This window comes from Alternaria metachromatica (assembly GCF_023757995.1).
Source record: "Alternaria metachromatica strain BMP 0045 chromosome Unknown scaffold_44, whole genome shotgun sequence".
NCBI lineage: Eukaryota > Fungi > Ascomycota > Dothideomycetes > Pleosporales > Pleosporaceae > Alternaria > Alternaria metachromatica.
Genome location: NW_026055535.1, coordinates 1 through 246,555, shown reverse-complemented (window position 1 = coordinate 246,555; position 246,555 = coordinate 1). Strand labels below are relative to the sequence as shown.

At 50.2% G+C, this 246,555-nt stretch overlaps 74 protein-coding genes across 74 annotated transcripts; 42 read left to right on the top strand and 32 right to left on the bottom strand.

The window, feature by feature from the left end:
• Window positions 1-3,655: 3,655 nt before the first annotated feature.
• On the bottom strand, window positions 3,656-6,052 carry J4E83_010405 (putative secondary metabolism biosynthetic enzyme; the record flags this gene model as incomplete). Its single annotated transcript, XM_049337286.1, has 1 exon — window positions 3,656-6,052. One exon carries the CDS (start codon window positions 6,050-6,052, stop codon window positions 3,656-3,658), a length of 2,397 nt encoding a protein of 798 aa, XP_049183675.1.
• Window positions 6,053-7,990: 1,938 nt separating this feature from the next.
• Window positions 7,991-10,767, bottom strand: J4E83_010404 (uncharacterized protein; the record flags this gene model as incomplete). The annotated part of the gene is made up of 2 exons (XM_049337285.1): window positions 7,991-10,512; window positions 10,560-10,767. The coding sequence occupies 2 exons, from the start codon at window positions 10,765-10,767 to the stop codon at window positions 7,991-7,993; spliced, it is 2,730 nt and encodes a 909-aa protein (XP_049183674.1).
• Window positions 10,768-11,385: 618 nt separating this feature from the next.
• J4E83_010403 (uncharacterized protein) lies at window positions 11,386-12,383 on the top strand (the record flags this gene model as incomplete). The annotated part of the gene is made up of 3 exons (XM_049337284.1): window positions 11,386-11,883; window positions 11,934-12,164; window positions 12,225-12,383. The coding sequence occupies 3 exons, from the start codon at window positions 11,386-11,388 to the stop codon at window positions 12,381-12,383; spliced, it is 888 nt and encodes a 295-aa protein (XP_049183673.1).
• Window positions 12,384-13,262: 879 nt separating this feature from the next.
• J4E83_010402 (uncharacterized protein) lies at window positions 13,263-16,343 on the top strand (the record flags this gene model as incomplete). The annotated part of the gene is made up of 1 exon (XM_049337283.1): window positions 13,263-16,343. The coding sequence occupies one exon, from the start codon at window positions 13,263-13,265 to the stop codon at window positions 16,341-16,343; it is 3,081 nt and encodes a 1,026-aa protein (XP_049183672.1).
• Window positions 16,344-22,309: 5,966 nt separating this feature from the next.
• On the bottom strand, window positions 22,310-23,760 carry J4E83_010401 (uncharacterized protein; the record flags this gene model as incomplete). The annotated part of the gene is made up of 3 exons (XM_049337282.1): window positions 22,310-23,182; window positions 23,297-23,531; window positions 23,588-23,760. The coding sequence occupies 3 exons, from the start codon at window positions 23,758-23,760 to the stop codon at window positions 22,310-22,312; spliced, it is 1,281 nt and encodes a 426-aa protein (XP_049183671.1).
• A 432-nt stretch (window positions 23,761-24,192) lies between these two features.
• J4E83_010400 (uncharacterized protein) lies at window positions 24,193-26,748 on the bottom strand (the record flags this gene model as incomplete). Its single annotated transcript, XM_049337281.1, has 1 exon — window positions 24,193-26,748. The coding sequence occupies one exon, from the start codon at window positions 26,746-26,748 to the stop codon at window positions 24,193-24,195; it is 2,556 nt and encodes an 851-aa protein (XP_049183670.1).
• Window positions 26,749-27,542: 794 nt separating this feature from the next.
• On the top strand, window positions 27,543-28,107 carry J4E83_010399 (uncharacterized protein; the record flags this gene model as incomplete). Its single annotated transcript, XM_049337280.1, has 3 exons — window positions 27,543-27,622; window positions 27,681-27,770; window positions 27,822-28,107. The coding sequence occupies 3 exons, from the start codon at window positions 27,543-27,545 to the stop codon at window positions 28,105-28,107; spliced, it is 456 nt and encodes a 151-aa protein (XP_049183669.1).
• A 358-nt stretch (window positions 28,108-28,465) lies between these two features.
• On the top strand, window positions 28,466-29,383 carry J4E83_010398 (uncharacterized protein; the record flags this gene model as incomplete). The annotated part of the gene is made up of 2 exons (XM_049337279.1): window positions 28,466-28,579; window positions 28,637-29,383. 2 exons carry the CDS (start codon window positions 28,466-28,468, stop codon window positions 29,381-29,383), a joined length of 861 nt encoding a protein of 286 aa, XP_049183668.1.
• Window positions 29,384-30,033: 650 nt separating this feature from the next.
• On the top strand, window positions 30,034-31,478 carry J4E83_010397 (uncharacterized protein; the record flags this gene model as incomplete). Its single annotated transcript, XM_049337278.1, has 5 exons — window positions 30,034-30,346; window positions 30,396-30,633; window positions 30,683-30,876; window positions 30,929-31,094; window positions 31,145-31,478. The coding sequence occupies 5 exons, from the start codon at window positions 30,034-30,036 to the stop codon at window positions 31,476-31,478; spliced, it is 1,245 nt and encodes a 414-aa protein (XP_049183667.1).
• A 2,021-nt stretch (window positions 31,479-33,499) lies between these two features.
• On the top strand, window positions 33,500-37,198 carry J4E83_010396 (uncharacterized protein; the record flags this gene model as incomplete). The annotated part of the gene is made up of 5 exons (XM_049337277.1): window positions 33,500-33,842; window positions 33,897-34,097; window positions 34,341-34,578; window positions 35,110-36,077; window positions 36,411-37,198. The coding sequence occupies 5 exons, from the start codon at window positions 33,500-33,502 to the stop codon at window positions 37,196-37,198; spliced, it is 2,538 nt and encodes an 845-aa protein (XP_049183666.1).
• Window positions 37,199-38,307: 1,109 nt separating this feature from the next.
• Window positions 38,308-39,737, top strand: J4E83_010395 (uncharacterized protein; the record flags this gene model as incomplete). Its single annotated transcript, XM_049337276.1, has 3 exons — window positions 38,308-38,431; window positions 38,484-39,287; window positions 39,340-39,737. 3 exons carry the CDS (start codon window positions 38,308-38,310, stop codon window positions 39,735-39,737), a joined length of 1,326 nt encoding a protein of 441 aa, XP_049183665.1.
• A 1,270-nt stretch (window positions 39,738-41,007) lies between these two features.
• Window positions 41,008-42,484, bottom strand: J4E83_010394 (uncharacterized protein; the record flags this gene model as incomplete). Its single annotated transcript, XM_049337275.1, has 2 exons — window positions 41,008-42,308; window positions 42,364-42,484. 2 exons carry the CDS (start codon window positions 42,482-42,484, stop codon window positions 41,008-41,010), a joined length of 1,422 nt encoding a protein of 473 aa, XP_049183664.1.
• A 414-nt stretch (window positions 42,485-42,898) lies between these two features.
• J4E83_010393 (uncharacterized protein) lies at window positions 42,899-43,742 on the bottom strand (the record flags this gene model as incomplete). Its single annotated transcript, XM_049337274.1, has 2 exons — window positions 42,899-43,338; window positions 43,421-43,742. The coding sequence occupies 2 exons, from the start codon at window positions 43,740-43,742 to the stop codon at window positions 42,899-42,901; spliced, it is 762 nt and encodes a 253-aa protein (XP_049183663.1).
• Window positions 43,743-45,339: 1,597 nt separating this feature from the next.
• J4E83_010392 (uncharacterized protein) lies at window positions 45,340-45,839 on the top strand (the record flags this gene model as incomplete). The annotated part of the gene is made up of 2 exons (XM_049337273.1): window positions 45,340-45,484; window positions 45,532-45,839. 2 exons carry the CDS (start codon window positions 45,340-45,342, stop codon window positions 45,837-45,839), a joined length of 453 nt encoding a protein of 150 aa, XP_049183662.1.
• A 1,413-nt stretch (window positions 45,840-47,252) lies between these two features.
• J4E83_010391 (uncharacterized protein) lies at window positions 47,253-49,612 on the top strand (the record flags this gene model as incomplete). Its single annotated transcript, XM_049337272.1, has 2 exons — window positions 47,253-47,260; window positions 47,548-49,612. The coding sequence occupies 2 exons, from the start codon at window positions 47,253-47,255 to the stop codon at window positions 49,610-49,612; spliced, it is 2,073 nt and encodes a 690-aa protein (XP_049183661.1).
• A 1,254-nt stretch (window positions 49,613-50,866) lies between these two features.
• On the top strand, window positions 50,867-52,986 carry J4E83_010390 (uncharacterized protein; the record flags this gene model as incomplete). The annotated part of the gene is made up of 4 exons (XM_049337271.1): window positions 50,867-51,191; window positions 51,240-51,459; window positions 51,508-51,695; window positions 51,743-52,986. 4 exons carry the CDS (start codon window positions 50,867-50,869, stop codon window positions 52,984-52,986), a joined length of 1,977 nt encoding a protein of 658 aa, XP_049183660.1.
• Window positions 52,987-54,196: 1,210 nt separating this feature from the next.
• On the bottom strand, window positions 54,197-55,253 carry J4E83_010389 (uncharacterized protein; the record flags this gene model as incomplete). The annotated part of the gene is made up of 2 exons (XM_049337270.1): window positions 54,197-55,158; window positions 55,208-55,253. 2 exons carry the CDS (start codon window positions 55,251-55,253, stop codon window positions 54,197-54,199), a joined length of 1,008 nt encoding a protein of 335 aa, XP_049183659.1.
• A 224-nt stretch (window positions 55,254-55,477) lies between these two features.
• RPS0 (structural constituent of ribosome) lies at window positions 55,478-56,521 on the top strand (the record flags this gene model as incomplete). Its single annotated transcript, XM_049337269.1, has 3 exons — window positions 55,478-55,703; window positions 55,792-56,006; window positions 56,060-56,521. 3 exons carry the CDS (start codon window positions 55,478-55,480, stop codon window positions 56,519-56,521), a joined length of 903 nt encoding a protein of 300 aa, XP_049183658.1.
• A 729-nt stretch (window positions 56,522-57,250) lies between these two features.
• J4E83_010387 (uncharacterized protein) lies at window positions 57,251-58,235 on the top strand (the record flags this gene model as incomplete). Its single annotated transcript, XM_049337268.1, has 2 exons — window positions 57,251-57,454; window positions 57,504-58,235. The coding sequence occupies 2 exons, from the start codon at window positions 57,251-57,253 to the stop codon at window positions 58,233-58,235; spliced, it is 936 nt and encodes a 311-aa protein (XP_049183657.1).
• Window positions 58,236-58,573: 338 nt separating this feature from the next.
• On the top strand, window positions 58,574-59,838 carry J4E83_010386 (uncharacterized protein; the record flags this gene model as incomplete). Its single annotated transcript, XM_049337267.1, has 2 exons — window positions 58,574-59,694; window positions 59,748-59,838. The coding sequence occupies 2 exons, from the start codon at window positions 58,574-58,576 to the stop codon at window positions 59,836-59,838; spliced, it is 1,212 nt and encodes a 403-aa protein (XP_049183656.1).
• A 2,705-nt stretch (window positions 59,839-62,543) lies between these two features.
• On the top strand, window positions 62,544-63,469 carry J4E83_010385 (uncharacterized protein; the record flags this gene model as incomplete). Its single annotated transcript, XM_049337266.1, has 2 exons — window positions 62,544-63,257; window positions 63,287-63,469. The coding sequence occupies 2 exons, from the start codon at window positions 62,544-62,546 to the stop codon at window positions 63,467-63,469; spliced, it is 897 nt and encodes a 298-aa protein (XP_049183655.1).
• Window positions 63,470-65,867: 2,398 nt separating this feature from the next.
• On the bottom strand, window positions 65,868-66,576 carry J4E83_010384 (uncharacterized protein; the record flags this gene model as incomplete). Its single annotated transcript, XM_049337265.1, has 2 exons — window positions 65,868-66,478; window positions 66,570-66,576. 2 exons carry the CDS (start codon window positions 66,574-66,576, stop codon window positions 65,868-65,870), a joined length of 618 nt encoding a protein of 205 aa, XP_049183654.1.
• A 2,906-nt stretch (window positions 66,577-69,482) lies between these two features.
• On the top strand, window positions 69,483-71,372 carry J4E83_010383 (uncharacterized protein; the record flags this gene model as incomplete). Its single annotated transcript, XM_049337264.1, has 2 exons — window positions 69,483-70,314; window positions 70,369-71,372. The coding sequence occupies 2 exons, from the start codon at window positions 69,483-69,485 to the stop codon at window positions 71,370-71,372; spliced, it is 1,836 nt and encodes a 611-aa protein (XP_049183653.1).
• Window positions 71,373-72,223: 851 nt separating this feature from the next.
• Window positions 72,224-73,045, top strand: J4E83_010382 (uncharacterized protein; the record flags this gene model as incomplete). Its single annotated transcript, XM_049337263.1, has 3 exons — window positions 72,224-72,487; window positions 72,555-72,758; window positions 72,869-73,045. The coding sequence occupies 3 exons, from the start codon at window positions 72,224-72,226 to the stop codon at window positions 73,043-73,045; spliced, it is 645 nt and encodes a 214-aa protein (XP_049183652.1).
• A 2,552-nt stretch (window positions 73,046-75,597) lies between these two features.
• On the top strand, window positions 75,598-77,295 carry J4E83_010381 (uncharacterized protein; the record flags this gene model as incomplete). The annotated part of the gene is made up of 1 exon (XM_049337262.1): window positions 75,598-77,295. The coding sequence occupies one exon, from the start codon at window positions 75,598-75,600 to the stop codon at window positions 77,293-77,295; it is 1,698 nt and encodes a 565-aa protein (XP_049183651.1).
• Window positions 77,296-81,205: 3,910 nt separating this feature from the next.
• On the bottom strand, window positions 81,206-82,183 carry J4E83_010380 (uncharacterized protein; the record flags this gene model as incomplete). Its single annotated transcript, XM_049337261.1, has 1 exon — window positions 81,206-82,183. The coding sequence occupies one exon, from the start codon at window positions 82,181-82,183 to the stop codon at window positions 81,206-81,208; it is 978 nt and encodes a 325-aa protein (XP_049183650.1).
• A 1,856-nt stretch (window positions 82,184-84,039) lies between these two features.
• On the bottom strand, window positions 84,040-86,359 carry J4E83_010379 (uncharacterized protein; the record flags this gene model as incomplete). The annotated part of the gene is made up of 2 exons (XM_049337260.1): window positions 84,040-84,065; window positions 84,097-86,359. The coding sequence occupies 2 exons, from the start codon at window positions 86,357-86,359 to the stop codon at window positions 84,040-84,042; spliced, it is 2,289 nt and encodes a 762-aa protein (XP_049183649.1).
• Window positions 86,360-88,517: 2,158 nt separating this feature from the next.
• On the top strand, window positions 88,518-90,716 carry J4E83_010378 (uncharacterized protein; the record flags this gene model as incomplete). Its single annotated transcript, XM_049337259.1, has 2 exons — window positions 88,518-89,241; window positions 89,293-90,716. The coding sequence occupies 2 exons, from the start codon at window positions 88,518-88,520 to the stop codon at window positions 90,714-90,716; spliced, it is 2,148 nt and encodes a 715-aa protein (XP_049183648.1).
• Window positions 90,717-91,554: 838 nt separating this feature from the next.
• SPM1 (Subtilisin-like proteinase Spm1) lies at window positions 91,555-93,124 on the top strand (the record flags this gene model as incomplete). Its single annotated transcript, XM_049337258.1, has 7 exons — window positions 91,555-91,587; window positions 91,640-91,719; window positions 91,772-91,893; window positions 91,943-91,953; window positions 92,012-92,078; window positions 92,128-92,442; window positions 92,502-93,124. The coding sequence occupies 7 exons, from the start codon at window positions 91,555-91,557 to the stop codon at window positions 93,122-93,124; spliced, it is 1,251 nt and encodes a 416-aa protein (XP_049183647.1).
• A 299-nt stretch (window positions 93,125-93,423) lies between these two features.
• Window positions 93,424-94,536, bottom strand: J4E83_010376 (uncharacterized protein; the record flags this gene model as incomplete). The annotated part of the gene is made up of 2 exons (XM_049337257.1): window positions 93,424-94,453; window positions 94,517-94,536. 2 exons carry the CDS (start codon window positions 94,534-94,536, stop codon window positions 93,424-93,426), a joined length of 1,050 nt encoding a protein of 349 aa, XP_049183646.1.
• A 777-nt stretch (window positions 94,537-95,313) lies between these two features.
• On the top strand, window positions 95,314-97,174 carry HAS1 (ATP-dependent RNA helicase; the record flags this gene model as incomplete). The annotated part of the gene is made up of 2 exons (XM_049337256.1): window positions 95,314-96,670; window positions 96,720-97,174. The coding sequence occupies 2 exons, from the start codon at window positions 95,314-95,316 to the stop codon at window positions 97,172-97,174; spliced, it is 1,812 nt and encodes a 603-aa protein (XP_049183645.1).
• A 1,761-nt stretch (window positions 97,175-98,935) lies between these two features.
• J4E83_010374 (uncharacterized protein) lies at window positions 98,936-104,328 on the top strand (the record flags this gene model as incomplete). The annotated part of the gene is made up of 3 exons (XM_049337255.1): window positions 98,936-103,984; window positions 104,041-104,212; window positions 104,273-104,328. The coding sequence occupies 3 exons, from the start codon at window positions 98,936-98,938 to the stop codon at window positions 104,326-104,328; spliced, it is 5,277 nt and encodes a 1,758-aa protein (XP_049183644.1).
• Window positions 104,329-105,620: 1,292 nt separating this feature from the next.
• On the top strand, window positions 105,621-106,089 carry J4E83_010373 (uncharacterized protein; the record flags this gene model as incomplete). The annotated part of the gene is made up of 2 exons (XM_049337254.1): window positions 105,621-105,726; window positions 105,830-106,089. The coding sequence occupies 2 exons, from the start codon at window positions 105,621-105,623 to the stop codon at window positions 106,087-106,089; spliced, it is 366 nt and encodes a 121-aa protein (XP_049183643.1).
• A 552-nt stretch (window positions 106,090-106,641) lies between these two features.
• J4E83_010372 (uncharacterized protein) lies at window positions 106,642-107,652 on the bottom strand (the record flags this gene model as incomplete). Its single annotated transcript, XM_049337253.1, has 1 exon — window positions 106,642-107,652. The coding sequence occupies one exon, from the start codon at window positions 107,650-107,652 to the stop codon at window positions 106,642-106,644; it is 1,011 nt and encodes a 336-aa protein (XP_049183642.1).
• A 2,288-nt stretch (window positions 107,653-109,940) lies between these two features.
• On the top strand, window positions 109,941-110,220 carry J4E83_010371 (uncharacterized protein; the record flags this gene model as incomplete). The annotated part of the gene is made up of 2 exons (XM_049337252.1): window positions 109,941-110,039; window positions 110,110-110,220. 2 exons carry the CDS (start codon window positions 109,941-109,943, stop codon window positions 110,218-110,220), a joined length of 210 nt encoding a protein of 69 aa, XP_049183641.1.
• A 401-nt stretch (window positions 110,221-110,621) lies between these two features.
• Window positions 110,622-111,452, bottom strand: J4E83_010370 (uncharacterized protein; the record flags this gene model as incomplete). Its single annotated transcript, XM_049337251.1, has 1 exon — window positions 110,622-111,452. The coding sequence occupies one exon, from the start codon at window positions 111,450-111,452 to the stop codon at window positions 110,622-110,624; it is 831 nt and encodes a 276-aa protein (XP_049183640.1).
• A 2,577-nt stretch (window positions 111,453-114,029) lies between these two features.
• On the bottom strand, window positions 114,030-114,388 carry J4E83_010369 (uncharacterized protein; the record flags this gene model as incomplete). The annotated part of the gene is made up of 2 exons (XM_049337250.1): window positions 114,030-114,160; window positions 114,232-114,388. 2 exons carry the CDS (start codon window positions 114,386-114,388, stop codon window positions 114,030-114,032), a joined length of 288 nt encoding a protein of 95 aa, XP_049183639.1.
• Window positions 114,389-117,693: 3,305 nt separating this feature from the next.
• J4E83_010368 (uncharacterized protein) lies at window positions 117,694-119,575 on the bottom strand (the record flags this gene model as incomplete). Its single annotated transcript, XM_049337249.1, has 2 exons — window positions 117,694-118,585; window positions 118,653-119,575. The coding sequence occupies 2 exons, from the start codon at window positions 119,573-119,575 to the stop codon at window positions 117,694-117,696; spliced, it is 1,815 nt and encodes a 604-aa protein (XP_049183638.1).
• Window positions 119,576-121,024: 1,449 nt separating this feature from the next.
• J4E83_010367 (uncharacterized protein) lies at window positions 121,025-122,203 on the bottom strand (the record flags this gene model as incomplete). The annotated part of the gene is made up of 1 exon (XM_049337248.1): window positions 121,025-122,203. The coding sequence occupies one exon, from the start codon at window positions 122,201-122,203 to the stop codon at window positions 121,025-121,027; it is 1,179 nt and encodes a 392-aa protein (XP_049183637.1).
• Window positions 122,204-125,711: 3,508 nt separating this feature from the next.
• J4E83_010366 (uncharacterized protein) lies at window positions 125,712-126,794 on the bottom strand (the record flags this gene model as incomplete). Its single annotated transcript, XM_049337247.1, has 1 exon — window positions 125,712-126,794. The coding sequence occupies one exon, from the start codon at window positions 126,792-126,794 to the stop codon at window positions 125,712-125,714; it is 1,083 nt and encodes a 360-aa protein (XP_049183636.1).
• A 1,348-nt stretch (window positions 126,795-128,142) lies between these two features.
• On the bottom strand, window positions 128,143-128,996 carry J4E83_010365 (uncharacterized protein; the record flags this gene model as incomplete). Its single annotated transcript, XM_049337246.1, has 2 exons — window positions 128,143-128,255; window positions 128,513-128,996. 2 exons carry the CDS (start codon window positions 128,994-128,996, stop codon window positions 128,143-128,145), a joined length of 597 nt encoding a protein of 198 aa, XP_049183635.1.
• Window positions 128,997-129,780: 784 nt separating this feature from the next.
• On the top strand, window positions 129,781-131,565 carry J4E83_010364 (uncharacterized protein; the record flags this gene model as incomplete). Its single annotated transcript, XM_049337245.1, has 3 exons — window positions 129,781-129,918; window positions 129,965-130,442; window positions 130,493-131,565. The coding sequence occupies 3 exons, from the start codon at window positions 129,781-129,783 to the stop codon at window positions 131,563-131,565; spliced, it is 1,689 nt and encodes a 562-aa protein (XP_049183634.1).
• An 891-nt stretch (window positions 131,566-132,456) lies between these two features.
• J4E83_010363 (uncharacterized protein) lies at window positions 132,457-133,772 on the top strand (the record flags this gene model as incomplete). Its single annotated transcript, XM_049337244.1, has 3 exons — window positions 132,457-132,587; window positions 132,896-133,520; window positions 133,566-133,772. The coding sequence occupies 3 exons, from the start codon at window positions 132,457-132,459 to the stop codon at window positions 133,770-133,772; spliced, it is 963 nt and encodes a 320-aa protein (XP_049183633.1).
• Window positions 133,773-133,896: 124 nt separating this feature from the next.
• Window positions 133,897-134,443, bottom strand: CYP1 (heme binding; the record flags this gene model as incomplete). Its single annotated transcript, XM_049337243.1, has 2 exons — window positions 133,897-134,364; window positions 134,411-134,443. The coding sequence occupies 2 exons, from the start codon at window positions 134,441-134,443 to the stop codon at window positions 133,897-133,899; spliced, it is 501 nt and encodes a 166-aa protein (XP_049183632.1).
• A 188-nt stretch (window positions 134,444-134,631) lies between these two features.
• On the top strand, window positions 134,632-136,212 carry J4E83_010361 (uncharacterized protein; the record flags this gene model as incomplete). The annotated part of the gene is made up of 1 exon (XM_049337242.1): window positions 134,632-136,212. The coding sequence occupies one exon, from the start codon at window positions 134,632-134,634 to the stop codon at window positions 136,210-136,212; it is 1,581 nt and encodes a 526-aa protein (XP_049183631.1).
• A 1,176-nt stretch (window positions 136,213-137,388) lies between these two features.
• J4E83_010360 (uncharacterized protein) lies at window positions 137,389-139,411 on the top strand (the record flags this gene model as incomplete). The annotated part of the gene is made up of 5 exons (XM_049337241.1): window positions 137,389-137,425; window positions 137,490-137,687; window positions 137,749-138,207; window positions 138,266-138,928; window positions 138,978-139,411. 5 exons carry the CDS (start codon window positions 137,389-137,391, stop codon window positions 139,409-139,411), a joined length of 1,791 nt encoding a protein of 596 aa, XP_049183630.1.
• A 213-nt stretch (window positions 139,412-139,624) lies between these two features.
• On the top strand, window positions 139,625-146,722 carry J4E83_010359 (uncharacterized protein; the record flags this gene model as incomplete). Its single annotated transcript, XM_049337240.1, has 2 exons — window positions 139,625-140,257; window positions 141,362-146,722. 2 exons carry the CDS (start codon window positions 139,625-139,627, stop codon window positions 146,720-146,722), a joined length of 5,994 nt encoding a protein of 1,997 aa, XP_049183629.1.
• A 457-nt stretch (window positions 146,723-147,179) lies between these two features.
• J4E83_010358 (uncharacterized protein) lies at window positions 147,180-148,748 on the top strand (the record flags this gene model as incomplete). Its single annotated transcript, XM_049337239.1, has 2 exons — window positions 147,180-147,425; window positions 147,525-148,748. The coding sequence occupies 2 exons, from the start codon at window positions 147,180-147,182 to the stop codon at window positions 148,746-148,748; spliced, it is 1,470 nt and encodes a 489-aa protein (XP_049183628.1).
• A 780-nt stretch (window positions 148,749-149,528) lies between these two features.
• On the top strand, window positions 149,529-150,468 carry J4E83_010357 (uncharacterized protein; the record flags this gene model as incomplete). Its single annotated transcript, XM_049337238.1, has 2 exons — window positions 149,529-150,253; window positions 150,303-150,468. The coding sequence occupies 2 exons, from the start codon at window positions 149,529-149,531 to the stop codon at window positions 150,466-150,468; spliced, it is 891 nt and encodes a 296-aa protein (XP_049183627.1).
• A 1,558-nt stretch (window positions 150,469-152,026) lies between these two features.
• J4E83_010356 (uncharacterized protein) lies at window positions 152,027-153,602 on the bottom strand (the record flags this gene model as incomplete). Its single annotated transcript, XM_049337237.1, has 3 exons — window positions 152,027-152,204; window positions 152,268-153,333; window positions 153,398-153,602. 3 exons carry the CDS (start codon window positions 153,600-153,602, stop codon window positions 152,027-152,029), a joined length of 1,449 nt encoding a protein of 482 aa, XP_049183626.1.
• A 2,049-nt stretch (window positions 153,603-155,651) lies between these two features.
• On the bottom strand, window positions 155,652-156,639 carry J4E83_010355 (uncharacterized protein; the record flags this gene model as incomplete). The annotated part of the gene is made up of 2 exons (XM_049337236.1): window positions 155,652-156,517; window positions 156,567-156,639. The coding sequence occupies 2 exons, from the start codon at window positions 156,637-156,639 to the stop codon at window positions 155,652-155,654; spliced, it is 939 nt and encodes a 312-aa protein (XP_049183625.1).
• A 1,748-nt stretch (window positions 156,640-158,387) lies between these two features.
• Window positions 158,388-159,405, bottom strand: J4E83_010354 (uncharacterized protein; the record flags this gene model as incomplete). The annotated part of the gene is made up of 2 exons (XM_049337235.1): window positions 158,388-159,259; window positions 159,369-159,405. The coding sequence occupies 2 exons, from the start codon at window positions 159,403-159,405 to the stop codon at window positions 158,388-158,390; spliced, it is 909 nt and encodes a 302-aa protein (XP_049183624.1).
• A 1,510-nt stretch (window positions 159,406-160,915) lies between these two features.
• On the top strand, window positions 160,916-162,061 carry J4E83_010353 (uncharacterized protein; the record flags this gene model as incomplete). Its single annotated transcript, XM_049337234.1, has 1 exon — window positions 160,916-162,061. The coding sequence occupies one exon, from the start codon at window positions 160,916-160,918 to the stop codon at window positions 162,059-162,061; it is 1,146 nt and encodes a 381-aa protein (XP_049183623.1).
• Window positions 162,062-166,424: 4,363 nt separating this feature from the next.
• Window positions 166,425-167,759, top strand: J4E83_010352 (uncharacterized protein; the record flags this gene model as incomplete). Its single annotated transcript, XM_049337233.1, has 2 exons — window positions 166,425-166,455; window positions 166,504-167,759. 2 exons carry the CDS (start codon window positions 166,425-166,427, stop codon window positions 167,757-167,759), a joined length of 1,287 nt encoding a protein of 428 aa, XP_049183622.1.
• A 1,572-nt stretch (window positions 167,760-169,331) lies between these two features.
• On the bottom strand, window positions 169,332-170,435 carry J4E83_010351 (uncharacterized protein; the record flags this gene model as incomplete). Its single annotated transcript, XM_049337232.1, has 2 exons — window positions 169,332-169,347; window positions 169,657-170,435. 2 exons carry the CDS (start codon window positions 170,433-170,435, stop codon window positions 169,332-169,334), a joined length of 795 nt encoding a protein of 264 aa, XP_049183621.1.
• Window positions 170,436-171,352: 917 nt separating this feature from the next.
• J4E83_010350 (uncharacterized protein) lies at window positions 171,353-171,977 on the bottom strand (the record flags this gene model as incomplete). Its single annotated transcript, XM_049337231.1, has 2 exons — window positions 171,353-171,619; window positions 171,669-171,977. 2 exons carry the CDS (start codon window positions 171,975-171,977, stop codon window positions 171,353-171,355), a joined length of 576 nt encoding a protein of 191 aa, XP_049183620.1.
• Window positions 171,978-172,366: 389 nt separating this feature from the next.
• J4E83_010349 (uncharacterized protein) lies at window positions 172,367-173,655 on the top strand (the record flags this gene model as incomplete). Its single annotated transcript, XM_049337230.1, has 4 exons — window positions 172,367-172,533; window positions 172,745-172,976; window positions 173,034-173,421; window positions 173,474-173,655. The coding sequence occupies 4 exons, from the start codon at window positions 172,367-172,369 to the stop codon at window positions 173,653-173,655; spliced, it is 969 nt and encodes a 322-aa protein (XP_049183619.1).
• Window positions 173,656-173,872: 217 nt separating this feature from the next.
• J4E83_010348 (uncharacterized protein) lies at window positions 173,873-174,619 on the bottom strand (the record flags this gene model as incomplete). Its single annotated transcript, XM_049337229.1, has 1 exon — window positions 173,873-174,619. One exon carries the CDS (start codon window positions 174,617-174,619, stop codon window positions 173,873-173,875), a length of 747 nt encoding a protein of 248 aa, XP_049183618.1.
• Window positions 174,620-174,914: 295 nt separating this feature from the next.
• J4E83_010347 (uncharacterized protein) lies at window positions 174,915-177,049 on the top strand (the record flags this gene model as incomplete). The annotated part of the gene is made up of 6 exons (XM_049337228.1): window positions 174,915-174,998; window positions 175,050-175,256; window positions 175,318-175,471; window positions 175,519-175,966; window positions 176,014-176,424; window positions 176,473-177,049. The coding sequence occupies 6 exons, from the start codon at window positions 174,915-174,917 to the stop codon at window positions 177,047-177,049; spliced, it is 1,881 nt and encodes a 626-aa protein (XP_049183617.1).
• Window positions 177,050-178,247: 1,198 nt separating this feature from the next.
• J4E83_010346 (uncharacterized protein) lies at window positions 178,248-179,219 on the top strand (the record flags this gene model as incomplete). The annotated part of the gene is made up of 1 exon (XM_049337227.1): window positions 178,248-179,219. The coding sequence occupies one exon, from the start codon at window positions 178,248-178,250 to the stop codon at window positions 179,217-179,219; it is 972 nt and encodes a 323-aa protein (XP_049183616.1).
• A 3,164-nt stretch (window positions 179,220-182,383) lies between these two features.
• J4E83_010345 (uncharacterized protein) lies at window positions 182,384-183,352 on the bottom strand (the record flags this gene model as incomplete). Its single annotated transcript, XM_049337226.1, has 1 exon — window positions 182,384-183,352. One exon carries the CDS (start codon window positions 183,350-183,352, stop codon window positions 182,384-182,386), a length of 969 nt encoding a protein of 322 aa, XP_049183615.1.
• A 1,439-nt stretch (window positions 183,353-184,791) lies between these two features.
• Window positions 184,792-186,594, top strand: J4E83_010344 (uncharacterized protein; the record flags this gene model as incomplete). Its single annotated transcript, XM_049337225.1, has 2 exons — window positions 184,792-184,796; window positions 184,875-186,594. 2 exons carry the CDS (start codon window positions 184,792-184,794, stop codon window positions 186,592-186,594), a joined length of 1,725 nt encoding a protein of 574 aa, XP_049183614.1.
• A 704-nt stretch (window positions 186,595-187,298) lies between these two features.
• J4E83_010343 (uncharacterized protein) lies at window positions 187,299-189,066 on the top strand (the record flags this gene model as incomplete). Its single annotated transcript, XM_049337224.1, has 2 exons — window positions 187,299-187,396; window positions 187,461-189,066. 2 exons carry the CDS (start codon window positions 187,299-187,301, stop codon window positions 189,064-189,066), a joined length of 1,704 nt encoding a protein of 567 aa, XP_049183613.1.
• A 264-nt stretch (window positions 189,067-189,330) lies between these two features.
• Window positions 189,331-190,123, bottom strand: J4E83_010342 (uncharacterized protein; the record flags this gene model as incomplete). Its single annotated transcript, XM_049337223.1, has 2 exons — window positions 189,331-189,998; window positions 190,048-190,123. The coding sequence occupies 2 exons, from the start codon at window positions 190,121-190,123 to the stop codon at window positions 189,331-189,333; spliced, it is 744 nt and encodes a 247-aa protein (XP_049183612.1).
• A 285-nt stretch (window positions 190,124-190,408) lies between these two features.
• J4E83_010341 (uncharacterized protein) lies at window positions 190,409-193,815 on the top strand (the record flags this gene model as incomplete). Its single annotated transcript, XM_049337222.1, has 3 exons — window positions 190,409-190,572; window positions 190,621-193,410; window positions 193,467-193,815. 3 exons carry the CDS (start codon window positions 190,409-190,411, stop codon window positions 193,813-193,815), a joined length of 3,303 nt encoding a protein of 1,100 aa, XP_049183611.1.
• A 328-nt stretch (window positions 193,816-194,143) lies between these two features.
• Window positions 194,144-195,309, bottom strand: J4E83_010340 (uncharacterized protein; the record flags this gene model as incomplete). The annotated part of the gene is made up of 4 exons (XM_049337221.1): window positions 194,144-194,330; window positions 194,396-194,521; window positions 194,636-194,919; window positions 195,121-195,309. 4 exons carry the CDS (start codon window positions 195,307-195,309, stop codon window positions 194,144-194,146), a joined length of 786 nt encoding a protein of 261 aa, XP_049183610.1.
• Window positions 195,310-196,475: 1,166 nt separating this feature from the next.
• On the bottom strand, window positions 196,476-197,369 carry J4E83_010339 (uncharacterized protein; the record flags this gene model as incomplete). Its single annotated transcript, XM_049337220.1, has 1 exon — window positions 196,476-197,369. The coding sequence occupies one exon, from the start codon at window positions 197,367-197,369 to the stop codon at window positions 196,476-196,478; it is 894 nt and encodes a 297-aa protein (XP_049183609.1).
• A 449-nt stretch (window positions 197,370-197,818) lies between these two features.
• Window positions 197,819-199,481, bottom strand: J4E83_010338 (uncharacterized protein; the record flags this gene model as incomplete). The annotated part of the gene is made up of 2 exons (XM_049337219.1): window positions 197,819-197,922; window positions 198,545-199,481. 2 exons carry the CDS (start codon window positions 199,479-199,481, stop codon window positions 197,819-197,821), a joined length of 1,041 nt encoding a protein of 346 aa, XP_049183608.1.
• A 394-nt stretch (window positions 199,482-199,875) lies between these two features.
• Window positions 199,876-201,114, bottom strand: J4E83_010337 (uncharacterized protein; the record flags this gene model as incomplete). The annotated part of the gene is made up of 1 exon (XM_049337218.1): window positions 199,876-201,114. One exon carries the CDS (start codon window positions 201,112-201,114, stop codon window positions 199,876-199,878), a length of 1,239 nt encoding a protein of 412 aa, XP_049183607.1.
• Window positions 201,115-201,708: 594 nt separating this feature from the next.
• J4E83_010336 (uncharacterized protein) lies at window positions 201,709-204,340 on the top strand (the record flags this gene model as incomplete). The annotated part of the gene is made up of 4 exons (XM_049337217.1): window positions 201,709-201,793; window positions 201,848-202,522; window positions 202,904-203,352; window positions 203,402-204,340. The coding sequence occupies 4 exons, from the start codon at window positions 201,709-201,711 to the stop codon at window positions 204,338-204,340; spliced, it is 2,148 nt and encodes a 715-aa protein (XP_049183606.1).
• Window positions 204,341-205,169: 829 nt separating this feature from the next.
• J4E83_010335 (uncharacterized protein) lies at window positions 205,170-207,725 on the top strand (the record flags this gene model as incomplete). Its single annotated transcript, XM_049337216.1, has 1 exon — window positions 205,170-207,725. The coding sequence occupies one exon, from the start codon at window positions 205,170-205,172 to the stop codon at window positions 207,723-207,725; it is 2,556 nt and encodes an 851-aa protein (XP_049183605.1).
• Window positions 207,726-210,007: 2,282 nt separating this feature from the next.
• J4E83_010334 (uncharacterized protein) lies at window positions 210,008-211,538 on the top strand (the record flags this gene model as incomplete). The annotated part of the gene is made up of 3 exons (XM_049337215.1): window positions 210,008-210,157; window positions 210,208-211,053; window positions 211,113-211,538. 3 exons carry the CDS (start codon window positions 210,008-210,010, stop codon window positions 211,536-211,538), a joined length of 1,422 nt encoding a protein of 473 aa, XP_049183604.1.
• Window positions 211,539-214,509: 2,971 nt separating this feature from the next.
• On the top strand, window positions 214,510-215,095 carry J4E83_010333 (uncharacterized protein; the record flags this gene model as incomplete). The annotated part of the gene is made up of 2 exons (XM_049337214.1): window positions 214,510-214,971; window positions 215,030-215,095. 2 exons carry the CDS (start codon window positions 214,510-214,512, stop codon window positions 215,093-215,095), a joined length of 528 nt encoding a protein of 175 aa, XP_049183603.1.
• A 265-nt stretch (window positions 215,096-215,360) lies between these two features.
• Window positions 215,361-217,002, bottom strand: J4E83_010332 (uncharacterized protein; the record flags this gene model as incomplete). Its single annotated transcript, XM_049337213.1, has 3 exons — window positions 215,361-215,709; window positions 215,756-216,767; window positions 216,816-217,002. The coding sequence occupies 3 exons, from the start codon at window positions 217,000-217,002 to the stop codon at window positions 215,361-215,363; spliced, it is 1,548 nt and encodes a 515-aa protein (XP_049183602.1).
• Window positions 217,003-246,555: the final 29,553 nt, after the last annotated feature.

The following is a 246,555-nucleotide window of genomic DNA, read 5'->3' as shown; positions in this document are numbered from 1 at the left end:
TTACGTAAGCAATTAGATTTACTAGGAATTTTTCTAATTTGTTAAGAAATTACAATAAGTGCAATCTTAACAAAGCTTAATAATAATAAAAAGATAATAATAACTAAGTTATTATAATCTTTACAATAAATTTAGCTTATACTTATACTTTATATTAGGCTTATTAAAGTAGAATTTAAGTAGTAAGCTTAACCTTTTTTATCTAAGTTAGTAAAATTAAAAAGTTAATTTATAATAGTATTAAAATTTATATAAGCTTTACTTTTTTTAAAAGTAATTAAAATTTTTTAAAAAATTATACTAAATATCTTACTAAAAATATTTAAGCTTAATATGTTCTTTCTATAAGCTATAGTAAATATCTAATTCTACTACTACTAGTAGACTTACTTAGAGTTAAATTTTTTAATTATAGTAAATAAGTTAGTAATTATATAAAGCTCTTTAATTTCTAAAAGTATAAAAACTCTTCCTTTCTAGTAGATTATTAGCTAGTTATTAGACTACTTTTTAATTAATTCTTTTTTTAAAATCTTCTTAAAATAAGTATAATACTTTATATAAACTATATACTATATAGTCTAATTAGTAGAAGTAAGCTAGGTTTTAAATAATTTTATAAAAGACTAGATTATTCTTTTAGTATTACTTATAGTTATAAGTAAAATATACTTAAGTAGATATAATCTAGTTCTTAATACTATTAATAATCTTACTTTTTTTAAACTACTATTTAAAATAATAGTTTTAGTAAGCTATAAAAGTAGTACTATTTATAGTTCTATAGTTATAATTCTCTAAGAAAGTATTATACTTATAAGTAGCTTTATTATTCTTTTCTTTTTTACTTCTTTACTATATTTATAATAAGACTAGCTAGATTTATAAGCTCTAGAATAAAAAAGTTTAAAAAATTAGACTTTTAAGTATTTATATATTTTATATCTAATAGATTAGAACTAATCTCTTTCTAGATACTTTTTTTATTATAGTATTACTTAGAAAGCAAAAACTAGATATTCTAATTTAATTACTTATTAAGAATTATATTTATAGCTATAATAGCTATATTATAATTACTTATATTTAAGAAGTTAGTATTATAATTAAGTTAATTAACGTGCAAAGTTACGCTAAAATAGATATAAATATAAGTATAAAGATAAAAGAAACTATAATTATAAAGAAGTTCTAATTAGAAGATATTAGAAAGAGTAAAATATAATAAGACTAATTAATCTAGATTTTAGTAGGCTTTAATATATAGTAAAAATTAGTTCTATAATTAAGTAACTAAACTTATAACTATTAGAGCTAGAAAGATAATTAATAATAAGAGATAACTAAGTATATTATAATTATTATACTACTAAAGAAGATTAGATTAAAATCTCTAGCTATATATCTAAGAGCTAACTAATTATATATCTATAATTATATAATTATAACTACTCTTAAACTAAAATATTTATTTATTTTAAGTAAAGAGCTTTATAAGTATTATATTTAGTAGTCTAAATCTAGTAATAAAGGTTTATAGTTAGTAGTAAATATTAAGCTTTTACTTATACTTTTTATTAAACTTCTAAAAGTAGAATTCTAGTAGTAGACCTAACTACTTCTAACTTAACTTATTAGAAGTAGAAATTAATTTATAATAGTACTATAAAATTATATTAGTACTCTTTCTAGAAGTAATTTCTTTTTTATAAAGAATAATATAATATCTTTTTAAAAGATTATTAATATTTACTATATCTTTTCTAAAATCTTTAGTAAATAACTAAATATATTACTACTAGTAGATATAGTAGAAATTTAAACTATTAATTAATATTAGAAAGATTAGTATTTATAACTATTCTTTTAATTTCTAGTAGCTTAAAGACTTTTACTTTTTAGTAAATTAAGAACTAGTTAGTAAATATATTTTTAGAAAACTTATTTTTATCTCTCTTAAAATAAGTATAATATACTAAATAGTCTAATTAGTTTATATAAGTGTTATTTTAAAAGTCTTTAAAAGAAAATAAGCTATTTATCTTCTATTACTTATTATAGTAAGCTATACGTATATAGTATAATAATATATAAAATCTAGTTTTCTTTTTTCTTAATCTACTTACTTTCTTATTTTTTAGAATCTATTACTTAAGAATAATATTTTACCTAAATAATAGTAAATTCTAAATTTTACTTTAGTTTAAACTCTTAATAATATATTAACTTAAAATATAAAAAATAGTTATAGATTTTATAGTTACTTTCTACAATATTTCTATCTAGCTCTATCTTATATATCTTTATTATTCTATCTACTAAGTATTTAAAAAGTAAGTATTGTTATATTCTTATATAGCTATTTAAAGTATCTTACCTACTATAGTTAAATATTCTAAAACCTATTTATTATAATACTATAATATCTCTCTATAAGTGTCTAGGTACTAGAATATAGAATGTAATTTATTTATATTATTTAGACTTTTTAGATAAAAAAGCTAATATTAGAAGATAGATTAGGTTTATTACTATTAATAATAGTTATACTTATAATACTATTCTTAGTTACTATACTTAGCTTTCTATTAAATATACTCTTAGTCTACTTTACTACTTCTATATATAGATTTATATATATATACACTTTTTTAATTACTCTACTTATAGAGCTATATATACTAAACTTATACTAGATAAAAGTTACTACTCTAACTAGTAGACTAGAAGTAGTTTAACTATTAGCTTTAGCTATAATTATAGTAAGTTTAGAGATTAGTGTTCTATAAGCTTACTATAGTAGATTTATATAATTTTTTACATAAGCTTACTATTATAGCTATACTAACTTTTAGTAGAAAACATTAAAACTTTAGATAATTATATATACTATAAAGTATAATCCTATATACTTATCTAAGTAAGTCTAAAAGTTTAAATAAAAGTAAAAAAAGTTTAAATAGAAGTAAAATAATTATATATAGCGTAAAGTATAAAGCTTAGTAATACTAAGTAGTATAGACTCTAAAGTCTATATAATAACTAAGCTTTACTAAAATTTAAATAATACTCTTTAGTATTAGCTAAATAGTAGAGCGTCTTAAATTTAGTATAGACTTACTTTAGATTTTAAGTTACTCTAGCGTAGTAGAAGTATTATCTACGTTATTAATAGTTAAAGTAAATAGTAGCTTATACTATTTAAATTTCTTATAGCGTATATCTACTCTATTCTAGCATTTGCTACTAATTACCTTGTTTATGCGACTTAATAGTAGATTAGTAATTTATTTACTAGCTAGGTAACGGTTAAAGAGATAGACGTTGGTTGTCGCATCGAGAGAGCTTGTCCGGATTTTGATGTCGCTTAGAGGAGCTAGGACGTTTCAACGTAGTCGGTAGAACAGGTCTTCACTAATGCGGTGGTGCTGACTGGTGTGTTTGGGTCTCGGAGGCATGTGCTCGGATTTGGAAGACTGTGAATTGAAGTTTTGTTGGACTAGGAGTAGGATGGGAGGAAAGCCGTGCGGCACAGCTTCATATCGACAATTACCTCTGTCGCCAGCCAAGCCGCTTGTAACGGATAGTTAGCTTAGCAGCCCTAACTGCTTCTATAAAGCGAGCGAAAGCAAATGTTTAGACACCAACTGTTCCCTCAAAATGCCCATTGCTCCAACCACTTCCTAATAACCTTCGCATCAACAGCTCTCCCCTCACGCAACGTAGCGCTCCCTGATTCCGTCCTCCTCGTGTCCAACGCCGGCAATCCAATCGACCCTGGCCTCATACTCTGGTAGAAGTCCAACAACTTGAGCCCAGGGACGCGCTCTGCATTCTCCTTCGTCTGCGGGATACGCGCCAATTCATCGACCCAGTCATTGAACTCTACAATCTCCATGTCGTCCTTGTTGTCCTGGGTGAAGAAGTTCCGTATGACGGGGTACAGCTTGTCCCAAGTAGTGGTGTGCGGATTGACTAGATGGTATACCTGCACAGGCTCGGGTTCTGAGACGGTAGCGTTTGCGATGTCGATGACGGTTCCAGCTGCGACGTCCATCGGCACCCAGTCAACTCGGTCCATGTTACCCAGCGTCCGCGGCAGCTTCTTCAAGACCTTGCTAGTGTGGACAATAGTCGGCAGCCACTCATGGCGGTTCCACGCCGCACCACCCGCATCGGTGCTCGGTCCTGCGAGCTGTCCCGCACGCACGATGGCCGTCTTGATGCCCAGGCGATGCGAGGCCGTGGCTAGGATCTCAGATGCGACATACTTGGACTCGCTATAGCCCTGGGGTATCGTGATTGCGCTGTCGAAGAGCGTGGCGATGGATTCTGGGACGGCGGATCCGTCTTGCACGACGCTTTTCCAGTCGCTCACACTGGCGATCGAGGAGATGAAGATGATGGGTGTCTTGTGGAGCGAGGCAGACGCGAAGCTTATCGCGCGATAGGTGCCGGCTACGTGTGTGGCCTCGTAGGATTCGAGCGAGAGGTTGAAGTCGACAGACCAAGCTGCGTGAATGAATGATGTAGCAGTGGACAGAAGACGCTCGTATGTAGCGTCTGAAAGCCCGAAGTGGTCGGCACTGAAGTCTGTCTTGAGGAACTCGGCCTTGCTGAAGTCGGCGTTCGGGTCGTGATAGCGGGCAAACGACTCCTTCTGTCGTACTTCGGCGTTGTCCGAACGGTTTAGACAGTAGACTCTCTCGACCTCTGGGTTTCGGAGCAGTTGCTCCAACATGTGACTGCCCAAACTACCCGTTGTGCCGGTAACGATCACGGTTTGTTTCCGTGGACGAGTAACCGCACTAGTCCTGGTCTTTGGTCGGACCATATCTTTTGTATACTTCCTGACCATCGCGCTGAGCTTCTCCTCTCGGATCGGCGGCAAACTTCCCTGCACGGGCGAGCTGCTCACGGTTTGAGATAAAGCCGCTGCCAGTTGCTTGACCGAAGGGTTGCTGTAGATCATCGACGAGGTCACTTCGGCACCACGAACGGCCTTGTTGAGCGCGTTGGTGAGTGCGAGCACATCAAGAGAATCGACACCCAGGCTGAATATCTCGACATCGTCTGCCACGTCGTCATGGAAAGATTGAAGATTGCGGGTGAAGACAGCACGAATCTTGCTTGCCAATTCAGCATCGCCATCAGCATCCTGGGCCGGGTCGCTCGAGTACCCTTCATCCGCATAAAGGGCTTCAATCTCGTCTTTGAACGCGGCAACAGTTTGGAGACGTATGGTTGAGCCCTTGCCGGCGCGGACGAAAGGCTTCTGGTTCGCAACGGCGACCTTGGTCTGATAGATCCGGGCGTGCGCGGGCGCTTCACGATTTGCTTGCTCTACCATCGGCCAGATGTGATCGATCAAGGCGGAGGGGTCTTGCGTGCCGGCTCGTGACCACTCTGGTTCGATGAGTAGGCCGGCCTGAAACTTGCCTGAGCCAACGACTAGGGCACCCTTCACCCACGGATGCGACTCGAGTAGCTTCTCCGTGCTTACAGGGTTGAACTTTTCGCCATTGCTCAAAACGATGATGTCGTCTCGTCTTCCACTGTACTTCCACAGATGAGGCTTCGATGGATGGCGACTGAACAGATCCTTGGTGCGCCATTCGGTTATCTCTGGAAAGGTATGGAAAACTGCCTGGTATCTCGTGTCTTTGGGCTTGATGACCATTTCGTGCAAGTCGTCACCAGCAGGCTCCATGACGACACCCGCAGCAGCACCCCAATGGAAGTAGCCCCACTCTTCTGGCTTAGACGGAAGGAGGGTGCTGATAAACATGGCTTCTGTACTGCCAAGGGTGGTCATCAAGTTCGTCACTTGACAAAGCTTGTCACCAGCCCCTGGACCGAGAGGCGCACCGCCAAAGAAGACGTACTTGAGCTTCCCCATTGTCTCGATACCTTTGGGCGTTGCAGCGATATCTTCCAGTACCGACGGTGGGAAGATACCACAAAAAGGTTTCACCGCCTCAATCACGTCAATGACCAAGCCTGCGCTCAAAGGCTTATCCGCTGGTAATCGTACGATGGTGCCACGGGACATGATAGATCGCAGCATAACGATTACCCCCATGCCATGGAAAAAGGGAGCGGCAGCAAGCATGGGCCGTGGATCTGCTAGAAAAGGCTTGCTGGTTTGTTCATGTCCATCTTCCGGACTAAGGTGCGCTTGTTCATACAACGTGTTTAAACCCCCAACAGTCTCGTAAATAGGCTTTGGGAGACCTAAAGTCTCTGTCAGTAGACCGAAACGACGTGTAGAGCAAAGTCGAATGAGATGATAGAATGCGTACCCGTTGAACCTGAAGTGTGCAAGATCAAGCTATGAGCGGTCACGTCACGGTTTTGTCTGCCAGGGTAGTGTTCCGCGGGAAGACTTGGATCAAGCAGCTCTTTGGTAGTGGGCGCCTCGTAGATCGTGAGACTAGGCACGGCCCCTTTGATTGCCTGGACCTGCGGCATCACATCGACTGTGGTCAAGAAGATGGTGCAGTTCGTCTTTTCCACGAGTGACTTTTGACCGTCGAGCGAGTTCCGGGGCGATGTAAATAGCGGTACGTATCCTGTCTTCAGACATGCTGCTAGTACCACGAGATACCGTAGATCGTTCGCGCTACGCAATGCGTAAGTATACAACATTTGTGACCGACACGCAGATAAAATTGTTCACTCACCCCATGTAGCCGATTGTCTGGCCCACCTTTACGGCAACACCACAGGTTCGCTCAATCCATCGCGACATGTTGTTCACTGCACGCGCAAGATCGGCGAATGTGACGTGGTGCCATCCTTCGTCCAGGCTGCTGCTTGAACGTGGGACTATAGCCCATGTTGAGTTAGGAACAGCCTCAGCTGCAGAGTCGATGTAATCGGCAACGGTATTTTGCTGTCCTCCTGTATGGTGCTTTTGATGTGTTGTTGCCATGGCTGAGATTATGTATCGATGTCGAATGTGGATGGTGCGATGTGTTTAGCGTTGTATCCAGGACGCGGTCCGACAGGCAGCGACGAGTGAGATAGCGTGTATTGATGGGTGATATACGCGAGTGTTGATTCGAATAACTTTGAGTGATAACAAGATCGACCTTGGGTTCGGAATGAGATTGATGTCTTCTTTTCTGAGGGACTACGAGCTAGATATACTTCGGCGGGCGCTAGCAGGTAAGGTCGAAAGCTTATGCCAGCGAAGAGCGCGGCCGCGAAATGCGGTGATGTTTCACCGGAAGCATGTCCTGTCGCCATGCCGAACGTTGTCCGAACGATTGCGGTGGATCATGAGGCATGAAAGTTGCGCAACATACAGCAGGGGGGCGGCCCGTTAGAATCATCCATGAAGCCTCTGTTCCGTTATATGGACGGAGGCCGATTCGATCTAGTCGCCGCAAGTGATTAATATCTTGTGTAAGATGCTACGCGTCATCACGAAAGGTTAAGGTGAGTTGTAGTGCGCGAAGTTGTTGTGTATGGATGACGCAGTCATGGAGATCCCTGTGCCCATCACCTCGGCCGAGCGAGCGTTTTGATTATTGAGCGTGTCGTGAAGGTCGGATGCTGGCGGCTACCACTCAGGGCAAGTAATACACTCTTAGGACAGGTAATATACTTGTACGAACGGTTGTGAGACATCTACTGTCTTCGTACATCGAACTTTAGACTCGGCGCATTCAAGCATAAGCATCAAGGAGGAACGGCCCGATGAGCGCCACGAAGCTTGACTAAGCGCTATGATGGCGCGACCCCACCTGTGATAGATCCGAGCGACACGCGCGCGCTATCGGATGTGTCCTTACATCCTCGTTGACCCACCTATGCGCTTCAGTAAGCTCAGCCAGGATTCAACGGCTTATGATGTTAACATTATATTGCATCACGCTTTGCGCAAGAAACTGCCGAGACTGTCTTCCACAGAAAGATCGTATTACGGATGGTATCAAGTAGTCGGGTATCAAATAGAGCATCGAACGCCGTCTTATGCATCACTTCATCCGGCAGCAGGTGCAACCCTGGGCGTTTCTTTTTCCTTCTCCCGCCTCTGCGAACCCTTCCTACGTCTTCGCTCCGGCTTGTACACATCGTTGAAGTTGATGTTGACAGCCAGCATCTTCAATTCACCGTCGGGCGAATGTACCAAGTCTCCGAGCAGAATGCTGATTCTCGCTCGGAAGTCTTCCGTCAACTGACTCAAACGCTTTTGTAGGGCTGGCAGAACATCATCTTCGGCCGAACCAGTCATGCCGATCTTGAGGAGCGGGGGTGGGAAAGGCGATTCGTCCTGGCGAGAAGCCGCGCGAGAGTGTGAGGGAGCGAAGGGATCTGAAGATGAACGATCTTTCTCAGAAAGACCCCACCGACCTGCTGCTGTACGTGTCTCGATCTTGGCCGCGTGCTCCTGTCGGCGCGTGAACTCAGCGACTGAGAATGAGTACAAGCCATCCACCGCATCCTTGTATGCCAGCATCGTCTTCAGCAACTCATGGAGCTGCCCCGTGAAGTCGATACTAGAGCTTCCGAGAAGACCTTTGCGGGTGATGTTGTTGAGGTATATCGCATGCGCTTCAATCATGTCATCCAGCGTGCTCTCCGGCTTGTTGAGCGCTCTCTGTAGATCGATCCATGACGACTCTATGACTTCGAAGAGGATGTAGTGTTGCAACTGGTTGACGAAATGAACCATCTCAGCCATTGCGCAGCGTGCTTTCTTCCAATCCGCGCCGAGTTTATCGGCTACGGTGCCGAGAACGCCACGAGCACCAGTCATACATCGACGCCATGTTGAACCAAGGGCAAATTCGACACGCTTGACGCGCCATAGGAAGTTGAAAACTTTGAGATATTGCTTGGAACCAAATGGTGTGACGATGACATCGACAGGCGCATCAATCTTATATTCCAGCGTAAAGACATCCCATCCGATCTCGCCATGTGATAGTTCCAACATGCGTGAGTCGAGGCGGCGCAGTACATCTGAGGTGTCAAATTGGGCGTTGGAGTTGCGAACGGCATGTTCGAGTTGAGCAGTGAGAGTATGGCGATATTGTGTGTTGGCCGGTCGATCAAGGTTGGATGAAAGTGACTCCATCAAGACGGCAATGAAGTCGCCAGCGCCGAGCAACATATACTGCTTAAGGGCCTGCAGATGGTCGAACAGCTTGAACTTGTTTCCCATCAGGTCGATGAGACGAGCCATGGTGGTCTTGTATGCGTCACCGATAGAGCGCTCGAGATTCGCAGTGTCGCCGTACTGCAGCTCCTTTGAGGCTTCCTTGGAGTATGTGTCGACCCATGCTGCGTCTCCACAGCCATAGCGAATGAAGTTGAGGGTTTTGCCGATGAGGAAGACCTTCTTGGCAAAGTCGTCGGTAACGATGGTGGGGACCATCTTGTCGTTCAGTCTGTATTTGTCTTCCCAGACGCTCGTCGCGCCACCTTTCCCCTCGTTGCCGTTCGCCTCGAGGATGTCATCCTCGCTCTGTTCCGAAACAAAGAATTCGCCAAAGGGATCGGCAAGCTCGCCGTCGTAGACCCATTGCCGGAGCATGTCGTAGAAGGGTCGCGTGACATCGGAGAGAAGGCGCTCGGCAAAGTTCATGACGTACGGGTCGCCGTGGTTGAGGGAGAAGGAATGTATGAGAGCAATCAGCTCGCCGCCCTTCTTGCTTTTGGATTCTTCAACCATCAGGCTCATCAAGCGCAAGCCCATGGTCGGTTCTCTTATCCAGATGACGCATCGCTTGAGGGTGACGCCGGCCTTGCTGACGCCCTGAGGTGTTGATGCCTCGTTCAGCTGTGCCAGCGCTCTCTTGATTTGTCCTTCCAAGGTCGCGACCAGGCCCAGGTATGCTCTCAGCTCCTTGGCTAGAGCTGCGCGGAAGCTCTGCTCGATTAGGCCGCCATCGCTCGCCTCAACGAATTCAGCCAAGCCTTTGTACAGTATGGCGGGTTCAGCGAGGGTGTGTAAGAGGCTGACGATGGGGACCGGCAGGGTCGTGGGAAGCTTGAGGGCGGTCGACGAGGGGAATGCGAGGTTTGTCGATGAGTAGCCTTGGAGCGTGAAAGGCAGCTCCCGCAGCAAAGTTGGCTCCGAGGGCCCCGTCTCTGCCTTTTCGACATGTCCACCATTGGCTTGCTGCTGCTCCTTGGCGGTGTCAGGCCGTCTTCGCTTCTCTGGCTTCTCGGCGATGGAAGCTGGACGTGTAGATGTGGGTGCTTTTGGCGATCCGGCATTGACAGGCAGCTGGGCGAGGCCGGGCTTTGCAAAGGCGTCTTGGATGGCGTGGGATGAGGCGGCCACGCTCTGGCGCTTGGACGGCGTCGTCGGTTCGCGCGAGAAGCTGCGGGTATCCTGGGCGGGCGGCGGCTCATGCGGTGCTTCGGCGTTGTCGGAGAGGTTGTAGAGAAAGTAGAGCATGCGCCATTTCTGGTCGAGGACGCTCTGGGTCTCAAGGCGCGAGAGAAGGTTGTGCAGACGCGCGCTCTTGCGCTGGTCATTGTTGGGGCCCGAGACTGTCACATATTAGCCAAAGACACGTGATTCACCGCGCTGCACTTACCCTTGCGGTCTATCAGGCTGGCGATGTGCTGGACGTCGGGAACGAGTGAAGCATCGCCCGCAGTCGTGAGCTCGTCGAGGGCAAACTCGTAGGCATCTTCGAAGCGCTGGTTGGCCTCGTCTTCGTTCTCATTGGGATCTTCAGGCACGATGCGGACCAGCAGCTCGTTCAACGCGTGTTCGACGCGCTCGCGGTGTAGAGTGGCCATGTTGGCGCGCTGGATGGGCGCGAGTCCATTGGTGTTGACCTCGGCGGGGTTGACGCCCGCCCGTGCGCGTCGCCCGACCTCGAGCCAACGCGTCACTCTTCACTCGTCACTTCCAAAGCTGGCCATAACCCATGTCGTATCCTCCAACAAATTGAACGAAAATGTGTATCGTCTTCCATCATGATCAGATGCTAAATTGCAATAGTGTGTATGCAGCAATCGCTTAATGCAACGTGACTTCTAGCGATTTGTGGTGTCACCCGTCACCGTCGTTTGCGCGTGGAATACATCAGCGTTTGCAATTCATCAATGAGTATCGATGTCGTTATGGAGCTCTCAGTCCAATCCATCGTGCAAAATGGCTACGAGCATCTGTCCTTCCATCACCTCCATCCCGCATACTAGAGCTCAACTTCTATGACCAGCCCGGACCAAGACCAGAACCAAGCCCCAGTCTGAGTCAAAGACGCTTTAGTCTTTGTCGACTACCAATACTTACATCTTGGTTCATTTGGCCACAGATCTTACGATACGCCTTTACACCAGTCCACTTCCGAGCACACAGAAGAGGCACTCGACGTAAGTCCTGACTAGAAACCGCCGCCGCCAGCCGCCAACATGGGCACCATGGAGAAGGAAACCGTTCATTCCTCAAGACGGCCTAAGCTCCTGACCTACGAGGAGATACAAGAGTGGTCGCGAGACAACGATTTCATCCATACCGGCTATCGCCCAGAGAAGCCCGACTACAAGGACATCTTCCTCAGTCTGACCTACCTCCACAACGAGACTTGCAATATATATACACACTTGATCGGCGCGATACTGGTATGGCCTGTCGCATACATCTACATGCGGATTCTGGCCGAGCCCCAGTACCACAACGTCCTACCGGCGGACTATGTGATGTTCACCATCTTCTTCTTCTCTTGCGAGTTCTGTCTGCTCTCCAGCGCTGTCTATCACCTGATGCAACCTCACTCGCACAAGGTGGAACAGTTGTGGCATGTAATGGACCTGACTGGCATTGCCGTCATCATTGCTGGCACATTCGTTGCGGCTATCTACTACTTCTTCATCTGTCAGCCTGCGTTCCAGATCTTACACTGGGTCATTGTGAGTCTAGTTGAGGGAACGCTTCCGCGATATGCTGATATTTTCTCCAGACCATAGTCTCGGGCTCGGCCTGCGTCGCTTTGATCTCGATACCGAAATTCAGGACATTGCGCTGGCGCACTTTGAGGGTGGTGGCCTTCTTCCTCTTCGGACTATCAGCCTTCGTTCCCATACTGCATGGCGTCGGCCTGCACGGTTCCAAGTACATGTTTGATTACATGGGAATGAAGTGGTACTTGATAGAGCTTGCGTTGTATGCAACCGGCACTCTGATTTTCGCGGTAAGTGAGATCGTTCGCTCTTGTACTCGGAGAGACACATGAACTGACCATCACATGCAGACTCGGCCTCCCGAAAGATTCGCTCCGGGCAAGTTCGACTTTTTCGGCTCCTCACATCAGATCTTCCACCTTCTCATCTTGGCGGCGATGTGGGTCAACTGCCTGGCTCTTACACAGAGTTTTCGATCAGTTCATACGTTGGATCTATGCCACCGGTAGTCTACTCCTGCAATACGGAGATTTCCTTCCTTTGTGTTTTGCGGAAGGATGGGAACTCGACGATAAAGACGGAGTCCATGGAGGTTGACTGAGAAAGCGAGCCAGGCAACAGACTTGCCACTACCATTAGAAACTCTTGCTTAGACGAAAGTGACTTCTTTTGCTCGCCAGCCAAGATCGATACAAAAGGATGGACCGATTTTACGCATAGAGACGCAACTATACTCACAGTCTGCGATGGACGAAACGCATTGCATAGGCGCAATGCAAGTTTTACAAAGATGCGGTGGGCCCGTAAGATACTGGAGAGAGATTATCCACCCACACTCGCTGGACACCTTCCTCACCGCTAAGTAGACCAGCAGGTATTCAGTATTTTGCCTGACATCTAACGGTGCGCAGATTTCTGCAGCATAGAGTCGTTCTATTCGATGATTGGTTGATCGGTTACACAAGACAATAGCCCCTCGCATGGCTGAGATGCTTTTGGCAGCAGCAGCCTTTTCGGGCGGTAGATGACTGCACCAATCTTGTGTCCGAGGCGCGCCACCTCAGCATCTTGCATTTGACCCCTAGATTGTCGCGCATTGCTTACTCTCCTCCCCGCGTTTCTCCAGAGAGAAGAACCGCATGTTGAGAAAACTACCTAAAGATCGCGCGCATACAACAACGGAGATACACGAATTGATCATATCACCGAGGCAATTTACAGGATTGGAAGAAAAGAAAGCCTACATACTCCGCGATCGAGGTTAGTTTGGTATGAAACATGCGCAATAGTAGTAGTTGCTTACGCCCTCTAGCTTGAAGATAGATCTCCGATATCCCAAGTGAACACGACGACTATTCACTTTGGATCGAGCATTCAAGGGCGCAAGCATGCCTCCTCTCAAGCGACCCTCTGGTCTTATGTTCCAGAGTCATTTCGCAGACGCTGTGGACCTTGACGCACCTGACAAACACGATATCCCTGCTGGAGATGGGTCCGCTTCAGGCGTTAAGAGCCGTGCTAGAGATGTGGTAGACGCTGGTAAAGACTGGTTCGCACGGAGCATGAGCAAGCTGGGACAGAAAGAGAAGAAACTTTGTGCAGCGTGTGAGCGCATCCCGTTTGACGAGTGCCTGCCTCCGTCATCGAAGGGCAACGACGAAACGCCTACTCAGGTACCTCCAAAGCAACAAGCGATCATTTTCTATCGAAGTTTAGAGAAGATACTGGAAAACAGCGGACACTGCAAGCTGTGTAGTTTGTTGAAGCAGAGTGTGTGCCAAGAAGATCACGACCTGCTGAAAGCTGAACACATTCGAAAGCATCTACCCAAGGGATTCAACGAGAACACGAGCATGTCTGTCTGGATCGCAAAGTTCAAAGACAACGTCGATCTGTGGCCCTTCGGCTATACCTCGGACCGCTCGAGTGCTTCCGACTATGCAATGGATGAGGTCGAGAAGCTATTCCGAGACGCCGAAGCCCGGGATACAGCGATGAACAGTGTCAGTGATATGTACCAATCGATAGCAGATGATTCAGCACTGGCAGTCGAAGCGGCACAGCTTGCTCTGAACATGGTCCCACTCTCGAGGATAGAGGACCAGAACGCACGCGAGATGGTTGCGGGACTGCAATTTGTGTTCCGCCAGGTCGCCAAATTCCAGGACATGATCCGTCACAAGTTACCCTGCATTTTCATGTTCAGGATGTATCGTGGCAAGGAGAAAAAGGCTGGAGCTTTGAGTGTTCGCGTTTACGCTCACGGAGGGGCTGCGTTGGCCCCGTTGCAAGAGATTACCCACTTCAGTCTACGGTTCGAGAACATTGTGGAGCCACGACTTTTCGAGAATCAACTCTGGTATGGAAACAGATTGGGAAAACGCATCGACATTGCCTTCTTCAAACATTGCATCAAAGAGTGCCAACGTCACAGCGGTGAAGCTGGATGCGCTAGTTCTTTGAGCAACCCCGTCAAACCCGACGAGACGGAATTTTGCCTCATCAACGTACAGACAATGAGCGTCAAGGTACTTAAGTTTCGTGAGGTCATGAAAGAAGACTCGCAATATCCGTATACAGCACTCAGCTACATATGGGGAGAGCTGAGCTTGCTCGATGGATGGATTCCCGTTTCAGAGGCGAGTTCAGAAAAGACAACAAGATGGAAAAAGAGAACGCCGGATGGTAGTTTGGTCTTCCGAAATGATCGTCCTGACAGAACAAAGCTCACAAGAGGACACGAGTCTGACATTCTGTACAGAGACGGGGGTCTTAAGGAGATGATATCTAGCATACCAAAAACCATTCTGGATGCGATCGAAGTTACCAGGGACGTAGGCTTGGACTACTTATGGGTCGATGAGCTGTGCATCATTCAGGATAGAGCCGACCCTGACAACAAACTCAACATTGGCCGCATGCATATGATATACAACCACGCGCAGTTTACGATTGTTGCAGCCGACGGCAAAAATGCGGGTTCTGGTCTGAGAGGAGTAGGCTGTGATCGGGGCGAGCTCAAGCAGATCAGCGAGGAAATCATCCCTGGGGCGAGCATGTCATTGCCGGTTAACATCAAATGGGACATTCGATTGTGGGAGTCAAGATTATGGACTTTCCAAGAGAAAGCCTTATCGAAAAGACTTCTCGTCTTCACTGGTGGCTGCGCAATCTGGTTTTGTAGAGGTGGTATCTGGAGGGAGGATGTAAACGCTTTGGATGGCGACATCTCCGCCGTCAGGTTCTCTTGGCCTCGCATGGCCGCTACTTCAGCGCTTTCTGGGGACAAAATGGGAGAAGCAGGTCTGAATTTCCGAGCAGATGGCAGCGTTCGTCTGCTTAGACGGGCTGCAATGTATGATTACATTGCAGCAGTCGAAGACCTAAGTGCAAGGGACATCAGCGATGCCTCGGAGATTTTGGATGCCTTCAAAGGTGTTTGTAAGGTCTTGGAAAGCCCCAAGCGTCTCGGCACACAGTTTTGGCAAGGGCTTCCTGTCCAACACATGGACGTTGCATTACTTTGGCAAACTACCAAACCAGCATGTCGACCAGAGAACAGCTCTAGGGACGATCGGATCCCACCCAGCTGGTCCCCTTTTGGTTGGGAAACAAACCTCAAAGCTGAAGGCAATGCCGCTGCGCGTACCCTTATAGAATACCCGAAGCCGTACGAAGTATGGTCGGATGGCAAGGGCATATGTCTGCGTCGTGATCCAGATGGAACAGATGAGGAGGCACGGATGAGAACACGAGGTTCGGAAAAAGTTGCGACTGAGGAGCGTATTCGTCCCATCAGATACACTCTCTGGAGGCCTGATATGTCAGGCCCATCTCTTCAGCCCGTTGGCCTGTTCGGTCGAAAGAAGATAATGGATGGATTCGATCCTCCTGATTGGGAGTCTTCTAACTCAAAAACAGAACAGCCTCGAATCCCACCTGCGAAAACCTTGGATGACCGAACGCTGGTGATATTCGCTCAAACTGCGATCCTCATCCTCCATCAGCAAACCTGGAGGACAACAAGAACCTCCTACGTCAAAAATCACGACGTCTCCAGAATTACCTTCGAGGATAAAGATACCACGTCTGCTACACCAGGAGAAACCATCACAACACGTCAAGAGTACTGGCTTCGCGCCCAGAAGACAGATGGTGGTATCAGCTCCGAAACACGCCCGACGAATGTGAAGGGCGATATTGAAGATGTCAAGATAGGCGTGGGCAGAATCGACGAGTCCGGCTTTGGTGCAATAAACATGAGCGTCAAAGCTGTAGTTCTCTCGGAAGCGCAGTACCTTGGAAACGAAGACGTACCAGATGTGTTCGGGTATCCGTTGTACACTGTGATGCTCGTGCGCCAGATCCAGAAGCACGCTGGAGTGTATGAGCGTGTTGGATTAGGTCACGTTTACAAGAGCAAGTGGAGGAAGCTTTCACCAAGAAAGAAGACAGTGTGCCTGATCTGACTTGTCTGCAATTACATATCTACTTTGCTTATCCGTTAGTGGTAGTAGCGTTCGCTCTTGTACGATTGTTTCGGATTGTAAGAGATTTGGGATGTTATAACTGCTCAAAAAAGACTCAAACGCCTTTTGTACCATGCTGTCTCTGCGCGTTGCTTTCTCTAAGCGGACGCAGGCACGTAAAAAAAGGGTGTCGGAAGGGGTGTGTTCAAGATAGGCCCCACCAGTTCCACACACCGCCGATCCTGGGCAAAAAGAAGATTTTTCCAAAAACATACAACAGTGGGGATTCCCTAGTGGTCACCCACCTAGGTACTAATCCACCGGTACAATGCTTGTATATGGCTGAGCGGACGGGAAGCCTAATTTTCATTGTCCTATGGTCGTATGTGGAAGATTGGGCGATAGGATTGAATATATACCAAGTACGTTGGTCGCCGAGAGACCAGCCAGACTAGCCCCACCATCACGACCTACGCATTCTCAAACTTGCTAGCAATACCACTCCAAGTCTCTCCAACATTTACTGATTCAACACATTTGTTGTCGCTCGCTGTAGCTGTACAGGGAAGCGACGAAAAGGGAAAGCGACATAACGGTTAGAGATAGAAGCATTCTAACAGACGAGATGATTAAGAAGGCAAACAGACCTCTCGATGTCTTCCTAGTGTCTAGTGCTAACTGTAGAGGTATCTTTATAGTCTCTTTTCGCGAAAGCTTTGCCTTGCGTTTAATAATGCCTAGAGTAGCAGTAGCTTTAATAGTAGAACCAATAGTTCCAGAATAACGTTAACACTGCGGGCTAGTAGAGAAAGCCCAACGTACACGAGTAGAGTTATTAACGCGATAGTAGACATCTGCGTTATTCGCTTTACAGAAGACGAGTGTATTAGGTTTATCAGGTTATCTGGTTCTTCGAAGTTAACAATATCAGGGTTATTAGGTACCAAACTATGTGCGACATTGCTGCTTTAAGTCTTCTTACTGTTGTTTTGTGTAGTGGTTAAGTCTAACATGCTACTAAGAAGTCTGTAACGCAAGTATAAATATCCTTGTTTAGGCTTTGACTACGTATAGTTGTTTGCATCGGTGATTTGGAAGCAGGTTTGCACATGTCCGCGGGTATCGCTTTGGCTAAGCTTAATTTGGGCTGACACTGCTGCGGCGGCAGTTGTGCTGCTTCTCTCTACAACTAGGGCGCGCTGAAACAGGAAGTCTAAAGCACTTTCACTCTTTTACGGTTGGCGCACCTACCTCTACGCTAGTGTAAGCTTATCTTTCGTACAAATATTGACACTCTTACTCTTCTGCTCTACTCTAATAATTCTTGATCTTTGCGTTTACACCAACTCAGCCGTTTTAGTCGCAGAAACCGCAATACCAATGATGTCGGGCAACCCCAAGGCGACATCGACCACCCTTCATTTGTGGACTCTCGATCCTTTCATCCGCGAGCTTCAGTCATGTCCAGCTGCTCGTGCAGCAGAGTTCGCCGATCTCATAATCCCTGGCCGTATCAGTCTCCTCAGTGTTGAGAATGGCAACGCTGTCCAGAGTTCTGCTACTGTTTATGGTGCCTCCAAAGTCACTGACATTCCGGAATTGACACTCTACAGAACAGGCGCTGGTTGGCCACACCCGCGCTCACTGAGGAAGATCTTGGAGAAGCACCAGTGCTGGGTCGACGAAGCGCAGTTATATCCGCCTAGACCCGCTCCTCTTTCTCTCCGTTTCTTAGAAGGTGACGCGAGTCGGGAGAGTATAGCTCGAACGCTTGTGGAATACCTAGACGATCAACACTATGCCGCATACGCGACGACGCTCACATTCCGATCGCCTGTAATAGACCGTTGTCTCAGACTTTTCCAGGGCGAGAATGAGACTTCGAGTACGCTCACCCGATCATCCACCGACACCACTTCGATCATGTCCTGTGGTGCCCTTCTTCCCTTGGAGGCGTCAGCCCTGATGAGCACCAGTACCATACATGTCATTACTGGTGTGCGCGTGTACATCGTGTATCCGCCTACGCCACATAATCTGACGACCCTGCACGAGTATCTCAAAGATCTTGCCGGAAATGTCCCGCCATACTGCACAAATGTATGCCATGAGTTGGAAAACGGTATTGCCTTCGTTCAGCGTGCCGGCCAGGCTGTGACTATACCACCATGTTGTCCAACGGTGGTGTTCGCAACCAAGACCAGTGCCGCTATCACCGTCCGTTCTCGGTGCGTGGAAGACTTGCAATTGCGACTAGAGCATCTCGATATCCTGATGGCTCAAATTGTATCGATACAGCTCATATGTCGGCAAGCACCAGAAGAATCATTGGAATACCACACCACACAGCTGTACAAGGACATGACGACCGTTCTTAGAGCGCTTGAGCCGAGTGCTGCCAGCCGGGCGTTGCTCTTAGCCTTGGGCGCTGTATGGGAAAGGGAACACTCTCGTTTCCGTGGTCTCGTAGATTTACATGTCGAAAAGGCGCTGAGAGAGCATATTCGCCGGAATATCCCAAGAGTATGGAGCCTAGCGGTTCAGAACCAAGGCCTCAGGCATTGTCCTGTATGCAACGTGAGCATTGAAGGTCATGGTGTGGTATTCCTCACCCACTTTCGAACAGAGCACTGGGATGAGGGCGGTTCTACTCACCCAGACAAGGACGAGTTGGTGTCTTTAGCAGATGAGGGTCCACCACAGCTCACTGGAGATGGCGACATGTTAGACGACGGCGACCACGCTGGCTCTCGTCTAACCGATGGATGAGGTGAGCCGATCGCCATCCTCAAGTTCCGACATCAATGAAGTCTGTATTCTCAATGGACTCTATTATCAGTCGAGAGCACGATGCCGCTGTTTGGGGACATGAACTGGATCGCGGTCCAGGTCGCTCCGGACGCATCGGAGGCAGCGATGCAGATAGCTGCACGGATAGCGTCAATAAAGTTGCGCAAAGTTGCTCATTCATTGGGGCGATCTCAGAGTAGGTGATACACGATGTTTGACGAAGTCGAGTTCCTGAGATGAAATGCTGGTGTGAAGGCGGATCGGAAGCGGAAGACTTCCGCATTAGCCCGGACTTGGTTAGCGCTAGCGAATGACGTATACAAGCACCCTGGAACTACTGAAGTTGTCTGCTACCTAGATTGAGCGCATTTCCCAGACTTCTTTTCCCTACCTCATTTGATAATTGTAAGGACTTTAGTGTAGTAGAATAATCGACCATTAGGTTTTTAAATGGATATTATGTACGAAACGAAAAGCTTTTCACGGTACACTCAACCGCCACATATTCACAAGTCTGACCTGATCCAACTCCAGCCCGATCCTATATCCAAGCCGTAACGTCCCATTTAGAGACGTAGATATTTAACACAGGCACAGCTTCCATCAACCTTCCCGGGTAATGGTTTCCAGTCTTCTCATCAAGGCCGGACGGCTAGTGGAGATGTCATGTTCGAAAGCATGTGGAGATGTCATGTTCGAAAGCATGAGCGCCCGGGCGCTGTTCGCGAGTCTTTAGCGGTACATTCCGTGCGAGCACCCCCGTGGCCCGGAGAAAGAGACCGGCGTTTCGTACAAGTATGGCGAAGAGAGGGTCGGAAGACGCGATGATCGCCGTTTTGGTGAGTTTGCTGATCGTGAAGCTGCTGACAAAGTACTGGAAGATGATGATGATGAAGATGCCGAGCGCGTTGAGTCCAAAGAAGAGCGTGGAGAGACGTCTGTCGATTGGAGAGTGACGATGCCGGACATGTCAGACATTTCGAGACCATCTTCTGGAAGCTGTCGACGCCGACTGGATCGCGATTCGTCTTTGCGGAAGATTTGAGGTAGTTGCAGAAGTTCTGAGAATTGGAACATGATTGCTGATGCAATGCTACGATTGCGGACAGCGGCCCGCCTTTTCAAGGCCAGATGTCTCCTTTGTAGGACAGGGATATCAAGGAAACGACTTCATATCACAGGTTAACGCTAGATAAGAAATGCGCAGCGAAAGCGGCAACGGCTCCAGCTCTAGCCCTTGGATCCCTCTCCAGACTTTCTCCAAAATTCTGTTCTTGCCAGTCTTTGTACACGCAACGACGGTGTTTTGCGCTGGATATCCCGCTTCCGTTGGACGTGTGACGTTGTGTCATGTAGCAAGCCGGCGGCAGCTACGTAGGCTATTCGGCTCATGTTGCACGACAGAGGGCTTTCCTGGGGAAATAGCACTTGCGCCAAACAAATCGCCTCTTGCGATCATACACTAGCGAGACAGAGACGGGCTACGCCTACTACAATTACGCCACCAAGAGGCCTTGGTAAGATCAGGACAGCTCTGATTTGGAGAAGCTTCCAAGTGGCAGGAGAAGCCTGCGACGCGTTAAGCAACCTAAATCGACGAGAATCACGGAAACTTTCTCTCTGTCATGTCCCGCTTATGACATCGGCGTACCGCATCTCATTGTAGGCATGACACCGCCTTCCACGTGGCATACCTAGGTAAGTCACGGGTAGAAACCGCGGCAGCTTGTCACTACCCCCAGCGGGCCGATCAGAATTAATCATCTCGACGGGAAGAATTCACATCAAGCGGAGGATCTACCCCAAAAGAGACTGGCAGACGCACCCCTCACACGACTGAACTTCATCATCGAACAATCTCGATGATGGCCACGGATTTGGTCGATCGAACAGCCATATCTACGATCGATAGTATATCGATACCCTCGGTAGCCTACGTTGAGTCTTCCACTGGGCGATGAAGCAACGTACGCTATAACAAAACGCCATACCCTCAGCGATTTAGGCTACAGTAGCAGAGCTTAGACATTTAACGTGTCGTACGAACCGTGAGTGGGGTTTGCGGCGCTATGGACATTCTTGCAGAGATGATTGGTACATATGTGTTCCCACAAAGTATCGACAATAACGCCACTGTTGCTAGCCTCAGCACCGTATACCCTTTCATCAAGAAACGTCGTCGAACATCGTGGAAATATGACGTGATGCCGATGGGCAGGTACTAATCATGGAAAGCTCCGCAGTAGTATGCCACCGTTTCATTAATGCGTCCAGTGGACGGCAAACCCTTCTTCGAAGCTACATCATAGTGCAACCCATACACCACACCCGCGGCAGCCGCTATGGCTCTCGAGTCCCCTCTTCCCCGCTGAAGGCTCCCGTCACTAAACCAGGTCGTCGGAAGATGACTCGCTCAGATTGTCGCACGCAAGGGATGCACACACCAGCATTTTGAGAAAGCGTTGCGCAAAAGCAGTACTTCGCCACTGAAGACTCTGCATCGATTATACGAAGGCATCAACAATCTCGGGCGGCTGCTGGATCGAAGACCCTTCCCCGTACGAATCAATACGCGGTGTCACCTTCGAACTGCCGTGACACCTGTGTGCGATGCCATATTCTGGTCGCTATCCACTTCACCTCATAGTACCGCGATGACGCAGAGCGAGACGAGCTACTTACAACTTCCGCAACATTGACAATCTAGTCAAACAGATACTCTCACGAATGAGATTAATCGTAAGTTTGATATATTGACACTGTCTACGATTTGGGCTGGTCATGGTCGGGGGATAGCGACGTAGGACCGATGTACCTAAGTAAGCGTACCCAGAGTCCACTCACCTTCATCTACAAGGACATAAAATGACGTAGAGCATACTTACACCCTCCACCACTACGAGCCGAGGGATCACATGTGCAACCATTGATTGGACAGAAGAGTGAAAAGAATGATATGCTAGTAATACTCCCCATCTCCTCGTTGGAATATGCGTAGAAAGCAAGAAATGAAACGCAGAAAGCAATCGCTGATTTGTATGAGGGATCTATCATCCGTAGACCCCTCCAGACTGTACTTTTCCCCATCGCCTCCCAGGGTGTCACCTTCCTGCTTTCTGGAAGTCTTCGTCGGCTTCGGGCTTCGTCAACTTCGCAGCAGCGAACGGAAGTCGTCCTCAAACGTGGTTTTCGTTCTGCTCTTTGACGTGGATGGGTTTCTTGTCCTCGTCGACTTCCATGTCCTCTGGGGTGGATACGCTAGAGATTTTCTGGCTCTCGGATTTGATGCTGTCTTGCCCGTCCATCTCGGTCTTGACAAGCGGTCGCAAGCGCACCATAGACTCGATTATTTGAAGTGCCGTCTTGTGGTTGATCTGGCCCTTGACATGCTGCCATAACTCAAGATCGAGATAACCGGCCAAGGCATCAATGATGAGGCCTTTGAGCTTCTCAGGCGCGTTCTCGTCCTTCATAGCGTGCTCAAAAACGACTCTCACAATGTCGTCAGCGGCGGGTGCCGTGCCATATCCTATGAGCGTTTGGAAAGAGGTACCATCGGCATCGGCGCGCTCGATGCTGGCGTTGGTGACGTGGCACAGCGCGTCACGGAATCTGATGGCGAGCGCAGCAACACCGAGCCTCTCAGCAAGTTTCATGACAGCATAAGTCTGTTCGGACCCTTCGAGCGGTTGCGGACCCTGGTAGATCCACTGCATGAGCGCTCGAACTGTGGACTCTTCAACATCGGGAAGTATAATACGATGTTGGGCGGCCGCCTTCAAAGGATCTTGCTCTGCCTTGCGGATCTCGGACTTGTTGATGCGGTGGACGACGGCAAAGAGCTTTGCGGCTACTTCATGTACAGCTTGCGGCTTGAGGATTAACAAGCGGCCTGCCAGACTCAAATCGGCTGACGGAGCTTGTGCCGTTTTCCTGTTGTTCTTGGCGATCATCTCGCCTGCTACTGCGTCCATGATGGTTTTCTTGACAAGACCAGCATATCCGAGCAGAGGGTAGTTCTCGGAGGCTTCCTTGATCAATGGTATAGCCTGTAAAGTGTTAGCAGCAGAACACCAAAAGTGTCCCCCATGCAAGGAAGAAACCGGGTGTATGGGCCACTGATGCTCGGTCGGCCACATCCAGGGCATACTGACAAGACATACCTGTCTATCCATCTTTTGGTCTTCGAACTCCTTGGCGTTGACCTCAGGAAACACGTATCGGGCCAGATCGTTTCGGAACTTGTCGGCCTTTTCGTAGTGGACCATGATAGGCTTGGCCTTTGCGAACATAGCTTCGAGTTTCTTGCTGTGGCAACATATCATCTCTTTGTGGTAGGTGAGCTTCGTCTCCAACTTGGGCCCGCATTCGATAGTAATGGGTGTTTGCATCAGCATGCTGCACAGGTTACATTAGCACGCAGACATGTGAAGAAGTATATGAACAGATCTTACGGCGATGGGTTGACGTCGACAAGACCTGGAATATGTGGAAGTTCGATGAAATCATCACTGTTATCCATCCTGGGTGGATGCATGGAGACGGATGAGCGTTGGGTACTGGGAGCGGGATCAATCGAGGCGCGCGACGGTGTCGCCGGAGGTGTCGTAGTCTTAGAGGTATCCATCATGAAGTGACAGGTACTTGTAGCTGGTGGTCGTCTGCGTGCGAGAAGAGGAGAGTTAAGAAGGTAGGAGAGATGGAGGGAGAAGACAGACCTGACAGTGTTATATATGCTGGGCGCAAGTATTCGTGGCCACTGTCTCTTACCTTAAAGTAAAAGAGCCTAAGCAAAGGGTCCACCCAAAGCGGGCCTGAGATAGCAGTCACTTCGATATCACCAAGGACGGCAATCTACCAACACAAATAGGAATGTAGAGGTGGACGGTGTTACTGACTGCTGCGTGGATGATGAAGATAGTCAAGATGGGTAATGTTCAATTCTAAAAGTGGTAGCCTGCCGCAGCAGTGTCGTGACATGGTATCGATGTATACTCCAAATCACCGCCAACTCCTTCCCATGCTGTGATCAATCATGCATAGCCGTTCGAGGATTATACTATATCTTCCTTCGTTTGCTCGCGGTGGGCAGGTCCTCTTCTTCAACCGATGGTGTACCCTCATTTCCCGCGCGTCCACTATCCCTCTCCACATCTCTCCAAGTACTGACTAGGCCCTGGACTGTCTGGAACATGTCTCTCGCATCGTTCACCACGCCGTCCTCTCCAGGATTGAACATAACGGCGTTGACAAACATGCGCATGAGCTCCTTCTCCAGTTGCGCAGCGTTGACTATGGCCTTTGGCGGGACATTGTCAGCCGTCACAGGTAACTCTACAACGCCTCCCATGACACCGCCGGGGCTCCCTGTGGGATTATCCGACGCGGCTGCAGCTGCGGCAACTTGCTTTGAGCCCGTTGCGATGGCTTTCTTGATGGAAGAAAGATCTGTAGGGCGCTTGATGATGTCGTAGTATCCTTCGGCATCCTTCGCGCGCACGGCGGTATTGAATGTCGAGGCATGCTTGTGGGAGTTGATATCGTACATCATGGGTGCCGTCATGCGGGCGAAGTTCCGTGGCGCGACCAGCGTCTTGGGCGGACCCGGGGTGCTGAAGGACGCATCGTCATTCTCTTCAAGAGAGGCTTCGCGGGCATTGCGCTTTCGACGTGACGAGAGGGATGAGGCCGGAGCTGCTCCACGGCGTCGTGTGGACATGTGTGACGGTGTTCCAACAGAACCTTCCTCTTCAGTGGGGTCCACCGAGTTTCCGCGCTCTGACTTGATGCGACGACCAGCTTGCGACTCGTTGTCACCTGCTACTGTGTCGGTATGCGAGAGGATGGACCGGCTTCGACTTCGATCCCGCACAGAGCCACCTGCTCGGGAGGAGGCTATGCTGCCAGGTCTTGTTCGTTTCGCAGGAGCTTTTCTCCGCGAACGTCCGGACCGAGTCTCGGGCTCCAATAAAGAGTCGTCTTCTTGGTCATGGTGCTGAGAGTTTTGTGGTGTCTCGACGTCTATCGTAGACTCTTGCTCTGCCTCTTTGCCTTTTCCCTTTGTCCGCGCTTTGCGCTGCGTCTTCGCCTTTGGTGGTGTCTGTTTTGGCCGGATCAGTGGCGGTACGTCGTCGAGAGGAAGCACTTCGGGGCGCGGGCTCGCAGAACTTCCAGGTGTCCCGGTAAAGCTTGATCGTTTCCAAAGACTCTTGGCTGACACCGGGGTGGCTAGAGCGCTGTGCGGAGAGCGCGCATTCATCGGAGTGGAGAAAGACTGTCTCGCCTGGATGACGAGGGGATGCATCTGAGGCGCGCCTGATCTGCCGGTGCCGGTGCCGGGAGTCTGTATGTTTGCTCTGGGCTGCTGCCGATTGCTCGCAGGCGTGGAGACCTGAGGGTGGTGCGGCGGCACAGCGGCTTGATGGTGGACGCGCGAGGGGTCTTGAGGCGCAACTTGGAACGGTGGTAGCATGAAGCCTGCCTGGGGCGGTGGTTGGGCCATTTGCGGTTGCAGTGGGTGGTAGGGCTGGTGACCAGGAGGGGGATAATGCGCTCTCTGCTGTTGCCCATGGTGAACTCCGGGTGAATGAGGCCCAGAAGGTTGTTGCATGGGGAACTGCTGTGGAGGGTATGGCGGTTGGGAGCCCGGTGGCCCATACTGCGGCGCGCCGTTCATCGCGTAGTTCTGGCCTGGCTGGGGCTGGAACTGAGGCCCGGGAGACCCCAGCGCTGGTGACTGTGGCTGCGGAGCATGGCCGGCATTCTGGTGCGAGCCTGGCTGGGGCTGTATGTTCTGGGGGTAGTTGTAGTTGGCGTGGGGTTGCGGCGGTTGCTGGAATCGCGACGGTGCATGTGGCTGAGTTGGGTTTGGCTGTGGTGTCGAAGGCGTCCGTCGCCCATCTGAGGAGGGATGCGGCCTCTTGCGCTGAGTTGGCGAAGGGTGTCCGTTCTGGTGTGGTGGCGCGGATGCCGGCTGTTGTTGAGATGGATCTGGGGAAGGCGCGATGACGGGCGCTCCACGTGTGCCGTTCTGGACGGGGGTGGAGCTGGCATTCGGCTGCAACGTCTTCGGGGCGAGATGCGGCGACTTCCTGGGCAGCGTAGGACTGCGCGATGACGGTGTCCGGCTGCTTGCCTTCTCGCGCAGCTGATCGTCCCACTCTCCGCGCTCGATGCCCTGGAGGTCGCGCTGCAGCCGCTCGTATCGCTCCTCCTCTATCCGGATCTGTTCCGTGATCTCATATCGATAAGACGCGTAGAGTTTCGTCACAAGCTTCGGGATCAGGTGCTGGTGCTGCAGCGACTCCTGCACCGTCGGCAGACTTGGGCTATGCCTCTTTCTCTTGGCCGGGTTCGTGACTTCCCCGTTGGGGCCATCGCTGTCGCCGCCCTGCTCGTGCTCGAGCTCCCGCTTCAGACGCTCCAGGTAGAAGTTGCGCAGCGCATCGGGGCTGAGGCGGCCGGGCTGGAAGTACCTGTGGGCGGCCACATCGGGGTGCTTCTTCAGCAGGTCGGAGATGCGCCCGAAGACAGACGGGGCGACACCGTAGGCATGCAGGCACTGGAACAGCAGCAGCGACTCGAGGTTGGTGTAGGCGGAGCCGCTAGTATTCATCCCCCAGGCGTGTGCAGCGCGAGGGCGATGGGCCTGGGGCGGAAGGGGAGCCACGGCTGCGGGCGCGGGCGCGGTGGGCGGAGAGGCTGCTACGGCGGGCAGACGGGCATCGCATGCGAGAGTCGTGATGGGCGCAGCGGGCGGGGAAATTGAGCGAGATGGACGGGGGCTTGGTGGTGTCGAGGGAGATTGTCGCAATGTCGCAAATTGTCGTCGGGGTTTCGCAGCCCAGCCGCCTGAAGCCCCCATCGGGCGCCCCCGGCCAGGGCCAATCAGGCGCGTCCGGCCTCACGTCGCCTCACGCGAGCGCGGGGCCAGAACCAGACCTGACAGCGGGCCCTGATGTACTGTGATACTTTGGGATAGCATAGCTTTATAGCCCTATATGCCTCTACATCCTGCTGCACCTGCACCTACAACTTCCTGCTGTTGTCGTTGTGCCCGTATCGTCGGCCATTCTTCGTCGGGCACTCGGGAGCGGCGCTCAAACTATCATTGATCCCTCGCTCCTCCAAGCTCCACCTCCGATCTACGCCCAAATTAGCTTGGGGCATAGGCGTCCCCTTTTCCTAACATTGCAATCGTCCTTCCCTCTCTATTCCAGGGTCGCCATATTATGCTCCCTCCCCTCCACCCCAGGTCTGGCTGAGTTGCATGAAACATCTTTGATCCGCTGAGCCACTTGCCCATATTTGTCTACTCTTGCACCAGCCCATAAATATATCCACCGTCCCCGAGCCTCCCCACGCCGCCTGCTTCTTGCATAACCCGCTCCTGCTCCCCATCCCATCACCATGACTTCCTCGTACCCTGCACACTCGGCCACCATGGACGACCCAGACCAAGGCTGGAAGCCAAACAACCGCCCTCAATCGTGAGCTCTCCCGGCGCTAGCATAGCTCCCGCCTGTCTGAGACTGACCACGCGCGCAGCACCCTAGCCCGCAACTTCATGTCGGAGCTCGACAGCCTGTTCAACTTGGACGAAGGCCTCGCGACCCTGGACAAGACGGTCCTGGAGAAGTACGGCCCGCCCTCTTCACCGCTACTTGGAGCCCGCTGACAGGCGCGCAGGAAGCAGGCAGTCACGACCCAGACCAAGGAGCTCGAGGCCCTCGAGGCCAGGCTCAAGGCCGCCGAAGAGCGCCTCAACCAGGCAAAGAGCAACTCGCCCCCAGCCAAGAACGACACCCAGCGCGAACAAGACGCCGCTCGGTCACAAGGGGCCGCCAGCCCCCTTGCATCAAAGTCCCAAAACATGCCAGGTGCGCTACCAGAGACACCGACTCCTACATCGACTACCAGTGCTGACTATGTCCTGGTAGAGAGGCCACTGTCCGCCAAGCCTGAGACCTCATAGTTCTACCTCTTCATACGATACCACGATACCCCGGCATTGCGCCCACATCCATGTACACTGCTTGATCTCTGCGGTTGGGAGACTGCATCTTGGAAAGGGGCATATACTTTATAATCGACGATGGCATTTTCACTTCTGGTTGGCGACATCTCTTGGTGCTGCATGTCTTTCTTTGGATGGGTTAGCTGCAAATGCTACATAAACTTCATCTTCTCTTTCCATTTCCTATGTGGTGTTCTGCTCAGTCCGGCTATACGGCACTAACTCCGTAGCTTCGAGCACAGGCCTTGTGTCTCGTTACTCCACGCGCTCGACTCACCACCTGGGCAACAACTCACCGCACAGTCAGCAGCTCAACATGGACAACGTCACGGAAGCAGCGCTCACCGAATCATTTGACAAGCTTGTCTCTGAAGGTGTCATTGTCTACGGCCCCAATGAGTCTATCAAATTAGATCACGAAGGCTACCCGGTAAGCTAGTCCAGCAACGGCAACAGTCACACCAGTCCTTACTCACACCTTGGCCAGATAGAGTTCCGGATCTGCCCAGCACTAGCAACCAAACCTCACACCGTAGGCGCCGCGAACCATGCTTTTGACAAATCACGAAAATATGGTCCTGGCAGCGACATGTTCTGTCCAGACGAGCGACTCAACATCACACAGCTCAACAGCACGCACGACCTAGCACTCAACCTTTTCTGCGTCGATAGGCCGCAACTGCTCATGTTGACTCTGGACTCGTACAAGCGTCAGCACGAAGCTCTTGACCTAGATGACTTTGAGGTCATGCTGCAAGTGTTACGGAAGCTTCCAAACTTCTACGTCATCTTCAATTGTGGCGAGAAGGGTGGATGCAGTAGGATACACAAGCACCTCCAGGGCTTGAGAGGGCCGCCACATGCTTTCGACCACATCATGACTTCTCTCACCGACGCATCGAAGAAGGTACCTTTCCAGTTCTTTGTCCATGAATTCAGTCATGGCTTTTCGAATACGCCCGCTTCGACAGTTCTTGATGTGTATAACACATTCATTGCGCGGTGCCGCACGCTCATGGGCACGTGTGAGAAGGAAACACCTCCCCATAACGTCATCATGTGGGCCGATCGTCTCGTGGTTGTTCCACGTCGCAGAGGGGCCACAGAGGGAGCAAGCGCGAACGCTGGAGGCATGCTAGGAAGCGTATGGATATCGGGACAGAAGCATGTGGATGAGTGGTTGAGGCTCGGCTACGCGAATGTGTTGAGAGAGCTGGGGGTTCCAAGTTGTTGAGAGAACGCGGTGATGCTGTTCGCATTACACGCATACGAGCAAGTTGTTATTGAGGCGCATCCAGGCTGGTCAATCTCCATCCTCCTTCCCATCCAGGCACTCGCTTCGCTAAGGTACTCGCCAAACTGCAGCACGTCAACATGCTAACGAGCACCACGAGATCACGTACCTGGCATTGCCCAGACTTTGTATTTGGCCTATCTCGTAGCCAAGACAAGCCAGCGTAGTCTTCGAAACCCGCACCTGCCTAATGCGACAAGCTCAACGCCTCCGCGCCAATCACACTCTTCTACCCACGTCGTCCGCAGAACGTGCCAAGTGATGTTGTATATTAAACCACCGTCCAGATCTTGATGTGGAGTTCCGAATTCCTTGGACTGCTAGCCTCCCGCGCTTGCATCATCTACGTTGAGCTCCTTCGAGTGTACATCTCCCGTGCTTGCAGGAGATCTGCCAGGAGTACGGGGTGAGTACCTGCCTAATCGATGCGAGACTTGGGGTAACAGGTAGGACTGTGTCCGCGGTACTACACACTGGATGGGAAGGTGGTTTGTGGTCTGGTGTGACCGTTACACGACTTAAAAGCAGGCTGTCTCCCCAGCATCATACTGCACTGCACTGCACAACTGTCGTTGCATTCATTGCCTATCATGAAGACCACCATTCTTACCTCGGCGCTCCTTCTTTCCTCCACGGCGCTTGCCACTGTTGTCCCAAGGGCTGGCAAGAAGGTCGACTACAATGGCTTCAAGGTACTACGTGTAGCTAGCACCGATGCTGTAAAGGCAGAGATCGAGAGCTTGGCTGCACACATCCTCAACCCTGGCACATCTGCCGAGTTGGATGTCGTCGTTTCACCTGAGAACGTCGACGCCTTAACAGCCTTGGTGGCTGAGAGTAAGGTGCTGAACGAGGATGTCGGTGCAGCGCTTGCTGAAGAGGGAGAGATGAGCGTTTATGCTGGTTTGTAGAGAGCCTTATTCGTACCATGACACTTGCTGACGATATTTAGTTCCTAGCGAAAGCTGGTTCACTGCATACCACCCATATGCCGACCACATCCAGTTCCTCCGGGATCTGCAGGCTGGGTACACCGGTCAGTCTGAGATCGTCACTGTCGGCACCTCTGTCCAGGGACGAGCCTTGACTGGTATTCATATCTGGGGTAGCGGCGGCAAAGGCTCCAAGCCTGCGGTCATCATTCACGGCAACGTTCACGCACGAGAGTGGATTACCTCCATGACCACCGAGTATGTCAGCTTTTACAAAAACCCGAATTCATCTGCTAACACCAAACAGGTACTTCGCGTGGCAACTACTCACCAAGTACGGCTCGGACGCAAACATCAAGTCCCTCGTCGACAAGTTCGACTTCTACATCACACCCATCGCCAACCCAGATGGCTTCGTCTACTCCCAGACAACCGACCGTCTCTGGCGCAAGAACAGGCAGACTGTGAGCGGCAACAGCTGTGTCGGCCGTGACATCAATCGTGAGTCTTCTTTCACCTTCACCGAAGAGTACATCACTAACACTTCTTCAAGGCAACTGGCCCTACAAGTGGGAAGTCACAGGCGGAGCTTCCACAAACCCCTGCTCAGAGACCTACAAAGGCGTAGCAGCCGGCGACGCCCCCGAGCTCCGCGGCCTGAAAGCGCAAGTCGACTCGCTCAAAGCCTCGCGTGGTATCCGCCTCTACCTCGACGTGCAGTAAGTATTGATACCTCCATACTCATTTTTTTCCTACTCACCCCACCCAGCTCCTACGGCCAATACATCCTCTGGCCCTACGGCTACGACTGCGCCCTGCGCGCCGAAAACGACGCCCAGCACCGCTCCATCGCCACCCGCGCCCAATCCGCTATCCGCGCCGTCTCCGGTACCGCTTACACCATTGGCCCCAGCTGCGCGACGCTTTATGCTACAACTGGTTCTTCGACCGATTACACTGATGTTACGGGTAATGCGACGTACTCTTACACGTACGAGTTGAGGGATAAGGGCACGTATGGGTTTACGCTGCCGGCGAATCAGATAAGGCCGACTGTGTTGGAGACTTGGGCGGGGGTTGCTAGTATGCTTAGGGATGCTTAGGGTGGGGGGTGGTTGTTGCGGTTTTGGATGATCTGATGTATCAATTTATGTTTTGCCAAATCATTGTTTCTTCCACATAGACGTGGGTGTACTACGCAGCATCACAAAGCCCAGGATCTGATCTATTGCGCTTGCCCGTACGCGCTGACGGTACTTCCAAGATTGAGCACTGCTCGGCGCGCAGCTTAACTCTCTCGTGCCACTGCCTAGCTGCGTCATTGTTGGATTGTATAGTGTTGGGCAGTGGCTTCGATGCCTGCGGGATAGGATCTTGTCACGACTGTAAGTCAGTGCCAGGTTCAGCCGCAAGTTTGTAGGTGCGGGGGCGGAGATACCTAGGTAGGCAGGCACGTTGTAGGTAGCGCTGGGGTAGAAGGTTTGAAGCGAGGGGCCACCTTATACAAGGCAAAAGCCGGACACCTTTTCTTATGAAGCAACATACCATCTCTTGACTTGTGACACTCGTAGCTCGGAAGCTATGTAGTCCCAAAAGGGCGAGGAGCTGTTCTTAGTATACTGAAGAACATATTACCAAAGGAGACGATTATCTTAGAGCCTACCTGGGTACATTGAGGTAAAAACATGCAAATTGGGTGGCGCAACATTGACGTATGCTCTAGATTGTTTGATTTTTCCTTGTATGCGGTGGGGCTGAAAGGGTGGGCGCCTAATCGTGGGGGCGGTTGAGTGTCTATTCTTGTAAACAGCATGCGCGAGCCCGGCGAATGCTCCCTAGGGTGTCAGATCAATGCAAGCGATTGTATACCGAAGTAACGTTGGTGCTCGCTCTATTGGTCCGCTTTCAAAGCCGAGCTTGCCAAGTCCTGTTGTATCATACATCTGGCTGCGCTCCGGACACGGGCCGCCTGAAACGTCACATCTTACTTGCAGACGGCAAGAGACCAACGAGAACAACCCTCCCGGGGTCTGTTCAGCATGCATCGATCCCTACTCCTCAGCCTTACTTGTTTTACGATACGGTCCAACAGTTTGACTAGACTACGAACCGTCACAAACTTCTCAAGCTCTGGCATCCTTGAGGCGCTATGGAGAATACCAGAGGAAGCCACCATAGTGGAGTCGGGCTTCAAGCCGGAGGGAACCGCCATCACGAGATGGAAACTCAGCAGTTGCTACCATTGACATCGACAGCGCATTCCAGAACGAATACTCACAGATCTCATCGCGCATCAATCTCCAATGTTTCTTGTGTAAGCTCCGTGGAGCCTGGCGGCGAACGAAAGTATTCATATGGCTTTATTTGCACTGATCGTTCTAACACACACTCAGAACCACAATGGATGCCTTTTGCGCTGCGCTGGCACTTTATCACCACCGCTGCCGGGTTTTCTATCTCCTGCGCAGCCATCACGTTTGCATTGTATCGGTACTCACATAACAACAACGGGCTGTGTGCTGAGGATTCAGCAATGCCGGGCTGGAAGTTCATACCCACGCTGATCGCTGTCGTCTATACACAATTAACCGGAATCATACTCGGTGCTGTCAAACGGACAGGACCTTTTGCAAGAATGGGCAAAACGGACGGACGTACCCCAGTTGCCCGTTATACTTTACTCGAAAAGGCTAAGCCATGGTGGACAACTCTTACTCGAGGATTTCAAAGGCGAAGAAATGGCGGATCATGGAATTGGGTTACAATCCTCTCATGCAGCACCTATATCCTGGCCATACTTGGAATCTCACCGATGTCTGCTGCACTACTGAGAACAAAAGAGATACACCAAACAAGTCCGGATACACTTGCACGACTAGAAATGCACAACGGATTGATGCTACAACCTCGAGCTGAGCGAGATACGTATCTGCGAACTATGGGCGCGATATTTCAAAATTATAGCTCCTCCCCCTGGATTACTGACGACTTTGTCATCTTACCGTTCTGGCCACAAAATTCAGTTGATACTGGCTCACGTTGGGACTATAAGGTTCAAGATTCAGGAACTTGGGAGGCAAACACGACTGTTTTCCACGCCGATTTAGTTTGCGCCAAACTGGATATGAAGAAGAAGGACATGTATCTCCGGCATGCACCCGAAGGATGGGAAGAAGAGCCAGAAAAAAAGTTCTATCAAGCATCTGTTCTCCTAGAGTCCAATGAGGGTTGCCAGTTTAACCTCACTGTCGACGTGGAGTATCACGCCCTTACTACGGATTGGATCTCCTGGAGCGACATCAACAACATCACATCGGAAGATTACCCCATGTCAGATGCTATCGTTCAATCGAATGAACACTGCCACGAGAATGAGATTGTTATGATGAGTACGCCGTGGTGGCCCAGGCAGGACATCACGCCGACCGAAAAATTCCTACAAAACATGACGATGCTTGCATATGCATGTCATACAAGCCATAGCATGGCCACCATCCCAGCTCGTGCCACAGCCTCATCAGGGACATTGTCCGTCGAGTTCGATGAGAATCTTTTCCACCAAATTGGCACGCCGGTTCCCCCGACCGTCCTTGACTTACTCGAACTACGCAAGGCTTATACGGACATCAAATGGAGCGATTTCGTCCCCCACGAGACCAAGACGTCTGACATCGAGATCGACTTATATGATGTTCCCTTTACGGGCCCAGCTGCGATCTTGGGTGAACCATACAACTTCAGTATCCCACGAATGATGGCTGATTCTCAATTGCCTGTGATCGCTGCTCAATTCAGACGTCGCTTCTTCGCAGAAATTGTTGGTGGTTCTCTGCAACGCACGGAAGTTTTAGAAGAACGTTCTACGGCTGGTCATCGACTTGGATCTGTCCGGATAGTGCTAGTCAGCGGGCAAGCCGCCTGCATTATATGTGCTCTGTTACTAATTTGCTTTGTATTCTTTCTAGGCATCCTGTGGGAGACGCGAGCGGCTAAGACAACTCTTAACATTAGCCAAGATCCAAGTACACTGCTGGGCACAAGTATATGGGGCAGCGGTGATGCGATAGTGTTGCGCGGTTTCACAAAACTCGACCTCGCTACAAGAAAGACATTGAAAGAAGAACTTGCTGGAAAAGTCTTCTATTCCAAGCATGGCAAGCTTCGAGAAAGTGAGGCCAACATCCAGGACGATCATGAGAGTACGTATTTACATAACTGTTGGTGTATTTTCTGACACGTGGCAGAAAGAACAAGAGTACAGTCCTATGACATCGCACCTGTATTACCCATGCTACGACTACGAAACCTGGCTTTTCTCGTTCTTTACATCCTTGCTCTTCTTGCTGGAATCGTAGTGCTTTACGTCTACGCGCGGAGGTCAGAACTTCACCAGGCTTTCTTCACCTATCGCGCCAACATCAAGCTTCTCGGTCATTCAAACACAGTATCGCCCTTATCTGTCATTCCAACTTTGCTTGCTATTGTTATCACGCTCTGGTGGGAGTCCGTTGACACCACTTGTAGGACGGTACAACCTTACATTAGCATGCAACATGATGCCAAGCGTCCTTCTCAGGGTATCGCATTATCCTATCTATCATGGTTCTGGCTATTCGCATCGTTGAAAGCTTTGAAGCACCGACATTGGCTGCTCTCGCTTGTTACAGCGACGACGTTTCTGCTCCAAGCTCGTAAGTGCACATCCCAAAACTAAGCTGTGACTACAACTAAAAGTTACGACCAAGTCACGATCGCCATGTCCGCTCTTTTTGACTCGGGTCATGGCGTCTTGACTACTTTGTCGGAGATGCCCCTAGCATTGGAGCTGCGCAGTGTTCCATTCGTGCAAGAAATATCGGTAAACAGAGATCAACCTACCTGGCTGTTCAACTACACCATCGACGAGAAAAGTTTCTCGAGCGACCTTGGCGACTTGGTGTGGGACAATCTGCAGAGCCTGTCAAAAGACTGGATGTACACCGCTATTATACATACTGCGCTAGAGGGCCCGAAACCAGTGTGGAGCCAAGATGATTGGAGTTTTATGCCTGTATTTTCCGATGTGGAAGGCTTCGCCTCGGCTGAAATCAAGAGTTCAGCAGGTAGGGGCAACCGCTCCGTGGAGAGCCTGAGAGTCCAAACATCCGCGATTCGTGCTCGCCTGGAATGCAGTGCTGTTGAGTGGCCCAGAAACACGAGCCTGTGGCTTCTGTCGCACAACGACGGATATGGACGTAACATCACTGGACTAGACAACTATTTCACGATAGCACGAGTCGTTGACGATCGCAATTCCACGACGTGGCTTTCTACCCAAGGCAGCATTCCACCTTGCTGCGCCAATCTAACTGGAAACGCAACGTACAATCCAGCCGCAGTTGCTTATTGGACGGAGAATTGGGAGGAAGTATCTGGCCCCGAAGACAGTCGCGATTATCGTACATCTGGAAACTTTACAGTCAAATGGATCCGAGGCTCTGGAAAGGTTGAACGATTCCTCACGGGTATGCGCCGTAAGCCGGATGTATACATGTTCGTATTTCCAGAGCCGCCCGCTATACAGGCATTGAACTGCATGCCTATCTTTGAGTCGAGCCAAGCAGAAGTTACAGTGGAGCCCAAAACCGGTGTCGTACAACACTACCGCATCCTTGACGTTCCTGTTCGGGAGGATGTCGCTTGGTCTGACACATCCCAATGGCGTGACCCTTACGAAGACGCTCGTTACACCAATTTTAATATCCATCATGACCCCGACTTTGAGGTCAATAGCTCTGAATGGAGGGCTAGCAGTTTCAGGTCTTATGACTACAATATCAACACAACTACTAGGTGAGTTAGACTATAAACATTGGTTTCGTTCCGTCTAATAGATCACTACAGTTACGGGCCCTTGTTCGTGCAATGGCTCTTGAATGCCGCAAATATCGATGGACCTTCCTCTAAGAGTCCACCCCGAACATACGAGAACTCCCCAAGACCCAACCCTCAATATACAGATGGCAGGGCCTTCAATATGCGAGATAACACAACAGGTCTTAATCTCGATTTCATGTCGTACGCCGCTTACGCACAAGTGGGATTTGATCCTATCGCCCTACTAGATCCGGAAGTCTTGGCTAGAACATCTTCAACTGTCTTCTCGACCTTCTTTCAGCACTTTGTAAACAGCAACCTGTCTCGCGAATCCGGCGGCTATGTCTACCAACCTAGGGGCATGGAGCTCAAGATCAACGCCCCAATGGACGACATGCCAGTCCAGTACATGCCTGGTGGTTCCATAGCGCCAAAGTTCGAAGACATTGTCCGCAACACCAATGCAACAACAACAGCGGAATTAAGCACCCAGGTCGAAGTTCTCCAAATGAATCTCGTCGCGTTCTGGATCGCCACAAGCATCCTGATCTGGCTTATCATCACCATCATCATCCTCGGATCGGTACAGAGGAAATATTACGGCGGCATGATGCGCAACATCGAATGCATTGCCGACGTGCTGGTTCTTATCGCTGGAAGCGAACGTTTGCTTGAAGTTATCAGGGAGAAGGGGTTCGATGCTATAGTCAAGGAGGACAAGATGCTGACGCGTATGGGATGGTTCCGAGATGGTGATGGAACCATGCGATGGCGGATTGACTTGGTTGAGGAGAAGCAGGCTCAGATGCAGCCCATTCGTTTGGGCCCTGGGTATGTTCCAGTGACGAATGGGATTGAGGAGTGCGATGTAGATGCTGGGTCTGATCGTAGCGTCTCCCCACCCGGCAGCAACGGGGAAGACCATGTAGATGCTGTTTTGGACGCTGGCGTCGTCGGGTCGAGATGAAGTTGGATGACACCCCAGGCCTAAACCGGGGTAACTCACTTCTTGGTTTCATCTCCATTGCCTTCTTCCCAGTACTCTTCCCCTTGTATCTTTATTGGTAGCGATTGCGAAACGCCAAGCTTTTCAGGGCGGAAATTTGACAGACATTTGCAAGCTACTGCTTGAGTACTGCGGGTGACGGTATTTGATTGATAAATGATTGAAACGATGTGGATATGCCAGCTCTACATTTGTTGATACGCTCGAGTTTTGAACCTGGTGATTTATTCCCTGCCTTGACACGAATGTCCGTTGGTGTTGCTTTTCTTTTGGGAATACCGAAATATCCTCAGAATTACCGATGATAACGCTCAAAAACTCGAGCACGACCTCTACAAGAAGGCAGACTGCGGAGTCGGTATTATTGGGAATAACAATAGTATCGACCCGTCGCAAAAGACAACCCTCCCACGGCTCTGTGCCACATAAATTAACCGCAGCAGTCACATCCCGGGCGGGTGCATTCTGGTGTTTCGGCTGTCTATCCGTAGCCGGTTCCACAATCGGCTATCCGCGCTAAGGGCACCAAGCAACCGTGATTTCCTGTTCTGCGCGTCTTAGCTGCATCAAGGCTGCACGCCAACAGGCTTAACGCGTCCCAACCAATGGCACGCTCAGACGATCGCCCGCAGCACGGGCGCACGTCTCCACCAGCACCCACGGCGCCTGTCCTCTATCACTGTCATGATGGGCCTCGTTGCCGTTTGTGCCCTGCTACTGGCGCCGCTTAGGGAAGGCGGGATGCATTTGCGGCAAGCGGCCAGCATGGAGATTGGAAGGAGCGATAGCTTGGTTCGCTGGTTTGTTTGTCGAGACGCGAGAAGTTCTTCGTCTTGTTTCTCTCAGCTATTTCACTCTCGTTGTCGCTGGTCTTTGCCTTCACGCCCGTTTGCGCTTCCTTTCTGCGCTGTACAGTCGTTCGTTCGTTCCTAGTCGACGCCACTGCCGTTCACTGTGCACTTGTGGCGAGCTAGTGCGTTTGCCTGATATTTGCTTGCAGCTATCGCGACGCATTTTCTCTTGCAACCGCGCCACATCGAAAGCAAACCACTTCGTCAATACACCGCAAGATGGTCCAATTGGTGTCGCTCAGCCTGTTGGCGGGCTTGAGCGCTGTCGCGTCGGCTATTCCTACCATTGAAGTCAAGGGCTCCAAGTTCTTCACCAGCGAGGGCAACCAGTTCTATGTCAAGGGTATGTCCGACGATGAGACTCAATGTGGACGCACACTCACAAGCGCTTACAGGTATCGCGTACCAACTCGTTCCCGACGACCCACTCATCGACGCGACGCAATGTGGTCTGGACTCTGCGCTCATGAAGACCATCGGTGCCAACTCGATCCGTGTCTACCACGTCGACCCTGACTCCGACCACACCGAATGCATGAAGACATTTGCGGACGCTGGAATCTACATCTGGGTCGACCTCGACACCTTCGATACCCAGGTCGAGCAGAATACTCCTCGCTGGGAGACCGACCAACGCGATGCATTCGCTAAGGTCATGGATGAATTCCACCAGTACGACAACACTGCTGGTTTCTTCATTGGCAACGAGGCCATCACGACCGCAAATGGATCCGTCACCTCGCCCTACATCAAGGCCGCCGCCCGTGACATGAAGGCCTACCGCGACGAGAAGGGTTACCGCAGCATACCAATAGGATACTCTGCTGCCGACATCGCCAGTCTCCGCCCTATGCTGCAGAACTACCTCGCTTGCGGCGATAATGCGTCTGAGCGTCTCGACTTCTTCAGTCTCAACGCCTACTCTTGGTGCGGACAGAGCTCGTACCAACAGTCTGGCTACGATCAGCTTGAGAAGAACTCTGAGGATCTGCACATCCCTATCTTCATGTCGGAAACTGGCTGCAACACAGCAAGGCCACGCGACTTCAAGGACCAAGAGGCGCTTTTCGGGGAGATGGCCGACGTCTGGTCCGGGAGTATCATCTACGAATGGATCGAAGAGATGAACGACTACGGTCTCATCAGCTACGGTCCCAAGGTTGACCCTGCTCAAGCACCGGATGGTTTCCCTCGCTCAGGTATGTGCTGCTTCCAACACCCCTCCTAGACACCTCAACTAACAGCACACAGGAAAACCTACCCCAGTGGAACCCGATTTCCCCAACCTCTCCGCTGTCTGGGCTACATTGAACCCCACCGGCGTGAAGGCGGCAGACTACAACCCCACCAACTCGCCTGTTGTCTGCCCCGACTTCACCAGCTCGGTCTGGGAAGTCAACCCCACCTCTCCCCTGCCAACGCTGGGCCAGAAGCACGACTTCAACGGTACCCCTACGTCCGGCAGCTTCAGCGCAACGGCGACTGGAGGCTCTGGCGCAGAGGAGTCCGGCTCTTCAGGAACTGGCTCCGACAGTGCGGAGACATCCGCGCCCCCTTCCACTGGTGCTGCGGCGGATTCTCTGGGCAAAGAGCTCAAGGGAATGGGTGCGCTGCTCGCGGGTGCTATGGCTGTTTTCGCCTGGCTATGAGTGCTTTTCACGTCGCGTTCTTAGAGCATCACCACCGTGTCACGCGCCTCCGACCTTGATGGATTTTGATGAAGACTTCACGGAAGACCATGTTTAATGATTCGAGTATATATTTGGAAGAAAAAATTGTTGGTCCAGCTTTGCATGTAGGATTAGGATAATAGAGTACTAAGAGAAGCTATCTCTGTGTCATACTTACACAGATCCATGATCGTTTACCACCTATCAATTATGTACATGAAAGACTATAGTCGTCTGACTCGTCGGAGAGGAACGCTGTCGCTAGTAATTGGTGGTCTTTCGTCTAAGTAGAAAAAGAGCACTTTCGAGGTGACTGCACAAGTTTCTTCATCGGTTTTGTCACTGCTTGAGCACATACGGCGCTCAGACTTTGTGACAAAGCGTACCAACATAGCAACGTCGTACAATATTCCAGTCATCAACGAGGTGCAAGGACAGGACTGAGTCATAGAAGCTTTATATTCTTCGTCAGTGTAGATGTATCGCTCTAATATCAACCTCTCGATATCCTCACCAGCGCAATAGCCTAAGCACGACACTACTATGGCAGACTGGCATCAGAGCTGGACAAAATGTTGCACTCCAGCTAGCACAGGTGCGAGTCTCCATCACACGGTATAAATTCCGACTAACAAGTTTGAATAGGCTGGCTGGCATGCTGCTGTCCATGGGTTCTGTACGGCAGGATCCGGCACCAAGAAGACCATCAAGGTAACATGGACGAATACAATGGTTGGTGCAACGGGAATGTAAGTCGCGTTCCCTTTCATGGTCGATCCCATGCTGACCAAAAACGCAAAGTGCTGGCTATGTTTCGGTCTGACCTGTTGTGCGGGTGGATGCTGCGGGTGTGCCCTGCTGCCTCTCATCGATCGCTGGAAAATTCGGAAGAAGTATGGACTGAAGACCGAAGGGTGGTGTGGGACGAAGAAGCTATGCGAGCCTATCTTATGCGCTGGGTGCTGCTGCCCCTGCAACCTGGTACAACAAGACCGGGAGATCGAGCATCAACACCCAGTGAAGACGGCGGAAGTGGTATTGCAGCCGGCGCCGGTCGAAGCGATGGTTTACTCAACGTCGGAGTCACCATTGGCGCGCGAGGCTTCCAGAAACGATGTGGATGATCGTCCAGGCAGAGCGATTTGATCGCTCAGCCGTCACGACCAAGCATAAGCGTGCTCATGCATGCGATGGAACAGGAAGACGGGCCATTAAGTAGACATATGGTAGAACCATCATGATAATGTGCTCACTCCTCTTCGCTCTCCTCACTGCTGTCCCCGCCCATCAAGCCCCTTCTCATGAGCTCCTCAAGATCATCCTCGTCGTCATCCGCTGCCGCCGCTTCACCAGCCATGCTAGACTTTCGGTCATGGCCCCCCGTGTCCTGTCGCGCAGGTGGGCCAATGTCCATAGGCTCGATGTCTCTGTTGTAATCGTCCTCATCATCATCCTCACCTTCTGCGTCGTCGCCCCCGAGATCACCAAAGTCGATCTCGTCTTGAGCGTTGCGATTGCGGCGTGGGTTCGGCGAGCCTTCGCCGTCGCTGTTGGCGGCGCTGGCGAGCGATATCGGGCCGTTGGAGGGGGAGCGGAGGTAGCCTGCATTGAGGTTTGAGCCGAGAGATGCCATTGCGCCCTTGTTGTGTCGTGGTGGGCGTGCGTCGGGCACTTCGATCTCGAGGCCACCGTCATCGTCTGACTCGCCCTCTGCGTCGTCGTCGTCGTCGGACTCGTGATGTTGCTGATGTTGATGGCGAGGAGGCGATGGGTGTGCCGGCGAGGAAGCTGCTTCGCCGTCGGATTCGTCAGACGAGTGTATGACTTCGGAGGATTTGATTCTCGACGCTGGCGGTGCTGCGGGCTTGGCTTTGGGCTTTGGTGTTGTGTCGGTTGCGGTGCGCTGGAGGCGGACGGCTGGTGTGGCTTGCGTCTTCTTGGGCTTGACCATGGGGTTCGTTGCCGCTGTCTTGCGCTTCTTGGGCGCTGGTATAGCGGCAGCCTTCCGCGCTGGAGCAGCAGTCGCAGAGGCGCGGGCCCCAAACTGCGGTGTATTGACGGCGCTGCCTGTGCCTGTCCGGTAGTCTGGCGAAGATGCGTACTTGTATTCGGACTCGTCGCCCCGTTTCTCCTTCTCCTTGCTCAAGAAGTGTCGGAAGTCGTAGGGGTTGTCTGCATCAGGGTCTCCACCCTCGTCGTCAGCCGCCGCCTCGCCGAAGAGATCCTCTTCGCCATCTTTGCTCTCTGCGTCACCCTTGAGTTTCTTGGGATATATCTTGGCGTGTTGTGACGAGACGTCCTTGCCGTTCTTGGTCGCGAGGTTGAAGGTGTAGCTGCTGGACAGCGGCTCGAGCGTGGCCTGCTGGCTGGCGGGATCGAATACGAGGACGTATGACTTCTTGGGTTGTGACTTCTGCCCTGTGAATGTGAAGATGTCCTTGTCGCCCGAGCTGTTCGTGTCGTCGATGCGGAGGTTGTATAGGCCGGTCGACGAGGGGGAAGTAAGCGTGGTAGAGCGCGAGTCGGATGTTTGTGGGGGCTTGTGGTTGTCTACTCTCTGAATTAGAAAGCGGACACGGAATGAGATACTGCAGAGAAAACTCACATTTAACACTGCTGAATTCTCCTGGCGCGTCGTCGCTGCCTGTCACGCGGTCGCTGATATGCAGGCTAAAGTGCGCCTTCTTGTGCGGTTCGATGCGACTCTCCAGCATAGGGGACGCCATTCTACGCGTCCACCTCTGAGACTTTTGCCTAAATGCGAGGGGAAAAAGAGGGAAGAGAAAGATGATATTGCGAACGCTACGCTACCAACAAAGTGGGCCAGAATGGAATGACAGTTGTTTGCGGAGTCTCAGCTGCGTTGTTCACGTCAACCTGGAAGTCGCGACGCCGGCCGGTCTGGATTGGGACGCTCCGCTTGCCGTCTCCCGCAGCTAGCCCACCCCACACCTGCACCACTAATTTTAGCCTACTGCTCGACATCTCCACCCACGCCGAGCAATAGCCGTATATCAAGTGAGCTACATCAATGGAAGAAGAGTTGAATCCTCGTGTATCGTGTATCGCTACTATGGCTACAGCTATGACCCCAGCGTGTTGGACGCATGACGACCCCGCTCGGTTGAGCATCTAACAGCCTACATATCATCGGTATATCTGGTCTTGCTACCATCCATGAGACCACCGTTTTCAGCTTGAGCGATCAGAGCCTGCGACGCCTTCCTCTGCTTCCGCTTCTGCCAGAAAAGCCGAGCGGAGAACGCCATGCACAGCGCAAACACCAACACAGTGCCAACGATGTAGTGCATTCGCAATGGCGCTGCCTCACGACCCTTCCACGGCACACCTTCAGGGTTGTCTTCCGTGAATAGCTGCCGTCCTCTGTCTGATGGTGGCTGCTTGTTGATGACGGGGAAGGCCTGCGAGAGGCCTCCTTCCAGCATGCCAGGAAAACCCAAGGCGCAGACCATGGTATCCGCCTCAGGCGTGAACTCGAATTTGATTGGGACTTTAGCCATGCCTGATCCCATCACGTCGAAGCTTGTGGACCATATCCCACCATACCCCGGTTTCTCGTCTAGCGTTACCGTCAGATCTGTCTTGTCATACGCACGAATATCTCGTTCGGTGATTCGAGCTATACTATGGAACGGACTTACAGCAGGACTTCCAGTCAAACTCATCCTGAGCTGTGTTGTCCTTATTCTCCTGCTGACAGGGCTTGCAGTACAGGTTCCGGTGACTGGCAGCGGGAACATTGAAGTCCCAGGGCCAGGTGGGCTCGACAACATCGTTGATGTACACGGGGACGGTACCAAAGCCGGAAGTAGGTGGGACGTGAGCGGAAGCCTCGAGGTACTGCTCAATCTCGAAGCTAGAGCTTTGAGGGTGCTTGCTAGGCATCAGATCCTGGTTGCCTGGCGCGGGAAATTCCCAAAGGATTGGACTTGGGCAGTCGCAGTCGTCCTTCGTGGGAGCCATGTTGTAGTTCTGACTTCCCGTCTGGATGCGGATGAGTATTGAGATGAGAAGGCGTCTTCAGTAACTTATGTGCAAAAGTGAGGAGAGGACCGCGTACACAATCTCGCATTGAAGCTACTCGGGGTTGACGAAACGCCGTCACGAAGCTTTAGCATGGGGTCGCTCGCCTGTCTCGATAAACTTCGCTGTGAGTGGTGCATCTCAGTGTCGGGCGTTCGGGCTATGCTGATTCTAACGCAAAGCAGCGGAGTGGAGTTCGTGTACAGCTTGTGCGTACGTAGCATCGCGCTTCCAACAGGCACATGCGAAGTCGTGGCAGTGAGTCGCGAATCAACAGCGTTGAAACGCTGGTGCCTTGAGTTCCATCGACGTAGTTATCGCAGTCCCATCGGCCCGCAACTGCAAAAAAATCAATGCTGTCCTGACGCGTCACTTTTGAGAGAAGGTAGGCCGTCTAGTAGATGGTCAACAGACGTTATTCCAATACTTGAAAGGGTGAACGAATGAGCGTCATCATAGCTACTGAAGATGCGTCGAGCGTGGAATGTGGATGACGAAACGGATCACAAAGCCAAGACGCTAACCAGGAAAGGCTGGTGCAGGTCGCACCTGCCAGTCTCGACTGATGCGCACTCGAATCTTCATTGAACCAGGTAAGATGCTGCTGCTATGCTTATCGCCTCCTTTTTTTCAATAGATCTGTTATCATTCCGCACAAAAGATCTACTTAGCAAGCATACTGATCGCCTCGTACCCAAAGGGCTGACCTTACTACAACTGCGCCTACTCCAGCCTGACCTAACCCCAAGTCTGAGCATCAAGCTTATCTTTATTCCAACATTGAAGTGTTGGTGAGGCTCGACCCCACGAGAATTCAAGCAGGACTTCCCTTGAAGGACACTGCAACATTTCAGCTGCACGATGCATTGAAGCTGCAAAGCTGCTGCCTGATATTTCGGGCAGTGTCTGTGGCCAGCAGATCGCCAGCACCATAATAATTCTCGGCTGATGTATCGCATGCAAGGCAGCAACGGCATCGTGCATGCTAACCGTTCAACTCAAAAGCCTTGTGTAGCGGCGCCGCTGCAAGGATGCATCGGCAAACATGATCTGCCATTATCGACAAGCGAGCCAAAGCCATTCTCGTCCGATAAATCTAAACAGCCATATTAAATGTATTGCCAACCAACACGTCGTCATGCGCCGCCAACCGAGCACTATATCGGAGTATTGAAATCATCCGAAGGCAGTACAGTGTCACAACATACATGCTTGTTCATCTGCCGTGTAACCTCGATCGGAAGAAAGAGGACCTCTGGATTGGTCTATACATACTGGCATTGGAATATGTCGTCCCGTACACGGCTTCGTGGACTGTTTAGCATGGAGTCAACGCGTGATTGATGCTCGTATGAGGACTTGCGGGTTAGTCGTGGTGCTGTTGGAGGGACTTTTCCGATGGCTGAGGGCGGTATAAAACGGAGAAGTGGAAGCATCAAGTTGCACTGTCGCTCAGTCGTTGAGGCATCTTTTGCTTGGTCTGATATCTCATCGGAGTCGCTCGTTGCCCACCCTCGCTTTGGACACAGCGTACATCATGCGCCTCATCATCCTCAGTCTCCTGGCCCTGATAGCCTCAGTCAGGGCTGCCGGCATCGCTGTCGTATTGAACAACTCACCAGACCCCATCTATGTTTGGTCCGTCGGCGGCACAGTCGGTCCCCGCCACGATATCAAAGCCGGTAGGATACATGCGAGCTGTGATTTCGTCTTCAACTGACAGCCACAGGCGGTATCTACTGGGAGGAGATGCACCATGACGACAAATCCGGAGGCATTGCGATCAAGATGACGAAAGAGGCGGACGGTCTAAACTCCGGTGCTCCTCAGCAGGTGTGGGCATACAACCTGGATGGCGGAACGGTGTGGTACGATCTCAGCACTGTCTTCGGGGCGCCATTCGCGGGTAGCCGATTAGATGTTACTGGAGATAATGGGGGTAGCATTGTGTGGCCGAATGGGATTCATCCAGGAGGCAACCAACTCACCAAGGCTCCGAGCGAGGGAAACATATTCTTTTCCATCAATCCTGCTTGAGCAATGGAGGATGGCTTAGAGATATTGAAGAGTAGAGCACCTCAGATGGATCGGAGCAGACTGCAGTGTGTCGGTATCTAGACCGGGCGGATGCATCCATTATACCGATTTGTGAAAGATCTTGATGACGAGTGCGCCAGAACAATTTGAGATGATTTTTCCTCACTGCTCTTTCTGGTGATGATTGAATCCGTCCGACGGGCACTCTTCGGTGCGTAACGACTAGCAGCTGTACGCCGGAAGATCATTGCTCGAGTCGACATGGAAACTGACAGCGCACGTGTGAATTGGCAGTGGTCGCAAAAATTGTGGGCGAACCGTCAAAATGGGAGACGTGGGGTCGGCCGTGCTTTCCAGGGCTGGTCGCGAAGAGGCAGTCGCAGATTGCCGCCTTCAGAGAGCTCCTTCCTCTGCCCAGCGATCGAATCGCCGCGTCTAGAAAGAGTCACCGACATTGGACTCCATCCAGGTGCGTCTGAAGGATCTAAGGATGGCGACCGACAGCTGTCTGTGCAACGCCACATTCTGTTGTGCTTCCGCTGCGCCCGGGCTCCCCAAACTACAGCTCGCCTCAGGCGTCCGGTCGCGAGTCATTGCGCCGTTTCTCGCACACCATCAGACGCCATTCCACCAGTACAGTAATCATTCATGCCACCAAGCCGAGATGTCGCCGTCTGTACAATTATTCCATGGCCACGCCGCAATCTGCCTTCATCTATCCAGGGCATCATCTCATCTTATGTCGAGTTGGCATCTTGTGTAGCCTCGGTTCTGACATCCCGACCGGGTGTATCCTATCTCCAATCGCTGCCAGTCGCCTGCATGGTGCTACTGTATGATAGCGACTGCGGGCGGTATCGCGCCATGAGCATCGGGTGATGCAAAATTGAGCCGCATCTAGGTGCTGATCCGCCGCTGTCAGCACCAGCAGCTCTCCTGTGATTGCGACAGCCTCCAAGGGGAGCCTGCCCAATCTTCGATCTCGCGAAATGACCAGAAACATTGCGAGATACGACTAAAGAGGCAACACCAAGCCAGACGGAAAACTAAGGCCTGGGAACAGACTGCATTCACATCTTTAGCCGCCCTTGGGGAGGGTTGGCGTGCACAATAGCTGCCACCGCCCACTGCTAAACGCGATGCGCCCCGCTCCAGGAACGGCCCTCCGCAAAACTTATTGGTATGCTAGTTTAGCATCCGTCTCCCTGCGTCTGTAATTCGCTTGCTGCACCATGTCTTATCAACCCTCCGCCTGGAAACACCCTGGTCACGTTGCACATGGCGGCCGCTTTCGGGGCCACGCAGACCTTTCCAGGCAAAAGGCCCTACCTCGCCCTATGCCAACGACGCTCAAGCATGCGCCTTCTATTGCCCTTCTTCTGGTGATTGGCCTCTAAGCGGCGACCCGACGCCATGTATTCGTCGCCATGCCGCTTGCCACAACCAGAGGCGTTCCGAGAGGCGGATCAAATTGTGTACCACAATCAACAGCCGATGTTTCTGGCCCCGCTGACGCCTGACAACAGCATTGTCTTACTCCATACCTACTGAAGCCTTACAGCCACTCTCCCCGTCATCCGATTTTCTTCTTCCTGGAGATGATCACCAGCTCACCACTCGGCGCACGACTCGTGTCTTGTACTAACACGCGGGGCTTGCAGACATAAGAGCTCCACCACAACCCATCAATCGGCACAATGAGTGCGAGGACATTGACAAACGTCGTCAACGACCAAACGGTCGCCTTGAATGCTCTGATCTATGGATACGCTGGGCACAGCCTCGTCACCCCGCAGCACGCTCTCCAGCAGATTTGGTGGACCGAGGAGCGAATCAACGAGAAGGTCAACCATGACTTCGTCACCTCAAGGCTACAACCGAAAGAGAGAGAACGTCTCACACAACCTGTCGGATTCGGCGATCTGAGCGACGACACCTACATCGAATGGATCCTGGAGAAAGCAAGACGACTGTTCCTGATCTTGGTCGAGATTGGCGAAGCGGATAGGATCTTCGCGGTTGTTGACAGATCGTGGGACGACGATGATTTGCCTCTCGAAATGGACGATATAGAGCAGCTTTCGCTTTCGAATCGCCGCGATAACCACGCCGATGCTCGCTTCTACCATACACAGTTCACATTCCTCCTAAGAGAATTGCGGGAAGGCATACATATCGATTATGCGCCCAACGAGGAGATTCCAGTCGAGAACGTAATGTCTCTGCCAGTGGCAGTGAGCTTACAGGCCTGGCAACGTATGCACCTACCGAAGAAGGCAAGGGAAATCTACGTTCGCAGGCGATTTCCACTGGGCGACCCAGAAACACCGGATGCGTTCGAAGAGGACTTCAAGATGGATGTAGAAAGCGCAAGGATGGTCGAGCATGAGCATCTTGCGCCGATCTGGGCCTCGTATACCTCCAAAGGTGTTGGTTACATCGTCACCAACTTTGTAGGGCAGCATACACTTCGCACTTTCATCGACCACCGCAACCCGACTCAGTACCAGAAGCTGTTGAAGCCTGACCGGAGATGGTTGGTACTCAACTGGCTGCACTGTCTGGCAGACGCCATTGCAACGCTGCATCAGAATGGATTCTGCCACTCCGCCATTCGACCGTCAAATATCCTCATTGACGAGCAGAATGCGATAGCATTTAGCGACATCGGTAGCCTTGAGACATTTCAAAAAGACAAGAAGCCCGACGCAATGGACGCCTACGTATATAGTGCGCCAGAGACACACATCAGCACAGGACCTTTCGACCCCAATGACCCTGCGCCTTCACCCACTATCCCAAACGGTCGACATGCTTCGATGATTAGCAAGAGTTCATCCGGGTCATCCGGCAGTAATAGCTCACAACGGCAGAAGCTTACCAAAGCACCTACAACGGACTTCTCCGGTTTCAACTTTGGATTCAAGAAGTCGAAAGCGAAGCCCACACCGAAGAAGCGGTCGCGGGTACACGAGACTGAGAAAGCAGATGTGTTCTCCCTTGGTTGTGTTTTCCTGGAGATCATCACATTTATGCTAAAGAAGAAGCCTCACGATTTCGTAAAGCACCGTACGTCGAAGCAAAGGACCAATACTGGCGGGAAGAACTCTCGAACGGACTCATCATATCATGTCAATCTCGACAAGGTAGAGACTTGGATGAACACACTCGAAAAGGCTTCCTTTGAGCATGACGACGACGCGTTCCGGGCGATCCCTCCCATATTACAGGTCATCCGGAGTATGTTGAGCAAAGCACCTATGCTTCGCCCTGCGGCGCGTGATGTTCGCGACAAGATCTTTGACATTCTCTTCGAAAACACTTCCATACCCGACATCCATTGCGGCGCTCATAAGCACGATATTGGAGTAGCGGCATCGTCGTATTCCGGCTCGGACAGGGCTTCACTAATGACAATGTCAACAATGACCTCAACGAGTTCGAGTACCTCTGACGCGGATACCATACGCTCGAGCACGACGCGTGTAAGCTCGATACTGAACTCGTATTCCGACCGGACGACCTTGTTCGGTATCGAAGAAGATGATAGCGCTTCGATAAAAACGCTAGAACCCATTGCCACACAAGCCCAAATTGGTAGAGCATATGAATCACCGAGGGAAGCTCCAATACCACCAAGCTCTCCCACTTCACCAACATCACCACGGTCCCCAATGTCGCCAATGTTCCCAAGCTCTTCAAGCCCTTCGAGACCGACGTCATCAGCCACGAAGGGGAAGTCTTGGAGCAAGCCATTCATGCTGATGCCATGAGATTCTGCAGGATCGAGACCCATAATGTTAGACTCGAGCAGGCATCGCGTTCAACCTCTTCTCGCATCTTCATCATCTGAGAATACTCAGACATCCGCGAGGTTGCTATAGATTGCGGAGTTGTATGCAGTGCAGTCTTGGGTGGCACGTGGCGGTACCAGCCTTACGGCACGGGGTGACATCGCAAGAGAAATAGGAAGGTGGTGAACGACCTGAGCACTGCTATCATGCGAATGGCGGGCATGCATACGGCTAGAGAATGCCGATGTTACAGGCATGTGGTGAGCAACAGCACATGTGAAGTGCCCCACACCTACGCAGACATAGGCGTGTCCTGTACGATCCTGACAGCTCAGCGAGTGTACTGTTCAAGTTTCCTACAACGTAGCACGAATATACCTAATACCTATCAACGAACATCTGCACACTTTTGGTTCCTGAGTGTATCTCTGAGCCGCATGCGAGATCGTCGCAACCTGACGCTTATCTCATCAACCGCATTTGCTGAGGCGGGGTATCCCCGCATCCTACATATGCACGACTCTGTCAGACTATCGCCAACGATTTCATGTCCATTGCGCAGGCCTAGTATTGACGGTGTCTCTTCCTAACTGCCTCAAAAGTCATCCCAACGTTCTTGCCGTCAGATCTCATAACGTGTTGTTGTCTGCAATGTCTACATGCCACCTTCGGGTCATTGTTCGCTGGTCCAAACTCAGAATCCGGCCCCATTTGATCCGTACGGTGCGGGGAATCTACCGGCCCTGTAGCCAAGACGCTGATCGCAGCTGATCAGACTTGTTCTACTACGTCCATGCATCTGACACTCTGCAGGTAGGTAAGCGTCAGGCATGCATCCACGGCGTTGACGTACAACCACCTCTTCGACGTTCACCGTCAGCCTCGTCGTTTCCAAGGCGCCAGGCTTATGCAGTAACCGAATGCTCTGCAAACGCATACTGAACGCCATGCATCAGATCAGCCGGCCCGGCCACGCGACTACTCTGGCCTGTCCAAACATGCGCCGAGCTACCTCAGTAGTAGCATGATCGTCGACGGTGTGCAGCCACCAGGATCATCCCGCCGCTATTCCCAGAACTAAGAATACCAATATGCAGCTGCAAAGCCGTCACAGTTACCATTGAACCATGCTGTCATGAACCCACCCAAGGCTTAAAAGCCGCCGTCGTCCTCCGCATCTCAACGGTTTCTTACCGCATCTTGGATGCGCACCTGCCAACCGATCTCTTCATCATGCAGCTCATCTTTGGGCTTGTTACGGGGTTGTTGACGTGGTCAGCTGTTGCTGCCACTGTCAATACGGTTCATCCGCGTCAAAGTAATCGAACGGACTACAAGGTTGGATATACTCCACTCAAGACGGAATGGACGGACACAGTGGGGACCAATCCTTGGCCAGAGTATCCACGACCACGCCTCCAGCGAACAGACTGGAAAAACCTTAATGGTGTGTGGGGATACAGGAACACTACAAATGGTTCGGACGCATCACCACCTTTCGGACAAACACTGGAAAACCCGGTCCTAGTTCCCTTCTGCCTTGAGAGTGCTCTCTCGGGTAAGTCAACCCAGACTTCCGACTAGAAAGGTTACTGATGCAGCCTAGGTGTGACAGGAAAGGGTCGCATGTGGAGTTGGTACCAGACATCATTCGCAGTACCGTCATCATGGCCTAGCGGCAACAACGTCATCTTGAACTTTGGTGCTGTTGACTACGAGGCCACAATCTTTGTGAACGGCAAGAATGCTGGTTTCCACAGAGGTGGATACTTTGAGTTCAGTGTAGACGTGACGCAATACCTGAGCGCAAATGGGACGAATGAACTGTAAGTATCGTAAACTGAGGATTAGAGACCAGGCTAATGTAATAACAGGCTGGTATATACCTTCGATCCGACGGATGTGGATATGGTCCAAATACCGATCGGAAAGCAAACGTTGAACCGAGAGGGGATGATCTGGTACACACCATGTAGTGGTATCTGGCAGACTGTGTGGCTTGAGTCAACACCAAAAGAGCATATCTCGAAACTGGACCTAACAGCGGATATGGATGGGACTGGTAAATATGAACCTTGCTCTCTGATGGTCATCGCTGACATATCGAAGTGACTGTAACTGTTCACAGCAGCACTAACCTAACAAATATCCCATACGAGATCACAGTCCATGAACTAGGCTCAACCGATGCCAAAGCGACAGCTAAGGGTACTAGCGGATCCGCGTTTACCTTCAATGTCCCATCGCCAGAACTGTGGACTCCCGATAGTCCTACCCTGTACAATATCACCATAAAAATGGCCAGTGACACCATCCAAAGCTACACCGGATTCAGGACTGTTTCCCGCGGTACCATCAACGGGATACAGCGCCCACTCCTGAACGGAAAGTTCGTTTTCCCCTTCGGTACGCTCGATCAAGGGTACTGGCCAGACGGAATCTACACACCCCCAAGTGTCGAAGCCATGGTTTATGATCTCAAGGTGCTGAAGAATGTTGGCTACAACATGGTACGCAAGCACATTAAAGTTGAACCGGCCTTGTTCTACAGAGCTTGCGATGAGATGGGGATGCTGGTCATCCAAGACATGCCTTCTCTACGACCAGATCTGCCGGACGGCTGTGGTAGTAAGCGATTAGCAGGCCAAGATGCGCAAGATGAGTTTGATCGTCAGTTGGCTTTGATGGTAGAGCAGCTCAAATCATACCCCAGTATCTTTGCTTGGACAATCTACAACGAAGAATGGGGTCAGGATACCTCGCCTCCATGGCCCGAATTCCCATTAACAGAAATGGTAAGAAAGATCGATCCCACTCGCCTAGTCAATTCTGTCAGTGGTTGGACGGACCATACAGCCGGCGACTTCGACGACAACCACCACTACTCCACACCCCAATGCGGCACGCCATTCTGGTCCCGCCAAGGCAACAACTACGACTCCGCCTACGACAGTTCGCGCATCGGGCTCCAGGGCGAATTCGGCGGCATCGGCACACAGCTCCCTGAGGACAACTTCGCGCACGCTTGGTTCAAAGACCTAGAGAAGCAGACCGCATACGAACTTACCAACGGGACCAACTGGTGGAACTACCGCTGTCACGATTTGCTCAACCAGTTGCGCGAGCAGATTGATCTTTTTGCTTGCTCGGGCGGGGTCTGGACGCAGACTACGGATGTGGAGGGAGAGGTTAATGGGATGATGACTTATGATAGGAAGGTCGTGAGGATGAATGAGACTATGTGGAAGGAAGATATACAGGCGCTTTATGAAGCGGCGGAGAAACGGGCGAATAATGCGACGATGGTGATCAGGGATGTTAGTAGAGGGGGGTTGCAGTACGGTATGCCTTGATTCGCGAGCAGAGCACGTGAGAGACGTAGTTTCCCTGTTGCTCAATTCCGTCATTACTATCTGCGCAAAACACGTGTCATTGCAGCAGAGTAATATCTGAATTCTTTCAACTAACTCACGAGTTTCCGCCACTCCCCCTCCAGCATCCCCAACGTAACAACATCCCACCAACCCCCCTCAAACCACACACTCTCCCTCTCCCTCCCCTCAACCACAAATCCCAACCTCTCATACAACCTCAGCGCACCCTCATTCCAGCTAAACCCCCTAACCTTAACCCTATGCAACCCCGCCCGCCTAAACGCATAGTCAAGCGCCCACCTAATAGCCTCAGACCCATACCCCTTCCCCTGATATAACGGTAGGATATCAAGCCCAATCTCCGTATTGCGATGATGTTGTTTATGCGGCGGTGGCATATCTAAATGGATTTCACCTACAGCCGTACCATATTCTTCATCCACGATCTCCCCCTGCTTCCTCCTTGTCGCGAACGCCTTTTCACGTTCCTCGTCATTTAGAGCAGTCGTTTCTGGCAAGTGGGGTAGCCAGATGATGGCGGCTAAAAGGCAGTCGTTTTGGACGCCTTTCATGAATTTCTCGGAGTCGGCAGGGCCGGGCAGTTTGATGTTGTCGAAATTGCTGTTTGCGTAGCCGGTGTGGTCGGCGCTGAAGGCGTGGAAGACATTTATGTCGATGGGGCGGATTGCGCGGTAGTGCAGGCGTTGGCTGGACCAGGGGTTTGGTTGGGGTGGAGGGTTTGGTGGTGTGAGTGACATTGTTGGAGTTATTTGGGGCGTTGCAAGATTCTTGGGATTACAGGGAAGAACGCGATTTTTGAAGTAGGATGCCAGCGGGTATGTATAACTAGGGAATGTCGCAGCCTCACGGTCGGAACATTGTATAGAGTTGGCGGACGCCTAAATTTACGCCCTTCACGTGATTGCGCCCTTCATAGTCGCAAGAGCTGGGGGAGGTAATGCGAGATTAGACTTTGCTGAGATGGGAAGGTGGGAAGGCGATACGGAAAGCATGGGCATGGATTGATCCACCTCGTTTAGCAGTATACTTACAAGGGTGCTTTCAACTCATATGATACATGTGCGTGATTACTCATGACAAGTGGATGCATGTATCTACTACAATTCATCGATGCAAAAGTGGAAGGTGTTAGAGGGAAGGGTGAAGAACAGAATCTATTCGGTTTCTCTCACAACGATATCTCGCCTCTCCAGGTACCTTCGGTCAGCCCAAGAGTCTCGATACAATGCTGCCACCTCGGACCACCTCTCTCTTTCCGTCTGAGGTACTGTAGCAACTTCTGCCTCCTGTGCACCAGCAATTGCAGGTTCCGCTTGTTGTGCTTGTCGCCCTTTCCCCGGGCTTGTAGGAAGTCGGCCAGGGTCTTGATCTTTGCTGTCAAAATGGCGATTTGGACTTCGGACGACCCAGTGTCAGGCCCGACGCGCTTTGCAGTCGCTGCAACGTTTGTTTCTGGGCGCACGGCGCGGACTTCTTCGGCACCTGACCGGCTCAATGATGGCGCCTTGGGTGGGAATATCCTATCGGTGTTGTGGCGCCCGAATGTCTCTACACAGCGTGTGATGTTTACGCGCATGCGGTCTTTGCTCGATCCGTTTTCGAGAGCGGTGATGCGGGCGATGGCCTCAGCGGCTCGAGCATGGTCCTTGTTGCTTTGCTCCTCGATCTCGTCGGCCGACAATTGGATTGCCTGCGTCTTGCCGAATATAGAGTTGGACCATTTAGTTGTGGGGGCCGTTGTCTCCTCTGGAATTATGCCCAGCGGAACAGCCAAGTCTTTGCTCCTGTCCAATTGTTGCCTGACAGTTTCTGGCTCGAAGGCATAGTTGAGGTGTTTCCGGTCTTTCGGTATCTTCTTGCCCTCTTCGTACGTAATTGGCTTTCCAGTATCGAAGGACTCTACGAATGGTGTTGCAACACCGCGGACTGGGTCTCCCAGGCTCGCGACACGGCCTTGTTCGAGCTCAGCGCGGCGCGTGAGATTGGCAGCCTTCTTCCTGTTCCGCTGAGCGACGATATAGGGATCGTTTGCGAGGCGCTTCTTCTGTCGTTCGGCTGACTCGGCGTATAGGTGCGATGTGGAGGCGAAAGTTCGGATGGGGAGGGTGAGTTGATTGGTGGCTGAGAAAGCTGGGGAGATGTCAGTATGACTGGCGGGTCGATGATAACCTCTACATACACGTCGGCGCCCGCAGGCACGACAGGGCAGGTATTCGCGGCGGCATTGCTGGCTGCACTCTCGCTGCCACCACCCTCGAATCTTTTGCGGATCCATGGCCGGCGACTGGTTTTGCCGATGCCGGCGCGTCATTGCGCCAGTCCGGTTGCGGCTAGGCGCTCCCACCACGATGCGAATATCGCGAACACGAAAGTTCGTCGACTCAGTCTCTCGCACGCAACCCGACAACTCCTGTATACCGACCAGCTCGTACAGCGCCAAACCGTCAAAATGGCTCCTTCCAACCTCCCCGCCATCTTCAACCCCACCCAGCAGGACATTGAGATGCTCCTCGCTGCTCAGTGCCACCTCGGTTCCAAGAACCTCCAGGTGCACATGGAGCCTTACCTGTGGAAGACCAGGCCCGACGGTGTCAACGTCCTGAACATTGGCAAGACCTGGGAGAAGATTGTCCTCGCCGCGCGCATCATTGTCGCCATTGACAACCCGGCCGACAGTACGTTCACTCGCGCATTTCGAGATGTACAATCTTGAAAGATGCGAATATTGGCACACGCGGACTCTGGCTGACACTGAGTGAATAGTCTGTGTCATCTCTGCCCGTCCCTACGGTCAGCGTGCCGTCCTGAAGTTCGCTTCCCACACTGGTGCCACTGCCATCGCCGGTCGCTTCACCCCCGGTAACTTCACCAACTACATCACCCGTTCTTTCCGTGAGCCCCGCCTGGTCATCGTCACCGACCCCCGCACCGACGCGCAGGCCATCAAGGAGGCTTCCTACGTCAACATCCCCGTCATTGTAAGCATCCAGTTCAGAACATGGGGAAGGGTCGGGAGACTAACATAGAACAGGCCCTCTGTGACGGAGACTCCCCCACCGAGTACGTCGATGTCGCCATCCCCACCAACAACAAGGGACGCCACGCCATCGGTCTGATCTGGTGGATGCTTGCCCGTGAGGTCCTCCGCCTCCGCGGTACCCTCGCCAACCGCGAGACTGAGTGGGACGTCATGACTGACTTGTACTTCTACCGCGACCCCGAGGCTGAGGAGAACAAGGACAGCGCTGGTGTCGAGGAGGCCAAGGTCCCCGGTGCCGATGAGGTCGGTGCTGGCCCCGTCGCTGACGGCTTCACCAGCGAGTGGGAGGTCTCCGGCGCATCTGCCGGTGCTTTCACTGCTCAGGCCGCCGCTGCCCCTGGCACCAGCTGGGACGCTGACACTGCCGACTGGGCTGCGTCTGGCGATGCTCAGACTGGCAACGAGGGCTGGGGTGCCGAGACCGCTGCCCCTGCTACCACTACCCAGTGGTAGATGTCTTGACCCGTTTCGTCGATGCTTCTCTTACATACCCTGTCTTTGACAACCTGGCATGTGCCGGCGGCGTAGGAGTAAAAAGGAAAAGGAAATATGAGACCATTTGACAACGACTCAAAGATATAACCATGCTATGTCTGGAAGGGGACGTGTTGAGGGATATGATCAATGCTACGCGCTTATGAGGGAAAGATATCCATACAATGTATGGGGGAAAGCCCTGTGCTGGCGATCGGGTTGTACTTAATTGGCGCCCAGTCCTTCAATGCGAACCTTGCTCCATGACCATTCTGACTACAACTTCCCAACCTTGCCATGCTTTGACGTGAGAGTGAAAGCAATGCCGGACCCACCTTTCTCTACATTGCGCCCTCAGGACATCGATGCTCACGCGGAGTGCATGTGTAGGAGATGAGTCGACGACCGTACGACTGAATGTCGAGCCGCCATGTCTGTGAACATGAGCAGCACCATCGCGAAAACCAACAAGTACGGCATGCGCGGTCTGTACGCAAAGAGGAGTATAGGAGGAGACAAGCTTCAGGCTTCTAGAATGAGCATTACCCACGCTCCCACGCTGATGATCCCTGCGCTAGCGTTGCCGTAGCCCGAGGCTTGTACGCGTCGCCCGGCATCGTCGGCCATCTCCCGCCTCCTTGTGCGAACATCACTTCTTTGAGCTGTGTCGTGACTTCCTCTTCCTTTTTGTCTTCGGTTAACGTCACCATGCGTCCTTTTGCTCTTCTCGGTCTCTCGGCGCTGGCTACCGCAGCTATCACTCGTCCGACAATATCGGACCACAGCAAAGTCATTGAAGAGGAGGCTGGCCGAGAATACACGGTGAAGCTGGAATGCGTGGGATGCCCGCTGCGTGCCTGGACGAGCCCTCATAAGGCAGAATGGCTGCATCCGGCACCAAAGAACTCTCTAGTAAGTGCACTCTCCAGCCCTGAGAATGAATACGACTGACCACGATCAGTTGCTCAAGTTTGTCCTGACTGAGTTCAACGATGCGTTACTTCTCAACGATCAGCGCATATTTCCTCTCGATCCCATGCCTCTCAACATAAACGCGAAGCAAGTTACCACCGAGGTAGAGCAGGAAGAGACGGATGCGGATTCCGAAGACGCCTCAAATCCGAACAAGCATAGCAGGATAATGTTTCCCCTACAATACGAGCATACCATCTTCCGCGCCGAGGAGCCTGAACTTTGGTGGCTTCAGTTCAATGTGACGGGCTTGCCCTGGGGAGAGACCGCTGAGCCAATCAAATTGGGTCAGAGGATTGTTCAGATCTTGGTGCGCAAGGAACACGATGAGAATTTGGAAGGTGGATATATACTCTCCATCGAAGAAGTACTAGTCGTCTCCGCAAAGGGCAAGATGCCACCGCCGAGGATGAAGTGTGGCAAGCTGGCCATGATGCAAACAACATTTGACCCACGTGAATGGGACGAGTACGGTAGATTTGGCACGTTGTCGAGGGCCTGGAACGCTTTTGTTGGCAGAATACAGGTTGGAAAGGATGCCCTACTTCTCCCGCTCCTTGCACTGCTTGCGGCTAGCCTCATCATGGCACGTCGCCTGTTTCTGCAGAGACAGCAGGAAAAGCCTGGCACAGACTCTGAGGCCGAGACTGCTCTGTTGGGCCGAGATGCGCCTCCGCCGTACGCAGACATACCTGTGATCAAGATTGAAGAGTATGATTAGTTCAAACAATTCTGGAGGCTGGAGCGCAATCAAAGCAAGCGGGTCGGAGTCTTGCCCGTATCTCCGCGTTGCATTCGCCCTTTGTGCGCAAGCGGCATCTTGGCTCTATGTACCACCTCAATCTCGGGTTTCCGCTATCTTGCTTGTCTCTGCGCTCTTTTCATGCTTTTTGTTACACCGACATTCTTGCTCCTGCACCCCTCGGGCGCGCCCGGGTGAGAAGCGAGATCGTTTCACAAGCTTGGGAGGTTTAGCCGACACATTCACCTGTTCAACCTCGACCAGGCGCCGCCGACTTGATTAGTGCTTTACTATACGCCTCTCTTCTATCGTCAAGAATGTCTGTCATCATCGAGCAATACAACAAGGAATGGCCGCAGCAATTCGAAACTATCAAGTCGGAGTTGGAACATCACCTACAGGACATCGACTACCTCTCGATCGAGCACGTGGGTAGTACATCAGTGCCGGGACTTGTCGCCAAACCTATCATCGATGTTGACATCATAGTCACTCGCGAAAATGTTCAGCCTGCTATCGACGCTCTCATCGAGAAAGGGAAATTCGATTACCTAGGAGAGCTGGGGATTGTCGACCGTCATGCCTTTAAAGACCCTAACCAATCCAATCGCCACAACGTTTACCTGTGTGTTGACGGTGTTGCACAAACGCGCAACCACCTCAGCTTGCGAGATACGCTACGCTCTGACATCGAGTTGAGGGATGAGTACGCGCGAGTGAAGCTTGAACTCGCGGCAAAAGCCAACAACATCGTCGACTATATGGTCGCCAAGGGAAACGTCATTCAGAAGATTCTCAAAGCCTCAGGTGCCTTCACAAAAGAAGAACTCGCAGCCATCGCCCGCGCAAACGTGAAGGGCGAGCGTTTTGGTGCTATCAAAACACCCCGTCTGCTCCTCCGCGAGTTCGTGATGAAGGACGAGGAAGGCTACTTTCTTCTCGAAGGAAACGAGCAAAACGCACGTTACCAGGAGTGGCCCCCACGAACACGCCAACAAGCTCGTGAACTCGTCTTGGAAAACATCCGCAACCACAACGACGTGCCGCGAACGAAGTATGAACTCGCTGTCGAGACGCTCGACGAAAGATTCATCGGCCGCGTCGGCGCCAAAACATCTCAAGCCAACTCCGACTCCCTTCCAGGAGAATCTACTATCAAACCCGTCACCCACGCTAAACTTTGGTTCTCCTTCTTGGCGTCAATGCAAGGCCAGGGCTACGCTACAGAAGCCATGACAGCTTTCATCGATGCTCTGAAAGAAAGACTGCAGAACCAAGGGAAGTTGGAAATGGAGATTGAGTGCGATCCTAGGAACGAGGGGAGTTGGAAGTTGGCGGAGAGGCTGGGGTTTGAAAGACATAGCTTGACAAAGGAGAAGACGCAGATCAAGGGTGAATGGGTGGATAGTCTGGTTTTGAGGAAGATTGTTGGGGATGTGTAAGTCATTTCATTGCTGATGTGTATGTGAAGGTAGTGCTAACTTGTGATAGGGCGTTTGCGTCCAAGCATGTGAGGAGGGGAAGTAAGGTTAGCAGCAGTATGCGGTTGAGTGCGACGGAACTGTTTGAGAGTTGTCATTGACGACCTCCCGAACATGAGTTGCGGGACGGCGACGGCATGACTTCTTGGCCTCAGTCTTCTTCTAGGTACGCTTCACGCCGATACTTGGTACGGTATGAGAAAGCAGAAAGTTTGTTTATGCCCCTCACTCCAGCTACCGTTCCATTGTTGCTTGTTGCTTAAACACCCCAGATGTGACTCTAACCCACTAACACAAATCATGCACATGAACAACACTTCCAAACGAGCGACTGAATCGATACACCAAAAGAGTGTGGAGTCCCAAGACCAATAGCGAAACAATATGTACACCAAAACAACTCCCTCCTCGAGACCAAACCAGCAGTATTTCGTCTACAATTTCTGCGACCATGCTACCCCATCACCAAACCCTACACCCTCCTCTTTCGTCCCTGTCCCTACTTCTCGTACCCATCTAAATAGGCGTAACAGCACTAATATCAATCAAAGTAATCGGCTCAAGATCATTCGGCGTCGGCGCCGCATCTCCCACTCCACCATCCGTAGCCGTGGGAAGTGTGATCAACGTAACGGGCGCCAGACCATCGCTCGACCCCGTAGTCGCAGACACCTCAGTAGGCAGCGTGATCAGAGTGATCGGCGCAAAATCATCGCTGGTTGTCGCCGGCGCGCTCACGTCCGTAGTGGTGACGTTGGGGAAGGTTTGGTTGGCGGAGGAAAAGGCGGAGGGGAAGGCGGTCACGGTGACAGTAAGGGTTGTTGTTACGGTGATTGTGTGAGTACCGGACCAGGATTTTGTTCCCTGCAGGGGTAGAGGTACGAAGTCAGTATTTATCTCACATGCACTTCGTACACTCATAGCTTACCCAGTGTGCGTTGCGGGGGTGGAGGTCGGGAGTGAGGCGCTTAAGGGGGGCGACGAGGGCGAGGGAGGTGGGAAGGAGGGGGAGCAGGAAGAGGGATTTCATGATGATGGGTGATGGTAGAGGAAGAGACGATGGAGTGAAGGTGGAAGTTGGTGGTTGATGAGATGATGGGTAACATAGGGAGGATGGGATATATAGTCCTTGGGCTTTGTTGGAGTACGTCAACTTGAGGCTGGATGCACAGAGGGCAGGATTACGACGCGTAAACCCGCAGGTTTCTCCTGAAGGAACCAAGCCACGGAGTACACTGAGTATGCGCCTCTAAGACGCCTTCCGCTGCTCCCAGCAGGTCGCAGTACGCGTATCCAATACAACCCGTTATATGTCTGTAACGACACGTGTATTCACACACCAAAACGTCAGAATGGAGCCTCTCGTTAAACTCCTAGTATCATTTGTGGTCTGGTAATCTCATCAAGTCAGCTCGAACCGATGCAGTCGCCAAGGCTGTGTATGCTGAACGGGCGTCGGACTTCACGTAGCCTGACACCTACCAGGACACCTTTGACCTCAGTAACCGCGCATACCATTGGTCTTACGGCGGACTTTTCGCGAAGTCCGTACCCGGCAGATGTGAGCGTTCGGTGATGCGCAGAGCGCTGACGTAGGGGCGTGAAGACATCAAGGTAGGCAGATTGCTATCAGTGCGATGGGCTTCAACGCAGGTGCATGTAGCTTGCAAGTAACTTTTGCAACAGTCACCTAATGCCTCTTCAGGTATTGAACAACTCCAATGCGCTTTCGATTGAAAGACGACAAGCATATGTGGCAACCAGATGATGCCGCAATGCTATTTGGCGAATGGTCAAACCCGCGTGTAAAGCTAGGAATCTCTTTCACTATACATTCCAGTGAGTTCCTCGTGAGTAAAGGATCAGTGGTACGCTTTGTCGTGATATGCGACAAGCTGTCGATGTTCAGGGCAAGGTGTGGAGGCTGGCACGTGGCTGGTCCCGGCAGCTCTTCCCCACTTTGCACATGATGTCATCAAGCTGTCCAACCCACACTTTGTCGCCTCAGACTCTTCTTCCATGTTTGGACAGCCGCGAATATGCACAGTAACACTCCAGCTGTCATCCTCTATGCGATTCGGTAAGGAAGCTATGTCAGCACGCCAACACCAGTGGTCAGATGCCGCATCCTTCCTTATCTTCCATCGAGCCTCACCTACCTTCTACCGCGTTTTTCCATGTGCAACCGCAATGGCGAATTAATCATGCAGGACTATCAATCTTCGTTGACTTGCGAAAGTGGCCGCAAACTAATAATGATAGCACGGCCTGATGGAAGTGTCTGACACCGGCAACATATGGGTTTGTAACATTAGTCTGTTTACCCATATCTGAAGCAGTGTTCTGGCCTCCAGAGTTCCTTGTTCAGACTTAGAAGGCCGCGACTGATCGCACCGCCAACCCAATCAGTGAAGCCGGGTTTGTCCGCGCGATCGATCGAACAGCGCATGTACGCGTTACAAGACAGCAATTATCGACGGCACAAGATGTCGTGAAGCAAGATATCTTCACAACTGTCTGATATCGGTTTGTCAAAGCCCTACTCGTGGAAAGAGTTGGGCACACCTGTAGGGCGTACATTCACAAGGCTCTCGCCAGTACCATGGAATATACGCCGACATCATCACTCTTGTTAATTGGGGTCATCTGCATGCTCATCTGCTTCAATGGTATTGTCATATTGGTACGTTTGCGCAGTACTTCGTTCATATAAGAACAGCTCCGGCAGGCTATCTTTCTTTCCAGCATAAGTTCCACTATTTACAAGAGAATCATTGATTATATCTGTTACTAACAAATAGTTACCATGTCTACATCTTCGACCCCAGAGCTCGACCATGTCGATAACATAGCACATGGACTTGTCCGACCAGCTAAGTCCGATGGACCTGATTCAGAACGTTCTGTGAACGCGATCCCGGTCATGGACCCCTCACACCCGGATTACCCTCCGCTTCGTCACACTCCGGATTATTCTCCACAGCCTCATGTAAGCCTGGCAAGTGCAGACGCAGATCAATCTGTGCTTCGGCAAGCGCATTCGCCTGACACGGCGCCTGCTGGTCAGCTACATGGCGATACTGCACCGCAGACGGCGGACTACAAGATAATCAAATTGAATCCCCCTAAGGAAGCCGGAAACGTCGAGGAAGACCTAAAGCCCGACAACTCTGATGACGCGGATGAAGAAGCCGACTGGGATAAGAGTATCCCAGCTGGTATCCCACGGCTGGCTGAATACATGGCTCGCGTGCCTGAGCGGGCTATTTTCCGTACCTTCCGAACGCTCGGCGTGCAGAATCTCCTCTTCATGCAAGCAGAGATCGACTATCTGGAGTGGAAGCTTCATAATGTGATGACCAATTTCAGAGAGGGAAAAGGCGGCATCACCAAAGAATATGCCACAGATTGGGCTTGGAATACAATGGAGGATTCCGCCAAACCACAGCCCAAGCAGTACCATTTCATCATGCAGATTCGTGAGAAGCTTGAGAAATACGGTAAACTTATCATTCAATCTGTGTGACTATGGCGCTAACCCACGTATAGAAGAAGCACTTCTACGACAACGTATGCTCGCCAAGATCGCAGCGCCCGATCATTTTGATCTCGACCAGATTAAATCCTACAACGTGTCTCGCGCTACACGCGATAACTGGATTTTTCACCACAAACCTCTTTATGGCCTTCCTGAAGACTGTGTCAAATATGATCGGTTCCATGGACATGTAGCTACGGACCTGATCTCACTCAAGTCCCGCGAATTCAGCGACTACTTTACTTTGTGGGTCTGCGAGCGGTCACTTACCATAATCAGAATTTTTGGGAGATTCTTGGAAAAGTCTAAGTTCGGTGGCAGTCCAGTAATTTACGACAGCACTCTCAGAGAGTGCACCCATGTCTTCACGGCAGTGCTTGCGAGTCTAGTGCCTGTCGCTGTTGCATACATCTCTCAGCAGGAAAGAGATATGTCCCAAATTGTGGTCATGGCGTCGACAAACCTTCTGTTATCGGGCTGTATGGTCTACTTTGCGGACGCGGGAAAAGTGTATCTCTTCCTCGCTGGTATATTGTAAGTATTCTGCGAAAGACTTAGATAACGTGAACTGACTGGCGCACAGGTTCTCCATATTCCAGTTGCTGTTGCTTTCGAAACAGTAGTCGAAGGTGGAGGAGCTGCTGTCTTGTGTTCATTCCTGAATGAAAGTCACCTGGGCTGATACCTGGGTAGCGCTACATGGTTATCTCTACATTGTCACTGCAAGGCGCGCTAGGAACTGCAAGTCTTTCCTTCGTAATCAGCGAACTCCATAGCTCAATGTCATGTATGTTTTCTGCGATCTTCTTGGGTCAGATCCAACAAGCATAAGCTACGTCATTACCCTTCCATACACGTCTCTACTGGTCCGTGGGGATTCCATGCGGTTCACTTCCGGGTGCGCAAGTTTGCGTCGGATCCACTTCTATACCCTCTCATTCTATGCAAGGCTGACTACAACCTCTCACACCACCGCGATGTCCACTCTACACTCCACCGCTTAGAACTACGCGACCAACTCCGCTACGATCAATCAACATGGAAACAGCGCCATTAGCCTGTGCCCAATTCATACGCCGCTGCTTGAAGCCGTGTAGTGAGCGCGACCCACCACAAGAAGCCCACTGTCCGATATGTACAGAGGAATACGATCGCAGTACTCACAAAGCAATGCGCGTCGTTGTCCAGCCACCCACCCAGTGCAACCACGAATTCTGTCACGCCTGCCTCGAAAAGATCTTCGCCCGTCGCAAGACCCAAGACAACACCAATCTCTGTCCGCTATGTCGCGCCGTATGGTTCAAAGCCGAATATGAAAGCCTTTCGGCGCGCAGTCGGCGTTTGACAGAAGAGGCTATAGAGGTTCTTAGAGGCGGTGACTCCGCACCTTCCCTCTTTGTACCCTTGGACCCTGTGGGCGACACAACGTCAGATTCTACAAGGAGAGATACAGATCCACTACTACTGCCTGCACGTACACCCCGACTTTACGCACGAACCAGTCAGCCCCGTCCGGCTACGACTCAGTCACCTACTACATCCGGCGACACTTCATATCGCGATACCTGGCGCACCGAGCCCCGTCCGCCTACGACTCCGTCATCTGCTGCATCGAGAGACACTCGCTACAGCGGAGACTGGCGCACCGAGCCCGTCTTCACACATCGTGAGTTTCACGCTGCACTCGCCGCAGGACAAGCGACAGCCGGACAACCAGCGCTTCAGCCTACATCTTCAGGGCCTCACACATCCTCTCACCCCCCTCATCCAACCCCCCAACCCTTCCAATTCGGCCAGCAACGCACCCCATCCTCAGCACCTCCACATCGAGCACAATTCAACTATCCCCCGGACGATTCAAACTCCACAAACTCCACACGCCAATCTGAACAGAACAGAGCAGCGCCACCCCATGCTTTCCAGTCACTCGAGTTCCAACGACGTTCAGCCGATCTGGATGCTCGCGAAGCCCGTCTGAGGGAACGTGAAGGGGAGTTGAGAAGGATGCGTCAGGCGTTGGAGCGGCGGGAGCAGGATTTTAATGCTTTTTGTGAAAGAGGTAGACAGCTTTTTCGTGGAAGGGATGAGGGGGTTTGAGAGTGAGGGGTACTGGTGGATGTGGGGGAAGGAAGTTGGACGGTGTGCGTTTATATGCTCATGAGGTTGGATTTGCTTGATTCATGAAGGTTTGGTGCGGTTGGGTTTTGTTGGTAATGTGGGATATCACTGTTCAAGGGAAGCGCAAAATACGGATAAGGTCCTCTTGTGTCATGAGAATTTTGAGGATTGGCTGGATGAGTAGAGTGTTAGGATGTTTAGCGTTAATCACAGTTGTGATTACAATGGATTTGCTGCTTTAGACGACTGGTATTTGCTAAAAAGTACAGCAAGAAGCGCTTTCACAATGGAATCCTTTGACAAATAGATGCTTACACCTTGATATCATGAGAAGATAGCAACTTTTTATCTTAGTCCATGAATTTCTCCATTCGCATGATGTGCGATGTCGACCCCATATACTGGGAGAAGACATATTTCACAATCGCGATTAGCTCGCGGTTCCCATCAATTTCTGCATAGCCTTTTGTCCTTCTACATCCTCCGGAAATTAGCGGTGAACTGCATCATCTCAACCTGCAGTACGTTCCTCTCCCTTTCAGCGCGCAGAATTTCCCTTTGCTGCTCCTCCTGCTGGCGTTCGAAATTGATACACAGAAGCTCATTGAGATAACGGCTTTCATTCCAGAGGCGAGTCAGTGTTTGCCTGAGGGCGCGCTCTTCATTCTGGATAGTCGGGTCCGGGCGTACGACTTGAAGAGCTTGGCTTAACTGCCCCCCCGCCGCAACCGGGGGCATAACGATTGTTTCGATGTTTTGCAAAATATTGCTGACTTCGGTTAAGTTTGCCCAGTGCCTATCGCGTTGTTCACGCTGTAGCGGACTGAGGACTTGTTCAGCTTCTTCCTCTTCCTCTTCCCATTCCCATTCCCATTCCTCTTCATCTTCCTCTTCTTCTTCTTCCTCTTCTTTTTCTTGTTCATCTTCATGTTCATCTTTATTTTCTTCTTCGAGTTCTTCTTCGAGTTCTTCTTCGAGTTCTTCTCCAAATGCTGCTTCAAGTCTTGCTTCAAGTTCTGCTTCAAGTTCTTCTTCTTCTTCATCGTAGAAGACTTCATACACATGTTCTTCTTCGTCTTCGGCGCCTGGCTGCGATGGGGGTAGTCCACCAAGCGCGCCACGTATGCATTGCCGACAAATAGGACAGTAATGGGCCTTTTGCATACCGCTATTGACCCAACATTGTAAGCAGTCTCGGCCGAAAACGTGACTGCAATGTGTGCCTAGAAGCTTGATAGCTACATGCTGATCCTCGTCATAGTCCCCCTGGCAGATAGGGCATTCTGAATCGTGAAGTGTTTCGGAGGCGGATAACACTATGTATCGCTCGATCGTAGCCGGGGGAGGCGCGTTGATCTCAGTCCATATCGATCTTAACTGTGTCATGGCATCAACTATGTGTTCGAACATCCACATCTCGCAACTGTGTGAGCCATCGTGAGACGGCTGGGATGTGTGATCGTCGTTCTGCTGATGAGACATCTCGGTACCCATGATGGATTCTGTGCGAGTTATGAACAAGTGCTTGAAGGTTGTTGTCGAAGTATGTTGGTTGTGGAGAAGAGGTACTGCAGTGCTTGGTACAATTCTTATAATACTTCACCGTGCATGAAGCACCCACAGGCTCAAAGTCGACAACACTGTCCAAAACTCGAACCCATTGTGAACCTACCGACTCAGGAGTGAAAGCCTGTTAGGCTTCTCTTTCTCTCGTCCGGCTGGTATTGACACTGTTGAGACGGCAGGAGCGATGAGACGTGGACATCTATTGACGAAGGCGGCCATGAACGAGGAAAGAAACGGTTCTCTCTATTGAATGACTCACAAACGTTTTTGTTGCATTGCATCGAAAGTTCTTGAGAGTTGGCACTCAACAACAATGAGTCGAGCGAGCTGATGGTCAGTGGCTCGATGGAGTCGCGCAGCTTCGCAATGATTCTGTCATCATCGCGCGCGTAAAAGCATCTGCAACATCGAAAGCAGAGCGATACATTGTTGTTGTCGATGGCGACTCGATCAGGAACTCTTTGCACGGCGGATATGTTATGGCAGTGTAGATGGCGCTCGCGACTGACCTCGGGACACCTGCTAGCTTTTCAAGCTATCACAGAATTGGGTTAGCGCAGTCGCTTCAGGCGCATCCCTGCGGACAAAATGTCGATCACGTTCAACTTTTGGCATCTGTCGAGGTGAAGAGCAGCGAAATACATCGACATTGAAGCCGCAATTGGGATTTATCACGACTCCAACTTAGACATCCTCGCTCATTCGGTTCCGAAGATGGCCGACTCGGCAAACAACTCAAACGGTGCATCTACCACACAGGCAGAGTCGTCCACCTCATCGTCACAAACACCCAACACACAGCCAGAGTCTGCATCCTCATCATCATCCGCACCGCCTCAGGCGTGCGCGCAATGCGGGAAGTCTCCGGATACGCTCAAGCAGTGCATCAAGTGCCACAGTGTAACGTACTGCAACAAAGACTGCCAGAAGACGCACTACAAGGCGCACAAGAAAGCATGTCCTATGCTTGCGCAGGAGTACGTGAAGCTGCATGAGCCGAAGATGGCATCGAAATCCAGTTCAAGTGCGCCAGGAGCAAGGGACAAGGGACTGCAGAAGTGGCAGGTACGTTGTTCATGTCTCACTCTGTTGTTAAGTTGGTGCTAATGTCGATAGTTTGATACTTGAGTGTAAGAGTACGTAAAGGCGATGGTGGCGCGGCGGTTGACCGAGGAAGTGTCTTGATGGAATAAAGCTAGACGAGCGTGGAGCTAAGGAGAAGGTACTTGGAGACAAGCCAAAGCAACAGGACCCTAGAGCTCAAGGTGGGCTGTCGTAATGCGCAGGCACAAAAGCTTGGTATGGTGTTTACGTTTCTACGGCTGGTTCTTGGCCGCAGAGAATGAGCAAGGCATATCGTCGGACGGACTTTGTAAGCAGAGTCTGACATCTGACAATCCATGCACGAGTGGATCGGTCGCAGAATTGATAGCGAAGTTTTACGTTTGTAAACTATGGAATAAACCCTGAGCTCGGTAGTGGCGAGATGAAAATGCGCCCAACGGCAAGTCCCGTGACAAGCAGCATGGCGCTGATCATTAACCTAAGCTGCATCCAGCTAAAAAGAAGTTTTCACGGTTTTCGATTGCTGACAATCAAGAATCCGCTGGCCAAAAGAGACATCTCGATGGGGAGCCTAGACTCGCATGGCCCTTCGCCTTGTAGGGCAAAGCGTGTCGCGGCAGCTGAGTGTGGCTGCACTGTGTGACTGCGGGTAGATAGCTTGGAGGCTTGCTGGACCCATGCCAAAGACGCGCTGTAAGCTCGCACCAAAACGTTGGCGAGGGTAGGTGACTGTGGAGCGACTTGAAAACTTGTGCGTTTTGGCCATGAGCTGTGCAGAGACTGGCTGCGTTCTGGTAGGCGATTGGCAGGGTGCGGCGCCGTACTGCGTACTCGTGTACGCTGGCTCCCCACGGGAGCCCTATGGGTGTGCGTTCAATTCGTATCAAACAGCTTCAGGACTAGCCCGGCTTGTCGTGCAGCAGGGCATCGACCCACCGAACAGTCGGCGCTACAAACAACCAAACAACGGCAGCGTGAGGCGCGATGGATGGGCATGCTGGTGATGGAGCTAGGCTGCCATGTGTGCAGGGAGCAGCGGGTGCGGTCAGGCCATTTCGCTGGTGTGAATTGCTGTGGCCGCGAGGTCTAGATTTCAGCTGCTGAGACCCTGGTCCTCCAAAACACGCTAGCATCAACCGCAGCGAACATCGGGTATTCACTCCGCAAACCCAACCTAGCCCACCTGGCCCTCGCACCGCGTTGGCCTGGTCGCTCTGCTGTTACATGACTGTCTTGGACGCAGCGACCGTCTTCCCCAGGCGACCATCCACTCGTTTACCGCCAGCCCCTTCCACTTGTCAATACTTCCCACGCGGCCGTTACTGCCGCCGCGGCGCTACCGCGTTTGTACCTGGACGCCAGATCTTTCAGCCACGTCTCCGTGCGTCTGTTCATCCCACTTACCCAGCATAGCGTGATTGTGCGCGTTACCGGCAAACATCTCAGACCCCGTTGGTCATGATGACGGGCTTCCAGTCCTCGTCACATCTTCTACAGCCATCTGACGCTGATAATGCCCCTCCTCGCTTTCACCAAGACTCCCACCAAGCGCTCCAGCCCAACTCCATCCCACCCACTCCGGATGAGGGCATAGATGCGGGTCCCTGCCCCGAAATAGCGGTTCCCGACGATATCTCTTCGTTTCTCGACGCTTCTCTGCCGCAGCCTTTCCCGCTGGCTTCCGCCTTACCCCAGCCTCTTAGGACTCCCACCATCGAGGACCGGCCGCAGCTTGATCTGACCCTCAACCTTCCTCAAAGCAACATCTCGCTTCCCACGTCCACGGTCCTCAGGAGTACGCACAACCTGCGTCTACCCTCGTTTGATGTACTAGGCATTGCTGCGCCCCACCCTGATCGTATCCCACAGCAAACACACCACTCCTTCTCTCCACTAGGCGCTGGACCTCTGTCGAAGCCAGAAGACCCTCTCCATGCGCTCAGCCCACCACTCGACTTCTTCAGCCACGCCAACGGGGCCAGTCATACCCCCGTTACCAGTCCCAAGGAAGCTAGAGCCCGCGTCGGACATCTTGTGTCCACTCACACGCCTCCCTCGGATACGGAGCCGGGGACGATCAGTTGGGGATCCTTTGTGAACCCACGCACGGTTGGGCTGGGTTCGCCTCCAAATTCTGAGCCAGGGGTGTCACCAAATCTGAACATCACTGCCAGCGCTACAGCTCCCAGTCAAGCGCCCATAATCGTACCGACCCACGAAGAGTTCAACGACGAGTTCAGCGACGCGCTGAGAATGGCAGCGTGGATAGAAGAGGCAAAAAGCACCATCAGTGAGTACTTCTTGCACCTGAATGACGCATAGTTCCGTTCGCTAATTAGCTTAGTAAACGAATCTGGATGTCTGGAGTTGGACTCAGTCAAGATTCTGTCCCACGCCTTGCCTTGTCCGTCAACATCAGGCCACATCTTCGGCCAAGTCATCGCTTCTATTCATGATAGATCGTCAACGCAAACCTCGTGGATCAATGTGTTCCACGCCCTGCCTGGTCGTTACACGCTCATGGATCTGCCAAAGTCTCCTCCGTCGACGCCTGGTCCTGCTGTCGGAGGAGATTCTTACTTTACCAGCAAAGTCTTTGACAGCGCGGTCGCTATTCCAGACTATCAACTCGATTCGAAACTCCTGCCCCCATCGCCTCGACCCGTCGTGCCACCCGGGAGCATCAATGTTTCGATTGTAGAGCGATACATTCCGCCTACTAACACTAATGAGTTCGCTGAGATGTTCACGTTTCGGGGTAGATCTTTGCTGTACGATCGCCTCATCGAACTTTCTAGCGATGACGGCGTCCTTCTATTCATCTATCCGACCAGGACAGGTGCGAGGACCTTTACGCAGCAGTACCTCGGACCAATTCTCGACCCACTCTTGCGCACCGTAACGGTAGTCCACGATCTCCACTCAGAGCTAGGAAGGAACCTGGGTCAAATGAGTTCAGTCAATTACCTGGACGAGTACAACCACTTGGAGGCGCAAGTCCGGAAATTCTGTGGAGCAATGGGCGAACGACACAACAATGAGAGAAGAGCACATTATGAAGTCATCCACGCCGCAAAAGAGGAGATTCTGATGCAACGGTCAGCTTGGGCGGACGATTGGTGGATCAAGCAAGAGAAGCCCCGTATAAGGGAGATAATCACCAAGTACTTCAGCAAGTCGAAAAAGCTCCCAAGCTCCGAGATGAGCGCTGCAACACTGATCCAGGCCGTTCTCGAGGGTGTATCGGAACGGGACTACCATAACGGTGAGCCCACGAAGGGTGTGGAAGTTGGCGTCTTTATCGTGAAGAAGACGAAGGCGGTGGCGAAAGCCCAGAGGGAACCATGATGAAAGATTACGCTTTTAGATGACGGGACTGAGTATTGAGCGCGAGGACAACGAAGTTACGGGTGAACGACGATCATGATCTCCAATTGCGATGATCTTAGATTTTCGCATAGCATTGCGCGGCGTTAGCGGCATGAAACGAACGAGCGAGCCCTGTCTGGAACAGTACAAAAGATAGCGAGTGATTATAGTAATAATACCCAGTAACGATCTTCTAAGTTGCAACTTTGAGTTCCATATTATTTGAACGAAATACCTGGCTTCCATTCTGGCAAGTTTACCCTTCGCCCTGCCAAGCCGCTAGCGCGAAAAACTGCCCTTTGCTCACCTTTCGAGTCTCACGCTGGGCTCACGCATCATGTAGACGGAACTTCGAGCACCTGAGTTGTGCACACCGCTTCGAATACTAGACGCGCTTCTTCGTTCTCAGAAGCTTGCGAGCAAATCACGGTCGCTCATCACAGGTACGCGCTCCCGAGGTCCCTTCACGTGTGGTGATGGCGCTAGCCACTTTCGTTAGTCATAATTAAGATGAGGGTACAAGAAGAGCAGGAGTGACTTTACAGTGAATGCTCGCACGGTTCGCTTAACATCACTCTCGGCTATACGGCCTTGCGAAGACCACCTGTTTACATGTCTTCAAAAAACTAATCTGAGTTCAGTACACTGGGAAAGCACATCGCTTCAAGTCCAGGGCCAGCTACACGACGCAGACTGGTGGCCATCGGACGACTTCAACTCCAGATTCTTAACAAGGACGTCTGCACGAGTGCTACGAGATCGTCAGGATGCATGTAAGTCACATCCTCCAAATCTCAACTCCCATCTTCTCCGTTCAACCTTCCAATCACATGACATACAGCCCATATCCACATCCTTATCTCATCCTTCCCCTTCCACCTGATAACCCCAAAACCACCAAGAACCCTTTTGTAGCGCCATCCTGCGTCCGTTTTGCTGACAAAGACAATCAGATCAAAACCCCGCAATCCGCGCTCCTCTCCAACCACGAAGTCCTCCTGCACCTCCGCCAAGAAGACGCAGAGTACACCGGCGCTGATGAGACGGGGAGGAAAAGGAAGAAGCCATCTGGGTTGACGCATATATTAAGAGATGTACGCCTTTCCATCCCCTTCCATTCGATTCACAGGAACGTGTGAGACTAATACTAATATTGATAAGGGACTCGCCTACCTCCAAACCGCCGAATACACAACCTCCTCCCTAGCCGACGCGCACCCATCGCGACCTAGAACGCTCTACCGCGGGCCCCATAGTTTATTCCGCGCGTTGGCGCCCAAGTACCGGTTGAACAAGGCGGAGTATCTGCAGTTGTATAATTTGAGACCGACGACGCAGGTTACGTTGGAACTGATTATTGAGGAGGTATGTTATTTTCTATCCTGCTCTCCAACTCTCCAGTAGTTCTTGATCTTCCAAGTCTTGGGGTTTGGGAGGTTTGGGTATTGAGGGGTGCTGACGTTCTTACAACACAGGCGGGCACACGTTTCACGGAGGATGAACTCCATGATATTCTGGCTATTATTCAGCAGGTGTTTGATGAGGAAGAGGGAATGATTCCGGAGGGCATGGAGGATATGGAGATGCCGAAGATTGCGAATAAGCTTTTGGGTGCTAATAAGAAGAGGAGGAAGGTTAAGCGGAAGGCTTGAGCCTGTGATAGGTGATGAGTAGATGCAGCGTCAAGCAGGGGATGGAGGGTTTCGTGCTATTGTGAGAGAAGAAAGTGTACTGCACCGAGTGCGGTGGGAACGTCAATAACACGGGGTTTATATAATGCATACCAGTCAGGACACATCAGCAGTACAAGACAACACGACTGAAGATTTATGAACATGTGATTGTATGCTACCAACTGGCGGGTATCCATCCACCGCATCCCCATCATGCAAGCGTAAAAGGGACTTTGAAACATAGAACTACAATATGCCGAACCCTCGTGCGCCACTCGCCTGAAACAAAGCAAGCTCAAACCCATAACAACGCCGTACCCTCTTTTGTGAAAGAACATGGCTACAGATACAGGCGACAGCATCTAGTCCTTGCTCTTCTTCTTTTTCTTCTTCTCGACCTTCTCGTCGCCATCGTCGGCTTTCCGCTTCTTGCTGCTGTCCTTGCTCGACTTCTTTGCCTCCTTGGCGGCCTTCTTTGCTTCCTTGGCCTCGCGCTTTGCGGCGCGCTCTGCCTTTCGTGCCTTTTTGGCTTCCTTCTCTGCCTTCTTTGCGGCCTTGTCGCCCTTGGCGGCGGGCTTGTCTTCCGACTCGGAGTCTGATGAGTCCTTGGCGTCTGCCATCTCCTCGTCGCTGTCGACCTCCTGTACCAGCTTCTTGGGTGTGCCGTTGGTCTTGTCTGACTTCGACTTCTTGGGAGCGGGCGCATCGGCGGCTGGCTCGTCACCAGTAAGACCATCGGCGTCTGGATTGTACTTCCGCGCCTCCTTGACTTCCCACTTCTTCTGTCCAAGTGTTGTCGCGTTTGCGTTGCCGGAAGGAATGCTCTTGAGCGGCTTGCCCTCGAGGGCGCGTAGTCTCCTCTCGATGGTGAGGCGGGCGTCGCGACCGAGCTGCGACTTCTCCTCTTCGGTGGGCTCCTTGGAGGTGTCCTCGGACGATACACCCCAGGTGCTGAGGGCGTCGACACGGAGACCCAAGGCGGACTTGGCGGCGAGCATACGGGCGATCTTGCCCTTGTTCTTTCCGGTGGCCTGACCGATAAGGGATGCGTGGTAGATGAGCTGGGTAAGTTAGCACTAAGATTCTCCGCTTAGGGAAAGGGGATACTTACACCGTACTTGGGTGTGTCGTGCTTGGTCTTCAGAGCGCGGAAAAGAGCCTTCTCGGCACCGAGAATCTGGATGGTGGAACCAGGCGACTTGGCAAGGTTCATGAGTGATCCAGCGTGGGCGATGAGGCGCGCACCAACAAGCTCACCAACGAGGGCAGTAAGGTTAGGAGCGAGAGCCTGCATGCGGTTGGAGAGGTAGGCGCCGAGGCTTTGACGGTGCTCGGTGAGGTCAACAACCTGCTCGGCAAGAGCTGAGGTCGCCTCCAGATCCTCCTCTGTGATCTCGGTACCCATGGAGATTTCTGCTGCCGCCTTTACAGCCGCCTCAATCTCCTCGGGCAGAATCTCGGAGAGGTCGCTCTCACGCGCCTTGGTTCGGAAGCCCATCTTAAGGACCACACGAGAGTAGGCGAGATTGTCATTGAGAACTGTCGCGAACGTCAGTAACGAATCCAGAGAAACAGGCGTCTAAAAGGCTGGAACTTACTCTTAGCGAGCTCGGGGAAGTGCCAGCCATACCATTCCTTCACACGCATGGCGTAGGTGTTGAGCTGCTTGTCGAGCACATCGAGCGATGCGATGGACTGGATAATCATGGTATCGACCTTGTCGGGCGAGAAGCGCAACTTGTGTCGCGAGAGGGAATGGGCAAGACCGAGTCTGGTCGCGGCTTCCTCAGAGGGAAGAAGGTTGGGAAGGAGCGAGGTCAGGTTTTCGCGGATGGCACGGAATACATCTTGGGTAGAAGAGTCTGATACGGTCTTGAGGGAGAGACCGGGGAGTTGCGCAATCGAGTTGGAGAGCTTGGGGTCGGCGACGGCCACTTGAAGGTGTTAGCTGCCATGTTCACTGCGCAATCTCAGGATGTTCGTACAGGTAGCCTTGGTCTCGTCCTTCAGATCCTCCAAAAGAGACGACAGCATAGGCGTGACTTTTCCATCGTGGAGCGCGGCGGCCTGCTCGAGAGCGTCTACTGCGCTGCCGAACTTGGCGAACTTCTTGAGCTTGAGCTCCTCGACAATGCTAGAGGAGTTCTTGTTCTCTCCGCTGAGAAGCTTCTTGTCCTTGGACTTCAACAGGACGTAACCCGCCGAAGTCTCCGAGAGGATAAAAAGACCCATTTTGCTGATTTCGGTCGTGGGGTAGGTCCAATGGCGATCGCGAAACGCAGCTACCCTCCGTGGTGAATTTGGACGTGGTGTGGGAAGTCGCGATGGGAGTTGTCGCAAGCTCGAGCAGTGCGCTTTCCAGCTAGAACTTTTTCCTGCGCTCGGGCCAGCCAGCCAACGCTAACCCTGGAACACACAAGCTCGGTTTCTGGCAGCTAGTGACGAACGCCAGGCACATGCAGGCGAAGCAACTTGCGGCCATTGAGCTTACAGTATAATGATTTATTAATTCATCCAAAAGCATCCCCGCCATGTCATCCGGCGGCGAGCGAAAGGTCTCGGGCTCCCTCAACCGCAGCACCCGGGGCGCCACTCCACGCCTCGCCGATCTGGGAGAGTCACCGCGGACACCGCTCCTACGATCCATCTCGTCCACCTTCGGCTCGCCTGGTGGCTCCTTCCGCACCGAAGACGAGTACGTCGTGATAGAAGTCGGCTCGCGGTTCGTACGCGGCGGCTTTCCCGGCGAAAGTGCCCCGCGATGCACCCTCCCGTTTGGGCCCGACGACCAGCGGAGGGTGGGCGACTACAGGCAGTGGGATCCCGAATATGCACAGAAGAGAAGAAAGCGGAAGCGGGACCAGGACTGGGGTCAAGAACATGAGCTCTACCGTATGGATCTGAGCAAGGTTGACATGGGCCTGGTAGAAGACAAGTTTGAGCGGGCTATGAGGGAGGCATACGGCAAATACTTTCTGCTGGACACGAAGCCACGGCGGGTACTGCTTGCGATGCCTCCGCGTATGCCGCATGCACTCATGTCGACCATCCTCGATGTGCTGTTCACAAGCTTCCAGGCCCCGAGCATCACTCTCATGTCAACTCCGGTGCTGTCGACAGTGGCAGCAGGACTACGCTCAGCGCTGGTCGTGGATATAGGTTGGGCGGAAACACTGGTGACTGCGGTATGCGAATACCGCGAAGTCTCGGAAAGACGCAGTGTTCGGGCAGGCAAGCTGCTGAGCGAGGAGATGGCCAAGCTACTGAACGCCGAACTTGACGACGCTGAGCCGAGCGCTACCAAGGCAGACGTCTCTTTCGAAGAAGCAGAGGAAGTCCTCACCCGCGTCGGATGTTGCAAGCCTGTCCCCAGATCGAACCGACGAACCGTATACTTCCCCGCGCGAGAAGCTCCCGTATTGGAGGAGTTCGAAGACGCTATCGAATCACCGCCGCCTGCCGTCACCATACCTTTTCCGAAGCACACACCTCCTACCGAACTTACGATATCATTCGCGTCGCTAGCCAAGCCCACCGAGAACGCTCTCTTTGCGCCCGAGTTGACCATGCACGAGTTCGACGACGAAGACCTCCCACTACATCACCTCATATACCGCGCTCTCGTCCAACTCCCCATAGACGTCCGCCGACTATGCATGTCGCGCATCGTGATAACGGGCGGCGTGTCAAACCTACCCGGCCTCAAGACCCGCATACAGAAAGAACTGGACGCTCTGGTACAACTGAAGGGGTGGGATCCAGTAAAGAGCTACGGCAGAGCAAGCGCACGTCGCGAGGAGAAGATGCGCAACCAAAAGGAGGATGTGGAGACGCGCCGACAGGAAGGCGAAGATACGTTCCCCTCGTCACTCGATACCGATGCGGAGCCTGCGCCGATTCCCGCGGCGCTTCAATCGCCCACTGAAGACCCTATAGACACCAAGTTCGCCCAGATGGCAATACGTCACGGTCCACCGCCTGCGAGCTTGGTAGGTGGCACGATCAGAGTTGTGGATACATTGGGCCCGTGGGCAGGCGCGAGTCTGATAGCACAGCAGCGCATCAAGGGTATCGTGGAAGTTGAGCGCGAGAAGTATCTCAAAGATGGTTTGCAGGGCGCCACGCGGGAGAAGGAGGTTTCTGTTATCGCACAGAGGCAAAGTATGGGTCCGGGTCTGTCCAACAAAGGTGGTGAGAGAGCCAGCTGGACTCTGGGTGTTTGGGCTTGAAGCGCGTGCGTATTGTCATTGAGCATGTTATTCCTTTTTGATACCCCTCCAGTCGTCTCACTTCTTTACACCACTGAGCTTCTTTTATACTCGCACGCCCTCGGCCTTTCCTCTCATGTGAACATTCCTACGCCAAGCTTTGCCTGAAGCATGATATGCGCGAACACGCTGAACAGCAGTCACTGTGGTTGCGTCAGTCGTTATGTATACAACTGTTCATCTAAACAACTCGTCCCGGCGCCCAAATCGATCAAGCCTGCCATTGGCCGCTCTGTACTGCACCTCTCAGCCTCACCTCCGTCTGCTAACTCGAACCTGGTTAGTTAACCGCCATGTGGTCCAATAACGATCGGACTTGAACCTATTCTGCGCCACTCCAGTCTCTCAGTGGCCCATAGCCTGCGGCTTGTAAGGCATCCAGGCATCTCTGCAAGTCCGCAAGTCCTCAGGTCCTCAGGTCCTCAGATCGTGAAATCCTCAGATCAAAAGCTATGTATGCATGCAAGCTGAGTCGCTAAGCAACACTTCAGCTACAATATTTGGTTAGCGGAGGACGATATAGCATGGTGATTCCCACCTCGTTCGGTGTCCTCCTTGTCCTCCTTGTCCTCCTATCCTCGTACCTATCATGGCGGCTAGAGCGCCCGATGGTCCTCCGGCTCATACAATCCCCTTGCAGGCTTTTGAAGGACACCCTCCTCCACGACCAGGTGTTGGTCAACCTTCCGGTATTCACTTTCACCCATCGGAGGTCCCACAAATTCCGGTAGAAGATCCAGCCTTGCGCCAAGCCCCAGACTTCCGCAGTCCTCACGACGATCCTGATGTGACTACATTTGATTTTGATGCCTTCATGGCATCTTTTTCGAGTGCCACTCCCCAAGTGTCCTACAGTCCTCGATCATATACAAACAACAGCCCTGATCAATGCTGGCCCAGCAATTCAGACGCTCGCTTAAGCGAAGTATCGCTACCTGTCACAACGCCCAAAAGACTTAAGAGAGCGAGCTCGTTGTCCTCGCCTGTAGTCTCTTCGAGTAAGGTATGTCGGCCATATTTCCGCGCTCAAAGCATTACTGATGCCATTCATCACAGCGTCAAAAAACTATGGCGAAAGAATTCCAGAAAACCCCTCGGAAAGCTTCTTCGAAGTCTGAGCGAAACTTTCAATGCCCGTTCCGGAAAGTGCAGGCAAAACTGGGATATGCATATACATGTACAAGCGGCCCAGTGACTACAATGTCAGCCGTTCGAACACATTTGACTCGCAGCCTGCCAAAGAAAGAGCCACCACACCTACCGTTTCTCAAACTCTGCAGGACTTGCAACGAAGACATACTCGACAAGTACGAGTTTGAAATCTTTCATGGGGCAGACGGCCTCAAATGCGAGACCCCACGGTCACAGCGCAAGGGAGATGCCAGACAACAGGAGCAATATGCAATACTTTGCTCGAAGGTGGAAGGTTACATGACTGCACAGAATAATCAACAAGGTTTGTTCATCTCCGCCCCAGCCACGAAGTACCTACTCACATGTGCACTAAGGACGCATCACAAGTGAAACGCCCTATGAGCCCCATTCGTTGGACACTTCACAGCCTCATACAACGGTTGAAGAAGAGCTCATTAACAGATCAGCTGTTGAACAAGAAGCTCAGCGTGCTTCTTCGAATTCGAGAACCGTAAGACTAATACCGTCGCTCTATGAAATTGCACTGACCAACCTCAGTAGTATGACGAGCGCCCTACCGCATTGGAGGAAACTTGGTCCAACGACCCGATGGATCTTGATCACTTTTCGCCCGAGGTCACGCTCGAATCCCAAGAGCTGTGCCACACCGATGGTCCCTGGACACCGTTACATGAAGGACAAGACGATCGCATGGCGCGTCTCCGCGAGCGAACGTCGCATTTGATAAATCTTTGCAATCATTCGATGTCAACCTTGGATCCTCCAACATCACGTCGCGTAGAAGATGGAGCTCGCGAATGGGGCGAGTCTAGTTTTGCGGCCATCCGACCCGTTTCCCCTGTCTCACATTCCACTTCGTATCTGGACGAAGGTCAAGATTGGGGAAGGGCTAGTGTGGCAACTATCCGACCAGATACCATCATTCCGCAGCCCACATCATATCCGGCCGAAGATATTATGGAACACAGCAACAGTCTGACAAACGACTCACCGAATGGGGGAAGCCGTCGAGTTTCAAATTATTACGGCAGCCATCTCCATGTTCCTTTATCTGTGACAACTTCTCATGGGATCGAGCAATCTAGTACATCTGGCTCGTCAGAAGTAGTAGATCCATTGTATTGCCCTTTTTGTCCTGCCAGATTCACAGGAAAATATCGCCAAGGAAACTATGGTAGACACCGAAGGCAAAAGCACGGCGGTGGGGCGCGTGAGTGGCCTTGTGGAGCCAAGGGCTGTGATCGATTCTTTCAGAGAGCGGACGCTCGGCTCAAACATCGACATCGGCGTCATCCAGAACTAGTTGAAGCGGTACACGAGACTTCGGGTCAGACTACCTGAGTTGAGGTGGTCAGAGCCGCAGGGTGGCGTGAACCGACAATATTTGCTCACACCAAAAAATCTTGAATACAATGATCTACATTTCATCCTATGCCATTGCCTCTGCTATTATCTTGACCCTTCATCTCACTCAACAATGGCTGCACTTCATCTCACTGCCACTTTCATAGGCCTCGACCTACGTGCATACGTGTGCAGATACCATATCTTCTCCCATCAGATGACCAGCGCACAGCATTCCCCCCTCCCACAATACTCGTGCCCACACACGCCCTCCGTCCAAAACCACGTCACACACTCCGCACTACTCGCATCCTGCACCGTACCGCAATGCCCGCACTTCCAGCCTGTCGGTACACCACCGCTAGCACCCAGTCTGGCTTTTGCGTCTTGCCTTTGCTGTAAAGCCACTTCTTTGGCATACGGGTCAGGGTCGCGTTCGCGCTTGTTTTGCGGAGATGTGCTTGGTGGGGTGTTGGTGGATGAGGATGATGATGATGCGGACGAGGATAGGGAAGCTGATGGTGAGTGGGTGGTTAGAGCAACGACTGGGATGGCGTTTTTGTGAGTGTTCATGATTTAAGTTGTTGGTGGCGCGTAGTTGCATAGGCCGCCCAGGTAAGCTGCAGTGAGTGTAGCGGACAGACCAGAAGAGTGTAAGTGCTCAAAGAAACTCTTTCCGCGTAACAACTGGCACGAGCGCCTGCGTGAAAGCGAACGTGATGCGCCCACGTAAGTATCACACGATGTTGGGCTTCAAGTCCTCATACTTCTAACCCTTGTCGTGACGGCTATGTACGGTCGTGAATCACTGTAGAACAGGCTCTGAAGATCATGAAAGATATCGACAAGGACTTCTTGCTTGACAAAGCCCATGGAGAAGGCTACATTAGGTAGAGATTAGGTGGATGGACGCAGTTAAGTGTACTATGATAGTTGCAATACCCTTTTCAAGACACGAGATACGCCTGGTACATGCGTGTTACTGCATACATTGCTTTTGATCCCTAGGCGACAAAATGTGTACAAGACGATGTATACTCGTTATCGCCATGTGTAGTATAATCTGGAAGATGTAGGTTTCTTGTAGGCGTCCGAGGCATTTATTTCGCCCTCCATATCACTAACATTTCATGACACCACTCAGTCACAAGCCACACATGTCAAGCAAGCAATAATTGTACAAAGACTTTTCGAATTCCATTCGTCGTGAATGCTATATTTACATCAAAAGAAGAGGCTAGCCGATCTCGCGGTCTATGGAAGAAAGAGTATGGGGGTTTCCCATCAAAGAAGAATACGTCTCAAAAAGGGACCAACCATGAACACCAGTTCATGCAAGAAAGATCGACTTGCGACCGTGTGTAGAAAGCGCTTACAAGTTGAAAGCGCGGGCGTGGCGGCGAGCCTTGGAAGAGGTGCCGGTGGCGGTCTTGAGCCACTGGATGAACTGCTCGATGGTGAAGGTCTCGGGGAGAGCGGAGCCGCTGCCGGTGGAAGGAGCGGGGGTGGCAGCGGGCTTGGTGGCAGAGGGAGCGGCGGGCTTGGCCGACTCGACGGGAGAGGGAGTGGCGGAAGGAGCAGCGCTGGAGGCGGGGGTGGAGGGGGCAGCCGACTCAACGGGCTTGGAAGGGGTGGAGGGAGCGCTGCCAGCGGTGGCGGCGTCCCAGACCTTGGGACCGGGGACGGTGTAGTCGGTAGCACCGCCGTAGATGTTGAACATGACACCGGGGTCGGTGGCCTTGTACGCCTTGGTCATGTCGACACCAGTGGCGGGAAGAGCAGCAGAGCCGCTGCCAGTGACCTTGATTTGACCGCAGCCGTTGTAGAACTGGGCCTTGCCCTCGGCGCTGGCCTCGTGGAGACCGATCATCTCGGGGCGGATGAGGTAGTCACCAGCCTCGAGGTTGGGGAGGTCAATCTCCAAGAGTCCCTTGGAGGAGATGAGGTTATCAACACCCCACTTGGAGCCGGTGAGACCGTCCTCGTAGATCTTGGTCCAGACGGCGCCCTCGCCGTTGGTGTCGGCCTTGGCGATGTAGACCATGACGGGTCCCTTGTGGGAGGGAGCGATCGGGTCGTCACCGTCACCGGCGGAGGCGGGGTCGTTGTGGTGCCATTGCATGCCGAGCTTGGAGCCAGCGGCAACCTCGACCTGGTCGGAGGTGGCCTTGCCACCGTTGCAGATCATGGCAGTGGAGGTGACATCGAGGATGGGGTTGTTGCCGTTGGAAGGAGTCTGGACAGCGAAGTGCTGGCCCTGGTCCTTGCCGTCGATGACGAAGCTCTGGAAGGTGGTGTGCGCAGCGGCGAGGTTGGCAGCAGCCAGGATGATAGCAGTCTTGGTGAACATGTTTGCGGTTGGTGTGTTGGTTGGTTGGTTGGTTGGATTTGAAAAGGTTGAGCGTATCTTCAAAGATAGAATGGAAACGAATGAATGATAGACGAATGGATCGAAAGCGAGTGTAATGCTAAAGAGCGTGTGAAAGTGAGTGTCAGCGTCAAGCTTGATGCCCTTTCAACTGCGATGGCCTCTGTATCTCTTATACTCCCTCCGCCTACACGGCACAGTTGCGCCATGACAAGATTAGTGCCTCACTGACAGAATCCTGACAGCGCCAACGACATGAAACCCGGGTCTGTGGATTGATGCCAAGCACCTGTCAATCTATCCAGCACTGCGCTAGCGCCCGAACCGGAAGCGTGGCTTCGGTTAGCTGCCGCAGAACGTTGAATCCAGGTCTGCTCCGTTCCTACGCCCCATAATATGTGATGAGCTATTGTCAAGGAGAGATTTGAAGGCGTCGCCTCCATGCATGTGCCTGGAGGTGGCCTGTATCAGACGTTGCGCAACGAATAACGGGAGAGCCTCATGGGAAACGTGAAACCATGTCGAAAAAGCTTGATCGGTTGAAGTCTGGCTATCCCAGGCGTTTAACGAAACGTCATGCGCTGAAGCGCCAACATGTTCTGCTGTCAATGCTACTCGCATCCACATGTTCGCAGTTGATTGTTTGCTTGTGCCATAACGTTATGTCGGAGACCGATTGGTACTTACCGCTGCGTGCCCCCATCGTCACCGCCACACTACGCAATCTCCCTACTCTCCATCCCTTATGCCACCGGTCTACAATGACTCTCATTTCGTTGATCCGGTATTCTAGATCCTGCAGTTCGACGGGAAAGCAACCTCGGTGGTGGGGCGGAAAACTTCGCTAAGGGTGTATTCGTTCGCGAGACAACATGAAACGAATTCCTTCAGTGGGGGAAATTGCGCGCCTGTACCTGCCAAGACAATGGTGATGTTTCGACACTTCCGAGGCATCGCTGTAGCCAACACCGTTTTCGCAGTCGAGTCGTGACGCCATCTTCGTTTTGCTTCAGCACCAAAGAACCACCGGCTATACTATCGTCCTGCATAGATAGTCGAAATGCCGCACCCGTGCTTCGAGATAATGTAAAGTGCTGCGCCGCTTGACGAAAATGAACGGAGATGAGGCGCTTAGATGAGGAACGCAGAACGCGCCCTTGCGGTATGTTGTTTTTTTCGTTAGTGGAGCTGAGCGTTGCGCCGATGCACGTTGTCGCGCATGTGCGTAGTGGCTTGCAGTAACATTACCGCCCCGTGGTGGTGGCCTTCTCCAACATCAATCGAGAGTCCCTTCGCCTTTAAGTACCTGTTCGACACTCAAAACGTGCTCAATAGTTCTCATTGTCTACCAACCATCCCAATCCCTGGGTATTATTAACTGATGCGCCACTCTCTAACCGGTACCTCTTCCATCTACCACACCCTGTCTTTGACAGGCGTTTTGAATGATGAGGTCGTTGCGCTGCGATCGTGCATGTGCCGCCGCGAATGGATTAAACGCCGATGATGATCTTGTTGTACACGTGGTATCACTTACCGGCGATAACCCGAGGACGCCCAAATAATGCTCATTATACCCATAGAAAACCATGAATCCATGTCGAAAACCGCTCAACATGCTACGCACCCTGAAGCAAAGCAAAAAATGATAAAAAGTGCAAGCAACATCAAGCTCGGGTAGTCCGAGTGTGATGCTGCGCCCTCCTTCGTACTCGTCGCTGTCGCCTGTCCGTCGGGCTTACTGGCCCTTGCACTCGGAGTATTGGTGACGCTTTGGAGGCGGGTCGTGGTTGCGGGAAACAAGGCGCTTTTCGTGGTGCGACCTGAAGACCCGTAAATCAACTCTGTCGCTCCCCACGCGAGACTGATTGTTGTGCCATCGACAGTAATTGTACCCCCAGGCGTCAAAGTCTGCCCATCGATGACGAAGGTTGTTCCACTTCCCATTTCCGCAGTGTACGTCTGCGAACCGATGGTGAGTAGTGGAGGATTGGTGATGGTAGGCTGCGGCGAGATGAAACTAGTCTCGCCGTTGACGACCAAGGCTGTAGCTCCGGGTGCGAGCGAGATCGTGACACCCGAGACAACGATCGAGCCCCCCACGGTAAGCAGTCTCGACCCGATTAGATAGGCAGTGCTAGTTCCTGGGAGCGGCCCGAATGTCAGATCTCCAATGGTCAAAGGAGGCGCTGTGATTTGTGGAGGGGCCGGAGTAGCCAATGTAGATGTAACACCGTTGATCACAACGAATGATGCCGATTGAGCGAGTGACAGTGTAGTGCCCGAGACGGTAATATCTGGGCCCCCAGGAACGAGTGTTTGGCCATCTATTACAAAGGTGGGCCCTGAGGGCTCTGGAAGAGCACCGATGACATCATCGCCGACGGTGATCGTAGGAGGTTTGCCGACCTGTGGAGTAGGAATAGCGAGGGATGAAGTAACCCCATTGACAACAATGAATGAAGCGGAAGGTGCAAGCGATATTGTGGTCCCGGAGAAAGTTATGGCTGGTCCACCTGGAACTAGGGGTTCATCGCCAACGATGAATGATATTCCTGGTGAGGCCGAAATGGGTGTGAAGACATTGTTACCAACGTTGAGAGTCGGCGCCGCTGGGTTCGCTATCACGGATGTGGCGCCATTGACCAAAACGAAGGATGCTGATGATGCCAACGAAAGAGTAGTACCGGATGCAGTGATTGCCGACCCTCCAGGCACAAGTGTCTGACCTGCGATAACGAATGTGTTTCGCGGATTGTCAAAAGCAGGGAACACGCTATCGCCGACAGTAAGTGTGGGTGGCGTTACGGCAGGGACAGCGGGTATCTGTATCGTCGAGGACGCTCCATTAACCACCAGTACGCTTCCCGAGGGTGCTAGTGATAGCGTGGTGCCCGAAACGGTAATGGCAGGAGCACCCGGAGCGAGTGTCTGCCCCGAGATAACGAACGTTGGGTTAGGTCTTTGATTCTCTAGGCCGTTGAAGTTGTTAGAACTTTCTTGGGCTGCTTGTGCTGTGATCGTTGAGCCACCGACTACCAGTTGTGGCGGACTGTTTGGAGCTGATGATGATCCGGGTAGAACTTGGGTGGAACCTCCGATGACCACGAAAGAAGCCGACGGTGCCAAACTGACGACGGTACCATCGACAGTAGCAACACCTCCAGGAGTGAGGGTTTGGCCTGGACCAACGAAGAATTGGGTAGCAGCGTTGGGTGTGAGTGTCTTCGAGCCAATCGTCAGCACTGGTGGAGGCCGCGTCGGAGTAACTTGCGGTAGCCTAGAGGTACTGCCATCCACAACGATGGCCGTAGCCGATGGCGCAAGAGAAACCATCGTCCCACCTCCTACGTTGACGGGGGCTCCCCCAGCTTGTAAGGTCTGAGAGCCGACAACAATTCTTGAAGAAGGACCAACTACGATGGGTCGTGTGCCCACAGAACCAACGGTAACTCGAGTGAATTCTGGAGGATTGACCGCATTGTTATTCTCACTGCCGCGTATCTTAGTCGTAGAAGTTGAGTCCATTCGGTCGTTTGGCTTGACGTTGGTGGGCTTTGGTTTGCTGGTATCACCTGGGAGATCCCAGTCTGCTACTGTGAGAGGGGGAGTTTTCGAAGTGCTGCCGCCCCAACCATTTATAACGACGGGTCCGTCGTCAAAACCAAGAACAGACGACTCGACATGGATGAGGGCCGGACCTATACCGGGCCAGTTTTGATAGTATAAGTCGACAACGATAAGGACAGTCACAACAGTGGCCTGTAGTTGTCCAGCATCACACGCAGACTGTGAAATCTGGTTGAGAAAGCCATCTGGCAGTGATCCCGTCACCGTACTCTCCTCGTCGAATCCATTCATCCAGTAAGGATAGACCTGTGCGGAACGAAGCTGTACCGTCTCGGTTTTGTTTCCTGACTCAACCTCGTAAGCTGTGAAATGGACGAAAGGTGTCGCAGAAGTCTGAACCATTGTAGTATTTGGCCCAAGGGTGATTGTAGCCGTGGCAGATGGGAAAGTATCTGGGTAGTACAGATCGTATAATCCGGCGTCCGACGTCGGGATGACGTTACCAGAAGGAAAAGGAGAGTAGCCTGCTGACCGGTAGGCAATAGATGTTGTAGCTGCTTTAGGTCTTGCCGTGTACTCTTCACACATGGTAACCGTGAAATCCCATTCGGCATAATACGACTCGCTGTAGATACATGCATAATCTGATGCCAGTGCACTGGATGCATCAAAGGTTGTCGTGTAAGGAACAAGGGTATAAGAGTCCACGTTACTGAAATTCGATGCCTGCGTTGTCATAATTCCCGCCACATGCATGTATGTTGGGCCAAACCAGTAATCTACACTTGCACTGGGGATGTTGACCGTACATGTCGCGTTAGAGATGCGGGTTTGCTGTGTCGCTGAGCCGTTGATAGTGGGCAAGTGAATCTCAGGAGTGGCTAGCGATGGATATTGGCCTTGCGACGATGTTGTGTTCAGATCGTCTGATAACGTGGCGTTTGGTAGCACAGAAGAAACCAGTGGTCCAGTCGAGGCCGCATCGGTGGGCCGAAGGATTCCATGCTCGCTAGAAATCCCTGTACCGAGGCTGCTAACGCTACGCGATGAAGTTGCGGGGAGGACAGGTGCGAGCGTCGAAGCAGATACCGATGACTTCGTTGTGAGGGTGACGTTGGAATATGGGGCTTGATGGCTTGGTTAGCACGCAGCGGATCAGAGCCGCGAGGCGCAATGGGATTTGGCTTTACCACGATGGAACACGGCCCCCGCTGCAAATGAAGCGACGCATACTGTGAGAAACGAGTGATTAAGATACATGGCGATTGTAGAGTGCCTGCATGAGCAGCACTCTACGGATAGCGAACGTCGTGCTCTCAAGTCGTCCCAAGAGAGTGGTGGGCATACGAGAGTGCAGCAGAGGCAATCTGGATGAGCGGGTCCAGCGCGTTTTGCCCTATGGACGGCATCGGTTGGCGTGGTCCCGAGCGTGGACATGCATATTTATCGGAAGATCAGCGCGGAAGGTAGCTAGGCTCTGGGCGAAGTCCGTAGGCTCCTATTCGGGACAGGGGTATGAGGCGGATGGCACGTGAGTTGAACGAGGACACCAATAACGTATGTCCACCTCGCAAAAGAACGATGAATCTGGCCAACATCCTGTAGGTTGAGTGCGACTGCCACGCAGGTCCCTGAGAGCACAAGACCCCGCTACTGCAGCATGTTGCAGGCTGGGGTGTGGGCGGAGGCATCAAAATCCCGGCCTGCCTGTCTCGGCATAGGCGATTGCTTGTATTTGTGCGACACGCCTCCATGCCATTGTAGACAGCCCTTGCTGTTCCTCAGCTGAGAGTTGATTGTCTACCACGCAGGCGGCGTGCGGCTCTTGCGGAGATGAAGCGCCACGTTCATCATGCACAAAAAGCATTCATCCCAACATCATGATCGACGCATCACTCAAGATCTCCTCTTGTTGAGCATGACGATGGTCTGGTAGGTTTCTGGCAAGCGCGCCGATCTGCCAGACTGGAGAGAGCAAATCTAAGCGAATGCGCTGGTCAACCGCTCCAGAACCTACTGTTTCAAGCTTGTCGTTCGGGGGTGGCTGTCGTGAAGTCCGGGCGTGGGCGTCGCCCGCTCGTAGTGGGAGCCGTGGTGGCCTAAGCCCAGCCGCTTTGCCAGCGCCTTGCAGTGGCACATGGCAGTCCAGAGGCCGACCCCAGATTGCGCGAACAGGTGCCAATCGGTGTAGGGATGAAACGAGGGGTTGGTCGGGTGCCTCACGGCATTCAGCTGCATTCATCTATGTTGCTGCGGAAGAATACCGGTTGAAAGCGACGGGAGCAGGATGGCCGTCTTACAGGCGTCTGACGAAGTTGCCGTACAAGCTTACGTCCGCCGCACAGCATCGAGGCGCCAAAATCAAGGCGTACAGCAGAGGGATCGCAGAAGGGTGACGGTCGGGGCGCTCCCGCAAAAAAGAGTGCTATCGCAGCAAATGGCGGGTACGTCAATCGAAAGGAGCGTTCGCCCCGTTAGCCAAGTGACCAACTTCGTTAGAGCATTTGGTGCAATATATGCCTTGGCTTGCTCTCGGCTGGCATGCCAGGATCCGCCAATCTGGCTCGACTCTGGACGAGAGTGCTTTTGCATGCTGGCTGCATTCCGAGGACTCCTTCTCTTTCTTCACCCCTCTCGTGGCGCTGGCGGGGACAAACAATGCCACTCGGTGATGCTGCTCGCTGCGCTCTTCGAGGTTGAGTGGCCCCAGTCGTGCCTCCTTCCACGCGCCGCTTAGTCACGGAACATGGTCCCTTTCCGAGGGCATCGTGCCTTCCACACAACCCTATGCGCCTTCCTCGCCGCCGCCCTGCTCCTGCCCTTGCTTGCCGCAGCCGACTATGTGCCGACAAACATCACCGAGACGCCCAACTTCCAGCTGCTGCCTGGCATCGCTTCGGTACCAGCACCCGTCACCGTCGCGCCGGACCAGAACTGGCTAGGAGTCGACGGCTCATGGAACACCTTTACTCTGCGCGTGGGCGAAACAGGGGAGAATGTGCGCGTCTTTGTGTCGACTGCAAGCCAGCAGATATGGGCCATCAATCGCATGGCGTGCATCACCAACACCACGAGCCCGGTGACAGGAGAAATCACAGCATACAACGTCTTCGACTCGGATTGTGAAACCAGCCGCGGCTTCCTATTCAACAGCAGCAACTCGGAAACATGGCAGCAAAAGGGCTTCTACCAACTGTGGATCGAGAAGTATCTCGGACTGGTCGGCAATGGATTGTACGGCTTCGATTCGGTGGGTCTGGGGAGGGCCGGGGAGATGGGGCCCTCAGTTCAGAACACCACGATCGGCACCTTGGTCACCGCCAACTTCTGGCTCGGGCATATAGGCGTGCATTCCAAGTCGACCAACTTCTCCGTCTTCGATGAATCCGTTCCGAGCTACCTAACCACGCTGTTCGACCAGAAGAGCATCCCCAGTTTGTCTTTTGGCTACACGGCAGGCGCCCAGTACCGTAAGACATTACCACGTACCCTCGTTGCAAATCACTGACTCGGATGCACAGGTGACCAGACGGTCCTCGGAAGTCTCACGCTTGGCGGCTACGATGCCTCCCGCCTCATTCCCAACGACCTCACCTTCATCTTCGCCCCGGATAATGAGCGCGACCTGGCGGTTGGTGTCGTCGGCATCACGGCAGATACCACGTCGAAAGGAGATATCGACCTCCTCATGAACCGGGACGACGTGACCATGTACATTGATTCGACGGTTGCAGAACTGTACCTGCCGGTTGAGATATGCCAAGCTTTTGAGGATGCATTTGGACTAAAATACGATGAAAAGACAGATCTCTACCTTGTGGATGATGCGCTTCACCGGGATCTCGTCGCGCAAAACCCCAGTGTCACGATCACTATCGGCCAGAAATACAGCACGGATTCGACTTTGCAGATCACTTTGCCCTATGCTGCTCTAGACTTGGAGGCGACTCCTCCGTATAGAGGGTTGCAAGAGAAGACAAAATACTTTCCTATCAGACGAGGTGCGGAGGCGCGTCAGTGGGTACTGGGTAGAGTCTTCCTGCAGGAAGCCTACTTGACCGTAGACTGGGAACGTCAGAACTTCACCGTGTCAGCGGTGGACTGGACATTTGGCAAAGCTCCCCAAATCATGCCTATCGTGTCGCCCACCTACGCGGTTCCGCACTATGATCCCCCAAAGAAGAAGCCTTTGTCTTCAGGGGCAGTCATTGGTATCGCAGTGGGAGGTGGCTTCTTCATTGCTCTGATTTTCTGCGCAATTGGGTGGTGGTTCTGGCGACGGCGGCACAAGCGCAAGCTGGCAGACATCAAAGCGCAATACGAGGCCGATGTCGCTGCGGCGGCGGTCACCAAGATGGATCCACCCGTGTCAGAGGAGGCTCCGACGTCTCCAGTACGAAGTAGTACAGAAGGCGTGACTGTCTTCGCGAAGGCCGAGCTACCTGGCTCATCCCATGTGCATCACGAGATGAGCTCCAGCGCAGAAGAGAAGGGATCATCAGCCGTGCATGAGGCAGATGGCGAGGAGCGTCAGATCTATGAGATGCCTGGAGACATGCCTGTGCTTCCCGAGGCAGGCGGCCGTCAACTGTCGGAAAAGGAGTCCATGGTGGTACGCGAGAGGATATACAACGGCATAGATCCGACCGGCACGCCAGATGCAACCCCAGCTGCGTACGAAGAGTCGCGCAGGCTCGCACCAATATCCCCGTCCGAAGTGTCGATAGTGAGCGGTCGGCTTCCAACCGACAACGTGTCGCCCATTACACCACGCACACCAAGAGACGGTGCTTTCTTGGAAGCCTCGGACACATTTTTCCAATTGCCGCCCTACCGTGCTCGCGAAGAACGACGCGCCGAATCGGATGGCGATCCCCTTTCCCCCGTCTCGCCGCTGGAAGGGTCTACGGATGCGTCCCGACGGCGGTTCTCTTACGAGTCATGAGGCCAAAAAGCTGTTTGTTCAGCGACGTTACGACTGGCGTTTATTTTGTTTGGCATAAGTGGCGGGGTTATCTTGGCACCACGGATATGGCGTTTGAGAGGGAATAGTTTGAATTGTGCATAGCAGAGGCTGAATACCCATCTAGACGGCGGCACGTGGTAGAAACGAGCAGCCACGTTTTGTTAGTGTATATAGTGTAAATACACGCTTTTCGCGCACATGGCGGCAGACCCTGAGGGGACCATGGATTTGTACAGGTGCATGACAGCCAAGTCGGAGCGCTAGGCTCATGCGTTCATGCTGTCGGGCTGGCCGTCGGCTGGCTAAACGGTCGCGGGCCTGCAACGGGCAATTGTCCTGATTGTAGGGCAGAGCCAGCGGCGCGGGCGAAGCGGTCTGAGGAAGGTGCCTTGGGCAGCGCCTTGCCGCAAGCAGCCAAGTTGAACCCCTCGTCCGCGCAGCGACTGGATACCAACCCCACCATATCCTCACGGAGGCCGCGACGAGGCACAGGACGACCGCTTTTCTGCTGAAGCCAGTCTGTCCATCGCTTTCCTATTGCTGGCGACTTCCCGGTGAAGACTCTGCGCCTGCCTCGACTGTCCCACCGCCCGCCCCGTGCCAGAGCCGCCGCCCCGCTTTGTGTCGAAGCAGCTCCTGTCAGTCATCACATTGGCCGCGCGCCTAGCCTTATATCATATCGTGCGCTTGCCGCCCGCACTTCTTCTCCACAGTCCACATTGTCCGACTTCTGCGCTTTCGATCGTTACCTTGTTCACTTCTCTCCTGAAGATTTCCCTGAAGATAGAAAGAGCCTTACCCCGCCGCAGCTGCCACCATGGGCGACCTCGCCAACCGCAAAGTGTTCAAGGTAACGTTATATCCGCCATTCAGGGCCGGGCACGCGTACTGACAGCTTGCAGGTGTTCAACCAGGAGTTCATCGTCGACGAGCGCTACAATGTAACCAAGGAGCTGGGACAGGGTGCCTATGGCATTGTCTGGTACGACTCGAGCGACGGCGCGCCGCATAACAAGTGCTGATGATGCCCCCAGTGCGGCTACCAACAACCAGACGGGCGAGGGCGTGGCCATCAAGAAGGTCACCAACGTCTTCAGCAAGAAGATCCTTGCCAAGCGTGCCCTGCGCGAGATCAAGCTGCTCCAGCACTTTAGAGGTACGTTGACATGCCACCTGCCGGCTGCAACACTACTAACACCTGCCAGGCCACCGTAACGTAAGACACACATGCTCCCGAGTGCCCCGATCGACCCCATGCTAAACCCGTCGCACAGATAACATGTCTCTACGACATGGACATTCCCCGCCCAGACAACTTCAACGAGTGCTACCTATACGAGGGTATGGACTACACCCATGTTTCAATGAGACAGTGCTGATAGGCGTGTAGAGCTCATGGAGTGCGACCTGGCAGCCATTATCCGGTCCGGCCAGCCGCTCACCGATGCCCACTTCCAGTCCTTCATCTACCAGATCCTGTGCGGTCTCAAGTACATCCACTCGGCCAATGTCCTCCATCGCGATCTCAAGCCCGGTAACCTCCTCGTCAACGCCGACTGCGAGCTCAAGATTTGCGACTTTGGTCTTGCCAGGGGTTTCTCCATGGACCCTGAGGAGAACGCAGGATACATGACCGAATATGTCGCTACCCGATGGTACAGAGCCCCTGAGATCATGTTGAGCTTCCAGAGCTACACAAAAGCTAGTAAGTAGTCACTCTCTCGTAATGGAGTCACATGCCGAACTCAAGCTGACTTTGCATAGTCGATGTGTGGTCAGTAGGCTGCATCCTTGCTGAGCTGCTTGGCGGTAAGCCCTTCTTCAAGGGCCGCGACTACGTCGATCAACTGAACCAGATCCTGCACTACCTTGGAACACCAAACGAGGAGACACTCTCGCGCATCGGCTCGCCTCGTGCGCAAGACTACGTTCGCAACCTACCATACATGCAGAAGATCTCTTTCCAGTCTCTGTTCAGGAACGCCAACCCCGACGCACTTGACCTGCTCGACCGCATGCTCGCCTTTGATCCCTCAAGCCGTATCTCAGTCGAGGAAGCCCTGGAGCACAGGTACCTACAAATCTGGCATGATGCATCCGACGAGCCTTCATGCCCAACAACATTCGACTTCCAGTTCGAGGTAGTCGAGGAGATCCCGGAGATGAAGAAGATGATCCTGGATGAGGTCAGTCGCTTCCGCCAGATGGTGCGCGTACAACCCGGTGCAGGCGCTGGGGGGAACCAGGCACCGCAAGTCCCGATACCCAACAACTACGACCGCGCTGGCTACGAAGACCCAAGGCCGCAAGAAGCGTTCAACCAAGGTGGATGGAACGGAAGCGATCTGGAGCGTGATCTCCAGGGTCTTGACGGCCGCATGCGATAAGTGGGTTTGGATTGGACGAATCTGTTGGTTGCAACATGTCTTCTCGTTGGTTTGAGCGTGAGCGTGGAGGGATTTGGGTAATATTTGAGCCCCGTGTAATTTCTCTCAAAATCTATTGAATGATTACTATGTTCGATTGACTTCGTAACGATCTGAGTCCACAAGCAACGATGGTATAGCATTGCTTAGAGGTCGTCGACATCCGTAATAACTATCACACGGTACAGATAGCAGGAAGACCATTCAGACCATATGTAATGTCATCGTTGAGCTCACTGCTATATGAGTTGCCGACAAGTCTACTTCATCCCCTTCATAGCATCCAGCACATCCCCCTCCAAACACTCCAACAGCCCCGGCGCCTCACCCTTATACCCCCACTTCTCACCCGCCCTCTCAGCCCTCGTCCGCGAATTACTCGCAAACAAATACCTCGCCAGCTTCGGGAATCCGGGATAATTAGCCATGCCATCCAGTTCCTCCAAACCGATCTGCACTGGTTCCGCATCCTTGATAACACCGTGTTTGTGCAGAATGCCCCCCACTGCTTTCGCAACATCGATCTGCGAATGCTCTTGCGTGGCAGCAAAGTAGTAGCCGTTTTCGTTGAAGAAATCACCACTGGAGGAGTCGGAGTTGGAGGACAAGGAAGAGGCTGCGGCTTCCACAACGTGCAAGTACAGACGCATGAGGTCGTTGATATGCACCCAACTCCTAGTATTGGCACCTTCGTTATAGTAAAAAGGTTTCCCACTCTCCAATCCCTTCGCTGCGTGGATGAAGAAAGGGATAAGCGCACTATGCGTTTTCACCAACCCCTTGCCTTTGCCGTAGATGTCTGGGGGGCACATGATTGCTATATTGATCCTATCTCCGTGCTTTGCGATGGTGTCGTGTAAAATGGTTTCGGTGTTGCGGTGCAGCGCCGTTGGAGGCAATTGGCGGATTTCGCCCAGAGAAGTCTTGTCAGACCATATCCTTGGGTTTAGCACTCCCAGGTATGATGGGGAGGCCCAGTCTGACACTATTCCTGTGCCGGAGAGGTGGAGAAGGTAGCCTGGAGTAGAGCGCTGGAGGAGACCTGAGATGATGGCGGAGAGACTGGGTTCGTGGTCTGAGTCCCCGTTGTGCACGACGATGTCGGCGGAGGCGGCGGCGGAGGTTATCAAAGAGGTGTCGGTGTAGGAGCCGGTTAGGATGGTGATGTTGGGGTAGGTGGAGGTGAAGGTCTCAGGAGTTCGGCGGAGAAGTACGGTGATGGAGTATGAGGGGTGCGTGGTGTAGAGGGTGTGCAGGACGGAGCCGCCAATGTAGCCTGTTCCTCCTGTGCTGGGGGTGGGTTAGTCTCGGGGATTGTTGGGGGAGGGGGTGGGTGTGGGTGTGGGTGTGTACAGGAAGATCTTGGGTGCCATGATGGGTCGTTGCTTGATGATATGGGTCTGAGTTGAGAATGATGGTGAGATATACTGTAGTGTTTTGTAGGATCTCGAGGATACTTTAAAGGCATATATACAAGTCGGCTACTCCGCTTTGATTGGTAATACAATCCCACTGGCACAGTACTCAGCTTTGCAAAGTCGTAGCCGCATCATCGTGTACCTACATTGTTTCGTCCGTGATCTAGAGGTTTTGCTTTTTTTGACTCTTTTGTCCGGAGTGCAGAAACTCGGGACAACATTCAGGCCGTGTGGCTAGTGCTAGGGATGGTGTACACGCTATTTACATGCGACCGGCTGAGGACTTGGTAGACGCGAAAGTTCGTCCGTGAATGCTGAGCGTAGATTCTTCACGCCCACTGAATGTCTGATATGTTTTGTTTGTTTGAATATGAGGGTGCTGAGATATGGGAGTTTCTTGAACATTGCAGATGAGTAGGTTGTGCGTCGTACGTCGTGGGAGCGTAGGTGGTATCAGAGAAGACCTCATGATGATATGCGCCAGCCTTGAGACCATTCAACTGTGCAGGCTGTGACAGCTAGGTAGACTCTTTCTTTCATCAGCTGTTCGTGGAGTAGCTGGGTGATGTTCTCTACATCGCGATGCTGCAACCCGCTGAACTGGTCCGTGCGCCAGGCCAGGGTCTCTAGCGCGATAATTATTTCTCGGTCTTAGAACTTTTGGCAAGCCGGTACGCTTCAAGTCGAACTTTTCGCGCCATTGCACAGCACCCCCCAAACGCAGTATACACCATGTCGCCCGCCGCGATCGAGTCGGGAAACAAGAGGAAGAGGTCTCACAAGAGCAAAAAGAGCGCCGAGCCAGCCATCGCACCAGCGCATGATGGCGTAAACGCTACCAAGGCGCGCAAGAAGGCGCGCAAGGACAAGGCGCCTGTCGTCGAAGAGCCAGTGGTAGAGGATGTTTCTGAGGAGGAACAGAGCGATGAGGAAGAAGAAGCGGCAGCAGAGGAAGTCGTCGCAGAGGCAACTGCTGCAGACGACGACAGCGACAACGAGGACGATGAAGGCGACAACGACGAGCTTGCCGAACTCCCCTCTGGCACGGGCAGCAATGCCGTTGATCTTCCCTCAGGCACCTCGATGCCTTCAGCGAACCCGACGCGATTCGACGAGCTCAACCTGAGCGAACGAACGATGACCTCTATCAAGAACATGGGTTTCGAGAACATGACAGAGATCCAACAGAAGGCTATACCACCTCTGCTATCAGGAAGGGATGTGCTTGGAGCGGCAAAGACTGGCAGTGGAAAAACACTGGCCTTCCTCATCCCCGCCATCGAGATGCTCTCACAGCTGCGGTTCAAGCCGCGCAACGGAACTGGAGTCATTGTCGTATCGCCGACCAGAGAATTGGCGTTGCAGATCTTCGGTGTAGCGCGCGAGCTCATGGAGCCACACAGCCAGACGTTTGGTATCTGCATCGGTGGTGCCAACCGAAACGCAGAAGCCGAGAAGATCAGGAAGGGCTTGAACCTGATCATCGCTACTCCCGGGCGCCTCCTCGACCATCTACACAACACGCAGGGCTTTGTCTTCAAGAACTTGAGGTCGCTCATCATCGACGAGGCAGACAGAATTCTCGAAGTCGGTTTCGAAGACGAGATGAGGTCCATCATCAAGATCCTGCCTACGGAGCGTCAGACGATGCTTTTCTCCGCAACACAGACCACCAAGGTTGAGGATCTCGCAAGGATATCGCTCAAGGCCGGCCCCCTCTATATCAACGTCGATCACCGTGCCGAGCATAGCACGGTCCAGGGATTGGAGCAGGGTTACGTTCTGTGCGATTCAGACACCAGATTCAGGCTTCTGTTTTCTTTCCTTAAGAAACACCAGAAGAAGAAGGTCATTGTCTTCTTGTCATCGTGCGCATCTGTCGACTTCTACAGCGAATTACTCAACTACATCGACCTGCCTGTACTTGGACTGCACGGCAAGCTCAAACAACAGGCGCGAACGAACCGCTTCTTCGAGTTTGTGAATGCACAGAGCGGTACACTCATCTGCACCGATGTTGCTGCGCGAGGACTAGATATTCCTGAGGTGGATTGGGTTATTCAGTTCGACCCACCTGATGACCCGCGAGGTAAGCTTGAACGCACGCAACGCATGAGCATATACTGACTTGTCCACAGACTACATCCACAGAGTCGGTCGAACAGCCCGGGGTGCAAACGGCAAGGGCAGGAGTTTGATGTTCCTCCTGCCGTCGGAAGTAGGATTCCTCAAGCTCCTCAAAGAGAACCGCGTGCCGCTGGTGGAGTTTGAGTTGCCTTCCAACAAGATTCTCAACATTCAGTCACAACTGGAAGCCTTGATCAGCAAAAACTACTACCTCAACAAGAGCGCAAAGGATGGCTACCGGTCATACCTCCAGTCGTATGCTTCACATAGCTTGCGGTCGGTGTTCGACGTGCACAAGCTGGATCTCGTCAAGGTGGCCAAATCGTTCGGTTTCTCAACACCACCGCGCATCGACATCAGTCTTGGGGCGAGCCTGAGTCGCGACAAGAAGGTCGAAGGAAGGAGAGCATATGGAAGCCAGCCTGCGCAGGGCCGACGACCGATGAGGGGAGGCAAGAGGTTCTGAGGTAGTGGTTGAGAGGCATTGATGGGAGTTTGGCGTACAAAATCACATACGGGCCATGATCTAGGGTTTACAGCTGTGCATGATCTAATTGAGCACCCATGGGGATGTCAGTAAATTCAGAAGCGAAATGCGTCAATTTGATGTGGATCTTGAACTTCAGACACCTCTGTCCCTGATATGTATGACGTACTTGGTAGCTTTATTCTACTTGTCGTGAAGATTGCCCGTACATACAGCGCCACCAAACCGGTGAAGAGCTAGCAAGATTTGGGCGGCAAGCAACCACTGATGCCACAGAATCGCAACATTGCGCAGGCCGCGTCAACTTGCCAGTTCACCAAGTCTGCATCCTTCGGAATATTTATTCTCTAGCCATGAGGCACTTCTGGTATATTACTTGACGGAGTTGTGTCCGCCGCAGCCAGGCCTACGAGTTACGCAAAGTGCAGAAAGTGTCAGACGCCGCGGCTTGTATGGAGCCCTGGGGGATGCGCTGGCAAGTCGGTCTCGCTGCTGGCGGGCCAATCACGTCGGGAAGACAGTGAGAGCGAGCTGGAGCGGATGCGGCCGCCCACGGGGGTTGCGGCACCATCACCCCTGGTAACGACACGGGTGCTAGGAGCTAGCTAGCTATGTAGTTAGCAGCGAGACGGCCGCCCATGACGGATGTTTGACAGTCTGGCGGTGAAGCATTTGGAGGTTGTGAAGCTGGCTGGAAAATCAGCAAAAAACATGGAATCTCAAGAGCCTGATTTGGGATTGTGGCATGGAGGCGCGGGAAGACGGGAGGGGAGGGGTAAGAATAGAATAGGCGACGTGGTTGCTTTTGGTGCGACCAGCCATCTTTGTTACAGGCAGCCGGTGGAGGGACGGTAGAGGCTGGCATTCGTCGCGCACTTTGCAGTGGGATGCATGGCCAACGGCGTCCACGAGGGACACCAGGCACGCTGTATGGTCTTGACGCGGCCGAGTGGCTGGGGACAGACAAGTCATGATGTATCGCCCGTAGCCCATCGTTGGTTGATACGACGCGACCTGTCGCAGGTAGTTCTATTCACTCTGTGCCCTTTACATCATCTTTCACAACTTTATACCCATCGTACTATTGCACTAGGATAATTGTAATAATTCTAATAATCCTTCGCCCACCCACGCCATCCTCGATCTGCAAGGTCAACAAGCCTCACCTCCAGCCCGTGTTAGCGCCGACAAGGATTGCTGTTCTCCAGCCGTGACCCAGCCTTTCTCTCCACCACAGCTGGAGCTGGCGACCACCACAGGACCGCCTCTCCACCAGCGAAGAGCGCGACGGAGCTGCAGAGCCATTGCTACCTGCGATAGACGGGAGCTGTTGTGCTGCCTGGTCTGGTGAGTCCCGTGACATCTCACATTACCTACCCAGCAGCTGGAGGTGTCTAACCCGCCTAGCCTGAACGTCGGCGGCCATTGTCGCAGAGCGTCGCACGCCGCAGAGCTGTGCTGCACGCATTCGACCGCCAACTGGACCTCTCACGTCCCCGTTCACGTCCGTTCACGACCCCCGTCCCGTTCACGCCCGCTATCACGGCTCCTCTCGCACACCCGCCCTCGCTGTTCGCGCACCAGCAACATCCAGGTTGCGCAAACGTAAACAGCCACGGTGCGGCCCTGCACCCACACCATCGCCAACATCATTTCCCTCCCATAACGTCCTCGAGGAAAACGGCGCCGGACATGTCTTCCGTCACCCACCCCGCCTTCTAGAATCTTTCAGATTCTACGATGGTTTTAGATACAGAACGACCTCCTCTTCCGGCACCTACTGAACCCTCGACTCTCGATTCCGCAGACGAATCAACCTACCACATCGACGAAATCAACACCGACGTCTCCAACCGCACCGACAGGACCTCGTACTCCGTCCCCGACGACGGCACCCCCATCACCATCAACACCACCTCGCCCACCAAGCCCCGCGGCCAAGCGAGGCTCTCCCGCAAGTTCCCCTCGCAGACGTCGCTGCTCATTGAGTACTTCGAGTCCGGCAAGGACGAAGGCCAGGCCGGCTCGCGAGGCAGCGTGCGCGTCCGCGTCACCCCCTCGTCTCGCAAGAGCAGGCACTCGACCGCGAGCGACAACGTCCAGATCACCCAGACGTCCGCCAAGCGCAACTCCCACGCGCCCTCCTACTCCAAGCGCCTCTCGCTCGCGACGAGCAAGTCGTACTCCGAGCTCTACGACTCGCGCACCGTCGCCTACTCCGACCTCTCCAACATCTCCTCCCTGCCGCCCGTCGACATCGAGCTGCTGCCCAACCACAGCGACCTGTCCACCGACGGCGGCCGCTTCCTCCCCATGCCCTCGGACATATCGTCCATGCCCGCAGACAGCATGACTGGCCAGACAGAGATCCTCCCGCCCGCGCGGCGCAGGAGCCGCAGCATGGAACGCGACGCAGTCACCGAGTCCATGGTATCAGAGGCCATCCAGGACACCCTCAAGGCGCCCCGCCACCACCGCAGCAGAAGTCTCAGCAAAGACCGCATCACACAGCGCGTCATGGAGAAACTGGCGCAGCAGGCCGCAGAAGGCGGTGCTGCCAGATCAAAACACAGCTCTTCAAAGTCAAGAGACACGTCCAGACGGCGGGAAGACGAGCTTGCCTCACCCCGCAAGTCGCACCGCAGAAGGAGCAAGGACGTCGAGCAAGCGAGCGGCACCGAGTCCAGCTACCTCTCCTCAAACGCCGACCGTCGTTCCCACGTCTCTGGGACCTCCTCCATCAACAACCCCAAACTACTGGCCACAGTCGAGGACGCTATCAAGCGCCTCATCCTCCCCGAGCTGAATGCGCTGAAAGAAGAGAACCGCACCTCCAGGAACATGGACAAGTTCGACCGCGCGAACCGCGACAGCATAGCCACCTTCGAAACCGTCGAATCAGCCGGCTCTCGCGACCCATCCAGACGCCGTGTGTCCAAATCCTCGAGCGCACCCAAACTCCACAGCAACAAGCCCAAAGTTGTCCTCAATAGGGATGGCGACGATCCAGGGACGACACTGGCTGGCGGATCAAGCCGCAAGAGCGAGCGACGATCCAGCCGGGGCTCCATCTCAAGCTACGCTGATTCAACTACCCGTGAGGAGAAGGAGAAGTCCCGTCACAGAAAAAGCAGTAGCAAAGACAGCACCATGTCTCAACGAGATGCTGCTCTAGTTGGACTTGCTGGAGCTGGCCTTACCACGGCCGCTCTCAAGCATCACACTTCACGGGAAGAAAAGGAGGAAGAACGCAAACAGCGCAAGCATCGCTCCTCTCGCAGCAGTCGATCCGCAAGCGTATCCGAAAGTGTGCACGAAGAGCCTCGTGTCAAGGAACGCGTTCCACCCCTACCCTTCAACCACAGCGAGCTCATCGGAGGATCCGAGCTCACTCGCGACTCAATTCTATCCGCAGAGACCGAGACCAAAGAAAGACCGCAGTCGAGGTCATCCGTCAGCACTGGCATAACAGGCACGGGTGCTGAGACGCCTCTTCAACAAGTCCCTCGCGGCTACATCTCGCCATCACCGCGCACCCCCACCCGCACACCTAATGCTCTCCAACAAACGCTCGGCACGTCTCATAGCAACAAATCTACCAACGAGGTTCGCACATCAACTCCGAAGAGTGATCGCAGCTGGACCTCACGCTCGAAAGAAGCCACCGACGCTAGCTTAAATGCAGCAGCTGCTGCTAAAGCACGCGCAATCGAGCGATCCGGTCCCCAAGCTTCAGAATATGAGATCGAAAGCGACACGCAATCAAGACGTGGCGACACTGTCAGCCCAATACAGAGCGAGGCTAGCTATCGGGGAGATGCGCAAACCACGGGCTCACCACGAAGAATGCACTCTATCCGTAGTGGACCTTCGGTGTCTTCTCTTGGCCACCAGTTCGAGCGAAGGGAGTCCAACCTCTCCATTGCATCACTCTCGTCGACGACTAGCACCAAGGCGGCGGCACGCACCCGTAAGCGACCTCAGGGCGTTACTCTCGAGAGCAAGAGGTCTATCCTCAATGAGGATGCTACCACCAAGGACACCAAGCAATTCTTCGACCGCAACCACGAGAAGAATGACATGTACCGACGCGAACTTGAGGACAGCTCTGTGAACTACAACCGTATGACCATGTACACCGATGATAGCACAGGAGTGGAATACCTCGACCACGAGCAGAAGGTCGGTGATCTTCAGGACATTCGCAAGGTCGGCACAATTCCTGAATACGTCCACACACCACTGGCCGTGGAGTCTGCTGTTGCCTCCCTACATGACGAACAATCCACCCTCAGCGTTCGATCCTCTATGGCCACAAGCCCGCTCAAGAAGAGCACGCTGTCGCAGGTTCACACGAACCCAGCTTACGTCCAAACCGACGAAGTACCTGCCGGCCAGAGATGGGCTGCCATCCGCGACAAGGCCGAAGCTCTGCAACAGGAACGACGTGCCGAGGAGCCTCCAAAGCAAAACATTGCTCGTGAGAACTCTCCCAGGCAAAGCATCGCGCAGTCCGAGGCACAGTCTGAGGATGGCATGTCGGTGGATGAACCGATACAGATGCATCACAGCGCCTACCCAGTTGGTGACAACGATATGATGCCTGAGATTGGCTACGGCATGGATGATGACTCGGATGTAACTACCAACCCATCCATCATCCAAGGGCCAATCGGAGGAGGCGATGGCTACCACGATCGTACCGACGAGCTGCTCAGCCGACAAGAAGAGCGAGAGCGTACTCCCACCTCTTTCAGCAAGGGTGCCCTCGGACTCGGAGCTGGTGCTGCTGCCATGGCGGCTGCTGCTGCTTACGAGAGAGAAGAGCAGCAGAGTCCTGCTTCGTTCGATCAACGACACCAGGCCACCGTAGAAGATGAATATGATCATCCCTATCCAGGTGAGCAACAATACGAGCAGTCAGGCTATGCGCAGAGTAACCGCACTCCTTTGTCAGGCCAAACCGGCTGGAAAGACGAGGGTTACCAGTCGGCTAACCAACGTGAAGCGTACACGCCACAAAACCGCAATCACTCAAAGATCTTTGATGATGACGGCTACGGTGATGAGTACAATGGCGCGGACCTTGGCAGCCCTGACATGTTTGCTGCTCGTGCCAAACATGACCGACATGTTAGTGGCAACTCGCACGGCATGACTTCTCCTCTCTACGACGCAGCTACCGGCAAAGGCATGGACCGCATCGAATCGAAGGACATCGTGGCGCTCATGGACCACCTCACTGTTCGCGACGCCCAGCGCAATGCTCGCGACACAGAAATTCTCGTCACCCTTGTGCGAAGCGCCGCGGAGATGCGCAACCAGTTGGATGACCTGAGGCAGTTCATCAAGACCCAAGACACGATGATCATGAACACCACCGACAAGCGAGTCAACCTTGCGGAGCAACGCATTCTTGGCGGTCCCCGTCCTCAGCCTCAGACACCGCCCCGTATCAATCGTACCTCTTCAGACGATGACATCGAGACCAAGAAGAAGAACGTCTTCAGGCGCGCACTCAAGGGCCTCAGCTCTGGCAAGGGAGATGGCGATATCAAGCACATCGAGCAAATGCTCGTTCAGTTGCTTGGTGAGGTGGAGGGCCTGAAGCAAGTCAACCAGCTCTCGTTGGATCAGCAGGCAAGGACGAATAGTCTCAACTCATACGAGGAACTGCGAGCAAGCGGTGACGCTGGCTACGAACCAGAAGGCCGTGCCAACACTGCCTCTTCACCAGACCAATCTGGCTACTTCTCCAACCCTTCGTCTTCCCGCCGCATCCAAGATCTTCACTCTGGATACGATGTTGTACCGACGAACCGTATTAGCACAGTACGGGAGGAAAGCGACGAGGAGTACGAGGAGCGTACCCGCACCCCTGGCTACGAGAACACCGAGCGCATGACGACACCGACCCAGGAAGCTTTCCCTGAGAAGCGTGCATCGCTAGGAACTCCTCCACAAGCTTCAAGGGCAGCGCGGAACTCACAGAGCGATGACACTACCCCGAAGCGCAAGCACAAGTCTAACTCGTCGTCCATCTTTGGTATCCCCAAGATCTCGCGCTGGTCAAAGACCACTACCTCCACCAACCCAGAGAGCCTGCCACGCAACAGCGGGTCTGGAGAGAGGCGACCCCACTCCATGCACTCCAGGTCTTCTTCCCAGGATGACTACTACGATGATGAGGAACCATATGAGCAGCATGCCGATGACAGGCTTCGTTCCAACACATCCCTAGCCAGGGAAGAGCAGCGTTCGATACGTTCTGCACGCTCTCCGTCGCCTCTTATCCCGGAGGATATTCAATACGAGATGGAAGACCCCAAGTACCAAGCGCACCGCAACTCGCTGAACCTGCAGCACCCCCAGCCGCGACCTGGGCCAACCGGTCGTCACCAGAACAACTTGGAGACCCAAGCGCAGATCTACAATCCTGTTCGCTCAAGCATAGGATCTCCCGACTACGACCAATGGGGTAGCATGCCATCGCTGGCACGCAACCGTCTTTCAGGCATGTCGGCTCAACAGGGTGCTGGCAACCTGTCGCCAATCTCATCAGATGGCTACAGCCAACACTCTGCTTCTGAGCAGCAGGCCGGCCCCCCTCGACCTCCCAAGATCGCGGATGACGGCCCGCTCGTCCCACCACCACAGCTGCTTGCTGGCTACGGCCAGACAAGGCAGATGTACAGCTCTCCGAATGAGTTCGGTAGCCAGGGTGCTTTGACACCACTTGCACCTATTGCAGAGGTGCGTTACTCACTCGAGACTGACCGGGGCCATCGCGTAAGTTGAGCTCGCGCCTCAGAAAGACTGAGGACAATGCTAACATACGCAAAAAGATGACGCCCACTCCCTCGCCGCGCCCGAGCAGCCAGTACCTCCGTTCCGAGGCTAGTATGAACAGCCCACAGCGCAAGATCACGGGCCCCAGGCCCATGGGCAGCAGGAGCCCTCAGCCTCAGAGCCCGCTGCAGCACTCGGACACTGTTGTTCGCAGGAAGCCGATTCAGGGTGAGTTTGCTTGCTACTTGAGCGTAGTTGAAGATTTTTTTTACTAACGAACATGCGCAGACGATGAAGAGTCTCTAGAGAGCTACCGCAGCAGTCTCGACTCGGAGATTTTCTAGGCGAACAATCTTCTCAAGCCCGGTATCAGTGTACGCAGCAGCAGAACAAGACAGACTGCGGTCGCGAGCTGGGTGGAGAGTAATGGGCAGAAGGGTGACGCTCGGTTTCTTTCTCACCAACAACACAGGTCACCGCTTAGGCAAGTGACGTTTGCTGAAGAGTAAGGACAGGAGCAGTAACAGCAGTAGTAATAATGGGGGATGTGGCAAAAAAACGTTTCCTTGGTTGTATGATGGGGCTTTCTTCATTCGCTTGGAATGGTTTCCGCGCATATATCACTTTTGCGAGCATGGCGTTTTCTTTACATAGCGGTCTCTTCTTTTCGCCAACAACAACGCGGTTTCTGGCTATATCATGAAGTTTTGAAGGGAGTCTTGAGTGGCCGATTCATTCATGAGGGACGAACTTCATGGCTTTATGAGAGACGATCCATCGGCGTAGTTAGGTGTGCATAGCTGTGCGCAAATGCATTATTGTTTGCCGGCCTACGATGTTTCACCCCATGGTACTGCGATGACGCAGAGCGAGACGAGCTACTCACAACTTCCGCAACATCGACGACCTAGACCAAAAGATACTCTCACGAATGAGAGAAATCGCGAGTATAATATACTGATGTTCTTAACATTTCATTTCATTTCATTCATTTTCCACTAACTAGTGGGAGGGTGTCTCTCCTCCAACATCTTAGTTCCTAACATTCCTGGGTGGGTGGGGGAGGCGGAGGGGAGGTGGAGGGGAGGTGGTGGAAGTCTCTCTTCTTGTGTGGGCGCTCGTCTCGTGATGATCTGATTGCAATGGCTTTGAGTAGTACTTTGACGTTCTTTCCAAGTTGGCGCGTGCGTTCGGTGTTGCAACACGATCTTTGTCGTCATACTGCGAGGATCTGGTACCTGGATGTCCACCACCACCACCACCCCACCCAGCACACGACCAACAACGGCAAACCTTTCCATCAACCAAAGCTTCTACCGCATTTCCAGGTTCCCGCTCATAAGTCTCTTCACTAATCGGCAAGACTTTTCCACATGTCGAAAGGATTCTCATGTCTCGGCCCGCTGTTATGAGGTCGTTGTGATGTCATCAGGGTCCACCACTCTTTCATCATCATCGATGAGGTCTGTGGTCTGAAGCTAGCACTTGTGATACAAAAGGTTTATAATGCCCCTCCTGAAGTTACCCCTCCATTGCATATACACACACTTTCGACTTCTTTGATACCCAAATTCCACGTTTTCACCGATACACACTTCAAAACACCGAGCTACGCATACGAGATATATTTGAGAAGATGTCTGCCGAATACAAGAACACCGACGTCAACGAGATCGCCAAGAAGGCTGAGCAGGACCTCAACAGCCAGAGCGCTGTTCATGGGCATAATGCTGGTTTGAGCAGTACGTTTATCCTCTCCCTTCCCCATATCATCACCCCCAACCTCCTTCCTCCTCCCTCCCCCATCCATCCATCCCAAACCCCTACTAACCTCCCCCCCTCCAGCAACGGAATCCGGCGTCGACACCGCCAACGTCGAAGGCAAATTCCCCGGCGCCCAAGTAAAATACGGCTCCGCCGCCTCTGGCGCAGGCAACAACCGCGAGATCCCGCTCGACGAGGGAGGTTCTATCAAGGCCAACGGCCAGCCTACCAAGGCGGGTGACTTTGCGCACGGTGGTGTGGGTGCGCCCGAGGAGAGGGATCAGACGTATGTGCACACGCATGGTGGGGATGATGAGATTAGGGGGAATGTTAGGAACTAAGATGATGGTGGGGGAGAGGGAGGCAAGAGCCTCCCGTTGATGAGTAATTAAAGTTCAAGTCTCACCTTTGTGGGAATGTGGATGTTGTTGCGCAGTGTGATACCGCTTCGTCATTGCCCCACGTCTGTCGACTAACTTTTCGCATTGCTTTCGCCTTTCTTCTATGTTCATCTACTTGTTGTCATTCACTCCCTCGCTCGGCTTATTCAACATGCGTCTCAGATTCTCGGTTTCTTTAGTCAGCATTTATTTCGTTCAATTATTAATGTCACGTTGTTGCATGAACCTTTTCATGTTAAGGTATGTATTATCTCGAACCAGCTGTTTACATCTTCCTTTTCTATTCAAATCCTGAATACGTTAAAGACTACAGTAGCAAGAAAGTATTAGTATGGAAGTTCATAAAGGACTTTGACGCCTACATCCACGAAAGTGCTTTTTAGATGTACGTACTCTATTAGCATGTGTGAAGCAGAAGGTATCTAGGAACTGTTTTGTATGATGTCTGGTTGTCATGTAGTCATTGTAGTACTCTCAACCGCGACCATCTATCTAGTCTCTGCCTAATGTAGCCCTCTCCATGGCCTGTGTTAGGAAGTCCTTGTCGACATCCTTCATGATCTTCAGGGCCTGTTCTACACTGATCCACGACCGCCTAACCTCATCAGGCAAAGCCTGCTCAACTACTCCCGGCTCGATGTCAACCAGAAGATCACTGACTGGACTCACATCCATTCGAACCGGCTTGGTATCGACGAAGAATCCGACAGGCCTATCCATATGCTCAATCTCCATCGCCTCCTCCGCCGCCGCCTCCTCGTCCTTCTGCTTCTGCTCCTTCCTCATCTTCGCAAAGACCCAGTGCAGAACCAACAGCGGACCCTCCTTCTCGAATGCGTCGCGTGGTACTTCGCCCGATAGGACCGCCGCGTAGAAGTGATCAGGCTGGATGGTGACCAGCTCAGAGACCATTTGCTGCATATAATAGATCGCCTGGATCATGTCGCGCCTAGCTTTATCCGGGAAGTAGCATAGGTCGAAACTGCTGTTCATCCAGACCTTGACGAGTTCCTCTTGGCAGGAATGCACGTGGTCGTGTCTGTCCATGCCGCATGTCTTGGATAACCATGCCTCCATGTAGGCTTCGATGAAGACTTCTGCGCCGGGTTCGTGGAAGCTGCTCGTGTCGAGGCCGAGCTGCTTGGCGATCATGATGAACGCCATGAGGACGACATTGTGGCGCACGACGTCGAGGCGGTTGGATAGAGAGTGTAGTTTGGATACGTCATAGTACCATATGGCGCGGTTGATGTCGAGGGACTTAGAGGAGTGAGCGCGGTAGTTGCCTCGGGCAATGTCGTTGAAGTTGCGGAGATAGTAGTCTAGTTGCAGGCGCTGGGGGACGCTGGGGATCCATACGTTGTTCTCGTAGATGTCGTAAATGCCGATAGGTTGCGCAAATAGTGAATCATGAAATTTCGCGAGCTTCTGGTCGAAGTGATCGCGCGCTTTGGCGTCCAGAGCGGCGAAGTCGTTGGTGTTGGGGGAGTGGGAGCTCGCCATGGTCGATGTAGAGGAGTTGCAGGAGGGAGATGCGAAGTTGACGAGGGAGATAGGAAGTTGATGAGAGGAGAGAGCAGTAGAGGTAGTGAGCAGGTTTTAAATAGCAAGCTTGCGGAGGTGAGCGCGAGTTGACCGTATCTTGCGGTCGAGACGCGGAGAGCAAAAAGTGGGGCTGAGGTGAGAGAGCAAACGACTCCTCGCAAGGACGCGCACACTCACCTCTAATATGCAAAAAAGATAAAACCGCTTAGTTGTACAGGTAAATATCTGTCCTTCGTGCATACAAGCATAGTAAAAGAATGATTAATAAAGGCAAAAAAAAGTAAACTTTCCAGATCAGGCTGTACCCAAGAGGCCAATCATCTACCTGTAAGATCGTCCATTAGTTGGACTCACTCACAAACTAGACTGGCATTTAACAGCTATCAGAGGTCAGAGGACGGAATCGAACCGAAGTACAAGGCAAATCACTCCCGAGGAAGGGCTCACCAGACCATTGAGGACGGAGGGCGATAGAATCGATGGGAATTAACTCAAGATTGTGATATTTATACCTAGAGATTTGCGCTTCTATCACTTCTGAAGGCATAAGAATAAGAGATAGATATGGTGGTGGAGATGTGGCTCTTGGAGGTGAGTGCAGGGCGCGAAGTGAAGGTGGGAAAGTGAGAGACCAGAAAACTCAGGTTGGAGAGAAGTAAGAACAACACCGCCATGGGCATGCCCACGCATGTACATTCAGCAGGCTTTGTTCGCAAAAGAAGTGGTTCCTTTGTTATCTTACCACAAACACAGTTCTCGCGCGCTAAAGGGGGCGGTGGGCATTGCATAGGGTCGTCCGCTTGGAAAGCCTCGCAGTTTTCTGATAAAGCAGTTAGTATGAGTGAACGCGTCCTGAACTCTAGGTCCGCCGACAGGTAGTACAGCGAGGGCTTCATGGGTAGTATGATGGAAGGCTCGACGGAGAGGGCTGTATCCTGTTAGCCTTCGTTCGTAAGTAACATCAGAGGCCGAGCAGTAGACAAGACCGATTATCGAAGAACTGCATGTTGGATATCTCGTCTCTACCATTTAAAAGAGATATTCCGCTTCTTTTTGTCGCTACGGCTCGTTTACAACTTCGTTAGGAGCCCTTGGGTACTTTGATTGTAGTCATAAGCTTCCGGGTGATATACGGGATTGGGCTCAGATGTGTTGTGCGGTTGCCTTGGGAGTTCTTCCATTTCATCATTGAGGCGCGCGTAGATGGGCCTGGTGATTGAGGCGCGAAAGCAGACGATGTAAGCGATCCTGTTGAATACACGGTGCACGACTATCACGATTAGGACTGTCGATACCACGTTACAAATCTCCCTCCAACTCCAAAGAAGGAGGATTGGGCAGCGCCCTGATACAATGCATGCAGAACCACTGCACAGTTGGAAAGTATTGCAGGGGACTTCCGCTTCGATCAACATACTCGTCTTTGGGCACGTGCTACGGGTTGGGCATATCGAAGGTCGAACAAGCTCTCGAATATTGAGATTGGGCGTATCCATCGTATTCCGCGTTGCCATTGCGCGGATCTGCATCGTCATGCCCATCACTGTGATACCTATCCATCAGGGCGCAGTACTACCGGCAGAATGCTTTATGCGTCGCTTTGCGCAAAAGTCGTACGATGAGGACGGCGGGGACTCCAGACTCGGAAGGCAAGATGCAGTTTTGCGCGCCCAGTGCTCGTTGGCTGTCGTCATCGAGGTTGTTGTGCTACACCATGCGTGACGATCGGAGATGTTCACAAGCAGTAGTAGCCGCTATGATGTAAGCTATGATGTCTCGTATGAAGTCTCAAGTATTGAGCAGAGAAGAATCATGAGGGGTTGGAAGTTTCCCAAGCCACTTTGCAAGGCTACATAGGTAGGTACGCTCGGCGCTCACGAAGAAAAGGCAAGAGCGCTGGAAATATCGTGTTTGATCTCTTGGGCACATCACTTCACATGCTCTTCGAAGCATGCATAACCGCCGCCATAGCAAAGAGCGGTGTAGACAACCCCGGCATCTATATTTTCGTTTCAATATATAGAGGCATGATGTTGCTGCTGTACTACATGCGCTAGCCGATGTACCCACGACCTCCTCCGCGGCAACATCATCAACGACCAAGAATGCCCTCGAGGTCGGCAGTATAAGAACACGTTCTCGCACCCAGATAGAGAAGTCATCGCAATCATCAAACGGTACAACACATACATCATCAATCTTTGCAAAACCAACTACTTCAAGCTTCCATCACCTCACTTCCCACCATGTCGGGTAACAACAACAACTCCGGCAACACCGGCGGTGGCACCAAGGACTCTACTCCAATGACTCAGGGCGATGCGAGCAGGATCCAGTCTGGTCAAGTAAGCATTCCCATCATGTCTCGCTGAACCACACTCTTCTTCCGACGCTAACATATCTCTCTTTGATTAGGCCAAGAGCGGCGGCGACATGTCCTCTGGTGGTTTCGCGGCTCGCGCTCAGGGCGCTGGCGATCGCAATGCCAATGCCGGTGGCCAACAGAGCGGCGGCACCAAGAAGTGAGATGTCATTCGAGGCAAACTCTAGGAGCGACTCAAGACGGAAGGGAAGGACTTTCATTGAGGGAGGGCTTACTGTATGCATTCAGAATATCTACGCGTCAGCTTTGATCTGGACTAGATAGAAAACAATGTGAATGCATTCATGCAATAACCTGACGAGCCGTTAATCGCGTTACAAACTACGATGGCAAGATGACTTTGATTTGCAGGCTCAAAAAGAAGCTTGACGTCTACGTTAACGCTGGGTCTTTTAACATGTGAATGATTCATTGCTATATAGTCCTCAAAGTGCGTTTATCCGCGACCGACCGCCTGACCTCTACCTAATGTAGCCTTGTCCATGCATCATATACACCCCATCGCAGCCTTCCGACCACGACTTCCTCCCCTACCATCCACAACCTAAATGTACTGAACAGTAACCTGCGAACCGCTGTTGATAGTAACATCAGTGTAAACAGTGCTACCCTGCTTAAGATCAATAATAGTAGCACCACTCAACCCATCCGTTCCACCCGTGCTCAGACTAGCACTCGCCTGGGTGAAGACAACAGTACCAAAGTTGCTCAGCGCAACCAAGCTACCTCCGGACTCAAAGTCCTCTACAATCCACTCTGCGTTCTGACGGCACAGGACGGAGCCACTGGGTGCGCTAAGCGTCTGGCTGACCTTCTTTCCCGTGCTCACGTTGGTAAGCGAGACTGTGCCCTTGGTGGTGGAGGTAGCGACAATGTCGACTTGGATGACGTTGCCGGCCTTGACGGCGAAGTTGCTGAAGTCGTAGGCGTAGTCGGGGTACCACTCGTACCAGGCGTCGTAGGAGACAGCGCCGGAGCTGCTGACGGTGAAATCGATACCTGCTTGGAGCAGACCGCTGCCGCAGGTATCGCCGTCGATACCAACCCAAGCTGAGGAAGACTCGGTTCCGCCAGAGCCAACGTGCTTGGGTGTAGGTACGGTGAAACGTCCGGTGGCTGACTTGAAGTAGCCGGAGGAGGGTGTCTCGAGGACGGCACCGGACCAATTGGATGAGTAGTCGACGTGGGCGGTGGTGTTGTCGACGTCTGCGACGAACTTGGCGTTCTCTTTCGCGGCTGTGCCGACTAGAATCATGGGCTGGGTCCTGTGACGGCGACTGCCATCAGCACGGGATTGAACGCGCTCAGCGAGGGAGGATGGACGGGCCAGAACGGAGCCAGTGATGGCGGCGATGACAGCGATGGAAAGCTTCATGTTGTGTGATGGGACGAAGTTGAAGAACTGAGAATGGAGTCGAAGCGAGAGAAGAGGTGGAGAGTAGAACGATAGACTGCTGAAGCGAATGCTGCGTTGATGAGTGCGGTGTTACCAGCGCTGCTAGACACCCTTTATATACTTCCCAACTCGAGCTCGTACTTCATGTCGTATACCTCTAGGCACACTCATTATACGATGGCGCGATGGTCCAGATCCAACACTTGATGATACCTTCCTAATACCCACTGGTCAGGCGCATAGCTATCCAGCTGGACTCGCTCTCCATGCTGGACTGGAAAGCGGCTCACGAGATCCATCAGTTCGAACGCCGAGATACGAATTACTGATTGGTAGCCCAGGTCGTTTGGTGAAGGCCTCTTCACCAAGAGATCGGCGAATTACCGGACTGGACAGGGGTATGAGTGGACAGTCCCGCTCGTGTGTTGACTCGGTAGGTATCAGAAGACCCTGATAAGTGATTTTCCTGGTGTACGGGACGAAGTCCGCCTATCATATCACTGTCACTTCCACCACATGTGCGTGAAAGTGTCCGACTTCGTGGTTGTCGTGCTTGCATCGTCAGGTTCTCCTGCCTCTTTGGGATAACGCCCGAACGCTCTCTTGCAGATTCGACAGCGAAAGCGAAAGAGCTGGTGGGACATGCGGTGCTCGACCGTATTGCTCGATCTTTGAAGGTGCCGCATGCTCTTCGTAACGTAGTAGATCTAATCTCCCTGCGTTCGTCATGATTTCCGTCACCTTTACTGTGCGATGGCATTTCTCACTGTACCTCGGCTCTCGACCACATCGAATTTCGAAATCGCTACTGTCCAAAGACCCTATGCAACGACGGAAAGCTCCCATAGCGTAAATATGCAGGATAAATTAACTGCAGCAGAAGCTTGTCGTTGCTTATCAGTTGGCGTGTGACTTGGCAAGGATTGGTGTGGTGGTGCTAGTACGGGATAGGAAGTTCGTGATAGGTGGTGCCCGGCGTGCACACCTGAAGGGTAGTAAGCTTTCCATCTGCCAAGTTAGCTTGCGAAAGCTTGTTCGCGGCGAAATGCTTGAGTTGAGAAGGTGTGATGGGTGGTGTTGAAGGATGGTTCGAAATAAACAGGAGGAAGGCCCGATCGGAAAGACCCGTGGGCATTGCGCCATTGGGTTCGGCTGGGCCTCGGCATTCGGAGCCAGTTGCACGAACAGCCGGACTGCGACATCGTTGCAACGCCATTAACAACAGAGTTCTCGAGATGACTATGGGGACGACATCCCAGAATGCAGTGGAGGACGAGGAGAGTCTGTGTCGCATTACTGCATACATCGTTGTTGTACGCCAACAATGGAAACGTGTAGAAAGCAATGTATACTTCAACTTAGGATGTGACATGTACTTTCTGGACTCTGAGGCTCTTGTCGGCGTCTACGGGAAACTTGACTCAGCTGTGTCGCATCAAAATGCCATGGCTGCGAGCGTGCGGCGTAGCAATTGCGGCGTCAGCACCCTCAGGAACGCTGCCTGATCCTCAGCTGCACTTTGCTGAATACCTACCTGGGTATCAACACATCCAGAATCTCTTTAGACACAAGCCTCCCGTGTTCGAATATGTCAGCCTCACCAGACGCACGCGTCCGAATGACTTCGAGTTCGAGGACTGCATGTACGGTTTGTTCATACCCATCCCATGGCGGCATCATCATGAAGAGGTTTACAAACCCTGAGCTGGAGTGCCTTGGCCTCTCGCGCAAGATGTCAGATCCAGGAGCATTCTCCGACCAAGAGCAAGAAGATGCGTTCGCGCTGCGTATGCTCCACCTGGGCGCGCGCTGGTGGCCATCCCTCAAGTTCTACGACCGCCACACAAGAGACGAACCATATCCTTACGGTTACCACTTCCCATCCGAACTGCATGTCGCGTATACTTCCACCAATTCTGGCATCTGGGTCCTGTCGGTATGGGCCGAAAACTCACAAACATGGTTGGAAGAATACGATCCGCCCCGAAAGCCCGAAGACTGGGTGGACTTGGCGTATTGCAGAACCATGGAGGAGCGATGTACGATCTTAGAAGATTTTGGCGCGACGTTTTATGAGGATGTCGAGCAGTGTGATAAGCTGCCGTGGAGTTTGGATGAGGGTGTTAGGGAAGGCAAGAGATATGAGGAGTTGCTGCGGAAGATGGAGGACGATGAATATTTCGAGGATTGGATGAATGGTCTGTGATTGACTGATGTTAGTGAAGGCAAGAGTAGATCATTTGCTTTAAAAGACGGAGGGAGAAACATCGACTTCTTCTAGGCTTCTAGGGCAGGATGTCTCCCATCCCTCGCTGTTAACATTCATAGCATCACTCAGGGACATGAAGAGATAAACGGCTTGTTAGATATGATCTGAATGCATTTACATTGTTCTGTTAACCCGCAACGTCTGCCATAGCTACGACAAAAGTATATCGAGATAATACATGTCGCTGCTAATTTAGCATAGCCATGACCTGAGCAAACCGCTTCTACGCGCTCAACATTCCGCTCTGATCTCCATCGTTCTCCACACACCTTGCTCTTTTCTCAAGCCTAACCCTGCTCCGCCGCCTTGCGCATACGCTTCTCATGCTTCTTGTGCCTCTTCTTTGTCCTCTTCGCGTACTTCTCCAAAGTCGCAATACGGTTCTTCGCCCAGTTGGGACCGGCGTCGGGAGGCGGAGCTGTAGAAGAGCAATACAGTTAGCCAATGCATCGCATGGATAAAGAACAAGGCAGCAAGTGGACTCCTTACTTCCAAGGTCTCCTCTAAGCAGACGTTCCTTCTCGTCCTCTCGACGCTCATGTTTCCGCTCGAAGCGTTGGTGACGGTGTCCGGACGATTCCGTGCGACAGCTCTGGGTGCGCTTCGGGTTTCGCGGTTTGGGGTCGTGCGGGTTCTGCGAGGGCATCTTGGTGGGGTGCGAGTATTTTCCCTTGTGTTGGTCAGGCATGCAGCTTGTTATGAAGCTTGTCTCTCTGATCTATACCTTGCCCGGGTACCAGTACGGGTCGTTCTCTTTGGTGTAGTCCTTAGTCAAGTCGCGTCTGATGCTCCTCGCGCTGTCCTCTCGATCGTCATGCTCGTCATCTCCAGTTAAGGGGCTGCATTCACGTTCTCTGCTGTCGTCGCGACCGCGTATCGGTCCATCGTCTCGATCACCCCCAGGACTGCGTGGACGATGCTCCCACTCATAGCTTGGCTCACGTTTGAAGCTATCTCTTGAGCGATTGCGTGAACGATCATCAGATCCGCGCCTCGAATCGCGTCTATCATCACCATCCAGACGGTGGCGTGAACGGTCATCGCGACCACGGCTGCGGTCCCGGCTGCGATCATCGTTCCGGCGGTCGCGTGAACGGTCATCGCGATCACGGCTGCGCTCGCGCCTGCGATCATCGACCCGGCAGTCGCGTGATTGATCATGTCGGTCACGACTAAGCTCGCGTCTGCGTTCATCTCCCCAGCGGTTGCTTGGACGGTCGTCTCGCTCCCGGCTTGGTTCGCGTTTGATGTCGTCGCCCCAGCGGTTGCGAGGACGTTCCTGACGCTCACGGCTGGGCTCACGTCTACTATGATAGCTATCATAACCGTGGTAGGTCTGTGGGTAGCTGTCGACGCGTCCCTGTGGTTCGTAGCTCGGCTCGCGTTTGACGCGATTGTCGATGGGATCCTGGAAGTCCGACATCGCGCCGCGGGATGGAGTAGTCAATGCGAAGAGAGTGTAATGAGAACGAGAAAGGAAAAGCGAGAGGACGGATTGAAGTGACGGAAGAGAGACCGGACGCGGTTTGAGGAAGCGACAAAAGAAATGACTCGTCGTTGCGAACTTGAAGCCCCGCTGTGACAATCAAGGAGGAACGACGGCAGTATACGGAAGGGAGCAGCGGGCCCGCAATGGCCTAACGACGCGTCCCGCGTTGGGCGCGTATGCTGACACTTTATCAACACTTACGCGCAATCCAATGTGAACACGGTCGAGATACCTCAGTCTTCGCGATGAAGACGCCACATGATGACTTATCTCAGGCGCAGGAGAAGAAAGTAGCCGTACCCATGACGTCACCACGCTAGTTCGCATCCATCTCGACAGGCACGGCCGAACACGAAGGTGACAAAGCTGCAAAACTGTTGCCTCCGATTACCACATAATTCCACAACAGCCGCCACAGTATCGTATATACACACATCGAACACAATGCATCTCCTAACACCAAGCTGCACTACCGCAGCAACTATACACTTACAATCGAAATTCTCACCGCGGACCAAAGATTGAGACGCAACTAATAGGGCCACAACCATCTCTACAAAATCGCGATATGGACAGCGTATACACAGTCCGCGCCTCCCCAGGCGAAGGACTAGGCTGTTTCGCTTCCACGACCATCCAGCCGGGTACGCTCATCCTTAGCGAAACACCCTTATTCAGCGTCGCCGAACCGCGCAGCAACAGCGCCGTAGTCTCAGCTTTTGCTTCATTGGACGACTCGCAAAAAACCCAGTATCTCTCCCTGTACGCGCAGAAAACCTACAAATTGAAAGAGGATGGAGAAGAAGAAGAAGAAGAAGAAGAGGCAAAGATAATCGACATCTTCAACTCCAACGCCTGGCAAACCGGATCAAAAACATCCATCTGCCCCCTCGCCGCGCGCTTCAACCACAGCTGCATCCCCAACGCATCCTTCGCATTCAACCCGCTCACTGGAAAAATCACAATCCACGCCATCGTGCCCATCCCTTCAAATTCCCAAATACGATTAAGCTACGAGCGACCCTACCAAACCACCCTCTCGCGGCGCGCAAAACTCTCTTCCTACGGATTTACCTGCGCCTGTCCGGCATGCAGCGACCCCACGCCCAGCAGCGATACCCGGCGCGCGCGAATGGTGGTGCTGGACGCGCGGATCCGGACGGGGCGGCGCCAGCTGTGGAGACGGCCTGTGCCGAAGGCCGCGTTGGAGTTGTGCAGGTTGCTGAAAGAGGAGGGGTTGGTGGGGGAGGCGTTGGGGCTTGCGTGGCATGATGCGGCGGTGGGGTGGAGGAGGCATGGGAGGTTGGATGAGGCGGTGGCTTGTGCGGTGAAGGAGTTGGAAATCGCGGTGACGTGTTTTGGTAGGGAGAGCTTGGCGGTGGATGTTTCGACGGGGTTCTTGTTGGGGCTGAAGGGGGAGATGGGGATGAAGGCGAAGACGGGTGTTGCTGTGGAGGCTGAAGAGGTTGTGGGTTGCTAGAGGGGGCGTCTTGGTATGTGGTCGAGGTGTTCTGGTTTGGTGTTGAAGCATGCTCTGGGCATGCCGATTCTTCCATGCCACATCTCACTTCCTTGATTTGTGGCGCAGTGACGATATGTACAATGTGCCACACTCACAATCAAGCTTCCATCTATAGCAAACAATGGTCCACCACTTCACATATTCCCTCTTAACGTATTTCCTCCTCGCAAACACATCGTTTCTACCCTCCTAACCTGCACCACTACCTACCCTCTAAACCAACAATCCAACCAACAGCAACTCCAGCATGACCAAAACCCCCCAAACTTCCCGCACTCTCTCAAAAAACGATTCCATCGTCCGCCTCAAAAGCATCGTCCAGCCACTCACAAAATACCTGTCTGCTCCTAATAAAAGTCTACCCCAGTATACCGAACGCCGGAAAAGTTCCACCATGCCGCACATGACCGAATGGCTATGTCCATACTGCTCACATATCAACCGTGGGGAAGGTGGTAGTGGGGAGAAATGCGGGGGGTGTGGGAAGTGATGATAATGATGGATGAGACGGATGAGACGGATGAGACGGAGGGAACTGTCTGCGGTTGGGGATATGAGATACCAAAGGAGAGAAAGGAGAGAGACGAGAAAGACGAGAAGTGGTTAGAGTGTGGGTATCAGGATAGGAGATTCTAGTAGACGAGAGGACTGATGAGGGGACAATGTCGTGTTTTGTTTCCGCGAGACACAAGAGACCGCGCAAGTAAAATGGCACATTGTCTTGCCAGAACCGTATATGATGATATACCGACTTTCCCAAACTCCATCGCTATGCAACAATGAATCATCAGACGTATTTCTGAATCCATCGAGTCGTTGTTGCGAGCAACAACGGTGCATGGGACTTTTTTTGGTACCCGAATTGTAAATGCTCGCAACAACGACTGAATCATCAAACGTGACCTTCTCTTTTCCTCTCTCACAAATATCTCATCTTCGCCTACCTGACCCGAAGCCGCTTTCCAGCAGGTTCAACACCGCCCTCTTCCCTCGCCGAACTATGCGCTTCAGAACCAGTCCAAACCTGACTCTTCACAGTCGTGGGGACAGTCGTACCGTTTCCTGCTTCACTCCCCTCATTCTTTCCCTCCACCTTCGCCTCAGCCGTCGGCCCAACCTTCCTTGGCCCCTCAATAGAAAAGGAAAACACCTCCCTCTCGGGCCTCCTCGACTTCCCCGTCGCCGGTTTTCTAACAGCATTGACATCCTCCTCCTTGAACAGCTGCCCCGTCCTCTTCGTCGCTTCCTTACCCGCCTCGGTCGCTTCTTCCACTATCTCCTCGCTGTAGTGCCACATCAGCGCGATTTCACCCCTTACAAGCGCAGTCGCCCAGAGACTGAGCAGCACGCCTGGAACGAGCCAGAGAAGAGCAGGTTGCGCGTGGTTCATGAGATGCAGCGCGGCGAACGTGGCGACCAGACCGCCTACATAGCCCACGAGCGAAGCATTGAAATACGTTTTCGGGAACGTGAACGGTGCTTCCTCTTTCCCGTTTTCTGAGGGTGCGGCAGAAGACCACAGCGGGCGTCCCATGAGTGAATGCGTCCAGAAATGGTCGCTCCAGCGGCCTGCCAGGGGTGTAAACTCCGCCTTCACAACCGTGTCCTCGGCTCCTTCAGTTGTTGCGGGGACGCGTTTCTGGCGGCGGAGGTAGAAGAGGTAGAGATCGAAGCGCAGTGCAAGGCCTATCATGAGTCCAGGGATGATGATATCGCCTAGACCGAGCATGGCAGCGGCGTTCTTGCCCGAGGGCGTGGTGGCGGTGCCGGGTTTGGGGAACATGAGTTTGATGGGGACGTCGAGGGAGGATGCTACTGTTACCATGAGAGGACTGGAAGAAGAGGTGGTGTTAGCAGTGTTTCTGTGCGAACAGGTGAATGAAGGAGGAGAGTACGTACGTGAAGAAGACCATGTAGATGTCATAGAAGAACAACCCCACGAGTATCGCACTTCCAGTCGCAAACGTCGTCGGACTGATGACTTGGATACTGCCATATGCGAAACTGAAACCAAGCAGGTTGGTCAGGTACCACGTCTTGTCCACGAGGTTGAAGTAGACGAGCGTAGCCAGCGCTACCACAGCACCGACAAGCGTGTGCGCGCCTACTCTAGCTTTGCCCGCAAGCGCGCGCTCAAGATACAGCTTCAGCGTCCACTTATTGGAGGGCATCGCGCGGTCCGCCCAGAGCCATTCTTTCGCTCCATCGGAAAGTGGTATGCGCGCGAGAAAGCCGGGGAGCGGGCTTGTAATGGGCCCGCTGGCCTTGGTGTTGCCTGCGACAGGCACCGCCCTCCCTGCCTTGCCGTCGACATGGTACAGCGCGCCCCCGAGCACATGTCTCCTTGGGAATATAATCGAATGCCCAATATCCAGCACATCACTAACCAACTTCGTCACAGCGAAGAACCCAAAGACAGCGAAATACGCATTAAGCGCTTTACTCAATATACTCGGGTCCTTGAGCCACTTCAGCAAAAAATACAGCGTCGCCAGCGAAATCCCCGCGAAAAGCGGGAACAAGATGATATGTCTCGGCGAAAGCCCTTCCATCTCGTTCTCTGGCTCCTCCTCTTCCTCGTCTTCGGAGTCGCTGTCTTCATCTTCGGTAGCGGCGGCGCGTGCGCGGTCTTTCCGGTTTTTCTTTGGGGGCTTCGCGGCGGTGGAGGGGCGGGTGAGCGAGGCGTGGGCGGCGGCGTAGATGGGGAAGAGGGAGGCGAGGATCATGTGGGCGTAGACGGGGAGGAGGGGTTGCACTTTTGTGAAGGCGTAGGCGGCGGTGCCGAGGGCGCTGGCGACGAGGCTGGGCTCGGTGTCTGCCATGGTGGGCGGACGTGTGGGTGTGTGTTACGCGCAGGTGGACGTGGCTGGCGGGGATTTATAGAGTGATGTGGGAGAGTGAGAGTGGTGGTGGGTGGGGAGGGCTGGTGAACGAACCCAAGGTTACAAGCTCTCTACCCACAACGTGGCCTATATGCACCCAACCACAAAGACTTCGAACGTCAATGAGTGTGGAAGCAACCAGAGTACATTCCACATCCCTCCACAAAGACGCTTCTATCGCGCATGCAGACATCGACGCGTAAAGTTGTCCTGCAAAGCGGCACAGTCGCGTCCTTTGCAAACAAATTCGGCATGCAAACCAATCAAACATGACGTCGCCGCATCGCGTCCAGCCAAACACCCTGATCGGCGTTCGTGCATGGCCAGACCAGCGACGGCCCAGACCCAGACCCAGACCAGCGCCGTCGATAGATCTAGATCTCGGCCTGCACGAGCGGGACCTTGCATGTTGCCCCCCTTCCTTCTCTGTCTTCCGCGCTCGAGCGTGGAAGAAGGAAGATCACCTCGTCTTAGAAGCTGTCGTCTTGCAAGCTGCCAGACTTCCACCACCGCCCCTCCGCCTCCCCACCAACCCATCCTTGCATCCTTGCATGTTCTTCCCCCTTCCTTCACCGCTCTAAATCCTACTAAATCAATTTGATTATCCGTGCGACTGCCGTGTCTCATGATTCAGATGCCTTTTTGACCTGACCCGGGTACTCGGTATGGCAACTTTTCTTCTTGTATACGCTCGGCTCGTGAGGATATAGCAGCTTTGGTGGGTTAATATTAGCATCACTTAGAGCAAGAAAGGTGTGGAGAAAAGCATAGAGTAGATGCGCAAGTGTGTGTTTGTATTGCTACCGAGTGTGTGTATTGTTGTGTTGCAGATGTATGCTGTGTGTTCTTCTGTTTCCTTCTCAAGCTAAACTATGCCCGAAATCCACTGCTACCAGTCTTTCATACTTGCATTCTGGTCCTGCCTGCTCAACGACTCTGGAACGCAACAATCTCTCCAGAACCTCCCGTCCATCCCCTTAGATTAAAGAATGAATGGAATTCGTGTGTCGCGTATACACTCGTGATGTGCTGGAAAGACGCCCCACAAGAAAAAAAAAAGATAAGTTCATGTAGAGAAGAAGGAAAAAAAGAAGCAAGAGCGCCGAATGTGCTAAATCGAGAGAGAAGCCGAAACACCCCACTTGTGCAAACAAAGGAAAAAAGCTTAGCAGTCTGTGATAAAATGCTTGTGTGAAACGCCCGAGAGACAACCGAATTACAAGAGGGATATTTTGCGTGCAAAAGACAGGGAAGAAGCAAGGTAAAAAAAGGAAGAGGCCGTTGGGTGTGGTTAGACCGGCTGAACCACAGCTTTTGGGCAACAACAACACCCCCGAACGCGCACGCTAGTAAGACAGGGAGATAGGAAAAAGAGTTGTAGTGATGGGCTCAGCAAGGTGTGAGCCTGCTGGAGACGTTCAGGTCGCGGAGCATGTCAAAGGACATGCCGTCGACGTTGACGCGCTGCTGTGACTCAACGTACACGTCGTGCACGTTGGAGAAGGCGTTGCCCTCCCAAGGCGACACAGCAGTAAGCCTCTTGTTGTGTGGGTGTGGTGGTGTGACTGCCGCGATGACAGCCTGCTTCATCTGCGGGGTGATGGCTAGGCGCTTGCAGTCAAAGTACGAGGACGACGACACCGAAGACGACGTATACGAAGGTGCTGACGTCGAAGTGAGCTGAGGCTGCGAGGGGCAAGACGACGAGGGGTAGTCGGCGACGTCCTCGTCATCATCGTGTTCTTCCTCAGGCGAGGAGCGTGGTAGTGCTGACGGGTCAGGAAACTTGAAGGCTTTAGCCGTAGTGGGCTCTGACTCTTCCTCTAGCGGCGTCGACGAAAATAGAAACGACGAATTGTGGTGCGAGGTCTCGTAGTAGCCTAGGATGGACGGCGTGAAGTTGCTTCCCTTGGAGTTGGGGCCTTGTTCACTGGAAAAGGTATACTCCGGGAGGGGAAGCGCCTCGTCATCCGTGTCGTCGTCGGTGGAGCTCCAGGCAGAGAATTGACTCTTCATCGGCGGTCGCACTGGGGGTATCTCGATGGCCTTTGGTCCATCGGTCTGGCGGCGTGCATTTGGGTTTGGCGACGTCGGCACTCGAGGAAACGATAGATCCGGACACGATCGGGGAGAGAGGGATGAGGTGGGGCGATGGTTGGATTGGTACGTCGGTATTGACTTGAGTTGGTTCTTGATGAAAGCGGCAAGGTTAGCGGAATAGTCGCCTAGCGTGGGTGACATATTCCGAGGTTCGCCATCGTTTACATGTGCGACCACGGTCGAGGTGCTGTTATCCGTGGCATCGGATGGCATGCGAGAGTGAGACCATTTTGCGTCAAAGGGAGATTCTTGATCTCGAGGGGTGGGTAGGGCGGCGAGGCCTTCGAGAAACTTGAGGTGGTCCTGGGGGTTGAAGAGACGGTTGACTTCGTCGTCGACGGACTGGTTGCGTCGAGCTCGGCGTTTCCGGACGGCGGCTCTGCCCTCAGCAAGAATAAGGAGTGCTTCTGGGGTTGAGCAACCCAGAGCCTCAACAATGGGAAACGAGTTACTTCTTTGTCTCTGCATGCTGTGTCGGGGGCTCGCCCTGCGAGGGGATGGCGAAGAGTGGTGGGAGTCCATGGTGTATATTAGTCCGGATAGAGCGGGAGAGGTGCTAGTTCATGGCCGCAGAGCCGCGGAGTGAGTCGATGCTGGGAGCGAGGAGTCCTAAATACACAGTGCAGGTTGAGGGCAGACGTCCAGGGGGTGTTGTGACAGTGCTGGTCCACGGAGCAAAAGGAAAAGAGAGTTGCCGCGTGTAAAACGGATGGCAAGGCTACTTTGAAGCCAGAAAAACGGTCGACGGATCAGGTCAGGATGGCATTAGTGGCCCATCTCGCTTCCCAGGCCCCAGGCAGCCCTAGCCCGACAAGAAAATGCTCTCCTATGGGCCCAAGCGGAAAAGTACGAGTTGGCAGGCAGGCGTACGGGCACATGACGTTTACAGCCCTCGACCAGCGACATGGGTGGGTCTTGCACGGCCTTGGAAAAGCGCACACTCAGGATGAACGATGCTGCACCCCTGGATGGCGTGCACCCATCTGCCGGATCCCGCTGGCGTTTCGCAGCGCTGCCCAATGGGGGCCGAGAGGGCGTGCGGCCTGTCATGCGCCGTCTGCTACCGTCGTGGCAAAGCACCGGAATCTCCGTTTTGCCATGGAGGGTTCGCGTTGGAGCGCCTGATGGTGAGAAAGCTCGCAGCCTGTCAGCGGTGGTGGAGGGCCTGCGCAGACGTGCCGCGACAGCCTGCGTGAACCATCGTACCCACATCAAACGAGGCCTGTTGCGTGAGGTCGTGGTGATCATGATCGACGCTACCCTTGCTTTTTTCCCTCGCTGTGCTGTTTCTCCAAGGCCTGATCAGCCCTGCCACTGATGCGTTTGGCCCGACGATCTGTCTCTGACTGGCCGCAGCTAAGATAAAAGTGCGATCGATCAGCACTGGCCGCGCAAGCGAAACTCTGCTGTACATGTAAACGGCGGTTCACGTACCCTCGCGTCGTCGTGATGTAGGAATTACACCTCACCTGCGCTGCATACACGGGCGCACTCGTAATTGTCCGAGGTGGGTGAATGTGCGCCGTGCTAGAGCAGGTACGCCGAAAAAAGAATAACCGGCCCGACTCGAGCAGACGCGACACTGGTCCGAGGCTGAGCAACGCGTTCGCATCACGAAACCCGCGATAGAGTTGGATTTCCAGGGTCCTGAAGAGTCATACCCTCCGTGCCGATGCCATTTGGTCGGATATCCGGTGCCGTGTGGGATTCGATAGGTCCGACTGTGGCTGCAATACCGTAATCACTGGCGGCCTCCCTCCGATAGCCTCAGCTGTCAGACTGAAACTGTCGCACCGACAATTTACTTTGTACTGCACTCTGCGACTCACTGGTAACCTCGTGAACTCTCAAGTCACCCCTCATTTGCTTTTCTCGTCGCCTTGTAAGGCTTCGGCTGCGCCCTGGTGCTCATCTTACCCCCGTCCAAGCGTCGCTTCCTGGCCATGTCGGGCTGTTTCCGCATGCAGCTTTGGTCGCCCGGGCATCAACACCGCATCTTTTTTTTCACGATTGACATCATCACCGCGCTCATGAGTTGTGCGCATGCAGCAGCCTGATCAGCACGGTGCGCTGGGTTTGCCCGAACAACTCCTCTGACATGCGAAACCACGACGCCCCGGGCCACCGTCCGAGCCTCGCCGCCGTCGCTACCAAAAGGGCTGCCTGCCCAACGGCGGCGCCTTCCCGGATTGCTTCACTTTCTCGCTGGCACCTTCTTGCATGTCTGTGTCTCCAGTTGTTTCACCACCCTCGACGGCAGTAGCCCCGCAGGAGGCATGCCATTGTGCGACAATCCCATCTTCGATCCCCCACCACCTCTCACCACCTCACCATCTACTGCGACACCTACCCGCCCATCTAACTTTGCATCCTCACCCCATCTCACGTAATGCGTTCGACCGCATCCTAGGGCACCATCACCACACCCCCCGCCGGTCCTTTTTCCTAGAGTCGGCACGATCCGACCAACCCATGCTATTCGGCAATTATATCGCGGGCCTTGTCATTCTCTCGGTGCTACCTCTGCTTTTTATCCTGGCGCGCTTCTACTCAAAGCGCACGCGACTACTGCCATGGACTATTGATGATACGTTTTTGGTGTTGGCCCTGGTATGGTCTGACCCCTTTACAGAAGGCACTCTCTAACCACGTCGGGTAGCTCCTTCTCTACGTGGTGATGGCCATGTTTATTGTTTGCGAGTCGCTCACGTCTGCGATTCATACTGCGTTGCTAATGCGACGAAGCGATGGCTGCTAGTCTTGTCCGTCAACACATGGTGACAGCTGCCACGGCGGATCTCAAGCGAACGCTGATAGTATGACATTCTTGCTGTGGATAACATTCTGGCTGTGAGGCGGGCGCTCACGCTCACAGATACTGTGGCTCTTCCGGCTTCCCCTAGCCATATGCACAGCCTTCACTCGATGCGCGATTCTCATCTTCTTCATTCGGACCTTATACACCAGGACGTACAGCTGGTTGAGATACGGTGGTATTGTCAAACCTTACACATCCACCACCATCCGGTATCCACATGTTTATTAATCCAAACCACAGCTCACTTTTGTACCATTGCGGCAATCGCCCTGGGACTAGCGTCTGTCATGGTAATCGCGCTCCACTGTCGGCCGATCAAGCAAAACTACACAATACCTTTCGAGGATCCACGATACTGCTTCCGACTGAAGCCCTGCGTCGTCACCATAGCGGTGCTCGGAGTAGTCCTAGATGCGGTCATCTGGTGTTTTCCGCACTACGTGGTCTGGCATCTGAAGCTGCGCCATTCCCACAGGGTGGCTGTGTCGGCCATATTCGCATTTGGGTTGTTGTGCGATCAGGGACCATCCTCTCTCAGTCATGACTAACGTGAGTAGCAACATGTTCATTGGTGCCTTTCGTGTCGACTCACTGGCCGATGTCGCATACCAAGGCGACGTAACGTACGGCATGGGCAACACTCTGATGTGGGCAATCGCCCAGATAAGTACTGGAATCATTGTAGCATGTCTGCCTCATCTACGTCCTCTGTTCGATTGCATTCTGCCACGCCGGCTCATCCACCTCAGCACCCGCAAATCCAAGACTCAATCCAAAGCCTCTCAGGTCTCAGCTCAGTCTGTACTCGTTCCTCCGATCATCCAAAGCAGAGCTGGATCCATTGTTGTCACTACGCAGATCGCTGTTCAGCCCGGTTCGCCAAATCTGTTACCACCTCCACCACCGCCGATAGATATCGTGGATGGGCAGCTTGACCCTTTGGGCCCGATATTCCACGTTGAGCCAGGACCTGCGAAGCGTACGAGGGTAGTGTCATATGATTGTGGTGTGTCGCCGCGTGGTTGTGGCCTTCCTTACTGAGCTGTGGCTGATGTCGTGTTTTCTTACAGATGCGCACTGTTGCATACACTTCGCTTCCTCCCCGCATACCTAGTTTGGTACTTCTCTGGGTGTTTGAAGCCCGACAATGTGAGATAGTTATTCTTCAAGCGTTAGGACGTACGTGGACCATCCAGCCGCCGCCAGCTGAATGATTCGCTCGTCCCTCAAAGCTGTGACGCGTTCAAATCTCTTCTTGAAGTCCGCATCCGTTGCTAGACCCAACTGGCCCCTGCTGTTGTCTCCCGCTGCGAACAAAACTCTTTTGACCCTTCCTTCCGTCTTACACGTTTGGGCTGCCACTAGGATGTGGCCATGACCAACCGCTACCTCATACACCTTTGCGTCCTGACCATCTATCCGGACGTCCAAGCACTTGACAAACTCCTCTTGAACGTCATCAGCACTGATGCCCGTTACCAGTGCGCTCGTTTCAGGATTGCCATTCAGCACGTCCAATTCTTCATTTGACCCAGGACATGCCTGACCCCATAAGAAGAGTTCGCCGTCCGAGTTGAAGGCCGCGCTCATGTACCCGCCCGATGCCACCTTCGTGACGTAGGTCATTTCAAGGTAAGGCACGGGCGCAATGTCTAAAGCACCATCATACGGTCGGCCCAAGCACTTCTCATACCTCGGATCCCTTGTCTCCGTCCAAACGTGCCCATCGTCGTCTAGCGCAGTCATCGTCGTAGCATTCCCAACGCACAGCGGGAATTCGCCAAGTTCGTAAGGAAGGACCGTTACTCCGGTCCCCTCACCCATCTCACCGGCCTCAAGATAACGCCGGAAAGCCGCAAAGTCTTTGACCCGCACCACCGACTCCACAGCCGCGGAACGATGCTCAACGTAAACCAGTACATGCCCCTCACTCCCGATCTTCACGTCCCTCACGATCTCAACCTGATCGCTTACGGTGAAAGTTTGTATGTCTGGTACGCCATTGTCCTCGATCTCAACATCGGTACCAAACAAGACGACCGTCTGATCCGCTGCTTTCCGGTCGATGTCCTCCCCACTCTTGACAGTCAACACATACCCCCTCAATCCATCGTGCATCGTGCTACCGAAGAAGATGATCTCGCTTCCATTATCGCGATTTGGACCGAGGGGAAGCGCTCGTTTCAGATCGCTGTCGCTGGTCAAGTATTCTTTCTGAGCAGCCGTGAGGCCTGTGCCCATGTACCGAACGTGTGGTTCCCCAACACCATCACTACTACCACCATTCTTATTCCCCTCTCCATCATCTCTATTTCCATGATCAACTGGGTTGCTGCAAGCGACCACAGCGTCGCACCAACCCGCCCAAAGCACTCTGATGCTCTGTGCCTGCAAAATACACCCAGTGCTCCCCGCGCTAGTCCCAGGGCGAGCACCCTCGTGTTTCACACCAAAAGCGTACAGCCGCATAGTGCGATCCCGACTTGTCTTGTAGCGGACGAACAACAAACAAGCTGTTCGAAACAGAAAGTAGAAACGAGAACGACAGAAGCAACACAGGCCGTTGGGATCTGTAACCAATGTTGTCGATCGTTTACGCCTCTTCCCGTGTCGATCTGCGGGCGGCGCGTGGGGTTGGGTTGGGGGGTGTGGGTGGAGGTGTTACCGTACCAAACATTTACCGTGTCGCGTAACGTGTTGTGACAGATCCATGGATGGGGCCAGATGGGTCTTAGCGTCGACGCGACGCGACGCGAATTAGAAGCATTCGAAGACGCAGGACACGCAGGACGCGTTCGTCCATCCCTAGCGTAGGCGCGTACGTACGCGTCCTTTCAAGCTTCCTGTTCTGCGGTCGACCCCGAGGTGCCCGCGGAAATCTTAACCTCTGAAGCTCCACACACCGTGCGCTTTGTCTGCAGCGTCTGTGTTTCCATGATTAATCTTAATTAAAGTTGGATGTTTGGTAGACTTTCGCAAAAGGCTGTAACAGTGACAGCGCGGGAAGCGGGTTGCGGGAACCGTTTTCTTTTACTTTGCGCTTCGCTTCGCATTGCCATTGCTATATTGAGTTCGAAACATTGCCCGTTCCTCCATCATCGACGGGTCCCTCAACTACATGTGGGATGACGTAGAACGGTGTGTGGGGAAATTGCGATGACACCTGCGGGTAGCAGAGCCTCAGGATATTGTCACTGCCTTGTAAGGTTAGGTGGCGAACTACTAATCAAGGACGTAGACATTGGAAAAGAGAGGGGGAAGTTGGAAGGATTGAGTTAGGCGCCCTACTATCCTACTACGTACGACGGCAGACAGCACAATGCCAACCATGTCAATCCATCACGCGCGTGCATCATCATGCAAGATACGCGAGCCGACATCCCAATCTCCTCAAATCCTTCGACCTATACCAACTGCGTCATCTGCCGCTTCTTCTGGTGCTTTCCCCGCAGCCCGCTTCCAAGGTTCCTTGATCTCGTTTATCACGGAAAGTGGTCTGTTTTCGCATCGACAGGAGGACACGAGACGAGACGAGAAAGGAAGGAGCGAACCGAAGCTGACGAACCCCTCATCCGGACCATGAATTGGATTAGACGAGCACCCAATGCCACTTGGTCATGCCTAACCGCTGGAAGAAGGAAAATAGCGAGTTCTTTGGTACGAGGCCGGCGTAGGTGGACTGCCACCATGAGGCGAAGGTACCTGCATTGATTTCACGTGTTAGCGCTTTATCCCAAGTTCAAATCATTTTCTTCCCGTTCAATTCGCTTGACATTTCCGTGTCCTTTTCCTTCCAACCGCTTTTCTTAGTCACGAATCTTTCTTTTTGCTTTTTTGTCGAGTTCCACGGAACGTACTGTCGCATCTCCATCCCCGGATTCCCAATTCCCAGCTCACTGGAAACGAAGGGGAAGTAACACCCATACTGTCATACTCTCATACTATCATACTACACGTACCTTCAACCGGCCCCAGTTCAGCAAAACCAAGCGCTTCCAACACCCACGGCGCGACGATAGCGAGGACGCCCAGGGCAATGACGGTGCACATGACGGGGTGCTCGATGACGAAGCCCTCGATGCTTTGGGCGGCTTCCCACGCGGTGTCGCAGGCGCTGGAGATGGTGGGACCGAGTTCTTCGTGCGACGCGCGGAGAGCGGTGGTGAGGCGCGAGAGGATGTGTTGGGCGAGCGTGGTGCGCCAGCCGGAGGGGCCGACGAGGGCGTCTAGGTGCATGCGCAGGTGGGCGCCGGTGAGGCGGGTCGTGAGGAGTTTTTCGACGACGGAGTCTGCGATCTCATCTGTGACCTCGTCTGTAGGGTGGGTGTTAGAGGTAGCGGCGGAGAGTAAGGCGACTTTCTCGTCGGGGTAAGTGGTGTGCTCCGGCTCCTCGGTGCCGCAGGGGAAGCAGGCGAGGATCGCTTGGAGACATGCCATCGCCATGTTGTCAGCTTCTTTGGTGGTAGTTGGTTGAAGATGGAGTGGTGGTGAGTGCGATGTTGATATGTGTTCTGGCTTAGCGCTAGTGGCACTGCTGCGCCGCAGAAGCGGTGATGGTGAGGGTGACATAGAGCAGCCTCGCCCAATCGTTTTTTTTGAACGCCACAAGTATGCGACGCAGAATAGTATGGGGAGGTAGGCTGCAAGGCTGCAGGCAAGGCGCACTCTCATCTGTTCACAAGCCTAAGGACGATGTGAATGCAGTACAGCAATCTTACCAGATCTTGGTGAGCGCTTCTATCAGGTACTGCCTCTGAGTTGCAAGTCACATTTTGGAGCAGTACATCTCACGAGGATCATTGTCTACGAAATCCGTTGCGCGCTTATGCCCGTACAGTCTGGTGTAGTCTTGTTCTTTTCCAACAGGATCGAGACACAACAACACGTTTATGGCGATCGGTTGCTTGATGTAACACTGGCACGATTCGATGCCTCCAGGTAAAGGTGACGTTCGATGGGATCAAGTTCGCGTACACAGTTGCCATGTTTGTTCCGCTGGGCACTTGCCATGTCGTCTGATACTCTCTTACCGCAATTGGCACCGCTCAGCTGTTCTTACCTTTACTCCATCCTGCAGCCCGCTAGAGCAATACAAAGTGAAGTGCAGCTTCTTGATCTTCTAAACATCCATCGTCTTCTCATCGTTCATTTCGAATCAGACGCTTTCATCATTCAGTAAGAGGTCGACTAACACTGAAAACTGTCTTCCCCTCGATCGTTGCACGAGATGGGCGGCCACGCCTTCAAAGGGCTGTATTGTCCCCGCATCTCCCCATTGGTCTACGAGAGGGTCAAAGCAGAGACGAAAGCCGCGCTGCAGACTGTCTTCGCGCAAGTCGTGGTACCGACTGAGATGCCCGGCAAGGTATGACTACACATCTCACACGCTGCTCACCTGCTGACACCCACAGGATGACTACGGCGACGTCGACTTCCTAGTCTGCTCCCCTCTCCACTTCAAAGGCACCACCACACTCGACACATTCCCCTGGCAAAGCACCGTCTCTCTCATCAAAGACGTCCTCGATACCACACATGGACGCCAAGGCTTTCTCACCAGAGACTGCATGTACTTCGCCATCGACTCGCCCCACGGCGAAGAGAACTACTTCATCCAGATCGATGTCAAAGTCTGCTTCAAGCCGGAGTTGTTTCACTGGTGTCACTTCGAGCTCAACTACGCAAGTAACAGCAAGATGATCGGCAGTATGGTTAAGCCGCTGGGTCTTACTATGGATCCTGAGGGTATACATGTCCGTGTTGAAGAGATGGAAGAGACGAATTTTCCTGGTAGCATGGTGTGGGTTAGCAAGGATACGAAAGATGCGCTGCGGATTGTGGGTTTGGATTGGAGGATTTTGAATGGGGGATTCAAGACTAAGGAGGAGAGTAAGTTGTTGATCTGCGCTGTTTGTGACGTTTGCTGATGTTATATTCAGTCTACAAGTACTTGGCTAGCTCCTGGCTCTTCCACCCAGGCCACTTCGCCGCACGACTGGCCGAGGAAAAGTATAACGACCGACTTGAAGACCGCGCACCGTACTGGACACACTTCATCAAAGAATGGGTTCCGCAGCATTACCCTGGCTACCGTCCCATTCAGCAGACTACAGACCCCGAAAAGCCCGGTAGCAAAGCCCACGAGTACGTCGATCAAGACCTCTCAGTATGGCAAACCAGCACCAGAGCAGCTGTCCGCAACAAAGTCTTCACCATGTTCCCGCATGTAGCAACCGCATACTATACCAAGCGCGCCGCATGGGTCAAAGAGCGCGAAGAGCAGAGATTGCGCGAGCTTATCACCCAAGCCATTCCAACTGGTAAGAATGGCTGGAGCAGCGACGTACCCGTTCCAATCATCATAGTCAAACAGCTTCAGCCGCAGACACCCGATCTCGAACCCACAGCTACAGGCGAGCTAACACCGCCGTTGACACCACCGCTCACACCCGGCTCATCTCCCGATGCCTCGCCGATCTCACCGAGCGCTTTAGTCCCACCTCCCCTCTCCCCATCTCTATCAACCACCACCTCCCCCTCCCCAGCCCTCCACGTCGACGCCCTCCCTTACACACCACCCCTCCCATTCTCCGCCTCCCCACCACCCCCCAACATGTCCGCCGCCGCCAAACTGCTCTGTCTCTTCCGCTGGACACACTTCGACGCTTCCACCGGCACACCTTACCTCGCCACCGTGCCGCGCGACAAGGACTTCACGATGGCATGGACGGATGCGCAGTATGCTGGTGCAACGGATGGGGTGTTAGTAAGGTGGGCGGAGGAGGTGTGGTGGAGGGTTTGGGTTAGGCAGTGTGTTGTGAATTATAGGGGGATGTGGAAGAGGAGGTGGGAGAAGGATGTTAAGAAGGCGTTGTTGGCTGATGAGAAGGTGGAGGTGAAGGTTGCGGTGGCAGGGAAGGAGGATGGAGGGATGAGTGTAGTGGGAGAGAGGGTGGAGAAGGTTAGGGGAAGGTTGGGGAGGTTGAATGAGGCGCTTGTGGGTTTGGTTTAGGTGGGTTGTATTGGAGGTAGGTGGTGAGGTGGGTATGATCATTCCCGTATATCTCTGGCATGCGGGATGAATTTGGAAATTTGGAGTTTGGACGGGACTTTATTCGGGATATCCCATCTGGGCACTACATTGCTCATACGACTCTGCTTACGATGATGGCCTTTTCTCGAACATATCACATCACAGGAGTCATGGCTCCAAGGAAGCTAGAAATCTTGAAAAGGTGTTCACTTTACATTTCGCTCAGAATGAGCAAGCATGAATTCTGCAGTGAGGTTCTCCTCATCTCTTGCTCATGATCCCCATCCCTTGAGAACGCTATCAAAGAAGACCTGAGAAATCGATAAGAATTCCACGTTTTTCGCACAACACAGAACCGCGCAAGACCTCCCACGCCGATGTTGAGGCCTCTTCCGTTCTAAAGCTTAAACTCTAAATCCGAAAGGAGGCCTCCACATCGGCGTGACCGATCCCCCAAAGTCCTCTACCGTGCGGGAAGGCAGTCCACGCGAATACAAGTGATCTGAAGCGGCATTCGACGCAACGCGCTAGTTTCCGAAGCACTCGTTCCGATTCGGAACCCATACCCCACACTTGATCGACAACTCCTCCGCTGTCAGCCCCTCAATAATGACGCCAGCCAGACGCTCTGGTCCCAACTCCTGCAAGCTTGCAAGTACCGAAGATGAGGGGTCGTCATACATCATAGACTGGGTCTGGCTCCGTTGGAGGATCAACGTGCCTTTTGTCCTTTGCAACCATTTCCCACTTCACGATAATATACGCGCATCTCGTTCTATCGTCGCGACGAACTCTTTGTATCTTGTATCTTGTATCTCATATCTTTGACCTCTACACATTTGCACGCGACGCGCACGCCAACCCCCAAAAATGTCCAGCGACAAGATGAAAGCAGTGCACTACGAGGGTCCATTCAAGGTCTCAGTCAAGGACGTCGAGCTGCCTAAGATACAGCATCCAGATGATGTGATTGTCAAGGTTACGACAGCGGCGATTTGCGGGTCGGACTTGCATATGTATCAGGGACGGACGGCTGCGGAGGCGGGTTTGGTGTTTGGGCATGAGAACATGGGGACGATTATCGAGGTGGGGGCGGGCGTGACGCTGCTGGAGAAGGGGGATAGGATTGTGTTGCCGTTTGTGAGTATTTCGTGGAGATGTAGTGTGGATCGCGGAGGGCTGACGCGATGGATTGTAGAATGTTGCCGACGGCAGGTGTCGCAATTGCGAGGAGGGCAAAACAGCGTTCTGTACCGGGTAAGTCGAACTCCAATAAGGCTATCATGCACCAGTCCTAACAATAGAACAGAGTAAACCCAGGCTTCGCCGGCGGAGCTTACGGCTACGTAGCCATGGGCCCGTATCAAGGCGGCCAAGCGCAATACCTCCGCGTCCCCTTCGCCGACTTCAACGCCCTGAAGCTGCCCAAAGGAACCGAGCACGAAGCCGACTTCATACTACTAGCAGATATATTCCCAACGGGCTGGCATGGGCTGGTCCTCGCTGGTTTCCAGTCCGGCGAAAGCGTCGCGGTGTTCGGTGCAGGTCCTGTTGGTCTCATGGCAGCGTATAGCGGTATCCTACGAGGTGCAAGCAAGGTCTTCGTAGTCGACACAGTGCCTGAGCGACTGCAAGCTGCGGAGAAGATCGGATGCATTCCTATTGACTTCAGGAAGAGCGACCCGGTTGAGCAGATCATCAAGCTCAATGACGGCATGGTGGATCGCGCGGTCGACGCGGTCGGGTATCAAGCCGTGGACGCGTCGGGTAGCAAGGAGAAGCCAAACGTTGTCCTCGACCAATTGATCATGGTGACCCGGCCAACGGGAGGCTTGGGTATTCCAGGTTTGTATGTTCCGGCCGACCCAGGAGCCCCAGATGAGCAGAGCAAGAAGGGCCAAATTTTGATCTCGTTCGGCAAGCTATTCGAAAAGGTATGTCCATGTTTCGCATTTGTGATCCACTACTAACGACGGCAGGGCTTGCATCTTGGCACCGGGCAGTGTAATGTGAAGGCGTACAACAGGTATCTTCGCGACATGATTGTATCGGGCAAGGCTAAGCCGAGCTTCGTTGTGTCGCACGAGATCAACATCGACGACGCGCCGACGGCATACGAGAAGTTTGACAAGAGGATCGAGGGGTATACGAAGGTGTTGATCCATCCGAATGGAGCTCTGAACTAGTTGGACGTATGAGTAATTAATCTACATTTCATCTTTGAGTGACTCACGTTCAAGCATTGAGTGTAGCGTTGATGCGCTCTGTCATGCGATCGCGTCGACGCCTGGCTGATCTCGTTCCCCCGCGCTAGTATCGCTGCATCGCCATCGCGCCGTCGTCGACGAGGTATGCCTTGACAATCTTGACCTCCTCCACAGGGCGGTCTTCCTTGTCTGTCTTAACCAAGCCCAGCTTCTTCACAATCTGCATCCCGCTCTTGACCCTTCCAAAGATGGTGTGCTTGCCGTCCAACCACGGAGTCGGCGCCAATGTGATGAAGAATTGCGAGCCATTGGTGTTCGGACCGGAGTTGGCCATGCTGAGGATGCCTGCACCGGTGTGCTTGAGCTGGGGGCTGATCTCGTCCTCGAACTTGTCGCCATATATGCTCTCACCTCCTCGTCCTGTACCCGTGGGATCGCCGCCTTGGATCATGAAGTTTGGTATTATGCGGTGGAAGATCAGGCCGTTGAAGTAGTTGCGCTGCGTGAGCGTCGAGAAGTTTTTGCATGTCTTGGGCGCGTGGTCGTTGTAGAGTTCGATGACAATGGTGCCCTGGTTGGATTAGTCAGGTATTTATCGTATGAGAAGATTAACGTACAATAGTGGTATCGAGCGCGATGTCGGTTGCCATGGTGAATGTGTAGTTGAGGGTATGAGGACTGTGATGGCAGCTTCCCCACGAGCTGGAATTCCATGTGAACTTTGAGCACAGACCCTAGACCAGCCACATGCCTGCGCCACAGCTACTAGCTCAGAGTGATGATTCACAGCTAACAAACTATTCCAATATCTGGCAACCACAACCTCATCAACAAGAACATGGATCTCTCGAACTGGGCATTGCCCCAGCTATCGAGGCTTGTTCCTCTAGACGATGAGTCACTGAAGCAACTAATATCGTATACTGAGTCACTACCGCCCAAAGAAGCAGCGGACCATCTGCAGAATTTCTTAGGCGACAGCCCGCAAGCACTTGAGTTTATCTCTTCATTTAACAACAGGAGAAAGTCGAAGCCTTCCAGCGGCTCTGGTCAGGCTCAAGTGTCAAATGGAATGTCAGAAGTACCCAGGGCGAAGCCAAAGAAGAAGAAACCCGGTTTGAACAAACTTCCGCCACCACGACAAGTAGAGGACCATGGCAACGTATCTGGTGCATATCTCAAAAAAGATGAACAAGACTACATGGCGGGTAGCTCAAAGCCCAAGGCTGCTAAATTCGGCTTACAAGAACAACCTGACGGGTTGCAATTACCAACCTTCACTACGTCATCGGGGACATCAACCCCCAAATCCCGTGGTGTCTCGCCTGCTCCGCAACCAGCAAAGAAACTTCCAGGCCAACTCATCTCTGAGACCAAACCAAAGGCCAAGGCAAAGATTAATGTAACTGGTGGCACGCCCATGCATGGTGCCTCGACGGCACTCAATGATCTGGAGTCCGCAATCAGAGCACTTGAGATTCAGACGAACCCTACCCTTGCCCCACAAGACAACAGCAAACGGAAATGCAATTGCATGGCCACCAGACATCCTTTGCTCGAAGCTGCGCCAAACTGCTTGAACTGCGGAAAGATCATCTGCGTAAAGGAAGGCATCGGCCCATGCACTTTCTGCAACTCAGCTTTATTCAGTGCACAAGACATCCAATCCATGGTGCGAGTTCTCCGCGAAGAGCGCGGAAAAGAGAAGATGGCCGCCAACAACGCCGGCCAAAAGCGTGCCGATGTCTCACTCGCACCACGCCCGTTCTCAACACCCCGCACAGGAACACCCGCATCTTCCAATCCCGCCTCGGACGTCGAGTCTGAGAACGAGAAGCTCGCAAAAGCAAAACAGCACAGAGACAAGCTGCTCGCCTTCCAAGCCCAAAACGCCAAACGAACTCAAGTCCACGACGAAGCCGCCGACTTCGAAACCACAACAGCCGGCCTCAGCATGTGGGCCAGCCCCCAAGAACGCGCCATGCAGCTCAAGCGCCAGCAAAAAGCCCTGCGCGAGCAAGACTGGAATGCGCGCCCAGAGTACGAAAAGCGCAAAGTAGTCGCCAGCATCGATCTCTCTGGCAAGAAGCTTGTCAAGCGCATGGCTGCTACCGAGAGGCCGGCTACACCCGAGAGCGAAGATGAGCCACCCGAACCATCTCAACGGCCCCGAGATGGGAATACGCTATCGAGTGGGAGCGGGGCGTTCAGCAAGAATCCGCTGTTGGGTGGACTGATTAGGCCGACTATCAAGGTACAGGAGAGTAAAGGCAAGGAGAATGCGGGTGAAGGAGGCAGGAAGCAGACCTGGCGTCGCGTGCAGGATGATAATGATGATAATGAGCAGTGGATCTTGGATGGGGGTGTTTATGGCTCGAGAGCGGATAATGTGAGCTTGGAAATGGATGGTCTGAGATGATAGGTGCCATTACCTCCCTTACCGAAGTAACTACATTGATAGTGGTAAAAAGAACCAGCAAACAATATCCATCTCCACATCAGCGCGCGAATACATGTCAATGAAAGCACAGCGGTTATCTTCCAACAAAGCTCTCCCATCCTCTCATCCTACCTAGGCAACTCGAATTGACAACATAGTCTGCATGACCCCCGTAGCCGAACAGCCGTACTTGTGGCGTATCAAGCATCCACTCCGGTGTCGCTATCGTACATACGCGAGAGCGAGCATAGCTCACGGGACTAGAGACCATGCATCTGTACGGGGCAGGTCAAGCCCATACTCCCCTGTGGGTATCCAACGCGGACTTTTCTCCGCGCGAATAGGGCCGAAGGGGAAAGCCGCGCGGAGGTGTATTGTGCGAAGAGCGAGTGAGCGAGTGAAGAAACTGCCGTGGTCCCAAGTACCCGTATGTGACATCCCAGCTGAAGCCCTCTCCTTACATACGGAATCGCCGCACCACCTCTCCATTCCAAGGTTACCAACACCAACCCACCGTCCCCCGCCGATCCCCGTTCAACCTTTTCCCCATCCCCAGGTTTTTGAAGCGCCCGGGCAGATCGACAAACCTCGCCAAAAGCTTGTTCAGCCGCTTCTTTGCTTGTTGCGACAAGCTCGACCAAGCAATTGCGGGGTACATGTGCGCTAACACCTTGTCTAACCCCATTCAACACTTCCCCCGGTGTCCCATGGACATGGTACGGAAGGAAGTGATAGGCTAGCTGGTTAACGTGGCGGAAGTGTCAGGTAGGCGTGTTGGAAAGTTACCGCGGCTGTGGTGCGAGAAGCGAATCCAGATGCGCGGATGGGGACGGTGGGTGAATGGGCTAGACCACGGATCTGGGGGCTAGTGTGAAGGAGGATAATGGAGGGAAATGGAGGAAGAGGGACGATGTGAGGACTAGCTGGATGTTAGGTGAGAAATACCCCGCAGACTGAGTCGTGGGTGGGGAATGTGATGGACGGCCCTGGTAGGGGGGCGTGGTGAAGGCAAGGGTGGGTTCCAATTACATGGATAGCATAAGAGCCCCGCTGAGCCTCCAAACAAAAGTTGTTCGCAGAACTGACAGTTTCGTTTGTACTGTTAAAGTTGAAGCTCTGAATTCCTGTCTACGAAGTCTTTTCCATACGTAGACTATGAAGAACACGATGCGAGACCACAGCGATGGCTCTGGTACGCAATCCTACACCCTAACTCCACATCCACCTACACATTTACTAAGCCAATTTAACAATAGATGTCTCAGACCACTCCCCCTCCGCCTCCAAACCAGCGTTCAACCACATCGAGCAAATCCACACCAACGAGCAAGTCCCCGGTCATACCAACTACTACGAAAAAGATGGCTTACGGACAGCCGGCGACGGCGAGGACCACGATGCCGAGCAACCTATGAACTTTAAGAGACTTATGGCGTTGGTCGCCATGGCTTTCTGTGCGTAGAACCCTTCACAAACACTTACACACTGGAGTTCCCTCACTAACAACAACGATAGTATGGACAGGCAGCCAAATCCCCGTCTACCTCTTCGGCGGCGTCCCCCCCTACATCTACGCCGACATAGGCGGCACCGACCGCTGGATCTGGTTTATCCTGGCAAACCTCCTCTCCCTCGCCGCCGTGTGCCCCTTCGTCGGTTCCATCTCCGATATCGTGGGCCGCAGGTGGGTCGCCATGATCGGCGCGTGCTTCCTGATCCTCGGCATGATCATCTGCTCAACCGCCCATTCCATGAATATCTTCATTGCAGGAATGGTGTTTAGCGGTGTGGGCGCGGGCATCAACGAGCTTACGGCGCTGGCGGTGACGAGTGAGCTTGCGCCGACGAGTCAGAGGGGGAAGTATGTTGCGATATTGGTTTTTACGATTTTGCCGTTTTGTCCGAGTGTGCTTTGGGCGCAGCTTATTGCTAGTCAGAGTCCGGGGGCGTGGAGGTGGATTGGGATGTGGTGTGGTAAGAACTTTTCCCTGTTATCTAAACGACGCATGAGAGGGGAAACTGACGATCTTAGGTCTCTGGGCTTTCATCGGCCTCGTCTTGACCTTCGTGTTCTACCACCCTCCTCCCCGCGTCAACAGCGTGGGTATGAGCCGCAGAGAGGTTCTCGCGCAGATCGACTACATCGGCGGTTTCCTGTCTGTTGCTGGTATGATCTTATTCATGATGGGTATGCAGTGGGGTGGCTACCAGTACAAGTGGTCCAGCGCACACGTGCTTGCGCCCTTGATTCTGGGTGTCGCTTTCCTTGTCGCCTTTGTCTTCTGGGAAACTTACGGAGCCAAACATCCCATGTTTCCCAAGAGACTTCGTCAGGAGCCCCGGATTCTTGGGCTGACACTCGTCATCACGTTCATCTCTGGAGCCAACTTCTTCTCGATCCTCATGTTCTGGCCGACGCAAGCGTTCAACGTTTATGGTCATGATCCTGTTGGTGTTGGTATTCGAGGTATTCCCGTTGGGTTCTCGATTCTGGCTGGGGCTTGTATTGTGCTGTGGTTGCTGTCTTTGCTCCGCGGTCACAACAAGGAGCTTTTGATCGTCTCGTCGATCATGATGACTGCAGGCTGCGGTGCTCTTTCTATCGGCCGCGTGGACAACTTGTACCAACTGTGGGGATTGTTGGTTCTCGCTGGTCTCGGCATTGGTGGTATCGTCGTACCTGCATCTATCATCTGTAAGTTTCACGTCGCGTTGATCGACGAACGCGTTACTGACCTCGTCAGCCACTATCATCTGCCCAGACGACCTCATCGCAACAATCGCTGCTCTGACCCTTGCCATCCGCGTCATTGGTGGTTCGATCGGATACTGCGTGTACTACAACGTCTTCATCTCCAAATTTGTTCCCGCCGCAACCCAATACATCGGCGGCGCAATGGTGACCAAGCTCAACATCACATCGCCTGAGATCATCGGAGAGGCAATCGCCATTACCGGCGGATCGCTTCTCCCGCTTCTTCATGAGCTTCCGGGTATCAAGGACGTGCCGGGTGCGTATGAGTTGGTCGTGTACGCTGGACAGCTCGCGTACGCCGAGGCATACAAGTACGTGTACTACGTGAGCATAGCGTTTGGCGGAGTCAGCATCATCGCGGCATGCTTCTTGGGCGATATCTCGAAGTACATGGACGACCATGTCGCCGTGGTCATGCATTGAGCTGGTCGCAAGGAACTGAGATGGGTGCGCCACAGGCGTAGACGCAGTGAATATGTAGCCGAGGTCTGTAATTACAATCGAGGCTTGTTCAAACGCTTGCGTCCTTAAGATTAAGCGTCCTGCATGGCTGGCTGTTAACGTTTGCAGCGTTGGCCGACCTTACATCTGTTTAGGTAGACTTGGCTGCATTGCGACGCTACAGCTAACGGCGCGATGTGCGTCATAATCGGCGAACACCTCTTCAACACCGCAGCATTGTTTCCTTCTGGCAAACCTTTGATAAAGTCAGTAGAGGCCACTGTTGCCTATATCGACAACCTCTTCTGTCCTTCAGATACCGAGTCAACCATGTTCCGTACCTCTTCTACCCGTGAGCCGGACGATGTCGAATGGAGAGCAGCAGACCGAGGATCGAATGGTGTTACCCAGCCACCCCTACATCCCGAGACGTCCAACAACAAACGCAAGCGGCAAAGCAGTTGTTTTTGCGCACCGCAAATGTTTGGTGGTGGCATCTTCTTACCGGACCCCTCAACGTATGACCCTTTAGAAATCTTGCTCAACACGCATGACCAAAGCGAGAGAGATGAGCTTGTCGAAAAATGGAGAGACAACAAGCTAAGCGAGCTGAACTTTGTTGGTGTCGTAGTAAGTACTGCATCCATTGATGATGCCGCACCGCTGACGATGGTCAAGTCCGCCCTACTTGCGGGTGTCCTTACCTCGACAGGTAGCTGGCCAAATATCCTCACCACCGGCAGGCCCACTCCGTGGTATGTCCGGACATCGTGGTACTGTGGCATCATCATCACAATGCTCTCCATCATCAGCGCAGCCGACCAGACCGTGCGTTTACACCGGCTTTCGTCGCACCGCGATGGCATCGCCAATCTTCACAAGCTACTTGGGAAAGGAAGTCGCTGTAAACGAACGGGTCGTCGTGCGCCAAACCTTGTCCAGGTCTTGACTTGGCAGATGCCAGTCATGTTTCTCATATCCGCGACTATCTGCATGGTTGTGGGTATGTTTCTGCTGGTGTGGAGTGCCACGTCGAATCTGGGTAATTCTGGAGGGTTAGACGATGGGGACAAGGTATGATCTCAGGCGCGGCGGCTTTCAGAAGGTTTTAACGCTGACTTGATGGTAGGTCGCCATTGTTTTCACGGCTGTTGCGGCTCTGACGATTATCATGTTCTTCGTTGGGCAGATTTCGCTCTACTCGCCGATCAGGGAGTAGAAACTGTGTGAGTCGTTCGAAGGCGTGACAAAGCCGTGTACGATTGGACGTAGGAGTGGTGCCGGTATCGAGAACGTGTGGAAGATGATGATGCCGAAGATGGCGAGATCTCGCTGCTGCCAGCGGGGGGTGCCAAGCCGCTGGCTGCGCTATCCTTCTTTTGCACAAGCGTGTTCGTGGCAAACCTCGAGCACCTCATTGAGATCTACCCTCACTTGTCACTTCCGTCGCGTCATGCATCACATGAACTCGTGTGCAGCTCGCGTTGGACTCAATACACGCTGCTAACCATGATTCGCTGCTGCCTGTCTCGTCAGGCTGCTGTGGTCCCTAAACACGTCTTCCCGTCGCTAAAATGGGCCACGGCGCGTCGTTGCCTAGCTCGACCCTCTTTTGCCTCAACACGCCACACCGCTGCAGCATCCAATTCCATCATGATACAGGCTGCCATCGTCAAGCACGAAGGAAATCCCAATGCTGAAGGAAATATATAACACGTCGTTTTTCCGTCTTCAGCTGTCATTCCATTCAACAATCTCAATTCCGTCCTAGCGCACGCGCTTTCTACTACTTCTTACAACGCCTTTTCAACCATCACAACCCAAAAGCAGATATCGACAATGATTGACCTTCCCCCAGTCCCAGTTCGTCATACCGACTGGATTACTCATGTCGCCGCCCATCCAGAGACATCACTGCACACCTTGCTCGAGCCCTACAAGGAATATGACTCCAAACTGCGCGAGGTGTTCGCTCAGCAACCAGAACACCCTGCCATTACAGAGCCCAACATCCTTCCCATTTTCGCAGGCCGCGAAAGTGAACTCAAGATCCGCGCTCGCAACCTCGAGGATGAATCTGAGGCTGAGCGTGAGCGCTATCTCATGCCTCTCGACGAAGCGGATCGCAAGCCGACTGGCTCTCCAGCAGTTGTGCAATCGCTCAACGAGTTTCAGACCAACTTCCAGCTCTTTTCCGAGTCATCTCTTGTTGACATGGATTGGTCCAATGTGGTGGTCGCAGGTAGCGCTGTTGTAACTTCGTTGCTACCGGTTCCAGAGGAGCATAGTGGCTCCAAGCGCGCCCTACGCGAATACTATCATCAGCAGCTAGCGCCAGCTTCGGATGTAGATCTCTTCCTCTACGACCTCACCGAGGAGCAAGCGATTGAGAAGATCAAGCAGATTGAACAACGCATCAGGGACTCCATCTTGACAGAGACAACTACTGTCCGTACCAAGAACGCCATCACCATCGCTTCGCAGTATCCCACTCGTCACGTTCAGATTGTCCTGCGAATCTACAGATCTATCTCCGAGATTCTCACGGGCTTCGATGTTGATTGTTCCTGTGCGGCATACGATGGCAAGCAAGTCTACGCCAGTCCCCGTGCGATCGCTGCATACATGACGCAGATCAACACCATCGACCTGACACGTCGCTCCCCCTCATACGAGAACCGCTTATCCAAGTATGCCCGCCGCGGCTTCGAAGTCTACTGGCCGCTCCTTGATCGGTCGCGCATTGATCCCACGTTGTTCGAACGCTCCTTCGGTCGCACTCTCGGACTGGCCAGGTTGCTAGTACTTGAGAAATTGCCGAAAAGCACTGACCGTGACGCTTACGTTGATCAGCGTCGTGCTGAACGCGGCCGACCAGCCATCAATCGTTGGGCTACGCAGAAGCTCAAAGGCGACATCAAGCAGCAGCATGACGAAGATGTTGCCGAGTGGGTAGAGACTGATGAGGTCAGCGATTACCATACCTTCACCATCCCATACGGACCGAAGTTCCATGCTCGGAAGATTGAGAGGTTACTCTTCGCGAAAGACTTGCTACTCAACGCCGAATGGAATCGGCCTAAGGATCGACAGACCACACTACATCGACACCCTTCCTTTTTTGGGAACGCGATCGATGTAATTGGGGACTGTTGCGGCTTTTGTCCCGAGCCCATCACACCAGAAGACCAGGAGATTGCAGCTGAGGAAAGCAAGATCTATGTGTCTGGCACATTGTCTTTCATCAAAGACAACCCTGGACGGCAATCAATCGGCTCATTTAACCCTCTTACTGATGATGATTGGACCGAGATGGCATACGTCGGCAATACAGCGCGACTGTGTCAGGCTATAGTTGACGGAGATCTCGAGCATGTCCGGGATTGGCTCAGTCAAGAGGGTGCTGATCCCAACCGAAGGGACTACACTGGGCGTACTCCACTTCATTTGGCGGTCATGACCTCAACTCCGCAGGTCGTTCAAGCTCTCGTCGATGCTGGAGCCCGTATCGTCGCTCGCATCTTCGATGGTAAGACCGCGCTCCATCTTGCTGCCATGCGCGGTGAGGTAGAGATGGTCAGAGCTCTCCTCATCAAGAGTGAGGCCAACGAAGAAGAAGAGGCAGAGAAAGAAGCTCTTAAGAAGAAGAACCAGATCCTCCCGGAAACACCAGATGCTACCAGTACCAACGACACCGAGGAACATGCTTCCGATGACGACAGCGAGAACGACGACGATGAGGATGACGACGTCGATTTACTTGATGATGAGTCCGATAATGCCGATGCGACTACTGAAGGCTCTGTCATCAAGATAGACCCCAAAAAGTCAGAAGACCACGATAACCTCCCAGATGATGCAAATGACGACGAGCCCGATGTATACGACGTCAACGTAGTCGCTTGGGACGCACCGGTATCTGCGCTCCACCTGGCCATTGCAAATGGTCACACCGACGTCGTAAAGACTCTCGTTCAGGAGTTTGGAGCCGATGTACTACTGCCGGTCAAGCTTGTCAATGATTACAACAAGTCCCCGCGCGCGGCGATCCTGCCAACCGTTCTCGCTTTACAGCTCTCGCCAGAAAAGGCCAAGGACATGACTAGATTACTCGTCAGCCTAGGTGCATCGCCGGCACAGGGCGACACCAGCCACATCACGGCGTTGCACTACTTTGCTGCGCATGGTGCCGATCTGCTCACCACTTTGATATCCGCAAACAGGCCTGCGGCGCAACAAGCCGCCGATCACTTATCGCTGAGTGGCTATTCGTTCAGACCCAACGTGAACAGTCCTCTGAAGACAGCCATTGAACATGGTGATACCGCTGGAGTTGAAGCACTTCTAGAGCTGGGCGCGAAGCCTGAGCTTGACTTCGCCACCTACTCTACCGTTGCGAAAAATAAGGGGTTTCATTCGGCATACAGCACTGCCGAGAGCAACCAGAAAGCGTTCAGAGAAAACGTCGAGCAGCCTGTATTTACTGCACTTCGTTATGAGGCATTGTCGATAGTCTTGAAGCTTCTGGATGCTGGAGCAGACATCAACAGTCTTACTCCCAAAGCTTGGTGCGCGCTGGACAAAAGCAACAACACACACGACAACGATACGGGCACCCTTTTGGATATTGTTCGGTACAATGTGCGAAAACTACAGACCTTTATCGAGAAGGGCAAAGTTGATGGTCAAGATGGGTGGTTGTGCTCCGAAGGCTGGGTGGACCGCATTGATAACTACCGGCGGTCCGAGCAATTCGCCCCAGTACCGCTCAAGGAAGATACTGAATATCTTGGAGGACTCGAACCGGGTACCTACGCTCATTGGATGGTGAGTGATCAGATCGACAGCGCCAAACGGATCTACGAACAAGACTTGGAGAGCCACGAGAAGTGGAAACAGTCTCAGAAAGAACCCGAGGGTACGAGTGAGAAGAAGTCGGCTGTCCAGGCGCTATTGAAAGAGTTCGAAGCATTGGAGTCGGAGCTGCTGAGACGGCATGCAAAGACCCTCAAAGAGCTGCATCCAGATACTGAGATCAAGATACCCCCACCACAACAGTACAATTATGGTAGCTATGGACCTGAACCTCCAAAGCCGTGGAATCCGTTGCTCACCTTCCGGCTTTCTGACCTGACCGACGAACGACGGGAAGCTTACCTCAAGTTGTTCCAAGCCTGCTGGGATGGCGATCTTCCGACAATCAAAGAGCTTACCTTGTCGATGTGGGGAGATAATCAGACTCCCCTGCAAATCGCTGTTCAGAACTCGCAGGATTACTCGCCATTCTCTATCGCCATTCTGAGGAAGCACTATGGAATCGCTCGTGCTGTCTTGGAGATTGCACATGCGCAATATGTGCCCGAAGAGAAGCCACTGGTCAAACACAGTCTCCAACCCCGAGATGACGACGACGGTAGCTGTGACGAAGACGAGGACGATTTCGAGATCTACGCTGAGATTGTGGATGATCGCTTCACTATTGAGAACATTGGAGAGGTGCAAAGTCAAGTCAAGAGCAATGTGACGCCACTCAAGATGATGTCGTGGACGTGCCCGGCGTACCGTTTCCTCGAACAGGATGCTGCATCGGTCTCACCCTGGCTTCCACACCCGGAGCTCTCAAGCAGCCTTCGCAGCCAAACGCCTTTGGACTCGCCTAATGACAACCCGGTACCCGTCAAGATCCCCGAGGATGTGCGACCGCATAGTCTGTTCCAATTGGCAGTCTATCTAGACGATGCCGATCTACTACAATTCCTGATCGCCAGAGCTCAGGAGTACACGCAACACAACACCGAACTCGACGATGAGACTGCACCGAGGTTCTTCCGTTTCGACGAAGCCGAGTTCTGGTACGCGATCCGCTTGAGTCGTACCCGCCTGCTTGGGATCATCATCAAGAACACTGGGGCTGGCATTCCTTTGGACGATCTTGTGAAGAAGAGCGGCATCGAGATACCCGTGAAGCCAAAGTACTACCAAGGGCTATCGGTTCACGGCAGGAAGCGAGCGGACTGGGCGAATGAAGGGAGAGAGACCCAGACGAAAACAGTCGGGGCGAAGCACCCGCCATTGCTTCATGCCGCTCGTTACACAAGTTTGGAGAGCGTCGAGTGGTTCGCTAGTGACACCGCTTTGCGCTGTTATATGGAGTTTGCGGACAGTCATCGAGACGATATCCGCATCCAGAATCTGGCGAAGACCCAAGGCGGCTTGCAGTCGTCTATCACAAAGTGGCTCGACCTACGCTCGCATCTACTGCTCCATTCGGTGGTTCTGGGCAAGGAGGGTGATGAGTCGGTGAGCCTGCTTCGACATCTATGCAAAACTCATCCCAAGGCGATTGGACATCGTTCTGCGAGCGGCATGACGCCTCTGCAGCTTGCTTTCTCTATGCACCGTATCGAGATGGTGAAGGTTCTTCTGGAAGCTGGTGCCGATCAAACCACACGCGACAACACTGGATCGAACATCATCCACTCAATCCTGCACAAGCATTTGAACTACCAGTTAAACCTAGAAAAGCTCCGCGAGCTTTTGGCGCTCATCGACACTCGCCTTCTCTCTAGCCTGTTCACCGAACGTACAACGGCGGCTCCTGGCGCAGCTACACCTCTTGCACGCTGGCTTCACGTCGCTCTTCCCCACAACTCATCAAGCTATAACTCAGAGAGCCACGAAAACATCCTCAAACTTCTCTTCGAACTCAACAAAGGCGACGACCTCAGTATCGTCAATGGCGAGGGCGATACGCCTGTCCACCTTGCCGTACGGCGTGGTTGTGATCAAGTCTTGCGCGTCATGCTCCAATGCCGTCCTGACCTTCTTTTCCGTGAGAACGCATCAGGACGTACGCCGTTTAAGATGGCAGAAGATAAATATCTGGCTCAAGAGGTCTTCAGCAACCCTCCGCCTCCCAGCGACGCCGGGCAAAATCGCCGTCACAGACATCTTGGTATCGGGAACGTGAATACCAACGTGCTTTCACGACGTCCAGAATCCTTCGTCGAAAAATCCCAAGATACTCGCGATGCTACGACGAAGGTGTGGGAAGTTTGCAAGGAATTTGCAGAGAAGAACCAAGGGCAGAAGAGGAAGCTGGTCAGTCTAGTCGAGGCAAATGAGGTTGCGAAGCGACTGGCATTGCGGAAGCGGAATGAGTCTACGACGCGGGTGAGAGGGAGGCGGTTCAGGCGCAGGCATGGCAGAGTTGAAGCCATCCACGACGACGACGACGACGAGCTTGCCACAGGCGACGAGGTCGATGCGTGGTTTGGAGCGCATGGAACGTAGGCGGATCGCTAGTATCCGTTGTCCGATCGCCTGTAGAGATTCGGCCTTCTTGTGTTGGTACGTGCGGCTGGTTTTACCTGAGACTGGTTACTTGCGCAGGGGGAGACGAGGCGCCGATCTAGCGAGCCCCTATTTTGACACAACGATAAGAACGTATTCTTGACTCGCCTGTAGAGATTCGGTGGCACGGCGGAAATCCTTCTCGTGTTGGTACGTGCGGCTAGTTTTACCTGAGACTAGTTACTTGCAGAGGTGGAGACGAGGCGTCGATCTAGCGAGCCCCTTTTGATACAACGACGATAACATATTCTCCGGCTACCCACGAATCCGTGTTCCGAACGCGACTTTGGCCAGGGATTCTCATACGGTGTTAAAAGCAGAGCAGAAGTAAATAGATTTGACAAATAACACTCATTGTTGAGCACCTTTCACAGTTCGCAAGTTTAGCGTCTCAGCAATGGATTTCCTCAAGCGATTCAAAAAGCAATCTTCCCCAGCAGTAGATGCTACACCAACCCCATATGCCGACGACGACGTCCTTCCAGTACACACACTAGACGACACGAAGACTTTCCGTAGCATCATAATTACATGGACACTCTGCTTCAACGATGTTCTCGATGCGGATAGGCTCCGGTCCTCTCTAGCAAAGCTCTTGGAAAATGGGGACTGGAGGAAGCTTGGAGGACGCTTGAGACTCAACGTAAGTGGCATCTTTCGGATTGATTTCGCGTGGAAGCAGTACGGCTAACATGTTGGATGATAGAACAAGGGTGCATTGGAGATTCATGTCCCACGCCAGTTCACATCTGAGCGACCCGCCTTCTCGTACAGCCATGTCACCATCAACACTCCCATCGAAGAGCACGACCTAGCCAAGAAGCTTCCCAAAGCCAACAGAGCCGTCTTGATCTGTCCAGGACCCACGGAGTTCAATGACCTGGCCGCTAGCGCCGACGCGCCCATGACGTTTGAGGACTTGATCGCTGGAGACACGCCACAAATTTCGGTCCACATCACGTCTTTTACCAACGCAACACTCGTGGGACTCTCCTGGCCCCATACTTTGATGGATGTAATTGGCAACCAAAACCTCCTCTGCGCGTGGTCGATGGTATTAGCCGGAAAAGAGACCGAAGTGCCGCCTGTACTAGGGGCGCGGGAAGACATGCTACGTGCACTGACTGACAACACGACTCAGCCGGCAGAGGAGTACATACTCAAGGCCAAACAGCTCAAAGGGCTGAGTATGGTCAAATTTGGAGCGAGGTTCGCATGGGATATGCTTACTGGTCCTGCTCCAAAGTCGCAGACGATTTACCTGCCAAAGGACGTCGTGGCGAAATTGCGCGTAGCAACTGAGCAAGACCTACCTGTGCAGGAGAACGATGACGGTATAGTCGAGAAACCACCGTTCATCAGCGATGGCGATGTGCTCACTGCATGGACACTCCGCTGTATCGCATCTTCTCTGCCATCACCCCGTCCCTTGACCGCCCTCCACGCAATGAACGCTCGTTTCCGTCTTCCTGAACTCATCAACGCGAAGGGCATGTACATGCAAAACATGCTCGTCCCCGGCTTCACCTTCCTCTCTCCAGACATGGCAACCGGCCCACTCGGTCCCATCGCTCTACACAACCGCCAGCGCCTCCTCGAACAAGCAACCGAAGGCCAAGTCCTTGCCAGTCTTCGCGAGCAGCGTATCTCCGGCGATCCATCGACGCTTCTCTACAGTGACGCGGATGCGATGTTGGTGCCTTTTACCGACTGGTCGAAAGCCAAGTTCTTTTCTACTGTCGACTTTGGGCCTGCGGTTGTGAGGGCTGGTGATGAGAGTGAGGGAAGGAGTAATCCGCCTGGTATGCCTGCGTTTCATCATTGCTCGAGTAGGATACCGAATCCGGCGAATAGGCTGTTGGTGCATATTTTGGGGAAGGATCATGCGGGGGGTTATTGGCTGAGCTTGATTATGTCGCCGAAGGCTTGGGAGAATGTGGAGGCGAGTTTGAAGGAGTTGAGTTGATCGATGGGGGAGCGATGCGATACCCGTGGTTTATCATTCTTTTCTCTTTCGTTGCTTGGATACCTGTTTTGAACCTGCGTCGTTGTATAGTAGTAGGCACCTAGCTGTTGCTATTTGTCGCAAGGCTTTCATCGATTTGACGCTGATACCTGAAATTCATCGCTTTGCTGCTGAAACTATGGGCGGAAGTGAGTTGTTCAATCGCATCTGTTCTTTTCGTCGCAACAGAATCTCCATACTGGAACTCATAACGGGATCAAGCATATTTTGCTGCGCTGACGTCGGTGCAAGATCGGCGGGAAAAGGGATATACCCAGATAAAGCCGTGTGACAACATCTTTGCACTAGCTAGCATACCTAGGTAGTGCTGGCAATATCTTAATCCGCTGAAGGCTTTGGAGGTGCTCAAATCTTAGATGCGAGTACAATCACATATGTCGTGTTTTAGATCAGCGAGATAGGTGCCAGCGGTTCCAGGGTTGGTGACGAGAAGGGTACATGGTGGGGACATCAGGGGTAATGAGGTGGGGGTGACGTAGCCACGGAAACGGCTCCGGCACGGGCACCACCCCACCTGTAGCCCCATGCGATAAGGTTGATACAGCTGCAGAGTCTCTTGATCGGAACGCAGTGCGTGGTATATATGCTCTGGAGTGTCACATCTGGTTCCTGTAATCTTTGGTTCCCAAATTCCCAATGTCAGCCGTGTCCTGAGCAATCTGACGCCATCGACCCTTCTGTTTATTCCAAGCTTCGCACTCAACCCTCTTGAATGACATCATGAACTCCGATGCAGCGATGGCATCATCAACAGAGAGCCGCCAGCAACTCCAAACTCCCCCTCCAGACTCCGATGAGCACGGGCCCAAAGTAACGGGTATCGAAGAGACGTCGGTCAAGCCGCTGAAGCCAGCTGAACAAGCGCAAACGCCCAACCTCAAGCGACCGGCACAGGACGACGAAGATGCCGAAACGAAGACGCCCTCAAAGGTAGCGAGGATAACCGAAGCCTCATGTGGGCCAAGGACGCCTAAGAAGCCAGCACAGTCCGAAGAAGCGCTTGCGAAAAAGCTCGCGTCGGCCAAGAAGAAAGAGGAAGATGCCGCAGTCAAGGCCGCAAACGCTGCCAAGAGGAAAGAAGCTGCCGATGCAAAGAAAGCCGAGAAAGAGCGAAAGAAGCAAGCCGCCCAATGGAAGAAGGACTGGAAAGATTGGATATCCAAAAACCAGACCTACGAGGAACTCACTTCAGGCGATCTGGGAAAACATGTAAATGCCAAAAACGCAAAGGCATTCTTCGACCTGAAGCCAGATGAGCTCAAGTGCATCCCACATCGCCCCTCCGTGAACGCATTCAACCAGATGCCTCAGAAGGACTACCGATGGGACGATTGCGGGAAACTAGCCTTCCGGAAAGAAGCCATGCTCGCTGGTATCCCACAGGATAACGAACAAGAGTTCCTTGCCAAAGGGAAGAAGCTGTTTGCAGATAAACACGCCAGAGGGTAAGCGACCGATGTATACAGCAGCTGCAACGATGCTAACACTCTCCAGTAATTACGACAACCTCTTGTATGCCAAAGGGGGAAGGTCCGGGGCGGAGATTGCACGCTACAAAGAATCGGTGCGACAAGACGAACTCAGGCGGATGCGCGAGGATGAGGAGGATAGGTTAATGTGCGAGAAGTATGGGGATGACCATAACAGGAGTGGCTACTAGACTCTCAATAATCTGAAAGCCCTAATCTTGACCTTCGGCTTCGTGCAACAATCCTGTTTTGGTGAATAAGAGTCTCGTCGGGACGTTAACGGGAAGGCTACCAGCATCGTGTCGTACTAGTGCACCACCATCAAGCCGAAGGATCTCGATATTGCTAGTTGTAGTAGTTTACCAGTATCTCGATGCATCTTGACGTGGCATCCAAGATAATTGTTTTGGTACATTTACCCCGCAGTGTGCAGCAAGTCTAACCCTTGCTTGGAAGGCCGTTTCGTTAAGAGGCACAGTTGTTCCAACGTCTTTATTCCCAAAGTACCTCTGTCGCATTGTCTTACATGTCTAAGACTTCTCCCAAAGACATCGTGCGAGTGTCTTACCGCTTCTTCTTTAAGTAACGCTCTTTTGCACCCACTCGATATGCCACTCCATCGCCGCGATTCCACAATGGTGAAGGAAACGACACAACCCCTCATCAAGGAGGAGCCCACCTCGCCTACCCTAGCACCCCAGCTGCTCACCCCACCTTCCTCAGCCATCAATATCAAGTCCGAGCCTTCGTACTTGAAAAGCGAAACAGAAGCTTCTCCTACAGTAGCGAAGGCAACGAAACGCAAACGACCAGCCACACCCGACGACAGTGACAATGAGCCAACCAGCCCCATGCCATCGCGCAAGAAAGTTAATTCTGCCGTTGTACCGGTCAAGATAGCACCCAAACCGCCCACAACCCCCGTGTCATCGAAGAAGGAGGTCGAGCCTCCCAGTATACCAATCAAAACAGAACCCAAAACGCCCATTTCGACCCCCGCAGAACTCGAAGCCGCCGCGAAAAGAGCTCGAGAACAAGCTGACCATGACACGGCGTTAAGAGCAGCATTGCTAGAACCACTGGATACTCCCATGCAGTGGAAGCGGAACTGGAAAAATTATATCTATCGCAACAAACGGCGAAATCCCGAAACGCTGAACGCATCCCAGACAACATGTATCAATGTATCCAAATCCGAGAAGTATTTCTGCTTGAACAAGAACGACCTTGAATGCCTCGCATTCGAGTCGAGGCCTAACCCAACAGACCCCAGTCGCGCGCGAATGCGCTTATACGACTACAACGAAGTGGTGCGTCTGGGTTGCAGGAAACTAGCCATTCAAGCTGGTATTTCCCAGCGCGATGAGACGGCGTTGATCGCTCGTGGGAAGGCGATGTTGGAGAAGAAGAAAGGGTTCAAGTACTATTGGGAATTCGATCCTTCTATAGTATGGATGTGGGGTTAGCGTGTGGTAGTGACGGATTCGTATCTTGGAAGCTGGGGAGGAGGGTTGCAGGCATCATGGACTAGTTATGTGTTAGACTTCGCGGGATGGGAATCACAAGGCGCATGCATGTCGATTCACACAGCTAGTCTTCAAGATCGAATTGTTCATCATTCGTGTGTGCATATTCATCAAGCACTCGGCTCGTAATGTACTTTCTTCCATCTAATCTGCGCCGGCTCTTGCCAGCCGATTTCATCCCCATACGTCGCGCACTGCGCGAGTCGCAACCTCGTACACCCCTCTAGTACACGTAGAAGGTCATGTTCTCGCTGTCCTGCTCGCGAAGCTTCTTGTTCTTGCGGGTAAAGAGAATCTTCGCCACCCACGCCAACAGCGCAGTCATAATGGAGAACGCAGCCGAGGAGCTGAGCGCGATGATGTAGCGAGGCTCGTCAGACTTGGGCCATAGGTATGGTGTCCTATTATCCATATTAGCAACTGGTTCTTTGAGGTGATGAAGAAGAGGTAGAAGGGGAACTTACCAGATAAACGAAGCGTTCATAACCGTCGTCACGATACCGATAGCAACAGCCTTCTTCTCGGGCGTCTGACCGCAAGTAGATCCGCACCAACCCAGGATGAGCGAATTAACACCATAAGTGCCAATGGTGAAGATGATCATAGCGACGTAACGACCCGCAGTACCAATCTCAGCACAAGCCAGTCCAAAGCCAAAGGTAGCAACGGCTTTGGAAATAGTAATATGCCAAGTGCGCTCGTTGAACTTTCCAGAAGACCACGAGACAGCAATCGTGACGACACCAGCAATGAGGTAAGGCGGGCAGGTCAAGACCAAGGTGATAGTCTTGCTAAACCCAAGCGTCTGGACAACGGTGGGGAAGAAGTTCTTGAATCCGTTGGCGGCAAGATGCATGTGAGCCATGAAAGCGAAGATCCAGACCATGGGGTCCTTGCCAGCCTGGCGGAAACCAGCCCACACGGAAGTCTCGCCCTTGTTGCCGACGGTGTCAAGGGCCATACGATTGGTGGCTAGGTCGCGCTCTTCTTGTGTGAGCCACCATGTGTTGTGCGTGAAATCTGGAAGCAGGAAAAAACCGACCACGGCGATGACAAAGGTGACAGCACCCTGGAGTATAAACAGCCAACGCCATCCCGTGATGCCAGCGACGTCGCCGAGACCGTGGAAGATGCCTGCGGCGATGAGGCCGGCGAAGGCGGTGGCGAGGATGTTTCCGGTGTAGAGGATGGCAATGCGGGTGGCGACTTCCTTGCGGGTGTAGAACATGGAGAGCAGGTAGACAGCACCGGGGTAGTAGGGGGCTTCTGTTACACCGAGGAAGAAGCGGGTTAGAAGGAGACCGGTGAAGTCCTTGGAAAGAGCTGTCAGGGCGGAGACGACGGCCCAGAGCATCATGCAGCAGCCCATGTAGCGCGATGGACGGGTTCGGTTGAGGAACATGTTACTGGGAATTTGGCCAAGGAGGTATCCGACGAAGAGAATGCTCACGCAGGTTTGGTACTGCTCGCTGGTGAGGTTGAGATCCTCTTCGAGGTCGTCGAGGCGGGCCAGTGCAATGGCATTGCGGTCTAGACAGAGCGATGTGTAAGTAAGTGCTTCCAAAAAGATCACTGTGAGAGAGGAGTGACATACCAAGGTAATTGAGCCAGTACATGCTCCACAACATGGGCATAATCCATCGGTCGAGCTTCTTGACAAGCGCAATCTCTCGGGGATCAGTCTTCTCGTAAGCACCAGAGTAATCCACCTTGCCGACAATGGGCACAGGCTTCATGAGCTCTTCATCCCGAGTCATCGTCTGCTCGAGCATGACGACATCGTTCTTCTTCTCAGACATGATGGGTGGTGTTCAAAGAACCTCTCTGAAAAGATAAGAGTATGAGGTGTAAAGGGTGTGGGTAAGACGCCCGTTGGATCACCGAAGCCTGAGCTGGTTGATCTGGGGAAATCAACAATCCGGGGGACGTGGAGTAGCACTCTTATACACCTCCATCCCCGCCCTCAGCGTCGCACAAGTGTAGTGGATCCCATATTTCGCCCCAGATCCTTCTCTACAAGCGACGTTCCGAAATCACACGACAATTGTCTAGGTACCTCCGCGCATGCATGCGTTCCAAGACATGGTAAGCGCGCTTCTTCCGGCCGCCTTGGACACACTTGAGGCTGAATGGCGCTGGGGGAATGGGGTCGCGGGGTCCCCGAAGGCAAGTCTGCCCGCTTGCTTGGTCTTGGAGCCTGACTATCATTGTGCGTTCTGCCGAATCGCGAACATGCAAACGTGCGGCACACAAGCTCGCAGGGCGTACCCTAGGTGCTGGGCGTGTTTAGTGCCAGATTGGCTTTGCCGCCTCCGGCGGTTTTTTGGCAAGGACAGGTATGTCGGAGCCGGTGGTCGGTGGTCTCGTATTCGGTCTAGTGGTGCCCGCATCGTGAACTTTGCAGTTCAGCGGGGAGTAAGCGCTCACGTAGTGTTGGTGCAACCTTCAACGAGGAACGTAGCACTCTGACGTAGAGTTGAGGGCTTCCATCATGCCATCCCTTGCTCTTCCTCCTCCCCAGTCCGTCCTGGCTGACGTCGCAATGAGAACACGAAATACGGTCCCTCGTCCCAGGAAGGTAACCCGCAAAATACCAAGACTCTTTCTTGACATGAACGTCGCATTGATACTCCGAGCTCACTACTCGTGACTGGTTCCGGTGAGGAGCCCAGCCCCGACCCTGGAGTCTTCGTGGTCTTGTCGCAGAGAAAAGGCACATTGGCAAGCCACCGAAATCTTGGTGTTGCGCCATGTCGCGCGAGGTCAAGTGTTTTCATAGCTTGTCAGTCGAGGCCAACGTCGCACTTGGGCCTAGGCCAAGGGGGCCGAGACAGGTCCAAGATCTTGAGCATGCGCTGCATTGCGGGGAAACTAGATGGCGTGCACGCTTGTCGCACGGATGGGGTGTTAGACGCGGTCTTTCGGTGCGTGGTTTATGGGTCCCCATCAGGTTTCTGGATGACACAAGTCCGCGGTGGGATTGGTTTGCGGTTTAGCCTGAGGTTTCGTCTCGAGGCCGCTGCTGAGGAGAAGGAGCTAAAAGTCTTTCCGCTGTGGATTCGGCCAATCAACGCGGAGCCAAGTCAGTCCGCCGGGCCTTCATCATCTTGGCCATCATCCAACAAAGGAATATCCCACAACTTTGCTTGGTTTCTCCACGGGGCAAACCGGGTTCGTCTATCGGTACTTGGTGATGCTAAACAATGAGACGCCGCATTGATGGTTCTTGGTAAATGGCTAGTTGCCGTCTAAGCGGTGCGGCTGGTATGCAGCGGTGCCTCATCCGAGCCTGTGCCATGGAAGGATCACAGTGGAGATCGTTTAGGCCATGTGCTCAAGAGAATTTGTCGGGTCGTCCTCGTGCTTCACGGCCGTGTTCACCTGGTGGGCGGGTGCGATAGCGAAGGGAGGTGGCCAACGGATCGCGAAAACGTCCACTACCCCATGGGGTTGTGGAGCGAAACGGTTTACCAGCACTTTGGAAACTTTCTCGTGCGTTGTCGATCACTGCTACCACGAGGTCGTCTGGAAGCAGCGACCAAAGGTGGACGTCCAAGTGTTGCTTGCCGCGATAACGACCACCACGACGGCGAGTACACCACTACTTATAACGTTACTCACGGAAAAGTATCCGTACACTGCTGTCAGGTGCCCAACCGAGGTATTGTGCGCCTACTGACAACAAGCGGGGACCTTCTGAACGTTAAGGCCGCCTGCTGCACATTATGGGCTGTGCTACCAATGAAGAAAGTCTAAGTACGAGAAATTACCAAAGTACAACAAGCATATCTACGGATACGATCTATTCAAGACTCGCAAATCAAAACGCTGACCGAGATCTCCAGGTCTCACACCCACGCCTTCAACTCCTTCTCAGTCCACTCCCACAACTCCTTCGCCAACGCCCGATCCCGCCCCAGCTTCGTACTCGGCGTAGTCTTCACACCCACCGGCTCATAATAAGCTCCATTGACCAAGCTCTCCTTCTTGGTAGTAGCCGCCCAAGTCTGGTTATACGCACCCTGTTCCGTATCAAGCCAATTCCCGCCGGAGATAATATTCACAACCTGACGATCCATAAAGTTCGTGCTCGCGAAAAGGTCCGTCTTGATAAAGCCAGGATGCACCGCCACAGACGTGATACTCGGGTGATGAGCAGCCAGTTCAGTAGCGTAAAGCAGATTGGCTAGCTTGGACTGGCCGTAACAGACCCATTTGTTGAAGCTGAAGAAGGAGCCGTAGTTTGCGCCTTTGGTCTTGAGCTTTGAGAACTCGATGCCAGTGGAAGGTACGTTTTGTTTGTAGGCTACGGATGAGAGGTTGACGATGCGGACGTCGGCGTTTGGTTGCGATGCGGTTTCTAGCATGACAGGTAAGAGCAGCTTCATGAGTAGCGCGTGGCCGAGGTGGTTCGTTGCGAATTGTATTTCGTAGCCGTCTTTGCTCACGTCGTTGGGTACGGCCATGATACCTGCGTTGCACATAAGAACATCGAGGCGATCAGACGATGACAAGAACTGTTTGGCGGCAGATTGGACGGATGCGAGACTCGCGAGGTCGCACTCGATGAAGGTAACTTTGGTGGAGGGTGAGGCTATGGCGATCTTGGAGATGAGTTCATTGGCGCGAGCTTTGTTGCGACCGCTGAAGTAGATGTGCGCAGGGTTGTGAGATGCGAGAAAAGATATGGATGACGCTCCAAGACCGGTGGTGCCTGTAATGGTTAGTGGGCTGCCAGATCGGACGTAAAGGACGCCACATACCACCAGTGATCAGAAACACTCGACCAGACTGGTCGGGGATATCGGATGCGGGGTTGAACTTGATGTTGGACATTGTGTCGAGAAGATCTGTTCAGGTGTCTTGTAGAGTAGTGAGTTCCAAAGTTTGTTCGACCTGTTGTGATTGGGTTGCAGAGGTGTTGGTAGGCTCGAGATGCCAAACGATATCCATCGCAGCCTGCTATCTATATACTTCATTTGTTGCGCCTCCATATCTGTAGTGGTTGGCCTTATGTGAGATGTGCGAAGGATGATCGGCATGATGTTGGCAGCGTTCTGGGTCGCAATGCGACGGATGTGGCTTCAACGTCATCGGGGGCCGCAACTACGGCCGTTGCTGCTAGCGAAGCGCCACGGCTTGCAACCGCGTCCTAACATTGCGCCGACTCACTCAAGCATCGACTTCCGTCTCCGCGCATTAAGTACGAGAGGCCCCAGATCGACCTGAAATCGCCACTGGTATTTTGCTGTACCTCATTCTCGTCGTCAGCGTTCTCGATCATCGTCATTCATTCATCTGGCGTTTGCAAAGGGAAGAAGCAAGCAAGGCTGACAGCTGCAAGCCACCCAGACATCGACAACGAATCAGATCAAATGGGTCAAACAAGCTTCGATATCCACCCGAAGCTCGATCACACCTCCGAGTCTATACAGAGTCATTCCGCGGCGGTTGTGTCCTTCGAGAATAGGGAGGTTAGGTGCGGGAGGGCAGAATAGTAGCGACTAGAGATAGGATGAATAAATGAATGGAAGCAAGGAAAGAGTGTTGTTTACAAAGAAGAAGTACTCGCTTATACAACAAGAAGAATAGATAGCAAGGCGTTAGATAGCAGTGTTAGATTAGAAGGTTAGTAAGGGAAGATAGCAAGTCGTTAACACACAACACAACATAAAGCACTTGGAAGCAAAACTCTGTCTATTGCTTTGTTGAATGTGCTGGTGCAGAAAACTCTGTCTATTGTTTTGTAATTTCTTCTTCTATATCTATACTTATCTACACACGCCCTTTCCTACACTCTTAGTCTCGATTCAAACCTCGATACTAAGATACATGTATAGTTATATCTAACATCTTGGCCACTACAAGTTGTACTCGCTCAACTCTACCAGCCTTGCTCACATTCCAAAGTACAACGTCGGATCTTCTTGAAGCACATTATCTCATAAATACAGTGCGTAATTCTTGCCCAGGTGCGTTCAAAGGTACCAACATCCACGGCTAGCCCTTCCCCCATCCGGCAACCGCACTAGTCCGCATAGTACCACGACACGCGAAATTAGGCAGACGCGCAACGGCGGACCTCCGCTTCTGGATCTGAGCCATTTTCGTGCGGCTGAAGATGACGGTATGAGGTCAAGTTGCTGCGGATGTGACGAATCGCATTCAGTAAAGCAGTCGTTGGGGGCGGGATCTACTCGAGGCGGATGCATTGGGGATTGCAATGGGGAAGGTGCGAGTTGGGGGAGGTGGGTATATAGTTGGATTGCGCCGTCAGCCATGGAGAAGGAACTAGCTACGTATGTCTTCGGGCTTCGCATACATTCGATGCTCTGGTGCCTGCGCGGCTGCTTCCGAATCGCCCGAGAGAAAGAGATAGAGAAGGGAGGGGAAAGATGAGGTTGTACTCTGAAACGCCTGAGCTATGCTTTTGTGTCCTGGGTATGCCATTCTGCGGACAGATATCAAGTGAAAAGGAAGAGGTATGAGAAGAGAAGAGAGATTGGCAAGATAAAGAAAGACGAGAGAAGTGGGAACTAACGGCAAGAGATGGGGTGAAGCCCACCAAACATCCCCCATCACCCTCAGTACCGGCGCGGTTCAGGTGGTCTCGGCACCCTCGCATGCTGCGCCCGATGCCTCCTGCCATCTCTCTCGCGCCTACTCCCATTCATCTCGACGAAGTTGCCAGGCGGGTGTGTCAAGTTATGATTCCCGCCCTTCAACTCCTTCAGGTCTTCACTATCGATCAACCTTCTCTGCCACAAGTATTCAAACAACCGGAAATCTGGTCGCGAAGTCCGCAATGTCTGCCCCCGCATCGTGTGCTCGTACGCCAAATGGTTCATACGCATTTTCCACGCCTGCCTCCCCTGATCACACGTTACTTCCCAGTCGCACAGCGGGCATTGGGCCGTCAGCGGTGGTTCCTCGCCGCGGAAGTGTGCGTGGCAGTGTGTTTCCCACTCTTCTTTGTTCTGCGAGACGTAGTTGCAGTTCAAGAACCAAAAGGCGCATTCGTAGACGGGGGTGCGGAAGTGTGCGGGCGGTATCTCCAACACGCCGTTGTTGTCTTCGAGCAGCGGGACGCCAGAGAGTTGGCTGACGAGGCCGGTGCTTATGCTTGTTTCGGTGGGCGTGGCGTCGGTGATGTCGGTGATGCAGGAGCGGAGGGAAGGGGGGTTGTGGGTTGGGTTGTGCTGGTGGAGGAGAGCCCCAGGAGCCATCGACGATAACGAACCGCTCTTAATCGTGCTCCCGGTCGCACGCAGTAGATGCTCTGTATCCGTCTGAGGAAGCCCTTGCAGGTACTCCTCGGAGAAAAGGACTAGTCGCGCGGAAACGTCGGGCTGTTGGACCCAGTCGTCGAGCGGGCGGGTCAAGACGCGATTATTATTGTCGTGTCTGAGGGCGGCGGCCAGCGACATGCTCGCCGTGGGACTGGCGGGGTGGGCTGCTGTGGCGCACGGGGGATCAGCCTCAGCCTCGTACGCAGATTCATTGGAGAGAAGGCTGAAGACAGCCTTGCGAACGACGGCATTGCATGCAAGCGAATCAGAACTCACTGGGTGGTCGCGAGGGCGTCGTATCTTCGCCCGGCATGGTGGAGTGTTGGCGATGCTAGCAGGAAGGGTAGGGCTTAGCGTGTCGACTCCCGCTCGCTGTCTGTGGGGTTAATCCGTTTAATGTCAAGACTTTGAACTGACTTGTTCAGTCACTCTGAAATGGCGTCCTTGTATCTCAAGCGAAGGGGTCTATCTGGGGAGCTAAGCGCAGCACAAATACTTGCAGACTTGCGGCTCTGCTGTGGTGACGAGATACCGGACATGACCCCGCTGCCCACCATCTTTACGCACCACTTCATACATCAAGGCATGAACTACTCGCCAGACTATCCGCTGTTGCGCCACGCCGATACTTGACGACCCGCTGTGCCGTTGAGGAGGTGGATTGATTGGAGCGGTAAGGTGCATATGGACGGCTGCCAACAGAAGCGGGGCGGTGCCCGTCCAGCGAACACCCTCCCCACGCTTCTGCCGACCGCTTGTTTGGCACCGAACGGGTTCTCTCAGTATGGCGAACTGTCGGTGTGCCGTATCTTGCTCGTGGGCGGCTAATGGTCATGGTGGCTCGATGTGTACATGCTACTGCACGTTCATCTGCACTTTGATAGAGTGCCGTTCAGGGCATGTGATGATGAGATCATCCCCGTGGGGAGTGCACTCTATGAGTATATCGAATACAGATCTCGTCCTAGATGCAGCGGGAGTACCTATGCCAAACGAAACAGAGCTATCCTCTATCAACTCTAGAAGAGACGACGGATCGCATGTCTTCGTCATCGTCTATTATGCATGCCACACACCAGAATGAAGCGGATAGTGCCGAGCACATTGACTCATGGCTCTAGCTTCTAGTTGTCTTGTACCTGGACGCGACAGTCCCTGAGTTGCGCAACCGCTAACACTCTAGTTGAGATGTGGTCGCAATCAGATGCTGTCTACCTCGGTTCAAACAGTAGTATCTCGTTGGTCTCATATTTTGACGATGCATAGCGGAGTGGTGACGGCGTGGTCTTGGCGCCAGCTTCGCGTTTCGAATGCGAGCCGATACTTGCCTCATCCAGCGACTTGCGACACCACCTCCCGCTTGCACAAAGAGCGCATTCCACGATATGGATGCTCATGAAGATGCGATTCAAATGAGATATCTCGCTGGGAAAGACTGGGAACCGACATGATTGTTACTCCCACATCAATGCCAACATCAGAGTTCCGCCGCATGCGAAGACTACCGTCTCAGAGTATCGTCTAAGCGTCTGACCACGTCTGAGAGTCAGAAAACTGGGGATCAGCCTCGCATGGCTGCACGGGTACGGCGCCCCTTCATGCGCTTTACTTTTTCCATCCGAACCTCATGCCCTCTGCTAACGGTATCCTTGAAGCCTGCCCTCCCCGTTCCGCCCTGTTCCCGCGTGACCAACGCGGTTCACTGCAACCGTCCATCATTGCCTCGTGTTTGAACAGGATCGGCACAACCTCCATGCCCGCAATTCCCAACATCTCGCGTTAACATTTCGATCGACCGAGCTGTCACCGGCAGCTTCGTCGACATGCTGACGCTCCGTTCGCTCTTCCACCTCCCTCCCGTACTCCTCGCTGGCCTCATAGCACGCGCATACGCAGCCCCCGATGGCGTTATCGGCGACGACAAAGGCGCGGGCAGGCCGACCTACGCGACAGCTCTCACCGGTGGCGAGGGTTGCGACTTCTCCGAGATCGAAGACATCCGCGATGGCTTCTCCGAGATGACGATCCTCTTCGCCGCCGCCACGCCCTTCGACCTCACATCCCAACCCGCACGAGAGTTCTTCGGCCCCTCGATAAACGCCAACTACACCGACATGATAGCCACGAACCTGCAACGCGCCGCCAACTTCGGCGTCCTGGAAGGAGGAACCGGCGCCGTAAACTCTGACATCCACATTCGCTGCGACGACCCCATGGACCTCTGCGACAAAGGCAACAAGCGCGAAGGCGACCACGCCGCCTACAACATCGGCAACGAACCGCACATCGTCTTTTGCTCCGACTACTTCCGCATGGACTCCCTCAATAATCGTATTAATAAGAAAGCCGACAACCAAATGGAAAAAGACCGGCTGATGGAATACTACAACCGCGCCTCCCTCTGGGCACGAATGGTGATGCACTTCGCCTCCATCGGCACAGCCGTTGTCCAACGCCCCATGCCCGCACCCCCAAACTCCACATCCGAATGGCTCATCTCCGTCTCTGAAGGCGCAATGAACACCTCTGTCCTCGCCGGCGTCCTCAACGAACAACCCGAAACGCCCACCGACTTCCAAACTCTCAAATACGCATACGGCGCCACGCGCTCGAAACTCCTCGCCGTCCTCTCCACGCAAATGTCATATGATGCGGCGAACAACGCGGAGAACTATGCGTTGTATGCGCTGGCGCAGTATATCATCCAGAACAAAGGATTCTATCCTGCGGTTCCGATTATGGATTTTCCGAATGAGGCGAGTGTGCTTACGAATGAGAATCTGCAGGATGGCGAGAGGGTCAAGTATGCGTATTTCGATGCTGTGGATGTGGTGGCGAGGCCGACGGATATGGAACTCAAGGGTGCGCCGTTGCCTTCGAAGGGTGCGGTGGTGAATGCTAGAGGAGTGGGGATTATGGTTGTTACGTTGGGGGTTGGAGCTACGCTTCTACTGGCGCCGTTCGGATGAAAGATCAGGAGGTTTGCGAAACGGAATACCTGGTTTTTAACGAGCATGTCGACATCAGTTACGGGAACATTTCCCCGAGGCCTGTCGATTGTCCCAGTTACAACTACCGAGGAAGAAGAAGGACATCGCCACGCCATAACGCCTCCAAGCCCCATAAGATATAGGTCGCATCGCCTCCGATCCTACGGCGGTCATCAAACACCCTGCCACCCAGCGCGGACAACACATGCTTGGTGCATTACAACATGCAAGCCTGCCCGCGCAGAGCACATGCCATCGTCGGGCCCTCTTCTAAGAACCTCGGCTGGTGCTGTATCGTTGGCGACGCTGAAATTCATTCCGCGTCAGCAATGATACAGCACCAGCTCAGGCTCTCAGGAGAGGGCCCGTCACGAGAGACAAGAGTTTTCCCGATGACTTCTACCGTGGCCGGGGCATCGGCCTGCGATCGGTTATGCTACCTACCTACCTATCTACCTACTTACTTACCTACCTTGGAACCCCCAACGCATATATCAAGAACAGCAAGCCCGGCGCGGGGCCTATTCACCTTCACCACCGTATCAAACACTTCGCACCTCTTCTCAAATATGGCAAGCAGCGCGTGGAGACGTTTGATCGTCTCGTTACAAACCCTCTGGTAACAAGACGATGGAACGACACCACGCGCTGCATGCTGCATTTGATGACAAGAACATTCGTCTGGAGCATAAAAGCAATGGCAAGACACAAATTGCCTGCTTAACAGACTCGACTGGCTGTGTCCGGAACCTCTCTATCCATTTCCCCCGTCGCAATACATACTCTCAGGACAAGAACAGCAAACGGGCCTCTTCACCTCCACCTTTCCTTCAAACCCCTCATATCAAGACATCTAGAAGAAACGCAGTTGCGGTGTTCTACTATGCAGTAGACACTGTGTATGACTAGTACAACACGCGTTGTTTACCGCATAGTAGAAGACTGCCACTGCGTTTCTTCTAGACGTTTTGGTGTAGGGGGTTTAAGCGGGAGGGTAGATATAGATATAGGTATACAAGAAGAAGAAGAAGAAGTCCTTAAACAGGTAACAAGGACAGCAAGCCAGCGCAGAGCCCAACTTACCTTCCCCCCACCCCCCCCGCACAGTCTTCTCATAGTGAGAATGACAACGTGTATAACACCTCGTATCGTCTCGGCACTGCTGGTGACCGAGAGCTGGAGCGATTATACGCGGTGTCATCCGCACTATGAGAAGATTGTGAGGGGGCTGTGGGGGGCGAGATGGTTGGGTGGAGTGGAGGAGGCTGAGGGTGTAGATAGGAGAGGAGAAAGTAGATAATGATGGATGGTGTTTTATGTGAGAGAGATAGCGACAAAGAGGTTGCTGTTTGTTATCAAGGGTTTAACGACTTCCCTCCTCACCACCTTCCAATATAACAACTGCTTATAACCCAACGCCCATCCATCTTTCTCCCCTCCTATCTGATCGAACCATTTCATCTCTGCAAATTACAGACACCTTCCTCGCCTTCTCGATTTCTCCATCCATCCCCATCTCCAGTTGAGTCGCCATCTTCCTGCCCTCACTCCACACCCAACCCCTTGTCATCGCGGCGACGATTGTAAAGATCTTATCGTTCTAGCTCCGTTGACAGAGTCATGTGTTGGAGGTTTCGGAGGAGGAGGGTTGGCAGCATCCATCGTCCACGTATTGTCCTGGTCGGGGAGGTACATTGATATTTCGAGTTGTTTAAGCATCCTCTAGACGCGGTTTACTCTGCGAGCACGCGAGGGACCCAGAGAGTTTGTCGTAGCTAGTTTGTCGCATCATTGTCGTAGCACCTCATAGCCGGAAACTTGGTCTTTGCGACACTGCTGTCCTGTGGGCCGTGTATCGAGATCGTTTGTAGCGGTGATAGCGGTCGTAGTGGTGGTTTCCAGAGGAGGCAAAGCGCTAAAGTGAATAGAACTAGGATAGTGATGAGGATGACGGTGGGGGGATTCATGATGTGGTTCGAGTATGGGAACGGATGGTTTTGGATGTAGCGAGAAGATGGAGCGGATCTGATACTGTTATATGCTCCGATTTGCTCGCGGCATGAACCGTATCGAAATGGGCTCGATATGAATTGAGTATCTCAGGACTCGAGTGTTTCTTGTCATACGTCGACTGTAATGGGTCCATCGCGCGAGAGACTCAGTATTGAGATTTTGCGTCGTACGTACTGTATGGAGTACTCGCGCCTTTGACCCGAAGGGGCTTAACGTAGGATTCCATGGACGTTAGACTGGGGTTGTGTCTTATGGGCCGCGCGGTGTTTGTGATCTCGCTTGCTCGGTGATGATATGGTAGATGGGGTCTTGGTAGAACGTGAATGTGTTGTTTAGACCATGCTCTCGGGTGGTTGTTTTTGTTTCTGAGATGCTGAGGACGGAGGCATCGGCTGTGTCGGTGATGGCTGTAGGGGTGCTGGACTCCAGAGAACGCAGAGTAGCATGGTGAAAAGTATGAGAATAACGATTATTAAGCTCAAGAGATCCATAGCGACTGAATTCGAATAAGAAAAGTTGAAGATCACAAAGAGGGTAAATGGGGATTCTGATTTCAGTGCGGTTTTATGCTGCGGCATGATACTTGATGAAAGGGGCGCTGAAGACAGATGAACACGACGCATCTCGGTTGACTCGGTCTTGTTCCCAAATTTACTTTTGCGCAAGTATCTTGGAGTATGGCTGAGTATCTTGGTGTTGGCTTGGTAGATTACTGGTAAATTTGCGCCCTTTCCCGATTGGGTTAGATGGGGTTTGTGTAGATGGTTTGTCCATGCATTCCAGCTTACATGGCACAGCAACGATATGTGTCGAGATACGCAAGGGAAGGCATTGATGCAGATGGTTGTAGGGCTGTTATATGTAAGAGTTGTTTGATGGATGTTGTCTCTTTGAAGATTTGATTTGTTCGGTGGGAATGTCGGGGCGATGCAAGTGTATCTCGCATGACGTGTAGTATTACCATACTGACCGGTCGCATGCTCGAACAGACGTCAATACTAGAGTAAATGTGAGTGGCTAGTATAACATCGAAAGTGGTGACAATATTGGATGTTGGACTGGAACTGCTGTCGCAAGAAGTACGCGGGGTCCTGCTACGGAAGGAAATAGCATGTCGACATGACCATAGTGCTCCGGAAAGAGGAAGCAGTAGCGAATGCGAAGAACAAAGTATGGGGAATGGCTAGTACTTGGAGATTTATCAAATCGTAGTGTCGTACGAGGTTCGGGCTCAACACAAGCATTGTAGATCGCTGGTGGGCAGCCGAGGCAGGCACCGACACAGTGGCTACAGTGTAATGAAATGAGGAGCAGTCGCGGAACAAACCGGGGATGGAATGGTCGACAAGTTTAGATGCTCGATGAGAGGGAATAAAGCGTAGCAACAGTCATCGTTTCCCCAGATTGACCCCTGGGATGCGCAAACTAGAGGTGATCGGACGGGAGCTACGGTAGGGTCGGCCAACGAAAAGACAGTCGTGTGCCGCCACTGCAGTTTTCGGACCGCAGAAGAGTGCTGGGACACGGTTGCGCGCCATTGAAGAAAATGGCGGAGGAGATTCCCTTCTTGATCTCTAGGCGCACTCGGATCCCGGCGAGACGGCTCGTTGCGGTGAGAAGGTTTGTCCGAGCAGGATTGAGGTGGTGGACAGAAGGAGAGGCGTTGATGTGTGTAGGACGCCAACGAAGGGCATGGGGATAGTTGGAGCTAGTTCCTGTGCCTGAGCGATGCTGTGATGACAGTAACCAGGTCGATGTGAGGTGGATGCATGTCATCCTTTGAGGGTTCGGAGAGCTTGGCGGCCGGGAGCAGGGAAGGAGCAAGCGAGGTGGTGGGCGCTAGTGGGCTCAGCAGGTGGGCGCAAGACATCTTTCACATGTGATGGCGGTCCAACTTCTCACGCGCAACCAGACGCATTCTTGACATCCAATCCAACACCCGAGTCTCTCACTGTCTAGTATATCACGCGCATTCACTGTCGCCGCCCGCTGGGGATGCGCCTGCTCACCGGCACTGTCTTGTCCGACGCCCCATCCCGGCAGCGCAGCCAGCGCCGTTGCGAATGCTCGTTCCGCACGTCATATCGCGCGCACTCTCTCAACACCTCCCAACCACGCCAGTCTCGACGCCTCCACACGCACAAGCACTGTGAAGACTTGTCGACGGCCTAGCCCAGCGTCTCGTCTAGCCCGGTCGAGCGGGTAGGGCATCAGAGAGTAGACAGTAGTCTATCCCTCCGCCTCACCCACCACCAAGCTGGAGACGTTGTCGCATCAGTCGTTCGCGGGGCTCGCGGGTGCTACGGCCAGGCGCCTCCCACGACCCGCCATGAACGACAAGGACCCGCCGCCGTTTGGCTGTACGCTTGCCGACCACGGCGCAGAGACTACACACTGACGCAGAGCAGACACCTTCACCAACGACTTCTTCGACGGCCCGCCCGCCACCTACGACCACAATGGCCAGTCCATCCTCAGCGACATGGAGAACCAGCAGCTCGACAACTTCTTCTCCTCGACCAATCCCTTTGACCTCGTCGACTCGCAAGCCCTGCCACCCGCCCTCGACACCAAGGCGAGCGCCCACGACTACAACAACTGGGAAGACTTCATAGCCCCGCCCACCGTCCACCGCGTGACCAGCACTATACCAGACCAGGCCCGTCTGCAGAACAACTTCCACCAAGACCAGCAATACCCTTCGTCGCTCCACACAGATTTCCTAGGCAATACCCAGGATGAGCTCCAGGCAGCCACGGCTCTCTTCAACCAGGCCCAGCCTTCATACACGAACGGCCGCTCGCACAGCTTCCATGAACTATCTACCGCCTCCAACGGCTTCGATGCGAGTAGGGCACCCGATCTGAATCTCAACACGCTGCCCATGACAATGCCCCAACATGGCCTTATACACGAACGCTTGGGATCATTAGTACCGAACCACAACGCCCAAGCCACCGACGCCCAGTATGCCTCACAATGGGCAGCGAGCCAGGCGCCACAACAACACCACTCCGAATTTGGCCCACCGCTCCAGAAGCTCGACCTGAAGAGGTCGTATACTTTCGGCACGGACAACTCTTTCAACAGCCCATCCGGTTACTCAATACCCAACGGTCATCCAGACGCAGAGAGCGCAGCTAGGGCCTCAATACAAGACATTGAAGAAACTTCACACCACATCCTACGAGCCGTAGCCGGCATACAAGGCCCAAGTACCCCTACCACCTACACCCGCGGGCCACGAGACTCCGACGAGCAGTCCGAAGACGCCGAATCCGACGACGAAGACGAAGACCGGCCAGCGAAGAAGCGGAAAAAGAGCCAGGTGCGATATAGCAAAGACACACCCAAGAAAGCCGCGCGCAATGCCAAGGCTCGGAAAGCGTCTACGGTGGAGGACAGTACGAAGAAGAAGCGGGCGTCCACTGCGGCTCAGAAGGCACATCGCGAGAATCTCACTGAGGAGCAGAAGCGGAATAATCATATCTTGTCGGAGCAGAAGCGGAGGGATTTGATCAAGCAGGGGTACAAGGATTTGAATGAGGTTGTGCCTGCTGTAAGAGGTGGCGGGCTGAGTAAGAGTCAGGTTCTTGTTGAGGCGGCGGCGTTCTTGGAGAAGCTGATTGAGGAGAATGACAAGTATCGGGTTTCGATGGGGTGATCTGCCGGATTGCCACTGCAGTGGAGCCGACAGTTACCTGCTACCGCTATACGCTTTGTCACGATCTGGCGTGAGGAGTCGACTACGATGCCACAGGCGTTCGATCACGGTACACCAAACGACGACCACCCGGAGGCACGACCCCGATCTCAGCGTAGAATCACACTCACGCGCATGCGTTCTACGAGGTCATGACGCCGCGATCCCATGATTGTACATGTGCTACAGATTACCAACAACAAAAAGGAGTTTTGGGAAAGGGAGGAAGGGAGGGAGGGAGGGAGGGAGGCCATTCGATACGATACCCCAACACACTAACTAGTATGAAAATAATCTTCTTGTAAATATTCAAGCGCTGAGGAATTTATTTTTGTTCGAGATTGAGGAAATATCTATATTCAGATGGACTGGTCTTTTGCCCGTGCCTTGCAAGTACACGCTCTTATACCACGCTTACATAGTTGATGTGATGATGACTTTACGCCGCAGCGGTAGCAGTAGCAGCCACCCCCTCCTCCGGAACCACAACCCTCAACGCCTCATCTCTCACCCTCGCAGGCCCCCTCTCAAACCCCCTCGGCACCCCCGCTACCCTCCCATGTACTTTTCCCCTTGCGCCCCCCGGCCCCGTGACCTTCTTCCTCTTCTGCGTAGCATAATCACATCTCCCGTAATCGTTACAGAAACCCGTTTTACACGCGTTGTTGCTGCGGCAGGGACTGCCAAGACAAGAGTCGCTGAGGGAGCACGGTGTGCAGAGGCCCCAGGAACAATATTCGTGAGAGGAGCAGTGGGTGGGTGTTGTGCAGGGGTTGTATTTAGGAGGATAAGGGGAGGGGGAGAGACATATCGGTGGGTTTGGTGGTGGGGAAGGGGAAGGGGAAGGGGAAGAGGGGGAGCTGGCAAGGGATGCGATGGCGAAGAGGTGAGGCAGGGAATCCGTATAACACATCCCTTTTGGATCATTCGGCTTCACCTTCCTCCTCCTAAACTCCTCCTCCTCTTCTTGCAGCATCCCGCTGTCTCCCGGTATCGTCCTCTTCCTCTTCTTCTTCTTATCTTCCGGCTGGATAGTCATCCGTGCAACACAAGCCGCACACTCCCCCTCCACACACCGTAAATGGCTCTGACAGACGGCCTTGCTGTTGCATCTGTCTCCCACTTTCCCTGGCTGCGAGGAGGGGTTGGTTTGGCATACACTATTCTTACAAAGTAGATCCGGTGCACAGCCATCTGCTGCGTCGCATAAATGCCCCACGCAGCCGAATGTACACTCGCTTTGTTCGATGATATACGGGTTCAACCGCACACTCGTGACGTTAGACAGGCCCGCCGGTTTCAGTTTCCATTCTTTTGTAGAGGGGGAGCCGGTGAGCATGGAGCGGAGGTATGCTTCTGTGGTTTCGTCGGCGGAGGGGGCGATGATGGTCCTGGGTGGGTGGAGGTATTTGGACCAGGAGAAGGGGCTACGCGTTGTGAAAGAGGCTTTTAGGATGGAGGCGAGGGCGGGCCAGGTTGTGTAGGTGGGGTGGAGGGGGTTTATGCGGGAGGATTTGCCTTCGGAGAGGGGGGTTAGGTGGGAGTATAGCTAGTCTTGTCGTTAGTAAACCACGTCTTTAGTCCCACAAACAATAAGGAAGGCAGGAAGAGAGGAAACAGACCAAGACATACCCAAGGAATCCCCCTATAATTCAGCACATTCCCCCCATCCCAAACCGCCTCCCTCTTATAAAACAACCCAAACACCTCACTATGCACATACCCCCACTCCTCCACCAACAACAGTTTCCCCTCCCCCTTCTTCCTCCCCTCCGCCCTCCCCATCAACGTATTACCCGGTAGAAACAAATCCGCCCACGCCGTCCCCGCCGTTCTATCAGTCCTCTTATCGAAATACCCATGGATGCCAATCACATCAATAGCCCCGCAGTCAAACACGCTATCCGGAAAATTCTCAGTCCCGGAAATGGACTGGGCGCCTGAGACGCCGCCGCTGATGACGGCGATGTTGGATGCGTCGAGGTTGATGCTGTATTTTAGATAGGAGGCGATGTCGCAGAGCCAGGATTCGCCGGAGGGGATAGGGGAGATACCGGAGAAAGGCTGGTTTTGCAGATCTACACCTAGGATGACTTCGGAGAGCGTGCTCCAGGGCCGTCCGTCAAAGTTCTTGGAGGGGTAGTGTGTGAAGAAGACTTCTAGGCGCTGTTTATACAAGTCGCGATATTCTTCATTACTATAAAAGTCTAGAAACGCACCATCGAGTTTCTGGCAGTAGGCGTCACACGACACATCATTTGTACCCCGGAGCGCATGTGCGTCGTGCGGTGCGATGATGACTTTCATCTGGCCTTTCGACAAATGGTGGATGGCTGCTAGTGTGTCGTCGAATTGGTCGAGCAGCGACTTGTCGAAGCCACCTATCTCGCCTTCGGGATCTGGGTGTTGGGCATCTGGGCGGATGAAGAGCCGGATTACGCGGGCGCCGCTTTTGATGATTTCGCGGATTGTGGCGTCGCGGTGGGTGGGGGTGAGGAATTGGAGTTGGGGGTAGTTTACACCGCCGAAGGAGTGGTTGGAGGAGGTGATTCTGAGGGAGGAGGAGGCGGAGGCGGAGGCGAGGGGAGAGTAGGTGATGAGGGATAGTGATAGTGTCAGGAAGGATGGGAGGAGCATCTTTGCGAATATGGCATGGACGACAAGACAACGGAAAGGAATTGCATTGCGACGCGGTATAAGTCCATCATCTTGATCTGAACACGTGTAGAAGTTTTGCTATAGACAGATCTCTGTAAAGGCGGACTAGATGTTGATACTTGCGGGATTGACAATGTTCATATGGATAGATTAATTGCGGTGGTGCATGCAGCCAATCACGGCGTGCTTGCAGGCAGTATACGCGGGGTTGCTAACCTGGACGGCGGGATGATGGAAGTTGACAGGGTGTGGTTTCTGGAGTTCGTACTGGGTTTGTCACGCTGTCTTGTGCTCGTGATGGTCCTGGCTAACGGGGATACAGACGCGTGGTTGATGCACCGGAGAATGAGCACAGCAAGCGTCGCATCGGGTATTGGCAAGATGTTATGGTATGATATTTGCCGCGATGAGGATCGGATGAAACCATGTATCAGAGTCGTCGTGCGCAAGTCCGGCGGATGGGAGTGGCAGCTACGTTGTGCGCTCACTTTATCCTAGATACATAGCCTTGGTAATGATTCGGGCGTGGACAGGAAGCACTGCGACATGCTGCGATACGTCGCAGGATATCCTTTGATCCAAATCTACGGGGATGATCTGGATCCCTTGTCCTAGTGCTGGTGTTGTTCCTGTCAACGGTTGAAGAGTGGCGTCTACTGCTCGGCGTAGTGCGGGATCGCACAAACGTCTCTGTAGACATACTACTTCCCTGACGGGCATAAAAACTGCGCAAGCGTAACCTCGTTTTGCGGTCGATAGCCTTGGGCGGTAATGCGCAATTTCACCAGCTCAGGCAGTGTGTGATCCAAGTCGAAGACTGAACCTTTCGACCGCTAGCATGCTCCGCATGTTCGTACGTTGTATATGTCAAGACGATGCTCGGATATTCGCAATTCTCATCCAGCCGGTTTATCGCACACAGCTTCAAGTTGCTTGAGCGTGGCCATGACTTCTTCTCCAATGTTTTCTCCGCTGGACGACGGTGCGAAGCGGCCATGTCGCAGCTCACTGAGGGCGCCAACAACGTCTTTGACCTCAGCCAAAGCCCGTTTATTCTCTTGCTCTATCTCTGCGATCTGGGCCTCGAGGGTTTGGCATGCTTCTTCCATGTCGGAGTGGACCGTCTGTAGCGTGTGCGGTTTCTTGCGACTTTGGTCCGAGAGCTGGTGATTGTCAGCGCAAATCTTGGCATTCTTCCCATATGTTGGGTACCTCCTGCTCCATTTGAAGCGCAATCGGGTCCAGTCCGGCGACGGTTGCATCGTCTACGTGGCGTCTTTCCCGAGCGTACTCCCGCCTCAGCTGCTTGGACCGTTTGACCTCATCGATAATGTCCTGGCGAATCAGCTCGATATCCCTATCGCGTATGTGCTGAAGCTCGCGATAGATTTCCTGTACAGCGGGGTTGGAGCGGTGGGCGCGGGGGAAGATGTCGGTGAAGTCGCGTAGGGTGGTGAAGTCGCGCAAGGGAGCAGGTGCGAGGAGGAAGTCACCGAGGATCTTGGCCTCTTGCGACGGCATGATTAGAGCGGTGGAGGGAGGTTTTAGACTGGATGGTGTCCACGCATATGATTGATACGGCAGTGTTGGTCGTGGATGCGCCAATGAAGGAGGGCCATCGGAACGCGCGACGACGCGTTGTGGCCCGTGCCCAGAAAACTCCCGTGAGACGTGCCTGGACGACTCCAAGCAAACGTCGACTGAACCGTCTTTCACCAAGCTTGTCGACAGTTCTCTGTATTCAGGCAACCATCACTCCAATCTTGCGGCGCAAAGTATCGTTCTTATTGTTGAACACTAAGGCTGGCACGAAGACGCGCTACGTGGACGTGCAATCTCTCGCACCCTTACCGCTTCCTTCCTGACTACCAAACCCATCGACATCAGTTTCATCACATTCCATCGCAATCATGGCGCCCGCAGCTGCGCCAGAGCCTTCCTTCAAGAAAGATGAAAAGGTCTTTTGTTTCCACCACGAGTTGCTATACGAGGCCAAGGTGCTCGAAGTCAGGCCTGTAGAAGAAGACAAGAAGAATGGCTTCGAATACAGAGTCCACTACAAGGGCTGGAAGAACACGTACGTATCTTCTATCCGTTCGAGTCTGCGCCCGCCTGCTTGTCATTCCGTCTCCCACTGCGGAAGTCACGTTTGCCTCTGCATACACTTCACTCGTGCCCACGTACTACACCCTTACTACACATTCGCAGCGGCACATCATTTCAAATCGGCCCCTCAAAACTCAAAAAGCCGCGGCTTGCTTTTGAGATCGCAAGCTAACGCATCGCAGCTGGGACGACTGGGTTCCTGAGGACCGGCTTCGCAAGCTGTCTCCCGAGAACCGAGAGTTGGCCAATAACCTCAGGCACGAGATGCTGGCGGCCCAGCGTGCCGCGAGAGCTCAGCCCGCACCTGCGAAAAAGAAGGCTCAAGGTTCGGCGCGCGGTAGCGAAGAGCGTCAAACCTCCGTCACTGCTGCACCGCGTGGTCAGAAGAGGGTGCGGGATAATGACTTGGAAAAGGTGTGTATTCCAGCATTTCGCCCCACGCTTTCCAGCGCGCCCTCTAACTCCCCTTAGGAAGAAGCATTCCAGAATAAACTGGCTGTCAGGATCTACATGCCAGATAGGCTAAAGAGCCTCCTAGTTGATGACTGGGAGAACATCACTAAGAACCTGCAACTCGTTCAGCTGCCTTCAGCTTACCCTGCAGGCGTCATACTGGACGAGTACATGAAGCATGTCAAAGACAACAGCAACCGCACCAGCATCGAGCAGGACATTCTCGAGGAAGTCATAGCTGGACTGAAGGAGTACTTCAATAAGAGCGTCGGACGTCTTCTCTTGTACCGATTTGAGCGCGAGCAGTTCTATGACATCTGGACGCGCATCAATTCTCCGACGGATGATCTTGCGGCAAAGCCGCTGGCTGACATCTATGGCGGCGAGCATCTTCTGCGTCTTCTGGGTATGCATATATGAGTAGTTGGGTGTGAATATTGCTAACAAGGCTTTCACAGTCACCATGCCCGAACTCATTGCGCAGACCAACATGGACCACCAGGCTGTTACGCGATTGCGTGAGGAGCTTAGCCAGATGACAACGTGGCTCTCCAAGGAAGCTCAGATCAACACCTTCTTTGTGCCTACCTATGAGAGCCCCGGACAGGCCTACATCGACAAGGTCAAGTCCAGCACCTAGGAAGGCGGTGACTTGAAAATTTGATCAGTCGGCCGTTTCGCTTTGTCATTTGTGTATCATCACTTCTGCATGGCTGGTGGGTTAGGGCATTGTCTAATGGCGCATAGGCGTTCTTGAGTAGTAACAACTGTGTATGGGATCGGGGTATGCAGTTTTTAAGTTGTCAAGCTCCAAAGTGACATGGATACAAGTATAATAATACAGACTCGAAAAGTACTCATGTCTTCTTGATGACGTCCTCCAGTAACCCAGCAGCCCAATGCAAACACCTCGTCATATCGCCCTCCGCTTCTCTCGGCATGCCGTATATGCCAACGCTCTCGCAAACCTTCTCATCCAACTCTCCATCCACATCCCCATTCTTGAACAGGAACTTATGGTCTTTCACATAGTTCGGCCACACAATATCATCTACATAGCCCGGCGGATCTTGCCAGAAGCCCTCGAGCGTCACATATCCACTCCTCGCCTCCCGCCTCCGCTTCGCAGTCTCATAGCTCGTCCGTAAAAAGAGTCTAACATCGAAAATCTCACGGATATCCTTCATATCCTGCGAAAACAGCAAAAACCCATCAACAATACATATCCGTCGCTCTTCCCACTCCGGCTTACTACTCTTCAACCACACCTCAACCTCATCTTTCAACCTCCTGATCTCAGCCTCAGGTACACCATGGTCGCCAACACTGTTCTGATCTTCCTGGCTGACCAGCCATTCTGGACTGTTACCATGTTGTTTGATGTGCTGCAGTGCTTGTTTGAGCGCAGGTAGGTTGAGCGACTCTATGCAATCCCAGTCTTGGACAGAGTTCTTGACGGGGATCTCGGCGTCGGTGAGGTAGAAGTCGTCGAGATGTAGGATGGAGAGTTTGGAGGGGGGGAAGATGTCGTGGAGGAGACGGGAGAGGGTTGTTTTGCCCGAGGAGGAGGGGCCTGAGATGCCGACTAGGAGGGGGGGTGGCATCGTGGTTGGGGGGTTGGAGGGCTGGAGGGACGCGGGGTACCGGGAGTTTGGTTGCGCCTTCCTTTAGGATTGTATTGACGGGTCACAATAATAAGAATAATTCGAGGGGATATTGTCTAGTCACATTCTCACACGACATGCCTCCCTTCACACGTGTGAATGGTGGGGCTGTCGGCGTCTGATCGCCCACCCGGCCCGCTAGTTCCCCATGCTGCGCGACGCGCCTGCGACTGCCACCATCTGGCGCCCTGCATCACCCACGATAAATTCCCCAAAGTCCCTCGCACGCACAACCATGGAGCCGTCACCGCTGACGCAGGACACGCGACCGGAAATCTTCCAACCCAAAATAATCTCCCTCTACGAAACCCTCTTCAAAGTGCGATCCTCCCCACCCACGTTGCGCCAGCCACATGCTAACCATCCCCAGGAAGACGACGAAGAAATCGAGCTATCCGCCGGCTTCTGGCAAGAATTCTTCCTCCACCGCCCCGACCCCACCGGCCTTCAGCGCATACTCAGTTCGGTAACGCCGGACGAGATGCTGCACCAGCAAGCGCATTCGCAGGCACTCTTCAGCCAGGCCATCCTCCGCGTCAAGCAAGCCAGCGCGCCCGCCGACGAAATCGCCCTCGAGGTACCCATGCCACCCACCCACGCACACACACCTTCTCCTTCTCCATGCGCTTACCGCTTAGACCTTGACAGTCTTCCTCGATGCCGCTCTTACCAAGAAGTACACGAATCCTAGCGCCGATATCATAGCTGTTCTTACGGGGCTGAATGATGCGGATGCTGTTATGACGGACTTTGTTGCGACGCTGGATACGGCGATACGGGGGGGGAGGGATAGTATGTATAGGGTTGATGGTATAGAGGGATGGGCTGACCAAGAGCAGTTCCTTTGCGTTTGAGGGCTGTGAGAGCGGCTCTTTCGATAACGGCTGCGGGGTTTCAGACTGCGCTTCCGTCGTACTTTACTCATCGCGATCTTTTTCCCTCGCTCATGAAGTATATCCAGGACTGCGACGACAGCACCGAAGTTCTCCCCGCGCTTTACCTTCTCGGTCTCCTCACCAATTACAACAAATTCGAGTTTCAGAACCCGTATAGACTGCGGCTAGACGACTTTGTCAACGATGCTATCATACAGGACATGGTCGCTTGTTTTGGGAATACATGTACAAAGCTGCGGGACGCCTATGTAGCTGTACAGGACGACATGCCAGAGGGCTGGTCGCTGGGCTCGACGTTGAGTTATATTGGCCTGGGTGCTCTTGCTCCCAGTTCCCGGCCAACGACACCTGTGCCGGCTCCGGATGAAGCAAAGTCGCTCTTCGCTGCATTGTAAGCACTCATGGTCGCAGTCACTGCTCATGGCTAACATTTATAAGACCAGGGCCTGAGATTGGCGTACTTCTCTCCACGTACGACTTCGCCAACGCCAACAAAGTCTTCTGCTTCAACCTAGTCAAGTCAGCCCCAGCGGACAAGAGCGAGCCCTCGCCACTCAGCGCATACCTTTCCTTGACGTCCTACATGTTCCAACATGCGCATCGGTCTACCAGGGCCGCACTATACACATACCTCAGCCTCTTCGTGTTGCAAATACTTGTCGAAGACCGAGAGCTCGCCAAACGCCTATGCAGTGACGAGTCCAAGCTTTCGGTGCGCTTGTGCCGTCAGAGACAGCCCTACCTGCCGGCAGTGAGGGGTGATCGTGTCCCTGCAGCTGTCATTCTGGACATGATGTCTGACGCCATCAGCCATAACCTGCGGAGGCGGTTGGATGTCGACTTTTACATGTGAGTATCAGTACCGGTATGGCATATGTCTGGCTAACCCACTCCCAGCCTCTGCCTCGGCGTTCTATTACGTCTCCTTTCGCACCTCAGTCGAACGAAGACGCGCATCACATACCATTGGTCGGAGTTGTGGCGGACCCTGCTCTCCTTCGTCCGCTTCCTCACCACCTACGAAAGCGACATCAAGTCCAACTACAGATCGAACGGCATGATCAACATACTTGTCAACCTGCTGGCCTTTGCACTGTCTAGCGGAGAGAACTTCCTGCCCGACCCTGCGTCGTATGACGACTTGTTCTACAAGCTCGTGGAAAGCGGCGACACACTGATCAAGTTCCGGGACACATTCGGCTTATCAGGCCAATCAGACTCCATGCAGACGCTCATCAATGTGTCTTCGCATTACCAATCCCTGCTGGAGAGCAATGGAAAGGCGCGGTCCAAGCATCTTAGCCCGCAAGAAGTCAGCGCCGTCATCAAGCAGGGGTACGAGACGTTATCAATCGATGCGAGCGAGGGTTTGGATCGTTGGGAAAAGTTCAGGGAGGCGGACTTCAAGTCTCTGCTGAAGAAGATTGCTAGAGCGGCGGTAGAAGATGCCAAAGCACTGAATGACGATAACTGAGGCTGGATATGGCACAATTGCAGTTCTCGAAGCGACCGTCGTCGTGGCCGCCCGCGCGTTCAAATACCAACTACGAATCAACAAACAACGTCGCGAAGCATTTCACTTCATCGAATGTGGTAGCTCAGCTGTGTTGGGGTGGATCAGCATGAGGGGTCGCACATCCAGTGGTTGTTGAGCGATCCAGGGTCGCGATCCACAACATGCACCACACACATGAGTGATGTCGACTGCTGATGAGAACATGATTGTGTGTATCGTGAGGGGTCTGATAGCGAATCGGTCTGGTGCTCGTCGACGTGTAATGCCAGTACGCATTGGCCAGAAGCCGACTTGATACATCTCCTTCATTTCCCGAACCTCTTGCCTTTTGGTCTCTCAGCTGCCTGATCTCTTCTCATCTACATTTGCAGTTCATTTCAATGGACTGAGTGTCTCTTTTCTTTTCATTCATCGCTTCATTGACCGCCGTGCATCGCAATGGCTACAACATCGCGATGCGACGACGGCGTCCCATCGCGGCATGGTAGCAAGGTACGCAGACTCACTCATCACATCGAAACATCCATTGACACTTCATCAGGACACTATCGTCCCCGCTGATAAGTCGAGCTCAAAAGCCGCATGGAGACGCTCACTATCCGCCACTGTCAATCATGAAGAACATCCGGCACTGCAACCATGCCATGCCTACAGTACCCCCAATCCGGATAGCTACACCAGCCAGGACCGTTCCTTCGCATCTTCATCTTCTACATTGTCATCGGCATCTCCCTCGACGACTCCACCAAAGTCTTTCTCCAGACCCAGCGTCCCTCAGCAAGCACACACAACACCCAACGGCTACCGTCTTGGGCCTGATGGTAATGAAGGGTGGAATTCTTCCTCGTCGAGTGTGCATACTGTACGGTCGCCCAGACAAAGCACTTCTGGAGCGTCTTCTCCGAGGACGAAGCATACTATCTATGGAGGAGTTGGGGATGGGGTGCTAGTTGTGCCTGCGGTGAATGAGAAGCCAGTTAAGAATGTTGTGGTTGAGTTTATGGGGTTGAAGCTGTGTCGGGTCTGCGATGCTCTGCCTTACTGTGAGTAGCTCTGCTTTAGTAATAGTCGAACCGAGAAGAGATGCGGACCGGATCCCTCAGCCACACTTCTCGAATTGCTTGCTAACGCAAACACAGTACTCAGCACCCGCAACATGGTCGACCGCATCCAAGCCATCATCGAAGACGACTTCAAGCACGCGCCCGAGTCCACCCTCTACGACCTCCACTCCATCTCAGCCGGACCACACCACCACACGTACACCGACCGCGACCGCGCCCTCATGGCCATCCTCTGCTCCCTCCGCACCCTCCCCTTCGCCCGGCAGGCCCAAAACAACTGGTACCCGCAAGGCCTCCCCATCAGCAAAGACAACAACCTCGTCCTCTACAACCACACCGTCGGCCTCGGCGTAAAGCAAACCGCCATCTCCCTCGACAGCTTCGTCGACCTGGCACAATCCTGGCTCTACGTCCGCAACCCAGCGAGCTTGTCTGGTGTCGACCCCTCGGCTAAGAACTCCTGGAAAACCATTGCGGATACGCTTTCCACAGCCGGCGTGGACATCCGCAAGATTGACCTCCAGCTCTGGGAGGCGCTGACGTATAGTCTTGAAGGCAATGATCTGACGGCTGCAATCGACGATGTCATCGAATGGTCTAAAGACGGTACGCTGGATAGTCGGCACGCCGCCTGGCGCGACCACGCCATCTCAGAGACAAAAATGGTACCTGAGTCCCTCTCCTCCGACGGCTATCCCCCCACTCCCACCTCCCCCACCAACAACCACTCATCCGGCCTCTACACCAAACGCTTCTCCCACAAACACCCGCTGGGTCGCCCCCGCTCCGTGATCAGCGAAGACGAAAAAGCCGAACTCCGCAAGGACCGTCTTACCCGCCTTTCCGCTGAGGCAGCAGCCAAGAAAATAGAAGATCAACGTAAAGAGAAGAGGGAGAAGAGCAAGGGGTGCTTTGATAAGGTGAGGAGGGGTTGGAGGAAGAGGAAGAGTATGGTGTGGTTTGTGTGCTTTATTGTGGTTATATTGAGTGGGATTATGGGCGGGTTGGTTTGGGCTATGGCGAGTGGGAAGTTGGATTTTACGCCGGGTGGGGAGGGGGTGTAGGTGGGAGGAGGGAGGGGTGGTGGTGGTTTTGGGGATGGGGGTGATGGGCTTGGGGATTGAGGAGTACGGCGTTTATGGATGGAATGGGTGGGAGTACGGCGTTAACGGTTGGAGAACAGTGGGACCACTATAGCGAGTGTCATGCCTTACGTCGGATTCAATGGCGTTGTAGGCGTTGGACTTGTTATGGCGCTTAGGATAGGTGGGTTGGGCGTCTGGAGTTGGTGTTGGCAGTCGTGGAGGATGATAGACTAGGTCATCACTCTACTTTGGGATTCATTTGGACTCGGGGATGTGGTATTAGCAACTCAATTCAAGAGATGCTATTGTACTAGACTTCCCTTCTAGAACGTGGACAGGGATGGCATCAGCATTCCCATTCCGTCAGATTCCAAGATTGTCTCGTTCAACGAACAATGTACCTTGACTTGTTCTCTCCTCCCAATCTACAAAACCGCCACAAACCCATACACATACGCATACTTCCCCTTATTTTCACCCCTACACTCTTCTCCTTCCCCCTTACTCACATACCGCCTTCTACGACCATCCTCCCAAACCCCAAATCCTCCCTACCCAACTACCCAACAACCCCTACCCCAGCACCATACCACCGCACCATCATACCAATCATACTACCATGCCACGTATGCGAACCTCATCTCCGAGCTCCCGCACTTCCGTGCTTTCCGCTCCGCTCCTCACTCCGACTCCGCTCCCTGCGCTCTTAGTATGCACACGCTATTGTAATCGCACACGGACCAGCACGTTCTAGATTTCTGTAGAGTTTGTACCTGAAGATCGTTATTTCGCTTGGTGGTGGGACTACCGGGACTACTGAGACTATCGGAATCGATAGGATAGGATTCTGGACTCCGGAGGGAGCAAGGGAGTATTAGATGGGTTGGTCACTGTGTGGGTATGATTGGGCGGAGTGGACGGTGTCTTGCGAAGTGTTTTCTTGGAACCATCGAAGACTTCACGACCGCGGGAGATGTCCGAATGATTACTGAATGAACAGGCATTCAATTAAAGAACATGCATCGTGACACCCACCCGTCGAAAGGAAGAAAAAGAAGGCACTCCCGACCCTCTCTACTGTAATTTCCACAACACCACACAACAGCATCCGATCCCATCGTACCCATGAGATAAAGTCAGGAGAAAAGAAAACGGTTCACTAGCGGTTCCCACGCTATTCTTAGCCTCAAAAAGCAAATCCCGTATCTGCATCACGCAGACCACGCGGTTCGCGTTCCAGAACACCACACTAAAACGCATCCTTGCAAAGCCGCGTTTCGTTAGCACTCCCGCGATGAAAAATGTACGTTGCTGACTGCATCCTGCAAAACGCGATCCGAGCGATGCTAGCACAGACGCGTTTTCTTTCGCTAGTAGTTGGTAAGAACTAGGGGTGGTTAGATGTGTGGATGTGCAATTTGCCGTTTCTGCGCTTGTGGTGCTTGTGAAGGTACGATGACGACGTGTATGCGGCTGGGTTCTTCGCTGTGCGTTCGTTCGCGCAGCGCGTTCCTTAATTCAGCGATTGGGCAACCAGAGGCTTGAGCGCCACCATCGCCGGCCGGGTGCTGAACTCGGTAGAAATGCGCAAGCCTCGAGGTAGTGCACTGCAGGTACGAGATGAGAAAAGGAAAACTCATTCTACCGGGCTTGCATGTCTTGCAGGCTCTGAGACGAGGACCGAAAAGACTAGGAACATGCCCAGGTGTTGAAGCCAGATTGCGCTAGAGTTGTAGAGACACGAACGCGATACGAACAATAACCCGTATGTTTCTACGCAAGTATCGATTGTGGAGATTGAAGCCGCGTCGCATTTACTGCTGCTCTAGACATATGAAGAATCTGTCGTGTTACACGAACCGTCTGGACATATGCGCCGAAACCCTCGCTGCAGGCTGCGAATATCCTCCGACGCGTCTGACAGCTGTCACATTTCGCGACGCTGACTCTTGTAAGAAAATGCGTCCCACTGTGGCTTATTTTGAGAGATATCCCACGGGTGGGGGTGTCGCAAACACACCACACAGATGCTGGATAGAGTGGGGTGGGGGTTGTTCAGAACATGAAACTGAAACGAAAAGAACACACGACGATGTTTGAAAATACCCTTGCACTTGCTTCTGTTACAACGGGGGCTGTCCCCAGAGTTATCACGTGCAGCCTGCCCCTCCACCTTACCATTCCATACATACCCACCCAAGTACAACCAAGCCAAGCCGGCACAACTTCGTATCCTGAATCTTCGGTGCTTCTCATTCCTGCCACCAGCTTGCTTCATCCCAGCCCCGATACGCACAGGATATCTCAAGCACGCCGTCCGGATCTTACATCCTGTTACGGATTACGGAAGTAGCCATGGCTAAATTGCGTGGCCCACTTTGGGTGTAGACTACGGCAATTTGTAAATTGAAAGCGTGGCTGGGTAGGTCCCGGTAGATGAGGCGGTGATGTCATGGTTAGCTGCACATGCACACAGACGGATGTGTGTATGCAAGTCAGGACCGTTGCAGATACTCCCAGAGGCGGAGGCGAAAAGGAAGTGCATGTGGTGGGAAAGGGCGTTTTGGCTGTTGATGTAATGTACGTTTATTTCGGGATCATGGACGTTTTGCTCGTTATGATTGCTTTGCTTTCCGAGACCCTGGCAACTAGTTGTGTGTCGCGTAGACTTGCGATGTTGGGGCCCTTGTCATGTGCGGTCGGTGGCTGTGGGCTGTCCCGCACGCACCGCCGTTCGATGTTCGATCGGCAGCCGATCCTGTCACATGGCCGAGGAGTGATGATCGCGAGGGGGATTTGGGTAAGACTTGCACTTGGTTGGGAGGGTCATGTCAAGGCAAGTCGAAAAGAGTGGGATGTGCAGTGTTTAATATAGTGGTATGCAAGTTAAAAATGTAGTGTCGGTCCGCTCTTATTGGTAGAGCAGAGTAGTATGTAGATTTGATGATAGTAGTTAAAGTAATAGTAAATGCAATGTAATGCGATGCTAACGATTGTCTCGTCCAGGACAATAGAGATATGCAAATGTGGTATCATGGAAAGTGACAAATAAAACACCGAGAAATGCTATGGGAATGTAAACGCCGCATCCGTTGACTTCATCCAACTCTGTACAGTTCGTAATCATGCGCGCCGTCAACCCATCAACTGCTGTCCTCGCTGATCGTCGCATCGCTCACCGACGATACTGACGATTTGTTGTCTGAAGGCAAGGGTCCGAGTGTCCAGCGCCAGTCTCGCGTCCGCTTCCGTCGTCCGGCGACGGGAGTTTCGGGAGCTGAGTCGCTGTCGTCGTCTGAGGAGGACGAGTCGCGCTTCTCGCCTGTGCGGGGCGACTTTGGTCTTGGTGAGCTCTCTGCGGAGGACGATGTGCTGATGAGGGAGAGCTGGAGGGGCGATATGCTGGTTTCGGAGGGGTTCTTCAGAGCCTTGAGACTTAATGACGGCTGTGATGTCGAGGCGTCGGAGTCGGTGGTGGATGCGGTGGATGCGAGCGAGGAGAGAGTTGAGACGGAAGACTCAATGTCGGAATGTGCGAGGGTGTATCTCGTGGTGGTGATCTCCTCTTCCAGTGGTGTGCGGAAGGAGACGCGCTTCTCGGCGGGGAACATGGGCCGGCTGGAGCCCATCTTGCGTGGTATTATCGAGCGCGCGGGGCTGTTGGAGAGGATGGAGGCGAGGTTGTGGGGTTGCTTGTAGGGTATTGAGAGGGTGGCCGAGTCGTTGGAGGCCGATGTGAGGGTGGAGGAGAGGGTAGACGCTGAACTTGGCGTCGATGCGCTGGTAGAGCCGCTGGTGGCGGGCACGTCGCTCTCGATGGAGAGCTGGGGTCGTGAGGGGCGTTGTAGTGTTGGGGCAGTCGCCGGGCGCTCATAGGCGTTGGAGAAGGTGTTGCGGACGGTGGGCGAGACGGCACTGAGGGTTTCGAGACGGAGACTGGCACCTTTGCCCAGGATGCGCGGCTGCTCAGTGTTGATGGAGAGTTTGGGCCGGGGCGGGGCCTGGCGCGGGGGTATTATAGGCAGCGAGGCGGCCATGGAGGAAGTCATTGAGGTCATACCGGACATGGCAGATGATGCTGGGTGCGAGGGCTGGAGGGTGGACAGCATCATGTGGGGGGTGTCCACGGGTATGAGGCTGGTGCCGGAAGTGTGCAGATGATATTGCGAATACTTGGGGACAGGCGAGTGCTAGAGGGGCACATCGCTATTAAACACTGCCATGTCGGCTGCGGATCCACCAGGACGGTCTTAACACGAAGCGCCTGGCTGGGGCTGCTCCCAAAATACCCAGCAGCCACTAGGCTTGTCCAAAGATAGATGCAGCGTGGCAAACATAATTGGGCTACCCGCGCCCGGCGCTTGGCACCATCCGCGGCGTTTCGCACCTGGCCACACACGTCGCGCCTTCACGCGCGCTTCATCACCCGCTGCACCACGACCTGCACCTCCACACGACACGCACGCCGCTGAAACTGCTGCACAACACCGGCGCTTCTCGTTGCTCCATGAAGAAACTGAAACGCCAGACCGGCTCCGTCATCGTCCACTTTGTTCGTAAGCACCAGGCACAGCCTTCACGCCTTGGTCGCCCTATTCGGCCTCACCTACTAACCTTCCCTCGTATCCACAGGACTACGTACGTACTTCTTACCGCGTGCGGCCGAGTCTACGTATTTGAGTGCGCAGAAGATAACGTCTACCGTGCCCCTCCCCACAGGACTGCTTCTACGCCAGCGTATTTGAACATGAAAACCCAGCATTACGACGCTTGCCACTGGCCGTGCAGCAAAAACAGATAGTCGTCACATGCAACTATGAGGCCCGCCGACGCGTACGATCCCTTGACTACCGCCGTGCCCGTGTCATCGGTCCAGTCTGACTCTCCCAGGGCTTGCACAAGCTGCAGCTGATCCACGAAGCGAAGAAGGTCTGCCCAGATGTAGTCATCGTCCTGGGCGAAGATCTTACCCGCTTCCGGAATGCTTCCAAAGAACTCTATGCTTTCTTGCGATCGTTTTCCTGGAACTCCCGTTGTGAACGCTTAGGCTTTGATGAGGTTTGTCTCTCTGGTTATCTTTCCGTCCCAACCCTCGTGTCTCAGCACCGCCACCTTTGCAATCTCATTTTAGTCCCAACGTTTTCTGTTCCCTCACCGTATCGTTCATGCGAGTCATGCTAAGGCGGGCTAGGTGTTTTTAGATGTCACCGACATGATCGACTACAATGTCAGCATTCTCAACTCTAATGACCTCAGCAACGCCTTCTTTTGTCTCGACAGGAACGATCCCACTGTGGGGTTTCCTTACGATGCGACGCGGCTGAGCGGTCATCTGTACCCCAAAACGGCCTCTGAATACTTAGGTAAGCAGTACACGGCGTATACGGTGTGGCGTAGCAGCGCTGTGTATTTGCTGGAATGGACCGCGAACGGCAAGGCTGACAGCCCTTGCTGAATCCTTGCGGCTACTGAGACCAGCAACCGTGCCTATGGAACTGCCACCAACAGTCTGTGATTCGATTATGCAGGTGCCCACCGTATGCGCCATAAGATGCTGTACATAGCCGAACGTTGGAACTGATCGATTGTAGGCACCACGCCCGATCTGCTGCACCTCCGATTGGCTCTGGGAAGCCATCTAGCACACTACGTGCGAACTCGACTCGAGGCAGAGAAGGGCTACACGGCCACGGTTGGCATCTCTACTAACAAGCTTCTGGCAAAGCTTGTTGGCAACACATACAAGCCCAATGCTCAGACTACACTGGTCCCGCCTTATACGACTGATGAAGACGATGAGACTATCGACAATGTGACTGCCTTCATCGACGATCACGAAGTCGGCAAGATTCCCGGCATAGGGTTCAAGATAGCACAAAAGCTCCGAGCCCACTTACTGCAGAGGCCGGCAGAATTTGATGCTGGACTGGTGTATGGTGGGACCAAAGAGGCTGTTCTTGCTCGCGATGTAAGGACGCATCCTGGAATCGGTCCGGAGACGTTGGAGCGGATACTCGGTGGTCCGGGCGTACCACATGGCACCGGGACCAAAGTGTGGGGTCTACTGAACGGCTGTGACGACACAGAAGTCGGCCAAGCACGCGAAATACCGCGTCAAATCAGTATTGAAGATAGCTACATGCGCTTAGACACCCTCGAAGCCGTGACCAAAGAGCTGCGCATGCTAGCCAAGCGTCTGCTCGAGCGAATGCACACCGATCTCCTAGAAGAAGATGACGACACGCACGACATATCCACGGCTCCTACTTCCGCCACCACTTCAAAGCCTATGAAGCGCTGGCTCGCTCACCCGAAAACACTCCGACTATCAACCCGACCACGGGCGCCCCAAAACCCAGATGGCACCCGCAATCGGTCCTTTGCACGCATATCCAAATCCGGACCCATGCCAACGTTTGTCTTCAGCCTAAAAGACAATAATAATACTATGGATGCCGTGGTCGAGAAACTGCTGTCCGAGACGTTGCTACCGCTGTTTCGTAAGCTGCATCCGGAGAAAAAGGGATGGAACCTTAGTCTGGTTAATGTTGCGGCGACGAATATGGCGGATGCGGCGAGGGAGAGGGGTGGCGTGGGGAGGGATATTGGGAAGATGTTTAGGAGGCAGGATGAGGTGTTGAGGCAGTGGAGAGTGGAGGATGGGTCGGCGATGGGTGGGGATGGGGTGGTGAGTGCAGAGCGGGTGGGGGTTCAAGAATCGCCAGAGCCAGATGAAGCGCCCTGGTTGGCGGCAGCGCGGCAGCAACGACGGGAATATATGATGGATGAAGAACCATCCATGTTTGAAGAAGACTGGGTGAGTGAAGAACAGGTTCAGGTTGAAGCATCTGCATCACCAGACGAACCGCCCTGGTTGCAAGAAGCAAGGCGGCAACGACGGGAATATATGATGGACGAGGAACCATCCCTCCTCGAAGAAGATTTCGTCAGTGAACAGCAGGCTCAAGTCGAAGAAGGCTTCGTAAGCGAAGAGCATGTTCAAGTCGAAGAAGATTTCGCAAGTAAACAGAAGCCTCAACCTGAAGCATCCCCATCACCAGACGAACCGCCCTGGCTACAATCAGCGCGCCAGCACCGAGCAGAATACATGATGGACGAAGCTTGGCCGACAGGTGAGATTATCCATGGACACGGTTCTGAGGATCTGCCCACCTCGTCACAGAAGACGCGGTCTCTTGTGGAGGATGAGGATGAGGAGGATGTGGAGGATGTCTGGGAAGAGGATGAAGAAGATATGACAGATGCCGATTCTTTTCGCTGTGAGGAGTGTGGTGCTGTTATGCCGAGTTTTGCTATGGGTGCGCATTGGAGGTGGCATGGTATGATGGATTAGGCTGGTGGTGTAGTTATCTTGACTCCAAGCTATACGATCAGACTACCATTGCCATCATCTCGTCTCTTTTCAGTCACGAAGTCTTTCAAATGGCTGTTGTGTAGGCGTAGCGGGGCGGGTGGGGGAGGCTGCGGGGTGGAAATCCTCCGCACCTTCATGGCTTTTGCCTGTCGAAACTTAGACTTTTGATGCATTGCCACTACTACAAGTAATATAATCCGACTACTATGGCTTGATGTTACTTGCGAGTGGCTGTTATGTAGGAGTAGCAGGGTGGGTGGGGGAGGCGGAGGGGAAGAGGCGGGGAGGAGGCGGGGAGGAGGTGGAGGTCATCTGCAGCTGCTCCAGATCATGTACATATTGTGCACTATCTTGTTGCTCAAGCCTTTTCGGGAGTCAAGGCATATAATCCGACGACTATTACCTTGACGATACTCTGGAATACTCACAAATGGCTGTTGTGTAGGAGTAGCTTCCTGAAAAGGAAATGCCCCGCTAGGATCTCGGACGCGGGTTCCTCGGCAGTCCGAAGCCGTTGCGCCAGTGGCTGCGACATGTGATTGACGTACATGGCAAGCCCTCTTGCAAATGCTTAACCAGAGCGCCAACCCGCGACCCAAACTCCACATTCCTACTATCATGTCTTTGGCGTAGACTTGATCGATACCCTACACACAGTCGCCCACCCACCCACCCCGACCACGATGCCTGGCTCGTCGCGCTTGCCCGTCAGTCTCCGCGACACTTTCAATGCGCGGAAGAGCTCCGCTAATGGCCAGCTCGTCGCCTTGAACATCGACGTGTATGCGCCCGTCCCTTCCGATAACGATAAGTGATAGAGCGGAATACTGACATGAGATATCTAGCCTGCGCAATATCATCTTTGTCCTTTTCCTCCTCCGCTGGACACGCATCACTTTCTACCAACTCAAAGGACGCGGCATCTTCGGCTCCATCAGCGATGCCTACATCAGCATTCGCCGCTACCTCTACGGCGTCTTCCTGCGACTTCCCGGCGTGCGCGACAAGGTACAGGCACAGGTGTCTGATTCGCTTCTGAAACTCGAACGCAAACTTGTTCCGAGCGGTCCCGGCGTCGAGCGCATCACGAGTCTGCCTGCCGAAGGATGGAGCGAAGAGGAAGTGCGCAAGAAGCTGGGCGAACTGGCTGATATGGAACATACTCGGTGGGAAGATGGAAGAGTCAGCGGTGCGGTATACCACGGTGGGGAGGAGTTGATCAGACTGCAGACGGAGGCGTTTGGCAAGTTCACGGTTGCGAACCCCATCCACCCGGATGTGTTTCCTGGTGTGAGGAAGATGGAAGCCGAGATTGTGGCTATGGTGCTCTCCCTCTTCAACGCACCAGACGATGCGGCTGGTGTTACAACGTCCGGCGGCACAGAGTCCATCCTCATGGCCTGTCTCTCCGCACGCAACAAGGCGTACGCTGAGCGTGGCGTCACTCAACCCGAGATGATCCTGCCTGAAACCGCACACACGGCTTTCCGCAAGGCTTGCGAGTACTTCAAGATCAAGATGCACCTCGTGGCATGCAAAGCACCGAGCTACAAGGTCCACCTACCCTCCGTCTCCCGTCTCATCAACCCGAACACCGTCCTCCTCGTCGGCTCCGCGCCCAACTTCCCCCACGGAATCATCGACGACATATCCGGCCTCAGCAAACTCGCTGTCAAGAAGAAGATTCCCCTCCACGTCGACTGCTGCCTAGGTTCCTTCATCATCCCCATGCTCCCCAAGGCAGGTTTCGAATTCGAGCCTTTCGACTTCCGTCTGCCCGGTGTAACCAGCATCTCCTGCGACACCCACAAGTACGGCTTCGCGCCCAAAGGAAACTCAACCGTCCTCTACCGCTCCGACGTATACCGCAAGTATCAATACTTCATCTCGCCCGACTGGTCCGGCGGCGTCTACGCATCTCCCTCCATCGCTGGCTCGCGCCCCGGTGCCCTAATCGCAGGCTGCTGGGCCAGTCTCGTCAAGCAGGGCGCAAACGGCTACCTGGACGCCTGCCACAAGATCGTCGGCGGCATGAAGAAGATCGAAACCGCCATCCGCGAGAAACCTGAACTCGCGTCTGATCTCAAGATCATCGGTCGGCCCATGGTGTCCGTCGTATCTTTCCTGTCCAACACCCTCGATATCTACGACATCGCTGATGGCATGTCGGGTAAAGGATGGCACTTGAATGCGCTCCAGAACCCGCCTGCTATTCACATTGCTGTCACGCTGCCGATTGTTGCGGTGGTGGATAAGCTTATTGAGGATCTGGTTGAGGTTACGGAGGAGGTTAGGGATGCGGAGCGCAAGCGGATTGCGGAGGGTAAGGGCGCGAAGGGCGCGGTTAAGGGGGACACGGCTGCGTTGTATGGTGTTGCGGGGAGTCTGCCGAATAAGAGCGTTGTTGTGGATTTGGCGAAGGGGTTTTTGGATACGCTGTATAAGGCGTGAGGGGGGTGTTTTGATTGATGAGGTGAGAGTTGTGCTGTGCTGAAGTGTTGATACCTAGATATCCCATTCATTATTTGTTGTGCTTTCTTCAGGGTTGATATTGATCATACTGTCCATTGTCGATTTCAAAATTGTACAGTTCAATACATGTTCTCTTATGATACATGCTACACATTGCATTTACACTTGACAACATCGTCCACGCAGCTGAATTGGCAGACGACCCCAATCCTTCTAGTCCACAGCCTCAATCCCAACCCCCATCTACATCTCCACCCTCGGCCCATTCGCCGGCGCACCCGAACTCGCATCAGGTATCCTCCCAGCCGTCTGCTCCAGCGGCTCCTTCCTCCTCGGCCTCTTCAAATCCTCCTCCGTAACCCCATTCAACCCCACCTTCGTAATCCCCATAACCGGCGCATCCCCCTTCCTCACAAACTCATACAGCCCCGGCAACTTATTCCCCGCCAGCCTAAACGCATCCTTGACAACCTGCTCGTGCAAATCCCCCTGAATCTCAAAGATGATCTTGCTCACCGCCACCCTCGCAGTCCAGCGGTCGAAACTACCTTTTCCTTTGCCCATGCGCACGTCGTTGCCAGAGGTGTACACGCCGATGTTGGCGGCGATGCGCATGTAGAGCCGGAATTTCATGCCTCGAAGCCGTTTGCGGATGGTTTCTTCGGCGATGCGGAGTTGTTGCGCGGAGATGCGGCGGTCGTGGTCGCGCATGCGGAGACCGTAGTCGCCCCAGACGACGGTTGTGCCGCGCATGCTGCCGCCGGTGGGGACGCGGCAGCGCCCTTTTCGTGATTTGCGTGATTCGCCGGCTTTGGGGGCGAGGTAGTTGAGAGCGGGACGGGTTGTGGAGAAGAGGCGGGCGGTATTAAGGGCGGAGGGTTGGGGTTTGGAGAGGCATGTCTGCTGGAGTACTGGGGGTTTGTTAGTAGAGCTGTCGGAGGTGGAATTTGGGCGTTGTACGTGTGGGCCGTGATGCGGAGATGTTCAGTCGACCGAATTGAGCCAGCAGGCTCTGTGATATCCTGGGTGGCGGCATGGCGTTGTGATGTTGGACCTGAACCAGGCCAATCGTTCCGTAACTTTGGTGTCGAAGTTCTGATGCCAAGACACATCTGTGGCTGCTGTGGCGCGCGCGGGGGTGTGGCGTCAATGCGCCTGCCTAATTGCCTAATGACCGCGCGAAGTCGCGTCGTGCACGTCAATGGCGCCTGTTGTCCATCAACCCACCCAAACCCCATTTCCCCCCATTGTCCGGCTCAACACTTGCCAGCGAACGCGTCACACTGTTACAATCTGATTACACGCGTTTTTCATCGTCAAGATGCCTGCCGACATCCGCAGCTTCTTTGGCGGCGGGCCCCCGAAGGCAAGCCAGGGATCGCAGAAGAAAGATGAGCCTGCGCCGAAGAAGGCCGCGCCTAAGAAGAAGGGGCGCACAAGTCGTGTTGTAGAGGACTCTGACGACGATGATGAGGAAGAGGCGAAGTAAGTATACAATTTTGACTCGGTGACGTCAAACCTGACAGTGTGCAGGCCAAAGAAAGCGACACCCAAGAAGCCCGCCGCAAAGAAGGTCAAGCGCGAACCGACACCAGAACCTGTACTCGAAGAGACCACCACATCCGACTTCTTTGCCAGCTCGAATAAGCCCAAGCGAACCGAGCCTGTCAAGAAGAAGGCGGCGGAGACACCTGCTGCGACACCGAAGAAGGCACCCGCGAAGTCGAACGGAAAAACTGCGAAGACGGCTACTCCGGCTACCAATGCGAAGACAACTAGTCGTGCGAAGAAACCCGTCAAATCCTATGCCGAGCGGGATGACGAGGACGAGTTCCCGGACGACGACCTGGAGGACGCAGACGATATCTTCGAGGCCAACATCAAGGGCAAAGGCAAGGACGACTACAAGGAAGCCTCGGAGAGCGATGACGATGTACCCGTGAAGCTGCCACATCGCGGAACACCAAAGGCTCCAGCCAAGCAGCAGAAGACGATTAAGGAGGAAGACGACTTCGATCCAGAAGACGAAGACATCGACATGAAGGACATCGACGCAGAAGACGACTTTGTGGAGCCCGACGAGGATGAGCAAGCGCTGAAGAGCAAGCCAAAGAAGACATCGACTGCAGGCAAGAAGCGAAAGTCACCCATATCCGATGATGAAGAGGAAGAGGAGGAGAAGCCCAAGAAAGGACGACCGAAGAAGGCCACAACGACGACACCAAAATCGCCAGCGAAGAAGAAGGCCAAGAAGGAGGAGGTCGAAGATAGTGCAGACATCCAGGCCATCTACGACAGTATTCCTACAGTGCGCGCGCCCACGCCACCGCCCAAAGACGATAATGCCAAGTTCAACTGGCAGGCGAATGCAGGTCGTGGGGAAGCTGCACCACTCGGAGGCGGATCCAGCGAGATGCCCTCAGGCTCAGAGACATGTCTTGCGGGTCTCACATTCGTCTTCACTGGTGTGTTGCAGAAATGGGGTCGCACAGAAGCTCAAGAGCTGGTCAAGCGCCACGGCGGCAAGGTCACTGGCGCTCCAAGCAAGAAGACAAACTATGTTGTCCTAGGCACAGATGCTGGCCCGAGCAAACTGCGGAAGATTCAAGAGATGGAAATCAAGACGATCGACGAGGATGGCTTGACGGTGCTTATCGAGAAGCTGACTGCGGCTGGCAACAAGGGCGACAGCAAGGCACAGGCCGAGCACGCTGAGAAGCAACGCAAGGAGGAGGAAAAGATCAAGAAGCAAGCTGCAGAGCTTGAGCAAGAGGAGAAGAAGCGTCAGAAAGAGCTGTCGGCAGCAGCGAAAGCTTCCGGTAGCAAGACAGCCTCTGCCGTCACAGCAGCTGCACAGAGTGCAGGCCCGGCCGTAGACTCCCGTTTGTGGACTACCAAGTATGCGCCCACATCACTCAACCAGATTTGCGGCAACAAGGCGACGGTTGAGAGGATCCAGCGCTGGTTGCAGATGTTCCCAAAGAACCTCAAGACTGGCTTCAAGTTGGCTGGCAAAGACGGTAGCGGAAACTTCCGTGCCATCATGCTACATGGCCCACCGGGTATTGGCAAGACTACCGCAGCGCATCTCGTCGCCAAACTGGAGGGATACGATATCGTGGAGAGAAACGCCAGTGATACCCGAAGTAAGAAGCTCATCGAAGACGGTCTACGCGGCGTCCTTAGCACCAACTCACTCCACGGCTACTTTGCTGGCGACGGAAAGAAGGTTGAGGCAGCTAAGAAGAAGCTCGTTCTGATCATGGACGAAGTCGACGGCATGTCTGCGGGTGACCGTGGTGGTGTCGGTGCGCTCGCAGCCGTGTGCAAGAAGACGGAGGTTCCAATGATCCTCATCTGCAACGACAGGAAGCTGCCAAAGATGAAGCCCTTCGACTACGTTACATTCGATCTGCCTTTCCGACGGCCCACTGTCGACCAAGTACGATCGCGCATCATGACCATCGCGTACCGAGAAGGCTTGAAGATGCCTGCGCCAGTTGTCAATGCACTCATTGAAGGCAGCCACGCCGATATCCGCCAGGTCGTCAACATGATTTCCACAGCCAAACTCGACCAAACAGCCATGGATTTCGACAAGGGCAAGACGATGTCTAAGAGCTGGGAGAAGCATGTCATCTTGAAGCCATGGGACATCACGCAGAAGATTCTTGGTGGCGGCATGTTCGCCTCGAGCAGCAAAGCCACACTCAACGAGAAGATTGAACTTTACTTCAACGACCACGAATTCAGTCCGTTGATGTTGCAGGAGAACTACCTCGGCACGAACCCGATGCAGTCCTTGAACTACTCCGGCAAAGAGAAGAACCTGAAGAACCTGGAGTTGGCGTCGCTAGCAGCCGACAGTATCAGCGATGGTGATCTTGTTGATCGCATGATTCACGGCTCTCAGCAGCAGTGGAGTTTGATGCCTACACACGCAGTCTTCAGTTTCGTCAGGCCTGCAAGCTATGTCGCTGGTAGCACTGCTGGTAACCAGACGCGCTTCACATCATGGCTTGGAAAGAACAGTTCTACAAACAAGCTGAGCCGAATGATCAAGGAGATCCAAGCTCACATGAGGTTGCGGTCTTCCGGCGATCGACACGAGGTTCGGCAGCAGTACGTCCCACTTCTCTGGACGGACCTGGTGCAGAAGCTGCAGAAAGAGGGCAAGGACGCTGTCCCACAAGTCATCGAACTGATGGACAGCTACTACCTCACCAAAGACGACTTCGACGCAATCATGGAATTAGGCGTCGGACCCATGGACCAGGAAAAGGTCAAGATCGACTCACAAACCAAATCCACGTTTACACGCCTGTAAGTCCCCACCTTATCTCATCATCGCCCCCTTACACTACTAACCCCCCTCACAGCTACAACCAACAATCCCACCCCCTCCCCTTCATGAAAGCCTCGTCCATTGCCCAACCCAAGAAACAAGCCAAAGAGAAACCGGATCTTGAAGAAGCGATTGACGAATCTGACGACGGCGAGGTTGTGGAGGAGGTTAAAGATGAAGAAGAAGATGTTGACTTGTCAAAGGATAAATATGTTAAGCAGCCTAAGAAGAAGGCCGCGCCGAAGAAGGGTGCTGCGGCTGCGAAGAAGGGGGGTAAGAAGAAGAAAGATGGGGAGGATGAGGAGATGGAGGATGAGGAGGAGGAGGTTAAGACTAAGGGGAAAGGGAAGGGGAAGGCGGTGGCTAAGGGGAAGAAGAAGTGAGGCTGGGGGCTTTTGGTGAGGGGGTGGAGGGGTGATGGGTGTGGGTTTGTTGTGAGGTGTGTATGATATGGTTAGGTTTAGAGGAGGTGGAATGGTTGGTAGCATGGGGGGTAAAGTACTTCATGGCGTATCTACAGAGCGAGTCTAGTTAGTTCGCATATTTTGGAACAACATGGTCGAAATGGAAGTGATATAACGCATGCTGTCGAGTGAGTGGATTTTGTCCATCGTAGTACACTATCTTTGGCGTCAACCCAACCCATGTAATTATTATAAACCTCACTTCATAATATCATCACAGATTTACCTCCACAATCCATCCCATCATCTACTTCTCCTCCAACCCCTCCCCCGTAACCCTCCTCTCCCAAAGAAACTCATAATCATCCATCGCCCTACTCACAAAATCCTCCAAATCCGCGGCAAACTCCTCGTTCCACTCGTCCACCCACTTCTTCCTCTCGACTTCCATCGTTAAACCTTTGGCTTCATACCCCTTCTTAATGCCCTTGGATCTAAAGATTGGTGTACCAAGTCAGTGCTTGTCTCACATACAGTTCGTAACAGGGATATTACTGACGCGTTGATCGTACTGAGGAAACGCGCCATGAGCGGATTATCTTCAATCTTCTTCTCCTCCCACTCGTACAGCACAGACTCTGGATCCAGACCCGTTTGCAGGCACAACTGGCGGACGGCGGAGGGACTGTTCATGATGTCATCCGCGTCGATGATACGCGGCACAATACCGCTCGTGGCCTCCCGCTCCGCATACCATTCATACAACGCCCTCGTATATTTCAACGTATACGTCGTACACGTATACAACGTCCTTGGCTTAGTATCCGGAAACGAATCCTTCTGCGCGCGCAGCATGGATGGGAACATTAGGATTGGGTGTCGGATTTGGAAGATGGGTTGGAGAGTGAGGAGGAGGGAGTCGGGGACTGAGGTGGGGTTTGTGTGCGTAAGAGGGGAGGAAGGGGAGGCATTGCGTGGGTGGATGGTTAGGGCTGGGGGGTTGTCGGACGGGTAGACGGTGGAGAAGAGGCGGTCGGGGCCCGAGAGGAAGATTGTGTGTTCTTTTACGAAGGCTTGTTTGCCCTGTTGGAGATTCGTTAGTTCGTGTTTCCAAATGAGGCTTGAACTGGAACCGCGATTCGTGGGACGGGCCAGCCCGAGCACGTCATCTCGTGGGCGGATCACGACGGGAGCATGTGCGGTTGTGGCGCAGCCTTGCCCTTATACATAACTCCCCAACCCCACACTTCACCTCACCTCATCCCTCCACCGTTTCCTACTTACATTCTTCGCGCAATCGTCCAACTCGTCTTCCAAGCTACCAAACGCCTTTTTGAACGTCTCATATAACGCCGTCCTTTCTTCCTCAGGCCATTCGCTCAGCGGCCCTTTCTCGAGGCTCATCAGCGTCGCAAAGCCACCGTCGAAGAGCTTGTAGCCGGAGTTCTGGTAGCCCGGCTGCTTGGACATCATGGTTTGGAAGAGATTGGACGCTGAGCGGGGGTGCGTGAGGAGGTAGACTCCGCGGCGACCGGGGGGGAAGGCATTGGGTTGGGGGGTTTGGAGGGTGCCTGGCATGGTCGCTTGCTTCCAAGGTTAAGAAGATGTGGTAGGTTGGTATCGAAGAAAGAAGAAGAAGAAGAGTCTTGATGAGATGATCGATCTATCAAGCAGAGAGAGGAAAAAGAGCAAGACGAAAGAATTACCGACGGCAGAAAAGAGCTGGCTATCGCAAACAACTTATGCGCTTGCGGACGAATACACCCCGTCACTTGTACCTTGTATGAGGATCATCACGCTGCAGTACAGCGGGCTACCGACTGCCCGCCCTACCCAACGGTCTCACCTCCATGGTGTGTCCACTTGCGGTCTACGGCGACCGAGGAGTCCGAAAGAGCGGAGCAGATAAAGCGCTGCAAGGCGATATGGCCTTTAGGCTGTGGCAGCTGTCAAGGCTACGTAAGGCTACGCAAGGCCACGTCCACTAAGCGTCGGCATACCAGCCCCGCACAAGGCGTAAAGTGACTGCAGTCGCCTCGCGCCAGCGGCCGACAGACCGACGTTACACTATCGGCCGAAATATACGCATGCAGATCCGTGCAAGCATACGCACTTTTAGTATGTACGACCGCTACTTTCGTACATCAGGCAAAGTCAGGCGATCTCGGTGGATATTGTGTAGTAACAAGCTGGGATTATGTGGGGGTATCATGAAGAAAATTATCTTATCAATCAATCTGATCAAAATCAATCGCCGAGATATATGCGAGCACCCTTCTCAGCAGTGATCTTCGCCTGTTGTAACTCAACTCCACCAGCGCTTTGTTCGATCGCGTAATGTGCGACTGTGAATGCGAATGCCGAGGTCGGCATGCTTCAATCTAGACGCCTGACATGCTCGTGTCTTGTAAGAGACTGCCCGCGTGCATACAACCCCTACCCCGTCGACCAGAGATTGCCCTTGTTCGCATCGATCGTCGGGGCGCGCCAGGATAGTGAAGCACGCAGCAGGTTCGTGCGGTCCTCTGGCGTAGGCAGAGCGTCGTTGGTACCGCGGTACGCGTGGAAGAGGGTATTTCCTGGATGGACTATGCATCAGCGTTGTGAAGGACAAGCACCGACTCATCCGCGACTATGCTTCAGCCCTCTTTCCCACCCTGCTCATACTCCTTGTCCTGTTCGTGCCCATGTTCGTGGTGCCCGTTGAGATGCAGGATCCGCTTCATGCCGTCTACACTCTTCTCCAGATGGGGGTGTCGGGCTATGAAACCTCCATGATGGCCGTTGGATGGAGTACCGGTAATAGTGCGCTTCTTACCGGCAAGAGGGTCAACCGCAGCTACCCTTGGAGGCCACTCATCCGAGTCTTTCCAGCCTTGTACCAGCGCCTTGGTCATGTCTGCGAGGTTGATGGGCACCGAGGGCGTGCGCGACGAGACTACGATCTTCTGGAAGATGTCGCGGTATGCTTTGGGCGTGATGGACGCACGGATCGGGTTGTCCTCGAGAAGACGCGGCGCGACGGGGACGAGGTCGAAGGTGTCGGGCGTGGCGCTGGTGATAGAGTGCGATTCCGAGCCGGTGGGTGTGACGGCGTGCTCTTCGGACGAGTAGCCTGCTGCAGAAGACGGGCGGTTGGCCTGTCTTTGGCGGTTCGTGCCGTACTTCTTCACGCTCGCTGCGCCCGTCCACACGTCTCGTCGCTCGACCCAGATCCTCAGTCCTTCATTCTCTTTCATCTCGCGCTCCAGCCTCTCTCGACGGCGCCTTCTGCGCGCCTCTCTTGTGCTCGCTACCGCATCGCCGATGCTCTCAGGGTTGTCGAACCTGTACGGGCCGACACCTTCATCTTCTTGATCCGAGTCTCCAGACTCCGACTCGCCGTAGTAGCGCTCGCGAAAGTCGGCAGCGTCGCGCACCTCTTCGTCCGAGGCTGACCAGATGGCAGGCACGTCGGGATACTCCCAGTCGTTGCGCAGGCGCTCGTCGAAATAGCGCCGGGATGCTCGGGCGGCGCTCAGGTTGTTCTCCATGGTTGAGGCGTGAGTGCAGCGCTGATCGCAGGTGTGATGGGCAGAAGAGTGGGGAACGGCAAGCGGGGACCAGGCTGACTGTCAGACCCCAAGGTTGGAATTGCCCAACTTCCAAGCCTGTGTACCAAGACTAGTGACGCACGCGATTAAAAGGTTGATCACCCTCGCGCAGACGTCAAACAACTATCGCGCGTTGTGCTGCGGGGTATTTTGTACAATCTCGAAAAGATCAGACGGTCGTGGAAGCGGGTTGAGAGTGGATATGCGAAAAGAAAGTAAAACCGGCAGTGGCCGCGATTAAGAGGGTCAAGGGCAAAGACAATGCGACAAAGCTTGAATGGGCTTTGCGCTGGCACTGGCGCGAAACGGATCGTTGACGTCGACCGCACGCAAATGCATGCAGGGCAGAATGGAGGGGCGCCGTACTTTACCCAGCCGAGCAAGCGCATTCACACCACCTTTGCCCATCCGACCTTCACTCTGTAGGCCAGACACTGCATCTCGAACTCATGGTCTCTGTTAAGTAGGTTCATGAGCGCTGAATTCTTGTTTCCTATAATTGGCTTTGTAATGCATTATATGACAAGAAAAATACATGGAACAAGTCATCAATTTCGATGATGCGATGCTAAAAGCACCGCAAAAGAATCACCCCAACCATCCACCAACCCCTGGCGCTTGAGAGTAGTACCGCGACCTCCGTACAAACAAGGCTGGTCGCTGTGGCCTACCCTGGGGAGCTGCGGGTACATCCAACGCCACTCTCTTCGTAGGTATTTCCTTCTTGTCGCTGTCTTCCACCACCACCTCCTCTACCTTTGCCACCCCTAAATTTCCATTTACCTTCTCCGCCGTAGTCCAAGAAACATTCATACAAGTCAGCATCGCCCAAATCTTAACAAAAGCATGCAAATGCCCAAACAGCAGATACGCCGGAAAATACACAACATCGCGCGGATGCTTGCGAAAGTGTTCCAGAATCTTAACAAACTTGAACCCCAAGATCCAGATCGCAAGCGCAATCGCGCTACCAGCAAAGTACTCACTTTTCCCGTATTGTCTCAGCGACGCCCGAAGAGTCATATACATACACGCCTCCTGTGTAAGCGACTGCCGGAAGAACCACATAAGCAAACTCCACGACATAAACGGATGCCGCTTCCACGTCAACCCACCCATCAACTGCGCCGGATTATTCCGCCAAGTCGTCCGCGTCCAGCGCAGAACCTGCCCCATAAACTTCGGCCACTCCCCCAGTTCCGTCGTCATAACGCTATCCGGTCCAGCCTGCAGCCCAAAATCCCAATCATGCTCAATCAGCCAGCGCGTGTGGAACTTGTCGTCATCGGAATTCAAGGGCTCGCTCTTAAACGGCATGTAGCTGTTCAGATACCCGTTTAGGAACTCAGGCGACGCGTAGATGGCTGTGCGGAAGACGCCGAAACGGCCTGGGAGGGTTGAGAGGCCGCGGTCGATGCCGTAGGTGCCTCTGTACTCGTAGGAGCGCCGCATCAGGTATGTCATACCCATGAAGTTCCAGAACCCAGAAAAGGAGAAGGGGTGGCCGCGGTGTCGAGCTTGTAAATCGGCGCTTACGGCACCGACTTTTGCGTCTTCGAAGGGCGCGATTACGGAGGCGATAAAGCGAGGGGATTGGGGCCAGTAGGTGTGGTCGTCCTGGAGGATAACGAGGCGCGTGGAGACTTGTTTGAGGGCTTGGGCTGTTTGTTCGCGGCGGGAGGCTTTGACGCGATGGGCCACTACGACCTTGCTCTCTGGGAATAAAGCTCGAAATGCGCGGAATTGTTCGGAGGCTTGGGTTCCAGCGGTGGCGATGATGAGCTTGGGGACGCTTTGGGCGAGGATGGAGCGGACGACGTGATGCAGAGTTTCGCACATGAGGTCTGTGGTGGGGATGATGACTGTGACGTCGTTGATGTGGTATGTGGGGTGTAGCGGTATGGGTGTAGGCCGGTATCTATAGGTGCCGTATAGACTGATGAGGACACGGAAGTAGCGGAGCAGAAAGACGAAGAGGAATGAGATTGGGTAGATGTTGCGATGTAGAGATTGGTAGATTGGCCACTCTGTGAGGCGGGTCGACACAAACATTAGAGGCGTGGGTAGACTGCGGCTAGTCTCTGGCAATAATGCGATCAACGCATGCCGCGCAGGAAGTAGGTCGGTGAGAGCCATCGTGAGCTGATACTGGATTCGCTAAGAAAGCTAACTATGGAGATGTTGTAAAGAACAAGCAAAGGATAACGCCGTAACGAGGTGCCGTGGTAGAGTGTCTTGTTCATATCGAGCCAGCGCAAGGAGTCCTTTATATTGCACAGAACCATGGAAGGGACAGCGAAGTAGGCTGTGAGTATATGAGTAGTTACAGTGGTGTATTTGTGTCTCCTAATCAGCGCATATAGAATAGAGAGAAGGATGGCGATAACAGAGCAATCGCATTTGGTATCGTTGTTGTGAAGCAAAGAAACACGTGAGAGCCCCCTACTCACACCGCGACCCATTCGTACGGCGGCAGCTTCGAATCATCCGGCTTGTCCTCCGGCAACAACTTATACGCTTTCGTCTTGCAGAACGTCCAGGCGAGTGCGTCGCGTAGCCTTATTGCCCAGGCAGTCTGAGGGAAAGCGAACTGAGGGAAGCCAGGCGGCAAGTCTGCACCTTGACCTTGGACCTTTCGGTACGTCTCTTCGTAGCGCTTGAGCGCCGCTGGGATATCGTTGGTAGTCTTGATCTTTCCGAGTTCGCCTGCGAGGAAGTATGCGCCCTCGACAGCGAGGGTAGTGCCAACACCGAATGTGGCGTGGGCTGCATCGCCAAGAAGAACAGCGCGATTGTTCGTCCATGTAGGAAGCTTGACGTACGCTGAGCGGCTCATATAGAAGTCGTCGCATGCGTCCATGCCGGCGAGGATGCGCTCAGCTTGCCACCCCGCATCGTCGAGATACGTATGAAGGACTTCTTTCTGCTTCTCGGGACCGCCTTCCATCGCTGCTTCGACGAGGGGATCGTAGTGTCCATGTGCTGGCGTTGTGATGATGACGTAACACCCAATCGTCTTGCCGTTGCGATGCGGTCGCGTCATCAAGCCTCGGCCTTTTGGTGCGTTGTACCAATACCAGTGCTTCGTGTCGGATTCCTGGCGGGGAATGCTGAAGTATGCGACGTATTGCCCGATGAAGTTGTAACTTCCCTTGAGCGTCTCTTCATCCAGGATAAGGGAGCGTGTTCGTGACGCTGAGCCGTCTGCGCCAACGATGAGGTCGAACTTGTCTGTTGCTCCACTGTCGAAGGTCACGTCCACCGACTGGTCTGTTTGTTGTACCGCTGTGACGTAGTCGCCGTACACGTATTTCACATTCTTCATACTCTTTGACGCATCCAGGAATAGGCCGCAGAGATCTGATCGTAAGATCTCATACTCGGATGTGAAGCCGCCTTTTCCAAACTCGGCGACGATCTTGCTTTGTGCGTTGATCAGGCGTGTGCCCTCTTCCGTGGTGTTGCGTGCAAGTACGCTTGGCAAAAGACCCATCTTCTCGACGATGGAGATGGCTGGACCGCGAATCTCGATGGACTGGCCGGTGGGTCGAGGGAACGGCGAGCGTTCTAGAACGGTGATGGAGGCATTCAGACCTGTTCTGGCGAGCCAGTAGGCGAAGGTTGATCCTGCGATGCCGGCGCCATTGACAAGAACTTTGAGTTGGGGAGCTGTTGCGAGAGCCATGGTTCTGATGAGTCGTTTGGCGATGATGTGTTGAGGCATTTCGTTGGACGCGACACACGTTACTTATATACCTTGAAGTTGTGATGCTCTTGCGTCCAAGGCGTCCAGAGCTCAGCCTTGATGCGCTGAGGCACGCCTGACCCGAGATCAATCTGGCCCGAGATGCGTCAAACCCGAGCTCTTTGGCACACACATCGCTACGAGGCGCACCTAGTCGACGAGCTTATCGCAAATAAGCACTGGCTAATGCGCCGCACCGACATGGGATGAATTAAGGTATATTGTCGTGCTCCAATAGTGTCGATGGAGGAGTGCTGCCTGGCGTGAGACGGGCGGGCGCTTGGGTTGGTGCGTTTCGCTGGGGCCAACTCCCTCCCCCGCCATGCCCGCTTCGAGACAGGCGGGACACGTAACTTCCGAGCTGCGATGCGAGCGCATCGTATCTACCGTTTCTGTAGTGGCATGATGTAACGACGCCACAACGGCCGTAGCAATAGCCACTTTCTATCAATCTCACGCCTCTTCCCGACGCCCACGGGTCCAAGGTTCTGTCCAAGCCTGCGAACGCTAGACCACCTAGAAACACACCACATGATGGCGCGCATTCTTATCACAGGCTCTTCCGACGGTCTCGGATCAGCCGTCGCCAAAAGACTCGTCGCAAATGGACATTCTGTTGGTATGTATCTAAATTACCCGTGTTGAACGTCGCCCAGGCGCTGATGCGATGCAGTTCTTCATGCACGCAACGCTCAACGTGCAAAGGACGCCACGACAGCTTGTCCCGGGGCTGACACAGTCGTGACGGGCGACTTGTCCAGCCTTGCAGAGACCAAGAACATGGCAAACGAAGTCAATAAGCTGGGAGCGTTCGACTGCGTGATTCACAACGCCGGACTTTATCAAGGCCCATTCCGCAAGACAAGCGAGGGGATTCCAGCCCTGGCAGCCGTCAACACCGTAGCGCCATATGTGCTCACCGCACTGATCACTCGGCCCAAGCGCTTAGTATTCCTCTCCTCCGAGATGCATCAATCAGGTTCTCCTAGTTTGGACGACGTCCTTTGGCAGAAACGCGGCGAAGGTCAATACAGCGCAAATGCCGCCTACTGCGCGAGCAAACTTCACAATGTGTTGCTTGCCAAAGCTTTCGCCCGCAGATGGCCTGACGTGAAGAGCAATGCATTGGATCCTGGCTGGGTGGCTACCAAGATGGGTGGCAGTTCGGCGCCAGGCAGCGTTGATGCGGCGGTCGAAAGCTACGTTATGCTTGCTGAGGGAGAGGAAGAGAAGGCCAAAATGAGCGGGTGCTATTTCCACCCGGGCAAGCGCCAAGGCACGCCTCACAAAGCAACAGAGGACGAAAAGACACAAGACAAGCTGCTAGAGATCTGCGCTGAATTTTCTGGTGTTCAGCTTTCATGATGTTCGTCACCTTGCGAAACCCGACTTGTCGGCTAAATCCATGCTCAGTCTCTTCGGCGCAAGGGAATCGTGGGGTACTGGACCTCCGCATGTCTGATACGAAGTGTATATAGTAGTCTCGATCGGAGGGCACGGAACAATATAGAACGCGCAAATCACTACACGTTGCTGATGAGATCTGCGCCGAATGCAGATTGAACGATACGATGAACAGCCTGTTCAAGCCCCACATCTCAACCGCAACATATACTTCACCAAGATGCTTTCCGCAGTCTTCTTCATTCCCTCGTCATTGAAAGCATCATGTATCCTGCACTGTCACATCTTGTAGCCCTCGCGGCCATATCGCATGTCACTTTGGCAGTCTCTCTAGAAAGTCGCCAAGCACAGCAGAAAGTCACCATCGACCTGACGAAGAGATACCAGACAATCGACGGCTTCGGTTTCTCAGGCGCATTCCAGCGCGCAAACCTCATCGTCAATCTTCAGCAGCCCAAACAGCGCGCGGTTCTCGATCTCCTCTTCAACACGACCACCGGCGCTGGCTTCTCAATTGTGCGCAACGGTATTGGCTCGACGCCGAATAGCAACAGCGATTTCATGAATACGATCCTTCCTAAATGCCCAAGCACACCAGCGGAAGTCACTACGAACTACAGCGGGTACGTCTGGGATGCTAAGGATAGCGGACAGTTGTTCCTCAGCCAGAGAGCACAAGAGTATGGCGTAAATACCTTCTACGCGAATGCATGGAGTGCGCCTGGATGCATGAAGACAAACAACCAGGACACCAACGGCGGCCAGCTCTGTGGTGTACGTGCATCCCCGAGGTTCCCTCATCGCGTCCGCTAACCTACCCCAGGTCTCTGGTACCAATTGCCGCTCTGGAGACTGGAAGCAAGCCTACGCGAACTACCTCGTCGCATACATCAACTTCTACGCATCAGCCGGCGTCAAAGTCACACACCTCGGCTTCCTCAACGAGCCCGACTTATCCACCTCGTACGCCTCAATGCAATCATCCGGCACCCAAGCCGCCGAGTTCATTAAAGTCCTCCGCCCCACACTCGACCGTGCAAACCTGACTTCCGTCGGCATAAACTGCTGCGAAGCCACAGGCTGGAACGTCGCAACCCAACACGCGCAGCAGATCGCCTCTGCCGGCGCCGAAAGCCTCGTCTACGCCATCACCTCACACGAGTACACTTCGCGCATCAGCGGCACCATGCGCACTGCCGCTCGCGTCTGGCAAACCGAGTACTCAGACCTAAGCGGCGGGTGGAGCACAGCCTGGTATTCCAACGGTGGTGCCGGCGATGGCTTCACCTGGGCGAACACCGTCTTCAACGGTGTCGTAAACTCCAATCTGTCCGCGTACATCTTCTGGGAAGGCGTCCAGGACCGCGCTACGAATAATAATAACAACGAGAAGCTTATTCTTGTTGATGGCCAGAACTACCAGGTTAGCAAGCGGCTTTGGGCTTTCGCGCAGTTTCGCGTCGTTAGGCCGGGTGCTGTGAGGGTGGGGGCGAGTGGTGGGGCGAATGTCAAGGCTGGTGCTTTTGTTAATGGGGATGGGAGTGTGGCGGTTGTGGTTATTAATTCTGCGGCGGGTGCGCAGAGTGTGAGTGTTGCGCTGGCTGGGTATCCGGATGTGAAGGCGTGGTATACGGATAATACTCACGATATGAGTGTTGCGAGTGTGACCGTGGGAAGCGATGGGACTGCAGGCGCAAGTGTGCCAGGTAGAGCGATGATCAGTTTTCTGTTCAAGAAGACTGCGAATGCGACGATGTCGTAAGTTGGGTAGTGGATGTGGAGAGTGCACTGGCGGTTCGCGGGGCGGGCGCGCTAGGCGCTGAAGCCCCACCAGTGAAGGCGCCACTTCCGCGTGACATGAGCTGAGGTCACATCTTCAATCTCGAACAAACACTGCGTTATCCTTCGCCTGTCGTCAAATGCCATGTGCCTTCGTGAATGTCCCGTGGATTTTGTGAGGCCCCTCCAATACGAAGCGGCACGCTCACAGCGCGCTGAATGAAGCCAAAGCGCTTTCTTGACCCCGCTCACAGCTCGGTCCTTCTCCCCCAAGAAATCGCATCACGCGTTATCGCATCGTATTCGGACAGCAACATGGCTATCTTACGATGCAGATCGGATTTTGTGAGAGAGTTAAAGCAGTCACCGCCATAACGGCCAAGGCTCGGTCCGCAAGAAGCCTGAATTCTCCGGTGGTAGTCCGCAATGGGGAAAGGGGCCGATAGCTAATATTGAAAAGTGGACACTATCCACGATCTCCATGCTGGTGTTTCTATTTCCTGTCCACCCACAGGGCACATTGGGCAACCTGACCGTGCTATACGAAGTGCGCATGAACATCGACATGTCCCGAAAGCTTCCAGATAACGCTACGGGCTTGGTTTTCGTACAGATATAATGGTTATCATGGCTGCGATGCCAGACACGCATCCTCCTCACGCTCGCTTTTGACAATGGGAAAGATCTCTTGCGCCATCGCGGCCCTTGTTCTGGGTGCGCAAGTTGCTGTTTCAACGCCAATCCATCCTCGACTCCAACCGAATGCGATTGTACAACGAGCTGAAAATGACACGCCGGTGGCAGGCGGCATCATGCCCGGTGCCTACATTGTCGAGTTCGCGGATGACAATGAGACACCGGAGTCATTCTACGCGTCTCTTGCAGCCAGCGGCGTACAAGTTGAGCCTCGCATGGACCTGAGCTTCCGTTTCTTCAAAGGCGTCTCGTTCCAAGTCAAGAGGTCAAGCTCGAACTCGACTGGCGGGGACTTCTTACGTCAGATGAAGGCCCAACCGCAGGTCGAGAACATATGGCCGACGCGCATCACCACACGTTCAGGCGAGGAAAGTGTTGCAGTACCCTCCCAGCAGAAGCACACCAAGCGGCAAACCACCTCCGAGCGTACATTCTCTCCCCATGTCATGACCCAGGTCGACAAGCTGCACGCGGAAGGCGTCACCGGCAAAGGTTTCCGCGTCGCTATCGTTGACAGCGGTCTCGACTACACCCACCCAGCACTCGGCGGATGCTTTGGTCCGGGTTGTCTGGTAGAAGCAGGGTACGACTTCATCGGCGACAACTACATACCAGGCAAGACACTCCCTGAGCCCGATGACGACCCCATGGACAATTGCGGTGGACATGGTACCCACGTTGCAGGCACCATTGCCGCTCAGCTCGAAGGCAACGAGTATGGCTTCACAGGCTCGGCTCCTGGAGCAAAGCTAGGTGCATACAGGATGTGGGGCTGCACATCGACTTCCACGAACGAGATCGAGCTGATGGCATTTGCTCGCGCTGTCGAGGACGGCGCAGATATCATCTCTTACTCCAACGGCGATGAGTCGGGCTGGGCGCAGGATGTACGCGCTATCATCATCTCCCGCATTGTCGACTCCGGCATTCCAGTTGTGATATCCGAAGGCAACGGCGGAGGCCAGGGCATGTTTTACGCTTCTACACCGGCAACGGGGTATAGCGTCACGGGTACGGGAGCAGTGTCCAATACGAAATTCCCCACGTTCCTCGAGAGAGGCTCCTACACGACTGGTGCTAATGCTACCAGCAACGGTACGATCGACTTCGGCTTCTTGATGGGGGTACCTGAATTTGCTGCCGACACAACACTCCAGCTTTGGTCTGCTGCCGATGTCGATGACGCTTGCAAGCCCTTGCCTGATGACACGCCAGATCTGAGCCAGCGCATCGTGCTCCTGGAGTTCAAGGATGCAAGAGCAACCCAGTGCTATCCGCAAGATCAAGGCGCGAATCTCGCCGCGAAGGGTGCACGATTTATGGTCTACTATGAGCGCAGCAACCTGACGATGCGGGACGAGCCATACGTCTACGCCGACGGTATCGCAGGAGTAGTCAAGGCTGTCCCATACGTTGCTGAGCGTTGGCTTTCCCTCCTTTCGCAGGGCAGCACCGTATCCGTAACAATACCCGCGAATGGAACCCAAACGCACCTCGAGGAGCTTGAAAACAATGAGACCGGCGGATATGTCGCGGGCGAGCTGAGTAGCTGGGGCCCAAGCTGGGAGCTGAGCATGACGCCACAGATTGTATCACCCGGAGAGAACATCTTGAGCACGTATCCGACGGCTTTGGGTAGCTACCGCGTCATGACTGGTACCAGTATGGCAACGCCGCTGGTCGCAGGTGTCTACGCAATGCTTGGTGAGGTATACGGCAAGCTGGAACCAGAGCGACTTCGCAGGATCCTTACACACACGTCCAAGCCACTTGCATGGCATGACGGTACGAAGGCATACCCCGACATTCTTGCTCCAGTTGCACAGCAAGGCGCCGGGCTGATCCAAGCGTGGAACGCTGCCCACACCACTCTTGAACTCGATGTCGACAGTCTCATGCTAAACGACACGGAACACTTTGTCGGCACTCGAACCTTCAGCATAAAGAACACTGGCTCAACTGACGAGGTGCTCGACTTGGGCCACCGCAAAGCCGTCACAGTGTACACCATGCAACCCAACGTCCCCGACCTACGTACAGGCGTATTCCCCAACCCTGCCGTTGACTCATGGGCTACCGTCTCCTTCTCCTCCGACCGCATCACCGTCCCCGCTGGTCAATCCGCCAAGGTGACCGTCGACATCGCACCACCCGCAGGTGTAAACGCAACCCTACTCCCCGTCTACAGCGGCTTCCTCAGCATCGGCGACAAGCTCCACCTACCCTATCTAGGCGTCGTCGGAAACATGCGCGACGTGCCCATCGCAACGGCCGACAAAGTTTACCTCGCGCAAGGATACTCGCCCGCGCCTGCGAACGTATCCTACACCATCCCTAGACCGGATCCCGAGAACCCGCCCTTGACCGACCGTGGTGACATGCAAAACACACCGAATGTATACGTTGGCACTATTGTAGGATCGTCGTTGGTGCGCGTCGAGGTGGTGCAGGAAGACAAGGTGTTGGGTGCGTTGGCTGGATTTCCGCAGACGTACGTTGCGAGAGGTGAGGTGCGCGCGTACTTTAATGGGTTGATGGCGGATGGGACGGTGCTTGATGAGGGGGCGTATAAGATGAAAGTTAGTGCGTTGCGCATCTTTGGTGATGAGGAAAGTGAGGAGGATTGGGATGTTTTTGAGTCGGTTAGTTTTAAGGTGAGGTACGCTGTGTAGTAGCTCTGCGACGTGGGTTCAAACTGAATTGACACGTTCTGAGAATGTCTTCATTTCACTCCTTCTACTTTGGTCAGCCTTGAACATGCACGATAGTTTGCAAAGTCCTGTCGTGTGGTCAAATGTCAAGGACAGCGGCTCGGATAATGTACACTATATTCCCCCAACGGGTAGCGATATCATAGGCGTGTGGACGCGGGCTCTTGCTCGCCCGCCGTGCAGATAGACTATTTCCAGCGCGGTAACGCCATGCGCGACTTTTTCTGGAATATTACGCCACGGCCCGAAGCCATACCCACGGCGCCACAACACCGCGCTCAAGCGACTCACGAACGGCTTGTATCGCTCCGGAACTTTCCTTCTCCGCAACTCACCCGGGCGTCGAAACGCGCTACATCGACCACTGCCGGCGGTATCACGTCATCCTCTGCGACAACGACTGGCTCAACGCACGCAAAGCTTTAGTCTCCTCCACCCTGAAGGCATACCAACGCGCATCCTCTCCCCGCATCCTGTTCGACCCCACAGACTCTATCCGATGTCCCAGCAGCGGGAATCGCGAGCGTGGACAACGGCCTAGTCTCCGCTCCTCAACCTCCTTCGCGCGATCTGGTACAAGCCGGCGTCAGTCTTGGCGTAAGGGTCGTGCAATTCTGACATTGAAGGGCTGCGAGGTGCAATACATTGTGATCAGCGGAACCAAGGCCGTTGAGAAGAGCGCACGGCGGAGCAGCGGAGGGACACGATGCGCAATCGCATTGGGAGCAGATATGACGTCGAGCGGATTAGTGATGGCGCCTTACGACATTCTAGGGACGCATGTCATGTCAGGCCCACTGGAGCTTCGCACGCTGCCGAGCACGCTACCACACGTCTTACCTAACGACAACAGCTGCCCCAGATTGAGGCTCTGCGCTACCATCCGTACCTTGCAAATGTTACCTAACGACAATGCCTTTCCCCAGACTGCCGCTCCGCATCCTCCGAACTCTTTACATAACAGCAAATCTGCCCCAGATCGCGTCCGCAGCACTGGGTCAGCCCTGGTGTCAGCTTGCTTCCGTGCTGCTTCAACCTGCTTCCAGAAGCCGTGCTCACCGGAGTGGTTGCGTAGCTGCTTGTCCTTTGGCTCGGGAAGGTAGTCGAGTGCGGAGGAGGCCCGTTCTCCACGTGCTTCCTTCCCGAGTATTCCTCCGATACCCTCATATCCAGCGCCAATACTCGGAAATATATCTCCAAGTTGCGCAAGTCTCTCCGCGTCTTGGACGCCCATCGCAATAGATTCCTGGAGTTTGACACGACCGTATACCGATTTAAGGCATTGCGACAGAGCATTCCAGGTGTTACTCAGGTATACCAGCACACGATCATCTCGGGACTGTTGCGGTTTGGTTCATGGTGTAGCGATACAGGGTCGCATGACAGCCCTGAGGATCTGGATGCTCAAACTACACCTGTAGCGTGCCTGTGTACCATTGCAACCTGTTCACTAATGCGCCACTTCCACGCGACTCCGACCTCCTCTATATGCGCATGCTATCTCTGCAATCTCTTCGCGCACCCACGCATGTCATCGATATTGACACAATTCATTCGAAAACGCGACAAGAATGACGCATTCTCGTTATTTCGCTATCTCTGAAAGCATTGTTGAACAGATCTCAGCGGACCCTCGTCCCACAACGTAGGCCCAGAAATCCACAAAAGATAAGCGTCTATTTCACTTGGTCCGAAGTGCTTCGGCCCTGTTCCGGTCCTGGCGCGCGTGCTTGTCGTTGCGCGCAGCAGTGGTGGGCGGCCTTGTCGCGAAGCTTGCCCACGCCACCTGGGAAGCCACGACCGATTGCGCTCCCCCAGAGTGCTCTCGAACGCGCTCAACATGCACAGCGCGGGCGCTTGACACTGGTGACATTCGACGATGCAAAAAATGGAGTCATTTTACCGGGTTGGGCCTAGGTCGGCAAAACCTCGCTGTACCTGCACACATTTTTTCGCGGCTTAGTGCGGCTCCAGGCCAGGTTGCCTCGGTCTTTCGCGGCTCCACGCCTCTCACGCCAACGTGAAGCATCAACCACCAGTGTCCACTACCGCGAAACGACCCACGTACCTGGGGAAACAATGCGCGCGCGGCGACCTCCACATCGTTCCTGGGTCTGTGCCAGCCGATGTCGGTCGGGCCGACGATTCTTGCATATGTAAATGGCAGACGGTCGCCCTTGGAGGCACGTCTCATTCTCGTGCGCCATCTCCTCTTGATACCCAGGAACACTCATCAGGGCGACATGGGCTTCTCCAACGACAAGATCAGCGACGACAAGATGGGCAACGACCTCGAATACGGCGCCCAGCTCAAGCCTGAGGACACCAACCCCACGGGTCAGACCGATGCCGTCTTTGGTGAAATCGTCGAGGGAGGACCCAACTACCGCAGCGTATGTTCCCATACCATCATTCCTACCCAACGCATACTGACACCCTGCAGGTCAGCTGGTGGGGTTCCTCCGTCATCATGATGAAGACTCAGATCGGTCTCGGTGTCCTATCAATCCCCGCTGCATTCGATGCTCTGGGCCTCATTCCGGGTATCATCTCGCTGCTTGCCATCGGATTGATCACCCTGTGGTCTGGATACATGGTCGGCACATTCAAGATGCGTCACCCCGAGGTGTACGGTATCGAGGATGTGGGACAGAAGCTCTTTGGGCGCACAGGCCGCGAGGTGCTCGGTCTTGCGTTCGCTTTACTGTGGACGTGCGTTGCTGGCTCCGGTATGCTGGGTATCTCCATCGGCTTGAACTCGTTGTCTGAGCATGGCACGTGTACTGCTGTCTTCGTGGCCGTGGCCGCCTTCGTGGGCTTCGCAATTGCTTCGATCAAGACCTTGGGCAAGCTCTCCTGGATTGCGTGGGTTGGTCTTGTTGGCATCATGTCGGCTATCATCACCCTCACCGTCTCAGTCAGTCTCCAGGATCGCCCCTCTGCGGCGCCTCAGTTCGGCCCCTGGGAGTCTGACTTTGAGCTCTTCAAATCGCCTACCTTTGCTGAGGCATCGGCTGCTCTTTCCAGCATTGTCTTTGCGTTCTGCGGTATCCCTGCGTACTTCAACGTCGTGTCCGAGATGAAGGACCAGAAGGACTACTTCAAGGCTCTGTCGCTGTGCCAGTTTGTCATGACCTCGATTTACGTCGCCATCGGCATCGTCGTCTACTACTACTGCGGATCGTACGTCGCTTCACCTGCGCTGGGATCCGCCGGTGTCTTGATGAAGAAGGTGTGCTACGGTCTTGCGCTCCCGGGTCTGCTTGCCTCCGTCGTCCTGGTCACTCATGTAAGTTCCTCATTCCTCTTCCGTTTACTCCTTGCAGACAGTATGCTGACTCCAAACAGCTCGTCGCCAAGTACTTCTTCATCCGCACCCTTCGCGGAACCAAGCATCTCAGCCACCCCACCACCAAGCACTGGATCACCTGGTTCGGTTTCACCGCCGCCGTCTCCCTAACCGCCTACGTCATCGCATCCGCAATTCCCGTCTTCGGCGGTCTCGTCTCGCTTGTCGGCGCACTCTTCGGCACGCTCATGAGCTTCCAGCCCATGGGCTGCATGTGGCTCTACGACAACTGGCACCGGTCCAACCGCGACTGGAGGTGGAAGGGTATGGTCGCATGGTCCGTCTTCGTCATTGTGTCTGGCACGTTCCTCCTCATTGGCGGTACTTATGGTTCCATTGCCGGCATCATCGACTCGTACAACAAGGATGGCGGAACCAAGGCTTGGACTTGCGCGGATAACTCCAACTCCAGCGGTGGTCACTAAGCGTGGCTGTTTGTTGGAAGGAGCGTCATGATTGCATGGTCGCTCCAGTCTTGTTCTTTAGCGTTGCATATGCACGATTCGAATGTATATATCATACCCTGGCTCAATATAAGCCGTATCTCAAGATTTGAGTTCATTGACTTTGCAAAACTGTTGCCTTGAGTCGTTTGTTAATACCTTCTCTTTCGAACGAAAGGTAAAAGTCGAAACCGGCGACTGCTTCTGGGGGACACCGCCATCATGCGCCGCGGTAGTCGCCCAAGCAACGTTCGATTGACAGCACATCGCCACCTGGGGAATTCTTATGTGCGTGGAATCTAGTCTCGGGGCGTGGGTGGCATTCGCGTCGATCAATTGGCGTCGGGATAGCCGTGACAGCAGCAGACTTCCGCACGATCTACCGAGGCTGTCGCAGGTTTAGACCTCGTCGCAACTCCCCTATCTTTGTGTAGCAATGGCGAAGAGATGTTGCGCTGGGATCGTGGCAGTGTGTTTGGCGTCGAGAGAAGCTGTCATTGCGTTTGGTAGCGGGATCCGTCGTCGAAGGAGCGAGGTGCAGAGTTGACGGCTTCCTCAGGCAGACATGATACAAAAGGACGTAGGTAATGCAGCGGACTGATAGAAATTGATGTGTGGAAGATGGTGAAGGAGATACGAAAGCTGCGAGATCAAGAAAGCAAATGAAATCGCAAACCACATGGCGACAGCAACATAACCCACCGTGGCTTACTAGATACCTGGAAGCCAAATATCTACTCATGATCCGCCTCCGGGTGCGACGGCTTTCTTATCTACGTGCTGTTCCGCGCCCTACGCCCTCACACGCCCTACATGTACTCCGCGTCCACGCAGCTTTCCCGCAGGAGATCCCCGCGGAAAAGTGGGTCCCACACACCGACTTCGCACCACGGCACCTTCCCTTTCGTTCACCATGTCTGGAGAGACCTTCCCGTTTCGGTCGCGCTTTCCATGGCCCTTATCTGAAGGCACATTATTGTTCGTCGTGACTTTCCTTGGATTGCCGAGATATCCATGGATGGGTGAGGCACGTGGTGACTATGCGATGGGGGTTTGTTCACGCTGCGGGCTGCTTCACAGCTCGCGTGCGACCCGGGGAGCAGCGATACCAGAGGATGCGGCAGCAGCATGATTATCGTTCCAGGCCACGATCCGGCTGCAGCTGGTTATCTCGCTGCTAGCACACGTGTCCACGTGGTCGCGCGTTGAGTTGCGGGACCGGAGCCTCCCAAGGTCGTCGCGACTGGCCTCACTACCGCCTTCCCTACCAGACACGACCTTGCTTCAGCATCTGTCAACGTCTTTGTCTGGGCGGCGGGCATCGTTCCGCGCATCGCGCCAGTTGCGCAACGGCGGACGCATCTACACATCAAGAGGTGTTTGGATGCCCTAAACGAGAAGCACATTCCCCCGACACTCGCTGAAGACCTGGGTGCTGGAGCGCACGCTCGACGACAGCCCGCCAGGCCAAGTCCAATGTCCTGATCGCACCCAAGATATCGTCTATCCCTCGCCCAGCGCAGGTGCTGCTGACATAACAACTTCATCTCCCCATTCGAGACTCAGGCCTCAAGCAACCGCAGCCGCTACTCCCCTAGTCGCACGCGCGCTCGCAGTCCTCAGACCACATCCCTAAGACAACGAAGACAGTCACCCTTCTTAGCTTAATTTCGTCGCGCTGTATCGGACAGTTTGAGGTCCATGTGGAAGCTTTACACGAGAGTATGTCGCTGACTTCCAGGCCAGGTGCAGCATGTGTTTCTCAAAACGCCCAAGACACGCTCGTCACAGGATCGCTACTACCTAAGTAAGTGGGACCAGCGCTGTGCAAAACAGAACGACTGTACAGCATGACATTATGACAAACCTGGGGCGACTACCAAGTTGCCCAGAATTCAAAGAAGATGGCCAAAAAGCGCTTGCATGAACGCAGCGAAATCTTTCCAAGAGGTGCATTTCGCCGGGGCGGCGCTGCACTGGCTGCGCAGTGATGGTAGTGTTCCGACGGTGTTCAATGCAGCTGGATAGCATTAGCCAAGTCCGCAGCTGGCAGAACTCGGTGTATTGCACAAAGGCTCGGCATCTTGCCGACATCCGAACTTGAGAAACGGCTTGTTCTTAAAAGGTGGAATAATCAGGTGTTCTCGGGTTCCCCTACCGATAATCCTGGCTCTGTCGTGAGTCGCAAGTATTGGAAGGCTCGCCAAGACGACTGCGACTCTCTCGCAGTGATCCTTCTTACAACGTTCTATCAGTATCCGTAGTTATCATTGGCTAAAATGTTGTGCTGCGCCTGACTTCTGCCTGGCTGAAACCATTTGTAACAGGGAAGTCGGCCCTACGTGTGTTACAAAATCGAGTCGGCCCTACAGATGGACCATGCCAAGAAGTCCAGAAAGAGGCGCATACTGCAGCTTCGATTCATGATTGGCACCTTTGACAGGACGCCACGACGGGTAGAACCACAGCCGCGGGCACTTTCACTTCGTTACGGGCATGGTCGTGACCCTCTGAGGCTTAGACTGAGGCTGAAAGCCACAGTGACATCGGCAGTACCCATGAAACGGGCACTAACAAGTCACGAGATCGTTCTTCGCGACTCATCCCTTCATCTCGTCACTTCAGTTCGCATAACCCCGAAAACCTCAAGATGTCTACTCTGCCAAGAGAATGCACCTGGGGAGAGGTTTTGAAATGTGACGTGCAGGGTACAGTAGGGGTCACTCCCTCGTCCTCGGTCCGACCGTGAGCTCGACTTCGCGATATCGTGCGAGGAAACGGTGACAGCACTTAGATCAGGGTGAAGGATTGGAAAGGTACAAAAGGCGAGGTCCAGTCGTTTACATGTCCATCATCCATTCAACTCACATCGCCTTCACTCCTTCGCTTCTTCTTCTCAACACTCTCCACTTCACTTCTTTTACCTCAAGTCTGTGACTTTTCAACACTCAACATGCCTTCTTTCACCACCATCGTCGCCGCTCTTGCCGGCTGCTCTGCTATTGTCAACGGCGCCGCCGTCCCTACTCCTGAGGCTCGCGAGAACAGCCTCAGCAAGCGCGAGCCAGTTCTCGCAACCATTCTCGTCGCGGCTGGTACCGCAGCTGTCAGCGCTGTCGTCACCAAGGCCGTCGACGCCACCGCCAAGTTCATTGGTGACGTCCAGAACTTCGATGAAGCTCGCGAAGCCTTCACCCAGCAAACCACCAAAGAGATGATGGCCAACAACCCCGACCCTGCCCGCTTCCAAGCCGCCGCCTGCTACAACCAGGGCTTCTCGGTCGCTGACCCCGCCAACATCGACGGTCAGAACTCTGTCAAGTTTGAGCTTGGCCTTCTCAACACCGACTACGAGTGCATGTACATTGCTGCTCCTAACCAGTTCTTCACTGAGGGCGACGGTGGATTCATCAACGTAAGTTCTAGCTACTCAAGGAAGCTTATGAAGACTTCGACTAACAACACAACTAAAGCTTGCATTCGAGCACACCGACCGCTGCACTTTCGACGAGGCTACCGCCGATCTCACCTGCGTCTAAGCGACAGTGTTTCTAGAGGAGGATGTTGGTTGGCGAAGTTGAAGGGGAAGAATTGGGGACAAACTCTTGAAAAGGTTGAATGTGGAGCATGAACATGGCCGTTGATGTGATCGACGTATACAAAGCAACGTTCTCTTCTTTGTCCGATAGTAAATTAGATCTTTGTGCTCCCACACTCTCTTGTTCATGCACGTACTCATTCATAAGCATACTCCTGGCCAAAGAAGCATTCATTAAGACACTCCACATCTCTTGTAAGGAATCCCTAGTCCACGACATACTTTCCGAATGCTTTCGTGGGCACCTTTCGTTCAAACATGAGATCCAACTCTTCATAAGTTCTGCCTTTCATTTCCGGAACACGGAAATAGCACCACACCAGACACGGGATGCTGAGCCCACCGAAGAAGAATCCGAGCTTGCCACCCAAATCGGCTGCGTCTGGGTTGATCAAGTACGGAATCGCGACGGTCATGATGATGCCGACAAGAGCCTGAGCAGCGGTTGCAACGGCGACAGTCTTCGAGCGTACCCTTGTCGCGCTGACTTCGCAGAAGATGGCAAAAGCCACGGGTCCGACGCTCCAGTTGTAGACAGAGTTCCACACCAAGAGCCTGGAATGTTAGCGCAAGATTCAACGTCAGCATGATGCGCACTTACAATGAAGACTTCGCCCATGTCGCGCCTGTCGTAGGTACGAGGTCGAGTACACCCACAAGAAACATGAGAACCGTGAGGATTGTGAGCCCAACACCGAACAGCGTTCTTCTCCCGAACTTCTGCATCAAGTACCATGACAACAGCACACTGACCCAACCGATAGCCATGAACCCAATGCCCATGTTGAACGCTTGCGCGGTCTCGAGACCAGCGAGAGTGAAGAAGTACGTTCCGTAGTTGATGAGATACACACCACATAGAACCTGGGTAGAATACACCCCAATCGCAATCTCCGTTCGGCGCCAATTGACCTTCTTGAAGACGTCGGCATATGTACTACCCGCTTCCATATCATTCTCCAGTCTATCCGTTTCCATGATCTGTGCGAGCACAGCCTTGACGTTGACCTTGGCGCTCGTGAGCCGGCGAAGAGACTTCTCGGCGTCTTCGAGCCGATTCTGACGCACCAGCCACCAAGGACTTTCCGGAGCAAAGAACATTCCCGGGAGGATCACCAAGACCCAGAACCATTGCGTTGCGAACGGAATCGAATACGCCCAGTGGGATTGAAGATGCTGGGTTGCAGCCGCAACTCCGTTTCCAAGCAACTGGCCGGTGACGAAGCAAAGATTGACGTAAGAGGTCGAGACACTGCGCATGGCCAAGGGTGATACTTCCGATGCGTAGACAGGCGCGATAACAACAAAAGTGCCCAGCACCAGCCCAGCAAGAAGCTCTCCAGCAAGAAGAACTTGAAGCGAGCGAGCGAAGAATTGGATAAACACCAGGCCCGCGACTGCGATGACGCATGCATTGAACGTCCTCTTGCGCCCGTACCATTCCAACGGATAACCCGCGGCCAACGCGCCGACGACTTGGCCGATCGGGTTGCCCATCCCGAGTCCCGTCTGCCATGCAGCGGAGATGATGTACCCGTCCCCGAAAGCATAACCGAAATCTTTCTGGAAAGCAGGTACTGCGTACAAGTTGCCGAGAAGCTGGGGATCGAATGCTGCAGGGTTGTAAGTCACAATTCAGACGTTGGCGCACTTCGTCGTACATAGCATGATTACACCCAGGCTGAAGTAGAACGACCATCCTATTGCCTTGGGATACAGTGACAGGGCCTCCCGAAAGGTGAGCGCATGCTCCTGTTGAACGACTTCGCGCACTTCTTCTGCGGCAATCGAAAGCTTCGGTGCCATGGTCGCGCTCGGTTCGTCTGGGCTTTTCGTCGCGGTGGCCATGTTTGGCATTGAGGTGTTTGCACCGAGTTCGACCAACAACGTTGAAGCGGAAGATGCAGAAGCTTGTAAAGCCAAGCGCCTTACTGAGCTTATATCAACATCCCTCCAGGTCCCTGCGCTGATACGCGCTTATCAGTTGCCCGGGGTTCTGCTGCCGATGCGGGGTTGTGAACGGGAAACGGTCCGTTTCTGGCTCAAGCTGCGATGCGATCCTACGCTGCCCATCCTCTTTGCGGTTCGGACGTGAGCCGAAGTCACATCTGTTGGAACGATAGCCAGGATGCGCTGCGGTGAGGAGGTGGCCTGGCTGTCGGTTGTTACCTGGGAAGGCCCGTCGGACGCGGTCGCTATCGCCCTCGCTATCGCGCCAACGCTGATGGGATACGATCTTATCATCGAAGCGCTGCGATAGCGCAACCTATCTCCAGCGACTACATCGTTCCCCAGCCGGCCTACACGAGTCTGCGCGATGTGGTGTGGAATGTGAAGATGGCGGAAGGCGTGGAGGAACGAGGAAGCGCGCAGAAGACGTGCAGCAGGATGTATAGAATGCGTGGTTTGCTGCGCAGATAATGTAGGCAGAGGCGTCCGAGTGCGTGATGGTTGGGAAGGACTGGTGCTGGACCCGTGCGGCGCTTCGCAGCACCGTTGGCGGGGCACGATCTGCCGCGCGCGTTGCAACGTCCTGAACGACGTACTTCCTTCAGTCCTTCAGCTTGAAGCCCGCAGCCCAGCCTTCGGCCTTTCCGCCAGCCCAGAGATACGACTGTCGCCCACGATAGACACCGACTGTACAACATTTCAACGGCGAACAGTCCCGAGGCACTCTGCAACCCGACTACACGCCACACTGCGAAACACCATCATTGCGCAGAGCCTCGCGATCCGGCAAAGCAGCGAGTCCAGCACACTCGACACCACCGGCCTCTACCTGCTGTCGCTCGGCGGCGGCGGCCTGCGCGGCTTGTCGACGCGCTACATCCTGAAAGGCCTCATGACCCGGCCGAACCACCAAGGCCGCAATGCTACTGGTTTTCGCAACGTGAAGCCGCGCGAGGTATTCGATCTTATCGGCGGAACGAGCACAGGCGGGTAGGTAGACAAGTGCAAAGCTGGTCGCCGTCATGCTCGATCGGCTAGAGATAGACGTAGACGGATGCATCGCATCGTGCAGCGATCTAGTAAAGACAGTAAAGGCTGTAGTTAAGAACAGGTTTTGCTAGCTTCTCTTAAGTCGGCGTAGAAAAGTAAAGACAAAGGTTAACTTAACAAAGCTAAAGAGTGCTATTAATAATATAATTACTCTACTTATAGAGCTCTTAAAGTTATTATAGATAGAATAAAAGTATATATATTAATTTACCTAACTAGAAATATATATAATTAGCTACGTAATTATATAATTATAAAGGTTAGTATTTTATAAGCTTACTATAGTAGGTTAATATAATATATTATATAAGTCTACTACTATAAGTAGAAAGTAAAAAACTTTAAAACTTTAGATAGCTCTATAAATATTTAGAAATCTTAATCTATAGTAGAATTTTATATAATCTATAAATAAAACTATTTTATAAACTATCTTATATACTATTTTATAAACTATTTTATATAATATCTTATAAACTATTTTCTATACTATTTTATATACTATTTTATATACTATCTTATATAATATTATATAAAGAATATATTATAGTATTATATATTTTTCTTTATATAGTATATTATATAGTATTTTATATACTATTTAAAATAATCTAATTTAATTATAGTTTAATATTCTAGTATATAAAGTATATTCTTTACTTTCTTATTACTCTACTTATAGAGCTTCTTAGGTTAAATAATAGAAGCTAGAAGTAGTTCTATTAATTAGTAGATTAGAAGTAGACTTTTAATTAGCTATACTTATAATTATAGTAAGTAGCTCTTAGCTATAGTAGTAGGTTAATATAAGTTTTATATTAGCTTACTATATATAAGTGTAGAGTAAAGTCTTAGTAAGAAATATAAAAACTTTAGAAAATTATTATAACTTTAAATAATAAAGTACTTATCTATAACTCTAATAGCTTTATAAAGCTTCTAGAAAAGCTTTTAGTAGAGTTTCTAGAAAAGTCTAGCTAGTAGACTAGTATTATACTTTTAAACTAAAGTAATAACTACTACTTTAACTTTATTAGAATTAATAATAATAAACTATTATTATATAAATTATAGTATATATATAATAATTTTATAGTATAATATTACTAGTCTATAGTATAGTATTAGTAGGCCTAGAAGTAATATTATTAAGTAGCTAAGTAATATTAGCTACTATAAGTATAATATTAGTAGGCTAGTAGTAATATTAGATAACTAATATTATCTATTTTAATCTAAATTTAAGATTTAAATTATTCTATCTATAACGTAACTACGTAAATAAAACTACTCTCTAAATTCTAAGTATTTTAGAAACTTTATAATTCTAAAAGTACTATTTCTTAGTATATTACTTATAGTTATTAACTTAAGTTAAGCTTTATTAAATATTAAGTTATAAGTAAGTATAGTTTTAGAATTATATATATTTTAAAAACTTTATAATTCTAGAAGTACTTTTATTATAACTACTCTATTACTATTTTATTTACTTTCTAGTAATTCTAAGAACTATAATTTTATAATTTCTAAATACCTTTTACTAAGTAGACTTACTTACTATATTACTTTCTTTTATACTACTATTTATAATTTTAGATATACTATTAAGTAGCGCTAATAGATTAGTATCTTAGAAATAATATAGCTTCTTAAGAAAAGTATATACTATTAGTAGATTCTAGTTATATATATACTTAACTACTAACTACTTAATTCTTATTACTAACTTAACTACTAGCTTATTATATTTAAATACTATTTCTATCTACTATATAATATATGCTTATATAATCTTTCTCTTAATCTAATTATTTAGATTTATACTATATAGTAGTAATATAAAGATACTAATTATTCTAAATTACTTTTTAAGAATATTTTAGTACTTACTCTAATTTAGATATTCTCTAAACTTAATCTAAAGCTTTCTATTCTTTTCTTTTATAGCTATTCTTTCTAATTTCTCTTTATATATAAGTATAAATACTATTTTCTTTATAATACTACTATATCTTTACTTTCTTTAATCTATTTCTATACTTTAATTTTTTATTTTCTTATATATCTACTTATATTTCTTATAAAATATATCTATCTTCTAATATTACTATATCTAACTTACTATTATATTAGTGTAAGTTTATTTAATCTTAAAGTACTTCTTTCTTAACTTATTAGTGCCTAGTTCTACTTATATTTCTAGTAGTATAATATTAAAAGTTAATACTAACTACTAAGTAAGCTATATACCTAGTATATAAGAAGTAAAACTAAAACTTTTATCTTTAACTAGTTCTAGCTTATTAAAAAGCTATAAACGTTTTACTTTCTATTACTTCTATAAAATAAAAATAGTAGCCTAATTCTTAAATACTTTTATTATCTTTATAGCTTTTACTATTTTAATTATATAAGTAATTATATTTAAGCTTATATTTAGTATTTATTAAGTCTATTAATAATAATATTACTCTTTAACTAATATTACTTCTAGATTTTAAATAGTTTTCTAATTCTAGATACTTATAATTATTTATATAAGTTAAAGATTAAAGTAATTAACTATATCTTTATTAATCTATTTAGTTATTTTTTTCTACTTATACTTTAATTCTTACTACGTATTAAACCTATATTTATTATTTATATCTTAACTTTATAGCTTTTTTTTAGATATTTTTATTCTAAATACTTCTAAGTAGATAGTTATAATTATTATTAAGAACTTTAAGAAGTTTAAGTTTAGAAATATTTTAATATATCTAATATAGAGCGTCTATTAGATTTTATAATATAAATACTATATATAGAACTAAGTTATCTAGAAGATAAAGAAATATAGCTAGTTTTATACTAGAAAAACTATTTATACTAGCTATTTAGCTTTAAGATTTAGAATTTTTAAACTTTTTTACTATATTATTTAATATATAAATAGAGTAAGTCTAACTATATTAAGTTTTAGAATATAAACTCTAAATTCTAAAAAGTATAGTACGTACACTCTAATACTAGACTTAATATTCTTCTATACTTAGACTAGAAAAATAAGTACTTAAGAATATAAAGTCTAGAAGAATATACTATCTAAAAGAATATAGAGTTTATAAAGATATAAAGTTTTTATAAGAATATAAAGTTTTTATAATATATAAACTATATACTAGAACTTAATTTTAGCGTATAATTAGATTAAAATATTCTAATTAATCTTTATAATAAAGTATAGTTTACTTAATATTACTTTATTATTTATATATAAGATAATAGAATAGAAGACTTTAGAAGAATTTAGAATAGTTTTTTATATTCTTCTATATAATAGATATATAATATTATATAGATATTATAATATAAAATTATCTATAGATAGTATATAATAAAGCTTTCTATATACCTCTAAGTTTAGAGAAAAGTTAGTAAGAAGTCTAGAGAGTTAGGTCTACTATAAATAAAAAAAACCTTTCTAGTTACTCTCTTAAATAGATTTCTACTACTACTATAATTACTTATCTATATACTTAGTACTAAAAGAATTATAATTAAAATTATATTACTTCTACCTCTTTAGAATTTACTATCTATATACTATTACTTTATTATATATAATATAGTAGTATAGCTACTATATATCTACGCGCTTTATACGCGCTAATTCTAAAGTAGATTATTTCTAATACTTTAATAAACTAAATATTTAGCTTATAGATAAAGCTACTATTATTATTATATAGTAAAGTGTATAGTACTAAAAGAATTATAATTAAAATTATATTACTTTTATATTTTTAGAAATTAGACTCTATATACTCTTATAGTGTTATATACCTTATAGTAGTCTAACTACTATATATCTACGCGCTTTATATATACTAATTCTAAAGTAAGTTATATCTAATATCTTCTTCTATTTTATATACTTCTTATCTTATACGCTCTTTTACCTTTTACACTTTCTTATCTTTTTTACTTTTTTACTTTTTATACTTTTTTATTTTTTATACTCTTTTACTTTCTATACTCTTTTATCTTCTATCTTCTTTTATATACTCTCTTTTATCTTCTCTTTTACTCTATCTTACTTTATCTTATCTTTTAGATAATACTAGTGTATCTTATAAACTATTACTTATACTTTAGTATCTTTATTTTTTTTTTTCTTTTCTCTTTACTTTACTATTTATTAAGTATATAGTAAGTTAATTATAAGACTAAAGATTATCTTAGACTCTAATACTAATATATAGCTAAATTACTAGTAGTTAGAAGTCTAATAATATTAGACTTTACTATATTAAACTAACTACTTTCTACTAAAGTAGAAATAATAGTAGAAATATTATATCTACTAGATCTAGGTAATAAGCGTTCTTATATAAAGGTAATTACTATTACTAAGAATATAATCTACTTATATTATTCTAAGAAAGAACCTAATAATCTAAATAATTTATACTATCTTATCTATTATATTTATAAACTCTCTCTAGAACTCTAGAATAGTATATATAAGTTTTATCTTCTAACTAAACTAGATACTTAAGTAGTACTAGAGCTATTACTATCTAATAATTACTTTTTTAGCTTAGAAATTATTAATAAAAAAATAGTTATATACTTTATATAAAAGTTAGATCTTACGCTACGTTATATATTACTATAGATCTACTTAGAATTTAAGTATATTCTTAAGTAGTAACTTTTTAAATAGTATCTATTATCTATATAAATAGCACTAAGCTATAAAGATAAAGAATTAGAATCTACTTATCTATAAAACTATTTCTTCTATACTCTAGCCTCTTTACCTAATTATAGAAGTAGTAAATTCTTTCTAATTCTATAAGCTAGAACTATAACTAGTTTACTTCTACTAGTAGCTATAGAGATATTACTACTTTAGAATAGTTACTACGCTATAAACTTTACTTTTAATCTTAATAAAGTAACTTATCTAGTATATCTAGTTCTTTTATCTTTAGTTCTAGAATAGGTTTTACTAGAGAATAAGATTAAATATAATCTCTATAAACTAAAGCTTTCTATTTATCTCTTTTTTTATTACGTAATAATATATCTTTTACTTAATAGAAAAGTTATAGTATATATAGCACTACTACTTTTAGATAATATAAATAGATATATAACTCTAAACTTTATATATAATATACACTATCTTACTAATAATAGAATTATAAAAGTAAAGGTTTACGTTTAGACTAAGATTTTAAAGCTTAAGAAAGAAGAATAGATTTAGTTTTTTATAAATAATAGTAAAAAGATTATATAAGTTTTCTAAGTAGTTTATAAAGTAATATAAAAAGATAAGTATAAGTATAAAGCTCTTTAAGCTTTAAATACTACTATATAGTATTTAAAAATAGCTTAGTATATAAGCTTATAAAAAGATTATTTTTATCTTACTAGTATTAAATTCTATAGTTAGAAATATACTCTAATCTAAAAGATCTATACATATATCTTATACGTAATAAGTAAGCTTTTAATATAAGTATTATAAATTAGATTAGTAGTAGATATATAAAGTATATATATATACTATTTTTTTATATCTCTAACTAAAAGCTTATACTATAAAAATTCTAATAGAGTATTTTAAGTAACCTAATAGATATAACTAATAATATTATTAGCGCTAGACTTTTATAAGTAATTATCTAACTAAATAAAAAAAAATCTATATATCTAATAACTTTTATAGTACCTAGAAACGCTCTATAAAGTAGATATAGACTATTATAATAAATATTAATATAAATTAAAACTCTAAACTATACCTATAGAATTATAACTAATTATAGCGTAACCTAACTATATTAGAATTCTAACTTCTATACCTAAAGGCTATAAAAACTAGTTAAAGCGTTTATTCTACACTAGATCTAAAATAGTATAGCGTATAGTAAAAGGCTCTACTCTACTAGTAAAAGGCTTCTAAATTATAGTATTAGGCTATATAATAATATTATAATAAGCTATAAAAAGGCTCTAAATAATACTATATAGCGTAAAGCTCTAGTAAAAGGCTTCTATATTCTAGTAAAAGATAGATAGAATACACTAAAAGACTATACTAAAAAGCTGTTGTAGATTAAACCTGCGACCTCTACCTAATCGGGCCTAGCACTAATTAAGCGAGAAATATTAAATGTTCGCTTACTTCTGTATATAGACCTATACGCAGAATCTTATATATTAAACTTAACTATATACACTCTCTACACTATTCTACGTTACTCTATACCTAGGTATAGACACCTGCTACTCTCTAGTAATTACCGCGACACCTAGAAACATCGCGCGATATTACGCGACATCGCAAGATATTACAAACTATTAAACTAAGCGCCTGCAGTAACGCTAACGCTATCTAAATTAAGCAGCAAGCCTGCCTACTTCTAGCTAACAATCTCGCTAATTAGAGACGCTACCTTGTTGTAGAATACACAGAGATACCTAAGAAGCAGAGTAACTAATATATACTGTTAGACGCTCTTTGTTAGAGCACTTAGCTGTCCGCTAAAGTTACAACGTAATAGAAAGAAGAACTAGCTCGCCTTTATAGTTAGAGTAAGTAGTTAGCAGCAAATTTGTATATTATGCGTTAAATACTAAGACGTGCAACAACACACTAGCAAACACTATTAAGAAGGCAATGTCTAGAGATCGTGTAACAACCTTTGTCTCTACTATTACACCTTTATTAAACTCTAACATATTCTAGCCTTATCTACGACTAACTTAAGGTAGCGTAAGCGCTACCTAAGATACATAAAACACTATAGTCTAGAACCCTACTCTAAGCAAAGTCTAGAAAGGCAGCTGCTACTAGAGTAGCTTTCTAGACCTACACTCTCTGCCCTCTGTACTAGAAGAGGTAACTAGTTCTAAACTAGAAGAGCCTACAACTCGTGATACACAGTACTATTAAGTTAAGATCTACTAGAATCGCCTTAAAGTTAGCGTTTAAGAGGACTTTAAAGTTATCTATATCTCTCTAGAAAGCGGACAATAGCTAGAGCTCTTAACTAACATTAAGATTAATAATAATAATAACGCCGACAGTACCTATACTATTACAATAGGCTAAGACCCTCTAGAGGTTACTAACCTTAACTCTGCTAACAACAATAACTTATCTTGTGTTACTATTTATAATAGCTTATATCTTACTAGCGCTGTTAAATAATATCTATAGTAGTTCTATGCTGCTCTTATCTGTATTATAACTACTAGCAGATTATTAGTATAAGCTTATTCTGTTCTTAAGGCTGCTTACAAGGTCCCTCTAACTACTATACTCTGCTACCTATACAACAAAAAGCTAAACTATATTTACAATCTTAAAGCTAAGATTAAGAAGAGTAAAGGCTCTGCCTCTAGCAATAACGCTACTAACTACGCTAGCCTCTAGGCTCTTTAAGCTAAGGTTAACAACCTCTGTAAGGCTAGCTACACCTACTAATAGACTATTAGCTACCTAGAGAACGCTAAGAAGATCTATAAGAATAAGATAGCGCGTCTACAGACTAATCTTAAAGACAAGAAGAATAAAGTAGATTGTTTCTACAAGTTATATAAGAATAAACAAGTTATTACTACTGCTAAGCGTAAGTAAGCTACTATTAAGAAGAAGAAGAGTAATAAGTACTTTGTTACGCGTACAAACTGCGACTACAATTACAAAGCTCTAGAGAAGAAGCGCAATAAGGTTAAGTATAGCTCTAACTATCTCTAGCGCGAATATAATATTATTCTTAATAAGCTACTATTGCACAAGCCTAACTATCGTCTCTTTACTATACTACGTCGCGACTAGACTAACTCTAATAACTAGCTCTAACGCAACACTCCCGCTAAAGAGATTTTACAAGAAACCTGCCTATTCTCTACTCTAGCTAGTTAATACGCTGCAGAGCGCACTTACAATACTATTAAGCGCCTACGCTAGAATATAGCTAATTAGACTTACTATACCTTACCTAATTACTCTTGTTGCGACGACCTTAACTACGCCTGCAACAATATCTCTAACTAACGTAATAAGCAACAAGCCTCTCTATTTAACGCTTCTAAGCAATAAGGCTAATAACCTACACCTAGCTTACATAATTAAGCACTGTTAGCTATTAAAGAAATAAGCAGAGAAGTTACTATCTACCTACCTAACATCTCTGTCTTTAAGAGCGAAGAGAACTCTAAAGGTAATAGCGAGAACTATAAGAAGTAGCGTTGTTCTGCTGTAAATAAATGTTCTACCTACGTAAACAATTACTCTACACTTCTCTACCTTAAGAACTACATTAAGAGTAACGCCTAGAACTTAATTAAGTACAAGATTGTCTCTACAAAGAACTACCTTAACATTCTTAATACTTTAGATAAACACTTTAGAGCTAAGACCTATAAGAAAGAAATAGAAACTAAGATAGTGCTATACAACAACTCTCTTATATAGAAGAATAGTAAGACCTTTATTACCTAGAAGCAACGCTTTATAAAGGTATACTCTATGCTAAGAAAGAGTAACTATAAAATAATTAGATACGCGCGCTGCTTTCTTTGTTCTAGCCTTACTACCTCTACTACTACTAGCTCGGTTTGTAGAGAGACTCTAGCTGTCTTTCTTAATTACGCCTGTAACTATAACCTTAATTAGAAGAAGATTAGTAGCTACTCTACGCCTACAATAAAGAAGTCTACTAAGCGTAACACTTATAAGCCTCGCAAGCGCTTCTCTTTAGATTACTCTCTAGAGCAAAAGTAAGGCTCTAACCGAATAGCTAAGTAGTCTACTACCTTTAAACGCACTAACGCCTAGCGCAATATTCTATTTAAGAATAAGGCTTGCTTTAAATACAGCGACAAGTTACACTATAGCACTAACTACACTAAGAACTAAGCTATTCTCTTTAACTAGATTAAGGGCCTGTCCTTAAATTAACTAAACGCTAACTTTACTAACAATAAGAACACTTCTAGCAAAGAGAGCTAGAACTCTAATTATAACAAGTATTAACTCTACATTAAAGATAAAGAAGCTAACAATAAGAGCTACGTTGTTAACCTAGCTATAGAGTTAGATTTTTAGACGCTTCTAAACAAAATTGCGATTAGAAGCTAAAGTAGAGTAAATTACTTAAGAAGACCTATCTTGTAATAGAACACTATAATTAACTTAAAGCTGCAGTAATATTAGTGCTAGGCGTTAAGACTCTATAGCCTAGAAGACACTACATCTCCGCTACTGCTATACTCTCTAAAGGTAGCCTTTACCTTACCTCTTAATTCGCCTTTAAATACTAGCTTACTACACTACTAGAATAGAAGACAACAGACTATTTAGTTAATACTAGAGCTAGCGCTTACTTTATTAGTTAATAATAGGTTAAAGACTATTAACTAAAGCAGATTACTACCTTACCTATCTACCTTACGTTAGCTAACAGCAACACTGCTAAATTACTTACTAAAGCTATAGAACTACCTATTACCTATAGCTTACATATAAGTAACGTTCTGTGTTACGTTGCAAACATAGAGCGCTTTAACCTTATTCTAGATATAAACTAAATAGATACCTATAATCTAAAGTTTAGTTTTAGCTCTAACTAATCTATAACCTTCGATAGCCTGTATTACTACCTAAACTGCCTTTACGCTAGCATAACTAAGACAGTATATAGAAGTAAGCGCCTACCTAATAGTTATACTTAGAAGACTAATAAAAGCACCGCTATTATAATAATAAGTGCACATACTACCTACCTTACTACTAAACGCTATTCTAAGTAGATTATCTAGGTAGAGCTCTATTATTAGAAAAAGCTTAGAAAGCTGCCTAATAAAGACTACAACTTTAAAGCCTTCTAAGATAATATAGCTTACTACGCTAGAATATTATAGAATAACTTTAATAAATATATAGAGAAGTATAAGAAAGTAGAAATAACTAATAAGAAGCTTTAAAAGCTTGTGCCGGAGTAGTTATATTCTAAGATAAAGAATATCTTTAGCGTTTGCCTAGCTAACGTACTACTACTACGCTAACCTAGTATTAACTATACTATTAACATTAAAGCTAATAAGCCCTCTTAGCTACACATATATAGCTTAACACAATAGAAAGCTAAAGCTATTAAAGCTTATATTAATAAGATAATAGGTAAGAGCTTTATTTAACCTAGTATATTACTCTACGCTTTACCTATTCTTGTTATTAAAAAACTAGAGAGTAGACTACACATTTACGTTAATTATCGCGGCCTAAATATAGTTACTAAAAAGAATTAAAATGCGCTACTATTAATTAAAGAGACACTTGCACAAATAGCTAAAGTCCGCATTATAAGTATTGTTAATATTATTACTACCTTTAACTTAGTCTGTATTAAGAATAGTAATAAAGAAAAGACAGCCTTCTAGACTAGATATAGCTTATATAAGTACCTTATTATACTATTTAGTTTGTGCAATACTCTAGAGACATTCTAGACCTTTATTAATAAGACTCTTAGAGAACATCTTAATAATACCTATAGCGCGTATCTTAATAATATACTTATATATAGCGAAGATAAGTCTCTATATAAAGGTTATATTCTTGCTATTCTATAGAAGCTTAAGAATGTAGAGATATACTTAGACGCTACTAAATGTAAGTTTAAAGTTAAGCGTATTAAATATCTTAGCCTTATTCTTACTATAGACAGACTTAAGATAGACTCTAAGAAGGTAGCAGCTATTAAGAACTAGTTACTACTAAGAACTGTTAAAGATATATAATCTTTTCTAGAATTTGTAAACTTCTACAGACGCTTTATTAAAGAGTTCTTCTACCTAGTAAAGTTACTTACTAAACTTACGCAAAAGAACGTTAACACTTATAAGTTCTTTCTATTAACTAATAGTTCTACTGCATTTGTCGCCTTCTACTATATTAAAGAAGCGTTCGCGACAGCAGGCGTACTAGCCTACTTTAACTCTAACCTAGAGTTATAGCTAGAGACTAACGCCTTAGACTTTATTATAGCAGCAATTCTCTCTTAAGTTTATAATAGCGTTCTACAGCCTATAGCTTTTCTTTTCTATAAGATAACGCCTACTAAATATAACTATAAGATCTATAACAAGAAACTACTAGCTATTGTCTAAGCCTTTAAAGAGTAGCGCTTTAAACTCGCTAGCACAAAGAATTCTATTAAGGTATTGTCTAACTACTAAGCTCTTTAGACCTTTATAACTAATAAGAAGTTAAACTAGAGATAAGTCTACTAGGCTAAGTTTCTAGCTAAATTTAACTTCTGCGTTAAGTACTACTCTAGTAAGTAAGGCACTAAGCTAGATGCCCTTACAAGAAGACTAGGTAACTTACCTTCTAACTATAACAACGAACAAAGATAATACTAAGTCTAGACTCTTCTTAAGCCTAATTAAGTTAATTCTAAAGTATAGGTAGCCTATATATACTTTAAAAAGAATAGAGGTAGCTATTACGCTGTTTACCTTACTTACTACTTTTCTAGATATATTAAAGACAATCTTATCTTGCTAGCACAAATAATATATTAACTAAGTAAGAAAGACGCTATTAGCGAGTTATACGTTAAGTCTATAATAATAATATTCTTCTTGTATCTTGCACTGCTTAACGTAGCTAATAAAGACCTCTCTATTATCTACTAGAAGAACTTATAGATAGCTATTAAGAACAAGTATACTAAGAAAGAGAATAGAGTACTTAAGAAACTTATTAAGGCTGTTATAAAAGAACTCTAACGCATTCTACACAACTTTATCTATAGTAGCTACTATATTTACATTAAACTAGAAGACTATATACTACGAGATAGGCTGCTCTACCTTAAGAACAAGGTGTATATCTCTAGTTTAGGTTATTTCTGCACTAAAGTTATTAAGCAGTCTTACTAAGCCTTCTACAGTAGATATAGCGGCAAACATAAGTTATATTTCTATCTCTTCTAATAGTACTATTAGCTAAAGATAACTACTAATATTACCTAATACCTCTAAAATTACCTAACGTGCAAGCGTACGAAAAGCTATTAAGACAGTAAATACAGTCTTCTCTACCTGCTGCCTATACTACATAGGTATTAGTTTTGCATCTCTATAGACTTTATTACCTACCTACCTTCTTACTTCTATAATAGATAGGTATTTACGAATATTTTTATTATTGTAGACTACTTTACAAAGAAGAAGAAGTTTATCTCTATAACGTTGCTTATAGTAGACGCCTTAGTACAAGCCTTTGTAGAGTACGTCTAGAGAGAAAAGAGCTATCTAGATAAGATAGTAACTAACTATAGTAGTTAATTTACTACCTACTTCTAGAAACGTCTCTATTAACGCTTAGGTACTTACCTAAAGTATTCTACAGCATTCTATCTACAGACTAATAGTTAGATAGAGAACGCTAACGCCTACCTTAAATAGTACCTCTATATATATATTAACTACGAACAAGACAACTAGGCATTGTACTTGCCTATAGCTAAATTTAAAGCTAATTCTATAGTTAGTGCTACTACTAGCGTTACTCTCTTCTACGCTACTAAGAGCTACGAACCGAAGTTAGGCCTAGAGCTACCTTAACCTATTTCTATTACTAATGCTAGCTCTGTTCGCATAGACAAAGCACAGGCTAACTAACTAGTTACCTAACTAGACAATCTGCGCAAGAAGCTCTAACAATTAATATAATAGGCTTAAGCAAAGCAAGTAGAATATGCTAATAATAGTTGTCTGCTAGCGCCTTTGTTTAAGGTTAGCAATATAGTTATACTTAACACTAGAAACATACAAACTATCTAACCTAACTACTTCTTAGACTTTAAGAACTGTAGTCTCTTTAAGGTTGTCTACTCTATTAACAATATAGCGTACGAACTAGAACTTTCTAAGAAGATAGATTAACTACATAATGTGTTTTACCTATAGCTACTGTATCTACATTCTAAGAACCTACTGCCTAGCTAAGTACAAGATAAAGAGCAGCTAGCTACTATACACTCTAACGTAGAGAATAATAAGAATTATATTATTAAGACTATTAATAACTACTACATTAATAAGTAACTCGCTAATTCTGCTACTAGACGCAAAGAGCTATTGCAATACTACGTCTAGTAGGCTAACTATTCTAATAAGCCTAATAACTCTTTATAGAAATCTTACATAAATCTTATTAGTAGCGCTAAGATAGTTATTAAGTATTACTACTACTACTCTGCGAAACTAAAACTGCACTCTAAATTTAAGACGTTAGTAAGCTAACAAGACCTTATAATAATAACACTTAACCTTTACGCTATAGAAACAATTATTACTAATAGCTTAGCGCAAGCACTTATGTTCTACCTTAACACGCATATCTAACTATAATTAAGAAGAGTGCCTCTACGTTCTTTATCTTACTACGCGATAAGAACGCCTACTATAAGTTAGCTAACTAATACATATAAGAGCTTAGAGCATACACTACTACTAACATTATTATTGTCTTAGAAACTAGAGGTCTAGTAACGTAAGCGTAAGCTTGTAATTTAGCCTTTAGAGGGTTACAACTTATACTCGCTGTATTAGATCTAGCTAGAACTAAAACTAGCACAATAAAGAAGCAGCGTACAGCCTACTTACTAACTATTAAACTAGAAGTTACACTATAGGCAACTGCTTTACTCTAACTAACTACTCTCTACATTGTTGCAAACAATCGCCGCGTCTTTCTTAAATAGACTGCCTTAAGTAAGCGCATTAGCGTAACAAATACAATAGAGAATATAATAATAGAATATAGGAGAATAGCAGCGAGGCTGTTACTAGTATAACACTTATACTTTAGCCTACGTAGCTTTCGTAATACAGGTATCTTCTTTGTATATTAAAACACTTATATTTATAACTATACGCAACTAGCGTGTTGTATAAGAGCAAAAAGAACATTATAAGCGTTAGAACTTACTCTCTTTTAAGAGGGGGGTAGTGTTGTAGATTAAACCTATAACCTCTACCTAATCGGGCCTAGCACTAATTAAGCAAGAAATATTAAATATTTGCTTACTTCTATATATAGACCTATACGCAGAATCTTACATATTAAACTTAACTGTGTGTACTCTCTACAAAAGCTATATTAAAAGACTATATTAGAAAACTACTATATCTAAGTAAAAGGCGTCTAAGGTATAGCTACGCTGCGTAACAAAGAATATAATAGTAACTAATAATCTAATAGTCTACCTAAAAAGGTACTAGTAAAAGGCTTATTATGTATAGGTTTCTTTCTATATAATATAGTAAATCTCTTTTCTATCTAAGAAGCTAGGTATATAATATTACGTATAGTTTATTTTATTCTAGAGATATATAAAGTAGCTATCTTATATCTATTATCTCTTATCTTAGATAACTCTAGGCTTAGATAGTCTAATCTATCTACTTAAATAAAAGCTTAGAGTCTAAGTTAGGTTTATTCTACTCTTATAGTTCTATATACTATAATATATTATTACTAGTAACACTAGTCTTATTAGTGTTATCTACTTATATTTTTTAGCCTATAACCTTTATAGTCTATTCTATAGCGCTAGCTTATATAGCGCTCTATTAACTACGCTATACTAGTTCTAATAATAGTATCTATATTATAGTCTATTACTTTTTATTCTCTATATATATTACGTTTTTAAGTCTACTCTATATAGCGTATATTATATATAACGTTATATTATAAAGTACTTTTTATTACGTAGTTACTTTTTTTAGTCTTTATTTATACTCTACTCTCTACTTTTATTACTATTACTAGCTACGTCTATACTATCTACGCTTCTATAATTATCTAAATTACGCACTTCTACTATTTAAAAAGACTATAATCTATTCTCTGCTAGCTTTATTAGTAACTCTACTAAATAGTTTTCTAGGTTACTTTTATAGATTACTTTAAGAAATAGCTACTTAGAAAAGAGTTTCTCTTATATATAGCTTATAAGTAATAGTTCTACTACTTTATAAAGACTACTAACGTTATTATTATATTAGATAACTATCTCTATCTAGTTTTCTAGTCTTAGAATTAGCTTCTACTCTATAAATAAATTTAAAATAGACGCTTTTAGTAGTAGTATAAAGATACTAGAACTAAACTTTTACTTTAGTATCTACTAACGCTTTCTATATTCTAAGTACTAGTTCTAGTTATAATACTTAGCTATATACTTAACTTATATTAACTTCTTATCTACGTTACTACTAATCTTGTAGAAGAGTTATTCTCTAGTAACTATTACTATGTTCTGTCTTCTTATACTTATAAGCTTTCTCTATCTTCTTAGAATATTCTCTAGCTATTTATATTCTAAGTAAAGAGTAGATATTATCTATTAATACTATATATTATCTATAATTTCTATAGTTTTACTATAATATATAGTTACTAGTAGCGTATAAAAACTCTATACCTTACTAGTAGACAGCGCTCTCTTAGAACGTCTACTCTCTTACTATAAAAAAATAAGCTTACTAGCCTATAAATTAGAAATAATATCTATTCTCTATATTATTTATAGCTCTACTCTATATACTAAAGCTAGCACTATAGTATTTATAGTTACAAATAGTTATCTTCTACTTCTAGCTACCTCTCTTTATATTTCTAATACTACTTTCTATTTTCTTAAACTTTCTACTATTATAACTATCTTTACGTAGTTTATTATTTTAGCTACCTTACTTATACTAATCTTCTCTAACTATCTTATAAAGTTATAGTACTTAATTTTATAGTCTAAATATATAATTTTATTCTATTATGCTACTACTAAGTCTTATATACTAGTAATAGTTTCTACTAGCGCGTAGTCTAACTATTTCTTTAATTATTAATTAACTTACTTTATTATTATTTTTTTTTTATTTACTTTAATAGCTAATCTAACTCTTTCTTATTAGATAAGACGTCTCTATTTAACTATAGATTATTATAAGTATAGTTAATAAACTATACTAAGCGCTTTTTTACAATACGCTAATAGAGCTACTATATAGTATTCTCTAGTATATACGTAATAAATAACTATATACTTTCTACTATATCTAGAAGAATATAATAAACTATATTATTTAGTTCTACGTATTAGTAGATTTCTTATACTACCTTACTTATATCTTTATTCTTCTAGAGCGCGTTAGGTATAATTTCTAGTTCTTTAGTTACTATTATATAGTTTTTACTATTCTTACCTTAAACTCTAGAAGCTTTAGATAAAGATAGAGATATAGGCTATTTTTATTTAGTGTAACGTAGTAGTAGATCTCTTTAGTCTAAATACTACTTTTACGTATTTATTTAGTCTATAGGTTTAGAAATATATAAAAATAAAAACTCTCTTTAGGTTTTTCTTCTTTCTCTATTCTATTTTGTCTTAATCTACTACTATATTCTTACCTATATCTATCTATTAGTATATTTCTTTTTAACTATACTTTCTAAATTAATATAACTAATAGGCTTATTATTTATCTAATATACTAGTGTATTATACTCTCTAAAGCTATTAAGAAGTATCTCTAGAAGTATTATTCTAAGAATATCTAATCTAAGAATTGCGCTATTATATAGTAGAAGGCACTAGACCTTATTTATATATCTAGCTTTAAGAAAGACTATATAGATTTCTTCTTTATAAAGCTAGATAGCTTTTCTTTTAACTTTATTTAGTATTTCTCTATATATCTAGCGCTAGCGTATACTATCTATTCTAATTCTATCTATATCTACTCTAAGAAGAGTAGAAACTATAATATAAAGAATTATCTACGCTTTTAATACTAGATAAGTTTTAGTATTAACTCTACTATAGTGTCTAACTTCTAAATAGTTATTTAAGATACTTATACTTAGTATTACTTCTAGAGTATTCTAAGTAAAGTTAATAGCCTAAATCTATTACGCTACTTTAAAGTTCTTCTCTTTTTCTTATTATATAAGAATAATACGCGTTAATCTAGTAGTGCCTCTAACTTTAGGTTATCTATTACGTCTACTACTTTAGCTTATATTAAACCTCTACTAGATAGAAATAACGCTACTTATTATCTTACTACGTAGTTTATATCTACTAATATATTTATAGAATAGTAGTAGAAGAACTAGCTAGGTACTATACTTTATAGGCCTACTATTAAGACTAGCCTCTAGCTTAGTAGTACTAAGTTTCTTAATATACTTTCTATAAGCTAGAATAAAGAACTTACTACTATTACTATCTCTACTAAAAAAAGTAAGCTTATACTCTTCTTTCTCTATAATTATACTAAGAGTATAGTACGTATATAGTAGAATACTACTCTACACATCTTATAGTATACGCGTATCTAGGTAATATAGAAAAATATCTATTATATTTTACTCTATCTACTTAAAGCCTACTAGAATCTTTTTATATTATATATATTACTACTATAAAAAATCTTTATATTTTTCTTCTATACTCTTATTAATAGCTAGCCTTATTCTTTATAACTTACTATACACTCTAATTAGTAGAAGACTTAGAATAGTATTATTACTATATTACGTAACTACTATAGCGTCTACTCTATAGTATATATAAACTATATATATACTACGCTAGACTCTATAAAGAACCTCTATTATTACTTCTAGCTATCTTTTATTACGTAGATATATATTAGTAATAAATTTAAGTTTTCTCTTATTATTATAACTAGCTTTCTTATTCTCTCTAAAGAGAAGCGTATTTTACGTAAAGTCTATAACTTTGCTATAAATATTATAGCTCTTAAGAAGATAGTCTAACTTATAAGTATCTAATATTTTTATAAATATTTTACCTAGTCTACTTTAAATATAATATAGGTCTTACTTAATAATACTATAATAGAGAAGAAAGCGCTTAATAACGCTATAATAAAGAAGAAAGTGCTTAAGTTTATTAATAAGCCTACTTTTTCTAAAGTATCTTATACTAATATAAAAGAAATAAATTATATCTTAGCTATATTATTCTAGTAGTAGGTATAGAATTACTTTATAATAGAGTTTAATACTCTAATAGGCGCGCTTATCTACACTACGCGTATTCTAAGTAACTTTTATTATAGTAATAACTTAGATACCTTTATTAGTTAGAATAGTAAAAAGGTTATACTAAAAGAGTTCTACACTACGCTTAATTTCTTTAGTAATATAGTCTATAACGTAGAGATTAAGGCGTCTACTCTTTTATACTAATTAGCCTCTATACTAACATTAGACTAACTACTATCTATACTCTAGAAGTAGCTTATAAAGAATTCTAGAAATAAAATAGTAAGCTATAGCTTCTTTTCTTATAAGTTTATACTACTTAAAGTAAAAGCTAACTTTATTAAGAACTAGTACTTAGCTACTATATAATAGAGCTAGAAAGTACTTATTATAAACTTTATTAACTCTTATTAAATTAAGTAGTACTATAACTTTACCTAACGCTTTCTTAACTTACTTTTTAGCCTAGTTTATTTTACTAGTAGATAACTAGTATAAAGCACTAAACTTCTTAGTATTTACTATAAAAATCTATCTAATAGTATACTTTATAACGTATTTCTCTATAATAGTTTTATTACTATTATTCTCTAATATTATAAGAGGTATAACTATAATAAGTCTATTAAGATTATCTATTAATTTTTACCTAAGGTAGTTAGTTATTTACTTATATAGTATCTTTAGCTTATTTATTCTTTCTATATACTTATTCTCTCTCTTACTTTAGATAATATTTAGAATCTTTACTTATAATAGGCTATAAGTAGTCTACTTTAGCCTAACGTTAAAGGTAAGTAGCCTATTACCTTCTAGCGCCTTTATATAGTTATTACTATATATATAAAGAAATATATAAGTATATAAATTAATATTAGTACTATATACTATCTTATTATTACTTTTAGAAGAAAAGTAGATAGTAAATATACTAAGTTAACCTAAGAGAACGTTAATAAAATAGTAGATAACTAAGAAGCTAAAAATTATAAGATATAAGCTAAGCACTTAGTAAGAATAGAGGCTATTATCTACTTCTAAAGTATTATTATAGTATTTAATAAAAAGTTTAAGAAAGCTTATAAATAGTATAAAGTATTTATAAAATAGTATAAGGCTCTTAGGTTCTTTAATAATAATAAATTAGATAATATTATTAGAGACCTATTTACTTTCTTAGCTAACTATATAGAACGTAATATACTATAGTTATAGCTACTTCTTTACGCAAACTTTAGCTCTAACGCTAAGTTCTACTCTAGATAAGAGGCTATTATTTACACTATTATGCGTAGTAACACTATTATTACTTATATTATAGATATAGGTACTAGTAAGAGTTTTATATTTCTTCTTCTCTATTATTAGTATTGCTATAGCTAAAGCGTAATTATTATCTCTCTTACAATGTTATAATAGAACCTTATAGCCTAGTATAAAAAGTATTCTATTTCTACTATAGTTTAGTAGAATAGCTATTATAATAAATTAGCTTTTATTATTCTTACTACGCTAGAGTACCTTAGTAAACTAGCCTTTATAGATATATTATACTACCTATAATATATAACTAAGTATTTACTAGAGAAAATTATTATAGATAAGTTTTACTATATACTTCTAAAGAACTATAAGTACTAGCGTTACTTTCTTAAACTAGATAAGATTACCCTCTTTAGCGTGCAACTAACTCTTCTATTTATAACTATTTCTATCTACTACTAAGCTACTACTTTTTAACGTATATATCTACTTTTCTAAACTATTCTATTTTATAAGTCTACTAACTATCTTAAATTATTCTAGTAAGTTTACTTAGTTTAACTTAATAAGAAGAATAATTAGTCTACACTAGCTAAGTCTATCTATAGATAGGTAAAGAAGCTTAGAAAGACTTTAGTGTACGTTCTACTTATAGAGAAAGCCTATAGTTTTAGTTAAGCCTTAGATTATAATATATATATAGCTAAGATATTAATAAACCTACGTTAGCGTATATAAGTATTATTTTCTATAAGCGCTAATAGTGTTCTTATTACTACGTCTATATTTCTAGTAGGTATTAATATTAATAATATCTAATACGTCTTATAGATTAGATTATCTAACTACTTTATTAACTTAGTATAAAGTAGTACATAAGCTAGTTATAATAAAAGGCTTACTATTATTTATATTCTTTATTTCTCTACTCTATTAAGTTACTATTACTATAAAGCTTCTAACACTAATTACGTAACTATTAATATATTTATATAACTAAATATAAAATATTCTATATATTACTATAGCGTTCTAGTAGAGTACTTTAATAGTTTTATTAATTAGTACTTCTATTAAAAGAAGAAAGAATTATATAATGTTTACTATAATTACTAAAAGAACACTATACTAGCGTTCTCTACTTCTAAGCCTACTATTACGTTCTTACTTTCTACTTCTATAGTAATCTAAACTAAGCGCTAGATAGATAAGAAATCTATATTATCTAGTAAAGATTCTCTTACGTTATTTCTCTACGCCTATAAACTCTCTAGTAGCTATTTCTACTAGTAAGGCCTATATAACGCTAACTATAGTTATTCTATTAAGTCTTCTAGTGTTTTTTATATCTACCTCTTTAGTCTACGTAAGAAGCGTATTATATCTACTTCTTCTACTACCTATACTACGCTTAGTTATTCTATAGCTATAACTAGTTCTACTACTAACTTTTTAGAATACTACTATTATATTATAAAGTAATAGTAGAAGTTAGTGTTTAACTACGCTACTATATTATAGAAGAATAGAGATTACGCCTATTTTTTTAATAAAGAGTTCTCTACTATATAGTAATTCTAGATTAATATATATACGCTTTACTTTACTAATAGCCTAAATTACCTCTATATACACTATAACTAGCGCTTTATTAGAGAGCTTATAAGATACTACTAAACTAGTAAGATAGAAAAGAAATAGAGAAAAAGTATATATTTTTAGTATATAATACTAATAAACTTCTATCTAAAGTACACTAATATAAGTAACTATATAGATTAGTACACTATTATAGATACATAGATTATACTATAGAAATACACTAGTGTATAGCGCAAATAGGTACGCTATATATAATAAGTTAGGCTATTATTTAACTTAGAAAATACTATAAACTTCTAGATATATTTTAGTAAGATAGTTTACTATAGAAATAACTATAAGGTTAATTATCTATTACTAGATTTAAACTAGATTACGTATATATTCTTTCTAAATAGATATAACCTCTAGCTTTTATTAGCTAATAAGCCTAGCGCACTCTAACTATTATTCTTATCTTTTTATTTCTCTATAGCTACTATACTATTTTAAGCTATTTATAGTTATAGTCTATACTATTTATACTAATACCTTCTTACTATCTTTATAAACGTAGTTTATTTTACTTATAAAAGCCTACGTTTAGATAGATACGCATAGTAAGGTTAACTTAAGTTATCTCTAAAAAGTCTATACCTACGCCTAATATATTAAGTAAAGATAGATAGAAAAAGCTTATCTACTATTATCTCTAACGCAACGCTCTTAGTGTTATAAAATAGTATCTATCTAAAAGTCTATTCTAGGCTAGTTTCTTTTATATAAATAAGGCTAGGCGCTATTAGCTACGTATTAACTACTATTATAGAACTCTATAGGTAGGTAGACTTTCTATAGAAAGTAGTCTATTCTCTACTAGAGTACTATAGTAAATATATTACTATAGCTTAATCTATAAGAGTAAGCGTCTTTTTAAAAGTATAAGATTCTTAATATCTTAATATATAGTATATATAGTAGATAATTATATCTTACTTTACTATATTTAGCTAGTATAGTTATTTATATCTTTACTACTAAAATTACTTATTTATCTTTACTTTTATCTTATATATACCTAGTATACTCTATAGCTTTATTTTCTTTACTTTCTCTTTTACCTATTATACTTTTTATAGCTTAGCGTTCTATAAGTACTATACTAGCGCTTCTACTAGCGCTTTACACTAGTAAATATTATTATATAGCTAGCGTTTATTTATTCTTTTAGTATTTTCTTTTTCTTTTATAGTATTTCTTCTTACTATACTTTTACCTTATAGTACTTACTAAACTACTTTCTCTATCTAACGCTTTTAGAGGCTCTCTATCTTTATAGCGTCTACCTCTTACTTTTACTTAGTTTATTCTAGCTTATAATCTTATAGATATTAACTTTACTCTTCTTTTACTAGGTTCTCTAGTAGTTTATCTACGCCTACTTTATTATATACGCTACCTTTACTATTATTATAGCTTTTTTTTCTTTTATTATTCTACTATTTACCTAGCTACTAGCACGTGTCTAAGAAGACTTTATTAAGAATAATTTAGAAGATAGTACTAGTTATAAGAGTTATATTAAGTTTAGATAATTAAGTTAATATTAAATTATAATATTATTATAGTGTAGAGAAGAAGATCTACTCTATAGAGTCTAAATACTCTATAGAGTAGGCGTATAGGCTACCTATAAAGCTCTAAACTATAATATATTTTCTCTCTAAAACGCTTAAAGTTCTAACTAAGCGTACACTACTTAGTAGCTCTAAGTTTAATACTTAGAGGCCTTAGGCTCTTTATAGTAAGAGCTAGTAGCGTAGAAAAAAGAAAATTAATTAATTAAGTAGAAGCTCTCTTTATAAAAAGTTCTTATAGTAGCGTATATAAAATAACTAGAGCTTCTTAATAGAGATATCTATTATGCACTCTTTAAGCTAAGTAGAGTACTATTAGAGAAATACTAACTATATAAGAGTAATAGATAGTAAGATATAACACTACTATTATCTATAGAGGTTAAAGTTAGGTAGAGACGTATATTAGAATTAGTAACCTAGTAGGCTTTAGAAGCTTTATAGCTAAGGTAATTATTAAATAACTAGCTAGTTCTTTCTAAGTATATAAAGTCTAATAGATAGAGTAGAGTAACTATAAGCTCTCTATTATTATTATAATTATAGAAGGTAGTGTAAGGTTCTAAGTAGCTAGAATTATAATTATAGTAGTTCTAGACTAACTTCTTACTCTTTTATAGATTATAGTATAGTTACTAGTTATCTAACTAGTTATTATCTATCTATTCTACCTTATATTATAGATAGCTACGCTCTTTAGTGTAAGAATTAATTATATAGTAGATATAGAAGTTAAGTATCTAGGTAATAGTATATTTAGTGTTACTATTATTATTTAGATATACTTCTAGTAAAGTAATATTACTAGCGTAAGGCTAGCTAAAGAGTGCGTTGTCTTTATATAGCTATAGAAGCTAAAGATAAAATACTAGAAATAGGCTCTTTAGGCTAGTAGAGAGATCTAATTTATAAGCTATATTATCTATTACGTAAGTAACTTAGTATAGCTCTATATTCTTATAATCTAGTAACTTTACTAGTTACTTAGTCTTAATATAATAGGTATTAAGAAAAACCTAATTGCTAATATTAAATTAAGAAGTAAGGTACTAGTTAGCGTTAGTAAAGTTATATATCTTCTCTTATAACTATATAAGCTTATTACGTAGAAACTATTACGTTATATTAATATAAGTTATAAAAAAGTTAGCGCTGTATTATTATACTTAAGTTATAGAAGAAGCGTTAGTAATATATAGAGGCTCTAAGCTACTATAGAGTTAATAACCTTTTGTAGCCTAGAATAGAGAAACTCTAGTTACTAAGCTTATAGCTAAGTTAGCTTTAAATTCTACTAAAAGTAATAGCTACGCTTAGTTATTCTATAAGTAATTAACGTAGAAATAAAGATATTACTTAAGGTTAGTATTAGCGTTTTTAGTTTATCTATCTATCTTAGAATAGTAGAAAGTAGATAGCTTTAGCTTTATACTAACTCTATTATAGAGGCAGCGCTAGAAGTATAAGGTAAACTAGCGCCTATAGTTACTAATAAAAGTCTTAGAATAACTTTCTTCTCTTTATATATATTTAAGAAACTTATTAATAACTATAGACACTTCTAGGTTCTCTATAGCAATAAACTTCTTTTTCTTAGATAGTTAGTTAATAATAACTATAATATAGTAGTATAATTATCTATACTATTTAGATATAGAAAGTAGTATAATAAAGTTAATAGAAATATTCTTCTAGTAGCGCGTAGACACTAGAAGAGAATATAATAAGCTATATTTAGCTTCTTAATTAGTCTTAGATTACTAGTAGGTAGTGTAATAGTTTGTAAAATAGGCTACTATATTAGTTATACTCTACTAGTAATACTATTAGCTTACCTACTAGTACGTTATAGTTCTTCTACTATGTTCTCTAGGTAAGAAGTTATATATATTCTTAATAACTTAAGTATAGAGCTTCTTACTAAAGAGTACTATTAGATAGTTATCTCTTATAAAGAGCTTGCTATTATTACTAGATTTAATATTCTTTAGCTCTAGCCTAACTTCTTCTATTATAAAGTAATATAGAATATATTAGTCTCTGTTAAGAAGAGCTTTATAGATAGTAGTAAAATATACGTTTCTAGAGTAGAGCTAATTAATTAGATCTTATATAGAAATATTATTAGCGTTAACTATATTATTATAAGAATTATATTTATTATAGAGAAATAGTTACGTAAGTCTAACTAAGCCTATATAAGAAAGTAATATTCTTTTACTAGTCTCTTATATAAGAGATAGAATAGAGAGAATATTATACTTATTATTAGATAAGTAAATCTTTGCAAGTTAAACTACTTTATAGCTACTACTATTCTACTAGTAATCTCTAAGTAGAGTCTAGTACTAGTATTAAATATAATTGTTAGAAATATATTTAGAGAGATTACTAGTTTAGCGGGTAAAGCTATTAGGCTTTGTTCTCTACTTTCTAGGTTAATACTTAACCTAGAAGTTAAACTCTTTAAGAAATTCTGCCTATTAGGCTTATCTATAGTTTAGGTATCTTTTTAAGTAGAAGTACTCTAAACCTTTATAATTAGTAAGAACTTCTACTAGGTTAGAGACTCTAGTAAGCTCTAGGTGCTATTTCTTAAAAGCTTATATAATAGTAAAAAGTTTCTTATTATAGATTTTATAGTTATACTCTATTAGTGTTATCTTCTTAGAGAGATAGGTAATAGAGTAAATACTCTTATTAGATTAGATCTAAGAGAGTATAGTAGCGTAGACGTAGTTAGACGTATTTATCTTAAGAATACTTTTTAGGTCTAGATTAAAATAGACTAGAATAACGTTACTATAGAAAGCTATCTTTAGAGTATTAAATGCTTTAGCTGCTTTAGGTGTTATTTAGAATACCTTAGAGTTATCTCTTATTAGATAAGTAAGAGGTTTAGTAAGGTTAGAAAATCTATAGATAAACTATTAGTAGAAGTTTACAAAGCCTAAGAATACTTATACGTTCTTTAATATTTATAAAAGCTACTAGTCTTATATAGCCTTAATCTTATTAGAATCTATCTTAATACTATTAGTAGTAATAATAAGTCTAAGAAACTTAACTTTCTAAGTTATAAATTTAGATTTTAGAATATCTATAGATAGACTAGTATCTAATAAGTAAGTAATAACTCTAAGAAGATAGTTCTTATAGTTCTTAAGAGTCTTACTAAAGATAATAATATTATCTAGATACACTATATAGAACTTATTTAAGTACTTATATAGAACGTTATTAATATACGCCTAGAACGTTTCTAGACTATTATATATTCTAAAGAGTATTACTATATATTAATATAGCCTATAAGGCGTAATAAAAGCTAAAAGGTATTTATACTTATTCTTAATCTAAATCTTATTAAACGCTATAATAACGTCTACCTTAGAAAAGTAATAGGCTTTAGATAGCTTTGTAAGTATATCTTATATAAGTAAAAGTACGTTCTAGTTCTTAATAGTGTAGATATTAAGTCTGTAATAGTTAATATATATATAAATACCTCTACTAGGTTTTCTAACTATAAGAAGTAGTATAGCCTATTTAGAGGTGCTTCTCTTAATATATCTTTTACATAGTATATTATTAATATATAGCTTTACTACTCTTGCTTTATTATAAGAAAGTAGGTAGAAGTATTAGAATAATAGCTTTAGCATTTTTCTTATATTAGAGTCTAGCTAGATCTTAATATAATAATTAAGCTTATTACGCTAGAGTAGTACCTTATTAGCTTTACGTAGGTTAAAACTATAGTATAATAGATAAAGAACCTTAGATAGTTTAGCTAGAATAGCCTTTCTACTTATTAGTAGCTTCTTTATATAGTTTTTAAACTTTTTAAAGTCTTTAGAGAGAACCTTAGCACTAGCTATATAGAAAGAGATAGTGTCTACCTATTCTTAATTTATTATATTATATAGATAGTTAACCTTCTCTATAGTTATAAAGTAGACTTTATTACCTTATATAATAGAAATAGTAGTAACTCTACTTAAGATTATAGTAATATTAATTAGAGAAGGCGCTTTAAGATACTAGGCCTTCTTAAGCTTATATAAAGGTAGAAGAGAATATTTATAGTAGTAACTACTTTAAGTAGTATAAGGTTTGTAATTATATATATAGTTCTAGATATATTAATCTAAGTTAAACACTAAGGTTATAGTTTTCTAATTAATCTATAGGTTATAGATCTAGAACTAAGGCGTACTTAGTATTATTTAGACTCTACTAAGCTTTATAATATATACTAGAACTTACTCTTTATAGAAGTTTATAAAGACGTTAATATAGGTTATATAGATAACTCTAGTAATAGTAGAGCTATCTACTAGCTTAAGAGATATAGGTATATATAGAGAAATAAGATTATAGTAATTTATATAGGTATAAGTTTTGTTAATAAAGATAGAAGTATAACCTAAGTTATCTATAATTTTAATATGTGTAGAAGGTTATAATAAAGAGAATATAATTTCTTTAAAGACTAACTATTATTCTATAAGAGAGAGATATATATTACTATGTATAGTAGTAGCTATAATAGTAGATATATAAACTATTAGGTAAGAAGGTTACTTTAGAATTTTAATCTAATCTAGAATAGCTTTTAAAGTAGAGTTTAGTTTATTATTATCTTTATTATAGTCTTAAATAGTAGAAGATAGTGTAAAAGATATTAAGAATATATAAGAGAGCTTCTTTATTTTATTAGGTAACTTATACTAGATAGGTCTCTAGAGGTAACTATTACTAGAGACTACTAGTTTTCTAAATAGTTAGTAGAGCTATTAGTAGTAGCTAGAGGTATAGAACTCTATATTAAGTTAACGCAAATAAACGCTTATAGAATAGATTTTCTATTCTTTTTATAAGCCTTATTAAGTACTTATAGAACTTCTAAAAAGTAACCTATAAAGGTAAGCTTAGTTTTATTCTTATAAGAAGCGCTATTAGACCTAGAAGTATATTCTTTATAGTAGCACTTATAGTAGTAACCTATATTGCTAAGAACCTAGGTCTCTATAAGTGTTTAGCTAGCGTAGGCGTTTATAACTACGTAATAAGTATAGGCGCCTATAGTAGCGTTAGTATTAGAAATAGTAACACTAGTAGAAGTGTAGATATTACTACTAGTGTTAGAGCTCTAACTAGTGTTAGTAGTTAGGTAAAGAGTAGTATAGAGCTACTCTATACAATATAACTTCTTAGAGAAAGCTTACTAATTATTATTATATTAGTTATTATTAAAAAGAGTTTCTATCTAGGTTTTCTATATAGCAGAAAGCTTCTTAGCTAACTAAAAGAGCTTTTCTTTATTACTCTACTTTAGAAGCGTAACTCTAGTCTTAAAGTAGATAAAGTAAGAGTTAATAAGCTCTCTAGGTTTTATGCTAGCCTTATAGTTATAGAAGATCTAGGCGTTAATATAGGTGTTTATGCTACTATAGCACTTATCTAGAATATTCTATATCTACTAAAGAAAAGTCTATTTCTCTTCTAGAATAATCTATCTATTACTAATATTATTTTAGGTAAGATTAGTAACCTTATTATAAAAGTAGTTTAGTTACTCTATATTATTATCTTTAAACGTGTATAGGTAAGCGTAGAACTATTCTATAATATCTAACTTCTACTTAGTATACGCGCTAGGCTTAGTGCTAATTAGTTCTATAAAGGTAGAAGGCTTAGGTTATTTTGCGTATTAGTAGTTAGAATTGCAAGCTTAGGGTTAGGGTTAGGGTTAGGGTTAGGGTTAGGGTTAGGGGTAGGGTTAGGGTTAGGGTTAGGGTTAGGGCTGTCGCT